This window comes from Anoplophora glabripennis, unplaced genomic scaffold (assembly GCF_000390285.2).
Source record: "Anoplophora glabripennis isolate ALB-LARVAE unplaced genomic scaffold, Agla_2.0 scaffold25, whole genome shotgun sequence".
NCBI lineage: Eukaryota > Metazoa > Arthropoda > Insecta > Coleoptera > Cerambycidae > Anoplophora > Anoplophora glabripennis.
Window position 1 is genome coordinate 710,315 of NW_019416306.1, and position 288,358 is coordinate 998,672.

A 288,358-nucleotide genomic window follows, 5' to 3' on the forward strand; every position below is an offset into this window, starting at 1 on the left:
AAATTATATATTTTTCGGTTTTCGAAATCTGCAAAAAAAATTCCTTTCAAACAAGTATGTTGTTTAGGTGCCATAAAAGCTTTTTAAGAAATTAAACACTGAAATTGATTTATTTATTTAATAATTCAATTGTATTAAAATTATTCAGTCCTTTTTATATTCACCTAAATTTTCAATTCAAATTGTCAAATTATTTTCTTAAATAATTGGATATTATAAAACTATTATGAGATAGTGCCCTTGATTTATTTTCCAAACTGCTCTCTTAGGTAATTGGATATTATAAACCTGTTGTGAGGAAAAATTACTCTCTTTGCATCAGCAAAAGGTTATCTAAATATAACCTAGTGTTTTCTTCTAAAATTTGGAAACTATTTTTTTTTAATATTAAATTATTGCAAATTCTTGAATAGTAATATATAAAACATAGGCAAGTTTAGATAACTGACAATTTCAATGAAATATAAAATAGTTTCCTAATTTAGAAATAAAAATAAAAATATTTTAATTATTTTCTTTGTGGCAAAAAGTGTCTGGCTTAGCACCTATTAGTTTTTTTTATTCACGGTAAATTATGAACAAATTATTTTCGTTTAGTTTCTTAATAATTTTTATTGCACATCGAAAAATTTATAGGGTATGCAATTTAAAATAACAACTTAACTGAAAACCCACAAGTTACAGAAATACACACGAAAATTAATAAGATTGTTTAATAATAAAATCATTGGGTGGGAAATGTAATAATCTGTCACAACTTCTGAAATAATTATCCTTTACTTTAGAAATGTGTTTATTTCAATTTTTTAATCCCTTGGTTGGATCTAATAGGTATAAATTGAGCTGTCAGTGGCGGCTTGTGCCTTCTGCATTTGGATAGGCGAGCTATGCTCCCTGCAACTACGAAAAATTTCTATGTCAATGATTTGTTTCGGTTTTGATGATTATGTACTATCTAAAATTGTATTTCAAGAAAAAAGTTACATAAATTCCTTTTCTGAGTGGTTCCAGAGTTATTTTAGATTTATGGAAATACTTAGTTATTTTTTAAAAAGTGATAGAAAATGGCCCATTATTTCAATTAAAATGGAAGAAATCTTCTCTCTTAACAACACCACTAGAAGTTAAAAAGCGATTGATCATTTAAATTTAAAATTTTCATTCTCTCAATAACGGAACACGAAACTTGTGGCATTTATATATATATATATATTTTTTGCAAAATTAAAAACTCTAGTAAACTATTATAGACTGCTCACAGAAATGAAGTATAAAACTTAGTAAAGGTACTGTTTTATATTTGAAATAAGTACTTAAATACGTTTTTAATTCATAGCTCGCATTGTAATCGCAGCCTAAGAATAGCACTTGTCTGCGATATTTTTTCTTCACTTTCGCTTACAGAATATCAACGAGACGGAACAAAGTGCCTAACGGCGGCAACTGACGAAGGCAACAGATATCAAAGAAAACGTTCAAAATTGAAAATGATCCTATATCTCTTAAACGAATCCAGATATCGACGTGCGATTTGTACCACTCAACTTCTCTCGAAAATCGAAGCTGTGACCACTTTTTCTTTTCGGAAAATAGGAGAAATCCTCGAAATATGTCGAATGTCGAAGTCGTTGCCTAATAACAAAGCAACTTGATTGTAATATCCTAAATTATATATTACCACTGTGGCCGACTGTCGACTGTCTCCGATGTGACGTGCAGAGATCATCGAATTAAGGCGATGGCAGATAGCGCTGAACTTGAGTTTAGAGCGCCAGCGGTATGCCTAGTAATACAAATATGTATGAAATTGAAAAAATTTTTATTTTTAATAATTACTTAATTTAATTACTACATTTGAATATTTTGAAGACAATATATTAATTTATATTACCTTGGCTACCCCCTATGAGCCGCACCTGAGTAGGTAGGTTTGTTTTTCTTTCCTTCTAAGTATATTTAAATTTTCTTCAGCTGTAATAAAACTAATGGCATGATCGCTTTCTTGATCAAAGTTATTGGCATGATATTGTCGTATTCCAAGTCCCGAACGGATTTCAAATTTTCATTCAACTTTCCAATCAGAACCACGAAGCCGTCTTCAATCACTCTACGGAGGGTTAATCCCGGTCAAAGTCCGAAGGAGGGCCAAATTGCGCTGCGCTAGAAGTAGAAGGGTAGGCACGGCACTAACATTTTCGACTATGTTTCGAAAATTACTACCATAGTTCTTTACGAAACTTCCAACCACCGGGAAATATTAGCGCCACAGTAGATGACACCGCCGGAGGCCGATGCTGTGATAGAGCAGCTGCAGAAATAGAAAATTCACCCCAGTTCCGAATTTCGAAAAATAAAAAAAATCGTAGGATTCGAAATTTGAACCTACTGAACAGCTATAGAAAACCGCACTGCTACATCACACAAGTCCATCACCCATTCAAAGCGACTACAATCCAAAGATTGGCAAAATTCAAAAAGGCTAATTATTATCTAAACCTTGCGAATCTCGCTACGGAATCTCTGCGGACCCATCAAGGATTGGGATCGAATGTCAACTCTGGTACCTTGCAGTTCACTAACGGGGAGACTCCAAAACCGGTGCTAGGCAAGGCGAACCCTAAAAGACAGTGATAAAGACACCAGAGATACTCAAAGGGTCTTCGAAACATTAAATGCAACAAGGCTCAGTTAAAAACCTCCAGGAAACGTGCCATCCTGTGGGTGTACCAGAGTGGACGAAGGCAATAAAACAAATTAGATCATTGCCCACATTTGAAGGCCGCTGATAGATACCTAATATAAGTGGACGAAAACATGTTTCACGACATGGCTACAAATATGCCTAATAAATAGTCAAATACGACAATATGTTCCTCATATATTTTGCGGTTTTTGTTAGTTTTTCGTCTTCATTACGTTTTATTAGAACTTTATAACCTAGATAGGTTATATAAGCTATCAACAAGTATTTACACATATTTAGATTCATTCAATATACCTAGCATGAGTATTTAAAAACGTGTAAATAATAATCCACATTTTGTACTTACTTTAAATATGATTTATAATCGTCAAATAAGTAGGTACCAGGAAATTCACAAACAGCAAATCATCTAGTGATCAAAACTATAACACGAACGAATATATTTAGGCTTGAAAGACTTAAGTATGCTGTCCGTTATTTGAACACGGATACTGAACTGCAATACATTAATCTGAACTAATTAAAAAAACTTTTCTTTATAATCAATAACGTAATTTTATGCAGGTACAATTTTGTATTCTGAAGGAAAGTATGTTAGTATTTCTGCATCAATATTTTTAAATATAGTTTTTGGACTTCCCTTGCTTATTTGTCCCTTGTCTTCTTTTTTGTTTCTTTACAATTTACTAGATATTAGCCTACAACTAACTGTTGGGGACTTCTCTTTCCCTCTTTCTATCCATTTTTTTTGTGATTCTGTACCAGATAGTAGATATACTTTTTTAATTTTCCTAATTTCACTTTTATATTTATATAATCTGCCCATCAGTTCTCAAATACCTACACAGGTATAAAGAAAAAATTTCAACATTTAAAAATCGGATATCTCAAAAGGATCAATGAACAAGCTCATAATTTTAGGGAGATTTATTAAGAGTTAGCCAACAAATTGCAAGGCTATCAAGATAGCAACTGTACTGGGTTCGCTTTAATTTTCTTATTTTTAAGATTAGAGAAAAAAATTAAAAACTTGTGGGTATAACCAAGAAGTATTTTATGATGATACTGATTTTTGTACAGATTGTTCTTGAAAAGAGTGACGAACCTGTCATAAGTGTAATGTGGCAAATAGAATCATAAATCCTCATATCACTATAATCCTGAGATGTGTTTTATTCAAATACAAAATCATATACAGAATATTCCAATTGCTCAGCAATAGCTTTTCTAATCTTAAAATTAAAAACATAAAAAATCATTAAGTTAAATTGATGTATTATATTACTAAATAAGTGCCCCAATGTACAGTGCAGACTTCTGTCTGTAGAATCATTTAAAAAATGTAGTCTTAGATGTGAGAGAAGAAGAGCAATAAATTACACCGGTTTTACCATCACTCTCACCTCAATTAACTATAATTTTATGACTACTTTGCACTGACTATATGTATCTGATATAAGTATGTACATACCTAAACAAGCTGAAATTAAAGGCTAGGGGTTTATGAATTACGTCGTGTTACAGGTGTATACCAATGCACTTCTATATTGATTTAAAGTGTGAGATTTATAACCAGGCTAGATTTGTGTGAAATTTAGTAGCAATGTATTTTATTGCACCATAAACTGGTAGTAAAATTTTATGACTGTCAATAATCTGGTGTCAGTTTATATTAAAACAATATTATTATTTTTTAAACTAGTTGCTGAAAAAATCTTACTGAAACTTAGTAATTATGAATGAATGAAAAAAAATGTCAGCATATGCTACAAAAAAGATTAAAAAAGTTCGTTACTATTACAAGTAATATAGGTACCTGCTATTATAAAAAGCGGGGGAAAATGAAAACAGGATGTGCTGAATTTAAGGATTACCCATAGAAAAATCATTTGTCAAAAACTAATTTGATATTAGAATACGAATCGATATGGCTGCTATTATTAAAACAAAAGGTAACTGCATAACTGAAAAACAAATGACGATCTGGAGCCTGGCGTGAATTAACTCTTTTTAAAAAGGATGTTAATAGTGTAAATGTCTAAATTTCGGTAAAAAACATTGTATGGTGGTATGATGAAAAACAAACTTGTAAACTTTTTTCAGGAATACCTACCTCAAAATCTATGAGATAGAATAAATTTGGAATTTACGTAAAAACCGGCAAATTCTTCTTAATTTACCCATTTGTTTTTCTTTTTCAACAAACGGGATGTCAATACTGGATACCGAATTTGGAATACACAGTATTCGTATTTAAAATACATATGAGAAGTAATCTTTTATTTCTTATTTTTATACAATACAGGGACGTATTTTCCTATGGGCGTAGGGGGTGGCCAGTTCCAGAGGGGTGGCCTAAAGATTTTTTGAATTTCTGATGACCAAACAATTTTATTATTTTTGCCAGTGGCGTCTGTACAAGTGTTGTATTGAATATTTTTGAAGAAAAATATGTTACGCCACTGCTTTTTCTTAAAGTAAAAATCATTTTTGAAATCCTGAATGAGGAGGAGGAAATATTCAATACAAAACCTGTACAGACGTCACTGGTAAAAATAATAAAATTGTTTGTACATCAGAAAATGCATCTCGATCAATAGAAGGCGTGTACCAAATTTGAAAAAATATCTAGGGTAATACCAACGTTATCATAAAAAAATGTTTTTTCACAAACCTTTAGGACCCTGTAGTTCAAAAGTTAAGACTTTTAGGACATATGTTCATATGAAGTTTTTTTCTTAAAACAGACCTAAGAATAACCTTTTTAAATATTACCACGTTATTAAGAACCACCCTGTATAGGCGACCCCACATTACTTTTTAGCAAAGAATGACTGTAAAAATTTTTCGCAATATTAAGAAAACGGCCTGTATAATATAGTACCTATATTATAATAAGAAATAAAAAACTGCAGTCATCAATGTGGAAATGAGATTAAATTCTATTCTACATCACACTTAGGTCCTAACAACTTTAATGAAAAGATCTGTGAGATGACTTTTTTTGCATAATTTCCTTCAAAACAACAGGAAAGTATCTTGGAACATGTGCCAAAACTGTCGCATTGCCGGATTCGGATGTCACTCATCTCTTTTCATCTATTGTGTGTTCACTGACCTTATAAGGCATCTTCCTGTTTGTACAAAGCATTTTTGTAAACAACGCCAACCTGCAAATCCTGGATTTATTTTAAACAACGCGTTGAAATATATTTTTTTTGTTATAAATACAGCCTCTGTTATATACACAATTACACAAAATTATGATGTGTATGTTACAGTAATATTTTCTCATACACTAAGTAGTACATGTATCAGAAAAGCCATTTAATCTGTTCGTAATTGAATACCAATAAGATATATTTCAACTTCAAACCCCATTTTCAATGTCAATACTAAGTAGATTTTTTATGGTGCCTATTACTTCTAAACTAGGGTTTTGAATAGTGAAACTAAAAATTAGTACTAAAGGGAGATAATTATAGAGGAAAATTATAGAGATTTATATACACTTACTTAAATAATAAAAACTGTAAAAATAAAGAATTAGGTAAAGGCACTGATAATATTATTAAATTAGCCTTATTTGACAGGCGAAATACAATCGGTGTCATACTTAATTACATATCTAATTTACAACTTTTCCATATGCATTGCAAATTCACATAATTTATCATGTTTATTTTTTTTATTTCAGGTAATATGTAACATCTAACAGAGAGTTTTCAGGTAAGCATTATTTATAAGTGCAAAAGGTCGAGATCCATGAAAATAAATCAGAAACCACACAAGGTGTTATATACTCACTTTTTGAGAGGTCTTAAGTGTATATTTAAACAAATATTCATCTTTTACGTGACGATAACACTAGACAACTGAGATAAGTCTAGGAAAAGGTCAACGCTAATGCGCTTGACAACCAGTATAAGATAGGCGGTTTAGAATTTTTGGTGGTCAGGGCCGGCCTAAATTTATTTGTATTACCTCTGAAATACCCCGGTATTTTTTACTGCGAAGAAAGCTTCCTACAAAAGTTGTATTATCCTTTGAGGTCCTCAAAAATTTATTTTTAGCAAAATGAGTTTCGCATACGTGATATAAAATATAAATTACTTTTTTTAAATTTTTTGTATTTTTGAAATACGTTTTTCTAGCTTCAAAAATATAAATACGCCGTATTCTTTCAGTAGTGTTTTTCTAGATAAGATATTTTAATTCATATTGTGAGGTTGTTAAATTTAAATTAAGTTGCAAATAAAAAGAAAATAATACAAATACGTTAGAATAATTGTTCTACAGACAGGGTGTTTCATTTAAGGCTGTTACGACTTCATAATTTTTCTCTCAAGTAGCCCCATATTGGAGGACGGTAAGTGAATATCTTCTACAGATGCTTCATCTTTTGAAAAAAAGAAAATAATAATAAATTGGACGAAAACTAAACGAATAATAAAGATGATAGAATCTTAAGTGGAACATTCTGGCGCAACACACTTTTTATTTATGCCTTTTAATTTAAAATGAATAATGTAGCTACATGAAATTTTTTTTTAGTAAGGCATGAAAAAATACACTTATTACATATAGAAATCCTTAATGCGATAGTAAATTAATTTTTAAACATAAATTCTTAAGCCCTCAACTATATAACTTTTATAGTAAGTAAACTATTTTCCTTAAGGCATAAACCCGGAAAGCATTTGCTATATTTTTCATGAATTTCAAATATAAGCACATTGAAATATGTTGATTAGGACTTAATTATAACAAACACTAAACTATGTAGAGAGTGACATCGTAGGTAAAAAGCCAAGTAAAACCAAAAATACTTAGGTAAATGCCTATTTGTGACTTAAATTTAGACCAGAAAATAAATCAGTTGATTGTCAAAATTCAACAGTCAAAATTTCTCACCAAAAAAAGTCTGAATCAGTTATTTTGACATTCTTAGTAATTCAAGTATTCATTTTTTTGGTGAGATTTTGTAAAAGTTTGTAATTTTATATTTCAGAAATTTATTACATTTCAAAAAATTATCAGTTCAGTAAGTACACTTACGGTGCTTTCAATGAATACTTCTGTATTTTTGTACGCCGCTATTTACAAATTGCTAAGTTTATTTTTCTATCAAAAGAAAAATAAAATGGTACATATGTCTTTATTGCATTTTACATCAATGGTAGGTAAATATTTTCATTATAATGGAAATATCAAAAAATTGAAATGGGCAGAACAGGAAGTGACATCAGGCTCTAGATATATCTACATGCTTCCATATACATATCTGTATTGCTAAAGTAGCATGAATTTGCCTAACTAATAAGATTTTACTGCATTAATAAATCTGAAACACTGCCGTCATATTTTACTTGCTTAATGAATTAAAAAAGGGTCCGGAAGGCTCGGCTCATGTAGTGGGAGAAATGGAATAAATTACGGATGAGCAAGAGAGGTAACGCAATAAATTCATACTACTTTCGTGCCGAAAATATCGATTTTGAGGAAATGTGTAGCGTTTATAATTAGCAAATGGTATTAGATTCCATGAAAGATAATATGTATTCTTCAGGTAATTAAAAAAAAATAGCAATACAGTGGAACTGAAATAAATTAGACTGATTGCTATTACTTAAATGTACCTATTTTGTAAAAAGAAGGGCTAAATTATTTAAATTTGAAGCATACTATTACTAAGTATATCACTGTTATATTATGTTAACCGTACTATCGCCTACTTAAGGAAGTATTTGCAAATTGTTAAATAGAAATATTCTAATTAATTTACCTATGAAGGATCAGATTGAATGCAGAAAAATACCAGGAGAAAAATACCAGGTGAGTTTTGTTCGAGAATCCTAAGTAGGTACGCCAGTTTAAATGGTATGCTTGTTCCAATTGATAAAATGAATTTTCGGTCAGATTAGGCCACTTCCTATAGAAACCGATAGTCGAAAATAGCCATATGAGAGAATTCCACTTAATATTGAGCATGATGATTTTTTTCATGAAAATTCGTTTTCCGAAGGTGAAAATAAAACTGGCATGTTGCGGTGTAGAATCGAAATTTTATTTGAAAAAAACTGACTTCCAGTTTGATTAGGCTACTTCTGGGCGGAACCGGAAGTTGAAAATATCTCCATACCTATACAGGGTAAGTCATTAATAATGGTACGCAGTTTATTGGCATATTGTTAACGTCAAAATATAGTGATTGAGCCAAACATGCCTTAATCAATTATTGCCCCTTTTCGTTCTACAGGGTGTTAAAGTTGAAAAAATATTTTTTATCCTTATTTCCTTTTTTAAGTAAGTATGGACCGATTGTTCTGAAAATTTGTAGTTTTACTTTTTTTGAGGAGGCAAATACGAATATGCAAACAGTGTTGGTGTCACGTCTAGTTTCTAATTTAATTCCCGTCGAATTTCAAAAACTTAAAATCTCTGTATCTCGAAACCAGTTGAGTTTATCAATTTGTAACAAGTATACCTTTTTTATTTAGAAGTGAGTGTAGTTCTACAATTTCTAGTTAAAAAATTCAAAATTGTAAAATATAAATAGTTAGACATATTTTTACATTGACAGGACAGTACAACTAGCGTCCCCTAGACGTGACCCCAACTCTATTTGCATATTCGTATTTACCACCTCAAAAAATGTAAAATTACAAATTTTCAAAACAATCGGTTCATACATACCTACATAAAATTTAGATAAAAAAAAAGAAAATATTTTTTCAACTTTAACACCATGTAGAACGAAAATGAGCAACAATTGATTAAGGCATGTTTGGCTCAATCGGTATATTTTGACGTTAACAATCTGCCATTAAGCTGTGTACCATTATTAATGACTCACCCTGTATATAGTAAATAAATTTTATTCTGTATCGGTTTGATTCAAGCCAATCAAAATAGAAGTAGCCGTATTCAGCAAGGAATTTGTGACGTAGTGGTTAGACATTGCAGTCAAAGTTAAACCAACCCATTCAATTGACAAAAGTAATAACATCACAATTTATAAACCTAAAAGCTAATTTCTAATTAGCTTACAAATATGCCCAAATAATGTATCAATAGTTTGGCAAAACTTATCTTAGCCCAACTGCAGCATGCGCAGTAGTAAGACCAGGCGATCACCAAATCTGACATCAAGGTACTGACTTGAAGATAGTCTCACATATAGGTCTACATTTCTAACCGTGAGACACCAAACGCTCTGTAGATGTAGACTGGTTAATCTAATTCGTAAAAAATATATAATTTAGTTGTATATTTAGCAAGTGAAATGTTAATTGTATTAGAACACTCGGCTGTCTGTAACTGATAAATGTAGTAAACAATTAAAATCCTATTTCATTAAAATACATTACTTTATAAGTGGCGGAATCATTTTTAAAAATTAAATAAAAGCCATTTTAAGGTCGACAATTTATTAAGGAATCAAATCATTTTAAACCGATTTATTTTGACTCAATAAGCAAATCTTGAAGTGTGTTAGATTATTAGACACTCTGTATAATGTAAAATACGTAAAATACAATAGTTGCTGTCAGTTAAAAATAATAATTTGTGTTTTAGTGTACAGACCTAACGTACCTTAGTACATTAATTTTTAAACGGATTCTACTATTACATTACACTACAATAAATAAACTATGAGTAAAATACATCTATCTTTAATAACGTTTAGGGTATATGAATGTTATAAATTAAGTTCATTTATGTAAATAAAGAACACCCTCAACAAATATACAATTGTGTTTTGCAATCTCATTCGTCCCTAGTACGTCTCTGTCCATCGGGGTCCAACTATGTCATACTCGTTTAGTAGTTCCTCTAATTTTAGAAGTTGAGTTGTTTCGCCACAGATGGCACTACTTTCATTCCTGGGCGTATATTAACCAGGAACCAAAATTATTTTTTGTAAACTGATACCTTATTGGATATGTTAAAAAGTTTAGAATGTTTATGAAAATTCCAATTATAGACATATCCCATTGTTTTGTGAGGTGTTGCTTTTATTAGTAACACACAGTTAGCCGAGTGGGTCGACATAAAGAGCATACGGTTGCGTGTCTTTCTAACAGTGCTGAGGCTGAGGGCAGGCGTGTATCGAACGCCGCGTGCCCAAGTCTGGTCCCCATTGGCCGGAACAGCACCTGCCCGGATTGGCACGATTGTGGAGGGGCGCCATTACACTCTAGTACCGTGGATAAGGCATAGAGGGCTATAGACTGAACATACATGGGTCATAAAGGATTCGAAGAAGTAGAGGAGAAGGACGCGTAAGAAATACTCTGCAATAGGGTTAAACGACGTTGTTGATATTGCTAAAAGTGGCCGGTCGTAAAACGTAAAGCGTGTGCGGTAATAATCACATGGACTATGATAAAAAGTGCGCGACGGTGCAGTGATTGGGACCTTGCACAACAGCAATGAGTTCCAAATTTATCATCGATAGCATGCTGCCTAAGTACCATCAACAATTCCATCATCAACAGCTATTTCAAAGTCCTGCCAGTACATCATCAATTGAAGCCAGTCTAGCTTCCGTCGTAAACTACAGTTCCTCCGGATCCCCAAGTGGTTCTTCTCCTCAACACTCTAACAGCAGCGCATCATCCACCTCTCCCGCCTCAAGAATGTATCCTTATGTATCGGCGGCTACTGCGGCCGCCCATCATCATCACCAGCAGCAAGCCGTGGCAGCAGCAGCCTTCGGAGCGGCAGCTGCTTCGGGAAGTATGGTTCCAGGAGGATTTCCGACGAGCGCAAGCACGGCGGCACTCGCCGCCGCGGCTGCCGTCGATGCCGCCACCGACAAGTCATGCAGATACACCGCTGGTCTTGCTGGTAACGTAGCCCCCACTGATTCTATGGTAAATTACACGTTAGGGCACCACCACCAAAATGGTGCAGCCGTTTCTGCGGCAAGTTCTGTAAGTGCCGCCTCAGCTTCTATGGCGGTGGCGGCACAATTTTATCATCAAGCCGCCAGTGCTGTTGTAGATCCTCTGAATTCCTGTTCGCAACCCACCGCTCCCGGCGGACAACCGATTCCTGATATACCCAGATATCCCTGGATGTCAATCACAGGTAACAAAAATTATACCACTTACTTGAATTCCGCATTTATAATTGCTTAAGCTTTGTGATTTACAGTTTATTATTTACATTAATAATATTTTTATTACTATATACTGTTAGTTTTTTTTATTCAAAATTTATGTCATTATTAACTGTAATTCGAATTAAAAGGCTTGGAAGTATATGGTAGGGAGATAATTATTAACATAGGTGTTGCCAAACACTGTTGAATTATTATTGTTATTGCCCATTATAAAAATAATCAAATATTTAATTATCGTTATTAATGATATTGTTATTGACCAATAACAATAATATCGCAATCGACAGCAATTAATTACATTTATATTTATATTACACTCAAATGGATTTTTGTGAAGCGCCTACGCATGCGCAGATATTTTTGGTTTAAGTAAGTCATGCGACCTAAAATGAATTAAGTCAAATGCTAGATACCCCTACCTTAACTTAACTTATAACTACTTATAGGTATGTCGTTCATATCAATTGATTTTTTTATAAATATTAGGTTGGTATGTAATAAACCACAAAACATATTTAATGATCAAATGTCAATAAACATTTATTAATCGATAATTATTTTCTTGATTAGTGTTATAAATAATAATTGTAAGTATTTTGATAAATTAATAGTCATTTCAATGAAATTTAAAGTAAATTTTCCAACGACCATACTTTTCTAAATTAAGTGCACCGAATTTGGGACACCTAAAAGTAGTTCTCCTAACCCTGTAAGAATTTGAAACAATAAACTATTAATTGTTGTTCAGTAAAGGTAATAAAACTGTTTTATGGTTTAAAAAATTAAGGCACCACGTGTCGCGCGACCGTCGGCAATTCTTGTTCCGTCTACCTAGTTCTACACAATGAATTTTAACATTTCTATCATTCAAAAATACCATAATAAACACGGGTTTAATGGCCATTTAGTAGGCTATAACAGTAAACCTAGTCATAAAAGTTCATTCTTCAATCAAATTCTAAGAGAACATTTGTGAAACCTAAACGGTACTTACTTACTGGCGCATAGGAAAATCGATTTCTTTGATTTTTTACTTTGGTTTGATGAATTTAATTAAGTAGAGTTACCTATTTCAAAAGCATATTTGAAAATATTTAAATTTTATTTTCTGCATATGAATTTCCAATGCCATTGCTGATAAATTTCTTTTATTTTTAGACTGGATGAGTCCTTTTGACCGGGTCGTCTGTGGTGAGTACAATGGTACATATTTTTTTTATTCCTTTTTCTTAGTTTATAGTTTTAGTATTAGTTAACAATTATATAATTATTAAAATAATTAATCGTTTATTTTTTATTTTAATAATTTATTTAATGTACTTCTAATAATTTATCGCAGTATATTTTCAAAATAGTTGCAGCAGATTTCATCTGTTCTTATAAAAATATCAACTGATAAATTATTCACGACTTTAATAACTCACTGTAACAAAATTTATTGATATTTTTTTATGTATATAAAACATTCCACAGTCCAGATTTCGCTATAAATTATTAATAATTTAAACATTAAAAATTAACTTTATTTCATGGATGCTGCCAACTTGAAAACGAAGACGAGCTTACGTACCTACTTATTTTTAAATTAGCATATGAAAAGAAAATGGAATCTAAAATCTCTTTCGCTGTCTATTCTCCATGTGACTTGAATTTGACAGTGACTCAAAGGCGACTATCCTCTTTAAAGCTGTTTTTGTAAGTATATGTGTGCATATTGGACGTGACTGACCTTGTCAAGCCATTTAGATAATTCACAAGTGCATGTAGGTATACACTATATTTTGTTTCACGCGGAATAGAATGAAAAAAAATTGCTGGTTCAATAAAAACTAGACTTACACAGAGCGTTTGCCCTTTTGTAACTCCAGAATAAATCATTCTATTTAGCCAGGACTTCGGCGGACGGAAGTTTAAATATGTGAAATATACAGGGCGTTTCATTTAAAGAAAACCTTAGGCTTGTATTTCTAATTTAATGGTAGGCCACAGAAGATTTATAATATTTGCTATAATTTACTCTCATACTTTTTTAATATTTCGAAATATGAAGGAAAAAATAGGTGACATTTATGACGTAAATTGATTTGGGGTAAATCTTGGGGTAAATTTAAAGATTTTAGTTTATTATAATGAGAAAACCTTAATAACCAAAGATCTTCTGAAGTTGACGATTCCAAAATTTTTTATTAAATTATCTATTCATTAAAAATAATGATTAGTACCTACGTAAAGAGGTACATTACCAAATTGCACCTTTTAATACGTTATATTATCCATAAGATATCGGAAACGAAGTGTTTTTGAACCCATGTTCATATGACCTCTTTTCATATTTTTTCCTTAGAGGAAAAGGTATAGTAGTAAAAATTAAGAATTAACTAACTTCCATAGTCACAATTAGAGATCGATTGTATAACAAATAAAACTTATTTATAATAAGATTAATTATGAACCATAATTATAGGTTAGGTTAGGTTACGACGCCTATTTCAGCAAAATTTAGCCTTGAAAGTTTAGTTTGATTTCTAGTTCTAAATTAGCACAATAAACTAATCAAACTTTCATTTTCCTCCCATTTTTTAAGTTGCTTACGATAAATTTAGGAAAACCATTTCAATTTTAATTACTGTCGGTTACATTTATTTAATGAAATTCCTTTTGAACCTCGGGAGAAGTAAGAGTAAAATCCAGTATTTTATACCCACATGGCTTTCAGTTCAGTGGGTACTAAACGACCAAATTCGGAAATTTGTTTAGCAAGTTTGTCATGGAGGGTACTAGTGGCAAACCTTCATCAGGTAGAATTATCTACATATATACGAAAAACAAGGGCGTAACTAAATTCTCGGAGTCCGTCTAAGTATAGAAAATAAATATTATGGTCATTGTGTAAAGCAGAAACAATATCGTTTTAAAATTTTGAATCATTTTTCATTATAAAAGTTACTTATAATTGTTTGATGTCGTTAAAATGAATCGTTTTAGAGAAAAATCGATTTCAATTTTCTATTGTAGTTATCAGTTAAGTTGTGGACAACCAAGTGCACCATTTAGGTGCATTCAAGAGTAGTTAAATATCTAAGGTCTATCTAATTCATGTTTTTTGCTATTTAGGCTAACTTATTCAAATGTCAGTATCTGGTACGGTAATAATAAGTTTTTCTGTGGAGTTATGCAATTTAATGACACCCATCAAGTATAATAGGTACGTAGCAAATTTTAAGTATGTCATGGCGTTGGTATTATAACATTAATTTTCATAAAAAATGAAAAGAAATTATTTTGTGCGCCACTGCCTTTTGTATTTATTTAAAAGGTGTATCGTTCACGAAATGTTTATGTTAACATCGAGAAAATTTCTCTCGGCTATCAGTAACTTCAAAAGATATGCCGGACCTTAGTTTGGTGTAGACATATGAAGTACTCGCGTCAATTTTATCCTATTATGAATTTATTTCGTAGGATGATATATTTACAGACTGATAAATGCTTAATGTCTCAACTTCTTGGCAAGCAACATTAAATTCAAAAATTCAATTTGGGAAACGTCAACGTGGGGTGAAGTGTATGTGTGCGAGCAAGGCTCGTAACTGAACACGAACTGCTCGCGATAAGTTTTCTGGTGGATATGCGAACACTTCAACTTCAACCGCCTATACCAAACTGAGATCCAGCATCTCATATCACGTCTCATATAACGTATCTCTAAAGTTAGCGACAGCTGATTGGAATTTTGGCGAGCTCGACCTGAACAAAGATAAAGATGCTAATGTTGCACGAGCTCGCAATCTTAACGTAAACATTTTGCAAACGAACTTTTGGGAGATCACAAGTTGTTCGCGCGAATATGATGAAGGTCTGCTTTGTACTTTCCATTGATTTAGAATAAAATAATAATATTTTCCCGAGATATGTCTGAAAAGATTTTTTTTTTCAATTTCAACATTTCGAAAATGAATAATTTTTCGAAAGAACTTTATTTGTATCACTCCCATTCATTTTCATGGTAAAATATATTACTGAACTGGAACATCCTGGATCAGTATAGTCAGAACAGTACACGGTTTTTCTTTGTTGACAAACTAAACTGATAATTTTCATAAATATGTACCTACCTACACCTACTTCAAAATCATTAAGAACATTTATAATTAAATTTAAATTTATATCAAGTAGATAAAAGAAATATATATTTTAAGAACAATGTTTCTCAATAAAAGGAAACATTTTTATCTATTTAAAAGTTTTTATTTTTGCTTGGCCCCTTCATACTCCGAATGTGACTCGATATTGCTTTTCCACAGGCTCGCGGGCATAAAGTAATTCATGTGATTTTTGCTTTATATTTCCGAAATAGCGTTGGGATTCATTATAAAAGTGCGTTTTATACACATACTTGTCTACACTTAAGATTTTGTGGGTTGTAGGTAGACTATTTATTCAGAGATGTTTCTCGCGATGAAAATACTTCTGAAGGACTGGTTATATCTTTACACGAATTGTGATTTGAGCAAACTGTTTTCGGCAGATTACAAGTGTTTATAGATATATAGGTATTTATAAATTATTTTTTGTTGATGAGTTTTTCTATAAATCATGTCTGATGTAAGTGACTCGGGATTATGGGATACTGAATAGGTATGTTGATTTTTATTGTTTTATTATTCAATTTTTGACTTTCTGAGCCACTGAAAACCAAAATTTAAAAAAATGGCTATGAAAAATTTGTCAAAAGTCATTGCTATGAATGAAAACATTTCAATTTTGTAATAAAAAAGAATTTATTTGCTTTACTCAGTGTCAAAATTAATATGTGTACCTATGTGTGAAATCAATTAAGTAAAATTCTCCTCTTTGTAGGCGTAAACTACCTACTTAGACGAAATAACAAATATCACTATTGTTTAAACTTATTAGAACACAGGATTTTACCTATTATGTAGGTAATTTAAGATACTTGTTTTATAATTTTTTACTGGTATTTGAACTGTACTGTGTTTTTATCTCTGACAATTATTATTTGGTACCTACTTTGCTTGAATAATCTATAAACTATAAAATTATATACACCAGTAAATTGAAAATTGCATTCTGAATATTGTTTCCAAAAAATTGTGACTTTTGCGTAAGAAAAAAGCATTATGCACACGCTTATGCACTTTATAAGGAATGAATAAAATTTTGCATTAGTCTGCATTTTCGTTATTTTAATATGTTGATGTTAGCGATGTCACCATTTGCCCTTAAAGTTATTTAAGTAGGTATTTAGTATTTTTTACATAGTTTGGCACATAATACTGCTTCTGGTTCGTCTTAATCTAAATATTCAAGATGGCATGGTAAACAGGAATAAATAAAACAAATAAACAATGGTTACGTAACACGCTCAGCTGAGCTATAACTGGGTTATGTATTTTAAGCTGTGCATGCGGTGTAGCGCAACCTATCGCGTTGGTGAGATAGGCACCTACTAACTTATGTTCAATCATTTAAAATGTAATTATTTTCATTTTTAAAAGATATGCTTTGTTTATTTTTTCCGTCAGATAAAAACGACACATTTAAGTCCCTTGTGGCAAATGAGCATCAGAACATTTACATACACAAAAATTCGTAGTTTTAAATTAGTACAGTATTTTATAATCCACATATTTGTGGATACACAATCTAATATATTGCGAATTGATACTATTTATTCTAATATAAAATATATTTTAAAAATATATAAATTATTTTTAAGTACCTATATCTGTTACTAAAATTGGTCCCGGTGATATACTTTTGTAATCTTTTTCCTTCAGTAATCTCAAAATCAAAATTTATACACATTCTGATTTATATGAATTACTCTAGAACATAATTCTATTATTTAGAGGTAAATAAAATCCTTTAAGCCCTACATTTTAAGTTACAGGATCAATTAATACCTACTATGCAACAATTACTACTACACAAAAACTTAAGTCAGATACCTATACACTGACGTAAAATTCGGCATAGGTATATAAAAATATAAAAAGTATTTTACAATAGTTAAAAAGTGCAGCTGACAATTCAAATTCTATTTCGATAACAATGTACCTAGTTTATGTTATATCTTTTTACACTCACTTGTTTTAGATCAGAAAGTAATTATATTCTCAGATCTGGAAAGAACCATTGCTTACATCAGTTGATGGATAAACATCAATTGAAACATGTGTCTGTCAAAGAGGGTAAGTGCCAAAAACTTTCTAAAACGGACAAACTTTCAAAACTGTAAATGGAATTGCCTTATCCGAATAGAGTAAAAAAATAACTGTTGAACAATCAAAGAAATGCTTACTACCTACATAAAAGAAGACTAAGAAAAGACATACGAGATTGTGTTTCAAAGTAAACATGACTTTTAAAAAATAGGTATTTCTAGTGAGGCCATCTGTTGGTAATTACATGCGTCGGAAAGGTAGATCCTTTACTGACGTACTTTCAGAATTTCATTACATTTGGACCAATAGAAGCCGAGTCATTGCGTCTGATGTGACAATATGTATCATCGGCACTAACATGAGCATCGAAAAAAGAGCTAATATCAAGTTCTGTTTTAAACATGATAAAACTTTTACCGAAACATTTCAATTGATGAACCAAGTTTATGGTGATTATTGTATATCCCATGGCAAAGTTCACCAGTGGTATGCGCGATTTAAAAACAGTCGTGAGGACATAAATGATGAGCAACATGTTGGCCAACCGAAATCCGTAGTCACCACAGATTCCATCAAAACTGTGCATGAATTCATCAAAGAGCAGGCAAAATCTTTATTGAAACATTTGGGCTACCGAAAAGTGTGTGTGCGGTTTGTTCCGCACAAGTTCACTGACGACCAAATTGCTCAGAATTCAACATTCGAAGGAAATCATCTAGGAGACCAAAAAGGACAAAAACTTCCTTTACAACATTCATTAATGAATCTGTTGCACTTGAATTTATTCCCTGGAAATATGAACGGAAAAATAATCACACCCAAACTTCTTCAAAAGTACCAATGGTGATGATATTTTAACACGACCTGTTATGAATTAAGAAGATAAGATTCCACAGGATGGTTCTACTCCCCAGTTTATATTCTTTCGGATGATACCTATTCCCTGAAAAGTGAATACACGTATGCTTTAAAATTTCCCACTTATCCAACCACAAATTCTTTAGAAAGTTAAAATACAAACCACGCATTGATTTGAAATGGAATCACAACATTAAGATATTCTATGAAGGTGAATGTTGGACGTTTAATAAATACTATGTAGATGTAGGTGTATGTACCTACTTAAGTAATACATTTATTCAATTTTCTTTAATTCGCGATTTATCCTCATTGATTGATTAGGCAATGGAAACTGAATATCGTTCACCTTAAACTAAATCTAAAAATAATAAGTTTTAAAGAGGGCTGTCATTAAATAATGGCGTTTCCTTGTTTCTAACATTCAGTTTTATAATTACCTATGTTATTTTCATTATTATAAGTAACATTAAGTATACTCATTATTTGTTGTTTAAACTACTTCGATGTTTGATCACAAGGATTTAGGATGTATGTACTAGAAAGAAAAAGAATTCACAAAGTTTTTCTTTTCTTACATGAAATACATGTTGTGGTATTAGGTACTGTCACTTTTATTCAACTGAAAATTGTAACTTGGTATTATAGATCTACGCTACAAGTAGGTATTCATATTTTGTTTTAGTAAGTTGCTCTATTTGGGTTTACCAAGAAATATTTTGTTTATTCTGATCTTACGAATTCACTTTTTGTCTTAAATATGTTTCAATTAAAATGTAAGTATGTGGTCATTAACATATTGTAATTGTTGTTTGCTTGTATGTGATATCTTTTTTATTTCATCCTAGGAAAGTTCAAATTACTAACATCTTTTTCCCGATTGTCAACTTCTTTTTGTTCATTTTTTCCTTCATACACCAACTTCACTAGAAACTGTTTTTTTGCGACTCTTTAAATATTATACATATATACTGTGTGAATGACAGAAATGAAATGTATTTATTTTCTGAAATTATGAACTTTAATAGCTCCAGAAATATCGAACAACGTAAAACGAGAAACAGAATTTGTGACACCTCAAAAGTGTTTGGAAATATCTTATACATATTTTTGAATTAGACTTAGGTCATCTAGTTTGGACATTAATTTACCTAGTACTATTCCAATCCCACATGTTGCGTAAGCGATAGTTTTAGCGAAGCTACATGAAAAAGTATAAAATAGCAACATGTCAGCATTTCCCGAAGAAATTTCATCGTTTTAACTTATGAACTTTATTTTATATGTATTTTTCTTCCACGCTATAGTTTTGAAAGTAGTTTCTTACTCCTACATTCTTACCCAGATAATTTATTTTTTTACGCTCTCTACATATTCCGAATTTTGCAAGAATATCAGGTGCCCAGCTTTCTGTTGCAGAACTTTCACCCCTTTGTGTTTTATAACCCTTCGATTTATGTGAAAAGGATTTTTTAGAAAGTTGCTGGGTCTATGACAGGTAAAAAGTAGCTTGAACGCTTTAAAATATTTGTAAAAAGTGTGTCATCAATTTTGAAAATAGATGTTGTGAAATAAAAATTATAAATTGCGCTGTCTTGTGGCGAATTATTAAGATATTCCTTGTCAGTACCACTTAGAAACAACGAAATAATGCATCCGCCGTAATCTGATAACACACATATATAACTAAATTGTTCAAAATAAATTTTATAGAAGTTCAGGGTCGTTTAGCCCGTCTAGTGAACTGCACTTCAGAATGTCGCATGTCGCGCTTTTTGATAACATTGCGCTTAGTTTTAAATAACTCCATACGGCAAACAAAAATAATAATTTTCTTCTGTAGCTGCATACAACATGAAACCAGTCCGACACTAATGGTCTAATTAATTCTGAGCAAGAACCAAACAAGCTTTTGTACGAATAACGCATAAATCTGAGGTCGAGACTAAACGTGCCTATATCGTTAATCACCCACATAAAGATATTTTTTACATAACTTGTTGCTGTAAACTTGGCTGAGTTAATGCAATATTATGTTTCAGGTATACATTGAAACTAATTGTTTATGATTTTCTATATCTTCAACATTTCTATGAACAGTTACTGTAAGTAAATCTTTTGTTGTTATAAAAATAAATAGCATTTGCACATTAGATATGCCTAAATTGTTTACTAAATGTCATGGTATTTTTTTTTGTTTTATTTGGAGTACACAAATTCAATGTTTTTATTTCAAACATGCTCGACGTTGTAAGTAATCGTAAAATTTGTTGTACCAAGTGATGTATGTACATTGAAATGAAAAATGGCATTAATTTATTTCTCAACATGAGAACTATCAAGTTATACAGTGTTCTGTATAAAAAATCACAGGATTCTACGATTTGAAAAAAAATTTCTGTAGTGGATACAAATAGTTTGAATTCTGGGTACAAATACATGTGAAAACCCATTCAATTCTGAGCAATGTTTGGTATAGAAAAAATTCTCAAAAAATCACTGGTTCGAATATATTTAATCTGGAAAGTTTTTAAGTCTTTAATACGAATGCAAATATGATTTTAGAAATTTGTATTTCGAAAATTACTCATTTTTTTCAAGTTCCTGTCATTTCTATTTGTAATGAAAGTAATTTATGTGCATTATAATTTTTTTTTGGTTTTCGGAATGCCAGGTTGAACAGTGTCAAACGGGACACACTGTATAGTGAGACATATAAATTTATAAAAAATATTGTTTTTCCTGGGATTTAGTTCTAATTATGAAGTGTATAATGAATTGTTTGATAAATTATGTATTTATTTAATTACTGCATGAAGAGAAAATAGACTAGTGTTCATTCATTATAAAAATGTCTTAAGAGGCGCCTACATATTATAGATATATTTCAATTAGTGTATCATTTATAACAATGTAAAGACTTACTTACTAAACGGGTCCCTGATTTCGATAACATTTGATCTAACCAGTCCAGTGCGTAATGGATATTATATGTACAACTGGCAAATTATTTTATTATTGAATCCTGACACTGATATAAAATGAGTTTGATTTAGTGAATTTTGTCAGAAATGTTTATAAGTTGTACCTAGGTACACTAAGCACTTTGTTGTGTGACTAGATGGCTATTAATAATACCCAAGTTTTAAAATAATTTTGAAAAGTCGTTTAAAAATTTTTAATAAATAATTTTGCGATTAATTTATAAAAAAATAAGATTAATTTTACAAAGATATTTAGCAGAACAATTATTAAACAGTAAGTTTCCATTTTGGCTTGGATATTTGAGATTAGCAAGAAATATGTGTAGTTAAGAAAATTATACTCGTATAGGTACAAGCAAACATAAAAATATTAATTTGTCACACTGCCTACTTTTCTGATTTCTGATACTGGAAATTTTTGTCTTAAAATTAATAAATTTAAGTAGAGTTTGCGCAGGACAATTATTGTAAAAAATGTAAAATTAAAAACTGTCACAATAAAATTTTATAAAAGTGAACACCAAAATTTTAAAGTTATCTTATGTGTTGTTTCATGCTTTAAATATACCTAAGTATGTGGTTCTAGTGGAAAAGGATACTACTTATTCAGAGAGGTTATACTTGTTAAAAGAACTTTATTTCAACGTTACTATTTCTTTTTATATGTACTATATAAATTTCTGTTCTTTCTTCTTTCCATAGTCCTTCATAGCAGTTTCTCACCCCTCCTCGTTCATCTTTCTAGTCACACCTGCAGCCAATTTCAGCTTGAAATGAATGTGAAAGAAGTACTATTTGAATATGAAAAATAAATAAATGTAATTAGTGAAAAAATATAATTCAGAGAATTACATATTAGATAAAATAAGTACTGTTAGACAATAGGTTTCTTATAATAAAGTTTAACAACAAATTTGTAGTAAATAAAAATTTCGTAATAACAAAAAATAATAGAGAATGACCATAAATACCATATAGGTATGCCATATTGACAAAATTTATCACTCCTTTGAATGCATTTTCATAATTTTTTGGGATAAGTGTAGCTCTGTCTTTAGAATATGAAATAAGTTATAAACCTCACTGATGTAAAGAAGTCTTGATCAGTTGAAGTATAATTCTGTTGCAGTGTTAATGAAAAATTTTGATACTGACTGTAATTGTCCTTGAAACAAAGCGATACATAAAAGGGAAGACAAATAAAATAGTGTGTTAATTGAATTTATATATGAATATGAAATGAATCAAGTTAATGGCAATATGGTTATCTATAATATGAGCAACAGGTTTAGTATCTTTAGTAATTTTTAAGCTAAAGTCATCTGCTCGGTTATCACTGTCATTATTGAACCTAATCCCTTTAAGACAATAGACATAGGTATCTCAGCTTCACTAGATGTGCTTCTTATTTGGTTAAACTACGTATGGAAAAATTGTTGAGAAATAATATAATATTAGACAGTAATAAATGTGGAAACATTTCTACCAAGAATTTCATCGAGGAAATAAATTATAGGTACTTTAATCGACTCCAAAAATAAAAATACCAATTAACTTTATCATTTGTAAGCTGCAGGTTGCGTTACTGTGAACGGCAGAAATGTGACAAATGCCTTAATCCTAGGCCCGGCAGTATAAACACGGATATGCTATTCGAGCTCTGTAACCCTCTCAGTAACCCCCTATCCAAATGCGTAGTATATTCACAACCTTACCTAATAGTTCATACAAGTCCATGATATTCAGTAAATCAATAAAAAAAATAGCTTTCAATGGTTGAACAATTTGCGGGCTGGTCGGTTTGAACTGAAGCCTGCAAACCAAGTTAAAGTTGTTTTCAATTATTGGATCATTTCCACCTTTTCACTGACATTGGAACAAGTTCCCATATCAGCCAAAAGTTCTGCAAATAAAGAAAATAAGGCTTCATTATAAAGTCATAATTTCCATTAATTTGTAACTAAACTGTACGCTTAGTATCAACGATATCAGGTATGAACCAGCCATTTTATTATTTATAGAAATAGAAAGTTGCAGTTTTAGGGACATAGAATAAAGTGGAATAACATATTTTGGTAAAATCATTTAGTTTCCATGACAATACGTTATAGGAACATTGTATAAAATCCGTATTGCTAACACAGGTGTATCGTGATATAAACCATAGATATTTTCTATTACATTAATGTATAACTATGTACATATTTGTTTGTAGGTATACCAGTCTGCATGAAATAATATCTAGTACTAATTGTGAGTTCTGTAATAATAAGGGTATGTAATTTTTTTATACTCTTTACGACTTAAAATTCTATGACGTATTAAACTGTCGGAAATTGAATTCTATTGTAGGACTACAGTTGCAAGCTGAGTTATAATGTAAACTAAACTTTAATATTACAAATATATTGTATGACATTACATGAGAATTGATCCTAGAACTCTTCCACCCTTTGAATGAAACGACCCCTGGGAGACGGATTTTCTTTTAATTTAATTATATTTCTTATGGTTGATTGGCTTTACCTATACTTTTCTCTGTCAGCTTTGTCTCTGGTAAAATAAATCCAAAGACTTGTCAAATGAGAGTTACAATTTTTCTTTTCATCATCGATGGGTATTATAGGATGGCACTTTAATATTTATAGATGACTTAAATATGACCAATCGTCCAAACCAGGGGATATTTAGATAACTTTCCATTTCACCCAACGCACAAAGCGATATGATCACGTGTCCCACAAAACTTGTGTATACTCTCGTCCCACTAGTACAGGCGTAATGGCCGATGCACAACACACTATTAGAAAATTTGTGATTATAACTGATCACACGCCTATCACTTAACCGCTATAGGGCCTGTTTTACAAGTTAAATACGGAAACGATCATTATGAAAACGCATTCTATTCATTCAGCTGTTATGTAGAGTAGGGTAGGCATTGGTCTTTATACAAGAAATCTTCCTTACGACACATATAAAGCCCATATAATATATAATAATATGTAAGTGATGCCTTATAACCTTTATTTCGTACATAAATGAAGTGTATTAAGTGCATCTCATTTAAACTGATTGAGTAATGAGTATGGAGATGAGTTTTTTCATTAAAACGTATATGTATATGTTTGTTATAAAAGTTTTAATATACGCTATACACATTATTATGGAGAAATAGTTTACTACATCCATTTCTTTCGTTAGTTTTCATACCGCCCATTCTCTAAATTCAAGGGACATGCTGTACAGCTAGATCTGAACTAGGTATGAGAACACGTTTCATGAAGAAAACATTTTATTTTCATTATGGTAACAAGAGTATTTTACGTTGATTATTTTCTTAATACCTACTTACATAATAATTACAATTAAAAAATATTAGGTGCGGGCTTTTTGACCCCCCTATGGTCATCTATCGGTTTCTATTTATTGAAATTCTGCACTCTACATATAAAAATAAAAAAAAATTGCTTACCATATTTAATTTTTTTATATTTTAATTCGGTACTTTAATGTTCAATATAGCGACTTTAGTTTTTTTTTGTTAAAGTTCAACATCCTAACACACACGGCAAACACATCAGCCACAAATCTAGTTGCTTCCTAAGCATGTCTTTAAGTCTTTTACATAGATATTGTTCTACGACTCATGCAGTGTGAAATTTAATTTTACCCAAATTAAGCTCTATTTTTAAAATTACTAATTGAGAACTAGACTAGGATAGGAATGCAAACCTATCTGCCTAAAGTTGTTTATTCTCTGCCCAATTACCTACCACGCAAATATTGACAGTTGACAGACTGCTACGGAGCCGAGTGACTTGCGCCTTTAGCTGCCAACATTTTAGCTGTCCTAATTTGATCCTATGATTTCTGCCGCTTGCTAATTGTTTTAATTTTTGAAGTGAAGGATTAAACTGTTAAATAATAATGATTTAATCATTATCTAGGTTTTAATAAAATTTAGTTGTTTATTTCGGTAGTTCTGTAACTCTGCAGTCTATATGAATCATATACTTATTACTAATTATTATCTTTGTCTAATATTACTTTTAGGGCAAAATCTTTTAACCGTTTCTCTCTTAATATAAGGATGAACCATCAAACCTTACATCACTGTAAACATAAGAAAGCATCCTATCTAACTGTAAAATCAAGTTAAATATTACAGTGTGACCAAGTCAAACTTGCCCTACTACTTGATAAAATGACGAGTTGATAACTCTCATTGTTGACCTTTATTGGAACTATAAAATATAATTGGTAAAGATTTTTTTAAATTAATCTGACTGACCAATGAAAATCCATTCAAACTTTTTTGCAAATGAATCAAATTTACACCACGAATAGGAATTAAAATGAAAACTCATTCGGTTTACTGATACTGTGTCTTTTGTTTTAATGTTTTACATCATTTCTCTTTTATTCGATTTTTTTAATAATTTGCATAATATCAATGATATAATCACAGTAACCTAAATATTTATTGTTTAGTTTTGATTTCCTCCAAGGATGTCTTTTCCGCAGTAATTGACAACAATATAAAACTAATAAACCTGCTTTAAAAATATTCAGTGTTATAACTATTTACAGTTTTTCATTTTTACAAGACAGGCTGAACTTTCCACCTCATTGTAAACATTGTAATAAATTTAACATTATATGTAAACCATTATCTGAATGTGCATGTGAATATATTTGCAGAAATGTTGTAATGTGAAGGAGATATATGAACCAATTATTACCAACATACCGGTATACGTAAAATACACTGAAAGTGCAAAAACTTTCTCAAGCATATCAAATATAGTATATTTTGCAATAGAAGTTGAAAAATGCGTTTATTTTAATGAATGTGGCAAATTTTGAAACGAAAAAAGTGTTTTATATAATTTCTTGTTCAGTTTAATTAAGAATTAATATCTACACTGCAAACTATTAATTGTTTTCTTTGGTCGCTTTTTAACGAGCACGTTATTGTTGCATTTTCATAAAAAATGCCAAGTAAAGTGTTATAATTTTATTAAGTTTTTCAGATATTTTTAGGTTTCAACAAAAAGTATTCCATAGAATTTAAAATTAATTGATCATTAGCTTCAAGTAAATTTAATATCTTAAGAAAATCATAAATTTGACATTCCCACGTACATCTCTAAACTCTTAGACCAAAAATGTCACTTTCAAGTGACGTGATAACTGTAAATTTGAACAGATACAACAAAATGAAGGTTACTTATTTTGATACCCACTCTGTATAATCGATCGTACACGAAATATATTTGCACCGAGAAACCTAAGCCTTTCCAAACACGACGGCACATAAAGAAATAAATCGGGATTATTGGAGATATTTTTCAATCCATGATGTAGTTGCATGAGATGCATGCAGTGCGAAGTTTCTCCACGGTCACGTTATCCAGGGACGTCTCCCGGGCCCTCTTCAAACTATTTTATAGCTTTCTCCCCCTCCCCGCTCTCTGCTCAGGCGAACAAGCTTGATCGAGGAACCAGGGTATAAATTACCCCTCTCTGCCTCGCTTCCGCTACCGGTTTCGTCCTCTTGATTCATTCCACGGCAACTTGAAGCTAGCCATGTTTCATTCCTATCCAACCTAAATTGGGAATTGTACTTTTCACCTTTAGATTGCCTGTCTGACTTACGCTAGCTCGAGAAACATGCGGCATAAATTTTATCTTAGATTTATAGGCTAATTTTAATGGGTCTTTTGTTAAAACGAAATATAATTTATCCCAACAACACATTATGCTCGTAATTTATGTCGGTCGCGTGATTTTCGCCTATAAACGTAAAACGCATTATTTGATTCTTTCGGTAATGGCGTTAATGACGTTTTAATAATTTGAATAATGCATAATCATTGTCTGCTTCCGGATACTTAGAAGAGTTGGAATCCGAAAACGTATTAAAAAATTTGAATGCATAATAACTTAAAGAAGTAATATAATTAACCGGGGCTATGCGAAGCAGTACGGGCTCAACCCAACCTATAAAGAAATTTGTTCGACGTAGCACAGTAGTCAATTAGATGTGCCATAAATATACAGAGTGTTTCACGCTTAATTAAATAAATTTTACATTTACATTTTGAAATTGGGTGGTCAGAATATGAATTTCAATAAATGAATATGATTTCTGAAGCACTTCGTTTTCGAAATATGGGATGTTGGATTCGGAACAAATAACATTTCTAAAATATCTCTGAATAAGTGTAGCGTAAAGTGATGAAACTTGGATTAATTATTTATCCGATTAATGGAAAAAATCCATCGAATTCAAATATGAATACGTCAACAAATGGCAGAAATATCGGAGCTTACTATTAGTTAAACCCCAGAAATCTGAAGCTATCGAATATTTACTTCCATCTCTTTGTACATTATAAAAAAAATCGGTGTGAGTTAAAGCAATAAAGGTATGGAGTGAATCCGTTGAGTGAAATTATTGACTACATTTTCACTCAGTATAAGCATTTTGATAATTTTACTCATTCGTGATAATATTTAAACTGAAATTGAGTACTTTCACTCAAATATAGGTACCTGTTAAATACATTCTGCAGATAAACTCATATTCGATACACTTGTACATAAATCGGAGGAAATGTCCTCATTATTGAGTGACCCCACCCCCATTCTATGGTTGTCGTGCGTTGTCTTTGTCTATTCCCATGGTCCCCATTCCTTTAATCGAGACCTAAAATATTGTCTCTGAAACAAATCTGTGTAGATACCACTGTGGCAGCTTAGGACCTAGTTTATGACTTTAATATATTTAAATTAAAATTTAAATAGAATATAAAGTGGTGCAAGACCACTCCAGATATTAATGAAATGGAAGCAGGGACGGCTGGTGCGGGGGCTCTCTTGGAAATTTTAATAGTACAAAAGTACAAAAAGTTTTGTGTTTTACATTTTTTAAACCATATTCAACCTTTGTCAAACACTAAAATAATTCATGAAAAAATTACATGGATATTTTTTTCCTGAAATGAGATTTTCACTATCCCCAAAATTCATTAATCCAGAAATGTTTCATTTTGTTGAAGAGAGCAGATAAAATGCAAAATTTCTACGCCAATGATTTTTTCTTAATGCCAACAAAAGAATTACTATTTTATTTATCATCTTCCATCGGAATTGCTCAATGTAATGTCAAAATGTGAGAATAACGAATTTACTGAAACTCAAAAATAGGAAATCGCAAATATCGATATTAATGGCAAACAGACCAGCTCAAATTTGTGTTCGCTGTTGCTAAAGATTTGTTCTACTGCCCAAATCACAAATTTGTAACTTCGAAATCGGGCATTTGTTTTTTTTTTTAATATAAAATTATTGAAAATGAAAATAACGAAATACATACGCATTAAATATTAAAAAAAAAAACAAATAATTGATGGGAAATGACTATATTATTCAGTTGGTGTTGCTTAGCCTAGTACCCTAGCCACAATCTTAAAATATAAATGTCACTTAGGTACTTGAAATGCACTTGAACCAAAATATCACATTTATTTCAAAAGATAATGCAAATAACCTTTACTAAGTTGATGTTATTTTTTTATTTAAAATTAATATAAAAGCATTTATTTACATTATAACAATCATTAAACTGAATTTCATTGCTGTTTTTATAATTTATCAAGTTACATGTTATATAAACAATAAAGGTTAAATAAATCATAATAATCTCTTATTTATAGCGTTATTATGGCTATTTAGATGTTTAACAATATCTTGTAAAACACCGACACATATTTTTGACATGTTATATGTACTGGAATTGTTTATTAAAGTGTTGTTATCAGAAAGTAATATTTAATCAAAGTATTATTTATTATTAAAACTGTAACAGGTTGCATCCTGGAGTGTACATTCAATAATTTGAAAATTAATTATTAATTTATGATTAAAACAATGTTTTACCAAAAATATATCTTTTTTGTTTCACAGAGACTTTTCGTTTGTACTGGTAAAAAAATTCTGTTAAAATGATTAATTTCAATGTTCTTTTTAATTTTATAATCAATTTCACAAAAAAGCTATTTAGCATTAGTCCACATTAAATTGAGGAATTCTTTTTGTCATGGAATTTAAGGTATGTAGATTTGTATGCTATAAATATTTTTATCTGCTCTCATTATAGTAAATAGACTATTAATACATTGTTTTTAAGGAGGTAAGTGGATTTTACCGTAGAAGTGGAAGTTGCTATGAAACGTTCTCCTCTATGAAAATAGTTGAATTAATCATCGAATATTCACTTCACAAACTCGCCGGTGACTTTAGAGTTCTTGACTTCTCCAGGAAATATGCTAGCAGTGACATTTTAGAAACACCAGTATTTTTGTTGTAGCACTATTCTTTGAAATTTCTATGTGCTCGTCCGTAGCGTACTTGACTTCTCGGACAATAAATCTTCGCAGGCAGCATTTGCTGCACTTTCTATTTGAAAATCACTCATTTAGAAATAATAATTCAAAACCAGCAAAATTGCAACTTAGAAACGACAAAATCCAAACAACAAAATCAACTTATTTCGAATAATGTCAAAAAGAATTGATTACGAAATGCCAAAAAATAAAACCTAATCTTTATTTCATGAACCATAAAGAACTGTGGGAACAAATAAAATGTTATACAGCAGTTAAGTATAATTTACCAGACTCGGACTCTATTGCCAGCCCTCGCTCCGCTCGGTCGCAAAATCTTCCTCGACTGGTAAATAATGTTTACCTCCTTTATGGTGTAAATAGCTATTTAAAGCAAATTACTCAACTTCTTGTGAATAAAAGCACATTTAATTGAAAATCACAGAATAAGATTTTTCTCATTGCTTTTGCTTCCTTTCCTCGGTTTACCTTATTACCTCATTTTTAAGTAAAACAGTTCTTATCCATTATCTCAGAAACAGTAATCCTATCAAAAAATAGACCATCTATTTTGTTTATTCGGAACGTTTCCTTTAGAAGATAGTTGTACGTACATTTAATAAATGACAGCAACAATTATAAACATTTGCGAATATTACTGTCTTATTTTTGTCACTTTTGTCACTTTGTCACCTGCCCAATCTTGAGTTGGATAATGCGTAAGTACACTCATAAAAATTATATGTAAACTTAGACACTAGAACATTGCTTATTTTGACGCCACAGTACGTAATGTAAAATTAGACCATACAAGTTACATTAAGCATGGAATTTTACACTTCTTTTGTAATTCACCCAAAATATAAATTTACAATATCGATATATGTACCTATATTTACGACACCTAAAGTGTCATTTTAATAAGAAATAGGAAAACTAGATAGTATTTTCAAGAAGCAAAAAATCTAGGCTTTATTATTTTGTAATATTTTTTGAAAGAGTATTTTTTCTTATATACTCAAAATATTTTTCCAAAACAGGTTACAACGTACCTAAGTGAAGGGAAAATAACATTAAATAAACTTAAGAAGATTTATTAATGCAGTAAATGACACATATTCTCTAGAGTAAAATATAAATTTCTGAATTATACCTAAAAATACAGAATATTATTTAAACTAATTATTTAAAACGGCTTTACAAAACTTAAATTTCGTACACTTTTCCTACTATCGGAAAAGAATTTACTGCATAATTTTTCCCTACAAGGGATAGAAGGAACTTCCCCTACACATAATGCCTTACATAACTTGTTTTATGTCGCCAATCTGGCCATTTAAAAACGTGTTTTAGATAGTTATTTACTAGCGTCTACCAACCGCATGATATTTGCTAGAACTTAAAAAGGGTAGACACAATTGCAGACAATTGAATAGAATTGCAGAAAATTTGCAAACATTTTGTTCTATCCCTTTAACCATTCGAAGCAACGATTGGTTTGTTGTGGTCTAAGACCTTAGCGTATTTCATCAGCTAAATCCAGCCTTTTAGATTCCGGTTTTATTCTGAACAATACATAGAGCACCTTTGTCATGCCCTCACACTTGTACAATATTGAGCGCGATAAATTTTTCTCCTGACGGCGTTTATTTTTTATCAGACACAGATATTTCTTCAATCTGCAATTTGCTCTTAGCAGCCTAACTTTTATCCTTACTGATCTGTGACTGGTGCAGTAGTTCTGTTAACAACTCCTTCAATAGCCCTCTTAAGAACTTCTTGGTTCCCCTCTGTCCAGGCATGAATGTCTTAAACTACTGAAATAATTCCGGCCCTTATAGTATTGTTGCCCTGGCTAACTTCACAATCAGCCTTCTTTCATGTTCGGTACCCAAGCTAGAGTTGTATTGTCCTTTGTAGCCTGCCTAACTGTCGGAATTGATAATTATGCACACACTCGGAGTGTCCATGTATGAGATGGCCACCACCTTCACCCGGAGGACTATGACTTGCATTCCTAGACTAAGAGAAATTTGAGTTATCTCCATATATTCTACCTCTATTCTTCTGTCTGCTTTTGAGCTCTCCGTATACTAGCTTTGACATGGGGTTGTTCCTACTCGCAATCCTTCCCTTTTACGTTACTTAAAGTTCTTTTGAAGACTGTACCCTGAGACTAAATAGACTGTTGTCATTGCTAAAATGAAATGCACTCATCGAACAGCTTTTAGTACCTCACTTTGCCTCCGATTTTCTCTTCTCTTTGGTAGAACATACTACACTACTTTTTTCTTTTTCTAAACCAGTACATTTGGGAGCAGTCTGAAGTTACCCTCGGTTCCTGGCTTGCCTCTCTCCAAGAGTTTCATGCTATTATTCTAGGCATTGAGCCATGACCGTTTTAATAATTCATCGACTTTCTCATTGATTTTTAATTTTTTCTTTTTAATAACTGCATTGCTCTTCCATATAGAAGAGTGCGGTAGAGATCTTCCATCATTTTATTACGTGTGATGTTTATGTTGACTTTATCAAAAATATGTTGTTGGCAGTGTCAACTAATGATAAGAAAATTTAACTGTTTTTATGTTTTTTCGGAGAATGCGCACATAATCACTGCGTATGTAAATAACCAAGTAATTTTACAAAAATTTCGTTCTCTTTTCATTTAGTCGTTAATCCTTTATAATTATATCATTTTCGGAATACATTTATGTATTGTTTGGTAAATAACAGCCTTTTTATTTCATTTGCTAATATCAGTGATGTACTAAAACACTGAATTTTAGTGTCAAAAATGCAATTTATACCATAAAATAGAGAAAATCTATTTAATTTTTATTGGAGTATATGTACAGTTATTAAAGTATGTTGATTTGCATTTAGTATGCAAAATTACCAATTATAATCGTCACCTGGCTTAGCGTAACATCTAACTAGTAAAGTATACATACAATATTTGTGCATAATTAATTAATCTTTCTAAAATATATTTTTTTCCATTTTTAATACTACAGTAACGTCTCTGTCATTACTTGAAAATAACAAATTATGTAGCAAAATATAGGTATACGCGAACATTAAAATTGTTCTATGGATATTCATCCACGTAACAGTTAAAATGCGTTGCGAAAAAATGAGTTACACATAGGTGTATTTTTAATATGGGATTTTCATGAATTCCATTCACATCTTATGTCAAATCTCGATATAAAGCTGTCGTCAACTAGCGAGTAGTAGTAAATAACCAGTTCATTTTACGACTCTCTGAAAATACAGATTATAACACTATGATGTATACTTCCAGAATTTGGTTATACTGTTGAAGGACAGAAATCCTATTTATAATTTTGTGTTTTGCTTTAAGTAAGGGAACAAAAGTTTTGATAAAAAATAAAGTTTACCTACTTTATTTTAAAGGATAAATGGTATTTTTCCATAAGTTAGACACAGTAAAAGGGGTATGTACGTTGCATGGTTTGGTCTGAGTTTCTTTTAAAAATGTTTACAAATCGTTCGTGCAGTTCTAAATTTTATCACGTTTACACTTCATGAGTAATGGCTATAATATACAAACACAACACGGTATACTAGAGTGGACTTTTCTTTTTACAGAGACCGTATTTGTCTTTTAAACATATCCTTCCTTACCTTAAAGTATGAGTTCAATATTTTTAAATCTTTTTTTCTGCATGAATCTTCAAAATATTATAAGGTAATTTGACACCTTCATTGAATTTGTTGAGATATTTAGTAAGTGACGTTTACAAATTAGCGGTCGGTAAATAATTTAATAAATGTAGAGTTTTACGAATAAATTTTAATTAAAGACAAAGTTGAAATTACAATTTTAACAATTATTAGTAATAGAATTCGGATTTAAAACAAAGTTCCCTTCTGATGATGCTATAATTGCTGCACATTTTATTAATAACACTGGTCTGCGATATCACTTACCAAGAATAAGCGAACTGATTGCCCGTTTTGGTCATAGTGCTAGATATTTTTTTTTATAAAATCCCAAATAATTAACTGTCTCTTTTCCTTAATTTGTTATTGTAAACGTTCGTGCTATACACGTTTTAGTGCCGGGAATATTTACTATTATAAATGCACCTTTATCTTCAATGTGAATTATTTTGATATTACTTATATAGTTCTTTCCTTCTGCTTTCCCCTGCTATTCCAAATATCAATCCTACTTTTTTTATATTTAAATAGACTTCATCAGAAAACTTGTTTAATAACTGCACATGTGTTCTCTGATAGATTCTTGATTCCTCTTAAAAAAAGCAATTAATGTAGCATATTTTGAAATATCAACAGCTTTTTGCAAACATATTGTTGCTTTGAACACATAATATTCCTTTAAATTTTAGAGTTTCATTTCTTGAAATAAAATAGGCTAGCTTTACCTTTTCTATGATATTTTAAAAATTTTTCTTGTTACACCACGCTGCAAATAGCTTGAGGATTTTCTCTCTTTGGACTTCTCTGGAATTATGGTGGAGCATCCAACTAGAAATTTAACAACTACAGGAGTTAAATCCCGCGCTTGGATCACTGTGGGAAAATTTAATGAAATAATACTATAGAAAATAATATTGGTCAAGTGTTCTAGAAATATATTTTCTTATTACGTCGTTAACCTATCTATATATAAATGTTTTTACTAAATACAAATGGTCTAAAATACAACAGCATTATGGCTTTATGCAAAACACACTTTAATATTGCAAAAAAAAAAATCGGTTTACCTAGTTAGTAATAATTTTTTATGTATTATTTAATAAGGACAATATTAGTAAAAGTAGTTTTAAAATATGGCATTTTTTGTAATTAGTCATAATAATATAATAATAATTCCATAATAAAATTTGGTTTAATAGGGCACATTGTCTGAATAAAATCTCATTCTAGAACCTGTCTCATAAATTTGCATATGAAAGACGATTATTTTTGAGAATTTTTCGAAAAGAACGCACACTTTCAAAAAGGACTTTTTTGGTTTAAAAATCAAAAAAAATAAAAAAAAATAAAATTGTATTATTTTTATATTTTTTTTTATAAAATTTCATGTCAAAACGAATAAGATGAAAGGAAAAAGTTTATAATATCTTTAGTTTTTGCCAAGTTACAGGAAGTTGAAAATTTTTTTACTCAAAATATTCAAATAACATTTTAAGGGGTTGAAATAAAAATTTGAAAAAATTCATGAAAACTCCTCTAAATGGGTACTATTAAATAATACCAAAAAATCAGGAAAATTTAAAATGGTCGGGTTACGACGCCAGTGATTTGGCATATGTCTAAGGTTATTCACGACTCTTCCTCTTACCTTATTCATGTTAGCTATTGTGTTTTTTTTGCATAGATGCTAGATTTCCTTCTATGTTTACATAAAGAAGTTTCCATTAAAAAACTGACACAGCATTTAATTGTTTTTCTATTTATCTATACGTGAAAGTAAAGATTTTTTCACAGTTTAGCTAGAGAAGTTTTTCTCTAAAACGTTACGCCCATGGAAAAAAGTACATTTAAATCATACCAGTTTAGAGCAATTTTAAGAAAAATAGTTAATGTAAGTTACATACTGTTATTCATATTTCTTAGTACATATTAAAGATAAACTTTTATATGCATTGAAGTTGTTCTATACTTACGTTTGGCTGCATTTTCTAAACTCTACGTTGAATTTTGTACAGGATGTAAAAAGTTTGACTTCAGCATGAGATAGAGCAATCATAAATGACCCAAAAGTTGTATCTTACAGGGGCGTAAGATTAACAGTTTTCAAAATACAGCGAATATTAATATTGGGCAGTTTCATTACATCGTGACAACAACGCTTAACCTGCTGATGCACACCACGTCGGAAAAAATGTAAACAACTATTATTGTGAAACATTTAGTAAATTTCAAGATAATTGTTTTCCAGTTTTAGAATAAATAAATAAAATAAAATGTATCAATTTTGTACTACGAGGATAGTGTTGTGCGAAAATTTTAGCTCGAATTTTAGTAATTATGAATCTCTTAAAACAGGAACTTAACTTTTAATCAAATTACGTATTTGTAAATTCGTCCCTCTTATCACGTAGGGGCGTATAATCCAAGAAATGGATATACACATACACCTCTACGTGATAATAGGAACAAATTATGCAAGTACCCAAAGATTCACGTCGTCCAAATAATCATACGTATTAAAAATAATTTAGGTACTTACCAAAAAGCAAAATTCAGTAATTTTTAAACGCACAAGTACAAAACAATCTACAACATATCGTACCCCCGCAAAAAAAGAGTCACAAGTCAAAAAACGCTCTTAATGAGTTAAATATACAGCAAGATTTAAAATGACTAGTTCTTTCTTCCACAGAAGCGTCATATTTTTATTTGAACTATTACTCGCTAGATGGCAGAAGTGACACTTGTATTTTGTGGTAGGTTGTCAGCTGTGCATTCAAAAACAGTGTTACATTTCGACTTACAGCAGCAGGTATGTAGCCGGTTTTTAAAGTTTCTTCGAGAAAAATGTCATATTTCGTATTATGACAGTTTTTGCAATCAATCAATGCAATCAATATTAAAGAAAACAAAAAAAAAGATCTGAATTTAATAGAACATAACCATATTCCTAAATATTACTTGCCTTTTTATAATGCCTTATAATAATAAACAAATAAACATGTTTTCTACTTTATTTTTGTATATTATTTATTTATTGTGTATTATATAGGTACTGTGTCTGATTTTTAAAAGAATTAATATGTTATTCTAAAAAAGTATCACAACTTCAACCATTTTCCTTTTTCAACCAAAAATGAACACAAACCGATCCTGCTCACAAGTCTAGTATATTCTAACATAATATGTATTATATCTACATTTAAAATAAAGCGACGTATACTTTATATTTTGTTATTGTTACGAAAAATTGAGACCAAGAGTTAATTAAATACTTTAACACAGTTTTTCTCAAATCCATTTTTTTTTTTGAGTTGTGACTCCTTTCTAGCGGAGGTGCGATATGCTCAAAATGTCCATCACCATTTTCGATATACGCACGACACCTTCGAATCCAATTTTCGCCCACTCGCTTGAAAACACCTCAGAAAAGGGAATAGTGGTATGCAAAAAACACTCCGACACTGTCGAATCCACATACCAACTGAATTGCGTATTGGTGGCTGCTGGACACCTTAGTACCTCGTGTTAATAAATCGCCGCGCTGTTGTCACAGTGCTCGATATGAATTTTATCGAATTTTAAATTTGTTACAACGCTAATTATTTTTTAGAATTAAGCAAGAAGAAGTTAAAAAAGTGATAAACATTGTATTTTATAATATGCTATGCACGCAGTTATGCCAATATTCCTTAATTAATCGAACTTTTGTACATCAAGTGGGAGATTTTAATAATTTTTTTCTCGGAAACGGTTGAGTTTAGGACCCATGTCATGAATGTATTCTATCGTCTGTTAAAATTAAGACAGTCAATCTTGTTACACCCTGTATACTCCTACGATTATTTTTTTTCTAGGTATAAAAGATAAGGGGTGTACAATGCTATGTGAATAACTTATGTACATCTTAATGGTTTCAAATAAAAATTGTTCCTCTGCCATTAATTAGCAAGAATTTATTGATATTGTCTCTTGTATTAATTTTATTAGAATTACTGAAGTTGATTTCTTCCTGTTTCTGTTAATGAAACATTTAAAATAATTTTAACCACATTTTACAAATTTATTATACCGGCTTATTAATAAAAAATGTGTAGTTACCCGTATCACACAGCATACATATTTTAAAAATACCTGCATAGGTGCTGTACTATAGGTGCTACGCTTGAATTGTGTTGTACGCCGTGAGGCGTTATGTAAATGCATTATTTTGGCAATCATGTCTTTCGTTTTATGGTTTTTTTATTGACTACAATTAGCCATAAAAACAGTAATAAAACTAATAAACTCGTACGATGTTTTCATACGAATATAAAGAAATTTATTTCGCCATATTGTGCATTGTTAAATGTTCACATAAATAACTGCAATTTGATTTTAATGAGACAAAAGAAAATTACAATAGAATAAATTAGTTATACTGCCTAATGCACATTTATTTATATAAAATAAAAACTTTTAGCGCTTAATAGTTGAAATAATTCATATATTTATTATGGGACCATCCCGCTAATTCAAATTTGATTAATTATTATAAGATCTATTTATTAACAGATTTGTTTTATTTATGATTACATGCTCACAAATAATAAATAAAATAAAAGGCTTGAACTCGCATTTTGATTGACTGCGTATGCTACCTATCTTAAAGTTATTTAAGACCTTAAAACATTTTTGAAAACAGTAAGCTTCCACTCAAAAATTTGCTAGGATGCTAACCGTAATTTGTAAATGATATCTGGGGGCGAGATTAAGTGTACGAGCAAAGGGAACTTTTAGTTCAAAATATTTTATAGTTTTGGTTTTATCGACAGATTTTATAAGTACGGTTACCACGTCTGATCTGTATTTTTTTTTTTTTTAAAGAAGCAAGTGGGAGATACGGATGAGTAGGGGTGTCCCTCACGTCCAAACAATTTGTTTGCCATTTTCGGATTCGGTGAATTTTACTAAAGATAGGTAGGTTGGATAGCCAGTTTGGATTTTTTGAATTTTTGGGGGGAATTGAGGGTGTGTGGGGGAGAATCCGTAGGTAAGAAATTTTTCTTTTTATCATTTTCGGATTCAGCGGAAAATTTTACTAAAGACAGATAGGGTCACGTCTAAAATACACACGATTTTTTTTGTCGGCCTGTGTAATTATTGTAAAAAAAACGAAAACTTTTGCATTAAATTTTTAGTAACAATGAAAATTGTTAATCAATCGAAAAATCCCTACGATGTTCCTAGAGTTAAGTTATTGTAAAACTGTACAAAATGACAAGTCGAATCGTTGAAAACTGAGTTATGTTTCCGGCCAGTTAAAGAATGCGATTTTTCAAAAAACGTTTTTAAAGATTTTATTGACATTCAACATAAGAAACTCGTTATACAGGGTAGGAAAGTACCGATGGTCTATCTGAAGTTACGTGAGAGCGATAAAGTAAGCCATAGAAATCCATGCGATAGAGAAGGATGACTATAATGACGGCGTCTCATAGTCACCGCCCATTTCGCCCTTCCACAAATAAGATCCACTTCTTATTTGTGGAAGGGCGAAATGGGTGGTGACTATTAGACGCCTTCACTATACCCATTCTTGTCTATCACATGGATTTCTATGGCTTACTTTATCGCTCTCACGTAACTTCAGATAGACCATCGGTACTTTCCTACCCTGTATGTACTTTCAATCAGCTAAAACTGTTTTCCTATATTCTTCACAGAATAAAGAATTGTTTAAACCATTTATCCAAAAATCGATCTTTTCGTTACCTCTTAATTAAAGTATTTTTGTACTTGATTTTTAAGCGAAAAAATTTCAACTTTGCTTCAGGACCAACTTGCTCTTTGGAAAAATAAACTATACAATTTAAAGGGAAGTGACAAGATCCTAGGGAAAATTGTAGACTATTGAACTCCAGTGTGCAAATTTCCTTATCATTTTAAAATGACACCTGTATTTCAGTTTCAGTGCAATGTGTAGGTAAATATAAAACGAATTCTGATCATCTAATGTGACCTGTCTAACCATATTTTCAAAAAGCCTAAAATATACGTTCGAAGTTGTTGTTGACTCAGATCTCCACTTACTAAAGTAAAAAACTTATGTTAGCCTTCCTCTGAATGAACAACACCGCGCATTTAGAGTAGCCTATACTACCTTAAAAGGAACACTAGTAGATGCAACACAAAATTGCAGCATATTATTCATTCAAAATGTCTCTGTTTTACCGAAAAACCAGCTCCTGGGAATATTTCTACCTGTTTCAAGGTCAACAATCAAAGAATGTTTGGAGTCAGTTATAGTTCTTATAAAAAACCTGCATTGCAGTATCAGATGAAATTATAGTTGACGCAGGTTATGAGCCTCAGGTATTATTAAATCATGTACACACACATTCTTATAATCTGACAACGTTTCTGCAGTTTGCATCCAAATTGCAAAGTTTTACTTTGAGCAATGTTAACAACAGGTATTTAAAAAAAATCAGTGAGCTCTTAAATATTTATTAGTCGGCTATATAAATCTACATTAATAGAAAAAGCACTATTCGCCAAAATTTCGTTAGTTACTTAATTTTAAAATAGGCAAATTAAACATACTTCTTTATAATTCTAGGAAAGTCAGGTTACAGAATGGAAAGAAACGTTCCATTACGTTTGTCTTTTATTCTTGTTCGTTTGTGTGCGGCAAAATAATTGTGTGTAGTTGTGTGTTAATTGTGTGTCAAGAAACGTACGCTCTTCTTGATCATTGGCGTAACAAATTGAACCCCGCACAAAACATATGGAAATTGAACACCGGTCAATTTTTATGAAACTTCGTATTTTGATAGTCCTCTCGTCATGCTGATCAAAAGTCTCAATGAGCACGAAGCCCTACAACCCCTTCCACCCCCACCCCCCAAAACCACCCCCAAATATCAGGGTAATGAACTTGACAAATTACCGGTCAATTGGCTTACCGTAATATTTCACTACTGTAGTCGAACCTACCTACATACACCTATACCATAACTAGGCTTAAGACTATCAATGGGCACCGAGCCCTACAACCTCCACCAACCCCCAAAACCACCCCCAAAGGTTAGGGGGATGCACTTGACAGATTATCGGTCAATAAAACTACCGAAATATTTTACTACTGCAGTCGAACCTACAGCCATCCAAACTGTAACTAGGCTTAAGACTACTATCTCCAAAACACTTAACCCCTCATCCCACTCCCTCTGCACCAAGTACCAACGCCTGTCATGTGACTTTTCCCTGCTTACTGGTTGTGTAACTGTTTAATCGTGAATTTCATCTCACAGCCACCTAAACGATAGCTACTCTATACTCTCCGACGCCAACCCCCGACAATTGAACCACCCACCCCCAACCTTAATCCCACGGTTGGGGTCGGACCAACCCCAGTTCTTATCGAAGCCTGACATGACTTTTCCCTGCCTACGGCTTATGAAACCGTTCAATCTTGTTTTCCATCTTACACCCATCTTATTGTATAATACCCTTTAACCCACAAAAAGTATTAAAACCTGCCATAAGATTTTTTGCTGTTTGTGGGATGTGAAGCCCTTTAATCATTATTTCCATCCCAAAGTGTGCCCTAACCGATCACTACAGACACCCTTTGACCAATTGACAATTGAACTCAGCCCCCAATTCTAACCCCGGGGTTGGGAAGGTGAACTAATCCTTCTTTGTTCTCTCCTCGAACCAAAGCCTGCCGTATGAATTATTTCTGTTTACGGGTTCTGAAACTGTTTGATCACGAATTTCATTTCCTAGCTACCTTAACAATCACTACCCAATGGTCTTGATACGTAGGGGTGGGAAGGGGGAGTTTCAATTTTCGGAGGTTGAAGGGTATTGAGTAGTGAACATTTCGATAGCTGTGGGATGAAATTCACGATCAAATGGTTTTTTTTATAACCCGCAAGCAGGAAACACATGTCAGGCAGGCCTTGATACGGAATGGGGTTGGTCTACCCCTCCCAACGGCATGGGTTTGGTGGTGAGTGGATCAATTGTCCGGGGTCGGCGTCGGAGAGTATCGGGTGACCGTTTAGGTGGCTGTGGGATGGAATTTACGATCAAACGTTTTCCCAACCAGTAAGCAGGGAAAAGTCACGTGACAGGCTTTGGTAGTTGATGGGGAGGGAGAGGGATGGGGGTTGAGTGTTTCGGGGATTATAGTCTTAAGCCTAGTTATGGTGGCTGGTTACAGTAGTAAAATATTTCGGTAAGCCATTTAACCTATAATCTGTCAAGTGGATCCCTTTGGGGGTTGGAAGGTGTTGTAGAACATCGTGCTCATTGAGACTTTTGATCAGCATGACGAGGACTATCGAAATACGAAGTTTCATAAAAATTGACCGGTGTTCAATTTCCATATATTTTGTGCGGGATTCTTTGGGAAAATGCCGGCCTGCAGAACTCTTCATCTTAATCAAATTCATCTTGTCCGCAACTTTCACATGCGCACTGGCAACGTTACCAGACCAGTACCGTAGCCCATTATCTGACTGAACTGCGAATGGTGAACAACAGTGTGCATAACATTGCATAGAAGCCACCTGCCATACTTTTAAGGCTATTGTCTTTGGGACTCTCTTGGTCTGTGTATCTTGCGGACAAAATGAGTTTGGTCATGTACAGCTTGTACATGAATTTGCTTGAACTATTTGAACAACTAATTGGCTGTTTAAAAAATCGCTTAATTTAATTTCCCAATAAAATTTCCTTTGTAATCCTAAAATTGATAACTTTGCGAGCGGTTCAAGAAAAATACTTTCAGATCAACTACGTAACTTCTACATGAAAAATAAATAAATAAAATATGAAATCAAAAAATTCTCCCGCGGCAAAAATCGCTGCCCATCACGACAAATCGCGCCATGTGTGCGATAGCCTTTACAGTTGTGCAACGTGTGCATCTAATGTGCTTATTTTTCTATACATGCTGTTCTCCATGAAGTTCAAATCAATAATAATTATTATCTATTTTTTCAATGTGAGCTATTTTTGATTAGACAAGAATAAGTTTATAAAAACAGCTTCTTTTCAGTTATCCTTTTATTACTAAAAAGAAGTACCTAAATATTTAAATCTTTTTTTTTCTTTTTACAGTAATATAAAACTCAATTAAATAAAAAGAGTAGTAATGCCACAAATAAATAATTTCAGACAATATCGTATTGTCTGTTCATTAGGGACAGTTACATTTTTTTAATTTGATCGTAACTAGGAATACAATTTATCGCCAATCGTGCTTTTGGTATTAGTTTTAGTATTAGTGTTTTGAAATTAATGAAGAAAATAACTTTATCATTATTCTACTATAAGTAGGTATTTGCTAAAATTTCAACTTGAGATAATTTGTATTTCGTATTATTTTATAATCGTAAGAGTAATAGTGAGTATTTAAGACTACTGAGACTTTTAAAGATAGATATAAATTAAACCCTAGTAACAAGGCGTTTGATCAATATTAATTATTAAATTAATAAAAACGTATATTACATGCTAGCTTGAAATTTTGAAGCGACAGAAATCAGAACGAGAAGTTGTAGTCCACAGTACAGGCCCCCCTCTGGAAAGTTGATTACCACATACTTTATAACTCCTAAGGAGCTTCGTTTTGACGAGTGTACCACATTTTTCCTCTGCGACTTTTCTCGATTCCTCCGCTTTTCCACTCGGAAAAGTCCAAAAACATGGCAATTTCCCGGGGTCTTGAAAAGTCAAAAACCACATCTTTTATTTTTAGCTTATGTAACTGGAAATTTTGTTGCAAATGCCGATTTAAATTTGTCCGACAGAAATTCCTTCGACATTGACGTGTCTACCGGTCGAAACATGCCAAAATAACAGGGTATTGAAAATCAATTACCACAGGTAATTTTTAGTAAAATTAATTGTAAATAATTAATTCAGTCAAAAAGTATTGTTGTCCGACAAATTTCAAGCCGCGTTTTTTCAGTCCGACAGCTGGAAATCGGAATTTTCACGGGGTATGAAAAATCGATTACCACATGTCGGACAAAACTAATACACGACAGAAAAATGTTTTTTATAAGCAAAAATTGTAATGTCCGACAGAAATATATCCGCAAATCGTCAGTCCGACAAAAAATAATGAAAAAAATTTCGTAAAAAATGGACACATGTATTTATAATTTCTAATAAGGTATTTTCATGTATTAAGCAAAATTCCATATAAATATACAATACAGGGTGTTTCAGAAAGACCCCCCCCCCCCGTAAATACAGGGGGTGAGGACGACAAAAAATAAGAATTTTTTGTCATATGATCTATATGTCTATCTCCTCTTCTCAAAGCTCAAGCTTACTTTGAGAAAAGTCACTTATTTTATAGTGCAATATTGTAGGAGTTTAATTAAAAGCCATTTTTTTTCGAAAACCGTCTACATTAGGGAGTTCTAACAAGACTACATTATTTTTTGAAAATAAAATTGTACAATAGAAATTGGAGCCCGACTGGTAAAATACCTAACCTTAAAAAAAATATAACTTAAATTGTAATAAGAATGTAGCATAACTAGCGCCCTCTATGAAATATACAAAAAATAATTAGACTAGCGTATTTGGCATCCTTAAAAACTTCGGACTACCAAATTTCATAAAAAGATTTCGCACCATTTGGAAATTTTCATAAAAATGTTAAATTTTATTTTGTCTGTATCTCGAAAACAAGAGGAGATAGACAGAGTTCATAAGACAAAAAATTCTCATTTTTTGTCATATAACCCCCTTTATTTACAGGAGGTCTTTCTGAAACACCCTGTATATATTTTTCGTTTTATTCTTGTAATTGTAAATCTCTATATGCTCAATTTAGCCAAACAATTATCGAGAAAAGAATTAAACGATTTCAAAAAAGTATGTATGGTGTAAAAATAATATGCACAAACGTTTTTGGATTTTCCTTTAGAAAAATAGGAAAATTTTTGTAAAGAAAAATAACAAACGCGAATGAAAACTTGAAAGAGAAAAAAGGATTTTTATATCAAGTATAATATTAATTTATTTAGAAATAATGAATTATGCACTAAGATCGTATTAATTGCCTCAAAAATAACTTCATTTGTTTATAACTTTTAAATTTTTAAGCATAAAATAAGCAATATTATAATTATTTATTTGAAACAAATAATAATTTACATAATAATAATTAATAACCATTTATAAACATAAAATTTTTGGAGTGAAAAAATTAAATTTCATCACGTTTATTGATTTATTGATTTTTTAGTAATTTGCGGACATTAAATCGTCGGACACTTATATCACTATTTTGTACAGTAAATTTAAAAGTGGAAAAAATGAAAATTAGATATGTGGTAATCGATTTTTCATACCCCGTGAAAATTCCGATTTCCAGATGTCGGACTGAAAAAACGCGGCTTGAAATTTGTCGGACAACAATACTTTTTGACTGAATTAATTATTTACAATTAATTTTACTAAAAATTACCTATGTGGTAATTGATTTTCAATACCCTGTTATTTTGGCATGTTTCGACCGGTAGACACGTCAATGTCGAAGGAATTTCTGTCGGACAAATTTAAATCGGCATTTGCAACAAAATTTCCAGTTACATAAGCTAAAAATAAAAGATGTGGTCTTGACTTTTCAAGACCCCGGGAAATTGCCATGTTTTTGGACTTTTCCGAGTGGAAAAGCGGAGGAATCGAGAAAAGTCGCAGAGGAAAAATGTGGTAGACTCGTCAAAACGAAGCGCCTCAGGAGTTATAAAGTATGTGGTAATCAACTTTCCAGAGGGGGTCTGTACTGTGGACTATTGTTTTTTTTCACTAATTTATTTGCAACAGTTCACGATCTACATGTTTTCGGTCACTTCATTGAACACACTATTCATTGCTTGATCAATACTACGACGTACTTTTATGGATGGCCATTTATAGAATACAAACCACTAGTATCTATATATAACCTAAGTACGTACCATATTTACTATATCGTCCTAATAAGCCGGATATGAATTGCTTTAGTGAAGAAATGATCTTTTAAATGTTTAATCTAAGTTATGAGCAATTTTTTTCATTCTTACTAAAATCGAATGAAATACCTAATTATATTAAAACTATTAAATTCTGCCTATATTTATAACTAACAAACCTTATGTAAGTGCGTATGTACTGTTACTTGTGAAATCGTTTAAAACTATTTGGGAATACGATGCACATAGAAAGGACGAAAAATTAACATACTTCTCCAATATAGAACATATTTAAAAACCAAATGTCAACAAATAAACAGTAAAAGCAAGTCATAAACTCAATTTTAATGGCCGTGGTAAAGTCGTAATCAATATTATGAGTTGAACGTGTTGAATAACAAGTTTATTGAAGCATTAGGATCCTACATTAGTCTCAAACAAACTTTAAATCATCAGAAACATAAATATCATTCAGTAGACTGAGTGAGCGACTGTTACCGAAAAGCAATCAGTGTATGTTAAACAACATTTTGGTCATTGTATGAACACGAGTCCGAGTTTTGAAGTCTTTATTTCCGTCCAAATAATGACGGTATTAGGAGGCAGATAAACTGGTAGCTAAAAGTGACCATAATAAAACTGGTATTTTATAGCATTTCAATGGCCGTCCTGTAATAAAAACTAACTGCTTTATAGCGAAACAATTATTCACATATAAAAATTAAGTATGTTGGCTCTTTAAATAATTTTTACCTTTTTTCTTTTAATTTGAGGAAATGTGTTGACTAATGTACCTAATTCGTAATCATGTTATGAGTAATTGAATATCATTTGGATTAAGTGCTGGAAACTCTTTTATGTAAAACAAATGCAGTTTACTTTCAACCAGCTTCTGTTTATAAATACAAATTGCATTGTTTTCTCAACTACATTCTGTCAATATAGAGATAAGCCGGCCTTATTGTCAGAATATACTCGTAATATAAATTTTTGTATTCATTAGGAGTAAAATTATTACAAGAACTTATAACAACTTTCCAAGCCATTCTTAGTTTGAATGACCCTTCAAAATATACAGTGTGTCTGTATTATAGTGTTAACACTTCCTTTAATACAAATAGGCTGCCGGAATCTAATGGGGTATAAATTTATATGAGTCCCTTTAGGCAACTATTAGTTTCTCATACCATGGGTACATTTTTCAGAAATCTGGTTAGAATTTTTTTTATTGGACGTATAACAATCTAGGGTTATTTTATATCCCTCGAAATAGTTGTTTATCAAATTTGAAGAAAAAATATCTACTGCTTATTTTTCTAAACGCCAATAGATTAAAAAAGTAACGGTATAGATTTTCTACAACTGTTTCCCATTTAATAACCAAAACACATTTTTTGTACAAATTTGGTACACAATAATTTTATTTTTTTCGGGGAATGTAGAATAGTCCTAAGGTGTGCTGTGTTTGTTTTCATAATTTCTTATTCGCACCACATAGTTCTATTTTATAAGGTTATAAACGCGAAAAAAAATAACCAATAGATATTTTTTCTTCTTTGGTTCGCAACTATATTAGTGTAGTAGCATAATCCTACAGTGTAATTTTTTTATAAAAAGAAACATTTATTTTTTTACTAAAAAAAAACCATAGTAAGCCAGGCGTTTGTGGCAATGTAAATCCGATCCAAATGCTAATGATTCAGGGCTCTGTCTATAAAATATACTCCCACTTGATTGCGTCAACTTATTTACTTGTATTTAGGGGACCGTTAACACGATAAACTAGACACACTGTATATCATATCACTGTTACTCGATGCCTATTGGAATAAAACATTGCTTTGTATATATTGACAGAGAGCGCCCTATTAATATGCAAGTACTACAAGAGCATAACTAGTGTCGCACTACGCAAATAATAATTTAACTAATAATGTCGTCCAGCATTGAGTAACATCCCCAATGTTTAGTAAATGGCAAATATTCGTAGCAAAATTATAAGTTCTAGACCAGTTTGGAACTTATCCGTGCTTGTCGGTACGCTATATGTGGGGTGATCGCTTAGTAATTATTATTCACAATGACATTAATTATGTCACTTAATGCGACACATGCTTTCTTAGTGCCTACAGAGTAGTAGGTTACTTTTTACCAGTGGGTACAAAGCAGTGCTTTGTGCCAGTAGGCATTGAGATTTAAAATATGACATATCGTTTGTATGTTATATCTCACCCACATTCAACACTTGTCGGTAGAAAGACATCCAACTAGCTAAATCGTTAGTCACACCAGTGGCATTCTACTGAGAACTAATAAGTTCGAAACCGATCTTGTGATTCTACTAATGAATGATCTTAGCTGTTTACTAGAATTGAGGATGTAATTAGCTTCTGATATTGTATTATAATTTTGTTTCTTTCAATATTATTAATTAAAAAGTTCATAGTTTTCCTTCAACAAGTCGTTCAACAGAAATCATCGAAGCGGTTCGTGAGAGTAGTGTAGGTGAGAGTTCAGGAACATGAAATTATCTACTGCGTAGTTCACGAAAGATTTACATATTAATTCTTACAAAGTTTAATTGACTTAAGAACTGAAGCCTATGGACCACACGGAGCGAATAGAGTTTGTTGAATGGATTATGAAACAAATGGATGTTGATTTTTCGAACAAAATCATTTTCAGCGATGAGGTTCATTTTCATCCTGATGGCTTCGTTAATCGACAAAATTGTCGCATTTGGGGTTCATTTTGGATTGTTGAGAATCAGATGCATCCACAACGTGTCACTTTTTGGTGCGGATTTTGAGCTAGAGGCATCATCGGACCATTCTTCTGCGGAAATGAGGCAATAACAGTTAATAGTGCTCACTATTGCGTCATGATAATACAGTTTTTTTGTGACTAAATTGCAATATATGGATGTAGACGACATGTGGCTATTCCATACATAAGACATATACTGTATACTGTGTGCAGTACCTTCACCTCGAGTTTTTGCACTTTTTCTCGAAAACGAAACTATTTAGGAAATTCTGACAAGATTGAATTTTTGGTATAGCATTAAAAAGTACTTATAGAAATCATCCTCACTTAACCTCGAAAAAGTAGCGACCTAAACTATTGCTGCTTTGTAAAACAACTAACACCCTGCATGGTATAACTTACTCAAAAATGTATTAAATTGCTATTTAGGACCTCTCAAAATATATTTATATCAACTGTAAATATATGTTAATTATTTTTTGAGGTATTGGCGAAATTTATAATAAATATATTAACTTCAACTTCGTTTATCTTGGGAACAAAAGATGATGGACCAAAATAGCTTATATTACCATTAGAATTTGTTATTTAACGTAACTACAATGTAATGTTAAATTTTTCTTCACAAATCTCTACACTTGTAATTTTTATTTAGTTTTTTTAAACTGTAAATTTTATAAACAGTTTAAATTTTAATTTTTTCAAAAATAGAAGCATGGATCTGAACTAGTTTCTCTGTATTTCTGTCCTTTAGTTTTTTAAGTTTTTAAACTGAAGATCATCAATTTTAAAACATATACCTACCTTTGAGCATGTATTTTATTTCTGCTAAGATTTAAGTTTGCAATAAACTGGTTCTTAAAATATGTGACAAGTTTGCAATGATGTGGTTTTTAAAATATGTCAACGAAACATTGTGTACCTGTATGTAGGTAGAGTGATTGATAGAAATGAATATCCTTTTACCTACAACCTAAATAAAAGTTGGCGACAGTGCTAGTAGTTAACCTGGATTCACACGGTTCGTGAAAAAAAAAAAACTTATATGAGATAAATATGAATGTGGTTGTAAAAATGAAGCTTAACTGGTCTAGGGGCATTACAAGCTTTAGTATGCTGTGTAAAGTGACCCTTTATATTCGGGTGTATGGTGGAGCACTGATGAAAATGAAGCCTTTTTGTTTGTTGTTAATTTTATGGAAATAACACTATCTAGTTGCCGCAAGTGTCGGAACGGCCGCCATAAACATTCCCCTTTAACGCACGCACCCTGCAGCACGATATAATTTTCTAGATGAGTCCCCTAGCGGCAATCGGGTTCTAACCGACGATTGTCCATCGCGAGCCAAATGGCCTATACAAGAGATAGTAGCCCATAGTTTGCATAACGGGCTATAGCCGGTATATGCGCCATTGTATGGATCGTTTTCTTTTTATGGCGGACCCCTTCTGGTCCAGGGCACATCCTCTCTGTTCCCGAGGGATCGCTGCTTTTGTTATTTCTCTCCTGGTACACCCCCCTGCTTCCCTGACAATTCAAATAATACGTGATTATCATACAACAACGGGCGACCAAAATTACTTCATTCTTTTACTTTGTTGTAAGGTATTAGTGTCGTTTCGGGTTACTTTTTTCATGTGGGTAACCTAAAGTCCGTTTAACCGGACAGGGGACTTCAATATTAATTTTATTTACGGGTTTGGATTTCAAATTAGGTGTCATCTAAGGTTACAATGGTAACAAGTTCGAACGTTTTATTTTTCTCACATTGAGCACCATCTAATATACTCATTATTTGCTTAAAAAGAAGCGTTTTTCTTATTGTTTCTACAACATAAATTGATGTATGTAAAAATAAACTGCTGACCTAGATCAAAATTTGCCTGAAGTAGAATGAATAATATTTAAAAAAAAAACTTAGGCTTAAGTATAATCAGTTTAAGTTTTTATATAGAACTCTTTTGCCTTCTGAAGAATTTTAAATGGGAAATGTTATAGAAAAAAATTTGGTAGTTCGTACAGTGTGTCCAAAATAAGTTGCTATAAGTATTTAGACGTTCATAATACATTTTTATAGACAGAAAACAAATGTAGTTTTTTAATGCTTTTGGTATAAATGTAGTTTCTAAGGTTTCTTGGTAATATTTGAGTACCTAGTACTAACACAATTCGTTTGTTACAGAATGATATAATTGTTTTTTAACTGAACTGAAAGAAAAAGTTGGAAATCAACCCAATATTACACTTTGGAAAAGAGATATGCTGGTTTTTCGTGATTGTAAAGATTTCTAAAATCCGCAAGTGGCGAGTGGCATTAGTGAAAAATTTTTGACTCATATACTGTAAAAAAATTTTCACTCAATTGTACCCAATAATGTATCAATTTCTGTCCACATCCGATTGAGTGAAATTTTCACTCTGTTAGTATGAGTACAAGAGATGACCTAATGGGGACAATGGGAATAGACAAAGACAACGCACAACAACCATAGAATAGGGTGGGAGCACTCAATAATGAGGACATTTACTTCGATTTAGCTACAAGTGTACCAAATACGAGTTTATCTGCAGAATTTATTTAACAGGTACCTATATTTGAGTGATAGTACTCAGTTTGAGTTCAAATATTATCACAAATGTGTAAAATTATCAAAATGCTCAATACTGAGTGAAAATGTACTCAATAATTTCACTCAATGGATTCACTCCGTACATTTATTGCTTTCACTCACACCGATTTTTCCACACTGTATAATTTTATGTTCAAATTAATTCAAAATAAACTATTATGTACTAAATTATTAATTTTTTTTTAGTTGGTTAACATGGCAACAATTCCATTCTATTCAAAATTGTCTCTTCCATATAAGATGACACTTGACAAGTAAAATTACTTACTTTTAATTTTTGAAATATTTTTAGCGAGAATATGTACATATTCCGTTAAAATTATACATATTAATTGGCAGTAAGGTTCATGCAAGTTTAATTAATTTAATTATAAATTTAACTACATTTGGCTTTTAAGATGGAAATTTTTGGTTTAAGATAGAAAAGATGTTATTATCGATTCGCCTAAGCCAAGAGCTAATCCTTACTTTTGCACGCGTGAATAGAAAAGGATTTGCAACTAATGCGCTAACTTCAGTTCACTTGTTATTTTTTAAGTCGTCGTGTAAGTATTGTCCAAGCAACTCCTACGAACAGAACTAAAAATTGTAATTATGCAAAAAACAGTGTATGTTCTTTAGAGTTAAGTTAGGGATACGGACAAACTTGCACAAAATTAATTGAAACACACTCTATATGGATATATACCTACACAGCTCCCTTTCTCGTAGGTATTCAAATATTGTGTCAGAGCCGCCAAATATAAATAGGAGAAACGAGAAATAAGGAAAAAGTTTTTTGGTGGTGTACAGTTATGTTGTATAACGTTAATTGATAGTGGATTTATTTGTACTGTATTTCGTTTTAGCCTGTAATATTTCAATACATTTATCACGTTGTACCTCGTTGTACCTCTTATTTAGATCTTGGAGTTTTGTTTGATGCAAAACTAACATTTAATGACCATATTATTGATAAGGCGAAAGAGGCATTGAGGTTCTATGGTTTTATAGTTCGCAACTGTAAGCAATTCTCAGATATTGGAGCTATTAAAACATTATATTTTGCTTATGTTCGCTCTAGACTTGAATATGGTACGCTGGTATGGTATCCTTATTACAATACTCAAGAGTGAAAAAATTCAAAAAAAGTTTCTAAAATACAAAGTTGATGGGATTTATCCTGAAATGGGTGTAAACTACGACATGTTAACAAGTAGATTTGGCGTTGAAACTCTAGATTCTCGTAGAATTCGCATCTCAATCACATTTTTGTATAAGCTACTGCACAACACCATTAACTGTGCTGATTTGCTTGCTGCTATTAATTTTTCCGTGCCTAGAATAAATCTAAGAAATACTAATACGTTTAGACTTGCAACGCCAAATACTAACATTTTATATAAATCGCCAGTTTATGTCATGTGATAATTTTAATCGGTTGTGTAACTCTTGTGATATATTTTTTTGTCCATTACATACTTTATTGAATGCCGTAAGGCGATGAATACTATGTCTTCTGTATATAAATATGTAATACTGTAATGCAAACACACTTCTATAGGTATATGTCTGCTTATGTGTTTTGCATTTTTTTTCCTTTTTTTTCTCTTTTTTCTCATGGTCTTTGTTTATGTTTACTTAGTTGTATTATTTTGTAAATTGCCCTGTAAATGGGAATCTGTTAGGCAATAAAGCATTATTATTATTATTATTATTATCACCAATTCTGAACACTGTATACAGGGTAGCCCATCGAAAACGTACCGCAAGGCATTACAGGGTAGCAATGAACTTTTCGGCAAAATCCAAAAACAGGTAAAGTTTGCTTCTGAGGGGGACAACTTTTGGCGCAAAAAGCATAGCAAAATCTTCAACCCCCTAAGTGGGGGTGCCATCCCCCAAATTTTTTTAAATGGGAATGGGGGTCAAGTGGGGGGTCATTAGAAAGGGCTTTTAATTCTCTATACATCGATTCTTACTTTTTGAAAATCGATCCATTATTTTAGAAAATATGCAGCTTTGAAAATACGAACAATATTTTTGACGAGAAATGCGAAAATCGATTTAATTTTACTTCAAAACTTACGGTATTAGCTTGGTAAATTCCTTCAAAAGAATTCGCTGTTTTTTTTTCTGATTTGCGAATTCTTTAGCCTGATTTTGGTGAGCAAAAAATTGTCCGCTTTTTGTTTCGTATTTAGATAGGCCACAAGAAGTTGCTAGATAACTGTCTTGTGACTTGTAGTTGAAGAGTACCAATACTGCCGAGTCTTTTAAATTGATTAATTATGGTGTACTCAATTCCAGAAAGAGTAGAAATTATTGAGCTTTTTTTCAAAAACAATGAATGCGGAAATCGGGTCGCCGAACTGTTCAACCAACGGCATCCTGAGAAACATGCGTCTGGAAAAATTGTTCGCGAATTGGTGGCCAAATTTCGCGAAACTGGCTCCGTTCATAACAAAAAGAGGCAGGTTGAAAATCCGGTACTAAATGAACCTACGGAAATAGCGGTATTGGGGCAAGTGGCAATGGATAGTACGCTGAGTACAATGCAATTGGCTACTGCGACAGGAGTGAGTCGTACAAGTGTCCAACGAATATTAAAAAAATACAAATTCCATCCTTATAAGATTCGGCTAGTGCAAGAGCTAAATGAAGACGATTTTGATCGTCGTTTGCAATTTTGCGAAATAATGACTGAACGAGCGATAAACGATAATTTCCTCTTTAATGTGTGTTTTTCGGACGAGTGTACGTTCTTCTTGAATGGTTTAGTGAATCGCCATAATTGTCGTTACTGGGCTGATACCAATCCAAGGATTTTCCATGAGACACACTCCCAACACCCCCAGAAGTTGAATGTATGGGCAGGTATTTTTGGAAATTCCATTGTAGGTCCTTTTTTCCTTCCTGGAAATTTGACAGGCGATATGTACTTGGATTTACTACAAAATGTCATCGACCCAGCTCTAACAAATATCATAGAGGACGACCCTGCTTACAATGAACACGAACTGATTTTCCAGCAAGACGGAGCTCCTCCACATTACTCGCTCAATGTGCGCAATTACCTAAATGAGACGTTTCCAGGACGCTGGATAGGACGAAGAGGTGCAATTGAGTGGCCCCCTCGGTCACCCGACTTAAATCCTTTAGATTTCTTTCTCTGGGGGCACATTAAAAGCAAAGTTTACAGCACTCCACCTGATACCTTGGAAGATCTGCGAGGACGAATCATTAATGTATGTCGCGAAGTAACACCGCAAGTGCTCCAGAATGTTCGACAACGGTTTGAAGACAACCTGTATCATTGTATGCAAGTTGGCGGACAACATTTTCAGCATTTACTTGACTAATACCGTAAGTTTTGAAGTAAAATTAAATCGATTTTCGCATTTCTCGTCAAAAATATTGTTCGTATTTTCAAAGCTGCATATTTTCTAAAATAATGAATCGATTTTCAAAAAGTAAGAATCGATGTATAGAGAATTAAAAGCCCTTTCTAATGACCCCCCACTTGACCCCCATTCCCATTTGAAAAAATTTAGGGGATAGCACCCCCACTTAGGGGGTTGAAGATTTTGGTATGCTTTTTGAGCCAAAAGTTGTCCCCCTCAGAAACAAATTTGACCTGTTTTTGGATTTTGCCGAAAAGTTCTTTACTACCCTGTAATGCCTTGCGGTACGTTTTCGATGGGCTACCCTGCATATAACACAGTGCTATGAAAACCGTTGCGATGATATAATTTGTCTACATTTTATCACAGTTATTCATGCATTATATGAACAATGTTTAATACTCATGCAGTTTGTTCAGTGTACATCCATTCAAAAGTACTTCTGTCAGTGTAAACGGTTGTGTTTCCTTCAAATCTGTCAACTCTAGCGTGACCACGAAATATCAAAGGAGCCGCCGATTCTGTCGCTATATATATTTGTAATTTTTATTAAGTTTCCTATGATGAAACAAACTAAAATGTGGAAACTTCAGTAGTAGTTTGTAATAGCTACTCTTTGTTAAGTGTGGAAGTAGGAGAGCAAGAATACAGGATATTTATAATAATAGTAATAGCAGTGGTCTTGTCTTTGGGGTTGTATTTTATTTGATAAGATTTTTTTTAAATTATAATTTATGAATTTGTTTGCATTAATTTAATGCCTTTAAAATATAGTAAAAAATGTGGGAGCTAATAATAAAATGTATACTTTGAAGATATTCCTTGTGTATAAACAATGGACTATCACTAGAAATAACGAGAGGGACAGTGAAATGTATATTTTTTTAACCATTTATAGTTTTTATTGTATACTTTATTGTAATTTTAATAAGTAATTTAATTGCAAATCCACATATTTCTACAAATAGTGCATTAGCCTAATCGCAACTCGGAAACATCATTCTTACTTTTACATGAGCTTTAACATGAAACATATTTTATTCAGTCGACAAATAGTAGCTATTGCATTATCGCGTTCTGTATAATCTGTTATTTATTTAATTTTAGGAATTAAATTAGTCTAATCTCTATTTAAAAAAGTGAAATCAGTGTATTTTAATGGAATAATAAATATACTAATAATATTACCATAAAAATGGATTAATAATAATTGCTACCCGTGATATTACAGTTTCTCAACTTTTTCGGAACAACTCCTTCATAATTTTAGTTATTCGCATTTCACTTTCACTAATACAGTATGACTCAGCTTGATGTCACGTACAAGATCATAAACCTGAATTTATGATACTTTTATTACTTAAACAAGTAGTATATCAATGTGAGTCAAAACTTAAAATTTCCTACTTGGGTTGTATTGAAGCCTCATATTTAAAAAATATTGGTATGTGTCCAATATGAAAAAAAAGTCTCGTGTATCTGCATTAAAATAAAATGTATGTAAATACGTTACCCTTTCCTTTACAAAATTGTACAAAGATGGGACAGACACCTTAATTATATGAATAGGTGTACTCTATGGTGATGTAACTTTATGGCAAATTTGTTTAATGTTTTACATTTTATTGTATATGAAATTATTTATAACAATAATAAGCAAGGGACAGAAAACAAATTACGTTTTTGTTAGTAATTTTCTGAAATTAGTTATTTGTGACATAGTTTACGTTTTTTTTTATCTTTTCGGTATTTTGCCACCTGTGAAAAAAACTAAAAATTAGTAAAATAAACTATTGCGCCAAACGGATCAGTCAGGATTATTTTATGAATATAGTTTAGGACCTACTTTAAAAAGGCGTTAACGTTAATCTATCCTAACTTAACCTAACCTAAATAAAAAATACCACAAATAAATAATTTACAGATTATATAAATATTTTTAAAAAATTAATTCAAACTTAACCTGTACTAACTAAGGATTCACGACAATTCTTCGGCCACGTTATTTTCTTTCGTTATTTCCTGTAGGTTTTGTGCCTTGTTTTATTAAAATTAGTATCCTGCACTTTGATGATGATGACAAAGCAAAAATAAGAAATAGGAGTCATTGATTTAAAATTTTCTCTAATGAAACCCGTTGGATTTCACATCAGTTCTATATAAATGATCGTGAGCAATTCCCTAAAGTCTAAATTAATTTGACCCGTTGTGCGATGAGTTATGGGCTCGTATCCATTAGGTGGCATATTGCCAAGCGATTGCAGCGCTTTGGCGGCGTAATTAGAAAGCCTCACAGCACAACTACGTCCTAGGGAGGGCGGAATGTAATTAATAAAGAATTTGCCCGCCACAGATAGGCAGAAAGTGCCTGGAAGAATATTCGAATGTTAAAATTAATTGTTAGGCGTTACAACAAAATTAACTTTTTCTTCTGCAAATTAGTTTGGTCTTTTATGATACATTCAAATTTGCTTAAAATCCCACCAAAGAGGAAATAGTAAACTAAAAATATGAACTTAAACATTATTTTTAAATTAATTCAAAATCTAAAAACCAAATATTAGATAATTTGTTCTAATCAAATTCTACGTAATGCTTTACATTATATCTACTCGATTTACAATTAAGGTGTCATAATGTTATGTGTTTCCCAAAATAAAAAATTCGTAAAAATTGCATGAAAGAATGTCCAAATAATAATTAATTAATTACGATAAATGCATTAAACTTGTCTTAATATCTAGTGAAAAAGTTGAACAAAGGTATGTGGAAAATACGCGGATAACGTAAGACCGAACATTCTTTGGATAAAAAAGTAAAATTACTTACCTATGTACAAAGGTCAGCGTGTTCTAAGATATGACTCTGGCAGTATTGTAACTCACAACAATTTTTTTCATATAACCTTAGGTTATTTTTTTTTTTGAAGTCTACGTCCGCCTGACAACAATAATTTTTTTTGTACATGTACGTGTATGGCCTCGTCTATGGTTTTTTCTTTTGCGAAATTTTTATATCCTCTAGGGATTCCGAGTAAAAAATTTTGTTGAATGTTTAAAAATATAGGGTGTTTGAGAATTCCGTTTTTGTATTTAAGATAACAATTCGTTTTTATCCAAGGAATCTCCGGTCTTGCGTTGTCTAGGTATGTATTTTACAGACGTCCTGTATACAAGCTGCCACAACATTATTTAAAACATTTGAATTCGGTCTAAATAAGCAAAAATGTTTTTCGAGATATGAGGTATTGAAATTGAAAAAATAATCACATTTTACAAAATGATGGTAAAAATGTACTTACTGAATTCGGATAGGAATATGTGTATCAACAGCGACTTTATCGAGGAAATCACCGTTACAAAAAAATCTCAGAAATCCGTCACAATTAAGTACATATTTTGAAAATTCGATCATAGCTTGATGATGTTATCAGGGAAAGTGACCGTTTTATTCGAAAAGTCAACCGTTTTCGATTTATTACTTTTTGTAACTTACATTACATACATACCAGCAAGCTATCTCTTAGAAAATATAAATACAGTGTGTGCTTTAGAAAAATTTTTCAGGAGTACCTACTAGTTTTTTCAGTTATCTCTACTCTTTTATTCTACAAACTCAAAAAATATTTTTTAACTGACAAAATAATCAGTATTCCTTTTCAAATGGTTATGAATATATGGTTTCTACGCAACTTAAATTTTTGTAGCTCTATAAATATGTTGTCAATAGCCTACTACCAATTTGTTTCTGATTTTCAACAGGTTTTGCTAATATTAAAAAAACAATGTACATCATATTTAAGCTACCATGTCTTATAAAGATCAATTTGTGTTAATTTTGACCAAAGAACGCACTGCAGAAGTGGATACAATGATACACTAGTGCAAACTGAATGTTCAGTTTATGGGTTCATAGTAGATATTGGCAAGTGCTGATAATTTGGTACCGGAAGATTATTGAAAATTAAAAAGTCAAAGTAAACTTATAACAACAACAATATAAACAATGTTATTCATTAAAATTAAATTAGAAATCATAAAATGTAACTAACAAAAATTTACATAGGTACATAAATAAGTTTGTTTCATAAAATTTTTAAGAAAAACATTTTACAGCTGTCAAAGCTGTTGGAATATGAAAGCTGTTTACTTTGTATAAAAAGGAATATTTTCCAGTCAAAAAATCATTTCAGAATACACAGCACAGACTATTTTGACTTGAACAGAATAGAATTTTAGTAAAAGAATAAGAGAATATCAAACATTTTGTGACGGCAAAGAAGGAAGTGCAAGAAACCGAAACTTTGTTGTAATTTAATAGACCATAATTATATAAAAAAAATTAAAATATGTAAAAAAAGGAATTAATAGCAGAATTTTCTATAAAAAGTTTTCTTTCTAAATTGCATTTCTCAAGAAGCGACTTAGAATGTCAGGCTGAAAACTGAAATCAGTTTTGGTGAAAAAATAAAATCGTTGCAGGATATTGTTGTGTAAGCTTTCTTCTCAATTTAACTTAAAATGATATTTTCTCCAAAATAGATCTTTTTTTACTAAATAAACCTGAATTTACCACTATTAATTTGTTTGATATTTTCCAGTGATAATTAAAACTCAAAGTATGAACTAATGACTGGATTGCCGCCTCGTTCGTTGTCTACTACATTTACAACGAAAAACTCAACAGACGAGGCATCCGTTCTCCCTGTTTCAGACCAGTTTTGATATAAATTGTACGAGGCGAGGCAGAATTGAGTCAACAACCATATGAACCAAATTCTTTTAGGTATCCGTTATCGACGATTGACTTTCAAACGGCCTCGCGACCTTGCCTCATACACCTTCGTTCGTTTTCCCTCTGTACGTTCGTGTCAGCTGCTTTAAACTAATTTACACCTGGACTTAAGTAATGGATATCTATTGCAAATGGTCTATAACAAAAGGTTTGGGTCCATTGTGGCCTAGTTTCAGTATTAATTGGATATTGTATTACTTGATAATAACTTTTTTCACACATATCAATATCATAAAAGACGATTACTATACCAGTATACCTGTTATAAAGCATACGATTTTTTTTTAAATACTTTGTGTGGATGCTCAAATTATGCCTAATGTAAGTAGGTACCACATAAAAATACTAAAATACATTAATCAACAGACCATTTTAAAAGACTACATAATAATATGCTCTCTTATGATTTAATAAAGACATGTTATCTCTCCTTTTGAATACAAGCGGACATACACATTTACGTATACAAAACATTTCGTTAATGGTACAACAACATGCCATTATCTGTTCAATTGTTTAAGAGAATGTGATTTTGTCATTTTGTCCTTTTTAATTATTCCACTGCACGTGACAGCTGGCCACATGGGTAAGTTAATATTGTCCGTAAACATAAAAACAGTATCACAGATTTCTTTTATTATGTCTGTTCACATGCACATGCATATGAAAGAATTTTTTGAAAATATGATGGGATAACATTGGGTAGGTATTTCTGTAGGTTAATAAAACGTATTATAATATTTTGTACTGACAAAGATTAATTGTATAACCACTTGTAAAAGTAACATGTGTTAATAAAATACTCAGTATGTTATCTTCTTCAGTATATTCTTTCTATTGTATGTATAATAAAGCAATAATGTCCGCTAAAATTAGTATTTTCATATGTTAGTGATAATAAAATTGTGTTTTTTCTTAAACTAAATCGCAAATGAGAAAATAACAAAGACTAGAGAAAAGAAAAAAACAGTGGCGCGTTTATTTTCCTTGCCATTTGTCAAGTCATTTCATTAGCAACCAAAATATATTTTTTAAAAATGCATTCATTTAACAAACTAAATACAAAATACTTTTTTTATAGAAAATTTTTTATTAAAATTACCTGTTCTCTCTATGCTTTTTTCTGGAGGGGATTATCCTATTAATGTAGATGAAATATTTAGTTCAACAACATATTGACGATAGTAATACCAATAATATGGAGAGCAACATCTTGTAAAGTGTAGGCACTTAAAAAAAATGAGAGAAAAAATAGTCCATAATTTACTTTCCATGATCCATTGTCCGTGTGGGTATATTATACAGGGTGATTCAATCATAATGTCATTAATTTTAAGAGCAGATAGAGAAAAATGAGTATAATACGATGGCGTGATTAAAAAAAAATTAAATGCATGTTTATGATGAAAACAAATTTTTTCAAATCATTATTTAACCTCCTTTTCAGGCTGTTGCTGACAGGCTGACGATATGAACAAAGCAACCTAGATGCAATGTTGCCATATTTATATATTTTCGCACATATAAAGACAATAAATAAACCGTTTGCTCACGTCAGCCAATAATAATTTAAAATGCTATAAATTAATAATAATAATGACATAAAAAACCAACACTCACTAGATAAATTATAAAGAGAGGGTGAAATGTATGTAGTATTTAAATATTGACTGTAAGTAATAGAAGATAAAAATACAATCGGACGGAGACAAATAAACAACTCGGTACGTGTTCCCGACCTAGGTTAACCTGTGTCGAGGTCAATAACCTTCTAAGGACCCCGCACTAATCTTATGGATTTTGGCCCCCGGTGAATTTCTCTGTAACTTTGGGAAAAGATAGGTTTCGACCTACTGATCAAATATCTCCATGGGCACAAAGCCGAAAAATCACTCCTATGGGCCGTATCGGGGGATTTTAGCCCAAAAATGATGGGGCGCGAGAAGACGACACATCGCTCAAGAAACCAGTTCCTGAAAATGGATTTTTGGGGCTAAAATTGTCCTCTCTTTCATATTCTGGGATCAGTTCATGGCTGCTGACCTCCTAAATACCCGAAAATGGAGTGCCAAAGGGGTAAAAACGTGAATAATAAGACATACTATAAAAACGAATGCGGACCTCGCAAGTTGCGCCTGAATATATACGTACAGAGATATTTAAAAAATAAATAAAGATATTAAATCACTCTTAAAATACTTTTTTGCTCAACAAAAACTGAACGAATTAGTTTCCCAAAACATATTCCATAATGTAATCTAGATTCAACATATGCATAAATAAATTTAATAATTGTTTTTCATGAAAGATTTCTGGAAGTTGCTCATATCAGATGTTTGCTTGTGAGCCTCCGGCCCTATCCTCCTCTTATCACAATTCAAAATTTAAGGTACTTTATTTTGGCATTGATGACAATGAAATCGAGAAATAACCTGGAATTGGACAATTAGAGAACTGTGTATTCCCGCATACACAACCTCTGTTTCTCTAAATTCTCTCAGAAATAAGTTAAACTGAATTAATAACACAGGCCAACAAAGTGTGACTCTTGTAAACCAGAAACTGTGCTATACTTTTCCGAAGGTTTTCGATGCGCTGAATCCGAATCCGACCTCGAATCTCTTTAAGGCATCTGAAAATACTGCTCTTTCTTCAAAATCTATTTTGAATCGTTCAAATATCTGTCTTCCTCGCCGATAAATTGTTTATTGAAACTAATTAGTTTGGAGTATTTATCGATATTCGGATATTCGGGAATTGAGTAGCATCAGGGGAAGACTCAAAATAAGAGAGCAATCAAATTACAAACACTTAATCACTGCTTCGTTTGATTTTCGAAATTTTGTCAGAATTTTTTTCATTTCTAAATTCCAAGATTTTGTTTATTCCAATCGTCATATTGTAGATATCCACCATTTTGAATTTTCTAATTCTGACTTCAGACTCGTAATCAGCGATCACGAATACTTAATTAAAGAACTAGTTGGAATTTAGATGTCGATAATTCGATTCCTCTTTCATTTTGAGTGAATAATGCAGTTTCTTNAATTTTCCGTGATTTTTGACAGACTGTATTTAGGTGAAAAATGATCGTATCGGGAATTAAAAAAAAACATTTTGAAGCTCTAAGATTCTAGTTTTTAGATCTTTCAGTCGAAATTTTTTAGGAGGTACGGTTAGCATTCAATTCTAAGAAATAGCTCGACAAAAAATTTTGCAAATCCACGGACTTGGAACATTTTTTTTCAGCTAAACCATTGCATGGACCAGATAGCTTGTTTATTCAGCTTCAATATCCTTTTTTTAAATTTCGATATAACTATTTTACAGAAATATTGGATTTTCAATGGAAAAGGATCCTTTTGTCTTCAATCATCGATATCTCGGCGACAAATGGTCGTACAGAGAATTGAAGGGCAGTTTCGAATATTGGAATAAATTTCCTATAACATGCTGCCGCAACTTTTCGGAAAAAATTTGTTCATCTTTTACACATTACATTTAAAAAAACAGGAAAAAAGGGTACCAATTTTTTAGAAAATTGACGGCTAATTTAGAAATATTCACGAAATGACTCGATCTAGCGAACCGTTTCTTTGTTTCAAACAGTCAAACTTTTGAAAAAAATTAAAGGGTCACGATTTTCGAGTTTAAACATTTCATAATCATGATTAAAATGGGATTTTTTTTGAGGTTTTCACGTTTTTCACCGCAAATAACGTTTAAATTAAATTAAATTTGAAAAATTTGTTTGTCGGCTATTTCTTAGAATTACGTGAAAACCGTAGCTCCTAAAAAATTTCGACCGAAAGATTTAAAATCTAGAATATTAGAGCTTCAAAATGCTTTTTTTTAATTCCCGATACGACCATATTTTACCTAAATACAGTCTCAAAAATCACGGAGAAATTTCGGAAATTCTTTTGACCCTTCAAATTTTTGCTTTAGTGTATATATAACCTCAAATAGACTGAAAATTGTGTTTTTGGCACTTTCAGATATCTCGAGAACCTGATATAACGGCGTAATTCCGAGACCAAATTCGAATTCAGCGCGGCAAAACCCTTCAGAAAAGTATAGCCCGGTACCTAGTTTAAAATTTTGTTGTAAAGTTGAAAAATGAACAGTAAATTTAAGAATTTAGTTTCAGAATAACAAACATATTTATTTCTCGTGTCTTTTTAAGTACCTATATAAAACAAATTTATGTTAATTTATTACGTGAAACCACATTTTCAGAACCATTGCTCCGGTGGAACGGATAATTATTATTTCAAAGCATGTATCTTTCAACGTTGTGCGTGCCGAAATTTTGTGTCGGTGCAATTTATATAAAAAGGTTATAAATTCCGGGCTATAAACGACAAAGACAATAGTAAAAGGGACGATTATGTTTTGATTAAGAAGGCTGATAGGTGTAGATTATAGGCCGGTGTAATGTGGGTTAGGTACTTTGGTACGCAACTTGAGAACATGAACATTGAATGCTATAAGGATACATAAACACGCGTAAAGGAGCAATTCCGCGTAACTTTATCGTCATTTTGCCGCAGTTTAGAGCAGACACAGAGTACGTTGGAGGTATAAGATAATGACGGTTGATAGTCTAATGACTGCGCACTGGAAGCTGTGTAAGCCCCAAAGCGTGGGAGATACAAGGCAATTGCCAAATTAGATTTGAAAATATGATTCAAATTATGAAATAGCTGCAAAAGCTACCCCAAGACGCTGCCTGAATAGTAAGAAAGGGGCTTGACTTTATGATTTTCATAAACAGTCTTCGGAAATTTTATCTTGTACCTACATTTTACCAATTTAATTTTATATTCCACAGCGGCGGAAGTGTAACATTTAAATCGATAAGAATAATTTTCCACGAAGATGATCTTCAATCAGCTTCTCATTATTCTGCCTTATTAATGAAATATACAATATACATTAAACATTTTTTTTCGACTGAGTAAACAATTTCCGATACCTATAGTTGCTAGATAGTTGGTTTAGTCTTGCAGGTTCGAGTGGTTCGTTCTCTTCTTCAGAAGAGATTCTGAAACCGAAGATCTCTGGCTGGTATTTATATCTGCTCTGTAGCTGTTGCATGGCGTTCTGGTACGCAATACGAAGTCTGTTCTAAGCCTCATCCGAACTGAAATTATTTTGTTTTTCCTGGATTCTTATTGCTTCTCTGTAGAATTTTTATCAAAATTCAGAGCAGAATTTTCTTATTACTTACTTACTATTTGCATGGGTGTATCCACCTTGAACTTCAAAATTGTTGATGTGTGTCCGTTGTTAGTGTCTGTGGTCTTTGAATCTCGTGCTAACGTGTCTCCTTTTTGTTCTGTTGATTAGGTACTTATGTATGTATCTTAAATGCCGTGTACATAGTGCGATGATCGCTCATCAGCACATATTGAGGTACGATATTGATTTGTGTTTTCTTACAAGGAGACCTATCTTATTGGTATATCCTACTACAAAGAGTGTAATAGCGACATTGCGTCAAACTTTCAGGGCTAAATTTTCTCATTGATATGACATTGTTGTTTCATTATAATAACTATCTTTATGTAAAACTAAATAAAAATGAATAAATATAACAACATAAACTAAAAAATCACAGTACACAACGAAATATCGTTAGGAGTTATTTGGACTACCACAATATTGATCTTAAAACATTAAGAAACATCAACAATTTTAAATTATATTATATTATGTGAAGCTTAGAATGGTGTGCTCTTTTATATTTTTTTACTTGCTTTTAATACGGTACTGCCGTATTTTATTAAAATACAGCAACACTGTTTTTTCTTTCTATTTGGTCACTGCCGTATTTTACCCAAGTGTTCAAGTGTTGTATCTACTGTCATACTGGTTTTCTTTCGTTTCTCTTTCTTTGATGTATGATTGCAACAACCATTTCAGGGGGAGTCATGTGGGAGCGCCACACAACAGACTCAATTTTTTTCTTTATTTTTAACCTTCCCGAGTCATAGGGGAGCTCCACATGTTTTTTTATGAATGGGGATAATGGGATACTTGGTAAGGTTATTTTTAATATTCTCTGATACAGGTTCTAAAGTAAGCAATGCCAAATAAATATTATTTATTACCCTTCTTATTTTTATAAATGATGCCATGCTCATAGTGACAGTTCATTCGTTGCTACCTATAGTACTCCCACATGGCTCTTCTCTATATTTGTAGTTATAAGTAGTTCTCCGAACTTCAAAACAATTCGCTGGTGCAGTATTCCTTAGTTAAATGTTGTCTTCTTTACACAACGTTTTATCATATCTTGTCCCCTTTTTTTTACCCTTCTCTTGGTAGACCTCGTTAATGTAGCCTGGACCTCGAGGAATTGGGTAAACCTCCAACAACGCACCAGACTCAAAGTGATTGGAGTCTCTGGTTAATCTGGATTTGTATAGGAAACGCTCTTTTTGTTGCCTCTAATTTTTAGTATATTTACATAATATATTCTTTCGATGGCACTTTACATTGAGAATTTCAAAAGAGCCCTTTCACACTGTTTTGTTTTTTGGCACTTACTTTTTGTGGCTTGGCACGTTTCGTTTTCTTTCACTGTTCTTGAGTTTAGCACTTTGTTTTGGATTAAAAAGCACTTTGAGTTAGTTTAAAGAGCACATGCATATTGACCACATATTCGTAGTCGATTTCAGTTTTACTTGCGAGTCCCCAATATCAACTATGACCTACTGAGGACTGGTTTATAACGTTTATGATTAAATTATTTAGCTGTTCAGTGCTTCTTTATTATTTTCATTCATTATTACCTAGGTCAGTTCTTGATCACTTAAAATTATTTATTATAAATGACTATGTCATTATTCATTTCTGGTTTATGTTTAATTGCAAAATATGTGGTACACAGGAAGTTGCTTTATGTAGAATCTAAATTGCTCTCAATCTTCTGTAATGCTGATACCCAGCTTTCCTCTTTTTCAGTTGTTAACTTTGATACAATATTCATAAGTCCTGATGTGTTTGTTATAAACTTATCAGCACCTTTCTTGATTCGAATATTACGACTAGGAACATCCCAATCGATAAACAAATAATATGTATTAGAAATACACCATCGGGCTCGGCAACAGTCTTCGACTCTAAAAAAAAAAAATCCGAGGCTGTGATCGCCGAAGCAGTTATAACCTTGCACATTTTTTATTCGTAGCTTTAGAATTAATAATAGTAAGTATCACCATCATTGAGGTATGTAAAAATCATTGCTTTGTTACTTTAAGCGAAAGTAGGAATTGGAAATGTTGAGACAATCACAATAGGTGCTTTCTAAACTAACTGGTGGAGGAGGAGAGACCGATGCATCGAACAATGGATTCCGGTTCTGATGTCAACATCAAGGGGTGTTTCCCCAAATTAAAACAGAAAATTTAAACTATCTATTTATTGTCTCAAGTGACTGAGTTGTCTTTTGTTTATCTGCAATATCGAGACTAACTTTTTCTCGCTGATCCCGCACTCCATTGGATGACCTCGACTGCTCGTGCATTCCATTAGGACTCGTGAGACAATTAGCATCTAATATTCTGTATTACTTATAGATGTTGATATTTGATTTCAAAAAGTATTAATAATAATCGATGTCATTATTCATGGACTATTTCTGCGAAATTACTGACTTTAGAGATAAGAGACACGTATGTGTGTAAAACATAATCTATATATAAAGCAAGTAGCAAATTCTCTTTGGTCCATACTCAAAATTCTATATTTCACATGTGGCGAGCAGATTTAATAATGCCGCCTAAATAATTCAACATTTAATTAGTTGAGAAAGGCCCCATTTCAGAGATGTTTGTTTTGCATATATAAAGGTAGTTATAGTTCATTTTCGTTTAGTTAAGGTTGCGCGGTACCTAAACATATACAATTAAGCACGTTTAGTCGACTCATGCGATATGTAAATGAAAGCTTAAAGCAGGATGAAATTCGGTAAGTCACGCGAGTTCTGAAGCGTTAATGATATCATAAAGTACCTGGATTACTGTGGTTACAAAGCTAATGCCTTGTAATGAGTCTTGTTATAGAGTGCTGGCCCGCTGAGCCTGAGTGTGTGTGATAATTTGATAATATTAGACCGTTATTGAGGGTAATCGTCTTTATATTTCATATCATGTTATTGCGTCCGACACGCTACGCATGTCTGGCTATTTATTAAATTGTTTTCGTCTTATCGTATTTACTCTAACAACTCACCCCATTACTTATAGCTTGTTTATTTCTATAGATCGCTTGCAACCTTTCACTTTCCTCTCGACTCGAGACTGCTATTCTCAGTCCAAAATATGTGGTATAACATCACATAAATATAACCCAAATGCCTAAGTATCTTTATACATATATCTATATGTAGATATAATAAAGGCTTAAGAGGCAACATAGCACATTATTTTATTAATAAACAGTAATATCTAAAGAGTAGATATCGTAATAGATAAATTCGAATACTCTTGTAAGATTAACAATGAACTAGTAATTATTGACATGATTTGAGTTTCTTATTGTTGTCAGTTATGTTATGTTATTGTTTATTCAATAGTATAAAAAGATAACGGCTTACGATATGAGAACGTATGTATTTTTTTTATAGATTATCAGGATTTCCAAAAGTTTACATTTGCCTACTTACGTTATAAAATAGATTAAGTACAAAAAATTAAATTGATAAACAATATAAAGCTTAATCCACTAATATTATTCTTAACCTTGCACAGCACATCCAAGCTTGTATTTTATAATTCATTTTATTACAGTAGTAACAAGCTTCATTAAATTAATTGTATAAATTTTAACTAATAATAAAGTAGTGGGTAACAACTGCTCTACTGGCTACAGCCCCATTCAACATTGAGTTACATCCCCAATATATAGTAAATAGCTAAGATCAGTTGTAAGCAGATTCACAACATAAACCGGTTTGGAACTCATTTGCTCTCGTCAGTGTGTGATATGTGAGAAATCGATAAATGATTTGGCTGTTTGGATGTCTATCTACCGACGTGTTTTGAGTCTGGTTGAGATATGAGCGACAAAGTATCCCATATTTAATATTTCTACTTATGAATAACATTGACTAGTAAGATTTGACATGTTTGAATTATTACATGTTTCACGATGCCAGGTATCTACTTATGTTGTACATTTACAGGTTTCTTCACGGTAAGTGGTCTATTAAACGTTTCAGATGATCCAAAGACAATATGACTCTGAAATATTGTTTACGGAGGTTATCAGATATGTTCTCTTTAATGAAAATAATGCCATCAACGTAGCACTTCCGATTATACTGTAAGTAGCTGTCAACTTCGTTATTTTAAATGGAACACCCTATATATTATTTCATTATCGATGAAGATAAATTAAAAATAAGTCAAAAATGTTAAAGCTTCCCTGTACCTAAATCTAACTTTTTTCGAGATAATCGAATTTTTATAAAAATTTTGACAAATTATGCAAGCGTTTCGAAAATTCCTTTTCGAAGTACAGAAAGAACATCCACTATCAACATTACCTGAAGAAAATTATACTGTGTCATCATGTTACATTTTGAGAACTTAAAACCGACAAAACTTTTTAAATTCAAGTGGAACACCCTGTATTTTTCTGCATCATATTATAAAAAATCAAATTCTCTTTTCACCGATATAGCCATTGTAGGGGTTACAGTTTCAATTTTCTCAGATATTTGCGGTTTATTTACATTCTCAAGAATATTACTTTGAAAATATCGTCAATTGTGCAAGGCAAATTAGCACTGTCATTCAGTATTCTAAAAGTATCAGTATTGCTCGACAAGAAAAATGCAAAATAAGTATTTTAATGAAGATATTTTGAATTTATTTTATATCTATGCAATATTCACCATGAATCATATTTATATGATTTGGTATTTTGCAATTGAAACAGAAGAATAAATTAATGAAATGATTTCTGTTGATTTTCTTTGAATTTTTCTTTAATTTTTAATGTTTTTAAAGCATAGCGAAGATAAATAATTTCAAATAACTAATAGATACATTATAATTTTATCACATTTGGAATGAAGTTGAGGATACTATAATTCAAAATTTTGGTTAATTTGCATTTCATTGTTGTACTATTATTGTTTAAAAGGTTAGGTATCTTTCGCATATCTAGATATCTGATATGGAAGAATATAGTTTGATCTCATTTGAAAGATTGTTTTGAAGAAAATTTTGAATCTGTTTGCATTAGCTTAGTACTTACCCTTATAATGCAGTTTTCCGTAATAAGTGAAAAAGTAGTTTTCTTAATTTTTAATTTGCCTGCATCCAAAAAATTCTTTTAATATAGAAATTACTTTTAGGACTTCTTCATATGTTATCCTTTCTTCAGATTGTACGTTACTGAAATTTCTTTTTAATTCAGATACCTACTGTATGTATGTACATATTTCCATAATCAGTTACCATTGTCAGGAAATAGATACAGATAATTGATAGGTACCGTTGACTTTTGTGGCATCCTATATTAAAGTCTGGGAAATTGTGTTAGCTTCTGTATACAAAATTTACTACAAATCTATTCAAAACATGCAATAAGTAAGTCTGCTATTTTTAAATATTTTCCGATAACCTAAAAATTCTTAAATAAACCTTGCGTTTAGTTTTTTCAGTACTAAGTAATAAATAAACAAATAAAATATGTGGGACATCTGGATTACCTTTTCTTTTCTATTAAACACTACTTTGTCAGAGTACTCACTGCTATTGCTAATAAGAAAATATATCAGCTTGGTAAAAATTAAAAGGGTATTTAGCCTTGCCCATGCTATATAATTATTATTTTTACTTCAATAAAAAAAAAATTAAATTATGTTTTGTTTAGTTTCTTATTCTACCTTGCGTTAAATTCCTACAAGATAAATATATTTTTTAACATTGTTTCTATTCAGGGAATCATGAACCATAAAAATAATTTTAGGAACCAGATGTGACCCGCAGGCCGCCAGTTGGACATCACACGAGTAATTTAGTAATATAGTGTTTACAGAATTAATTATTTTTAATTCAACATTAAGTTTTATAATGAATTTATAACTAGTAGGAGCTGTTATTTGATTTTTCATTACTCTAAAGTATAGTTTTTTCAATCTTTATTCAAATTATAAATAGCTACAGAAAAGCTTTAATTAGAAATTTGTTCACATCTATGAGTGTGTTGATATAAAAATTATAAATATTACAATTGTTTCAATAAATTAAAATGTTCTTTCAGTTTATACAGTGTGTTTAATTTTAGATGAATACACAATTTTGTGTATATATTATAAACTTTGACAGCAGCCTACTTTACTTGAAATTGCAATAAACATATTATTTAATTTTGAATTTAAAAGTTTCAATTTGAAACATTTTTTATGGGAAATATTTTCTCATAATTTTTATATTTTACGTAGGTACTTTATTCATACATTTAAGCAGAAAATAGTCGGCCATTTTTAAAACAAGTCTACTGATATTGCATACATTTTAAAAACATCAATATTTATAATGTTATTTACAAAATATTAAACCATGACCATCGCTGACATTACTTTATTCTTATAAGCCATTTAGGTTTTTTCACTCTGGTGACGTCATAATTTGATCTAGACTACATACTATGATAACAGAAAGTGCCCAAGGATAGCCTTTAAACGATAGTCAAAACATTTTTTTCCTCTATCTCCTTTATGAAGAAATTTATGGCCCTGTATTTATTTAAAATGAATCACACTGTATAGTCGATTTAATTAGTAATTTTTATAGGATATTCGAAAAGGAATGGGCCATACCTATTTAAAGGGTACCTTTCTTAGGAGAAAATATACCGATTTAGATCATGTTATCTTCCATACCACTTTGCCTTCTTGAAATATTATTAACCCACAAAAAACGTTTTTAATTAATTTTTTAAATTTTTTTAGTTAACTTTTTAACTTTTAGAGATATTTCAATGAATTTTATTGGAACCTTTCTTTGTTGTTAGTAATTTTGAGAAAGTTTGTATTTGACACTATATTTTAGAGAGTGCCGTTTCAGAGAAAATCGAGTTTCTATGCAGCCTGTATATTTGGGGGTATTTTAATTTAATTAAACCTCAGTTTTTTGCTAAATTTTCCTTGAAATAAATATTTTCTGCGATTTAGTTTAACTCTTATTCAGAACTTAACCCTCTGGGATATATCCCTGTGAAATTAACTTTGCGGTGCGACATTCAAAATTATATATTTCGACCAAAAAAGTGAAATTTAATTAGATTAGATTACTCCTAAATACTCTGCTGATGACTGCAGTATTAAAATTAAATTCATATTTCTTTGGGATGGTGTACTTTACGTGCGAGAAGTACAGGTTTTTTTCTAAGTAACTAAAGTGGCTTCTTAAAATACATTGTTTTTCTTAAAACCAACAAAAAAAATGGCAAAAAAAACAAACGACTGAGGTGCTCCTGTTGACCTATATGTTTTAAGTAAAAAAATAGGCTCATAGTAATTCATGTTCGAACACAAATATTGATTGAAGCAAAGTTGTAGAAAGATAACTTGAACAGAGAACTGAATAAGTTTATTTTCATTAAAGGAAGCCACCCTTGAAGTATGAGCCATTTCGCTTCTGCACACCCTGTATAATATTGAATAGGCCCATTCAGTAGAATTTTTTTTGCATATTTCAAAAGTTTACCCTTTAATTAGTTAGTATGCCAAAAATCAATTTTTTGTTTCAACAAGAACTGTGTGAAATAAATTAATGAAAACAGCGCGGAAAAACGTTGAGCAACCATTGCCTGACGTCATAATACCGGTACGGGCGACTGACAGAGTACTCCGCTCGCGCTCTCGCTCGCTCTCATCCCATTCTGTGTTAATACATACGGTGTGTGGTTCGCTTGTCAATTTTGTTAGTCATTGTTTTTATGATCGTTTAAATGGGTCGAAACCGAGGATTGTACAAATATTGTATAGTTCCAGGCTGCAAAAGTACCTCAGGATCGACTCCGAATAAAATATTTATTTCATTACCGAAAAATGAAAAGTTTGTGTGATGTTATCCACGGTTTCCCCAGCCACGGTATGCAACTCAAAACCACCTTCGTTTTTCTTTGGATGCACGTCTAGGGGGTTGTAAAATATTATTATTTGAACATTTAGAGCACAATTCTCAACTTTATGCCGGAAATAAATTCTGCCCCATCTAAATGTTCGTGTTCACAAAAAATTCGAAATACGACGGCGACAGGGACCTATAAGCAGTTAAGAACCACTCTAGTTTTTCTTTGGTTTTCCATCTAGAGGGTTTTAAATATTATTATTTGAACATTTAGAGCAGAATTATAAAATTTATGCTGGAAAAAATTTCTGCCCCATCTAAACGTACCCGTTCACAAAAATTTCGAAATACGTCGGCGAGAGGGACCTATAAGCAACTCAGAACCACCCTCGTTTTTCTTTGGTTGCCCGTCTAGGGGGTTATAAACATTATTATTTAAACATTTAGAGCAGAATTTTCAAATTTATGCCGAAAAAAAAATTCTATCCCATCTAAACGTTCCCGTCCACAAAAATTTCGAAATACGTGGTGGGAGGGACTTATAAGCAATTTATTTAAATAATAATATTTTACAACCCCCTAGACGGGCATCCAAAGAAAAACGAGGGTGGTTCTGAGTTGCTTCAAATACTTGTCAAAGTACTACTGGCACATACACGTCGTCGCATATATCCACAAGTACCGAGTCTAGTACGTTGGATACAATTGTACAAAAATGGAACGCAAAAGAAAATGTAGAAAAGCGAACCATTTACGTCATTGAGAAAAATCCGAAAATGTATTTAGGTATTCCAAGTCATTCTATGTTTATAATAAATATGTTGTGTGAAAAATGTATTTCAACAAGACTTGATGTATATCTCTTATACACTCTATATTTATACATTTAAAAATTAGGTATATAATATAGGTAAATGTTTAGCAAATATCTACACATCTCTCCGACTGCTCGCGACTTGATCGCCGAGTGGCCGGGATCGTGACGTCATTACCTGTTCTCTCGCAGTGTTGACCTTTTTAAGGGTCTTACAAATTCAGAATTAAATATATCACTGATTAGTAATTCTATTGACCTAATATTTTTACGATATATTTAGGTGGTTAAACACTATCAGAAAACGAAAGAAAAAGTTTAAAATTATATATCACTGAATGGGCCTATTATAAAACCTGTGTTACTACTACTGTGTTACATTATTTCAGCATGAGATAGAGTAATCATAAATGAACAAAAAAGTTGTATATTACAGGGGCGTAAGATTAACAGTTTTCAAAATACAGCGAATATTAATATTGGGTAGTTTTATCACAACGTGACAACAGTGCTTAATCTAACACTACACAGCTGGTGCATACCACGTGTGCACGCAGCAGACTTGGCCTACGGAAAAAATGTAAACAACTAATATTGTGAAACATTTAGAAAATTTCAAGACAATTGTTCTCCAGTTTTTAAATATATAAAATAAAATGTATTGATATTGTAGTACGAAGATAGTGTTGTGCTTAAATTTTAACTCGAATTTTAGTAATTATGAATCTCTTAAAACAGGAACTTAACTTTTAATCAAATTATTAATTTGAAAAATATGTAATTAAATTAGCCAAAGATTCACGTCATCCAAAAAATCATACGTAGTAAAAATAATTTAGGTCCTTACCAAAAAGCAAAATTCAGTATGTAATTTTTAAACGCACAAGTACAAAACAAACTACAACATATCCTCAAAATGTCCACCACCATTTTTGATGCACGCACGACACCTTCGAATCCAATTTTCGCGCACTCGCTGGAGAACACCTCAAGAAAAAGAAATAGTGGTACGCAAAAAACACTCAGACACGGTCCAAGTCTAGATACCAACTGAATTGCGTATTGCTGAACAGTTCAGTACCTCGTGTTATCCGCCGCGCCGTTGTCACATTGCTCGATATGAATTTTATCGAATTTTAAATTTATTACAACGCTAATTATTTTTTAAAATTAAGCATAAAGAAGTTCAAAAAAGTGATAAACATTGTATTTTATGGTATTCTATGCACGCAGTTATTTCAATATTCCTTAATTAATCGAACATCAAGTTGGAGATTTTGATAATTTTTTTTCTCGGAAACGGTTGAGTTTAGGACCCATGTAATATAAGGTTTTTTTTATTTATTTTAATGTATTTTGTCTATTAAAATTAAGGCAGTGAAACTTCTAACACTCTGTATAATCCATATTCCGCAGAATAAGGTGCGCTTAGAATTTAAATTCTATTTTATTTCTTTGTGAGAAATCCACATACTGACTCACATTATGTGTGTTAAATCGAATGTCCTCAGTATATACCGGGTGTAACTTCGAATGAGAGTAATATTTATACAGAGTCTACCTTTGATATTTATAAACACATATCATTAGTTTGTTTTCCTTCGTCATGATATTCCGTCATGAAGTAAATACTTAAGATTCATCATTCACCGGTTTCAAATATAATATGTCTCATGTCTGGCAGACGGATAGTTTAGGTACTCAGCGAATGATTTATCTATTTGGACAAATATTATAAGTATTTGTCATTAATTTTAAAATCTAATATCAAGTAAGTATATCTGAAAAGGCATAGTTTGTCACAATGGACATTTTCAGTAGTGACGTCACACACGCCAAATAATAGGCAACCCCACAGTGCACATTGTCATGAAGAATCTCTCAATATTTTAACTAGATCGATTTCCGACCTTATGTACTTTGGACATAATTGCCACAAAAATGTCTTATTTGTCATGACCTTAAATATCACGATATTCTGGCAATATTAGAGATATGTATGAAGTTTCAAACACCAAGTGACAAACTAATAGAATTATAGAATTTATATATTTAAATTTATAGAACAATATTGACTTTTATAGTAATTAATAAATTAATATTATGTCAATATTACTGAGCATGCGCATTAATGATAATTTCATGCAAGCGAAGTAGCCTCGCAACAGGATATCATTCAAGAAGAAGTTTGGTTGTGGCTAAGAGTACGTCAAGAGAAAAACCCTAATGATAACAGCGATAACATATCAACAAGATATCACCTGCGTATGAGGCTATTCTTTCCGAGCATGAGCATTAGAAAAAATAACACGTCTAATGTTAAATTTTTACTTTATTTAAATTTAGGATATTATTTTATACCTACCGTCTTTTTGTAAGTTTTAAGCACGTTAGTGTATCTATTTAAGAAACACGTGTTGGTTGTTCTTAAATACTTACAAATCCTTTAAAAGTGAATTAATTTGAAGTTGTTCACTTTTACTTATAGTATCTATGTAAATAGTACACAAGGGTCAGATTAAGTCTGTACAATTTCAATTATGACAATTTGTTGCGGGTTGTCTAAATATGTGAGGTCACACTAAAAGAGTCTATTGTCACACAAATTTTAGAACTGACCAGTCACGGAAAAATCAGCTCTTACAATGAAGGAACAAAATTGTTATTTTGTCTTCTCGTCATGATTTTTATTTGTTCTGTAATTGTAATTAGATGAGAAGGACTCTTCCATTAAATTTCAGTTTTTACTAATTCAAATAACTAAAATCCGTATATCCATCTTATTTGAAGCTGTAATTTGTTTTTATTTGTTTTATTAGAGGCCTATAATACTATCTGCACGTTAGAAATTATAATCCTGCAGTTGGAAGCACACGCGCAGACTTCTACAACCTAATTGAAATTTACGTTTTCAATAACAGAGCCCCCTTTAAATTTAAAAGGAATTTCAAAAAGCTAATATATAACTCTTCCGCCGCGGGAGCGCTGGATTTTATCCCATACAAAATTAAAATTGCGAATAGGGTGAATCAGCAAAACGGAGGGGTGTAGTAATTTGCAGGCGCCATGTTGTAATTGGTGTACTAGCTGAAGTTTAGCCCCTATTGTTCAATAATGCATGTGATTTATACGAAGTGGGCGAGGTGAATCCCAGACAGGCACCTGAGTCAACGTCTTGTTGTTCTTTATGGGTGGGTCGGACCTGGCACATTAGTCTTCCAAACAATGCTATCCAAGGATTGGCCATGAGGTCCGCTCTGTGATTAATGGCTATCTGGTTACGAAGAGAATAAGTATTTTATGTAGTAGCCTCTACCAAAAGCCTTTATCCGCTACAATTTAGAATCCATTAGACCACACGGCGCACCATTTTAAATTAGGTTTAATTCATGATAGGTGCTCCATTATTTGGAATAAGATTTTTTCACAGACAAAGTTATTAGAACTTTCAACTTTTAATAATAGGTATTNACTTCGAATGAGAGTAATATTTATACAGAGTCTACCTTTGATATTTATAAACACATATCATTAGTTTGTTTTCCTTCGTCATGATATTCCGTCATGAAAACAGGAGTAAATACTTAAGATCATTCATCATTCACCGGTTTCAAATATAATATGTCTCATGTCTGGCAGACGGATAGGTTAGGTACTCAACGAATGATTTATCTATTTGGACAAATATTATAAGTATTTGTCATTAATTTTAAAATCTAATATCAAGTAAGTATATCTGAAAAGGCATAGTTTGTCACAATGGACATTTTCAGTAGTGACGTCACACACGCCAAATAATAGGCAACCCCACAGTGCACATTGTCATGAAGAATCTCTCAATATTTTAACTAGATCGATTTCCGACCTTATGTACTTTGGACATAAGTGCCACAAAAATGTCTTATTTGTCATGACCTTAAATATCACGATATTCTGGCAATATTAGAGATATGTATGAAGTTTCAAACACCAAGTGACAAACTAATAGAATTATAGAATTTATATATTTAAATTTATAGAACAATATTGACTTTTATAGTAATTAATAAATTAATATTATGTCAATATTACTGAGCATGCGCATTAGTGATAATTTCATGCAAGCGAAGTAGCCTCGCAACAGGATATCATTCAAGAAGAAGTTTGGTTGTGGCTAAGAGTACGTCAAGAGAAAAACCCTAATGATAACAGCGATAACATATCAACAAGATATCACCTGCGTATGAGGCTATTCTTTCCGAGCATGAGCATTAGAAAAAATAACACGTCTAATGTTAAATTTTTACTTTATTTAAATTTAGGAATATTCTTTTATACCTACCGTCTTTTTGTAAGTTTTAAGCACGTTAGTGTATCTATTTAAGAAACACGTGTTGGTTGTTCTTAAATACTTACAAATCCTTTAAAAGTGAATTAATTTGAAGTTGTTCACTTTTACTTATAGTATCTATGTAAATAGTACACAAGGGTCAGATTAAGTCTGTACAATTTCAATTATGACAATTTGTTGCGGGCTGTCTAAATATGTGAGGTCACACTAAAAGAGTCTATTGTCACACAAATTTTAGAACTGACCAGTCACGGAAAAATCAGCTCTTACAATGAAGGAACAAAATTGTTATTTTGTCTTCTCGTCATGATTTTTATTTGTTCTGTAATTGTAATTAGATGAGAAGGACTCTTCCATTAAATTTCAGTTTTTACTAATTCAAATAACTAAAATCCGTATATCCATCTTATTTGAAGCTGTAATTTGTTTTTATTTGTTTTATTAGAGGCCTACAATACAATCTGCACGTTAGAAATTATAATCCTGCAGTTGGAAGCACACGCGCAGACTTCTACAACCTAATTGAAATTTACGTTTTCAATAACAGAGCCCCCTTTAAATTTAAAAGGAATTTCAAAAAGCTAATATATAACTCTTCCGCCGCGGGAGCGCTGGATTTTATCCCATACAAAATTAAAATTGCGAATAGGGTGAATCAGCAAAACGGAGGGGTGTAGTAATTTGCAGGCGCCATGTTGTAATTGGTGTACTAGCTGAAGTTTAGCCCCTATTGTTCAATAATGCATGTGATTTATACGAAGTGGGCGAGGTGAATCCCAGACAGGCACCTGAGTCAACGTCTTGTTGTTCTTTATGGGTGGGTCGGACCTGGCACATTAGTCTTCCAAACAATGCTATCCAAGGATTGGCCATGAGGTCCGCTCTGTGATTAATGGCTATCTGGTTACGAAGAGAATAAGTATTTTATGTAGTAGCCTCTACCAAAAGCCTTTATCCGCTACAATTTAGAATCCATTAGACCACACGGCGCACCATTTTAAATTAGGTTTAATTCATGATAGGTGCTCCATTATTTGGAATAAGATTTTTTCACAGACAAAGTTATTAGAACTTTCAACTTTTAATAATAGGTATTATTACCTAATTGCCTTTCATATAAATAAACTTTTATCTAAAGAATTATCTGTAAATTAAATATATTAGAAGCTGCGCACAGGTTTGCTTTTGCAGTTCCTTTGTTTATTTATTATATTATTGTATATTAATGTATCGTTTGTTTAATACAAAATTGTTTGTTTGTTTGTAATAAATAAATTTATTATTATTATCTAAGTAAAAAATGTTCTTAAATATCTTGTGCCCATTAGAAATGGACAATCTTTCCTTTTATTTTAGCCATATTCGTTGGAATTTCATTTCATTTCTTTATATTCATGGTGTTGCTTAAAATTAGAAACCCCGGTTGATCTTTTTGGAATAATGCGTTCTTATCATCTGCAAATTTTTTTTATTATTTCCGTTTTATAATGGTCTCTGAAATATTCCCAATGCGATGAAAACCGTCATTTACCCATACTTAAATTCCTGAATTAATCGATCCCACGTCTATGGTCAAAATATTATACCTAGTGCCTTAATATCCAAGGCATTTTTATATATTGTAAATGGAAATATAATTTAAATCTATCGCTATTGCTCCTAAGGGCTCCGCGGTTTCACCGGCGTCTGTAGCCTTCTATTGCAAAATTAGTGTTAGTAAAATAGATAAACAGAAAAAAAAGAGTGGGAGATGTCCCATTCGGAAAACTCTATCCAACATATAAAAGTCGCTTTTTTTAAGTGAAAATTTTTGAGGGATATAAAGACCTCACCACTTTTATTATAGGGAACTTTATACAGGGTGGGCCATTAGTGTGAGAAAATAAAATAACTCCCTAGTTATTCATAATAGAGAAAAAAAGTTTATATAAAAGTTGTACAGAATCAAAAAACCTAAAGGACAAAAGTAATTTGAATATAGAGGGCGATTAGTAAAAAGGGACACGACAAATATTACATTTTTTAAATGGAACACCCTGTATATTTTTAAACATATGGATATATGGCAATATAAACAGTTTAACATTTTAATTCGGGGTTGCCAAGTTATGTAGAAAATTCTTCGAATTTTGGAAAAAACAACATCGAAGAAGTTGTATTATCTTTCAACTACTAACACTTGGAGCAAAAATATTTGACAGAGTTACAGACAAATGCTAGGCAAAGACTCCTATATTAGCTAATGTTGATATTTTATACAGGGCATTTTTTATAATTCAATCATTTTTAGAAAGTTCAAACTTAAGTTTCTAAAATTTTTCAAATGGAACACCCTGTATTTTATTGTTCTATTTTATTCACATATCAATCCACTTCAACTTTTATTAAGTATGTTCTACCCCTAAAGTTGTTAGTTTTTAAGATATAGTAACATTTCTGGAAAAACCTAATTTTTATTAATTTCGGTCGCACGAAATGGCTTTGGAAAAAACTGTCACATTGTGTCAACTTGTCAGTTCATAATTTATCATTCCATATTGAGTTAATTTCCTTTTTTAATATTTATTTGTGGTATTCTATAAAATAATAAAAAGTAAGTTTTTTCAGAAAAGTTGCTATATCTTAAAAACTAACAATTTTAGATATAGAACATGCTTAATAAAAGTTGAAGTGGACCGATATGTGAATACAATAGAACAATAAAATACAGGGTGTTCCATTGGAAGAATTTTAGAAAATCAAGTTTAAACTTTCTAAAAATGATCGTATTATAAAAAATGCCCTGTATAAAATATCGATATTAGCTAATATAGGAGCATTTGTCTAACATTTGCCTATAACTCTCTCTAATTATTTTGTTCCAAGTGTTAGTAGCTGAGAGTTAATACAACTTCTTCGAGGTCAGGTTTTTTCCAAAATTCGAAGAATTTTCTACATAACTTGGCAACTCCGCATTAAAATGATAAACTGTTTATATTGCCATATATAGAATTTTTGACTCTATTCTGAGTAGGTATGTAAAACAAATTAAAAGTAGACTTTTTTTTCAAAATTTAACAGTTATTAAGTACCTAATTTTTTACTCAGACTTGGTTTATATTCTCTTTATATTTTAATTTAAATATCATTGCATTAAAATCGTACGTAAACTATTCTAAGCTGTCACAGTGGTTTCTATGCAGATCTGTTTTAGAGATAATATTTTAGGTCCCGATTAAAAGAATAGGTTAACTGATCGGACGAATCGATTGCCTTAACCTATATTGTACGTTACAGATACGTAGGTAAGTAAGTATAGGTAATAGTCTAACTATCCGATTATTTAATCAAATATTAATCGAGACTCAATATATTATTGTTTTTAATTATCGTAATCAAACCATTGCATTTAAACACAATTGTCACACAAATGACCGGATTAACGGATACTTGACCAGCACTACAGGCCATACACCACGCCACGAGATGACCTAATGGGGACGATGACGAAGACAACGCACGACAACCATAGAATGGGGTGGGGTCACTCAATAATGAGGACAGTTACTCCGATATAGGTACAAGTGTACCAAATACGAGTTTATCTGGAGAATTTATTTCACGGGTACCTATATTTGAGTGAAAATACTCAGTTTTAGTTCAAATATTATCACAAATGAGTAACATTATCAAAATTCTCAATATTGAGTGAAATGTACTNTTATTATTATTATTATTATTATTATTATTAAAGTAAAAAATGTTCTTAAATATCTTGTGCCCATTAGAAATGGACAATCTTTCCATTTATTTTAGCCATATTCGTTGGATTTTCATTTCATTTCTTTATATTCATGGTGTTGCTTAAAACTAGAAACCCCGGTTTATCTTTTTGGAATAATGCCAATTTTTTTTTAATATTTCCGTTTTATAATGGTCAAATATTAATCGAGACTCTATATATTATTGTTTTTAATTATCGTAATCGAACCATTGCATTTAAACACAATTGTCACAAAAATAACCGGATTAACGGATACTTGACCAGCACTACACGCCATACACCACGCCACGAGATGACCTAATGGAGACGATGACGAAGACAACGCACGACAACCATAGAATGGGGTGGGGTCACTCAATAATGAGGACAGTTATTCCGATATAAGTACAAGTGTATCAAATACGAGTTTATCTGGAGAATTTATTTCACGGGTACCTATATTTGAGTGAAAATACTCAGTTTTAGTTCAAATATTATCACAAATGAGTAACATTATCAAAATTCTCAATATTGAGTGAAAATGTACTCAATCATTTCACTCAATGGATTCACTTCGTACCTTTATTGCTTTCACTCATAGCGATTTTTTTTACATTGTTTTTATATAAAAATTAATGGGCCGCTTACCTTGGACTTACACTTCAACTAAAATTGATAATAACAGTCCTACTTATGTCCATGTGTCTGTTCCTTATCCATATTTTTATTATAAACCAGAATCAAGAAGATATGTATAAATATGTATGGAAAATGGCTTTGATGAACACTTTACGATTGCACGAGATGTTAAACTGGTTATGCAGATGAAATTTGAGTTTCTAGTTTAAAATTGCATCAAAACAGTATCCTCGGCGGTGTATTAATATTTAACAAGAGCGTATAACTCGCAGAACGAAATACTTAGTTTTAATAGACATTAAAATTCTATTATTGTGGTAATTTTAGTTTACATGACCACCATAAACTTTCAGATTTGTAGCAGTAAAATATAAAACTTAGCATCTATTTAAATGCAATGGGAATGCCACTGAGTATAACGTATCATCACAAACTTTAATTAAATATAAATGTTTGCTATGAATAGCTGTTTTACGTTTATTATCTCAGAAAGCTTAAAACGGACAAGAGTAACAACTATGAGATACAATAGGTATACTGAAATTAACATTAATTACCTACTAATAACTATTTTTTATCAGTAGGTGAAAAGAATGCACCGGGGAAGGTGAAGTAAATTGAAATTTGAGGTTTTAACAATTAATATGCCATTCTTTAGTAACAGTGAACAAATATTTGTAATTATAAACATTTTAGTAGTATTTTGTATATTTTTTTTATTATTATGCCGTGGTCGCCACCAGTTACGGACTTACAGTGCATTTCCAAATGCTTTCCTGTTCCTCACTGCCTGATCTTGAGTCGTGACTCCAGAAGCACTCCATGTGACTTAGGATGAGGAAGTACATTATAAGTACATGGCGACGCGACGATCGAGTACCTACCGTTTAACAACCCGAAAAATAAAGGTACTTTTAATTAACGGCAGGGCCGTGAAGGCCTTAAAACCAGTTTAATATATTTAAAACAAAAATGGTATTGTCTTGCGATGTTTGCACCCGAGGGTTCTGTTATTTATTTATTTCTTATTCCCCTATATCTCACTTAGTACATATTGCACCAATACTATTTAAATGTATGTTGCGCTTAAGTTGCGAATTAATTTTTTATACGTTTTTCAAATGTTTAAAATACTGCTTTGGAGTTTAGAAAAAGATTTTCTAAGCTTTCTGGACTGCAAAGTAGTATAACATAAGATTTAAGTAACAATGGTGCATACGGCCCTTACAGGGCAAAATAGAATGACGAGGGGGACGAGATATAAAATTATTTTACTTGAACTAAAAATAAACATTATACAGGGTGTTTTTGAATGGAGTAGCATAAATGATACCAGTGAATCTACATTTCAAAGGAACACGATCTGCAAAAAATCTCCTTAGTAAAATGTTCACCCCTGAAGAGATACGGGCCATCAGTTTCCAAAAAAATTATGAAAATTGGCTGTAATTTGAAAACCGAACGAGGTACAAATAACAAATTTTTTACAGGTTGTTTACTAATACAGATGCGAGTTTTCAACTATTTTTCGAAAATTTTAACCCCTCGAAAGGGGTTGAAATAACCACCCCTCAAGCCATTTTTTGCCATAACTTTTATATTTCGTAAAAACTCGATATCCAAAAATACGCATTAGATAAACTGGTTCTTTTAGAAACTTTTACCTCTCTAGCAATTTTCCTTTAAAACTTTTCGTTTATTAATAAAAAAATAAAATGTATTACCATTCACCTCACACCGTATATGATTGCAATCAATCAAAGAAAAACTAAGTGTGCTGCTGTCATGCCAGTTGTCACAATTAACTCTTCTGTAAGTTGTCACTGTTATCAGCTAAATACTTTTTGGGTGTAAATTAACAAGAATTATGCCAAATTTTACTAATGATGAATATGTGGACATGCTACAAGTGTATTTTGAATGTCGCAAAAACTGTGCTGCGGCAACAAGAGCGTATAATGAGAGATATCCAAATCGTCAAGTTCCCCACAGACAAACTTTTTCGGCGGTAGAACGAAGACTTCGGGAAACTGGAAAAATACAGCCGCATATTGAGGGTACCGGCCGAAGACCTACTGTTCGTACTATTTATCTTGAGGATGCAGTACTTGAAGAGTTTGACGAAAATCGTCAGACTAGTACGAGAAAAACAGCAATGCACTTAAATGTGTCCCATAGTGTTGTTTGGAATATTGTCCATGATAATTTATTATATCCTTTTCACCACCGGCCAGTTCAAGCTCTACTTGAACCAGACATGCATAAGCGAGTTGTTTTTTGCGAATCGTATCTTAATATTCTAAGAAATAATTTGAATTTTGCCTCAAAGATACTTTTCACAGATGAAGCAACTTTTCAAAGACATGGTTTAACCAATATGCACAATCTTCATTCCTGGGCTCATGAAAATCCTCACGAAGTATCTATGACAACATTTCAACATAATTTTAGTTTAAACATTTGGGCAGGAATTGTAGAAAATGTGCTTGTCGGCCCTTTTGTTTTACCTCATCGACTTGGTGCTGTTGAATATTTGCAGTTCTTAAATGAGCATCTACCACCACTTCTGGAGGAAGTACCATTAAATGTACGTCAGGCCATGTGGTACATGCATGACGGGGCTCCTGCTCACAGCACTGTAGTAGTTAGGCGGTGGCTTAATTTAAATTACCCGAATCGTTGGATAGGTCGCGGCAATGAGGCACCTATCTCTTGGCCTGCACGTTCTCCCGATCTAACGCCCATGGATTTTTTCTTTTGGGGACATATAAAAAGTATTGTTTATGCGACCCCAGTTGACAGTGTTGAAGAGCTACAGGAAAGAATATTCGCGGCGGCTGATGAGATTCGCAACAATCCCATAATTTTTGCTCGAGTCCGTAACAACTTTGATAAACGTGTTAGGTTGTGTTTAGAAAGAAATGGCAATTATTTTGAAAATGTCCTTTAACTAAGTTTTTTGTTTTTTCTCTTTTTGATAATAAATTATTTCTTAGTTTCGTTTTCATTGTACTTCTATTTAATAAAAGTTTCTGCGACATTCAAACAGTTATTTGTGCAACTACTGTAAAGAGTGTGTATTTGTTGTACGATGCATGAAGTTTGCAGCTCGAGACGAAGTTGAGAGCTGCAATCATGTTAAGTGCAACAAATATGCTTTTTGCACATGTTGCACGCAACATTTTTTCTACGATTGTTTTTATTTCAAATTTTATTTAACAGTATTTTACATAATATTAAAATTTTAACTGACAACTGGAAATTAATTGCGCAAATTGTCAATGTCAGACGTTAGGTACTTATGGATATGCTTAGATTAAACTTGTAATCAATATTTTTTTTGTACTACTGTAAAAAAAGTTAAACTTTTGGCACAGTAGGTAGTGCAATAAGTAGTAAATTTTGCACGATCGTAGAAAAAAACACTTGTAGCATGTCCACATATTCATCATTAGTAAAATTTGGCATAATTCTTGTTAATTTACACCCAAAAAGTATTTAGCTGATAACAGTGACAACTTACAGAAGAGTTAATTGTGACAACTGGCATGACAGCAGCACACTTAGTTTTTCTTTGATTGATTGCAATCATATACGGTGTGAGGTGAATGGTAATACATTTTATTTTTTTATTAATAAACGAAAAGTTTTAAAGGAAAATTGCTAGAGAGGTAAAAGTTTCTAAAAGAACCAGTTTATCTAATGCGTATTTTTGGATATCGAGTTTTTACGAAATATAAAAGTTATGGCAAAAAATGGCTTGAGGGGTGGTTATTTCAACCCCTTTCGAGGGGTTAAAATTTTCGAAAAATAGTTGAAAACTCGCATCTGTATTAGTAAACAACCTGTAAAAAATTTGTTATTTGTACCTCGTTCGGTTTTCAAATTACAGCCAATTTTCATAATTTTTTTGGAAACTTTGATGGCCCATATCTCTTCAGGGGTGAACATTTTACTAAGGCGATTTTTTGCAGATCGTGTTCTTTTGAAATGTAGATTCACTGGTATCATTTATGCTACTCCATTCAAAAACACCCTGTATAAAACATTTTTATTCACAAAAATCTTAAAATATAGCTATTTTATTAACGATTATGAACCGATTTCACAGAATATCGTCAAGTTTCCCATATTTTTCATTAATCAGTAGTACTACCTATTTTATAAGCTTACTATATCGATTCGTGGTCAGTAAATGGCGTTGTAGTTAATCAGAATTCCACTTTGCTCCTCGTTTCGCTTTACCTCGTCTTTCTCTACTAATTGTTGATTTAGTCTTTGATAAAATATGTCGTATGCATGAAACAGCTTTCATAAAAAAAACAATTTTCAAGATTTTTATGTTTTGTATCTGTTTTAATTTTATACTTTGGTTCATTCTTTTAAATGTCTGTTCGCTAGATTATACTATTATATCTTTCCAAAGTGGAGCCCTAAGCTTCGATAAAAATTAGTATCTCTGTAACGCTTTACCGCAGAAGAACCAAATTTGGCACATGAATTAGGTTTATTACTGGTCTTCTTTGACTAGGATTTAAACTTAATTGAAGCATTACAAGGTGTTCATTGGGAATGAGGGAATGAATGAAATTGTACCGAACATTTTTTTCATTGACCGAACTGAAAAATTATAATATTAATTCACAGCAGAATTTAATTTTAAAAATGTTTTTACTCTTGTTAAATTTTAAAAAACGTATGGTTTTCAAGAAAAACCGTATTAACTGAAACAAGATTGTAACAGTGTTTTTTAAAAAATAATCGAAAAGTCAGTAGTAGGTAATGAATTTATCTTTTAAACTTGTCAGTTAGTAATACAATTATTCTATTCAACAATTGCCTCTGTTGTTGAAAAATATCAATTATTATTTTTATTATTTATGTGTTTTTTACTTAATACAATATTCGGTTATTTAAAAACTACCTATGTAGATACTTGTTTTCTTTTTGTAGAATTGGGAGAGAAGTGAAGTAAAATTTATTTGGCCAATTATCTAATTTGAAAGATAAAGCCTACTACTGACTTTTTGATTATTTAGTAATGAACACTGATCTTTTGTCAGTTAATACGGTTTTTCTTGAAAGCCATAATGTTTTTTAAAATTTAAGAAAAGTAAAAAAAAAATCTAAATTAAATTCTGCTGTGAATTAATATTACTATTTTTCAATTCAGTCAATGAAAAAAAGTTCGATGCAATTTTAGGGGTGTCATCCCCAATGAACACCTTGTAGTGTTTCAATTAACTTTAAATCATAGTCAAAGAAGACCAGTAATAAACCTAAAATCATGTTTTTATACGGTAGTGTTGCAAATATTATTTTTTTTTTCGAAATTTAGGGCCCTAGATTAGGACTAATAACTCATCAGGGGTACAACTTTGTATATAGGTAAGTTTGGTTAAATTACAACATTTTGGACACCCCTACATGCACCTGCCCTGTGTCTGTTTTTATGCGGAACACCCTGTAGATATATAAACATCAAAACATTAAAAGTTAATAAATACCTAGGTAGCTTCAGAATTGTTACGAACAATCTTATTATACAGGGTGATCCCGCGGTAATGGGCCAAAAGTCATTGGTAGATTCACAAAGCAAAAATATTACGATTTAGCCGAACTTACCAAAAGTTGATAGTTCAAGAGATAGTTTAAATGTGAGATATTATTTTAGGTTTTTTCATTTATTTCTTAATAAATGCAAATATCCACACAAAATTTTGGGGTTTGGGGTTCTTTGGGTCGAGGAATGGAAATCTGTTCATATTTTAGTTATAGTTCATAGAGGGCGCTAACTGCAGTAGTTTGAGAGTGTTAAAAATGACATTTTTTTCTACATTAAGGTATCTCATCTTTGGTATCAAATTCTTATTTTCCAACTTTTTTACATAAAAAAAGGTATATTTCATGAAAGTAGCTGTCTCGCACTATTTCCGGGATATTTGGCTTTGAAACTCGTTCTTTTCTGGTTTGTTCCTTCTTTATTTATTGGGTATTTTGTTGATATAAAAATAAAAAATTAATTAAATACGTTATTATGCCAAAAGCGGATATTAGTAACGGTTAGTTATCTAACCAAAAATTGCATTCTGCAAAAAAAAACAGACAAAATGACTACACACACTAAATAGTTACGAGACAAATTAACAAACAGCAACTTTACATTTCACATTTTCTTCTAAATTCTATGCTAATAAACAAATTAATGTGTTAGTTACCGAGATAACAGAACCTGTCGCAGTAAAAATGTTGTGAGATACATGGCGAGAACTGTAAACTAAATATTTAATTTTTTAGAGCATTTCTACGCCCCAAGAATTTCTAAAATTGCTAAAATTATTATCAGTTTGTTTTCCAAAAATGTGGTTTTAAAATGCATGTGGCTCGTATATGATTTGTAATTTTGAAGAAGATATAGTTTCCAAATGTGTACTCTTTTAGGTTTATATTTAAATTTGAGCAAATCTAAAATTAATTTTGTATACACGTACATATATATGTAGTGAATAACTTGAAAAAATATTTTTTTTCGATTGAGGATACAGTGTATATCACATGGTATTTTTAAAAATAATGTAACATAAAATATTTTATCATAAAATTTCTCATCTTAAAATATTGGGTCCATAGTAACCTCAAAACTAACTGTCAAATATTATATTTTGTTTGTTTAAAGTAACATGAGTTTAGAAATTCTGAAGTACCTAAATATATCTACCAAACTATCACTTAATTTCTATTCTTGTGCACACTAACAAACAGTAACTTTAAATTTCACTTCTTTTATTTTTGTGCTGTACTAGTAATTATTTAGTTTTATTTTTTATCGTCCATCTCAGAAACTACAACTAAATGTGTCTGCATGTCATTCCTAAAAGCCACTATTTTTAAGTCTGTGCCTGATCTTGATTTATATAAAGAGTGGCTACATCAGTAGGATTTAAATTTACGAATAATTTGATCAAATATCACTTAATATAATACCAATCACTATAGTAATAACAGTAATAAATTATATTAATAATAATAATAGATAATAAAAATGAATAACAATTTTTTTTACCTATAAATAGTATACAGTCGTTTCTAAATCATGATGTTAAAGAAGAAAAAAGAGATGAAAAGGAGATAAGAAATGACGTTTTGAGAAAAAAATTTTTGGGTTGATTCACAAACGGCGACCAAAAAGGTAACCTCCTATTCTTTGGTGAATTTTAACGCTTCATTAAAAAGATACGGGGTGTTAAACTTAAAAAAAATGTTATTAATTTTTTAAATAATTTTCAAACCAGCAAGTGAAATTGTATGTAAACATTGTCCAAAATCTGAGGCCTTTTCCTAAAATTTACATGCTCAAGTGGCGGAGAGACAGTGGCATATTTTTCTTAACAAAATAGTACGCCACTGCTTTACGGTAACAAAAGCGTTATTTATTCGAATGAAGTTAGAAAAATTTTTAACAGCTCAGAATGTCGAAGTTGCTATCGCAGCCTATTATGAAAATTTGATCTGCATTTTATTCGAATATCGTTTTTTAAATTTTACTCGAAAAACAGGTTTTTTTTTCGAAAAACAAAGCGAGTAGTAGTAGCAATTAAAGTTTAATTTAGGTACCTGGCAACATCAAAAATAACTATTTTTACCCGGAAATCGGCCGTTGAAAATCGTCATTTTGGAATTTTTAGCAACTTAAATTGTTTATAACTTTAAAACTATCAATTTTAGAGGCATAGTGCATAGGAACTTTTTTGTTTGGTTGTGCCAAAAAATGTAAAAAGAAACAATTTTTACAATTTGTTTAAAAAAAGTTTGTTTAAACAAATGGGCACCAGATTTCCGACCGACATCATCTTGATTCATGTTAAGGAACATCTCACGAATCTGAATATGCAAAAAAATCGAGTCGGAAAATTTCTCCCACGAATGCGAGGTTTTCGCCTTGTCTATAATGAAGACCTACCGGTTAATTTGAAGCGTTTGCTAAAAAACTTATGCAGTTTTTCTCGTTCCACGTTCCATATTATTCCATTAAAACAAGAATTCATATAAAACATTAGACTAAAAAAAATTATCGCGTCAGTAACTGTACATATAATAAAAACAGATATTTTAACATATTTACCAATTTAATCTATAATTTGAAGTACCTAGTGTTTTTCTGTACAAAAGTATATCAATAATTAATTTGTGGGCGGAATAGTAATTTATTATTGGTAATTTGGCACTTATACAGAATATACAATTAGGTAAGACTCATTAAGCCTGGAAATGAATTATGTACGTCGTTAGAAGTTACAATTACAAGGAACAAGGGGAAGGGGTGGAACGGAAAGAATTAATTCCGTTTAGGAGTTTCACCATCCCGTAGACTAATGTATCTGGTAAATGTGTGAGCTAAGCTACCCTGAAACTACTTCAAAAGTTCAGAACTCATTAACTGTGAAAGAAAAGCCAATGAAGTTGTTCAGAGTGGCGAAAAACTTTCGTGGGGCAACCGACCGCAGAAGACAGAAAAGGCCAAAATAAAATATAAGTTATGAGATTTAATCTCGGGTTCCGTAATAGTAGGGAAAATGCCAAACTATGCCATAAATTTCACGAACTTGGCATGTATTGCTACATATTTTTATTAGTAAAGATAGCGGTGCATCGTTGCAATTCCCATTGTCGAAGGGAAGGGGTGGAATTTTAAGTCACCCAACTGCTTAGAGGTCGTTATTTAAACCGTACAACTCCAAAGACACCTTGCATCTTGATGGCAGTCGTAAAGGTACCATTATATGACTTGTAAATCTAACAATTGCTTCTGCTTGCTATTACTGATTTATTGGATGTTTAAAACAAAATTGGATGTACTGCAATGATGAAAACAAATTATCTGGCTGTCCCACACATAAATAATGTCCCTTTGTTTTGTATGCTATTTCTAGAAACTTTGCAATTATGTAACTTCTACGCTTATTGTTGTTTATGGCCTTACAATACAATTTTCCAGCACATAAGCAATAAATTAGAAAAATCATTTGACGCTTTAATAATAGGTTATTTAAATTGATTTACTGTTTTTTCACCACATACACTAATAGTGTATTGTAGTTTTATTAACGGATAACAATTAAAACTTACTATTTTAAATAGCACTAAAATATAATTGTGATAAACGAAACTGCCTGCGTATTTTTCAATGATTTTTACTCTTAAATGTCATGAAATGAGGTTATACCTACTTAAATAATTAAACTGTGAAACAACCAGTAGCGCAAATATTAAATTTATGATTAGTACCTACTACTTCTATTAAAAGTTGAATGAATTAAATATATGTCATTTCATATAGCAGCTACCACATAACTTCATATTATTAAACACATACGTATTTTAAACAAACACTACAACAGCTAAAATGAAAAGCATTCACTTTATATAGTTGTCGAAAAATGAATTTTTGAGGTAAGGTTTATTACATTGTCATATATTATATTGTAAAATTTAATTTTACATAAAAAAGATTTTTTATTAAAAACTCTTAAAATGCATTGATTTTAAGAAAAAATGGAATATACTGTCTCAAGTCACCCTTTTTCTGTTTATTAATTAAAAGGTATACAAAAACGAATGGGTTATTCTTCTAGGGTAGCTTTTTTGAGGAAACACCAATCGTACTATAATGTAACTTAATCTAATCCACAACTGGTTAACTTCGGGATATTCAATTACGTGTCTCATAAAAACGGTGCTTTTCCCGCTATTTTAATAAGAGTACATTTTTCATTTAAAATATGCCTGCCTCAAAAAACATGTCATGAAATGTCAATTGGAAACAACTTTGATAACGGCCTTAATAGATGGTTAAAAACTGATAACACTGATATATTTAATATTCTCAGTAACTAACAGTAGCAAATTTCAAAGCATTGCAGTGTTTTTTGGAATTCATGAAAAATTTTTATTAAAAAATCGTCTTCCGTCCTTTACCTCTATAATTTTCTGAAGGGCATTTTTCAGAATAAATAAATAAATATTTTTTTAGAGAGCAAGGTTACATTGGGTTTTTTCTGTTTCGCACAGCTTTCGAGATAACTCTACAGCCCATCGAATTTAGTCCACAATGTCCATGCGACCAATAATCTTATTGTTATTTGGTGGTGTAATAATAGGGGTAATAGGAACACATTTCAAATAATAAAATTCGTTTTTTTAATTATATATTTTTTGTTAACTACTGTACCTCTTCCTTATTAACTTATTCGTATTAATTCTAAAAAAATTCTTCAATTCTCATAAAATTTTGTTTTACAGTGTACCTACTATCAGAGCTACTATGGTTTCCTGCGATCAAAATAAGCAGATTTAAACTTACTTCTATTCTTACTTCATTTTGTCCCTAGAAGGCATCAAATTATACAAATTTTTTTGTTTTCAAAAATCTTTGAAATGCCCTGCTAAATTTTATTGCTACGCGAATACTTCCATATAAATGTCACTTTGTTGTGACTGGTAGTCGAATTAATTGTATTAATAGAACAGAGAAATATCCCCTCCCTTGTAAGGGGTCATGTTATAACTTCCATTTTTTTTGTCTTAAAGATGAAGGATTGATTAAAGATTTTCCCCTCTCATAAAATGTTTGTATTTTTAATAATTTTGGCTTTATTAATTTTTGTGATTATAAAGGTATTATTAATTATTTTCAATTCAAACTTGAAATAGTGACGTCGTTTTATAAGTAATTTATTTGATAACAGAAACAAAATAATTTGTAATAGATTGCTCTGTCATAAGAGCTGTTCAATATGGTCACCGTTTTCTGTAAAGAGGGGTTAATCAAATTCATTAATCATTATCGTTGAATCTATACGCAACTGAACACAGATATGAAAGTAAAATTCGTTCACATGATTCAAGAACATAGAATATACATTCTAGAAAATGTCAGTATTTAAAATGGCTGCAATGAAAATTGTGAATTACATACACATTATGTGTGAATATTTAAAAAACTTAATCAGAAACAAAAAAAAGAAAACCTTGATCGTCGTTGGTAGATGAGACCATGAATCTTAAAACGGAGATATAAAGGTGCTTCAGTAAAGCTGTTAGTGGAATTGGCTACAGGTGACTTGGATGCCTATAAAAATCTTAGAAGGACTGAAAAGAAATTTGAAGAACTTCGACAGAAAGCGTCACTCTTTATACAGAAAAAAAATACTTTATTGTGGGACGCTCTTCCCGCAAAATTCAAATTACAAGTAGTTTTAAGATATCCATCCCTGATTGCATTGTACAGGCTGTCCAAAAATAGTATTTCATAAAAAAAATTTCTTAAAAACACAAACAGTGGCCTTCCAATGAGACTAAACACTTGCTCTCATGGTAAGTTCTGTTGAATTTAATTGAATCAGTCTTATCGATCAACGAAAAATAGAAATGTCTGTTACTTTTTTGAAACCCAATATTGTTGAGCAATAGCGTTGAACGGATGTTTACATTAATCTCTTTTTTTTCAACAATACTGATCAATGCAGTGTGTCTAATGAAAACCCGCTTTAATACACAAATTAATTACACGCAAAAAGCTCAGTTATCCCTTCATTCTACAAATTGTGACAGCATCCTCAATCTTGTTTATCCCTCGCTATCAGTTCTCACAGAGTACAGTTTTGATGCCTCCCAAATAAAAAAGTCACAGGGGATCAGTCAGGTAAACGTGGTGGCCAGTGGATTGGGGCATAGTATCCCCTGTCTATCCATCTGCCATCGTTTAAAGTTCTCTTACATTGCCACTGAATTACGGTGATGCTCCATCATGCATAAAAATGCATGTTATTGCGTAGATTAACTGGTACGTCGTCATATAATTCCGGTAGAGTGTTTTACAGAAAATCAGAATAGCTGTTACTGTAGGGGCGATTTAGTAGTCTAATAGGACCAAGCAGAATGTTACTGATAAAACCATTCCACACATTTCCATAACGACATAGGGATTTTCATCTGTGTGAACATACGCGTTATGGAAATTTATTATCCATTATTATTTATTATTCGTGTTTTACGAATCGTGAAAATAATTTTCTAGTAGCTAGCTCCAACTCTGTATTGGCGAATAATCCGCGAGAGTTGAAGAACTTTAATAGCAATAGGTAAAAATTATCGAAGTAGGTGAACATGGACATACTAAATTAGTGGTTCGGAAATTACTCTGTTTACTGCACTTTTGGGAACTATCATAGCCTGCCTATCGGGTTTTTATTCATCATTTGCAGAATTTCTTCTTCCACAATGGGTATTCGAACTTAACGAGAACGTCCGGCATTTTCTCTGATACCGACTATTGTATTTGTAATAAAATCACTATTGCTAAGTAAAATTCTACACAGAATTTAAAAATAAAATGTGATCTGCAGTTATTGCCAAAGAAAGACATGTATATTTTCACTTTAAGTATCTGATTATTGGATTCTGAATATGAAATGAATAATGTGAATATTGAGGCTTCACTTCAACATACACACTGCAAGTTGCATCATAAATCCTACAGAGCCTTTAATTGCATCAAACGATTGCAAGCCTCGTGACCAGTAATTTTGTTTCAAACGGTAATTTTATTTCCTTCACGTTGGAAATTAAATTTAGATAAAATTAAAACAATAGGATTAAGATTACATTAAAACACAACATTATGTTTCACCGGCTGGTGATTTGTATAATTTTTCACGAAATTATCGCGAGCGTAGACTTAAAAGTTTATCATTGTTCATTGTAAACGAATAATTAATATCGGTGATACTAAGATTGAGGGACGTTTACTTATCAATGTATGTATCGATACAAGTGAGCGAAGTTTTGAAATCCCTTTTTCGGCTATATCTTATTAAATCGACATCCAGTTTTTCCACTTTCATATTTTTATTTTCTAGGATTTCTATACATTTTATCCAAATAAAATGACAAAGAAGTAAATCACAATATAAAGAGCATTATAATCACTCCACATATTTTTGTTTGTTTTTAGTAGCCTCTTAACTATTTCAATCTATCCCTGAATCCAAACTGTGAAGGTAGCCAATAAGGCAACGTGAACGGCTCAGCTGCGAGACAAAGAATTGCAACGTTTACGATCCTCTTGGCAGCAGTTTGGCTAGTGAACGTTTGAAACCTCTCTAGCTATCGATTGGGTTATGTCGAGAAGATGCACCAAATGTCAATTTATTACAGGCATTCACAATTGACACGTTAATGGTGCTGATAAAGACACTTCCCTCTTATCGTAATATATTCTACACGAAGCAAATAAGAAAGCAGGGTCGCTTGATATTGAGCCGTGTAACGCTGTGAGGTTTCATCGCGATATTAAAAATAATGTGACATGATATTTGTTATACCCTCGTATTTTATATTGCAGGCAAAATTGGTTCTTTCCATTACAATCTAATTCTATTTGTAAGATGGCACAGGAAAACTACTCTAACTCTACAAACGTATTTTAGTAGGCCATGAAAACAAAACATTTTATCCGTGGTAAATGACTCGAATAATTTTGAGTACATTTTATGTGCCAGAATCATTTGGAAGTCAAATAACTCAAAAGAAATTTGAATTCTCCTTCCATTGAAAAATGTTGGGTTAAAAAAATTTCATAACAAGATTATTTGCTTCCCTTTATAGTAAGTAGGTATAGTCTTAAAGAAAGATTTAAATTGTTGAAAAATTATTATTAGTTATCAAATAACCTTCAAATTACGAATTTCAATTTTATTTAACCTAAAATGGACTACAAATTTTGTTCTATTTCAGTTGTTTGCTGACATCTGAGCAATTAGATTGAGCTTACTACTAATACCTAATAGGTTGTTTTAAATATTCAGAATGTCAAAAAAAATTGCGTGTCTAACTTCGAAGGATGATCACATCGGTTCAACTAATACAAATAATTTCCCACGAACATATCCTCCAAAACTACAAGGACTTAAAAAGTAAATTAAAAAGTTGCGTTTAATTTTCCAGCAGTTCTTAATAAAATATTAGAATAAATTTTTCTAGAGCCATGTTAATCTTCTAACGTAAAATTTGATGGTGTTGAAATAAAACTTCATATACAATCATGTCGCAGAAGAAATAGAAAAGTTTTCTCCTTAACAATAAAACACACATAACAGTTACACACTTGCACCACGTGCCTTTTAACGATTTTATTTCGTCAAAAAAGTAAAATCCTATTGGCCTTCAAAATAGGTATCTATAACCATTTTCAGTTAGTTATTATCTATAAAATGACATTCCCTTAGAAGCTTTTTCGAATTTCTTAGTGAAAAGAAAACGGAGGGACTCAAATCCGGATTATAAGCTGGTGGTCAGGGAAAATACAGTCACCGATAATGGGTTAAATTTTGGCTGCTTTGTGATCTCGAACATTTACATTCTTTTAACGCAAACCAGGATGTTTTTGACCAATAGCCGTACTTACATAATTTTGTTAACATATGTTGTTATTGTATTTTCTTCAGCAAATATTCAATAACAATGATTTCTTGGTTGCAAAAGACGATAATTAAGAGGTTTCCAGCTGAAAACTGTGTGGTTTATACTTACATCATTTAGTTTTGTTTCCGAATCCCAGTGATGTACCCAAAAGTCATTCTACCATCATCTTAGAGAAAAAATAGGGTACTAAATTAAAGAACAATTAAATAAAATTAAAATTACATACAAATTAGAATATTTCAAATGGTTTTGAGAAATTTGCTGCTATCTAAGCAGTTTTTGTTCGGAAGTCAGCAATTTTGAAACCCACCTGGCTGAAACTTTACTCCATGTTGCGACTCCTAGTCATTTTCAATGGATTCACGACCTCATCAAAACTATCGATATTTTACTTTAAAATATGGTAGTTCCATATACTACAGTCATTCATAAATATTTAGAAGATTATTCTGTTTCTTTGTTAAAAATTTGATGACATTGCGATGCTCAAATTTAATAAAATTCATTTTTTGCTATAAAACACTTCACAAAACTAAATTATGAACGAATTGAAATCAAATTTGAACCAAGTAGAAAAAACTTATACTCAACACTATTAAAAAACAAGTTACTTATTTCTACCTATTTTTTTTAGCGCCACTTGTATTAATACACTTGTAAATGTTGTCCAAGTGAGGGAGAGAGGAGAGGAAGAACATTACTGTTTCTACAATTTAGGAAAACTTAAACGACTTCATTAATATGGAGGATAGTCAAACACCGATTAATATCAGTTTCCCGCATTGATTTCTTAATACACAAATTTTAACAAATTACAATTCAAAATTAATTTTTCTTTCATAATACTTATGGAAATATGAGAGACATCAGTCGTCCTCGCCAAAATTATGTCTAATTTTCCCCAAAATATAACATGTGTCTGAAACACTTCATTAAACAATATATTGTTAATATCTTCGTTCAAATAAAATTCAACATTTTAATTTTTCTTCCCAGGGGTATTAATATCTTGTAATATATTTTAGAGGATATGTTCATAATAACTTTTTATCTTATATTGATGACTATTATCAGTTATCAAATGTTGTTAAACTATTAATTTGACGCAACAAAATGCTGCTAAATGATGTTTTGTAATGCACCATATCCACCTGTTCGTCATTAGAACAAGGTTAATTTGAGCCTACCCATTCATTTCTAATATAAAGTAATTAACAATTGATTTCTTGATCTAACATTTAATTTCATAACACGCAATGATAAATTTTACGACTGTCATTTTAATGGATTTGTTTAATGAACATATATTTGTATTTAATAATACTAATAGATGCAAAATAATGAAAGTGGGTTTAAAAATAAGAGCAGGATAAAAAATGACATGGTCTTAATAGAACATAGAAACTGGAAAATATTGTATTTACAGCTAAATTATACTAACAAATACGCACTTTAAAATTATTTACTGCGAATTTGTAATGCAGCAGAAATTTTCTGTTAACTAATCAACACTATAATAAAAACCATTATCAGTTCCATCGCTATTTTGCGTAATATAACTATTTCCATTAAGTGTAAATCGTTGCATTTGCAAATGAGAACGCTAATGGTTGCCGGTACAGTTATCATGAAAAATTATCCAACTGGCCGTCTAATAAATATCTGTAAATTGCAAAGTTCTCCTAAGCCGATTTCAGTTCCACTTATTTCTGCATATTATGCAAAATATACGGAATTCAATTAAAGCTGAAGAATATTTGTTTTTATAACTAAGGATTTATATTTACGTTGATTTCTTTGAGAAAAAATCGTTTTATAAATCGCATATTCCTTAGGAACGGAGATATGAATGATATTTAGTTTTTTCTATGAGAGCACACTTTATTAATGTCCCACCAGGAATTAAATATTCCGTATATCTAGTAGTTATAGATTTTGAGAGTGTAATATTTAAAGAAAAAATTTGACAGATGCAAGGGTTTGTGGAGATGCTAGTTACTCTTTTCAGGATCGTGATATCAAGTGGATTTTTGGTACCTGTAAAGGGCATAGATAACACTAAATGATGACATACCTACCAACAAATTAAAACATTTAATACCGGGAGTTTCATTTCGAAAACTTTGTTAACGTAAATGGAACACCCTGTATTTTTTTGATCTGTCGTATGCAGATTGAAATTTCCTTTCCAACCATATAAGCATTGTTAGATTGTTAGGGTTGTCTTACGGCTTTTAGAGATATTTGCAATTTTCTATTTTTTGGACAGTTTTTCTCGTATCAGACCTGTTATCGAATTCGCCATGACCAGAAACACTCCAAAAACAATTAAAATAGCTTGACATTTGTCAAATTGTTGTTGTGTCTGTAATAGTTTTTGCCGAAAATTTAAGTAAAAATACCTGAGAATCGTTTAAATTATACTAACGACGATAATTTTAATTTGTATATTATTCATGGACAATGTAATTTAAAGAACTTGTAGAGAATATGCTGCTCGATATCAAGAAAAACGAAGACCTCCACGAAATACAAAAAGACGACTAGTGTCTTTATTATTTTATCACTATTATTGTTGGAATTCTTATTTACTACTCTTAAACTCGTTATCTGAGTTTATATTAGTTTAGTATTAGTAAGGACTTATGACTGAAAATGTAGCAAAGGGACCTACTATAGGTATTTCCCGATTCATTATAAACAGTAGGTATTTTTTAATTCTGTATAAGTTTTACACAGCGTAAGCTTTTTAGATTGTCCACAAATTGCCTCATATGTTCTTGAAATTACTTTGTCAAATTTACCATAAATAACAAACAAATTAAAATAATCTTCATTAGGCAATTTTATTTAAATTTTCGGCAAAAACTATTACAGACACAATAATTTGGCATCTAACTTGACAAAACTATGTATTTTAATTGTTTTGAAATATTTTAATTTGTTGGTATTCCACAATCTAGCGTTACCTATGTCCTTTACAGGTACCAAAAATCAACTTGATGTCACTCTCCTGAAATCTGTATTTGCCAAATTTTTTCTTAAAAAATTAATATCTCAAAGTCTATAACTCCTAGATATAGGGAATATTTAATAAAGTGACCTTCAAATTACACGTAAAATCCGAAAATGGAATAATATATAAGGTGTTCCATTTAAAATAGGAAAGTTAATATCGACTGGCATGAAGTTCTAAACATTTTTGCTGTATTTGCCTTACTGCCTTTGCTAGGTTGCAAAATTTTCAGATTTATTGGATAAGTACTTTCCGATATATCGATAGTAGCGATTGCTGGTTTCCAGTACAAATTACTATTAAGATAAATGGAGCTTATTGACGTATGGTAATTAATAAAATATTTCCTGGAATATTAAAAGAATTACACAGAAAAGCAAATTGTTTGACTTTTTTTTTAATAAAAAAGTAGATAATGAATATACTTTCTTTTTCCAGAAAATTGTAGGTGCAGTTTCACAATTGAGTTTTCAGTAGTTAGTTGCTCATGAAATCTACTCTTTTAGCAATTGCAAAAACAAATACACAATTGGTTCTATGATTGGAACAGACTTAGAAATCTTCAGTTATATGATTATTCAGTAGAGTGCGATATTTGTGGTATTTATTTTAGATTTACAGTTAAAAGTCTATGCGCTACTATTGGCCGTTGCTAGCACTGCCATCTAGGTAACAGATTTGCTAATCCATATAATCAATTTTATATATTAAAATCTGATAGCTCCGTCTGCGTCGCACGATCGCCACGAAAAAGCGCCGATTTCCAGACTCAAAGGCTTTGCGGGGAAGCCGCGCAGCGGCGACCCGCGGGGGGCGAAGCCCCCCTCCTGCCTTCCTCCGTCCGAACGGCGTATTTCGATGGCGATTTTTTGTCGTCTTCGAGGTGAATTTTGAGTTTTCCTCGGGCTCTGCGAGGGGCGCGGCCCAATTTTTGTGTGAACGGCGATAGTCCGACACGCCCACCCGCNTAACAATATGCTGTTTAGAAAGTTTTAAAATTCCAGAAAAACCCGAAATTGTCTAATTTTTTCTGGCTTTATTTGAAAGCGAATTTTAAAATAAATTACATATTTACAATGCCACTTTTTTCGCTCTATACAATGGCGTCAACATTTTTGCAATCCGACGTTTCGTCTTCGAGGCGCCATCACGGTTAATTTCTTTAAATACGTCGCTGCGTCAAATCTAGTCATTTTTAATTCTGAATTAGAGGATATTACTATTGTAATTGCTTAAAAAGTTTTTAGCTTGTTTTAGCTATAATTTAAAATTTTTCCTGAGTACGGCACTGAACGCTTTCAAAATATCTATTGGATGAAGTCATAACAGTATAAAAGTCGATACTATATCCAACAATTTTTTACTACTGTTAGCAATACTAATTACAAATAAAATATTTCATAAATTCGTATTATTTTTGTATTAGGTACTTACAACTTTTTAAATTATGGATTAAAAAATTTTTTTGGATGTTTTGTGCTGTACCTATTGACTTTTATTCTCTCCTCTCTCTCTCGGATTTCGCGTCAACAGTAGACTTTGCAGTTAATTAATACTTTGTATTGCTGAAATCTCAAATCATCCAGAGATAATTTATCATTTGTGCATTTGTAATTCTACTTAGATGTTTATACCTAGCAATACTGTACAAAAATAAAGTTTTGGGTCAAACAATGAAACAGTTTTTTTTTTATTTTTTTCGTAGAATTGAATGGTGTATTCAGTTTTTGAATGATTTTTAATTTAAACAAATTGTCAACAATTACTGAAAAATTCATTGCTGCAAGTCATTTTTTACTTTTTTGCACTTTTGAGCATGTTTTTGAATTGTGATTACAAATTTTTTTATTTCCCCAAAAAGTATGACAAAGCGAAAAAAATTATTACCGGCAGAACTCTGTACGATGATTTTTTTTTTAAGTAGAATTTTTCTTTGAAAAAAAAAGTGTCGGGCCGAAAAAAATGAATATCTCAAATACTTCATTTTTTTTATCTAAAAAAATTTGAGGTAATTTAAGACAGAGAAAGGTATACTTTCACCAAGTTTCGTCAAAATGAAATTACTTTTGTGGAAATGAAAAATAAAAAACGAAAAATAAAAAAAAACAGTTTTTCGCATTTTTCTCGGAAATTTTGCGGTTATATTAAAAAGTGACCTCTACAAAAGTTGTATATTTTTGCATGATCTACAACATTTGTATTAGATACATTTTTGTTTGACGTCAACTTTCGCCAGAAACCCCAATGATACAATTTTTCATAACTTTTCAACCCCCCAAATCAACCCACCGCCGCCCCTGCTCACGCATTTATTTTTTTAAATGTTTATTATAAGCCCTTTTACCATTTCCACTTATAAAAGTCCAGGTAACAATTTTTTTTCTCCAAGTGTAATTTCGTTGGACTATTATTTTAGCTAAAAATGAGAGTTTGTGTTGCCAGAATTATTCTAGTGAAGGTAAAAACAATACAAATTTTTACTTGCATTTGGTCAAATTTGAACAAAAATATAAAATAAATAAGAACTCTATTCGTCCTATCGTTCTATTTTATTTTTATAGGAAATAATGTTATTAGGTATTTAATAATATTATTAGGTGTTTAAATAACAAAATAGATGCCGTGCGCCACACGTGTGCTGTTTGAAAAACCAATCGGTACAATCGTGTTTGAGAAATACCGCGTCCCGCACACGTAAACTTTTTTTCACTATGAACAAACTAGACTGTTTTTTCAACAGTACCTAGGTAGGTAAATGTAGGCAAACAGAAAGTTAGTTATGTCCCTACGATGTTTTTAGGAAAACTGAATGAAATATTTTCAATCAGACCTTTTTATTTAAGTACTTTCAGTAATTTTAAAGAATAATTTTAAAAATCTTTGTACTCTATTGAGTACTTTTTGTACTTTTCGTAATTTAATACGTACTTTTTGTAATTTCTTACATACTTTTTGTAATGTTTGTAATTTACCAAAGAATTTGGTAATTTTTATGCTTTAATAGATAATTTCTGTATTTTTAAAGTACCTAATTTTAAATTATAATGTCTCAAACGTACACCAAAAAGTGCTTGTGGCACACCCCTCGTTAATACAGTACCTTATCATTTCCCCACAGCTTAATATTATTTTGGGAATGAATGAAATATAAAAAAATAAATTGTTTATTGAATGTTTTGAATAATTATTTTGTGTCTAAATAACGTTTCATATGGAATTTGTCTTACAGAAGCGATTCTATTTGATATCTATTTTTACCCTTTATAGCCTATAACATTGTAATCACATGATTGTTGTTTATTAAATAGTAAGTAAAACTGTTTCAGATTAAAAAAATACTTGTTTATTAAGTGAAATCAAATTCCCCTTACTGGAGCCAAATCATTTTCTTAGTGAGAGAATAAACACAAATTTCATATTAGAAAATCTGTCGGTAGGAAAGCTTGTCATTTTATTATTCATATTGCCAATGGAGTTTGAAGGAACAGCGCAATTTTGTAATTACGAAATATATAATGTTAAATTTATATTAGATAATCAACGTAATTTAATATTGGACTTCTCAATGCAGCTTTTACAGTTCTATATGCGTTTAGTATAAAACTGCACCTCTCATTACAATGCAAACCACACAATATTAGCGCGCACATATTTGGCCTTTATGGAACACGACATAGCATATCCTATCCCTGTAGGCCCACATGAGCCGCGCAAATGAAGATAACGCCACATTACCCTGCCAATGCGCTAGTGTTGCAGTTCCAACGTTGAAATGCGGACCAGAGAGGAAACAACGAGGTAACAACAGAGAGGTCATACTAATTTACTACACAAAAACAGGGACGGAGCTACTGCATTGGTATGGAGATGATACGGATTGTTTATACTGCACTCTGTATGCAAGAGCCCATTTTCCAGTCCAAAATGCTCGTCTCGCTCGACGTAATTGGAATGTGCTGCAGAATTCACCAATTCCGACTATGAACGCTGCTACTCAGTTCTTTCCGTAATCAGCACTTTTGTTGTTTATTGTTATTTATTTAATAGATGCAAAGGTCACTTTCAGTTCAAACGCCAAACAAAATTGTGTTTTCTATAATTCGGTATTGCTTAACTTTTATTGAAACAGCACTTAACTAAAAGTAATCCAAGAAGCTTTCTGGAACTATATGTCTTCAATAGTTCAACATGATTCATTGTACAAGAACAAAGTCGTTTACAGGATTTAAATTGCGACAAACTTTCAAAGCTGATTGCTCTCATCAAAATAAAGGATCTGTGATCATTCGAAACTGGTTTTGGATCACTTAATCAAAAATTATTAAAGATAGATTCCAGACTTGGTATAGTTCAGTTTCTTTCTAGCAACTACCTATGCATAAAATGTGATCAAACCAGTGGCGATGGAAGGTTTCAGCAGTTAAAATTTTGACGTCGCAGGTTAATCTTTTACAGATTAGACTGTTTGAAGTGAAGTATAACACTTTGTGACTTTTGGGTTCATTGTTCCAAGTCCAAAAACAGTGACAAAGTTAGATGCATGTAATGACTGTTTTTATTTCTCCTCAGATTAAAAAAAAATGTTACAATTAAAATGACAAGGTTTAAAAGTCTCTCTTACGAAACGTCTTATGCTATAGTAAATAATAATTACAACCTTGAGATATCTTTACAATTCATATAATCATTTTTGTTATAGAAAATAACGATTCTCAATCTTCGAAATGTCTTTCCAAGTTAAAATGTGTGTTGGAATTTATTGATGTAGTTTTTTTTTCATTAGAAAACACTAAAATCACAAAAATAACAAAGAACTGACTATGCATATGGCACCATCTACTTGAACAGATGGACCTATGAATTACATAACAGCAGGGGGAATTTCTAATATTTTATCTGTACATACTCGTATTTATTTCTTTACTTGTATATTCAAACATTTAAAATCTTACTCAATTTACAAGAATAAAAAAATACTGCAATTGCTGAGAAATTAGAAGAAAATTTCTATTATTGATTCTTTATTACGAGTGCCTAAATTTGTTAAGGTTTTTGGATCCGGGAAAGATGCATTCTAGACATTGAGAGGCTCATAATGGTCTATCACAGTCTGTAAAAGAAGATTCTATGCGACCTCAAATAACTTTTTGATAATTGGACCCCCTTAAATCCCTTCTAATTCCGACGCCACTGGTTAGTTGATTTGAATGACATTTACATTAAATAGCTAAGTACTGAAAGGACTCCACTGCACCATGTGTGAGGCCTATATTTTTTTGGATAGTTAATGAAAAAGAGTTGCAAGTGGGGAAGATACTATAAACCTTAGGAACTACTATAAGAAAAATCCTTAATTTTTTTTGTGACAAGGAATCAGCTTAGAAAGTTTGTCGAAATCGCTGTCATATGTAAAGTTCTATTTCTTTGCTCTTTAATATAAACAGAAAAGCAAAGATGTTTAAACCTTTCAACATTAAGATGAAAATTTTTAATAACTTTAAATATATGGATTGATAATATTTCTCAGATGATTTTACCTTTTTTAGCAATTCATTTTGTCCTTTTGCATACCGATAAAATTCTGTACATGTCATATTATAGTTCACTTTATATTGTAAAATAGCTTCTATAGTTGCTGGAAGTAACCGATTCCTTTCATCTGTCCACTGAGCAGACATCAACGAAAAATCTCTCTACGTGGCGTTATGGGCGGGAACTGCAAACAAATATTCACATAATTTTAATATTTGGGTTTTTTTTTCGTAGTGTTCCGTATTCTTCAAAAAATAAAACCATCTCTCTACAACAGAACCTTTAAACTTCCAATCCTCTGAAGAAAGACTGATATCTAAAAAAAAAGTTCTTTAGACACACAAATTGCTGGATGTGCAGGTCACGGGGTATTATTTAGGACTAGGGAATTAATTGGTACTTTTAATGGTCTTATTGGGAAGTCGGGTTGGGACAAAGTAGCCAATAATGGTAACAGTCCCGATATATCGGGACGTATGGCACCCCTAATCATGATGGTATTAGGAGTACTATTATCAGTGAAACATAGATGAAAATAATTCATTTTACAATAGTTTTATTTTTACTGTAATTATCCACATCCAATTCTTCCATTAGGCTATCTTCCATTTATAGACAAAGTACAGAAACATGTAGGTATATGCAAATTTTTATTTTTTTTTACTTTTAACTGCACTATTCTAACNTTTGGTTTTTTCTATGAGAGCACACTTTATTAATGTCCCACCAGGAATTAAATATTCCCTATACAGGGTGTTCCTAAATAAGTGTCGCAACGGAAAACTGTAAATTCCTCATGAAAAAAGAAAAATTTTTTTCCTCTTCCATTTTTCTCTTCGGGCTTTCGTTTTCGAGATGCACTGTGTCAAAACTTTAATTTTTTTTTAGTTTTTCGCCAATATCTTAGGAATCGTTTGAACTACAGGACTGAGCTTTTGTACACACATTACCACTATTAATAGCTACTTTTTCGCACCCTTCTCGAATTCATTGGACGTGCCAGTGGTGGAGATTTTAAGATATCGTAAAGGTTTCCCTCCCTAAATTTTACGTCACTGGATAATTTGACTTGACAGCAAATTCTAAAGCGCCAATGAATTTTACACAATAAGAGTTCTCTTGGTTCATTGATCTAAAGTCAACCGTTTTCAAGAAAAATGACTTTTTATGAACAAAAGCAAACATTTTTGTTAACGTTCCATGTCAATACTATCGAAAAGTTGACCGATAGAGGTGAAGCCGCAGCGGCAGAAAGAAACATGATTAGAAGATGTAATCTCAAAGTCTATAACTCCTAGATATAGGGAATATTTAATAAAGTGACCCTCAAATTACACGTAAAATCCGAAAATGGAATAATATATAATGTGTTCCATTTAAAATAGGAAAGTTAATATCGACTGACATGAAGTTCTAAACATTTTTGCTGTATTTGCCTTACTGCCTTTGCTAGGTTGCCAAATTTTCAGATTTATCGGATAAGTACTTTCCGATATATCGATAGTAGCGATTCCTGGGACACTCTGTATACTGTAACAAAATTTGTAACAAAAAACGAAATTGTGAATCACACAGTTGTTTTCAAAATTCAAAACAAAAGTTTTTATCACTGTTTCCAGTACAAATTACTATTAAGATAAATGGAGCTGATTGACGTATGGTAATTAATCAAATATTTCCTGGAATATTAAAAGAATTACACAGAAAAGCAANAAATCGCATATTCCTTAGGAACGGAGATATGAATGATATTTAGTTTTTTCTATGAGAGCACACTTTATTAATGTCCCACCAGGAATTAAATATTCCGTATATCTAGTAGTTATAGATTTTGAGAGTGTAATATTTAAAGAAAAAATTTGACAGATGCAAGGGTTTGTGGAGATGCTAGTTACTCTTTTCAGGATCGTGATATCAAGTGGATTTTTGGTACCTGTAAAGGGCATAGATAACACTAAATGATGACATACCTACCAACAAATTAAAACATTTAATACCGGGAGTTTCATTTCGAAAACTTTGTTAACGTAAATGGAACACCCTGTATTTTTTTGATCTGTCGTATGCAGATTGAAATTTCCTTTCCAACCATATAAGCATTGTTAGATTGTTAGGGTTGTCTTACGGCTTTTAGAGATATTTGCAATTTTCTATTTTTTGGACAGTTTTTCTCGTATCAGACCTGTTATCGAATTCGCCATGACCAGAAACACTCCAAAAACAATTAAAATAGCTTGACATTTGTCAAATTGTTGTTGTGTCTGTAATAGTTTTTGCCGAAAATTTAAGTAAAAATACCTGAGAATCGTTTAAATTATACTAACGACGATAATTTTAATTTGTATATTATTCATGGACAATGTAATTTAAAGAACTTGTAGAGAATATGCTGCTCGATATCAAGAAAAACGAAGACCTCCACGAAATACAAAAAGACGACTAGTGTCTTTATTATTTTATCACTATTATTGTTGGAATTCTTATTTACTACTCTTAAACTCGTTATCTGAGTTTATATTAGTTTAGTATTAGTAAGGACTTATGACTGAAAATGTAGCAAAGGGACCTACTATAGGTATTTCCCGATTCATTATAAACAGTAGGTATTTTTTAATTCTGTATAAGTTTTACACAGCGTAAGCTTTTTAGATTGTCCACAAATTGCCTCATATGTTCTTGAAATTACTTTGTCAAATTTACCATAAATAACAAACAAATTAAAATAATCTTCATTAGGCAATTTTATTTAAATTTTCGGCAAAAACTATTACAGACACAATAATTTGGCATCTAACTTGACAAAACTATGTATTTTAATTGTTTTGAAATATTTTAATTTGTTGGTATTCCACAATCTAGCGTTACCTATGTCCTTTACAGGTACCAAAAATCAACTTGATGTCACTCTCCTGAAATCTGTATTTGCCAAATTTTTTCTTAAAAAATTAATATCTCAAAGTCTATAACTCCTAGATATAGGGAATATTTAATAAAGTGACCTTCAAATTACACGTAAAATCCGAAAATGGAATAATATATAAGGTGTTCCATTTAAAATAGGAAAGTTAATATCGACTGGCATGAAGTTCTAAACATTTTTGCTGTATTTGCCTTACTGCCTTTGCTAGGTTGCAAAATTTTCAGATTTATTGGATAAGTACTTTCCGATATATCGATAGTAGCGATTGCTGGTTTCCAGTACAAATTACTATTAAGATAAATGGAGCTTATTGACGTATGGTAATTAATAAAATATTTCCTGGAATATTAAAAGAATTACACAGAAAAGCAAATTGTTTGACTTTTTTTTTAATAAAAAAGTAGATAATGAATATACTTTCTTTTTCCAGANTTTTTGCTGACGTTCGTCTTGCCGAGCTTCCAACTCATTCTTATATGGAGTACTGCTCAAAATAACTGCAGGCTGAGACAGCTTACGTTTCTTTGCATTGGTAGCTTTTTCTGGAAGAGGAAGAATCTCTTCCACCGACACATTCTTTGCTGGTTCTGGTGTAAGTTCACGTCTGTCAGAGTTGTCTGTTTCTGATAGACTTATTACATTTAGGTTATCGGGTATTGCCTCCGGGGTCACTAAATTCCTCTCATCAACTGTTTCTGGTGCCATCACATTTTGATCATCAGGTGTATCTGTGATACCTACTAAAGCGTCGGCAGCCACAAAATCGACATTACTAAAGACACCTCTATCCACGGGCCACACTCCGGTAGCTCTAAATCCATTACTGATGGTTACTATGGATGCAGATCGAGAATAGGCCTCACTCAAAAAAGCTGTCATATTGTATGGCGATACAGCACTTCCTGGGTTGGTCCTTAACCATTTCTGTATTGCTTGTGTAAAATACGTTTCCATAGGTTTAAAAGAACTAACGTCCAATGGTTAAAGACGATGAGTGGTATGCCCCGGCAATTGCAATAAATTAACCCCATTTTCTCTGGCTAATAATATAGCATTAAAATTCTTCGAGTGCGTTGTTTGACCATCTAACAACAACAAAACTTTATTGTCATTAGAACATTTAACATTGCTAATGAAGTGTTGTTTCAGCCACTCTATAAAAATATCTGCATTAATGTAACCTGTGTCAGATATGGTCACGATAGCTCCTGGTGGTGCACCGACTTTCAATTCATTGGCCATACGCTTACGTTTGTAAATTATCATAGGCGGAACACAACTACCTGCAGCATTCACGCAACACACAATTGTGGTGTTAACACCACGTTCTCCGCTGGACATACCTATTACTTGATGTTTCCCTCTTTTAGCCACTATTCTTCTGTTTCTTTTTTGTACAGTGGAAAATCCACTTTCATCGACATTATATATAGTCAACGCTGTAAAGTGCCATCATCAATTCATCGACAGTTCTCTCAAGAATGTCAAAAAACTCGTTAACGTTTTTCCTGTTGAATCCAGCGGCTCTAGCTAACGAAACTTTCTCTGCCTCTCTGACTGACAGATGTGGATGGCGTTTCATAAAATTATAGAACCACGCCTTGCCAGCCATACCCTTTTCTGCATTAAAACTATTAGGAATTTTATTTGGGCTGGCTAATTGAAAAGCAAGATGACGAATATCACTTATAGTCAAACCAAAGAGTCTTTCTTCTAACTTTATAATGTGCTGTGCCAGCTCTTCTTCCATATTCAGTGAGAATGTTGGTAGACGACCAGAATATTGTATATCGTTATTTGCTCTTTTATTTAGACATTTTAAGTGTCGCCGAAACGTTGGTTTGTGAATATTGTAGCGTTTGCAGCATTCATTAAAGCCATATTTATTTTCCTTGAAAACTTTTATGGCCAGTTGCATATAGTCCTTAGACCATTGGTTATATTTTCGTTTTTCATCAGAAGGCATTATTTTTTTTTAAGTTATAGGTTCCCACTGAGGTAGATAGGTATACAGTGCTAAAACAAAAAAAATTAATTAGAATTTTTATGTGTTTTAACTGACTAGTTCGACAAATCGTACCAGGTACCATTTAGCGAACATGTGGTGGTACGATTTGCCGAACTATTACGGTGTGAGATTATTTTATTGTTATTAAGTTAAATAAAGTTGAAACAACTTGACAATAGTTTCAGATTATGCCGGCTTTATTAACAAATCTTACTGTAAAAATATTCATACAATTCAACTTACCGATTTATAATTACTCTCTTATGCCTGGACGTTACAAATTGTAGGTTATAAGACTGTGTATGTATGAAATCACTTTCAAACAACTAACTTGTCGGTAAAAATAAAAACTGCTTTAGGCGATGCAATGTAAAAGCTTCAGAATTTGTGCAAAAGGTGTCAATACTAACATCATCCTTCAGCAAAAAGCCAGTGGTACGATTTAGCAGGCAGTACGATATACCCGACCCTACCCTATGTCTTCAATAGTTCAACATGCTTCATTGTACAAGAACAAAGTCGTTTACAGGATTTAAGTTGCGACAAACTTTCAAAGCTGATTGCTCTCATCAAAATAAAGGATCTGTGATCATTCGAAACTGGTTTTGGATCACTTAATCAAAAATTATTAAAGATAGATTCCAGACTTGGTATAGTTCAGTTTCTTTCTAGCAACTACCTATGCATAAAATGTGATCAAACCAGTGGCGATGGAAGGTTTCAGCAGTTAAAATTTTGACGTCGCAGGTTAATCTTTTACAGATTAGACTGTTTGAAGTGAAGTATAACACTTTGTGACTTTTGGGTTCATTGTTCCAAGTCCAAAAACAGTGACAAAGTTAGATGCATGTAATGACTGTTTTTATTTCTCCTCAGATTAAAAAAAAATGTTACAATTAAAATGACAAGGTTTAAAAGTCTCTCTTACGAAACGTCTTATGCTATAGTAAATAATAATTACAACCTTGAGATATCTTTACAATTCATATAATCATTTTTGTTATAGAAAATAACGATTCTCAATCTTCGAAATGTCTTTCCAAGTTAAAATGTGTGTTGGAATTTATTGATGTAGTTTTTTTTTCATTAGAAAACACTAAAATCACAAAAATAACAAAGAACTGACTATGCATATGGCACCATCTACTTGAACAGATGGACCTATGAATTACATAACAGCAGGGGGAATTTCTAATATTTTATCTGTACATACTCGTATTTATTTCTTTACTTGTATATTCAAACATTTAAAATCTTACTCAATTTACAAGAATAAAAAAATACTGCAATTGCTGAGAAATTAGAAGAAAATTTCTATTATTGATTCTTTATTACGAGTGCCTAAATTTGTTAAGGTTTTTGGATCCGGGAAAGATGCATTCTAGACATTGAGAGGCTCATAATGGTCTATCACAGTCTGTAAAAGAAGATTCTATGCGACCTCAAATAACTTTTTGATAATTGGACCCCCTTAAATCCCTTCTAATTCCGACGCCACTGGTTAGTTGATTTGAATGACATTTACATTAAATAGCTAAGTACTGAAAGGACTCCACTGCACCATGTGTGAGGCCTATATTTTTTTGGATAGTTAATGAAAAAGAGTTGCAAGTGGGGAAGATACTATAAACCTTAGGAACTACTATAAGAAAAATCCTTAATTTTTTTTGTGACAAGGAATCAGCTTAGAAAGTTTGTCGAAATCGCTGTCATATGTAAAGTTCTATTTCTTTGCTCTTTAATATAAACAGAAAAGCAAAGATGTTTAAACCTTTCAACATTAAGATGAAAATTTTTAATAACTTTAAATATATGGATTGATAATATTTCTCAGATGATTTTACCTTTTTTAGCAATTCATTTTGTCCTTTTGCATACCGATAAAATTCTGTACATGTCATATTATAGTTCACTTTATATTGTAAAATAGCTTCTATAGTTTCTGGAAGTAACCGATTCCTTTCATCTGTCCACTGAGCAGACATCAACGAAAAATCTCTCTACGTGGCGTTATGGGCGGGAACTGCAAACAAATATTCACATAATTTTAATATTTGGGTTTTTTTTTCGTAGTGTTCCGTATTCTTCAAAAAATAAAACCATCTCTCTACAACAGAACCTTTAAACTTCCAATCCTCTGAAGAAAGACTGATATCTAAAAAAAAAGTTCTTTAGACACACAAATTGCTGGATGTGCAGGTCACGGGGTATTATTTAGGACTAGGCAATTAATCGGTACTTTTAATGGTCTTATTGGGAAGTCGGGTTGGGACAAAGTAGCCAATAATGGTAACAGTCCCGATATATCGGGACGTATGGCACCCCTAATCATGATGGTATTAGGAGTACTATTATCAGTGAAACATAGATGAAAATAATTCATTTTACAATAGTTTTATTTTTACTGTAATTATCCACATCCAATTCTTCCATTAGGCTGTCTTCCATTTATAGACAAAGTACAGAAACATGTAGGTATATGCAAATTTTTATTTTTTTTTACTTTTAACTGCACTATTCTAACGATAATGCTCTTAACGTTATTTTGGTTTTTAAACTTTTATTCGTGAATGTAAACTACCTACTATGAAAATAAAGCCTAAAATACTTAAAAATTGGATTTATCAAAATTTTCTGCGGAAGCAAATGGACTGTACTCCAAAGGTAGCTTTCTTGGATGATAACAAATTGATTTAGATCAAATTACCGTACTAACTCTTAATTATTTAAGAAATTTTGGATATAGGAAGTTTTTTCGAGTAAGAGAAAAAGAACATTTTTTATTATTTCTAACCTATAAGAACCTGAAACTGTCTCGCTTTCTTTGTCATTTCTTTATGATGGCAGAAACACATAAGGGAAACAAGCCCATGTTCATTTTCAACTGCTCCAAACAGCTGCCAGAACTAGGTAAATTACTTTAAAATATCTAGAAGCAATAATATATGTAGGTAACCACATATTAAAAAATAGAAGTTACCTTTGTAGTTGTTTTAAGGCAAAATATTATTTTTGCTTTTTTGTTTATTTTGCTGACAGGAATACTCATAACTCATAATCTTTTCTAATTTTCTAAAATTGTATAGGTATACCTATGATATAATTATATGTAGATATTAGTTATTACTAGATAGATAAAACAGTGCAATAAGTGCAAGATCTATCACAATGTTTTTTATTAAGGATTTGTTTTATCCATCTTTTTCTTATAGCGAGCTTCGTAATTTCGCCACGACCATGAACATTGTCTAAATACTTCGAAAAACAAATTTAATTAACATATTAACATTAGTTTCATAAGCTTCTCTATATTAGTACGAAAGTAAAACGTATTATTTTATATGTTTAACAATAAGAATTACATAAAAGTCGATAGATTATTATAATTGACTTTAGTCAGGAGTAGATTTTGAACCAAATAATAAATTGAGAAGCAGTAGACAGCTGAATATCAAAATTACTTCCTTGTCCATTTATTAGGTTTATTTTATTATGCCTCAATTGAAGAAAACATTTTTTTTAACGACCAGCATCTTAATATTAAAAGATGATATGATATCAGAAAAATAATTTTGACGACAAATAATATTTTTACCGTAGATATTTATACAGGGTGTTATACAAGCTCTATGCCAGACTTTGACAGATGGTAACATAATTTCAAAGATTTTTTCTTATATGTATGTATGAACAGAGTTCCGATTCGTTTTTGTCTAAATGTTACACGCATTTTAAAAAATATTATTTCATATTTCAACCAAAGTAGCCTGATAAATAAAAATGATTGTTGCTATAACAATAATTATTATTTTTGTCATTTTGTTTTTCATTTGTCACTTCCAATTAGCGTTAGTGTTAAATAAAAAATGCCTTTATTTACAAGAGTATGCAGATATTGTCTGTGTATTACAATAGGCACGCCAGACGAGCAGCCCGAGAGTACCGACGAATATACCCAAATAGACATCAACCTGCCCCCACAGTCTTTAGTGCATCATTTCGTAGACTTCAAGAAGAAGGTAACCCCGCTCCAAAAAAGGCCAATCGTCCTACTGAAGTGAGTGGAGATAATGAAGAAGATATAATAGATGCTATCATTGGCAACTTTTCAATTTATTACCGAATTCTGTATGGCGTGTATTGAAAAGAGAAATGTTACATCCGTTTCATCATCAAAATATACAAGCGTTACACGCTGGAGATGATGGTTCTCAGCGATTAGAAATTTGTCGCTGGTTACTTCAACAGCATGCACAAAATGATATATTCATTTCTCTTGTCATGTGGTCTGATGTGGTGTTTTGCTAGGGACGGCATAAATAATAACACAGGCCAACAAATGGAAGTCGAAAAGTCCTTTCTAGATCAAGGTCAAATGACGGTCAAACACATTAACTCGAATGATATAATTTTTTTGACTCCGGATTTTGAGAGAGCGAAAAATTTTACGTCCGAATACGCCTCGACCGACTCCAAAAAAACACAAAGGTCAACTGGTTTGAGACCTATTCCTAGCTAAGATATCAGCTGAGGGATCAAAAGAAGGATTTGACCTCTAGATAATCTGCAAATGACCTTCAGAGGTCGAAGCGTGTTCGAACGTAAAATTTTTCGCTCTTTCAGAATCCGGGGTCAAGAAAATTTTTTTATTCGAGTTAATGTGTTTGTCCTTCATTTGACCTTGATCTAGACGTGATGGGGTCATATGGACACCGAGATCGTGATCAGGGACCCCAAAAACATAAAGATCATCTAGTCTGGGAATAAGGACTTTTCGATTTCTGTTTGTGGCCCTGTGTAATCATATTGAACATCAATTAGATCAAGACAATTTCAGCAACGTTTCAGTGTCAACGTTTGTAGCATTTTCAATAATAATTTACTGCCTGTACATGTTTTAAAAGATCGTTTAAATGCAGATCTGTATAGAACTTTCTTGGAAAACAATCTTTTTGATTTCATTGATGACGTAGGGCTTAATATTATACAAAATATCGTTAACCTACTTAGCAAATGTCGTAAGTCCACTTTTTATCCAGACAGAGATTTTGGTGGCATCTAGCTGGCAGTGCATGAACCTGTCATGCTGAGAAGTCACATTTTAGTAGTAAAAAGCGTGCGAAAACATCAAAACGCATATGTCGAATGTCAACTGCATTAGATTCAAGGGCAGAAATAGTCGTAAGTCCAACAAAATCTCTGTCTGGATAAAAAATGGACTTACGACATTTGCTAAGTAGGTTAACGATATGTGATATCAGCACGATGGTGCACCACCACATAGAGGGAGATAATTAACTGCTTGCATTCGAGCCGAGGGTGGACATTTTAAACAATGTTTATAGTCTTAAGATTTGTTAATTCGGATAATAAAGGTTAACTAATGTTTAAACACAAATAATAATAATTATTGTTATAAATACCATCGTTTAAATTTATCAGGCTACTTTGAATCAAATATGAAATTATATATTTTTAAGTGCTTGTAACTTATAAACAAAAACGAATCGGACTTATGTTTATATAAGAAAAAATATTGGTCAAAGTTTGTCATAGAGTTTATAGAACACTCTGTATATGCACCTCCTTAATAAGTTGCAGATAGTAAAATTGGTTAAATATTTACATTTTAAATAAAATATTTCTACATTGTTATTGGTAATATACGTCTCTTTTTCTTTATATATACTTGATTTATGATGCAAGGCTAAACATAATATTTATTGTGTCTAGAACCTTCATATTAGAAACCTGTGAAAAAGTATAGAACTAAATAATCGTGACCAAGAATGGTAAATCAATTGATAAAATCGTGACTAAGTAAAGCCATAAAAAGTTTATAGAGCAATAAAAGTAGTCAACTGGTGCTTGTCCGCCATTATTTTCTGTTATTTTATATATTTTATTACAAACTTTTACTTTCCCTTTCTTTCTGAAATAAAGAAGTCAAGCAGGATAATATTAAAGTTAGTTCCTAAAATATTTTTTAATTTATTTATTTTATGGGGAGAAAAGGATTTTTAAAGGGTTTCCATCAACTGAATATTTTAACATGTGCAATTATGTTTTTGGTATGTTCTGAAATGTAATGAATAAAAGCACAGCACATGCAGGAGTACGATCTAAAAATCCATCCACCTCGCCAATCAAGATGCTCATAAAATGTGCAAACGTACCGTCTAGATGGCGTACACGACCTTGCTTCTACCTTTCTTCGCACTTTTCATTTCCGTTCTCCCGTTACTTTTATAGTTATCACTTCCTTCGTCCCATCTCCACCACGATACCTCACTTTTCCTCGCCCTCTCCCTTACCAATTCCAATTCCTCACACGAGTTTAATCCAATCGTAGCCCTTGTATAACATACATCTTCATAAATGTTCTCCACATGAGCATCGCTACGAATTAATTTGGATGCTTTTAATCTTTAAGAATCCCGAATATTACGGGCTGGGACGAATTATCCTCAATACTGGCAGTGAATTTTCTACAGGGTGTTTCCAAATTCACCTGAAAAATTGAAACGTTATTATTCGCAATATTTTATGATAAAAATCTATATGTGTAGATGTTCGTGCTAATAATCTTGTTTTATGTCTCTGTCTTGAGATTTTACTTATCTCTGCAATTTCAGGTGGCGTCCTTTTTAAAGAGATATATGAAAATTATATACAAACCGCAGTAAAGTTGCATTTAATGAACATGGTATTGATTTTGTCAAGTAATACATTTCCTCCACTTCCTTGTACTTTTTTTGTATTAAGCTACCATTTTGTGACACATTTTTGAAATTTTCATTCAAAGGTTCATTAATTTTAGCAACGTATTTGTTTAGGTACAAATTTTCTATATGATTCTTCGTTCTTGAGTTTTTTTTAATTGTATTCTGAGTTCTTGAGTGAATAACCTTTGATCAGTTATTCTTTTAAAATAATACTTATTTCACTTTGAGTGACTGTTGTTGTAAGTTTTAATAGTACAGATTAAGATACGATTGTGTATTCAGAGGAAGAAATAGTAAATATGTATTTCTTGCATGATTTGCCCAATGACTTGCTCTGAAAGTAAATTGTTTGTATGGTAAAAGATATCTAGATATTTGTTTATCATATTTGACAACATTTTCTATGATCTTCAAGATATTAGGAAGAAACAAAGAAGACGGAAAGAATCTTAGCAGCCCAAGAAATTTGATCTTCTAGAAACTTTTTTAACACATAACGTCAGAAGGGGAAGTTACTTGTTACAAGCACTGGAAAACTGAAGGAAAAAGTTCTCAGGGGTCTCTGGACATAAACACAATAATTGTTCTTCAAATTGATTGTAGTTCAAAAACTATGGAGAATGTTCTCAAATTAAATTCGTATATTCGATACACGATTTCCTTTCTGGCATTGTTTTCAAAATTCTTTGATTTATTAAATTGAACATTTTCAATAAAATGATAACCTATACAAATATCATCCTTTTCATTTTCAGAATTTACTTTTATCACTATTAAATAGCATAGTGGTGGTGGGTGAAATGAGTGGGAAATTAGAAATATGCGTAGTAATTTGGTTACACTAAATATCATTCTGAATAGGTGCTATATCGTTAGCTGCTAATGATTATAGCAAATGATCCTAATTTTTCTGTTAAATTTTGTTTACAGGCGAAATTAACTTCTCTAAGGAATAAATTATAAATTTTCACAATATTTAGATGTAGAATGTCATGAAAATCCACACGTCATAGTTAATTTACAATTCCAACAAAACTTTTCGTTAAATGAATGGTATTATTCGTGATTATTGTTAGAACCTCATTGTCTGCCTCGACTATTGACTGGGAATCCATATGTTCAATGTATTCAAAATGAGCTTCTCACTTTATTAGAAGCTGATATTGCCAGACAACAAGGACTCCGGTTAATACACAATGGTGCTCCAGCCCACTTTGTATTAAATATACCTACGTCATTTCTTGAATGAATCAACCATTGGTCGAAGGGGTCCGTAGGTATCCCTGCTCCCTACATGCTCTTGAACTGAATCCAGTTGACTTTTTTATAAAACCAGTTAAACATGTTTTATATGCGACTATAGTCGAGGATGTTGATAATCTTCAAATTCGCATTATTGAAGCAATACGTCGAATAGTTTTGGACTTCCACTGACTATTTTTGCATAAAGGGAACATTTACAAAATGTGCTTTAAATGTAGTTCCTGAAGAGGATTTTATTTTAATATGTTGTCAGTTGTTTATAATTTGTTGTAACTGAAGTTATAGTAAAACTTTTTTACATTTCCTGGATTTTGTTTGGGCAAATGCGTGCTTATAAACGAAGCGTTCGGTTTACATTGTTTGCTTGTTCATTTGCAGTTGTATTGTTTTTACTTTTTGTGGAAAAATAACTAAGAATCGTTTAAAAAATTTGTGAAAGGTAAGAAAATTTCTAAAAATAATCAGAATCATCGTCGACATAATCATAATATTAGAGAAAAATATGTCATTGGCGAAACAAAAATGTTGAGAGTGGAGGAAAGGACGTATTCTTTAAAATAGCAATAATGCAACGTTAGTGATAGATTACTACAAAGCATGTTAAAATAGAGCATGTTGAAAATACTTTATATCAAATTTCAGATTAACATTTCAAGAGTTGCCAGAAATAAATATAAAATTAGAATTTTTTAAAATCCTTTTTAAACACTTCGTATCTTAAAATGAAGATATTTAGTCAAAACATCCGTATATTTACTGTTCGATGCAAAATGTTGCGGAATAATCAACGGTTTGGCTTTTTCAGGTAAATTTGGAAACACTTTATACATATAAATTACTATTCCAACTATGTACGTTTGGCCAACCTTTGCTGAATAGGAATCAAAATACATAAATTGAATCTAAAGTAGCTATATTACTAGCATTATCTTCCACGTACCCGTTTTTCCTCGCGATAATATCTAAAAATTCTCACAGATAACTATGCAAAATAACAAATTCTTATTCTAAATACTTAATTATTGTGTTTTTACAGTGGGATTCTAAAGCCATGAGAAAAGTTCCTAGACTGTAAAATTCATTAACGCATAGTCAAGTGCGACTAGTTTATGTGGAGAAGCATGTGGAACAAATCCCGAAATGCTAACAATAATCAGCTTAAAACATTTCCATTATTATAATTATTATAGCCCATTATATTAATTTGTGGATACAGCTCAGCAACACGCAACCATGAACAATGTTTCGTGTTTAAGACCAACGAAATTATTCTATTTAATATTATTAAAGTGTTAGTTTCTGTGTACATTTTACTGCATATATTTAGCTATTTCGATTTACTCAACTGGTTCAGTAACCAAGACGTAACATATATCCAATATACGGGGTGTTAATGATAAGTTTTGCCAAACTTTAATGGCGTATTCTACCGATGAAAATATTCAAGTTTTGCCCTATAAAAATATTTGATGGGACGCTTCCCTATGGAGATACAGGGTATTAAAAGTTTCAAATATTTATATTATTTTTTCTGTAACTTCACTGGCATAAAACATTGAGTGATAAAATTTGGGGGATGACATTTTTTTAGTAGAAACTATTTTTTAGGAGACCTTTTTTGAAAAAAATCGTACTCCACTTGTTTTTTATATAATTTTAAATTTTTTTAAAATGTACAATCAATTTGTGACAATAAAGTATTCGTAAAATTTACCAATCTTTGGATAATTGGGAAATCAAATAAGATACTTAAGTAGCTACGTTGCTATTAATTTACCATTTTCTATTGATTGCTAAATGTGTAAATGTGTAATGTGTAAATGAGAGATTTCAAAACACTATAAAACATCACAAGAAATGTTTAAAATTGAATACCATATTTTTTTCATTAAAATCTGTTTTTAGTTGTGTGCAAAATATTAAACTTTTTGCAACACACAAAACAGTGGCGTTGTAAGTGTTTTGAAATCTCTCAAAAATATTAGGTATTGAATTTATTGTTACACATTTAGCAATAAATAGAAAATGATAAATAGCAACGTAGGTACTTAAGTATATTCTTATTTTTTTTCTCAATTATCTAAAGATTAGTAAATTTTACGAATACTTTACAAGAATACTTTATTGCTACAAATTGATTGTACATTTTTAAAATATTTAAAATTATTTAAACAACCAGTGGCGTACGATTTTTGTTCAAAAAAGGTCCTCTACTTCCCCAATAACTACGTCACTGAGTGTAATTTGGAATAATTTATCAATGAAAAAATTGTCCCTACTAAAAGAAATGTCATCCCCCAAATTTTATCATTCAATCTTTTATGCCAGTGAAGTTACAGGAAAAATCGTATAAATATTTGAAACTTTCAACACCTGTATATCCGTAGGGAAGCGTCCTATCAAAAATTTTTATAGGGCAAAAGTTGATTATTTTCATCGGTAGAATACACCATTAAAGTTTGCCAAAACTTATCACTAACACCCTGTATAAGTTCCTAATCCTCAAATTTACTCAATTCTAGATATTTAGATCATGTATACGGGGTGTCTGATAAAGAATAGTCGTTACAAATTTTACTATATTATTAGGTACTCTCAGAGCAATGGCCATTCTAATATTTCTACTCTTTTTATTTAATCGTGCCCTAATTTTAAACTATATTTACATAATTTTTATATTTAATTTATGTTTATTTACTACTATTTTTGTATGTGGACTTCGTTCAGTTGTTTCTATTCGTTTATCTGTTAATTACATTTTTTTTGAAAACTTCTAATTTCTATTTTAAAACAAAAAGAAAATGAAAACGTTATTTACATCATAATCTAAGAAAATCCAACAATTGGCAAGTAATTCTTATCGTAAATATTATGTTGTATTAACGAAAGGTGCAAAAATGTGTTTAGAAAAGTTGCGCTGGTAATTCAGATGCATAATTACAAGCATGCCTTTAAAATACTAAAACTAAGTATTAGGTACTGCACAATTGAACTTATTAATGTCTCAATTTCTGTCTACACCGGTTTGTGTCAAAATTTTTACTCCACAATGTACCTTTATTGCTTATTTTTACCTGAGCAATATTTCAATAAAATCTATGCTCTATGATGTGGGGACTGTTTGTCATTGATAAAGGAAGTAACATAGTAGATAGACTGCAACCTCGATTCGAATGTAATTGTAGTAGATCTTTTTACAATAAAATCATGTAAAAGTCATTTCAAATTTAAAAAGTCTAAAATAAATTTCAGCCGTCATTATTAGGTTACTTTTACCATACAGTGTAGGAAAGCGCCAATGGTCTATCACAAGTTACGTGAGAGCGATAAAGAAAGACATAGAAATCCATGCGATAGAGAAGGATGGCTATAATGAAGGCGTATCATAGTCACCGCTCGTTTCGCCCTTCCACAAATAAGAAGTGGATCTTATTTGTGGAAGGGCGAAACGGGCGGTGACTATGATACACCTTCATTATAGCCATCCTTCTCTATCGCATGGATTTCTATGACTTACTTTATCGCTCTCACGTAACTTGTGATAGACCATCGGCGCTTTCCTACACTGTATATCAGCATGCAGTTTTTCTATCTCAAAAAAGAGCCGCACTATAAAGAAATAATTAACTTTTCATGATGTAATTTATTTTAAAAACTGTACCACTATATACAGGGTGTTTATTAAGTACTTGTGCAAACTTTAAAGGGTGAATCTTTTAAGATTTAATAATATGAACATGGATCCGCAACGGCTTGGTTCTTGAGATACAGAGAGACAAAAAAATTTTTGTTTGGTATTTTGGTTATATTGTTGTTCACTAACATGGCAATTTGACGAAATTCGGAAAACTGGGAGTATTGATCGTGAGAAACTCAAAAATTTTAGTTTTTTGTTATTTGTCGTTGAAAGCAGCCGTTTTATAAAAAAAGGGTTTAAAGTTAAACCTGCGTTGGAATTTTGTAATGTCAATTTCGATGTGACAAACTTAGATCATTTACAAGACCAAGACTAAACTACTTCTACAAATAAGTTAATAACATTTACAATATCTAATTGTTGAAAGTAATTTTTTTTGACGCTCTGTATCTCAAGAACAAAGCCGTTGCGGACCCATGTTCATATGAACCTTTTATCTTAAAGTTACTCAAAGATTCACCCTTTAAAGTTTGTACAAGTACTTAATAAACACTCTGTATAGGTATTTTAATTAAATGAGCAAATAGACTATATCTATTTTTATTTTTGTTACTATAAGTCGAATAAATCATATCAACAACATTTACTACATGACCTCTTTCTTTCTCAAAAAGAGTGTTTTATTTGCAATAAAAATATGTTGTAAAACATATTTCATTCAACAACCAGCGATTAAAATTTGATACGATTGTCGGCACTATATTTGGTTGGTTGCTATGTGACAGTAATGTGACAGTAATCAACGATTTTATTAGCGCAAACTTTACAAACTAATTTAGTTTCTAGACTTTACGGTATGATAAATGTTCGAAACGTTTCAAGAAAACGATATTGAGAGTTAGAAGTAATATCATCGTAGTCACGATTTGTGCGCCGGCTGCAAGTGAGCGAGGAAGGACTGTGAAAGAAAAGGAGAATCTACGTGCGTTGAATATCATAATCCTACCTCCAGTCACAGTCACAGATACGCTGCACGAATACTCTTTGATTTGCATACATTTGTTCATACACCAGATGGCGCCAACAACTCCGCAATTATTAAACTAACGTCATTGGACTTAATCACACTTACGATTTAAATGGGTTTGTTGTATACTCGTACAGTAAGATTTGACGGAGACATTTCTTTAATTTAGTTGCTATATTCTCATAATAATTAATATATTATACTCAACATTATTTTTTTAATTATGAAATTAGTACATCTAATAGGAAGTGGCAGGCACATACTATTAACAAGAAATTAAATTGTTAATTATGTTTTATTTTACGATAACGATAATTTTGAGTCTTTATCTATTAAATTAAATCAACAAAAATAGATACCTACGTTAATGAAGTTAAGTTCGACCTTAAGATAAGCATCTTGTCTCATGATTTTACTTGTTTAAAGTAAAATTGGCATTCCAGTGTTAATTGTACAAACTGCGTTTTACTGTAATTTTATGAACATCAATTATCTACTATATTATGGGAAACCAAGTATCAACATTAATTCCTTTTAGATTTTATAACGGATCAATATCTTTAAATCGATACTTATTATAATTAAAGATATATTGGCTTAAGTTCCAGTTCTGCGAGCTGTACTGCACCATGGGGATCTCGGTTATCTTAAGAGATACAAAGTCGGTCAGCAATCGATGGCTAATTATTTATTAGAAAAATATTTGCAGGTAGATAATGTTTTGAAACAAACAAATTGGTTCAATTTCTTTTGTATTCATCATACAGATGTTTCTTTACACCATAACATCAGGATATTAAAACTACTGGATTGGAGATACAAGGTGCTGCAAGTTTAAAATGACACATTAATCTTTGAAGATATTTGATGCTGATGTACGAAACATGAGCTAATTATTTAAATTAAAGTACATCTTAGAGTACATCTGTCAATCAGTTGCATATATACCGGGAGACACTGTCATTATAAACCAAGATTTGGGCGCCACTGAAAATGTTGAAAATTCTATGGGAGCATTTAATTCCTAATGTTTATTTCTAAGACACAATATGTCTCCTTATTACAAATATGACCATTTTAGAGTGCAATTTCAGCCTTGTTTGAGGTGATATTGATAAAAGAAGAACACTTTCTCTGGGCAACTTTTTGCCCTCTATCGAATGGCATAATCAATTTTTATATGTAACCTTTCCAGGACCACCATTTTTTTAAATATGGGCCTGGAAATTTTGTTACATTTTTTGCAAGCAAGACTTCATGATACCCAATACTGTACTGCCTCAGCCCGAACCAGATTTTGTCTCGATAAACTTCTCTTCAATGTATGCGTTCCAAAATTATCTAAAATTTGTATATAGATTTCTATGTTTTTTGAATTATCGTGCACTTTGTTGTTAGACCCTGTGAAATCCTCCTAGTTATTTAAACTGTTACCATCACGCGTTACAATAAAATATTAGTTTTAATTCCGTGCCCATAGTTATTTCTAGGATTCTGAAGTGCTCAAAATTCAAATAAATTCCGATATAATTTTGTTCAGGATGCTCATACAAATATCTAATCTTATCTAATTATAATAATCTTAATACGCTTATCTTCATTTTCAACATTTGCCGAAACATAAATGTTTTTGAACATTTACTGTAATTTTTTAAAGTACCTATAATATTCATTTGGAGTTTTGGTTGTTCATATGCATTTTAAGAATAAATTTGTCAATAAAATTAAAATTGTAATGTTTTAATTTTGACGCAACAACTTATTGAGTTATGTGGTAACAGTTGAAATAACTAGGTGGTTTTCGCAGGATCACTTAAGAGTATACGATATCTCAATAAACAGAAATCTTACATATAAAAATTGATTATGCCATTCGATAGAAGGCAAAAAGTTGCCATGACAGTGTTCTTCGTTTTTCAATATCACCTCAAATAAGGCTGAAATGAAACAAGAACATATTTCCAAAATTTCGTTTTTTTTTCCAAATATGTATTTCGAAAACTAATCATGTTAACCTTGATTTTTTAGAGGCATAATGTTGGTCCCCTGATTACGCAACTTTACCCCAATTTAAGCTAATTCGTATCTCTTACCGTTTCCGAGACCTCTGTAGTGAAAAGCGAATTTGTAACAGTCTGCATTAACAAAAAAAACTCAATTTTTTAGAAGCTAGGCTCTTGTTATTCCCCAGAAAATTTAAATAGTCTGCGCCCATGATTTTTTTGAACTTTATTATAACTATTGGTGCATTGTATATAAAACTGTATTTCGAAAAACATCCTGATATACATATTTTTTGTGGAAATAATAGTTTTACAATGATTTTAAATATATTTATTCCATTATGACAATTATTTTACATTTAAAAAATAATTATAAAATTATGCAAATTTATTCAAAAATTCAACATTATTAGTATTTCGAATAAAAAAGAAAACAATTAAATACCATTGGGAATTAAAAACACAATTTTCAAAATATTTAGTGACGTCGAAATTATGAGGTTCACACTTACAGTGTCTCCCAATATCATTATCCGCCACTAGCTCATAGATTTGTACATCAATTCAGCAAATTGTTGCCTTTAATTAATTACATCATTAGTTAGAATTTCATCAAACTGTTTTAAAAACCCTTATTTTATTTGTATACCTAAATGAAATGCAACTTTTTAAAATTCAGCATTCTCTACTTGAAAACCAGTGACTTTCGATACTTCTTTCAAGACATTTGAGGTCAATGATATACTCAGTTCATTAATATTTAAATGTTGGGTCTACTTTACCACGTTATGAAATAATATCTTTTTATGGGGCAGTGCACTTTACTTACTACACCATGCTTCAGATTTTCGGATATTGGTCTAATTTTATTAAAAAATGTCTCTCACTTTGGCATATTTTTATCCCTGATACTTATAGTAAATTATATTTTTACAATCAGATATGCAAAATTAATAACACGAATGGCAGGTTTAATTAGAATTATTATCTACACCTAAAAAACACTCCACGTAAGTATTGTGCGAAGTTTCTGAACACCGATAATCTGCTGATGGAACAAATGAGGTATTTACTACCGAGTTATTAATAACCTTTAATGCCCGTGTATAATATGTTGAAGATAAGATATAGCCGGTCAGAACGGTCAAAGCTGCGGTGTACACAATGGAATCCGGCTGGTTAGGGAAGCAATATGGCGGACCCACCCGTTTCCATAGTAACCGACCCTACGCGGCAATGCTACACCCCTTGTGTGCTGCAGGGAGAGAGCAGTAAATCACCACCACAACTCCAAAACATCACCCGAAAGTGATTTATGGCTCTGTTAGCAACTCCGGAATAGTAATTAATGCAAAATTTCCCTATAAAGCATCTTCTGCGCCAGCTCTTCAGATGTTACGTAATTTGCATATACGTATAATTAATTGCTAAGGAATCTTGCAGGGGAAATTTTATTATTCAGTTGAATTAAAAGTTTAAAGCACCGATATATCATGTATTTTAAAGGATATACTATTTCTCTTAATTACGCAATTTCTTACTTTTCCCCAATACAAAAGAACTATTTTTCATTTATGTGACAAAGTTAATAAAAAATTGAGAATTCGCAAAGAAACGGTGACATATTTAAAATTACTATTTCAAATTGGGAAATAATATAGAAAATAAAAATAAGAATTTAAATTCGTGAGCGCAATAGAGAGGAAATATTGCGCTGCCCAAAGTAGGTATTATTATGCAGAATGACTGAAACCGGGCTACTAATATCACCTACAACCAAGAGTATTAATTGTTATCACCAGCAAAAAATTGCATTATTTTGAACAGTTTAGGTAGAATATTGTCATCTGTCCACATCTATTTGAATGAGAATAATTTTTGAAAAAAGCAAATATAATTAAAGATAAACATGATGCGGCATAAATCATATTTACTTTAAAACAAATTAATGTTCAAATTAAAACTTATTGCATATTAAGATATGCATTTGAAAAAAATATATGTATATATAAAATGTACATACGAAAAAAAAAAATAAGCGTATTAATAAAAATATTTTAAATTATTTACAATAATTTAATCACAAGTTAATATAATATTGTTAGAGCTTGATTTGAATAAGATTGATATTAAAGCTACTCTCCAAAAAGCATATTTATTTGAAAAATTATGCAGAACTTGAAAAAATGCAGATAGCAAAACATTTTCTTCACAAAGTTGTAATATTTTTTACAATATTTATTTTATCTTGCCGATGTAGTGTTTTCAAGCAAGGCATCCATAGTTTTGATTACCTTGTTATCTAAATTGTTTGTTAAGTTTCGACGAATTTTTAGCGATAATTCTTGTCGTTACAACAAAAAAAAAAACTGGATTAAGGATTCTTAATAAGTCCTCTACGATCCAGTGATCGGACGTGTAACAGTTTTTGATCAATTATACTCAATAATAGAAAATTTTATAACTAAATCAATGGTCACTTTCTATTTTGTAATTATCATTCGATTTTATATCTTTAGATCTAAAAGTACCTACTTTAATAATTATAAAACTGAATAAATTTGAATTCCTACCTTCGCTTTAAAATTAGGTAATAAATATGAAATATTGATTTTGTGTATCTTGTGTACAGAAGCTTCATAAATACTTAATTACAAGCCTAGGCAACCAACATTGCACAACTGGTATTGTCATCTAAAAATCTTAGTATTAGCAGTATTAATGATTCGTTTACAATGAACAATGACAAACTGAGACAATGCCATCGGTGATTGGTCGAATAAAATCTTCTGAAAAATTACACCAATCACCAGTCGGTTGTCACGTTGTGTTTTAATGCAGTCTTGCTCTTATTGTTTTAATTTTACCGAAATTAATTGCCAACGTGAAAAAAATAAAACTACTGTTTCAAACAAAATTACGTGGCTTGTAATAATTTATGAAGGCACCTTATTAGGTATGTACACATACACATTAGTTACTTACATTTTAATTAAACTTTCTAAGTAAGGTGTGCATTACACACTTTTTATGTTTATTATTTTCCAATTACCATTTTACTTAAAAGCTTTTTTATGGGTATTTTATCTTTAATGTAAGATAATTGTAAAATATATGTTGTTTCTACTAATATATTAGCAAAGGTATATAAAGTTTAATAAAAGCATTATGTCAAAAAATAATTACCTGAAAAAATGTATGTTCCAAATTCAATACGATTTCATATTATCTAAGAATTTTTATCCGAAGTTATTTATTTGTGCCATAGTTTTTATTTTTTCTTTTTTATTATCCCATGTTATCCCATTTGTGAAAAAATGTAAAGAATTAGTGTCAGTCAAGGGTTGTATACAGATGGCAAAATATCCAATGAATAAAGAAAGAAAATTTTAAAAATTATTAAAAGTAGAATAAAAACGGTGTCATGTTGAACAAGTGCCATTTTATTCACATTAAATGAGGTAGAATAAAAATAAAAAATGAAGCAGTAAGAACTTTCCTGCATAGAATCGACTGGTGGCACTAGTTTTTATTGCAAATTGCATGGTTGCAGAGCTGTAAAGTAAATACATTTTTTTCTTTTTTTAATACAACTCATAACTGGCTATGATCTAGAAATATTGATCCTTTTTCTTCTTTCCAATGTCATTAGCAATAGATTTTTACAATTTTTGAATGGTCCTTTCTTTGTGAGATATATTGGAAGATATTCAATATTTTGTTGGAAAGGAAAAATGCCTATTTCCAATTAGAAGGTGCGCCAATTCTCAATACTGCTAGTGTTGAACCACAGACAATATACCTAGCTTGGCGATAGCTATTTTGTCTGTGGTTCAACACACGCTTCTCCAACAAATGGATTGAAAAAAGTGGCCCCCTTATAATGATTACCCAGAGCCGTTGATCTGTCTTCAATGAATTTCTACTTCAAGAAATTTATAAAATCTATAGATAAGGTTATAAAGTCTATATATGATTACATGGGTAACGAAATAGCAAAAGCATATTTAGAAATTACGCCCCAGCAACTGCAAAATATTGCAAGACTTTTCAAAAGGAGATTGAAAAAATGTATCAGTTTAGAGGGAAGGAGCTTTTTTAAGTCTACAAAATTTATATTAAATAAGAGATAGCCATTAACAGAAAAAAATAGATTGTTACTGTTAATAGGTATGCAGTTTTTTTGTTTAATATTTTACTGTTCAGCCATGTGTTTTTGATTCATCGCATCCTAGATGAGCACCGAAAATTCTATTTTTAATTTTTTTAAGTGCACCATTATTTTGGGGTACGTAAAATAATTGTAGGGTGTTATTTTTTGATAATAAAATATACCTAACATTTTTTTGGAAATTTCACACAACAAAAAATTCATAACAGGCCAGTCATTCAGGCAATGGGAAATCAATAGTTGAAAATTGTGTGCCTTCAGAGCCTACCCATAGAAAGCAATCCCGCTTGATTCCGCAATCATACTTGTAATTAACACAAAAAAATTACACGTAAGTATTTATAAAAACAAGTGTATAAGAGAAAAATGTACTCGATTAAGGTAATAATATTAGATAAAAATCTCGGCGCAACTATATAAGAATTTGAAGTAGATATATAGACAGTATTAATATTAATATCGACCATAAAATCACTAAGAAAAGCTCGACAGGATAAAAACGTCTGGCATCGTAAATTCTACGGAAAGATCATGCTGCAAAGCAGCAGCCGCCACTTTTTACAAAGACGTTTTTATTGAACCATTCTGCTACCACTGATGTGATATTTATTGGAGCAACGGAATTACAAAACATTAAATTTATCATCTTCTTTGGCACATAAGAAGACCGACCAATTTAACAAATCACTTGATGACTATTAGAAGATTAGGAATAGCTTGTAAAATGGATGTTGTGGAGCCATTTGCCATCATCATTTTGGCTCAAATGCCATACCACTGAAGTTATGGGCGAGGCAGTGTGCGTAAGTTATGCCTGTAAACAGACACTTTACATAACGAGATGTTAACCCCAACTGCGCCCTTAGTCGCAAGGGACCGACATGAGCAAATCTACCCTACACTGCCCTTTTCCACATTTACCTCCCCGATAGCTACAGATATACGAATCATATCACGAAATCCATAAATACGAAAGCTTAAAAAGATCTGTGTTACATGTAAATACAACAGTAGATATATCGATGAATAAAAAAATATTAAACCATGTTGAATTAATATACTTATACAGGGTGTCCCGAAATTCTTGCAACAAAATTTGGTCATAGATTCTTAAGACAAATTTAGGGGACCTGTATTTTTTCTTTTTGCCAACTGGCCCCCTCTTTCAAAGTTACAGCCCCCTGAAATCTGTCTTTTTTATATCTCAAAACCATGTTGTCCGAGAATCACTAAATTTGGGACACAGGGGTTTTATAACATGTGGAATCTCACAGTGTGGAATCTGATGATGCTACGTTTTTTTGGCGAGAAACCCCCTTAAGACACTTTTTCGAGGGCCCCCTTGTCTTTGGAACTAGAAAAATTTGGTCGCAAATTTGATTTTTTTTTAAATTATTAGTTAGCTAGAAAGCCATTGAATTTAGAAACTTTGTTGTCACTTGATATTTGTTTCGTAAAACGCAATGTTCTTGAGGAAAATGGCGAATCACAATATGCATTCCATCACATTTTGACATTTTTCTCGAAAACATTGCGTTTTACGAAAAAAGTATAAAGCGACAAAAAGTTTCTAAATTTAATGGCTTTCTAGTGGACTGATAATTTTTAAGAAATTTAATTATGCGACCAAATTTTTTTGGCTCTAAAGACAAGGGGGCTCACGAAAAATTGTCTTAAGGGGGTTCCCCGCCAAAAAACGTAGCATCATTAGATTCCACACGTCATAAAACCCCTGTGTACCAAATTTAGTGATTCTCGTACAACAGGGTTCTAAGATATAAAAAAAAGATTATTCTTAGGGGCGAACTGCAGGGGGCTGTAACTTGGCAAAAATAAAAAATACGGGTCCTCTAAATTTGTTTTAAGAATCTATGGCCAAATTTTGTTGCATGAATTTCGGGACAACAGATCATCCTTTGTATTTTAACTATTTAGTTAAAATTTTATATCAAATAAGAATATTCGTTCAACGACTCTTTAAAATATAACAAAGTTATTTGTGTTACTATGCGAGATTGTCTATAATTTTTTTTTACGAAACAGTAAATTCTAAACTCATACGAGTGTGTTTAAAAATAGTTAAATAGAATTACATACTTCAAATTCATTGTTAAATTGAAGACTCCTGACAGTTAATTTGTGTTCACATTTCACTTTAAACTGTGTCATTACAAGAGTTGATTTTTTATTGAAAAATAATTATTCTCTATAAATTTTTATCTCACAAGGCTTATCTTTATAAAGAGCGTTAAAATAAAAAAGAAATCCCTTTTTTAACTTATAAAGGCATTAATTGGTAGAAAGCGCGATACGTAAGCAAACATATTTTTTAATTATAAAAAATCCATTCCCACAATTTCAACGTTTAATGTGAAGTCACCCTATATAAACTGTGTTTGGTAATACATTTATTAGTATCTCTAAATTTTTCAATTTATATTTTAATTGCAAACTGCTGATGAAACCGAATTCACTTACACTAGACATAAGAGGTTAGTTCTGCAGTTACAAATTTTCTGTCTGCTCCAGTAAGAAAATACTTGTGAGTGGTTCAACAAACAGTGCGTTCCGCACACTTATTTTAGTAAGCAAACAAGGCTCTTTTGATAACAAGAAAAATATTTTATGGTAAACTAGTTCCAAATGTATATAATTTTTAATAAGGGATGATAATCTTTTAAATTGAAAATATTTTTATCTAAAATTTTTTGGAAAATACCTAATATAATTTACCTGATTTGGTTAAGAAGTCCCAGAATATTTAGGTAATAATAATGTTATATTTTCATTTGCAAAGATCGAATACTCAGTCACTAAACAAAACTGGTTAGTTATTTTTTTAATTTAATAGACACTATAGACGAAAAAAAAAACAAACAAATGATTAAAGTCTATAGAAGTAATAAATAAAGGAAGATTATACCAATTCTACTGTAAACTACTATGACTAAAATGCTTGGGTAAATTTTAATTACGGATTTCAAGTCAGAAATTAATAAAAAAAAAGTATACATCCAACATACATCCACATTTTTGAAATTGTATGTTAACAATCTTAATTCAAATAAATTCATAGATTTCTATCCGAAAAATCAATGTATACAAAAAATATTTAACTTCATAGACAAGATTCCTCACTGTTGATATTGCAGGAAGCAACTACTTGGTGGGCTAATTACATGCTCCAACTAGTATTGAATTAATAATTATCCACATTAAAAATAAAAAATATATAAATAATGTTAATATTTATGTATTTTTTATACTAATAATAATTAGACATCTTTTTTTATGTTTTTTTTTTATTAGTATTTACTAGATATTGCTGGTGTAATTCAATTCATATACCTGTAAGCTGGTAAAAATTAAAGACATCACAAATTTTTTATTTTCATTTTGTCATTGTATTTTGCAGTTTTATAAAAAAAATATAAAAATAGTACATCTGTAATTTTTTGAGATTTTTAAATTATTAAACCAAAAAGTGCTTTATGAAAAAGCGTGTTTTTTTTTCTTCGAAATATTCTTTAAAAAATCGTCTTTCAATATGCAAATTTATGAGACAGGTCCTAGAATGGTATTTTTTAATTTTTTTTCGAATTAAAAAATTTTTGTTTTTTAATTTATTTGCAGAAAATGTACGCTATTACCAATTTTACTATGCTTAGAGGTAAATCGCGTTGACTAATTATTACAAAAAATACGATATTTTTAAAACTGCTTTTACAAATAAATATTGTAATTTTGTTTCTATCACGCGCGCTCGATATGGGACCTATAGCGTAGGGGGTTAGGTATGTGCACAATGGTTATGGTAACAATAATTTAGATATGTGAGTATTAATTACATTATTAGTAGAAGTAGTTTCTCAAATATGGTATTTTTAGTAAAAAAAGATCCCACTTTAGAACCTCTCATAAATTTACATATTGAAGAACGATTTTTTGAGAATTTTTCGAAGAAAGAAAACACCACTCAAAAAGCACATTTTTGGTTTAAAAATAAAAAAATCTTATAAATATTTGAAAATTTGTTACTAAAAATATTCAAAAGCACTTTTTTGGTTTAAAAATCAAAGAATCTCAAAAATATTTGAAAATTTGTTACCAAAAATATTCAAAAGCTCATAACTTCTTGAAGAATTGAAAAAAAAAAATGAAAAAATTCATGAAAGCTACTCTAAATGGGTCCTAAATCATACCTAAAAATCAAGAAAATTAAAAATTGTCTGTCACGACCGCAGTGTTTTGACACAGAATATCTCATATTTATATGAAAGGACGTAATTCAAAGATTTATCTATTTATGTAAAAAATATATTTGTGTTTTTAATTGCAAACGAGGTCTTATACGATTTACTTTATTACATACTTATGGAGTTGTACATAAATGAAAAATGGTATTATGAGGAAGGTAGTCTTTTACTATAATCATTTGGAGACATTTCTTCGAATTGCATACACATGTAGGTACGCTTATCCCTAAAAAATTTAACGTTGTGTAAATTAAAATATTTATTTTTATACTGTCATAATTTTATTTGTTGCTCATCACTTGATGAGCCTCAAAAAAAGTATGATGATAAATGCCAAAATAATTTGTATGTTCCTTAACTTCTTAAAGACTTTCTTAGTGTTTTCTATAAAAATTAGTCGTAAATTAATGACTAATATAATAACTTATTTCTTATGACTGTGGAATGTTTTATTACGGTTATCTCGGCTATAACTAGGGTTTACAAACGCTAACGGTTATATTTTATGGGTCTTTTAAGGGATAGAAATGGTACAACAGTCACAAAAACTCTTTCTCTTGGTGAAAGTTAAACAGTATTTTGATTTAATTTCTATTCAACAGTTTTTTGAACTACTTAAAAAAGGGTTTTTACAACATCCCTTTAAGATGACGACAATAAAATAGAAAGTTTATGTCGTGAAACTTTTTATTACCTATAGCAAATATCTAAAGGGTTTACAGAAGTTGAAAGCAACTTCTAAGAAGGTGAGGAGGTAAACACAGTTTACTATTTTACTTTTTTTAATACCTAAGGGGTTTCTTTTTGCAACTTTCGCAGCAGTTAATTTACAAAGATTTTGATACTGCATGTTTATGGGATTATTTACTTTTTTTTTTATTTAATACTTTGAGGGTAAGGCTTATTTATGTAATTTCATAAATATTCTAATTACATATAGGGCTTTTGATTAAAGGCGGGCGACAGCCTAATTAAATATTGCTCATTCACATCGTACAGAGTTATAATAGTTATTTTTCAACTTATTGTATTTTAAATGAAATTTATTTTAATATATTATGTATATTATATAGGTACTTGACAACCAAGCTCGTCGTTAGATTGACAAAGTTAAAGTCCCTTGCCTCAAAATTGTGATTTGACAAATTTTATTTAATGTTAAAATATTTTGCTGTGTATTATTTATTGTTGTTTCGTTTTATTAAGGTACCATTTGTATAAAAAGACTACCAAATTTTAATTATTTGTGGTATTTTACATTAAAATATTTGGTTATCACATAGTAACTCGTAAATGAGTAGAAGGGTGGCCTGTGTATACAGGGTGTTAAAAAAAAGAGGAAAATATTTAAGGAGGTAATAGTATGAACCAAAATAAGCAGAAAAGTCTTAATAAACATGGGTCCGCAATGTAACGGTTGCGGAGATATGGAATGTTTTATGTTTTTTAGTCCCTTTTTTTATTTTGCAAAAACGTTGTGTATTTTCTTATAATAGTTGGTTGATGTTTAGTGAAATAAACAGTACGTATTTGACAGTTGTTCTCAGTGCACAAGTTTTCTTTCGCTATGGCTGGTTACTCTAACGCAGAATTAACAGACATGCATTTCATGTATGGTCGTGCTAATGGGAACGCCACCGAAGCGCGACGTCTTTATGTTGACGCTTATCCAAATCGCCAGATTCCTTCACAACGCATGTTTGGAAGAATTCACCAAAGATTGCGTGATACCGGTTCCTTGAGCAAACAGTGCCATTTATCCGGAAGACCAAGGTCGGTATCCACTCCTAGAGCAGAAGAAGAAATTCTAGCACTGGTAGAGCAGAATCCAGGTACGAGTGTGCGGAGAATATCAGCCGAGGTAGGAATTAGTGGTCCTCTTGTTTGGAGAATCCTTCACGAGCAACTGCTTTATCCATACCATGTGCAACGAGTACAGGCCTTAAATCCAATAAATGATCATCAAGCACGTTTGGTTTTTTGCCGCTGGTTTCTACGTCATGATGCTGAAGACCCTCGTTTTCTTGCAAACATTCTTTTTACTGATGAGGCCGGGTTCACAAGAAATGGAGTGTTTAATTTTCACAATACGCATATTTGGGCCGACGAAAATCCTCATGCTCTAATAGAATCTGGACATCAGGCACGTTTTTCATTAAACATTTGGATGGGTATTGTAGGTGACAGGTTTCTAGGTCCTGTTGTTTTACCAAACCGATTAACAGGCGCTGCTTACCTCAACTTTCTGCAGAACACACTGTATGAGTTTTTGGAAGACATTCCTTTGAATCAGAGGCAACAAATGTGGTTCCAGCATGATGGTGCTCCAGCTCATTTTTCCATGGCCGTTAGAGAGCATTTACACCAAACTTTTCCACATAGATGGGTAGGAAGGGCCGGACCTGTTTTATGGCCTCCAAGATCGCCTGATCTGAACCCTCTAGATTTCTTTGTTTGGGGATATTTGAAGACATTAGTGTATGGTACTCCTGTAAATAGCCTGGAAGAGCTGCAGCTACGGATTAATCAAAAGTGTCAAGAAATCCAAACCAAGGAGGGTGTTTTCGAAAGAGTTCGAATATCGTTGAGACGAAGATGTCGTGCCTGCTTGGATATGGATGGAGGGCACTTTGAAACATCTTCTGTAACTTTGTTTTTTGTTTGTTAAAAGCTTCCTTTGTCGGTTTATTCCTAATAAATAAAATGTTTGAAAAACGAATAGTGGTCCATATCTCCGCAACCGTTACTTTGCGGACCCATGTTTATTAATACTTTTCTGCTTATTTTGGTTCATACTATTACCTCCTGAAATATTTTACACTCTTTTTTAACACCCTGTATGTCGATAAAAGAATAAAAATTGGAATTGTATTTGAGATGCCTTTCTTTTAATTATTTACAAATTAATTTTTTTTCTGCATTTTATATAAATATATTGACGATTTTACCCCCAAATGACCGTTGATTTCTATACTTTATCAATCTAAAGACAATACAATGGCCAAGTAGCTTAAAAAAGATACTTGCATTAAATACAACAAAATTATGATCCTAGGTATAACGATTGCGATTATTTCTGAAATAATTTGCATGTATTTTAAAACATTTCTCAGTAAGTTTATTTAACATGGAATGAGATAAAAAATAAGAGACATAAGAGGGATTCTTCTAGGTCTGGTAAAATTGTAATACAAAAAAAAAGTTTCACCAAAGTAAGTTTTATTGTTGTTTTCGATTATACAGCGTGTACTTTTTCTTCTGGGCGTTACCTAACTGATTTTTTTTTAATGGATCGCCTTATTATTGCATTTTTTTAAATTCCTATTTAAGACTCAAAAACAAACATTGGGTATAGACCCGTTTCAGTATTTTATGTTTAAAAAAATGGTATTTGTAGCATCCTCGAGATATTAAATAATAATTATATAATTATTATGAAACTAAACATGATGACAAAGTGCGGGTGTCACAGTTTGTTCAACCATGAAAACAATTGTATTACTTATGTGTATTAAAATGATTTATTTCAAGAGTAGTTATGGACTTCAGATGTTCAAAGTTTTCAATCACAACTATTCTGAATTTGTTAAATGGAATTGTTAGATTTGACACAGGCAGTTGCAAGGACTGGAAAACATGAAAACATGAAAACTGGAATTTCGCCTTAGCGGTTTTTTATGTATGTACAGGGTGATTCACTATATTTTGACCCCCCACTTAACTTTTTTGTTTTAAGAGTTATAAAAAAATGTGAAATACAAAAGTTGCTGGATTTTTTATGAGTTTTCGAAAATGATAGGGTTTGTTGGGTTCATCTGTAACAACAAGCGAGATAATATTAAAAAATTAAAAGAAGGTTTTTTTATTAAGAAAATAAGACATCTTGTAATTGTTAGCCATTTCTGCCTTTTGTTCAATTACGTAAGGATTTACGAATTCAGTTACATATCGGACATTGATATGGTCCAAAATGCGTATAGGTATTTTTAACTAAATCGCACTAATTAGGCCGTGAGAGGCCTATTTACTCATGGACAATGTTATATGGTAGGCCGTGACAGTGACAGGTGATGTTATAACATCGTTTTTGTTTGACAGTTTGTATTATTATTTAATTAAAATGGGTTACACAGAAGTAGAAAATTGAAAAATGATAGGAATTAAAATAGAGTAAGTTATTCTCCATGCTCTATTTTAATTCCTAATAATATTTAAATTTTCTAGTTCTGTGTAACCCATTTTAATTAAATAATAATACAAACTGGCAATCATTAACAATGTTATTATGACATTACTACCTGTCACTGTCACGACCTACTATATAACATTGTCCATGAATAATTAGGCCTCGCACGATCTAATTAGTGAGATTTAGTTAAAATACTTATACGCACTGTGGACTATATCAATGTCCGATATGTCAAATTATATTACAACTAAATCTGTAAATCCTTACGTAATTGGATTTTCTTAATAAAAGAAAACCATAAAAAATCGTCCAACTTTCGCATTTTTTTATAACTTTTAAAACAAAAAAAAAGGGGGGGGGGTCAAAATATAGTGAATCACCCTGTGCATGTAGTATGTATAGTTAAAAATTGGATGCTATATATTATTAGAATTTTCAGTCAGAATGGACTGTAAAAATTATATTTGGGCATTGGTTAAAATAAAACTATTACAAATTTTAGAGAAATATGTACAAGCATGTGAAAATAAATTTCTCACAGTCATAATTTTTTGAAAATATAATAATAATTAAAGTAAATAAATTACACAAATTTGTTTAAAAAATAATAAAGTATAGTAATCGAAATGTCTATTTTTTTTCTAGGCATGGAATATGTTTCTTATTACCTATATTAAATTCTCAACATTCTCATGAATTTCATGTGTACCTGCCTAATATCCTTGAGAAATTTTTTTTTCTAGCCGGTCTCATTCAATTCATATTATGTGAAAAATGTTGGTTTAAAACATTATTTTTACTGTTTTATATCGGAAACAGTACTATTAGGTATCTGGCATCCAGTTCTTAAAAAGTAAACAGGAATAAAAAATATGAAAAATCGTGAATATCAACTATAAGAAATAGACTGCAGCATACCTCAATAAAGGCGAAATAAATTCAGTTTTGCATGTGTCTATATTACATTTAATATGTCTCCATAAAAAAAAATAATAAAATAACTGTCACTGAAAATTTTAACTTTCGAAGTCCATGATTAATATTTTTCTAAATACCTACCTGTGTTAAGTAACGTTTACTGTCAGGGATGTTTGTTATTTTGCTCCAAGCATCATTTTTTTAAAACATCAAATGACACCGAAACAGTACGACTTGAATCCACTATTTGTTTAGTAGTAGATTTAGTAGGAAAAAAATGTAGATAGGTAATCCTGAGAAGAAATAGGACATTCCAAATAATTTTTAAATGTAAAAAATTAGTTTGTACATTTTTTTATGAAATATTTTTTGGATTATTGAATTATCACGGTTATCAAGGAATTCGGTTTATGGGTCACATCCAGTATGAAGAAGAAAAAAGTTGACATTACATTTACACCACCTGTAAGATGTAACCAGCGATCTCTATCGAGAGATGTAGTCGTACTAAAAAACATGTGGGACTTGATTAGTGAATTGCCAAAACCAAAAAAATTACTTTGACGCCCTGTATTCTGTAAATGAGCAACATTTTGATTGGGTCATGTTTAGTTCAACCAATCGACGTATTTTAATTTTATTAAAACATTCTCCGTAACAAAAAAGGGCAAAAAATCTTTAATTTTATTTAGATACATTATTTAGTCAACAGGAGCGTAACTTTGAAATTGCTGTATCATAACTCAAACGTTATAAACTCCAGACGTGTTTACTTTAACCCGATAATTAATTTGGTTCGTGAACTAACCAGTAAAGAATTTAGATAAACTTGTGGGATGTCACTATAGGGGTCGACAGTTCTAACTTTTTGTTTCTTTTGCAGGTCCGAATGGTTGTCCGAGGCGACGAGGCAGGCAAACATATACTCGTTTCCAGACATTGGAGCTCGAAAAAGAATTTCACTTTAATCACTATCTGACACGAAGGAGACGTATTGAAATAGCACACGCCCTTTGTCTCACAGAGAGGCAGATTAAAATCTGGTTTCAAAACCGACGGATGAAACTGAAAAAAGAACTACGGGCAGTTAAAGAAATTAACGAACAAGCCCGGCGGGAGAGGGAGGAACAGGAGAGGCATAAACAACAGCAACAAGAAAAGCAGCAAAAAATCGAACAGCAAACGCACTCTTCACTGCACCAGCATCATCACGACCCTATGAAAATGAGTTTAGAAAAAACCGGTGGATCTGATTTACTGAAAGCAGTATCGAAGGTTCCAACATAAAAAAAATGATCGTGACTACATTTTGGACTTTGTGCTACAAACAAGACAAGTGAAGTGTAGTAAAATCGGTATTATGCGTAAATAATTTTTATAAAGACTTCCATGAAGCGTTTTATGAAGTTATGTTTTTATAAGCTTCGTTGTGTTTAATTCGTTGTACATAGTAGTAGTGTGTTCACGTTAATATTTTTTATACTTAAAATTAATTTTATAGTACTTTTTTAAGTTATGTTATTATTATTATTGATCAGTTTTCTGATCTAAACTCATTCGCGTTATTTTACGTACCATTGTTGTGATTAATAATTAATTAAGTTTTAAATCCGCATTTTAAAATGCAACTATTTTTGATTAAATTGTTTCCCAGTGGTTTATTTTAAATAAATGGTGACTGATATCTAGTTGGGGTAACGTGAAATTATTATTAATTGATAGATAAAGAAATATATTTCTTGTAAAACTAAGCAAATAAATTTATGAGCAATGTAACTAGCAAGTCGTGGGCATTGTCAGATGGTAGAACATTATTTACGTCATTAATTTATTGATATTTTTCTGAAAGTGCAATGTTATTCATATACGTACTATTACTGGGCAGTTTTAATTACCTCAAAGTGATAGCAGTTAACCATGTTTGTTATTTGTTACGTTTTCTTTAGTTTTTAACCTTGTGCCAAGCTTTTCAAGCAATCCGCCATATGATGACAAAATATTGAATATATTTTTTCATAGAATTTAACTAATTCCAAACAGTAAAAATTGCCGAGTAAATTTACTCTTAGTACTCTTATACGTAATTTGGTGTCAGGGTAGAAGAAACCTAAAATAACATTTTAGTAACCTAAACAAAATTAACTCTTTAGTCATAATATGCGTATAAAAACTCTTCTTAATAATAAAATAGCTCTTGTCGTATAACTCCCTTCGTCTATCTCGTGTAAAATATTTTCTTAGATTATTGATGTTGTTTTGTGAATACTATGTAATAGTTTGTTGGGGCTACAAAGCCTTATCCACAATTAGATACGTAAAATTGTACAATATTTTCAAAAAATACACAAATTGTAAATTTAATAATGAAATGTACATTTTTGTTTAATATGTAAAAATATACACGTATACGCGAATTTTGTTGGTTTTTCTTGAAGCTGAGTTGTTGCATCCTTACGCATTGGTTTACGAACAACGCCAGTTTGGGTTTCAAGTTTAATGATAGTAAAATCACTTTATTAGCTGGTTTCCTCCATAAGATTAACCATAACTATCTTAACTATCTTACACGTAAACATAGCTTTTAAAGTGTCTTTATCGTTATTAAGGTGGATTGTTATAGGGTGAGTAACTTAATAATTAAAATTCTTTGGTATAGTGAAGATGTAAAAATGATTTGGCTAAAAATGATAATTTTTAACGGTTCATGATATTGTACAAAGCAAACTTTTGTAAATATTTAAATAGCGCTACGTAGGCGTATTATTATTAATTCTTTTAATATTCAAGCAACTTGGACTGATTAATGCTTTAAAGAAAAAGGCTTAATATTACCTGTAGATTAAAAATAGAAAGAAACCAGTATAATGTAGTACAATTACCTTTAACTTGCCAAGAAGATATTCATAATTTATATCTATATTTTGTGGTACTATAGACACATTACTTTTTACTCAAAATATCATCCGGCCTCCCCAATTCTGTATGAATGTATTTGTTTGAATGTGTTCAGCGATATTTTACAATGTTTAATAAAATTACCGTCTATACAAGTATTAAAAAAATATATTTTAATCAAATAAAAGAATTGGTTTCATGTGTTTTTTAAACGCATTATTAAATTTTGTAAAATAGTAGCTTTTCTTAGCCTGTGATAGAAACTACACATCTTTGAAAAACCACATTTATTCTGGTCACTTTTAATACTCTGAAAAATTTCTGGATGTACCATTAAGTTTACATTGATTTATCCATTATAAATATTGTTACAAACTGTAACGCGAATTTAAGTGCAATATCATATCATATAACTTCTCGTTGTTTTCGATAAAGTTTGTTGATTATTATTTATTATTAGAATAGTTTAAACATGAGTGCAATCTTCAGTCGTTTAAAAAATAAACGATACAGAGCATAATTTGGTACAACTTCGTTAAGTTTTTGTTTGCAAATTATTATAAATTCAATGTAAACTTAATACAAGGGTGGTTTGATTAGTGCAAGTTTGTGTTTGGAAGTTTTTTGCATTTGATTACCCACACTCCTGTAAATCTTAATCAGATCACTAGATTCACCGGAATAATTTATAAAAATTATTAGATCATATCATTTTAACACAGTGCGATTGTAATTAATATAGAAAGTCTGTATGATTGTACTTTACCGTAATTTATAAAATGTTTATATTATCGTAAGTAGTGTAAGTGTACATGTTTCGTATTTGTATGATGTATAACTTACTTCATACGCTCTCAAAGCCGAATTATTCTGAATGTACTATAAACAGTTGAACGGTAGCACTATATGTATATATAGTTCTACTTTTGCTTTGATGCCATGTTTCTTATATAACTGTATAACCTAATAATATGTATTGTACAGATTGTCTGAACTGAATAAATATTTCTTTGGAAAGTAGTTTTTCATGGCAATGCATCCCCCTAAAAATTCATTCATTAATCTAAAAAAAAAATCTCTTGAACCTTAATGCTTACTACATATCTGTAAATTTTAGGAATATAACACTTACATAATGTACAAAATTTTATTATTTTTTTAAACACTAAAGCTATGTTCTCTAGTGGTAAGATGTGTATTATCAAATGTGATAAAACTTGTTAAAATAGCAACTGAGGAACTTGATTTTGTTGGTTCGTAGAAGAGTTTCGAAGAAATCAGCATTTAATACTTCTACATTCCTCACAAACCGTGAGGAATGTTCCCTTTCCTCTGTTATAAAGTATTTCAAAATATTGCATCCAGTAAAGTGTCACAACTTCTATTTGTAGTATTTGTTTTTATATTTCCTAAGTACATAAATCATTATTGATTACTGTGGCTAAGTGACGTATTTTTCCTTATTCATATTATGTTGTGGACAAAGACATAATGACGAGTTTCATTTCTTTCCTTTCAATGAAGAGTGATCATTTTCCATTAGTGTACGCTAACGATTAACGGATTCTGTGTAGGTGTAAAAATTATTAAATTAATACCTCGTTCACTTTGGTATTACATTTTTTTCAGGCGTATTTACAAGTATTTCTTCATTTGAAAGTAGGTAAGTATGCCATATGAATTTAGTTTAGAATCTAATAATTTAAATTATATAGTAGGGTAGCATAAGATTTAGAATAGACAAATTTTACTATCCTATATACTATCACTATATTATTGTGATACTTTTTGTTATATCGTTATTACTGGTCCGTCGCGATTTTGTTTGCTTTGAACTTGTTGATACAAAACTACGTGAATGAGCTGATAGATAGATATTAAATTCCGACACTTATTTGTTGATACTTTATTTTATTGATATACGCGGTGTTCGGAAGCAACATAACTTCAAGGGTAGTTTCCTTGAATGAGATAAACTAATATGTGTAATTTTACTTCCATTATAGAGCCATATGCCTTCAAAACAATGTTTTTTATTTTAACTTCGTCAACTTGCCGTCAAATTATTTCAATTTTGGGGTAGATTACTAGAGTAGATAAGGATGAACATGACATTTCTTACTAGAACGTAGGTCGCTAAAAAACAATTTTTTAACATATATTTTTTTTGTTCGTAGAGATTTTGATAAAAAATGAATTACCTAATGAAATTCACTTTAAAGCAGGTATACCTACTTTTACATGTCATTAAAATACATAATTCTAAAGAAAAATTCATTTCAATTTTCTACTGCTACGAAATAAAAGTTTTTGACATTCTGCCATAATCTTATTAAACATGATGTGTAAACTTTGCATCTAGCTATATTTATATATTTTTCCGGCTAAGACTAACATCTATTCGAATATCAGCGTTTAATGAGATGTGATTTTGCGGACCAATATTAGGAAACCTATGTCAATACTTTTGAATAAAGATAAATTGATCAAAACCGTAAAAAAGCATAAAATTACCAAAGATCAAGTTTCATTAAATTAGAATACCTACAAAAATTCAACACAACTGCTAGACGGTGCAGAATATTTAAATTCAATTTTCTCTGAAACTATGCGATAAGTATACCTACGTTTAGTAAATATAATACATAAAACAACTATAAGTAGGATCGTATTCGATGCAAAGTAGAGCAAAAAGTTGTCGATCTTTTATCAAAGGAAAATCGTGTCATCATTTTTAGGAGGCGTAAAATGAACCATTTCAAATTTAAAATGAAATTGAATGTTAAATCTGAAATACCGCTGCATACGCACTGTGTTCTGGTAGTAGATGTAGTCGCTCAGGTGCATCGAGGGTACGAAGTGGTCGGTTATACGTCAAAGACTAACCTGGCGAGCTTGAAACAGAGAGCGCCTTCAAAAAACAAGTAAACAATAGTGGCGCGTACAGAGGTAAAATGTAGTACATATGTGGAAATTAAAAAACAAATTGGATATATAATAAATTACATTTAAAATAAATAGTTTATGAGAATAAAGGAATTTTTGTAGGAACAAGGGTGCCAGACGTGAACTGATCCCTTCGTCCCTTCATAATGTATAAAGAAATTATTCAATTTCTAAAACTTTTAAAAGCGTATGGCACTGGATCCCTTGACAGGCAATGATTTATTACTTTGCATCGAATATGATCCTACTACACATTTTCTCAAAATCGCTGCTAACGCCTCCTTCGATTTTCACTGAAATATCTAAAAAGGTAAGAGTATTTTAAAAAATATATACCTAATACAACTTATTTTTCTAGCCTATAAGCATTTAAGGAAGTGAGATATAAACAAATTCAACTTAAAAGTTAAACGAAATTTTTTTAAATCTTTCTTGAATTAATATTTTTTTATTCAGAAACCAGAATATTTTTTTAATTGGATAGCACGTTTTCCTAAAATTACAGTAGTAAAAGGTTTAAAATACTTATTAACATTATTCGAACCATTAGAGGTACAGCCAGCAAACCTTATATCACTGCAGTCCTAAGTGTTATATCCAATAAGTAGAAATATAGAATATGCAGATATTATTTTTAAAGAAATATTTTTAAAACTATACGTTTATTACACTGAGCTACTTTCACTTTAACAGTCATATATTTCGTTAAATATTCATTCAAATTAACATAACACTAACGCACGAAAACTAGTGCTAATAAGCTGTTTATTCTGTAATTAAACAATTAATCATAGTTAACTTTCAATTCAAATAATGGAAGTAGCTTGATTTAATTAGGCTTTATGCCTATATAATCAAGAAAATTAACGAATAATCATTTATTTATGTAATTTACATAATGACAGAATAAAATTTATTTTGAAAGGTCATCAAGGCATTTGTTCAATTACCATTTTTTTGATAAATACACAAGAATTATCTAAATGAGTTGAAATTATAGAAGAAATGAATCTGTGTACCTATTAATCGTACTTTTGAGTTGAGTCTTTGATGATAAGACGTCGAGGTAGGGCCACTTCGGGGTTTGCATGTGGACCGTAGATCGTTTTGTTAGTCAGTTCACCTCACGTGTCGATATGACTCACTACATGTATTTAATTTATTGTATCGTCATAGGCATCGCGTAAAAGAAGACGAAGAAAAAAGCTATAAACGATAGGTTAGGGAAAAAGCGGTATAATTACTGGAGATAGGCAAATAATAAATATTCTTCATACACAAATGTCAATCTCTAATCATAAGTATAAAAACAATTTTATTGTATTACAATAAACATAGTTTTGGGAAAATTGTTTCTGTATTCTGTATCGCAAAGAAAATTATTTCTTAAACAGTATTACATAGACTATTTATTATGATGTAACGACTGATTTTCAGCAGCAAGACCTCGTCTAAAATTAAAATATTTTTTAATTAAAAAAATGAACTGCATACGTGACCAAAAATATATTTTTTTATAGTTACAGTGAAGAGGGTCCGGTCAAGGAATTGCATTTTGTAAGTAGGTATGAACTAAAGAAGTAATTTAATTAGTTTAGTCACAACAAATCCATTAGAGCTTGTATGTATGCTTCAATAGAAAAAATCACTAAAAGGTCCATATGATATTTCAAAATAAAGTTATCTGTTTCAACTGTATCATATAGGCAGCCAATCTAATGCCAATCGAGCATGAGGAAAATAATTGTTTAATTTAAATATTTATTGAATTATTTGCCAGGATATTTCAAAATATGTAGTAAAAAAATCTTAATGATTGAATAAAAGTTTTGGAACTGAAAAAAGTACAATTATCCGCTAATTTATATGAGGCTTTTGAACTGATCATTGAGTTCAAAGATTTTGAACCGTCAATTTTAATGTCTACGTATTATCTAATATTATTCGAATGATTTGGTGATGCGAGGTATTGAGATCTCAAAAACTGTAGGTAATTATAGAAAAGAAGTAAGTTTTAAGCCATTCTCTTACTAACTTAACTATCAGAATATTTTCTGGTTTTAGGGATTTTGGAAAAAGAAAACTTATCTTTTTATGAACTTTTGAAATCTGTCATATCAACTGTTTGCAAAAAATTTCGCATTCACTTCTTTTGCAACTTTTATTTTCCTGTTTTTTTTTTCGGCATGTTATTGAATTTTGTACTTACGGTATATCGTAGGAAAGCTTAGAACATACCTACTACTTTCGTTCATCATATTTTTCAATACAATGACTATATGTGCGAAAAAAGTTGTAAAGAATGATGATGGATTCTCGTAATTGTTACGTTGAACCAAAAATTTGTATCCATAGTGAGATTATTTGCAAAAAGCTGCTGACAATTTTTTTTTTTTTTCTTTTCAAGACCAAAACAGTAAAAGTCGATCTACTATCACCATGAGGTTAGTAACAGAATGGTCTAAAACTTTTTCCATTTAACCGTTTTTCTGTATGTTATAGTTTCCGAGATTCCAATATAAGCATTTTTTCAGGTGCGATTTAAATTTATATCTACCATTGCATTTTATGTTGATTAAATCTGTGTAGGATGGATGGAAACGAAAAGCAAAGTGCGTAAATTTGTAGATACGGGAAGACCGACAAAAGAATTTGTGTAATATTTTCAGGAAACCCTGTAACAGTATGCAATAGTCTAGCTTATAAATATAACAGCGGAGGCAGAAACTTTAGTAGCACATTGTGGTTATTGAATTGATCAATTTAGTCCCAGTATGGACTATTCTCTCGCAGCCTAACGTGGCTTGGTGTATCCCCATGCCGAGCCAACTACGATCCAGACACGATCTGTACGACCCATCCAGCTCAGTAAAGGGCCTTATTATGTAGTAAAGGGAAAAGAAAACTGGAAGAATGTGTGTTATATGCCTGAAACATATTGTTATGCTCACTTTTTCATTATGCATTCAAATATTCCCAAATTCACAGCATTTACTGGTGGCATTCTTTCTCTTTCTTTCTCCCCGATCAAACCTCAATCCTCAATTACGTTCCACGAATTTAAATTCAAAAGTAATATTAATATTTATTTACAGATATCTACAATATTTTCACTAAACAGTTAATTTAAATTTGATAGAAAAGGATTCATTGGTAATAATTATAAAATGCTTGTATAGTGTTGGTCATATTACATTCCATTCCGTTGTCTTTCTTACCTTTGTGCTTAGAAGAAATGGTACAAGCTAATGTTACAGGAAATTCTCTTATGATTTTAAAACTGTACCTAGAAAAACAACTGAATGTTGCATTTCGGAGATACAAGCTGTATTTTTTTGACAGAACACCCTGTATATTTTTAAATATGTATTTAGATAAAGCGCTGCCACAATATTACAGTGGTATAAGCGCTATCTCTAACAATAATAAAGGTATGGCCAAAAGATTCTAAGGAGTTTATTGTTAGCATATCTTTTGGCCTTTATCTTCCTTACTATTGGAGACAGATCTATCAAAGTTTATATCAGTGCAATTATAAGAAGGCACCCCATCCAAATGTAAAAATATACAGGATATTGGCCTGCATGTCCAAAATGTAATTTCAATTGTTTGTACAAGCACAGTTTTGGAGTAATAAGAAAATTTCCTGCAACTTTGGCCCATACATTTTTTTTTTCTAAATTCAAAAGCAGCAGAAATAAGGGGGTTGAATATTATGTGAATAACCCTGCACATCTTGAGTAATTTTGTTCCGAAATTAAAAAGCTGCGGACTTTAAATAAAATGGGTATACCCATTAGCGATTTTTATACAAAAGTTGATGCTATATTGTAACTTAGCTTCTCCAGAAATCTCTACCAAAATATGAAACATTTTTAAAAGTTTTCAGGAACTGGGTATACAAATACATTTTACTGTGGAAGAACCGTTAGCTTGGAAACCATCAATTTGAATAAGTCCATTCTTTCTAGTTTTTTTTTTTATAAAGCTATTGAAGTCTTGAGCAAAGTTCTCCTTTCGATATGTTTGTCAATGTTTCTTTTTCTTTACTTTCCTAATCGTTCATATTCTTGCGAATTATAAAACCTTAAAACCTTTTCTTAATACTGCTTCATAAATAAAAGCCTACAGGTGTGAGATCTAGAGATCTTTGACACCACTCCTGAACTGTATATCAAAGACCTATCCACTTCATATAAAAGTGTAATTTAAGCCATCTCACTATTGACCATACATTGTGAGAAAAGCGTAAAAAACGAGGCGGGTTAATAAAAATGGAGACAATCATTTAATTACGTTTTTTATTATTAGGTATTTTATATAATTATGCTTTTGCCATTATTACTTGACGAGAATATATTTCGATAATTGTGAAAATATTAAGGTCAGTTAACTTACCTGAATATTAAGAAAATATTAGTGGAGGACCGCCTAAAAAAGTTTTGATAGCTTAAAAGAAATTGAAGAGAAAAGGAAAAAAAAGTTTGGGTACCCATATCTTGACCATTTTTAAAGATATTTCATTCAAATTTGATTTGACATAACCGAGACATACCTAAGGGTAGCTGCTACGAAAGTCATTCTCATTCCGCTCTCATATGAAAAATATCTTAATAATCTAATAGCTGTCTGCTTAATTAACTCTGATGATTCAGTTGTTTTTAATATTCATTTAATTTTAGAAACTCCTTCTATGAATACATAATGCTGCTGGATTAAAAAATTGATTGCCAAGTACTGACAAGATTTTAAAGATTAATGATTTAATTTTTAACACATTAATTGATCAATTTTTATTTATTAAACGTGAAATAATTGCCATTAAATTTATTCAGAAATTATTACATGCAAAAAATTATGTTTTTGGCTGTCCTATTACTCAACGTAATGATATAGAAATAATTTTGTAAATGGCTCTGATTTTTGTAGCAGTAAAGAACTTTGAGATAGCATGTTTTCGTACTAAAACGTCGATATCTAACAATTTTTTGTTTATTCAACATTTGAGTAACAACCACTAGAAATATAAACCATCTTTCTCACGACTTAATAGTCTTCAATAATTTTCAAGAAAAACGTGTTTAAAAAAAATTCCTCAATGAAAAAAAAATAATTAATCTGATTTTCTTTAAAAGCAAATTTGTACGAGGTGAAATAAATAACTCTGCTTCCCCACTGTGAAGACACTTTTTTGAAATGTGGACACCTATTTTTTATTCAACTACTTTTTGGTGCACATTTTTCTATTTTCAAAAAGCAACCTCTTAAAGACAAATAGCCTTATAGAACCAGGTGGGACTATTTTTTATAGGTAGCGCCTTGAAAGTTCATCATTTGGTTTCCAATCACCTTATGATTTTTGATATGAATCGAAAAAATAATATTCTATGATTTTTTACTTCCTCAAAATTGTTATGCATCAAATTTGAGGATAAATTATCAGCTAATTATTTTTCCACACGCCGATAAACTTTTAAAAAAATCTAAATATTTTATGGTGAACGACTAGGTTGCGCTGAAATTGTTAAGAGTAACGAAAAAGAATTTAATTTAATAGCTGAGAGATTTTGTATGGTATAGAGATTTAATAATCAATAAGGTTTATCGATGCCAAAAAAAAAAAATATTTTTTTCTTTAAATTATTCATCATTCAAATATGATTCATTCATTTTGGGGTATGTAGAATAATAATTCGGTGTTATGGAAACATTAATAGTTATCAAGTGATGACCTATAAGAAATACGCTTGACTCTACCAACGTATTTTTATTTAAGTGGCTTTTAACACGAAAAACCAGACACACTGCATATACTTTATCTATAAATTATATTTTTGTCATAGAAATGATATTTGCTAATTTAAAAATTTTACTAAAAAAATAATTTGGTAAAATAGTATAGGAGCAGTAGCAATATCTAGTGACATTGGAAACAGATTTCCAATTAAATCGTGTAAAAAAAGTAATAAGAAAAATATTTGGCTCACCCTGTATATATATTTCTAATGGATTGAAAACCTATAATCCTGGGAGTATTTATAAAGGCATTAAATAGTCAAATAGGTGTTCGTAGAGAACCAACATGGCAAGGTGAGAGGAAAGTGGTCGCAAATCGTGCTGAAAAAAAGGACACGTTTCATTCTGTTAATGGATACGAGGCGGTCGTAGACCCTCGACTAGTTTTGACTGTTGCCGAGGTCAGTTTCTTCTGTTATGCTGTTCTTATTGCATTAAAGTCAGGGTCTTCCTATTCAATCAATTTTCATAAACACCATGTACTTGAAAATACAAAAAGTTTCGTCAGTATGTGAAATCAAAATTATGTAGCAAAGGAAAACATAAAATTATGTGTGCCTATTTGTATCCATTAATTTAGAAGTTTATTATTAACAACAACAAATAAATTTGATTAAATTATGTGTTAAATTAAATTATTTAAATTAAAAATATAGATATATTTTCTCAAATTGTTTATTTGTGATTATAATTATAATGTTATAGTTTAAACGGTTTATTTAAATAGTTTATTTAGCAAATATAATTTCTTTAATTTTTTACAGTGTTCTTGTTCAAATCAACAAAAAAAAGAGTTTATCGTTTATACCTTTTTCCCAGTATATTCAAATAAATGTTACTTTTTAATTCAGGCTAACTGTGACCAAAGTTTTTTTTATTTAGATCACATGTAATGGTAATAAATATTAATAATTCAGTGTTTTTAAGGTTTAACACACTTTTTTCCATGTTTAGGATTTTCTGCAGCAGTTCAGTAATTTTTTAATTTATTATAAGTAGCATTAAGAGTATAAAATAAATAAAACAATCAAGAACTTACAAAAATAAAAGAATTATATATTTTTTATATAATATTCATAAAATTTTTAGTAGGTATTTCAGACATACTGTTTTCTTACATATATTCTAGTAACATTTTGCACTCAAATAAATAGAGATGCACAGCAACTAAGAAGCTTCTACTTCAAACTGTTTTAAAGTTACACGTATTTACACGCATTGTATCGTGTACGCTACTACATTGAAAAGCTAATATCTCGGTAAACGTTAAACTTTGAGGTAAATTGGTCTAAATTGATTTAATTCTTTCTGGACACCCTGTATAGTATTATAGTGTCAAACATGGTCACTATCACATTATTTTAAAAATACAAGTATATGTTATTGTTCTTCTTGTATTGGCTACAGGGGTTTTAAATTATTTTAAAATAATTTGTTTCAGTCTCGTTCAGTGTGACGACCATTCATACAAATAACAACTTTACAGGATGGTCACGATTACAAAATGCAATAGTTTAATTAAACATTTATACGCGCATTTGTCCAATAATTTGTCTAATTAAAAAATTATTTTTTACATTTTAAAAGCAGTTTTATTGATGATATTGATTGATATTGATGTTTCTATTGTTCCTTCCTTTTCAAGGGAACTAAGACAATGTAATAAGGTTTATAATTAATTTTTTTTGCGAATCAATACATGGATCAGCACCTAAACTTTATATTTTCTGGATTCTGCTAGTATGACCCCAAATTTCATGTTTAAAAGCGGGTTTCTGGATATTACAGTTTAGTGCCACACGAGCCAAAATAATCACTGCTATATTGCGGAACGTTGTATTGTCAGGATTGTGATACTTCGCCAGTTTTACCAAGCCCTTATTTGTCCCTCAGGCTGCGCGTTCTTTTAGTTTTACAGCAGTAAACTCGAACGAATGGTATGTTTGGAAAGCTTACGTTTATATAATACTGGAATTTCCAGATGTTTTTACTGCGAATAAATGCAATTAGTTAATTATTTTACTGACCGACTAATTAATAAAAGTCAAACCGGTAGTTCCAGTATCCAGCTTAGCATGTATGGTCTTGCTTTTAAATATTGTTATTAGTTATAGAGGCGAATGATAGTTCTTAATTATTTAAAAGTTTATAGAGCATTAAAATGGTAATTTCTTCTAAACAGTTCAGCCTAAGCTTAGGAATATCATGTAAAAATTCCATTACATATTGCAGTTCTGCTATATAAAAGTGATGTACTAGATAAAAAATATAAAAATATTGGAAAATACACCATAAGGTGAGGCAATTTGTAAAACTATGAAAGAAGATGTTATGATATATGTCTCGAAACTATTGTTTGTGGCATATTTATTTGCGACAATTCAAAAAGTTCTGAAAATCTGTTTTCGTCTTCTGAATTGATAATGACTTCGTTTTTAATTATTTTTAAGAGTTTAATTTTGTTTATTTTTTGTGCCTGTTTGCATAGTTAGATACCTATATCTCATATTTTTTCTATTATTTGGGCCAGTTTTCACCCAAATATTGAATTTTCTCAGAAATATCGAGGTCATGGGTTTTACTAACGGTATCGTATTCAGCAGCTCAAATGCTTACTACGAAAATGAGTACAAAACAGAATTTAGGAAAAATCAGTTTTGACCCATATTTGGGTCAGTTTTTACCCAAATATTTCACCTTTCTCCTAAATCCATCGGGAAGTCATGAATTTTGACCACAGGATCGTGTGCAACGCATCGAATTCCTTTGGAAATGATATGTGGGTCTATTGGATTTGGACTTTTTTTGTATGATTGTTATTTTTGATAGCTTAAATTTTTGTTTTCGCTTGTTTCCATAGTTAGTTGCTTTTGTTTCTTCTTCTTTGTTATCAAAAAAGAGGATTCAGTTTTTTCACAGTTTATACTGCCTCGACTTGATTCAATGAAAATTGCACTAACTATAACTATTTTGAATTAACTCTTCAGTTGTTCTTGAGTTATTGATCAAAAACTGTGTTTCAGGAAAACATATTAAAATCGCTCTTTTGTTTTTATTTTGTTTTAACAGACGAGTTAGTCTTGAAAATTTGTCCTAGCGGTACCATAGGGTGTAAACATTATTTTCTGTCAAACATAATTTGAAAATTTGTTCAATTACACGTCTTTCAAGTAAATATAAAATAAATATTTCATATTTAGTACCTATGTTCTGAATGAATACCTTTACAAGGTGCTTCTTATTTCGACTGTCAAATTTCTGTAGAAATATCCTCTGCTCGATATTCCTTCTTTGATTATTATTATATAGGGTGTTTATTAAGTACTTATACAAACTTTATCATTTAACTAAGATAAAAAGTTCATATGAACATGAGTCCGCAAAGGCTTAGTTCTTGAGATATATAGCATCCAAAAAAAAACGTATTTGTAGACGTAGTTTAGTCTTAGTCTTGTAAATTATATAAGTTTGTCACATCGCAATACAATCAATATAAGACATTTTTTTCTCTTGTTTTTCAAAAACTCTTAATGATTCAAATTATAAAATTCCAACTTTAAATCCGTTTTTTTCTACAAAACGGCTGCTTACAGCGACAAATATTAAGAGCACCTTTTGTACGTAAAATTGAATGTTGAATAGGTCAAAAATGATATACAGTGCGACACAATAACGTTACATTTATGTATATAAACCTTGGTATAACATTGTATGTGGCGCCCTCTAACATTAATAAAAAACTAAGTAAATGTTTTAGTTTCTCATCATCAACACTCCCAGTTTCCCGAATTTCGTCAAATTACCATGTTATTGAACAAAAATATAATCAAAATACCAAACAAAAATTTTTTTTGGACGCTCTGTATCTCAAGAAGCCTTTGAAGACCCATGTTCATATAAACTTTTTATCTTAAAATTAGTTAAAGTTTGTACAAGTACTTTACAAGTAAACGCCCTGTATGTATGAACATAATAGCCTCTTGACTATGTCCTATTAAGAATTATCTTTTTTAAAATTTCTTCGGTTATAAGAAATATTTAATCCTAGAAATAGATGCTAATTTTTGGGCTGGATTAGAAGATACTTAAATATTATATCAATTTCAAGTCACTATGTATACAGGGTGTAGCTACGATTAAATTTTTTTACTATCCCCTGTATATTCTCAAGGATTCATAATTTTCTATCACTTCTACTTCATATTATCAGTTTTGATTGACTTAATTTAAACATTTTGTTATAAATTTTATTATTTCAAACAGCAAATCAATTCATTTGTATCATTAATTGAATCCTTTCATGTCAAAAGGTTATTGAATACTCTAAATTTATTTATCGGATATAATTTGCTCAAAATTGAGGAATGATGCTCGAGAAAAGTTTGTAACGCTCCTGCTTAAGAAACATTTCTTTTGACTGAAGTTTTATTGCATTATCAAGTTGTCGGGCCAGAAAGTTTTAAGCGAATGACCTTGTACATTATATTTGAAAAAATATATCTATTTAAACTTTCAGAGTAAATATTCTCTTTAAACAATAATTTTGTGAAAACTACCCTACTGATCCGTTTGATGTAGAGATTTATTGCCTTTTTAATTTTATGTTTACATGGCAAATTACCAAATCACCTACATAAAACATTCTGAGTAATGTCGCAAATAAAGAATTTCAATCGATATTAATTAAGATTACGCACGTGAACATTATTATTTTAAAAGTTCCAAAAAGTAATAAATTAACTTAATTTCTTTTAACCGAATAAATTGATTTTAAATGGATAAAAAATAAATCGGCAGGACGTCAGTGCTTTTGTGCATAATATTTATGTTAAGAACCGTTCAATAATAATATATAATTCCTATATCAATATTTTTCAATGCTGCCATACATACAATGATTCGGTTTTTAGGGTGAGTGAGTGATCGTAAATCACAAATAAATCTAAAGAATACACGGACCTGTAATGTACCCTAATATTTTAGATTCTTTACCTGGTACTGGTATATCCCTTCATTTCTAAAGAAACCATTTGCATTATGAATAACTTTAGGTCGGGACGTTGTTATATTTTTATATGTGGTGTTTTATTAAAATAAATTTGATATATTACAATAAATCTATTATAAATGTAGATATAAATAAGGAGTTTTGCAAAATAGGTACCATTAAAAGGAGTGAAACATAAAATAATAAAACAAAACACAGGTACAAGTTTTGTTGCTTTGATACGGTTCTTTTCATTTTTAGTTAATATGGGAATCAACTATTCTGCGCTCTCCATATTTGACTATTATTTCTTTAAATCAATAATACAGGGTGTAAGAAGTATAACTGCATAACTTCAGTATGAGACAGAGTAATCATAAATGAACAAAAAAGTTGTATATTACAGGGGCGTAAGATTAACAGTTTTCAAAATACAGCGAATATTAATATTGGGGAGTTTCATCACAACGTGGCAGCAGCGCTACACAGCTGATGCACACCACGTGTGCACGCGGCAGAGTTGTCCTACGGAAGAAATGTAAACAACTATTATTGTGAAACATTTAGTAAATTTCAAGACAATTGTTTCCGATTTTTAAATAAATAAAATAAAATGTATCGATTTTGTAGTACGAAGCTAGTGTTGTGCTTAAATTTTAGCTAGAGTTTGAGTAATTATGAATCTCTTAAAACAGGAACTTAACTTTTAATCAAATTATGAATTTGAAAAATATATACCCAAAGATTCACGTCATTCAAATAATCATACGTATTAAAAATCATTTAGGTACTTACCAAAAAGCAAAATTCATTCATATGCTCAAAATGTCCACCACCATTTTCGATGCACGCACGACGCCTTCGAATCCAAGTCAATTTTCGCGTACTCGTTGGAAAACACCTCAAGAAAAGAAAATAGTGGTACGCAAGAAACACTCAGACACGGTCCAGTTCCAGATACCAACTGAATTGCGTATTGCTGGACAGCTTAATCGCCGCACCGTTGTCACATTGCTCGATATGAATTTTATCGAATTTTAAATTTATTACAACGCTAATTATTTTTTAGAATTAAGCATAAAGAAGTTCAAAAAAGTGATAAATATTGTATTTCATGGTATTCTATGCACAGTTAGGTATATCAATATTCCTTAATTAATCGAACTTTCGTTCATCAAGTTGGAGGTTTTGATAATTTTTTTCTCGGAAATGGTTGAGTTTAGGACCCATCTCATATAATGTTTTGTTGTTTATTTTAATGTATTCTATCGTCTGTTAAAATTAAGTCAAACTTGTAACACCCTGTATAATTGATTTATAATAGTATCATTCTAGCAATAGGACATTTATGTTTAACGTAAAAACGAAATATCTGATTGGAATGTGTGTATGTAAAATTTGTTACATATATTACGTCTTTAATGTTATAGATAATAAAGGGTGTCGCACAATTTAAGAAAGAAGTCATTTTGATAACAAAACTCAGGTTTTTAATTAAAAATTGTAATTGTTTTATTGATTCATATAGAGTATAGGGTTATGTATGGAAATAGCAAATCGGGTAAATGGCCTCCAAGGTACATACACAATGTTTTGTCGAAATTTTTCATATCGTTTTACATAAATTCGGCTGAATTTCATTGATACAGCGCTCAATTTCCTCCTTAAAGGCGTGGGTTGTCGTGGGCTTGTTAGCATAAACCTTAAACTTCAAAAATTTCCAAAGAAAGAAATCGAACGGCGTTAAATCGCGTGATTCCAATTCTGATTACTAATTACCAAACTGATAACTGATTACCAAAGCCAATTCTGATTACTAAAACGGGAAATTACACGACCAGGAAATGACTCATGCCTTCAATTGAATTGTTTCTCTGTGGCACCATCTTGTTGAAACCACGAGTCGTCTATATATCATGCCATTTAGGCACAAAAAACTGAATTATCATGTCGCGATAGCGAACACTCTTAACTGTTATTGCCTGACGCATTTTTGAAGAAGAATGACCTGAAATCAGCACCAAACAGGGACATGTTGATGCATTTGTTTTTCAACAATCACTCGTGGATTTTTGCATACCCTAAATGCGACAATTTTGTCGACTAACGAAGCCATCAAGATAAATGATCCTGAATATGTTTTAATTCTAAATATTGCAAACTATTTTATATTACATTATAGTGTATTTTACTATAAAGTATTTTGGTATTATAAAGTTTAACTAACATAAGGAGATAGTTTATTGGGAGTGAATAATGTGCAGTGTAATTTTAGTTTTATGATCTCTCTGACAGTTTGGCGGTTTGAAGGCTTAGGTAAAGAATAGCAGTGATCATTCATTCACAGATGTAGGATTTTGTTGTAGCTAATCAGCATGTAATCTACATCAATATAATTTCAATGGTCAATGTGACTTTACCATTAAGATGATTGGATTGATATTCTGAAATGTAGTATCGCAGTAAGGAGTAAGGAGCTACGGATAGTCGAGGTGTCAAAAACGCGACTCCAGAATTAAATTGGATCCATTCAAGTATTTCAAATGTTGGTTCAATCAATCAGTTAATATACAGAAAATATAGCCCGTGGTTGTCTGTATGTATCTATCAGAGGATTTGTAGAATTATTATATAAGAGGGTTGCAAAGAAATCAATCATAGAATTTTTATATATTAAGTCATAATATAGATTCCAAAAGGAGTATATATTTTGTTCAATGAAATGATTAATTTGATTGGCAATGGTATTTACAACCAGGATCCTATGTTAGATTAGTACTAAGCAAAATGTCGTATTGGCTTAAAAGGTAAGCTCACTCGACATACCGATGGGAAATAATAAGTTTAAAACCGGTCTAAGTTTGATAATACGAATAATCTTAGCTGTTTACAAGATATGGTGGGTGTTATTAAATGCTGAACTGGCTGTAGTCCCCAAAGTAATTGTTTCCCGCAATATCAATACATAGTTAAACATATTATTTCGACTAATGCCTGCATATTAGTAGGTCGTTTTCTGCCAGCAGGTTGAAGACAGTGTTTGTGTAGAAATTGAGTAGCAATAGCAACTAAGACGTGATGTATATATGATCTATGTAGGTATGTATTAGTATATGATATTTATTTCACTTCTCATAGTTAAATCGTTCGTCGATCGTCTGACCTATGGCATCCTAACGAGAGCCAATAAGTTCGAAAGAGATCTATATCTAGTAATACTACTGATGAATACCTAATCTTAGTCATTTGTTATACAAATTGCGGTGGTAATTCAATGTTGACGGTCATTTGATTTGCACTAGTAAATATCTGATTATTTTTGTTAGACGGATTAAAAATATACCCTGAGGGAGCAGTATTTTTAATCAACGCAAAAGTACTTTAAATTCTCCAGAAATTAAATAAAAAGACGGCAAAGAAGACATTTGTCTATGAGATTAAAAGTTACTCTGGTGACGAGATATATATCCTACCTTTGGCACTTCGTGGCATAATATAACGAAAAATTAACTATTAATTAAAATGTTTACATGATCATTTGACAAGTAATAAAATGTCAAATGTAGGTAAGCTTTAAAAATTTCTAACTGCTGCCGAAATAAAACGGTAACCATTTGTTAGTTACTGCGTGTTTTTTTGTTAAAACGTTTAAAAACAAATTTAGTCCCTGGAGACATTTCACTCCCTGAAATTGGAGACTGAAACTGTATTTTTGGTCCATGTACTATTAATACCTCTTATAATGGATAAATTTAATCCAGAATAAAAATTTAATTTATATTTTCAACCACTTTTAAGTGCAAATACGGCATTTATTTGCACTTATGAATGTTGAGCAATAATTTACCTCAAAAGTGGTTGAAAATATAAATTAATTATTTATTCTGGACTACGTTTTATTTCCGTGTATATTCTCGTATATAGGTAATTTGTAATTTTTCTATTTCTAGATTATTCTTTTAGGTAGTAGAGATTATAAGAAATTTAACATAATTAATAATGAAGCTCTGAAGAATTTTTTATTTCTTTGCACGGTATACCTTTTCCAAAATAAAATTATAGTTTACAAAGATTTGCGTCTTACACTACTGTAGATCTAAGCATATTTTCTGGATTTCTGAGAAATGTTATTAAAATTTGGAATGTTCTGGTGGCCGTGATGAACAATTATTCCATTGTTTGTGTAATTCTAAATACTAAACGTAATAAAATGTTCTGACTTACTAGTTTGAAAACCAAACTTTAAATTCCTATAATAATATTTTGTTATAAAGATTGACGGTACACCCATAAAATTGGCAATGCATAATAGTAAAATTCGATCTTTATTTAGAAAAGTGGTAATAAATCACATATTTAAATATATGTGTACTTAATAAATTAAATCACATAAGCATATACTACAATGATGTTATTATACAGAGTGTTCGGAAGTGAAAGGGTGAACCTTCTAGGGCAATGCCGTTGAGTGAAAAATAAACCGAGTTAGATCATGTACAATAAAAATGTGTACTTGTCGCTAATATACATTGTCAAGAGAAAAAGTCAAATTTTCTCCTGCCGTTATCAAACACTGGTAACCGAGTATTTGAATTTAAGAATTAGTTCATCTTAACTTCACGCATTCAGAAGACAAGTTCTATTAAGATACTGTCATATTACCAGTCCCGAGTGTGTATTTTAAAAATTCACCACACTTTCCAATCGCCGAATCGACCGCAGTTAAAACCAAGGGCAATGTCCCAAAAGACCCGAAGCCCCAGCGCGGTTATCCAAAAAACGCAGCGGGAACTGGAAATTTTATCTGTCTTTCGAAAATTTCATCGTCATGCCAAAAACTGTTCCAAGCAGCCTCCGATTGCCCCCTGCATAGCGGCCGACCCCGACACAGACCGATGCTGTGCACCGCGGCATCGCGGACGACATGGCGCGGGACGGGGAAATTTTCGCCACACTTTTCAAAGTTCCTGTCGTCGCGCCCATGAACCGCTTCATGCAGCAAAAACCACCCCGACACAGCAGCCCGCATCCCCAATAGCGCGACATAAGTGCCGCGAAGCTCTTGTAGGACCAAATTTCGAAAGTTAAAAATTTTCAGAATTCAACGAAATTTGGACCTACTGGCATATTGAAAACTATAAAGAAATAAAGGCCACCCAGAAGGATGTCACATTTCCGAGACGCTGAAATAATCAGTCGCAAAAAACAGCCAGGATCTAGGGATGCATATTATTGTTAATTAAGCCCAAAATAATTACAACAATTAAATCAAATACATATTTCTTTATATATTTTTGATGAAGATTCTCTCTGAAATAATAACACTGCGAGTTCTTTAGCTCAGAAAGCTCTTCAAGCTACCCGCTTAGGTCCGTCCTACCTACGGCATATACCCTCAAGGGTATCCAGGTCTTAAGCTGCCACAGCTCTAAATCTGCTATACACTAGCTCCTTTACGAGGCGCAGTCAACAGAAGCTTTCTAAGCTTACAGGTATTCTACGGTGACCTCAGATCAGAACTTTTAGTGCCTAGCCTACACACATAGACAGTGCTAAAGACACCAGAGTCCTAGACCAGCAGTGCTCTTTTTTGAGTTAAATTTAATATCGTAAACAAATCCGCTTCATGCAGCAAAAGCCACCCCGACACAGCAGCCCGCATCCCCAATAGCGCCACATGAGTGCCGCAAAGCTGTTTTAGGTCCGAATTTCGAAAGTTAAAAATTTTCAGAATTCAACGAAATTTGGACCTAATGGTATATGGACTATGAAGAAATAAAGGCCACTCAGAAGGATGTCACATTTCCGAGACGCTGAAATAATCAGTCGCGAAAACCAGCCTCGATCCAGGGAACCGCACTAAACCGAAAGAGAGAACCCAGCGGAGACGCCTCCACCAGCGATCGTACGTCTACCCTGAGGATAGATATCGATATCCTGGCCAATATTTGTACACGATCAAAATTGTTTGATGTTCTTTTCATTTTATAAAATCTATGCCGTTTACATGCACTTTATTGTTATTTAAGCCCAAAATAATTACAATAATTAAATCAAATATTTCTTTAAATATTTTTGAGGTAGATTCTCTTTAAAATAATGACACTACGAGTTCTTTAGCTCACACAGCTCTAAATCTGCTATACACTAGCCCAACAAATCCTGGCTAACACAGGACATATTTCGAATTTGGCCAATTTCTCTTGGTTTCTCATCAAAACAAGTTTACAATTTTATCCATTGAATACAGTGGAGTCTCTTATATTTTTTCATAGATCTTTTTAATTTCATATTTTCCGAGAAGTGCCACTGATGTTTGTTATTTCTAGTGGTATAGCCTCTAGAATTACGGCATTAATTTTCTTTCTCAAACACTGTAGATTTAGTTCCCGTCATTACTTTTATTATTCCTATTAAGGATTTTAAATTTACAATTTAAATAAATTAATGATGGATCAGAAATGCATCCTTTCGTCAATATTTATATATTACAGTCAATTTTTGTAGTGAAGAGACTGGGTATTTCGAAACTACTATTTTAACGAGCCGTTACAGAGAAAAGTAAAGTCCCGTTTATGCTGTATTAAAGACCAAGAAACAAACCCACGTTGTTCACGCTTAAGTAGACAAAGGAGTATATAAATAAGTCATTCCATATTTATGTGGCAATAATTCAAAAATTTATAAATCAGTCAAATGAAAATGTCATTATTCAACATTGTTTCTCTGATGTGTTAGTACCCAGTTATTTCATCTTCGAACATAAACATCAAAGCCGCCGGCTATAAACAATAAGGAAGTACGTTTCGGTATATTGCTTCATTACGTCTTACACAATCGGTAAATTATTTTTCTATGAAAACTTTAACGAAACCGCAACTTCGCTTTTGTTGCGGTTCATTAAATAAACCCTATTTTCAGTATTGATCTTATGTTCCACTGGAAAAAATATTGGATTACTCTTATGGAAACTGGTCATCTTCCAACAAATTTTGATTGGTAAAAAAATATAGGTATTGGTTCTTCATAAAAACAGTAGTCAATGGTACTATATTAAATTATGACTTTCAAGTTCAATATCAGTGGTGTTACACAGAAATGTCTTTTTTTTAATTGGCCTTATGCAAAAGGTAGGAACATATAAATACAGATCTATGTTTTGGATATTATAATTTAATAATCCAAAACATATTAATTTTCATCAGTTTTACCTATTTTCTGAAACTTGGTTATATTCAGTTTTGTGCAAAGTATTAAAACTCTGCTAGGCGATACTCTCCTTAGTTCTCTCGTGCCTAAGAAAGAATTGCCAAGCAGATTGAATTTCACGTGTTAACATATCGTCCAGGATATGCAACCCAACTCAAACCCCCGACTGGTCTACTAACGTTCTAATGTATAGAAATGCTTCTCATTCGACAGTGTTTAGTGATTAAAGTTTTCCACCAATGTTGTGGTGTATAAATGCTTTTCTAATCAGCAGTGTTCAAATACAAGTTTTGCTATTTCAGCTGAGACTCAGCTTTTGAGTGTTCACAGTATTCTCCTTGCTATTTCAGTTTAGTAAGAGTTTAGGACTATTTTGGATAAATTTTTTGCAACTTGTCTAGTCCCAAACAATTTTGAACACCTGTTTGAGCTAAAGACCTTTATTACAGCCTGACTATTGCAGCATGTAGATAAATAAGTATGCGTAGCCCTTTTGCAAATACTGGGCCAAACACCTACTAATAACGAAAATTTCGGTAGGCTTCCACGTTATAGCTTCTTTGACATTGGAATCTTACTACTCCAACTAACACTTCCACTGTCTATGTAGAGTCAACTGGTGCCAACTGTAAACCATATCAGGTTCTATTATCGCATTGCATTGTCCATGTGACTTCCATTCTTCTCCATTGCTTTTCACAAATTTATTTTGCAATCATAGAAGAGGTATTCCAAATTATTATTATTGTTATCACCATTTTTCACATGGTTTCATAATTAGTAATTACCGTGTATCCAAAAAGACCACCTAAGTTGCCTTTCATCAATCTAGGGTCCATCTTACATTAGTACCGCCTTCTGCATCCATAGTATACAACTCTTTCGGGTGCCAAGACGTTCTATATGGTGAACAAACTTGTGCACCATCCCGTTAGCATTCATGCAAATGGTATGATAGTTACTTCTGTTACTCGTCAAATTTGTTTAATTTTAAAAGCAAGATCCTGGTATTGTAAACTTTTGTTTGAAAAGCTATTCAGGGTTTTGTCAGGAGAGATAACAAAGTCTATTATTATTGTTTCTCGTTTCACTTTCAGCCACAGTACCAAATCCGATCTATTTGCTCGAATAGTTCTATCTGTAAAGATTGTCATGGCCCAATATATTTTAACATTTCTATTCTCTATTGTGGGTATAAAGGTCATACTGAATATATTAGTAAAAGAGTCCATATTATACTGATAAATTTTTCTTATTGAATCATGTGCCGAATAGCTTGTGGAAGCCAGGTAATTGCAACCCAATATTATGGATTCTTTATCTTGGTTACAATGCCTGCATTTGGTGGATGAGGTATTTTGTTTCATAATTCTGCAGACATATGTTCCTATAGATCTTTTATTGCCATCAAAAGATCATCTGTTTCTGGGAAGAAGTAAGCTGACGATAGGTACGTATTTGCGGCTTTATTATTGCCTTCATTCTTTATTTTTATTTTTATTATTGCTATTATTTTATAACTATTTTTTACCAGTAACACCTCTTGTACCAAAGTTGAGTTGAAAATTAACCTTAGCCACTTTCCACCGCATGAGATTTAGTGACTGTTGGCCCATTTATGATAATATTTGAACTAAAACCAATTAATTTCACACTAATCTGGGTATAAACTCGTATTTAGTATAGTTGTATCTAAATCCACATTTTTCAGTCTCATTTTAACCTTAATTCCATTAACCACAAGTATACATGGTGTCCGGGGAATGGTGGGTATTTAAAAAAAAAAACTAGGTGTATTTTATTATTTGCTCTCACATTTTTTTTCTCTATATTGAAGGTATCAAGCTAATTCAAATAAATTAAAATAAAGCAAGACCCCCAACTATTGATATTCCTTCATTAATAATTTCGAAAACAGTTCATTTTATCGGTAACATACAAGTACACCTTTCGCAAAAGTTATGAAAATCTTAAAGACGAAAAAATCACAGTACACAGAAGTATACAATTTTTTGGAGCAAGAAACTACCGAGAGCCACTTCCCCCTGGTCCTTAAAGTGGCTATCGGTAAATTAAATACATGCGATACTAGAAATAACTTCAAATAACATAGCTTTTACCCAAAAATTTTCTAAAGTTAAACACAAAAGTTATATCGATAGATCTCTTACCTTCAGGGGTTAATAAAACTACCAAAGAAAAAATATAATTGCGACGAAATTTTTTCAAGCTCTATCTAAATCCGAGAGATTTCCAAGTCTCCTGGTCACTCTGTAGAGCGTCTAATTAATTTCAACACCCTGTACATCCACATTAATCTTTTAGGTGCGATATTTTTTTCAGTCAATAAGAATCAAGTCTAAGCAAAAAATTACTGAATAATAGTTAAATTTAAATGATATTAAACAAAAAGTCAACTCTAAACTGTTCTTACATGCTCAGGGTGGAATAAAAAAACACTGGATAGTTAGCATAAGCTCCAATTTGAGTAAAATCACTCTTCTTCACGAAAATTTCACTCATAAAATTTAAGTACTCACGCTAATAAAGTGAAATTTTATTTCACTTTGTGAAATGATTTCATTCAATCGGGTTGTACAGAAATTGATAATTAAATTTTTACAGTGATACTTGTGCAAAAAATAAAAACAGGATATATATCTACACAGCATATAAAGAAATTTAGAACCCCTCATCTATAAATATTCTTATTTTCTATTGGGCTCTTCAGACAACTTCTAATTTCATGGTCCAACACCGGCGTATTTCTTTATCCCTCTTTCCAATTTTCGAACCCCTGTATCTAATTACAGTATTTCTCTTTGAAGGTTAAGCGATCCAGGGAGATTGGCTGCCTGTCCGTTCGCATCTATTGCAAGCATTCTCTCTTTCGCTCTTACTGCACTACCTGAGTCTGTGTCGCTTACTTTTCTCTTTAATTAGGAAAACCTCGCAAAACGTTTCTTATCTAACATTGCAACTTTTGCTTCCTACCCACCTAAAGTGCTAGAAGAATATTTTACTGGAATGGCTATTTACAATTATTTATGTTTACTTTGTTTCGTTCTTGGAGCAGTTAATTCAGTAGGTAATGTTTTTTATCAATTTTTGTTCAAGGAAGTTAATTTTTACTTAACTGCGTTACATTGCAATATTAAAACACATTGAGACGTTTGAGTTATACCAAAGATGAGGCATATAGAAGAAGTAAATGACATATTTAATATACAGTGTGTCCACGGATAGAGTGCACGTGGGGTGTAAATGATAAAAAAAATTTCAAGTTGAAATTTGAGCTTCTGGACATCATCTCTGTTTGGCCTTAACCTATGAAGTTGAAAAAATTAGTCCAATTAATTAATCTACAATGTAACAATTTTTAAAAATTCATTGTAAAATCACTCTGTACATTAATTAATTGGACTAATTTTTTCAACTTCTTAGTTTAAGGCCAAGCAGAGATGAAGCCCAGAAGCTCAAATTTCAACTCGAAAATTGTTTGTCTTTTACACCCCACGTGCACTCAATCCGTGGACACACTGTATAATAACAACTAGGTATATATTGGGTGATCGATATATCTTAGGAAATGCGTTTTTCTTGAAATTGAAAGTTCTGAAGACGGTTCTCACTAAATTAAGATAAAAATATTTTACCTAATATAAAATCTAAGATATAAATTTTTTATAGTTTTTGACATATGAAAAGCGTTTCAACAATTTTCTTGAAAATCAACGTATATTATAAAGAGTAAAAAAATATTTTAAAAAAATGGGCGATTCTAATTCAGATATCGCAAAATCATAATAGTAAATAAATTTTATAAAATCGTAATACAGAAAAGAAAAATCTAGAAATATGTGTACGAAAAATTTAAGGACAACAGATCATAAAAGAGAACATTCATTTAATTACAATTACTTTAAAAAATTAGTTTTAAAATACGTAAGCTCTATTTTAACATCTTCCCTTTGTCACACTTTTTCGGCAGTCTTACTTATAAAGACCTAGTATTTACTTTGAGAACAGGCGCATCCACCAAAAGTGAGAATATTGTAATGATCACAATTCATATTTTGTAAATAAGTAAAAAATATACTGTAATACTAGATACTATAATATTAGATAAAAAAATTAACTTAAGTGATATATACAGGTGCTTTCTAATTGTAAGACCATGGTATAATAAAATACCTCTTATCATTTTAGATTAAAGACCCCTTAAATGTATTGATTGATCTCTAGTTTTCTATATATAGGGTGCTAAGATTTGGTAACTTATATTTGTTACAGGAAAGTAACACATACATATACAGTGTGTCCCAAAATGATGGAACAAAATTCATTTTTTTTTTCAGTTGAAATTTAAAAAAAAATCGCTGAAACAGGTCAATTAATAAATAGAAAGTGTCACTTTTCTGCAATATTTTTTATTTTTTTGAGCCATGTTTGACAGACCTATAATTTTTTTTTAATAGTATATATAGATAGCCCTTCTAAAGACGAATTCAACGGTATAAGGTTATACTTACTTTTTTGTCATAGTTGTCAAAAAATGGAGGAATTAAATAAAAACAATAATTTAGTACTACTTTTTATTTTATTACAGTGAAGGTTCAAAGTGGCGCCCATTAACCATTGCACAATGCCCAATTCGGTGTTCAAAGCTATCAATTATATTTTGAATAGCACTTGGTGTTATGTTTCGAACTTTTTCTCTGATACGATTTTTCAATCCTTCGATAGTGCCTGATCTGTTCACATACACTTTGCTCTAGTGGGGTTAAGTCAGAGGAGCGTGGTGGCCGTTCAAGCGGCCCTCTTCTGTCTATCCGTCGATTTGAGAAAACTTAATTAATGTAATTTCTTACATTAAGGCGAAAATGTAGATAGCACCAACTTGTTGGAACCAGACATCACCAGCAGGCATATCAGGCTCATTATAGTTAGGAAATATTAATTCTAGGGCTGGAATCAGCTGAAAACGCAAAAAATCCATATAAATATCGCCTATCAGATTGCCACCAAAGAAATAAGGTCCCATTATGCGATTTCTTATATTCTACTATTCCAGCCCAAGCATTCACTTTTTCCGGCCGTTGTGTAAGTTGCTTGCTTTCAATGCGGACTTTTTGGGCTCCAAAACCTAGTATTTTGGCTGTTCATGGTTCCGTTTAAGCAAAAAGTTGCTTCGTTATTGGAAATTATGTGATTTTTTAAGTTGGGTTGTCTTTCAAATAAATTTCTAATTTCCTCGCAAAACTGTAATCTTCTGTATGTGTCATCTACCCATAATTCTTGTAAGACTTTAACTTTGTAAGGATGCAGCTTTTGAGACTTCAAAGAGACAAGTGAAGTTAGCTGAGACATTTGGGCGGTCATTTTCGCTTACCGTTCTTTGCCTTCCTGATCCAAGTAAATCTTTTATAGTTCCGGTTTCTTCATACTTTTTGGATACTTTACTTATTGTAGCTCGACTAATTCTCTGGTCTGGATACTTATGGTGAAATAAGGCGCGTACCTCCTGTTGACTACGGATTTTATCCGCATCCAATCATAATTAAAATTTCAATTCTCTGTTTTTCGCTTAAACGAGCAACCATTTTTCAAAATAATTTAACAACGAATGAATTGGAACTGAAACGATTCACGTTATACCTAAGGTACTCTGGTGAATTTTAAGTGTTTATCGATGTTTTTTTTTAGTAAAGTAAGTAGAAAAAGATTAATAAAGATTAGGTATGTTTTTTAAAGTACAGAAGGGATTATGATTGTTTGAAATAGTCGTCAGTACGACATAAAAGACATTTTTTTACATTTTTTGGACAACTATGACAAAAAAATAGGTATAACCTTATATCGCTTAATTTGTGGTTAGAAGGGCTATATATTTATGTTATAAAATATAGAGGGTCATATTTAAAAAAACCGTCGATAATGTTATAGGTCTGTCAAACATGACTAAAAAAAATAGAAAATATTGCAGAAAAGTGACAATTTTTATTTACTAATTGACATGTTTCAGCAATTTTTTTTAATCAGAACTGGAAAAGAAATGAATCATTTTGGGACACATTGTATATTTTTAAATGTGTAGTTTCAAATATCTTTGACGATTTTTGCCACTATGAGTGACTTTATTTTAATTTAAAAAATATAAAATTAAACTCTAAAAAGTCATTTGTTTATACTTTCTTCAAAATGATGCTAAGAATGAAAAAAAAAAAATTTTCTTCGAAAACCATAACAGGTCCTTGTAGAGAATTTATTTAAGTTTTCAAAACTGCCCTTGGATTTACTGTGCAATAATTTCTTGCAGAAATCTCGATGATTATAGACAAAAGTGTTATTTTTCATTCAACCATAGATATCTTGGCAACCAGTAGTCGCACGGAGACCTTTCTAAAATCAAATTGAAGCTGAATAAATAAGCTAACTGATCTCTGTATTGATTGAGTTTAAAAAATAAATTCCCGAATCCATGGACAGTCCTAAAAAAAAATTTTGGAAAATTGTTTTCTCGAGGTACCTATTTCTTTTGTCTAATAATCTTGAAACTAAAGACTTAAAGCTCCAAAATGCATTTTCATTATCTCATACGACCATTTTTCACTGAGATACGGCGTTTAGAAAATCATTAAAAAACTTGATGAACATTTTTGCTTTAATTTTTTCCAGTAATAATTCAGTTGTGCATATTTAGCTATATACTACTATCTGATTAAAAAATATTTTACAATATCAAGCCTAGATACTAAATTAAATTTAAAATTGAAATGGAAGAGACTAATACATTATCAGCCCAAACTAATAGACTATAAACTCTAATTACATCATCACACAAAGAAAGCCATCATTAAATATTTTATGGCACAGCTAACTTTACTTAATTGAGTATGTATTAATTAATAATCAATAAACTGGTAATATTATTTATCGATTACTGAAAGTTGATGGAAAAAAGGTATAGGTATATTTACAATACTGATTTTTAACTAAGATCCTTTTGACGGGAATTTATAGGTACATTGTAAAAAAATCGCTGTTAGTGAAAAAATTATTGAGTACATTTTCACTCAATATTGGACATTTTGATAATTTTACTCATTTGTGATAATATTTGAACTATAAGATTGAGTATTTTCATTCAAATATAGGTACCCGATAAATAAATTATCCAGATAAACTAGTATTTGGTACACTTGTACCTAAATCGGAGTAAATGTCCTCATTATTGAGTGATCCGACCCCATTCTATGGTTGTCGTGCGTTGTCTTTGTCTATTCCCTTCGTCCCCATTAAGTCATCTCGTGACGTGGTGTATGGCGTGTAGTGCCGGACAAGTATCCGTCTATCCGGTTATTTTGGTAACAATTGTGATTAAATGCAGTGGTTTGATTACAATAATTAAAAACGATAATATATCAGGCGCCTAAATTCAAAACCCGACAAGTCACATAAAAACTCAATTTGACTTGTATACACCATTGCTATCGTCTTCAAGGTGCCTACACATATTGATGCATCTTTTGTACAAACTCCGACTTCTAACATAGCAAATTCCGCCTTAAAAATTAGGCTTAAATGCAAAAACCAACACGTCCATATAGATTTTGTTTACAAAAACCGACATGTCATGTCAACCAATAAGAAGCCTAGACATTAGTCACATGTTTTCCCCATTATATGGTATGCCGTTTTGTTTTCATTACAGCGTAGAATATAGGTTTTTTGGTCAAATTGAAAGAATCATTAAAAAGACACCTAAAATTACAAGCCCAGAGCAGTATATCCAAATTTTAGAAAAATGGGGGACTGTCTACAAACTTGGAGTAGATGTACCAATACTGGACTGGAGAACGGAAATTCATAGGGTCATGAAGCAACCCGCTCAGTGGCATTTCAAATTTCAGATGTCTAAGCGAATAATGTCAAAGACACAAAATAATAGCATTTTAGTAAGGGGTGAAATTTTTATAAGAATGACACTGGGACCGATCAAACTTTATTAAAAAGAGGAAAGAAATTAAGGATCACTCTAAGTATAGCTGAAATTGGCGTATCTATTAAAAGAGACGAGCAAACCAGCATAAGTAAATTACTTGAAAAACATTTTGGAAAAGATTGGCAAGATAAGGAAAGCCTTTCATTATTCAAAAATGCTTTTGAAAGATCTACACCAGTGGAAAATACCCGTCTAATTGTATCGCAAATTTCAGTAGGAGCTGAAAAGGATTCTCAAAACCCCGAAAATTTTTAATTTTTGTTTAGAAGAAAATTTAAATATTGATGTTTAATGTGTTGTTACTTTTTCTTTAATAAATAACATTTAGTGCATTTTTACTATTTTTTTTAACTTTTCTGAATTAGAATTTTAGTTCAAAACACGACATGTCATTAAAGTTAACAAGCAAATCCCGACATGTCCAAAATTGGACCTCAAATAATTATTAAATGGGTGGTCATGGATTTTTTAAAACATATTCTTGGTTTGTAACATATCTACCGAAACTAATGCCATGATGCGTTTATTTATAACAGAAACTATAAAAACTAGACCAGTTTTTTATCATGTCTCTAAAATTTGTTTCAATGGACTTGTCGGGTTTTGAATTTAGGCGCCTGATATTGAGTCTCGATTAATATTTTGTTAAATAAACGGATAAGTTAGATTGTTACCTATACTTATTTACGTAATGTACAATATAAGTTATGGCAATCTATTCGTCCGATCAGTTAACGAATTCTTTTAATCGGGACCTAAAATATTGTCTCTAAAACAGATCTGTTTAGAATCCAATGTGGCAGCTTAGTGGTTTATGACTTTATTTAATACAATGATATTTAATTAAAATTTAAAAAGATTATAAACCAAGTCTGAGTAAAAAATTACTCAATAATAGTTAAATTGGGAGAAAATGTCAATCCTTAATTGGTATTACGTACTCTGAATAGAGTCAAAAGTCACTCACTTCTGTTGCAATAATTTCACTTATAAAATTTTAGTTGTACTCATACTAATAAAGTAAATTTTTTACTCAATCGGTTGTGAACAGAAATAGATACATTATTGAGTAAAATTGAGTGAAATTTTCTTACAGTGTACATATTTTATGCTTAAACTCAATTACACTTATAGCAAAAAATATAGGCACATATTTAATTAAAATGTCTCAACCAGTAGTAGAGAGGTTGTTGGTATTATTTTTTTAAATCAACACCATTCGACTTTTTCTAGTCTGATTTTAAATTCCTTTTTGTTGAAATATGCTTATTTTTGCGAATTTAAAAAGAAGTCACAAATTAATATCCGTTAATAGTTCTTTTACTTTATAAATTAAATTATTTCTTCCATATATTTCTAATTCAGTAAAAGATATATGTGTTATTTTAACTTACATTTATGTAAGTTATATTTAAAAAATGAAAGACAATGTACGTGTACAGGAGAAAATTATATTAAGCGCCTTTGGATAAAGTTTTCATTGAAAAATATTCCTGTTTAAGTTAAAAAGAAATGAGAAACTGTTAGATACGTTTAATTACCTATGAGAAAAATTTATTGAATATTTTAAATATTTATTAAAATTTTTAATATGCACTATTGTGATTTCACAATGATATAGATCACTTTTTTACTTTATTGTAAAAGTTTTAAACTAATTCACACAAAATATAAAAAAAAGGAAAAAAATATCAGTTGGAAATTAAACAATGTTTTCAAAAGAGAAATTTCACAAAATTACAGTACTACGTTAGAGCATGAATTTACAATGCCTTAGGTACAATACAAATAAATACGCAAAAAGATAATGTTATTCTATGCGTGCGCGTATTGGTTATAAATTTTAGAATATAAAATTCGAAATTATAATAAATTAAAATTGATGACGGCACCAGATTTTTGTAGATGACTTTTTTATATTTTATTGATCTTAATAAATCCCTATTTTCATATTCCCAATTCACAGTGCTCCCGAGATTGCCCCTAGCATTAGGGACTCACAAATTACATTTCTGCTGTCAAACGCAGGTTGCAAACCTTAGAATGTTTTATAACTTTTGTCACAGCTCTTTTATTTCAGTAGCCACTTTGCGCCCAGTAATGTCTTTCTCGCCTAAATAAATAACGTATTCACGAAAGTGAACCTGGAAGTAGGTAATTATCGCACAGGTGATATTATAAATAATGTTATTTAAGATTACAATGCAACTAGTCGTAAGGGGTATCTAATCTTCTAATCTACAGATAAATAAGTTAAATTTAAAAATATTCCATAGAATTTCTTATTAGGTATTTATTATTTTTATCAACTATTATTGCAAAGTAAATTAATTTTAAAAGAAGATGAGGTTCAATGTACTATATGCAGTGTACAATATTCCATGTACAGGGTGATCAACAATTCTCTTTTTCTTGAAATTTTCGTTGTTAAAATATCTGAATTTGATAAAGTATAAATATTAAAAAAAGTTCCGTGGAATCAGAATATGCAATCAGAAAAACAAATAATCAGTTTGTTAAGATATGACCATGCAGTCATTTCAGATTTGTTTTATTCAATAAATTATGAAAAATAGTTATTCACAAACTAATTTACTGTTCTTTAATAAGCACAATCATAGGCACTGAAATTTATTTCAGTCGCAACGCATATAAGATGAATGCGATTATTATTATTAGATAGTATTTTTAATTTTTTTGACTGAATTATGAGTTACTAAAAATAGTAATTATAACATGATTCTGAATCCCTCGAAGCATTATTTGTTTTTTTTTACTTATCAAATAAATCAAATTTTTGATAATAAATCTGATTTGCACCAAAATGCCTTGGAGATGACTGAGAACCAATAAAATAATTTATTACACAAAATATAAGAAAATACAAGAGAAACAAAACCAAAAAATAGTCCTTGTTTTATAACAAAATAACAACTGATATATAACGTACCTACCTAAGAAGAACTGAGCATTTTTACTAAGGCATGGTATTTTTCTTATTGCTTTTTGAGAAGTCAAAGAGAGGTATAAGTATTAACATACAAAATTTTCCTGTAGGAATATAGAGAGAGTGAGGATATGGGGCTCTCAGTCAACACCAAGAAGACTGAGATGATCCTATTTACAAGGAGAAGGAAAATAGGCAAATTCAGGACCTGTATGTCAAATACTCATCCTGGATAGCAAATTGTCTTGGGAACCACAGGTTGAAACTGAAATCAGTGGCAACCCTCCGGCAATTAAGGAAGGTGGTAGTTGGCAAAAACTAGGTACTCAATCCGAGGATGTACACCGCGGTGGTCAGACCGAGGCTGCTGTATGAAGCCTTGTGCTAGTGGCTGACTGTGGACCTCGTGATGATGCTTAAGTATTACAGGTGCAATGAGGGCGACTCCAACGGCCGCACTTGTGGTCCTCCTGGTGCTGCCGACCCTACCTTCATGAATTGTGAGAGGGGCGATAGCGACATACTTAAGGATAAAGGATACAGGTGGTTTGAAGGCAGAAGGACGAGTCACGCTGCCGTAGTCCTCATGGCGGAGAGGGAAATTCCAATATCTGTCATGAGGGTCATTGAAGCGGAGAATCGGCTGAGGCTAAGAAGGAAGGTGCCACCATCTTCCCCTCGAAAGTGCAGGAAGGTGACATGTTTCCCCTGGGATCCCTAGTATGCTATATTGATGGATCTTGGGTGGGTGTATACCACGTCCTTCAAGCAAAGGTAGAGGAGATGTTGAGAGGATTTTTATCTGCTCTGACAGTCAGGCCGCGCTCAGGACGGTTAGCCACAAGGTATGTCCTTGTTCAGGAAAGTGGAGTTACAGTCCGGACGAAGGAAGGTAGGTCTTCTTCTTCTACTTCTAGTGGTTGGTCCTAATAAGTCCCATAGCTTCCTTGCTGACACTTCTCTTAGTTCCTTGGGTTCCAAGTAGGGTCTCCCAAGGAGCGCCATTCAGTTACGTGCAAATCCCGGGCACTCGCCCAGGATATGCAGAGAAGTTTCATCCGGCGATTCACATCCTCGGCAGACCGGACTGCCTACAAGCTTTAGCTTATGTAGATGTTTCCTGAAGTGACAGTGTCCCGTTATGAGTCCTGTCACTCTCCTGAGCCGGATTCTGTTCAAGCTCAGTAAATTATTCGCTCTTTCCTTCGAAGGATACTCCATGAGCTCCTTAGAATGTCTATGTCCTGGCCTTGAAGTATAGTATTTCCTATGTTCTGTCACAGTTCATTTGTCCAGAGCCCGCCTGAGCACACTGAGAGATGTACCACAGAAGGGCTCCGGGCCAATGAACTCAGTTTCGGATCCCTTCCTAACAAGTTCATCCGCTTTCTCATTTCCACAAATGCCTTTATGGCCTGGAACCCAACACAGTCTGACTGTATTATTGGTGGCCAGTTCAATCAGCATTTGTAAACAATCCCACACCAGTTTTGAACTTATCTAGTGTGCGCCCAAAGCTTTAATTGCAGCTTGACTAATCAGAGAATATACAGGGTCGGAAAGTCCTCATGGTTCATCATAAGATCCACTTCTTATTTATAGAAGGGCGAAATGGGCGGTGACTATTAGACGCCTTCATTATAGCCATCTTTCTCTATGGCACGGATTTCTATGACTTACTTTATCGCTCTCACGTAACGACCGATGAACCATGGGGACTTTCCGACCCTGTATATATGAGTTTACGTTTATAACCTCTACGTATATTCTCTGCCAGACACGCCATTATCGTGAAAATTTCTGCTTGGAATACGGTAGGGAACTCCCCCAGACTGTAGCTTGCACTCCATCTGGGTCTGAGTCCATATATTCCTGCACCCGTCCCTCTGATCATTTTGGAGCCATCTGTAAACCATACTAGGCTCCACCTTTCCAGGGTATTAAACTTTTCCTCCCAGTTGCTTTGATCCTCTAGTCGAGTCTCAAAAGGCTTGTGGAAGTGAAACCTTGGAACCATCTTGTCAGATACCATCCCAAAAGTTGGTTCCGACATAGATGTGTCTATGATCCTGGAATGGGAACCACCCCTCCAGTCATTGTTATTCCTGAGTCGATATGCTGCTAGCCGCGCTTCTCTTTCCACCACTATATGCAGCGGTGGCAGATTTAGCATGACTTCTAGTGCAGCTGTCGGGGTCGATGCCATCGCCCCCGTTATACCTAAACAGGCCAATCTCTGAATTCTATTCAATTTTTCCTTCGCGTGGTCTGTTGTGTTTTTTGCCACCATACCACAGCGCCGTAAAGAATCCTAAGTCTTACTATCGACATATACAACCAGTATGACATCTTTAGTTTCAGTCTCCAGGTGCTCCCAATAAGGTGACGGCATACACACAATGTCTGCTTCGCCTTACTCACCACTTTTTCTAAGTGCGCATTCCAGGTAAGCTTATTATCCAGTATCACTCCTAGATATTTTACTTCCCTGGAAAGCCTAATGCTCCTCTCCCCTATTATAGGTTCAGAGAGTCCAATTAAATTCCTTCTCCTGGTGAAGGGTTCAAGGTAGAGCTGGTTTGGGTTCCAGGCCACACGGGTGTTCCTGGCAATATGAGAGTAAACCATCTGGCTCGTTTTAGATCCAGGGTTCCTGGCCTGGGACCTAGGTACAACTATTCTCGGAATGACACCAGCTAGAATGAATAGAACCCTTAATAAGTGGACCTATCAAACATTGGGTCAAATCTGGAGGATGAACAGATGATATAAGCAAGTCCATAGCTTTATATATGTGCCTAACAAACCTAAGACGAGATTGCTGCTGAGCCTTAGTCGATGAGCCTTAAACCAACCAGTAGGGGTTCTGACAGGCCATTGCAGACTTAATAGGCTTAATAAACTTAAGGACCTTTTATGCCCGATTTGTGGAGAAGGAAAGAATACCCCCATCCATTTTCTGGGACACTGCGCAGCCTTCTGAAGGCTAAGGCATAAAGAGACCTGCTATGAATCAAATTCCTGACGTTCATCAGGGCGTTAGGTAGATTCGAGGAGGGTCAGAGACAGACATGGGACAAGATGGGACGGCGGGGTAGGCAAAAAGGGCCCACTTGCGACCTAATTACCAGGCTGAGGCAACATACGAAAGAACCACGCTCAATCCTTATGGAAAATGGGTTTCGGCCAATTTTTCTGAAACTTGGTAAACCGGTAGTTCTTAATACGCCGATCAAAAGTCTCAATAGGCACAAAGCCCAAAAACCCCTCCAACCCTTTCGAATTCGACCCTCAAGGGCGAAAAGCTGATCATAGGCCGATTGCCTTACAGCAATATTATACAGCTTTAAAATGATTATTAGTAACCCACCACTTAGACAGTGACTTTTATCTTCTCGCCATTGAGTTACTTCTCCCACTTTGCTACCATTTCGAAAATAAGATTTGGCGGAACTGTACGGGAAGTTCTAACCTTAAAGAAAAAATAGAAAACCCTTTAAAGGGTATATCTATATATGAATCTAAATCCTATGCAGTGAGTTCTACACTAAAGACTTTTTAGGTTGGGATTACTGTCAAGGGTATATATAACTCACAGAGGATCTTTAGGTCAGGACCATCTCTCTATGGTTTGATGATACATATATCTCGTGCACAGGGGTCGCAGGTTACAACTACTTTCTTAAGGTTAGGCTTATAGATTAAACCCATAAAGGATCATTTGGTTAGGACTAAGGAGTGTGGAAGCCTGCTGCCAAAGTCCTCAAGGTTGGAACTCCCTGTGTAGAGATTGAGGTTGTAAAAACTGAGCGGTTTGATGGGTGGAAGGGTTGTTAGTGTGTAAGTGCAATGGACACGTAAACAGTAAATAGTCATCAAGCATATTTTATTACGTTTAGATGAGGTGTGTGTGTTGGGGGTTGCGGCGGTGGTGGTGGTAGCAAAGTGGGAGAAGTAACTCAATGGCGAGGAGATAAAAGTCACTGTCTAAGTCATTGGGTGGGTTACTAATTATTTTATGGCTGTATAATATTGCTGTAAGGCAATCGGCCTATGATCAACTTTTCGCCCTTGGGGGTCGAATTCGATAGGGTTGGAGGGGTTTTTGGGCTTTGTGCCCATTGAGACTTTTGATCAGCGTGTTAAGAACTACCTATTTGCCAAGTTTCAGAAAAATTGGCCGAAACCCATTTTCCATAAGGATTGAGCGTGGTCCTTTATTTATATTGTATGAAGCGTTAGACGTAAAAAAAAATTTAAAGCGGATAGTAAATTTATCTAAATCATCTTAATTTTGATCACAGGAATCTACAGTAATCCCATGATATAGGAATATTGAGACTGAATTATGCCAGTTTAATATTGTTAATTGGTACACTTTTTAACAATTTAACAATTACCACAATTAACAATTTAACAATTTTAATAAAGCTTATAGTTTGTGCAAATGGTATTTTAGATTTTTATTTCATCATTATTGAAAAAATTAAAGAATGGAGAATATCTTTTTAATGATAAATCATATTTTCCTAAATATAACTGAACATTTATCTCTTTTTTTAACTTTACAATTATTTTCAATGATATCAACAACTCGCCTGTGATATACAATCATTAATAATTGCTCTTATACCGCCAGTATCATAAATATTTCTTCTTCCTTAAAATTGTAATACAATAGACAGTAGTGATAGTGACTATTAACTTCATGTCATTGGCCATAAAAGTATCAACTACTGAGGCATTGAAAGACTCATCAGAAGGCAATGATGATAATTAGACTTGACAACAGTGTGGTATTTTTCTTATGTAAGGATTTTGTGGCGTCATGTCACCCATATAACTTGAAAAATATCTACAAGAAAGATTTTCTAGACTACGTTAATGAAATATGGACAGCAGCCTCAGCGTGGATTTGGAAGATGGCGATAGGTTTCTGTTTCTAGTATCAACTAGAACAAACTTGATAGAACTTTAAGGCGTAGCATTTACAGAAAATTGTCTCACACAGGTAGGTACCTAAATTTCTCCCATATACAAGTCAAAACACTTGGATGGGAAGTACCTCATGATGTAGTAACATCACTTAGCTCTCAGAGAAAATTGGTATACTAATAGAAATATAGAGCAAACCATCAGTACGACACATATTATAGAAAAAAAGAGGAAGAATCTCTCTTTTACACATAAAATCAAAATTATTGGAAAAAATGCTCCTTCAGAAGTTAAAATCAACAATTAAAGATCATGTCCAGCTTGGTTGGGTTTAGGAATATGCTTTTAACAATAGGTCAGGTAACACACCATCACTAGAGTCATAAAAAAGCGCTAGGAGAGCAACGAGTGTGTTTAACAGCATCCATTGACGTCGCACAGACCTCTGATAATGTGTGATAAGGTACTAATATATAAAATGAAATTCCACTAAAACATTATAAAATGGTGTACCACAAGATCTTGTAGATGCGAGATACATATATTCCAGCGATATACCTCAGATACAAAATATTTCTATTGCTGTGCTCCAAATATATAACTGGACAAAAGATTGGAGAATTAAACCAATCGAAACCAAATGCATATGTGTTGACTTTACGAACAAGAATAAAGACATCTTCCAATTACGATAAATGGAAATAAAATTATCTAAGAAGATATAGGAATGTACCTCGTCAAACTTAAAATTAAATACAGGAAAATGGGAAGAAATTCTTATCTTTCTGTACATACAAATTGCTTCTCTACAACCAGATTTTAAAACCTATACAGTTTTATGAAATTGAATTTTTGGAATGTGCTAAGAAATGTTATATCAATAGTATACAAATTTTGTAAAACAAGGTTATTAGAAATATAGTAAATGAATGGTATGACCGAAATAACGATATGCGTGTCCCATCATATGTTCCATATTACTAAATTAACAAGGGAATATTATGAACATTTTAAATCTTGTCTTTGGGACATTGTCGAGATAAGGTGATATGAATAAGGTGATATGAAGTTTTTGATATAGAGGGTGTTATAATAAAGTAGATCTTATACCATTTGGGTTCCTGTTTTCAAGATACAGGGTGAAAAAGTTAAAGTTTGAAAATATATATATTAACAACTCGTTTTTTAAGATAACTACTTAAAATTTTTAGCAGACTTGTATCTCATGCCAGTACATTTTCTGTATCACTTCGGTTAAAACAAATCTATACGTGAACGGAGAAAAGAAGGTTATATAGACCCCGTAACGTTTGGTATGCATACCTATCGTTCAGTGGTATTGTTTATATATCAAGCATTTGCTTATTTCCTTTTTTTTATATTCCAAAACTAATAAAATTGACACTATCCACAAACACATCTAAATCTATATCATCAAAAAATATTTTTGTTCTTACAGGTTCAGAGGAATTGTTCAATTAAACAGTAATGGAGAGGCTACTATTACATTTGGTCTAAAAAAAATAATACGTTTGAACCATAGGCTTCAATCTTTTAAATCAGAATTAGATAAAAAAGTACCGTCACAGAAATAAAGTCTAAACAAGATTTCAGCAGATTCTTAATAAAAACAACGAAGTAGTTAATTAAAAATCGTTCTTAACTTGTAACTTTGAGAACTTGTCACTTGAAAAAGACACACGCCTCATGGAAACATCTTGTACAAATAAGAAGTATGCCCTGTGTCTAATTGTAATTAACTAGTATAGGCTTTCCTATCTCAATTGAAGAACCAAGAGGTTGGCAGTATATACAGGGTTCGGTCGCTGACGCAGCAACTCGGCATTGAAATATTTGAAAAACTTGTTCCCATATTTATTTAGTCATACCCATATACAGGTCTGGTCGCTCATATGAGGAATGAGCGCGCGAGCAAACGGGGCACTGGACGACCTGGCCGTAAATTCAGTTGTCAACAAATGACCTAGCAGTGCAGTGCAGCAATGTGGACTTTGGTGAGATTCAGGTAATTTTAATTTATTATAGGCACCTTCTATTAATCATTCATATTACAATTGCGAAAGGGAGAAATAAGAGGGCATGGCATTTTGGAGACCTTTTGAAACAGAACAAAACTAAATTTACCATCAATATAATAAAATTGTTTGAGGACATAAATAATTAAAATATGTTGGTCAAGTGAACATATAATAGAAATTTTCTACACATTATATACCTACAAATTATAATATTTTTTTACATTTAGCAGAAAACTTTTTTAGGGACACCTATGAAACTAATTAAATTTTATAGCCAGGCGTTTTTATACATGTTCAACTAACTTCGGAAAGACTATACTAGATCAACTAGAAATAGTTAAAATGTACCTGCAAAAATGAATAAAAAATGCGGATTTAAAATAAATTAAACAGAGAAGCCAATAACTTACATATTTCCTTTAGAACTGTAGATTTTTTTAGAAAATAATTCTTTTTTTCCGGTAAACGCCAAAATCGAATGTACTTTTAATATTCGCAAAGCAGTAAGAACTACACAATTAACTTAAATATGATTTATTACAACCCAGAGCAACTTTAATGGTCATTTCGTGTTTAATAACGTCAACAGAGATTTGTAGAAAGCGTTATTTATTCATTTGCGACAGCTATATTTATGTAATATGTTGTGTATACAACTCCATGACACTTTGTTATATACTCGTATTTATTGGTTTACAATTTGTTTCAGCATCACTAATGCGCCTGAAATATACGCACGACACGAAATCCGAGATATGCTTGAATTGTTTTTATTGTAAGATTATTTTAATAAGTTATTTTAAGGTTTCATCAATCTCTTCCTACCTTATCATAAACTAATATATTGCTAGGCATACAAATATTATAGTCGATAACTTAATTAAAACAAACACCAGAAATTCAAATATAAATTTTGTCTTCTATAAACAAAATTATAATGAAAATAAACAAAACACCTTTTGATCTTTGAAAAATTACAGAATTAATGATTCATTGTCAACAGTTCCTTTGCATTAAACTTTTTTTAAATAAATAGAAAATGGAGGTTTTATCTTAAATTTAGTACGTAAAATAACGAAAAATAGTGGTGAAGTACTAAAAACCCAAAATAGACCAATACACAAGAAGTACAATACTTATTTAGTTTTTATATATTAATTATACAGAACGAGTCATTTTAAACGGAACATGCCTAGGTACCTATCTGGAATTTGTTAGTTATTTGATTTCATTATTTTATTAGATTAATACGAAACGCTATATTTCAATTTTTAAATAAATGAAGAAACATGACACATGCAAAAGCTGTTTTCAACCACCGTTATTTTTTAGGACTAAATTATAATAAATGCTAAAAGAAACTAATCAATCGGGCACCCCTAGTTTACTGTAAACCTATATTGAATAGGTACCCATATATCAGATATCTAAAGTTTATTTTATTCGTAAACTGTACAATTATCATTATTTTAAATAAAACTGTAAAACGACTGTATTTCTGCAATATAAACAATGATAAAACGTTCCTAAAATTATTCAAGAGAATGCAAGCTGCATGTACTTAAACCGGTTCATTATTCAACCACATAATGCAGCACAAACTTATCGAACTTTTAACACTCAGGATTTTAAACTTCTCCGAGGAGAAATTTTATTTGACATCAAACAACATTCAATTGATGCCCTGGGAAGTGCACGACACATTTAAGTCAAATTGAATTTACTTGTCAACTGATTAATTTTTTGTAACGGCCCACTAGTGGGTGAATCAATAATAATGAATTAAACTCCAATTATAATTTCGCGCTTCCGGTATTAAAAATTTTATTTATTGATATTCACGTAACACCAAAACTTAATAGGTAAAATAGTAATAAATTATCGTATACACAATATCTAGTTTTTGTGTTACATTTAATTTAAATAATCGTAGGTACCTACCATTTGTATACTAAGTAAATAAGTATCTATATATATTTTTTAAATTTTCAAAATAAATAACTTGCTTTCTCGCCTCGTAGGATTAAATTTTCACACCTATCAATCTCTATGTAAGTCAGCAATTTCACATGAAGAGGAATTAATTGTATATTTTTGAATGACACTTCAATTTTTTATTTAAAAGGAAATTCTTAACATATCCCGGGTAATCAAGAGAAGAAGTCGGATATGTCAAGAGAAGATTCACCGCAGAGCTTGGAGTAAAGTAAAAACGGCCAACAGAAACCCGTGGATATTATTTTTCAGTTTCACAATCCTCCATTTCGCGGCAATGCGGCAATTTGTATAAAGCAGTAGACCAACACAAATAGATGTACATACATTTAAAAAAAAATACTTAAATAAGGTGGATGAAAATATTTTTATTTTTAATTTATTTTTAAAAGTAAGCAAATTCAAAAAAAAATACTAAAAATCTTATTAAATATTGTTCTTCCAATTACCAAAAATATAGATACATAAAAAAATATTTAACCTCATAGACAAGATGGATTTGTGGGAAACGACTACTCTGCGTGCTACATGCCCTGGCTAGCATTGAATTATAACCGCTAATATCTAATAAACAGCTGGTATTTTATAATTAAAGTTAAAATTTAAAAAAATTGCAATATTATTGATTGAAACACATAAGTACCTGACATACTGAAATCAGTGATAATGTAATCCTTCAAAGAAGTATATTTTATTATTGCTGTTCTAACGTCACATTTAGTAAAGACCAACACTATGTGTAGCCACGATAGCCACATTTTAGCTATTTCTACATTTTGAAGATTACCTTTACAAGTGGCTTTCTTATAAATGGAATAAGTAATTTTCAATAGAATGAACTTACCAGTTGTTTTTAATAATGTGAAGGTGTAAGAGCCAAATGTATTTGTTTTAAAGAAATTAGTTGAAAAGGGTAAACATTGGCCAAGTAAATACAAGAGTTAATATATTTTTAAAATATAAAAAATATGTTTTCATTGTAATCCTGAATAAAATTTGTTTATGTAGTTCGTCAAATATTCGAAGATAGGAAAGGAAAGGATACATTTGAAAAAGTTTAACCAAAATTAGTAGACTTGGTTCTATCCGAAAAATATTTTTTATTTTATCCCATTTTAATAAATAAATTAATAAATAAATCAATGCTATAAGCTGCTAATTTTAAGAAGGTAAGGAACTTTCTCCATGTTCTTCAATATTTTAAATGGATTGATACATTTCTGGTAGCTTACTTGAGAAGGTGACAGATAATATATCTATCACAGCTCAAGATAAAAGTAAAATATACAGAGTATTTCAACACGTTAAGTGCCCAAATGTGGTGTATGGAGGAAAAGAATAACTTTGGTTCTGTTAATAAACATTGGGCCTTAACAATATCGTTTTTAAAATATTTCTTAGAAAATACGAAGAATAACAAAAAAATTTAAATAGGTTGTATTAAGCAATGTTAAATCAAGTTATGTATTTTTTACAAATTTGTATAAAAAAACTTAGAAGAATGTAATTCAATGGCTGTTGTTTTAAAAATCTGCATACTAGTTAGCAGTTTTATTAGTTAGTATAAACATAAATTGATTTTAGAAAATTCAGTAATCTATAAGATCAACAACCTCTGTCAATGACAATGGCTTAAAGTTATTCTGAGAATCAATAGTTACGGATGCCTCAAAATCGACCATTACACTTTATGTTTTTTAGAAAATTATTACTTGAATCCTTATGCTAAGAGAATTATTAATTTAATACAACCTAAAATAGCTAAAGTTTTAAAACACCAATTAGGTTATACCTGTAACATTGATACAAAAAATACTGTCTGAAATAATCATCATTAATTCCAGAGTATCTTAACTTCATAGGCGTCTGCAGGAACATTTGTCAGGAGAGTGGCACAAAAACTAAGTATATATTTTCTTTATTTGGCGGCAAAAAAATATTAGGGTTGGCAATGGTATGCATAGGCAATGAATATTGTTAAAAAATAGTAACAACTAATCAAAAACAACAGAATATTCTGAATTTAAGGTACATTTACGCATTGTGGTAAAAAGCCAGGCTTATGCATGATTTCTGTGGCGATGATCATCGGCAATGTGATTATTTCTTTTTTGTAAATAACATGAATATAAATACGATACGAAAAATAAATACATACTTATACAAGGTGACTCACTTAAGGATGTTTTTCATGACATCTCGGAAAAAGTATTCAACCGGGATAACACTGCTTGAAATTTCGGAGAGTAGCTACGTATTTAGAATTGAATACTTCCTGAGTATCTTCGCCTTAGTATACAATTCGTTCTGAAAAAAAGGTAAAATAGAGCTACAGCTTTTAAATAAGAATGGCTAAGTAGTAACGCCAAAATCTATTTAGTTTCTTTGTATTGTTACATTTTCACCCATAAATAAAAAGTTCATTTTGCCAATAAGAATGTTTTTATAAACTTTAATCCACATCATCTATTAATTGAAAAGATCAGAAACGAATTTTCACCCAAAAGATGCGGAGTACCTACATTTAAGCAACATATACAGTATATATACAGATTGGTCATTTCTATGTAATTTAAATGATGTTAACTCTGCCGTTGATAAGTTCCATGAAAAATTATCTGAAATAATTGATGCGAATGTCCCCTTTTACATTCAACATGCACGTCAATTTCCTAGGTGGTATGTGTCCGAAACCATTAAAAACATTAAGCAAAAAGCTAGAGCATTAAAAAGGTATAGAAAAACTCATAATGAACAATATATGCGTGAATTTAAAATGTTAAGACGAACTATTAAATTTCAAGTAAAGCGTGACTATACCAGATATGTTGAAAACATTCAAATTTCAATGAAAAACGAGCCTCAAACATTTTGGTCTTTTATGCATTCCAAGAATAAGTCATCTAGGATACCAGGCACTGTAATTTATGAAAATAATTCATATGATAATCCTAAGGATATTGTAAATGGATTTAGTAATTTTTTCAGTAGTATATATTTACCTAGTGAACCTGTATCTCAACAGATTACTGATATATCAAGATCTTTATGTAACATTAACATTGAATCAGTATCTGAGAATGAAATAATAATTGCTGCAAAAAAACTGAAAAAATAAAATGACTTCTGGTCCAGACAGCATACCATCTTTTATAGTTAAAGATTGTATTAGTGTTGTGGTTAAATCTCTTTTTAAGTTATATAATCTCGCCCTGAAAGCCAAAAAATTTTCAACTCGATGGAAAGAAGCCAAAGTAGTTCCGGTGTTTAAAAGTGGTGATAAATCTGAAATAACCAATTACAGGTCCATCTCTATTTTATCAAATTTTGCTAAACTTTTCGTAATAGTGTTATATAACAGAATTTATCCTAAAGTCCGTCATCAAATTTCAGAACATCAACACGGTTTTATGAATAAACGACCCACTGTCACTAATTTAGCAGTTTTTTCTCAATACACTGCTGATATATTAGATAATCAAGGACAGGTGGATGTTGCTTATACAGATTTTTCTAAAGCATTTGATCGTATTGATCATCTTACTTTACTTATAAAACTAAAACACTTTGGCTTTAATCCAGAATTAATACAGTTACTCAAATCATATTTACTTGGAAGGTTGCAGTATGTATCGTATAATGGATTTCACTCTAATAAATATCTAGCCACATCTGGAGTTCCTCAGGGATCCAATCTGGGTCCCTTGCTCTTTCTTTTGTTCATTGATGATTTAAGCTACCTTATACGATCACATAAACTCTTTTTTGCGGATGATTTAAAAATATACTCCAAAGTGGAATCATTAGACGACTGTAAGCTTCTACAAACTGATTTAAATACTGTTCAAGTTTGGTGTGACAAAAATAAATTATACTTAAACGCATCGAAATGCAAAATAGTTACATTCACAAAAAAACAGTTTTTTTTATAAATATGAGTATGTCATTAGCAATAATATACTATCACGCTGCACATCAGTCAAAGATTTGGGAGTAACGTTTGATCATCAGCTGTCATTTAATATTCATATAAACCTCAAAGTTTCGGAGGCAATGAAATGTTTTGGCTTTATTGTCAGAAACTGTAAAAGTTTTAATGACATTAATTTATTGAAAATTTTACATTTTTCTCTTATACGTGCTAAGTTAGAATACGGATGTTTGATTTGGTACCCTTATATATTTCTCATGTTCACGCAGTAGAAACAGTGCAAAGTAGATTTTTAAAGTATTTGGCTCTAAAAGTTGATGGTCAATATCCTGTAAGAGGAATAGATTATAATTATTTAACAAATAGGTTTAATGTTGATTCTCTAGAGTTAAGAAGAAAACGTGTTTCTTTAAAGTTTTTGTATAGATTGTTGCACAATGAGATCGATTGTCCTGAACTTTTAGGGCAAATTGCTTTTAATACGCCTAGGTATAATTCTAGGCAAGGCATTACTTTTTATATGTTTAGAGCGAGAACTAATATCCGTCTGAAGTCACCACTATACGTAATGAGTAAAAATTTTAATAGCATTGCGCACTTATGTGATATTAACCACTCTTCTATGAATGAAATTATTAAATTAATTCGTTAGTAAGTATATTTAGATAATTAGTAATGTACGCATTTCCTGCTCAATATTTTCTTTTTTTTTATATGAACATATAGAAATTGTAAATCGTGTTTGCACTATAATTATGAATATTTAAGTTTTGCTCTGTAAATGGTGCTTGTACACTGTTGGGCAAATAAAGCTATTTAATTATTTATAAAGCTATTATATGGGAATAAGGGAATTTTCAATTCATCTCAGAAAAATATCATAAAAATTGGTACCTAACTATTTTATGTACCTGCGTATACCTACTAGGTACAATCTTTCACTTCCTGATGTTACTTTTACTTTCCTTTTTGTAATGTAATAAAAAGTTTAAGTAACTGTTAATATTTTTCGACAGGACAGTCAATGATAAAAAATATTATGTCGTCCTGGCACCTTTCATAAATAAATACCTACTTATGGCTACCAACACTTAAAAACTTATGGAACAGTGACCTAATTTATACTTCATAAATGTTTTATAAAGTTGTATCACTGAAATACCTATATTGGAATAGATAACCAAACCTAAGTAGGTAGGCATTAAAATTATATTTTGGACTTTTCAAACTTTGATTGCATAATAATAATGATAATCATAAAGATAAGATAATAATGAATATGAAGTTAAAAAAAAATAGAATATTAAAACGTTGAAGTATATCGCACCTCCCGCGGGCTAAATATAGATAAAAATAAAAATTTTTATTTTAATTGACTCCAAAACAAAACTTATATTTATTTTGATGACAGAAATAACAATATTTAGAAACGTTATAGGTATCTAGTGTTGTGCTGCAGTTTCTCTCATAAACAAAAAAAAACGTTAGGTAGGTACCTACCTTCCTACTTAAGTAGGTATCTACCTAAGTATTTGTTTATATCCACTTTGTGTGCGGATTTTCTAATGTGGCAATACCTGTTGTCAATAGTCAATACCTAGTACTCTCCTAACGCAATTACTGATAGATTTGCTTAAATAATTTAATTAAAAAATTAAATATGAATTTTTATTTATTTTTAAATATCGCAAAATACCTAATAAACAAAACTAGAAATGATCTTCCGATAATATAGTTAGATACCTAGCTGTCTATTTTTTTAATTCTCTATACCTTTTCATATCATCAGCTGTATTAAGTTATTTAAAGGTTTTATTTAATCCAAATTCATTCTAAAACATTTTTTTTTTAATTTTAAAGTTATACCTACTTAATTACATATATCTATAGATAGGTACACTAATATCAAATACCTGCGTTAAAGAAGTAGCTCCACAAACTAGTTCAATATTAGGCAGGTAATTAGGTATCTATTATTTGTAATAAGAAATAATCTACATATTTAGGTAGGTATATTATTTTATATTATTTATTATTATTATTTGGAAAATAAATAGAATCAACGTTGATTAGCGTAGGTAATAAATATGTAGGTAGATACCTTTAAATAAATGGGAATATGATTAAGAAACATAATGTAGGTATAGGTACCTACTTGACAATTAGGTAGTTGGCATTTGTATATAAAAAAAACAAAAAGTAACAGAAGCATGTGTTTGTGTTTAGTAGGTATTTCGTATTATAAATCTGAGTATGAGTTAAAATATAAATATTTTATTTATTTTTGATATACTTTATACAGGCAGATACATACATACCAATAATTACATACATACCTACCTAGATAATTTACTTAGGCATACGTACTGTGTATTTTATTTACCTATTTTAATTTATTTTTAAGTATTTGACTTGATTTGATTTGACTTTTTTGTTTATTTTATTTATTGATTCTTATTTTTATTACGCACTTACCTAATTGAGAAATGCAATTCTGAGGATATGGAGATCTAAAAAAGTAAAAATCTTACTACCTACTTCATGGTACGAAAATTATATTTATATATAAATGCAGCAGCTAAACTAAACGTAAGTAGTTACTTAAATTTATATTCGGAAAAGTGTTAATTATGTTTTCTCCTTTCCTCATTTGGGTATTTAGCCGTCTGTGTAAAACTTTTATAAATTCAGTTAATTAGCAATTAATACCTACCTACCTACCAAATTAGTGGGTTCCCAAATTTAATAAAAAGAGAAAAAACTAATATTGTTTAGGTAGGTATGCCACAAACATTTATTAATTACGTATAAAACAAAAATTAGCAAAACAGCACTTTCTTACCCAGAAACGCTACTATGCCCCAGTCACTCTAACACTCTAGCCGTCGGATCTGTTTTGAAACTTCGCCGTTGGATCGCAAGAAAATGTCTATAAATAAATTTTGATAGATACATTGATTCCTATTTATATGAGATAATATAATTATATTATTAAGTAATATTATATAAATAACATATGGGTACGTGAAACAATTTTTTAATTATAGGATTGATACCTGTCTGATTTTTTGAATTATTTTTTAGGATTGTACACCTACTATACTTATCTAATGTGTAAAAAAAACATTCACATGCGATAGCTGGGATGTTTCAATATTTACTCCAATTATACCTACATACCTACATATAGGCAATGTGATTACTAACTTTAATATTTTTTATTTTGTTCTCATAGGTAGGTACCTACATCTCCTATTAAAAAAATCTATATGGGTTAAAATATCTATTGTAGATACTACAGCATATCAGAAAAACATTATGACAAAATTAAGGGAATCGTATAAAATTAAATAAACTGAATTTAGGCAAATATTTATCACGGAATGTTTCATACAAGCAAATAATCATAAATATTTTTAAAAATAGGCACCTACGTTGAGAAAGTAATGAAAGTATTGATTGATGTCTGTTTTTTTCCCATATTAGAAAAATAGCTATGTTAAATAATAATTAATTAATTATTAGGTACTTATTAAACTATTAATTATAATAGGTATACCTATCTAACACCTAGGTACCTACAAGTAGATATTTAGATAGGTAGGTATATGTTATTCTCTACTACCTAGGTAGGTACCCCAATCCATTTTATGAAATTATTATATCGAGAGGCAACAGAAATATCTATGTACCTACTTACTCAATTTACATTTCAAAATAGAGAATCAATTTGTGCTGGTGAAAACTTACTTCCATAGAATTCGATGTCTTTGTACCTATATTTGACGCTATAAATTTGGGACAAATTTGTTAGGTAGATGGTAGATATCGTGTTACAATTTAATATCAAAGTTGTTACCTGTTATTCTGTAACTGTTATTAAAACGAAATTGCCTAAGAGGCAATAGAAATTATACCTACGTCAGGTTCCTCAGTAAAAGAACAGCGCTGAGAGAGAAAAACCAAACTTCTTGGTACATTAGGTGGAGCCGAAGTGTGGTGACGTCATAAAGCTAGAACCGCCTCTGCAGGGTTATGGGCGGGAAATAAATAAAATTTATGATGTGCTATTTAACTGCTATCTGCCGGCAGTGTAACGAAGCATGTGGAGGCCATTACGAGTCTGCTATTGGTTAGAAACCATAGTCGACATACGATTTATATTTCCTAGGATCCTGCATGCGGTAACAAGTGAAATAGAAAGTAAGACTGTGTCTTGAATAGTGCGAAAAATCGATTAAGAATCACTTATCTGAAGAAAGTTACGACGCACGTTCCTGATCTGGTTCGTTTTATTACAGCTTGAAAAGGACGATGCGAATGTAAACAGTTTGTGGGTTACGGTTTATGTTTCGCAGGATACGTTTCGCGGGATATTTAAGATACTATAACTGTTCAGGTTAAGCTGGGAATTTGTTACGGAAAAAATATGTTATGAAGGCCAATATTCCGATTTTTTTTGATAAAATGAATGAAACTCTGAACTCTTGCCTTCATATTGATTTCATAACGACTTTATAACCACGAGGAGTCATTCAGTTCTCATAAGGAAATTATAATAAAAATTATAAATGTCATTAGTGTACATAGTTAAATATTTTTCCAACTGTGGAACCTAACTATAATTTATAGATGTATTCATTACCATAATTACTTAGGTATTTTTAAAACCTATTTTTCTACATTTTAATAGGTCTTACTTATTTTATATGTACGCGGTGATCATGTATATAGTTTAAAATTTACTGATAGGATTTAGTTGCTACATTTTAGAATATCTTAGTCGTAACTTACAATCTTATCAAAGAATTTAGGTAAGATTTTCCGCTGGAATAAGCTCGTGGTGCTGGAAATGCACCGGGACAAGTTAATCAGGATATGGTGTAAATCGATAAAGCGATGCTCGTAAGACCGGTGCTTCCCTCTACTTTACAGACAGTAAAATAGGCAACTCCGGTAACATAACCGCAAGGGTTGAAAATGTTCCATCAAATGTGCTGTTAGACCGTCTCTATTGCTTTGCGTCAATTTCCACCCTATCTACCCTTAACTGTTTGTTTACCTTTCATGGGGTTGGCACAAAGGAACACTATACTGTGAAAAATTTTTACAAAAATCTTAAATTTTTGAACTTGTAAAAAACGCGGGTTAAAATTGAAAATCAAGTTTTATGTTGGCACTTACGTATCTTATACGTACTTATTTGAGTATATAATTATTGATATACATGTTGGGTCTCATGTTATCTAATGAGAAAAAAAATGAGGAAACAAAATATTTGAAACATTTTTCTGCTCTAACCACCTATAACTTTTTTCCTAGCACTGCAGTTATATCTGTTCGTATAGGTAAGTATTCAAACAAAAAAAATGTAAAGTTGAAAATGCACATAAAATAAACTAAGTTCTTTACCTGTTAGGTACTTAAACAAATTAAAATAGGTAGGTAGGTACCTACTTACGTAGTTAGATAATTAATATAGCACAGAGTTTATATAAAGACAAAGGGTTATAAAGAATATTTGAATACAGTGGTACGTAGGTACCTAAAACGTTTACGGTTGCATAACAGTATTGCCCGGATGATGCGAAGAAAAAAGATTTTATGTGACATTTGTAGTAGTAAAGCATTCAGCCACTCGTAGTAGTAGGTAGTTGCAATAAAAAGGTCGTTAAAGCGACTTTTACTGCAGTTAAAACTGTAAAAGTGCGTCCAAATAGCCGAATAAAATACGAGCTTCTCTAGGCACGCGCCACAATCATCAAACCACTGTTTATGAGATGATAATAATAATAAAGGCCCAGATTAAACTGATCGTTAAATAAGTTTAGAGCCATATAAACGCCAATTTTATACTTGTTGTGTTTTATGGTTCAATTTCATTGATAATTTACCTGCCTTTTTAAATTAACTGCATTCTTTATTTGCTAATAACTTTATTATTGTGGTTTTGTTATTTATAACGGAGCTAATGTCCTATTTATTTTACAGCTCTTTAAAACTTGATTTATCTTGATCGAAGCTCTGCCATCTGCTGGTTAGGGACTACACTGATTGAAAGTAACGGTTCAACTTAAAGCCGATAGGAGGGGCGAGTGTATGCTAATGTTCGTGCCGTAGTTTTCTCTCAGGTTTTAAATGCATTGTAGAATTCTATACTGGTTATAAATTTAATTTACGACAGGAACCTAGCGTGTCTTGAAATACTATTTTTTCTTCCCAAGTATAGAGAGCTATTTATTGCTTGTGAAACTACATTTTAAAGCAATTTATCTTATTAGAAAAGTTAATTGATCATAAAAAAAACTATCTTAGTTAATTGATTTCACAAGAGAGTTTGAACAAAATTTTAAATTATAGTTAACTCGGCCGTTAAAATATAATTTAAAATTTGAAGGAAACAATATAACAATATTTAAAAAAAATAGTTTCCATCTTTCACTGAATAAAATTGGAAAAAATGCTTACTATTTTATAGTAGATGTTGCTGAAATAATGGAAATTTTTATACAGGTACGTTTTGTAAGTACGGAGCTCTCTAGCTTTTTTTTTAAACAAAAATTTTGCGTATGACTCAAGGACAAATGAAATAATTCTTTAAAGTTCCTCAACGATAGGAACATTTAAAAGTAAAAAATAAAAACTGTAAATCTTCAAAATTGCATCAATTTTCTGTATTTCCTTTAATAAAATTTAAGTATCTTGGAATAAGTGGTTTCCCATTTTCTTTTAATTTTCAAAAGAATTGCTTAATATACACTGCTTCAAGAAATTAAGGCACTACTAAAATAATTTTAATAATTTGCTGATACATATAGCTCGACAAATAAAAAATATTGTGTCAATTATATACTGTAATTATAAATAAACTTAAAACTTCTAAATTTCCAAATTTTTTTAAATAGAATTAAACAATACTTTCCTTTAAGTTAGTACCGAGTACTTCCACTTTGGTTTTTTATTACATATTACATCCTCGCATTCATGGTATATGCTCAAGAACATACAAATGTCGTTTACAGTGTTTTAAGCCATTACACATTTCGATAAGATGCCCTACGTACACTGAGTATTAAACTGATTGTCTTCATTGTCTTTTAAGCATATCCCAGACATTCAACGAGGATGAGGTCTGGATTCGTGCTGGCCGGGCTATAACACTAATCGCAGTTTTCATGTTCCAGATGTGGTGCATTTATTCTTGAAGTGGTACAGGGTGATTCACTATATTTTGACACCCCCTTTTAACTTTTTTGTTTTAAGAGTTATAAAAAAATGTAAAATACAAAAGTTGCATTAATTTTTATGAATTTTTCGAAAATGACATTTGAAAAACAAATAAAGTCCAAACAAAATGGCCGCGGATGTTAACTTTGTTAATTTAAATTGAACACCCTGTATATTTTTACATATTTGGATAGAACGTTCCCTGTCGAGCATAATCATATAGGGTTTGTTGGGTCCATCTCTAACAATAAGCGAGATACTGTTAAAAAAGGAAAGAATGTTTTTTATTAAGAAAATAAGTTGTCTTGTAATTGTTAAACCTCTGCCTTTTTTCCAATTACGTAAGGATTTACAGATTTAGTTGTAATATATTTTGACATGTCGGACATTGATATGGTCCAAAATGCGTATAGGTATTCTAACTAAATATCACTAATTAGGCCGTGAGAGGCCTAATTACACATGGACAATGTTATATGGTAGGCCGTGACAGTAACAGATAATGTCATAACATTGTTATTGATTGACAGTTTGTATTATTATTTAATTAAAATAGGTTACACAGCAGTAGAAAATTGAAATATTATTAGGAACTAAAATGGAGTACGGAGAAGATCTTTAATAAAAAATCATATACATGATATACAGGGTGTTCCAATTAAAACTTCAAACCTGAAAATTATGGGAATTAAAATAAAACAAATTAACCTGAGGATACGTCGATTTTCTTTTCAAAGGGGACACGTGGTGGAGTAAGTTTTGGTGTCTTAAAAGCTACCCCTTAACAGGTGAGTAAAATATCCTTAAATGTTCAAATTGGTTTCCCGCCGCCTCCATATATAATTAAATCTTTGTTCCACTTCCGAACGAACATTTCAATTGTTATCTGAGCGTTAAGTGAATTCGGTCATGTTGAATAAATTTTCGACTTTAAGTGTCCCCATCTGGAATTTGGAATATGGAATAGTTCCGAGGGTAGCTCAGTATATTGACCTACAGCACTTAGGCCCTATTGGGCCCCCTGTGCATTCTCCCAGCGAGAGATCAGCTCTATTGAGCCGTCAACCAGCCTTTCAATGAGAAAAAGGTGATGACGTTGCCCAGGGGGATCTCTCTAATGTAGGCCGTAGAAGGCCACAGTTCTCCTAGCCCGGATTCTCTCGTTGACGAGACACCAGTGCACTAGCAGAGTACATGGAAAACTGTCCTGTCTACCTGCTCACAACCTCTACAAAGAGGTGTTTCACACTTCCTTATGTTGCAGAGGTGTTTCCTTAGCCAACAGTGTCCGGTGTGATTACCCGTCACCAGGCGAAGGCTTACCCTGGAGTGTCCCCATAGAAAAAAGTCTAGGGGCATTAGATCTGGCGATCTGGGAGGCCACTATCTAGTGATTTGGAAAGTTCTGATTAAAAAAATCACACACAGCTACGACATAATGTGGTGGATCTTGCTGAAACCACACATTTTCTTCTGGCAAAGCGTTGTCATTTTCCAATACTTCCACAATAATCGGGTAGCTATTCGATTCCAGTATATTCAGATACATGTTTCCATCCAGATTTCCCGGTAGGAAGAAAGACCCTATGAGGTGGTCTCCCAGTATGCTTGCCCAAACATTCAATTTCCTCGGATTCTGCGTTTATCGAGAAATTGTTGAAGAATGTCGTCAGTTAACGCCCGAAATGTTTCGAAATATCCGATCGGAAGTGGATCAAAGAATTATCTTGTATTCTTCTGTTCTATTATCTCCCATGACAAAGACTAATCACGCAAAAAGCAGCCGCTATTTACTTTTACTTCTTTTGTTTCCTCATTTTATTTACCTCTCATATGGAATTAATACGTATTAACGGAAAAAATTATATATAAACATCAAACTTTTAGAAAAAAACTAACATTTTGAGAGGAGAGTGTCAAAAACATTGAACATGACTAGATCAAATATAATTGTAATAAATGTTTCTATTTAAAAAAAAAATATGTCCCTTTTTCTACATTACCTTTAAAAAAAACATATATTTTATTACTGCGGGATTAAAAATGTAACCATCAAATAAATGTGGGTACCGTATTTGAGAAATTACAGAATTAAATTACGTAGTTTGAAATTTGTAGAGCTGGGGTGTCTTAAACTCTCAAATATTTTGGTTCTAATTAATACCATGTAAAAATTGAATTAACACACCATATTTCTCGAAAAATTTTACAATTTTTTTGTTTTCTAATTATGCTACTACACCTACGCAGAATTTTTTGACGAACTTAAACGTATATGTATATTGTATTCCATCTTAAAAAATTTGAACATGATTATTAATTATTTTGGGATATTATCTGACTTTTATTTAGGCATTTTTTTGTATCTCAAATAATAACAGAGCTATTTCACTTTGCTACATCAATAGACCACCATCTGTGTTGAATTTTGAGAGAAATAAATGAAGTACTTCAATTAAAATAAAGGAAACTGTAAAACTGTTGCTAAAGGTGTTAGTAGGAAAATTTATTGAATGTAGAGTTGAATGAGACATTTTGTACTACCGGGTGTTTTCTAAAAAATGCCACAAGCTATAAACCCCACCATTTTTTGTCCGGTTTTAAAAAAGAATATTGAAGTTAATGGCTCCAAAAATACTGCAAACTGATATAAACTATCATGGTAGGCGATTGTTAATAGTTTTTTTTTTTGTTAATGGAACTATGTATTTTTTTACTTTACTTATGAACAAAATATTAGTTAATATTAATTTGAGCACTTCAGCTAAATTTTCAAATGTAACGATAAATAATGTCGTTTAAAATATAAATATAAGTAGGTACCTACTTAGTGATGGCCTTTACGTTACATGTAAATAATATACATATATTACACATATTACGCGATCTGGGAGTAAGTTTGAACAAACATATTCAAAAGAGTTTTTATCTTAAAAAGAATTTTAATAATACTGCCATATTTAACTTTTCCAATGCCCTGCAAAATGAAGATTGGCAAAGTTTATACAACCTACACCAGATAAATGATGCATTCTCATTTTTTTATAATATATTTTTATACTATTTGAACCTCAATTTTCCAGTTAGAAGATATTGCAGCAATATACCTGTGAATAAAAAATGGATTAACAATAGTGTGAGAGCTTCTAGTTTGTATTTGAGAAATATTTATATATTACAAAAAACTTATCCGGTATTAATACCTTTTTACAAAATACAGAAAAAGAAACATCAGCACCTGGTTGAACAAACTAAACGAGCTTATTATCAAAATAAAATTATTTTCTCAGACAATAGATCAATTTCTACTTGGAAGGTTGTATCTGAACTCAGTAATAAAAATAAAGTTTACCCTAAAACCTACAATTGAAATCACTATTCACGATGTTTCCTATAGAGAACCTGGGCCGGTGGCATCACTATTCAATGATTTTTTTGTAAATGCACCACAAAAGATTATTAGAGAAATACCCAGTACGATAAATAATTCAAGTTTTATTTCTTTGAAGGAAAACAACAATTCTCTTTATTTAAACCCCTACACTGCTGATAATATTCTTAAATTATTGACAATAAAATTAAAAAATAAAAACTCATCTGGTGCTGATGATGTACCAATGTTCTTAATAAGAAGTGTTATTGGTTGCATGATACAACCAATTACCTACCTTGTTAACTTGTCCTTCGAATGTGGTACCTTTCCAGATGTTTTAAAACCTGGGAAAATTGTTCCTATTTTCAAGGGAGGAAATCCCTCTTGTATAGAGAATTATAGACCTGTTACTCAGCCTGTTGTCTTTTCTAAAATATTTTAATATTGTTTTTTAAACCGATTAATAACCTTTTTTAGAAAAATTTAACATTCTCTCAGTTAATCAACACGGTTTTTGCAAGGGAAGATCAACGGGTACCGCTATGCATTCATTTTTGGAACGCGTCTACCATTTTCTTGACGTTGGTGAGTATCCAGTGGGTATTTTCTGTGATCACAGTAAAGCTTTTGATTGTGTTGACCAGAAAAAATTAATGTCTAAATTGTATGCATGTGGTATTCGAGGCTTAGCTCTGGGTTGGGTAAAAACTTTTCTTGAAAATAGGACTCAATATGTTTCTATTAATAATAATAACACTGAGTCACACCCAGTAAAACAAGGTGTCTCACAGGGCTCTGTTCTAGGTCTAGTGCTTTATCTATTGTATGTGAATGAGATAGATTCTCTCTCGAGTAGTACGCATTTTACAATATATGCTGATGACACCTCCCTTATTACATCTAATATCAATGAGAATGCATTAGAAGCTGACTGTAATAGTTTATTAAGTAATTTGACAGAGTGGTTCTACCAAAATTCTCTGTACATCAACATAAACAAAACTAAAATTTTGAGATTTCATGGTGCTCAAAAAATTTGTAATACCCTTAATTTTACACTAAACAATGTTTGTTTGACTTCCAATGATGAAACAGTTAAATTTTTAGGTCTCAATATTGATAAAAACTTAAATTGGAAAACTCATTGTGAAATACTGGTGAGTAAGCTATCTTCTTTTGCATACCTCTTTCGTAATTTAAGGACAGTACTTGATCTGGAACAGCTTGTGTGTGTATATTACGCTCAAGTTTATTCTCGACTCAGATATGGTCTTTGTTTTTGGGGAAGTTCTACACTTTCCTCACAAGTTTTCATTGCCCAGAAAAGAATAATGAGATGTATGGTTGNTATTTGTGGTATAGTTTCATTTGTTTTTATTTGCTCACTTGTAAAAAAATAGAAGTAGAGCCTTACACCAATGAAAGCCAACCAGATAGTCTTTAATAAGGTTAGGCAAAAATATTGTCATATAAAAACAACAATTGATTGATCCTTTTGGCGCAAGGGTTTATTTAATGAAATTTTAAAATTTTTCACAGGTGGTACAGTAATTTAATGTTTTGTATGTCGGTATTATAAAAGTAGAAAAATATAAATTATTAATTATTGTGAATTTTCTTTGCTATAAGATGCATAAGGCTCACAGATTTTTTTACTTAGTGATATAAATATGCATGTTATCAATTATCCTATAGGTACCTATACAAGGTGCAAGCAAGCTTAAATCTAAAACTAAATACTTAGCACAAAAGTGCTTTAATCTTTAAGATTTAGTTGCAAATCTATGACATCACGAAAAGTAAATAATCATATTTAAATTCTTATCCAAATAAAAACTTATCTTATTTTACAAATGTTTAGTTAAGAATACTTTTTAAACACTCTCCTTCTTACTAGCTTGTGCTCATATGTTGACAGTTGAAGTGACAGNATAAAATTCTCTCACGTCTCATTGAAAAAATATTTATTAAATAAAAAAATCAAATTAATATCTCTATTAATTTTACTCTTCTTTTTATAACTTTCTGTGTCAGTATCTCTTAAAACAGGCCTAACATACTTTCGTCCCAAAAAACCGGAAATAAAGATCTCATGGATTATTTCATAAAATAATTATGAGATTTTCTCACAATTTTTCATGAATCTATTACCATCAAATAAATTTTGTATATTACACATAACAATTAATTATGTATATAATTATAATTAAGTCAAAAAATTTATTTTCGATTATGTAAAAGTGAAGTAGGTAAATTACAATCTTTTAATGTGTGTAGGTGCATTATCTCATTTATATGTATAGGTATATTTACAAATTTGTACTTACCAATTCAGTATTCCGTATAAGAAGCAAATTATAAAATACACACACTAGCACGTACACAACAGTGTCCTAGCATTTATTCTGTTTCTGTAAATCCATATAAAACCTAAGATGATATATTTACTTCTCGATATAGCAAGGCTAGTGCAAAATAGTTACTGTGACCAAAATATAACTCTTTCCTCCAAGGGGTTCTTTTACAACTTACCATTTAGAATTATTACAGCAATAAAGTGGATACTTTCTTCTTTCATTGTGAATATTTTGTTCGGGTTTAGTGCAGGAGAAAACATCAGCGAACTTTTTAGGATGTGATTTTTATGACAAATTCAAGCAGGTATAAAATTCTAGGAAATCAACTTTGTTCGTTCTGTATAATAATTTATGATTAACAATTGCAAATTTTTGTTATTAATACCTGAAAGTTGAAGATAATCTCAAAGAGTTTAAAACAAAGAAATCAGTTTTGCAGAACTTGACTAAAAATTGATCGTTCTAAAAACAAAAGAAGAAAAGCTATCTACACGTTAACATACAGGGTGTCCGGAAAGGTCATGTCAAAAATGAAGGGGTGTACAGGGGAGCTCAAAATAGTTGCAGTACTTCATACAAAAATTTTTCCTATCGGGCTTCGTTGTGGAGTTATTCCCGTTCAAAGAAAGAAGTTTGAAAAATAAATTCAATTATAACTTCTAAGTCGTTACCGTCACAACATTTAAATTTGGGTAATTAAAGTAACTCATGGTAATGTTCGTTTCCAAGTTTAAAGATATTCAATATGCCTAAATTATACAGGAGCAGACAAAACGATCCATTTAAATTTATACATCTTTGACAGTATTGCCTTTGTAATTTTTCTTTAGTAGTTCGATTATTCTCTCACTTTGTTAAAAAAAAGTATATCGTACATCGGTAGATATCTTGTACCATTTTTGAGAAAATCGACTTTTATTAACAACATACATTTATTGTATCAAAAATGTGATACTAACATTTTTGTAAAAATCTTGGTTTCTATAGAATTAAAAGAAAAAAGAGAACTGTTAAGTAAGATGTTCAATATGTGCACCTTGAACTTCAATGCATTTTCTGAAATTGCTCAAACACCTCTGCTGTACTCAAAGTAACATGTGGTGATCATTTCTAATAATGTCGGCGTATGTAGGTAAATATGTGATTTAATAATTCTTCCCTACTATTTATAGTAGTTTGATAAACAAGACTTTTAATATGGCCTCAAGGACAAAAATCGAGAGAATTAAGATCGGGACACCAAGGCAGCCACGGAAAAGAACTACCTCGACCGATCCATCGATCGGGAAATGTGGTATTTAAATAAGCCCTTACTATGCCCTGCCCTGGGGTGGTGCACCATCGGGCATAAGCCACATGTTATTTCAAATATTTAATGGGACGTCTTTCAATAAAGGGTTAAGGTGTTCTTGCAGTAAGTATCTATAGGTATTTATCCTCATTTAAAGCGTCATCAATAATATATGGTCCCATTAAGTAGTTTCCAATTATTCCCATACATGTATTAATGATAAATTTTTGTCTGAATGATAGTATTAATAGTATGGGGGTTTTCGTTACTTCAAATATGCAAATTCTATTCTATTTGGAAAGCGGTTGGCGTAAATCCGAACAGCTTTAGAAGCATTACGTTCTGAAGGTTTGTACATTAGATGAATATCTGCAAATTCTTCATAACAAAAATCCTCCGTGATATTGAATCAACAAATGGTGTCAAAATAACTTATGACAAATATCTAACTGCTAATTATACACACTTGTTAACAGTCATCTCAATTTCCAAGATTTTTGCAAAAACGTTAATATCGCATATTTGATACAATACATGTATGTTGTTAATAAAATTCAATTTTCTCAAAAAGGGTCCAAGATATCGATTAATATATGGTATACCTTTTTTAACAAATTGAAAGAGGAACGGAACTATGAAAGAAAAATGCCAAATTTGGCAACGCTGTCAAAAATGTATACATTTAAATGGATAATTTCGTTTGCGCCTGTATAATCCAGGCATATTGAATATCAATTTAAACTTGGAAATGAACATTACCATGAGTTACTTTAATTGCCCAAATTTCATTGTTGTCATGGTAACGACTTAGAAGTTATAATTGGAATTTGTTTTCAAACTTATTTCTCTGAAGGCGAATAACTCCACAACGAAGCCCGATAGGACAAGTTGTTTTATAAAGTACTACACCTATTTTCAGCTCCCGTGTATACACCTTAATTTTCGACATGACCTTTCCGGACACCCTGTATCAGTGAGAAGAGTGTTTTTGGATTTGTCTTTGATTCGCATTAAGAGACGTTAAAGTTGGCAAAAAGTAATTTTCTAAAATAACACATGACTGTTCCTTGTGCGCCGCAGCATTTTGTTTACTAATTTTTTAAATTCTATTTTATACGGTTTATATACTTTCGTCATAATATGTAATTTCTTATAGATTTAGGGATGCTGAGTGCGGAAAAAAAATTGATAAAATTCTCTCACGTCTCATTGAAAAAATATTTATTAAATAAAAAAATCAAATTAATATCTCTATTAATTTTACTCTTCTTTTTATAACTTTCTGTGTCAGTATCTCTTAAAACAGGCCTAACATACTTTCGTCCCAAAAAACCCTTGTGTCAAACATAAAAAATTTCAAAGTTTTGGTGAAAACGCTCGCCATGCGCGTCACCACAGCACCTAAGTTTTTGGAAACAAAGTGCAGGTGTGAATTAAGAAAATGTATCTTAAGAGACATGTTCACACCCACAGCATTATAGTTTTTTACTATTTTTACTTTCGTGTTTGATGTCAATAAGTTCCACTGTTGTAAACGAAAGGCAAGAATCTCTGCTTTAGATCTAGACAATTGCAAGTCTCGTACAAGATCATTTAATTCAATTTGGTTAATTAAGTGCGGCGTACAACCATATATTTGAACGTGAAATATTAATCAGAATCAACATGCACATACAGATTTTAACCATCTTCATTACTTCTACTTGACATGCCTGGACATACAGGATGTGGCAGAGATTCCGAATGTAAAATCGGTTTTATAACTGAAACGTCCACATATTTAATTTTATGTTTTGTATTTTTTTAATTAAAACCGGCAGTATTTGTCATACTGAAGTAACAACCATTTTCGTGATTTGAGGGCTCTCTCCACAACATTGCTGATCCAAATTGCTGATGAACTTTTTCACCTGATGCTCAACATATTAGATTTCTCCTGCAAGTTTCACAAATACATGCAGCGCCCACTTTTTGTCTTCATGACTCACTGACAATCCAAAATAATACAGATATACTGTCTTAAGAGGTTCCGATACAGGTCTTCCTTTTTTGCAAATATGAATATTGTCCACAAACGTAACAAAAATGTTCAGGACTTAATTTACACACTCTATTAGACATTTTATCAAAAATAAAACCACTTTCTTTCACAAAATCTTTAGAAAATTTAATTTCAAATCAAAGTAAACAGCAGGGGTAGATAAATAAAAGTAATTCTCGTACTAGCAATATGAGTCACAATAAAAACATTTAAACTGCATTTTATTAATAAAAAGTAACAGAATAAGAAAATATCCGTAAGGATTTCCTTCGTGGTAGGTATATCTACATGAAATGTTAAAATTTGTAAATCAGTGTAATTAATGCAAGAAACTTCCTGCCACAAATTTCAAAAACCTGTCTTATGAATATCCTCAGAATATCTTATGTTACCAATCAGGTTATTCTCCGGATATCCCACCTACCCTTAGGACTATAAGATATCCTTAGGACAATCTGAGAAAGTCGCGAATCCTAAGGATGTCTTATGATACGAATTAGGATAATCTCCCTATATCCCACATTAAATATGTCCCACGGACCTTTGGTTTGGATTATATGCTATTCTTAGGACAGCTTGAGGATATCCGAATAGTATGGCAGATATAGGTTATCTTCTTGACATCCGAGGGATATCTTATGTTGCAAATAGGGACATCGGATATTCCACCGTATGACCCTGGGACATACGATTTTTATTATATGCTAGTGGATTCTAGAAATAATATTGATATTTTTTGTTTGTTTTAATGGGAGGAATCACCCCGTGAAAGATTATCACAACGTCTCTGTTACATGCTGCTTGTATTTGAAATGTCGTCAGTTTTGCTCGGAATTTTCCTGCTCTAGGTTTTAATTAGGACAAAATTTAAAATTTTTGTATAGATGCTCATCTGCTATAAATATAGTACTGAATTTGTAAATAATTTTACAGTTACAAATAATTGGTTATTTTTTCCTTACTGAAATTAACAAAGCAGGGTTTTAACAGTACATATTAATAATGTATAGTCAAACTCAGTGCACGTACACATTATAACTTATTTTCTACACAATTTGATATATTTTGAGGTTTTAACTTACTACAGTAGTAGAACTCTAAAATGTCAGTTACGGCAATTTAAATAAGGACGGCTGTTTATTTTAGCGCTTCCTACTGTGCCAGAGCGCCCTCTACTCAAGCAATAAAAAAGTTTTAGGACTAGATTCTAGAAGTCTATAAAAGTCTCTTTTACATTTTGAAGAGCCCCTTGAGATAGACAACATAATATACACATATTTATCTAATATAAAAAATGTTCCTATAAATGTAATACAAATATCTACTATTACCTTCTCCACAGCCGTTACAAGATATGTAGGCACACGTGCTTATAAAAATTATAATCTATTTTGTTGGTAAATTTGGTATAATTTAAGGGAATTTTTCTACTTTACTGTATTAACTAAAATGTATTTGATATAAGCAAAAAATCGTTCATAACAGTAAAACAGAAATCTGTATAATCGATACCTATTAATAAAGGTAATTTAATTGTGCATCAGAATATAGATCAACAATTTGAAAATTTTACTTTAAAAAATGGGATAATATTAAGTAAGCGGGAGAGAAGAGAAGCCAATTCTTCAAAAAATTAAAATACATATAAAAATTAAACTCAAATATTTGAAAAGTCAGTACTTTTAAGAATCGATTGAATTTTAGTATCTGAAACTTGATGAAAGTCGACCTTAAGTTACTACTAAAATCCAAATACTGAGCTGAACATGAATCAGTTTGTATTGAAAATTTTCGACCTATGTTCCTACATAGGTTTTCTTAAGTCCAAGTAGTAACTTCAGAGGCGTATTCTTCGGATCATTTTGGGCTAAAAAGTATTGATAACAAGGTGTCTAAAGCTACTGGTTCTTGAGATATAGGATGTGGAATTTCAATGATAGGTATAAAATATTTTTTCAAAAATTTCCGAAGATGCTTTATGTAGATTAGTGAAGCATTGGGAAATAATTTCACTAATTAGAAGTAAAAATTGGTAAAAAAAGATTTCAATTAGTAGTGGATATATCGGAAGTCACTGTTATTGAAACCCCAATATTTAAACGCCCCTGATATTTTTTGGAAATTCAATCGGTTCATTTGGTTTATTAGTTTTAAAGAAAAAAGTTATGTCATTTTGTTCGCAAATCAAGTCACTTTTTACTTTTTCAAATTTAAAGTTAGCTTACCACACAGTTGAATATATCGAAAATGATTGTTCTATTCATAAAAAAATATTTACAAATTTCTTTTGTGTTCCCAATGCAATTTTAAATAAAATGTGATCAGTAGTAAAAATAGTAAAAAAAATTGCTGCAGACATTTAAAAACGTGGCTCAATTCCCAAAAAAATACAAAATGTTTACGCCAATTATTTTTTTGAATTTTTTGTGGTTAATAGTGAATTTATAACGTTAAACAAATTTCTATGCATTATTCTTGTGAATCGAATAGGTTAGACATTTTAAATTAAAAAAAAACTGGGTAACAAAAAAATTGAAGGATTTTCAATAATAATGCCTCTCAGTATCTATCTTACTGGTGGACATATTTGTATATTTACTAATATTAGCCTTTAATTTCATTAATTTACGCAAAATAATTTCAGAGATTCTTTTTTTTACCCCTCGGAAATCAGTGGCTTAACACCATTGCTTTGTTCTTGGCCTAAAATAATCCAAGGGAAATACTCCTGAAGATACGACGAGGATCTAAAATACATTCTATACAATTACTGCGAAATAATTTAAAATCAGAATATTTGAAATATTTTATTTTCAGTCAAGTTACATACACTTACAAATACATATGTATATACTTCCATTACTAACATAAAACTATACAAATGTAAATTTTTCCAAATTACATTCGATAAGACTGCTACCTTGGGAAACGTGAGATAAAAAGAGATGGTTAAATTGGGACAAACAGACTTTGTAATAATTTCCATCGAAAAATTTTTATGAAAAAATGCAAAAGTATTCAAGTAATTTGAAATTCTGTAATATTGTTTGAACTGAAATTATTCATTCGTTAAACTTTTTCCATGTTAGTCTATTTTTCGCAAAAATGGTAGATACGTCTTTAACAAGAAACTAACTAATTTTACAATTTTTATAATAATGTTCTATAGTATTGTCTGTTTTATAGTTTAGAAGGTCAATGACATTTTGTGAAGCTATGTAATTAAAATGCATATTCAGATAATACAAAAATATACATTTAGCAAAAATAATTTTTATTTCTTTAACTTATCTCCAATCTATAGATTTTCGGCCTTTACCAAACGAATCAACAGAAAAATGAATCGATGAGCTATAAGGTGCTTTATAAGGTATTGTTATGTTCAAATTTTAGGAGCATAAAATAGAAATATTTCTATGCCAAAAAACATAAAAATGGTAACTCGATATTTGTTGTTCAAAGTTAACAAAAAAGCCTATAGTTAGTATATGAAGCGTAAATAAACAAATTTAAACTGCAAATCAAATAAAAACTTATCTTGGTCAAAAAAACTTATCTAAGAATAGTAAATAATGTTGGTCATGTCACATGGCCATCTACATTATCTGAACATAATTCTCTAGATTTTTATTTATCATTGTTACTTTACCTATCATCTTATATCTAGCAAGGTGGACGATATATTAAAATTATCATTAATTAAAATAAATTTTGTATCGTATATAAATATGTAGGTGTACCTATTTGCTCTTCATAACCTCATAGAAGACTTGTAGCTTCTGAACAAATAAAAATCTACCTACCGTTTTTATATTTTTTATCTGAATTATTTCTATTTTATGCTCCCGAAGATAACGGGACAACTTATGCATAAATACTAACCCAATAATTGACTTTTGTTAATTCGTGATGAAGAAGAACTTATTCTTCTAGTCTTGCTTATAACGCTTATAAATTTTGTGCATTAACATTTATTAAATTATGTACATGGTGTTTGTAAATAGGTGCGAATTATTTTAGGGTCGTAGTTTAAGTTATTTTGTGAAAAAAAGTTCATATAAACGTAGGTCGAAATATACTTCGTTTTCGAGTATTTAAATTTAATTTTTTTATTTATTTTTATTAATTATTTCAGTTTTAAAGATATTGACTCGAAATTTGAAAAACGCTTTGAGGAATAAATGTGCATTTTTTAGGGTGATCCGAATATATCTACTTGCACCAGTGGCGTTCCTGCGAGAATGCCACAACTCTTTTTAATCAAAAAATTGTACGCCACTGACTATATATTTTTAGAATTCCGCCATCAATTCTGAATGAAATTGGTCCCTTCAATTTTTTTCGTAGGATGTACCGCTTTTGAGGAAAAAAATAAAACATATTTTATTGCAAGTTGTGTATTTTTAATTCCTATTCTTACATATCTAGTAGGTTGCTGTCAATATTTCTAAATAAAATACAACCATCAAATTTCGAGTCTTTCAAATTCTTTGAAGTAATTAATAAAAATAAATAAAAAAAATAAATTTAAACACTCTGTATCTCGGAAACGAAGCATATTTCGCCCTAAGTTTATATGAACTTTTTTTCACAAAGTGACTTCGGCAACCATCCCCTAAAATATTTCGCATTTATTTACAAACACCCTGTACATGCTGTCTAAAGCGTATTTATGTGCTGGAGATGTCATACCGTAATTTTTTTAGTACTGTGATTACAGTTACAATTTAAATAAATTATCTAAAACATTTCGCTGTTAGTAATAGACTTAGCATAATAACTTGAGCTTCTCTGATTTGTCATTCTAATAAATAAATATAAAACTAAATATGTTGAATTCGTATTATGCAATGAGGAGGATAAAAAAATTTTGCAGTTAGGTTTTTAAAAATTTTTAAACAATGTACTTAATTCAGACATATGAAGGTTACAATTTATTTATTGCTTTAATTTAACAATAGTCGGCTTGAAATGTAGGCGCATTAACTATCCAAACCAGTTAGTAATTAACCGTGGGAGTTTCAGCTTAAAATCTAATGGTAATTTAAAATAATATATACATTACATAAACCATATTAATTCTGTGGAAAATGGTCCTTAATTATAAAGCGGATCCTTTTATCTTTAGCTACTTATTTAAATAAGAAATTTTTCAATATTCCTGCATGTCTAATATTGTGATTTTTCGTTTTGGTCATCCGAATACCGAGAAAAGCGAGTATTTTTTTTAAGAAAAGGAATAACAACATATTATTAAAATTCCTTCAAAACACATAAAATAGCGTTTTTAGTTGTTGGCTGTCCCACCTTGACTTCTTCGCAGGTAATTTATGGGAGGAGATAATGAAATTCTAACAGACGCGCCTCGGTCGGCTAAAAGACCGACCTGATTCATCAACTGCTACGACGGAAGCCATTTTGAGTAACAGAAATAATTTCTGATATTTAAAACAAACAAAGATATTCATTACTTTACTTCTTATAACACCTTTTGATATCAATAATTTCAGCAGTTACCTGTCCTACTTAGGCGATATGCAATAGTAAGGAATTTGAAAATTTTTATATGTAAACAGTATGATTTTTGAATTAATTGCAAGTTTCAATATTTCTTCAGTAAAAAGAAGAGAATTAACACAAATTAATTAGCAGAGGTTGATTATCGGAAGACAAAGTATTGACTGATAAGCTATTTGTTTTTGTAAAATTATTGAAGGTGAAGAAGAAAAACTGGAATTATAATTTAATTTTTATTTATAAAAAAAATGTAATACTACTAAATTATTGTCCAGAATAAACTTACAGTACCTACTTCTAGACTGTTTCTAAATTATTATTTTTGTTTTAATTTTGCAATGCCGTGTAAAAAGTATGTTCATAATATACTATTTACCGTAGTAGTCCAATTAAATAAGCCTTTAAATCGAAATTTTGGTCAACTTGCCTGAATTTTTGATGAGTTAGTTTGAGGTATATTATAACAATAAGTGACAACAATTTTTTGTTCAACCCCCGGCCAAGGGTGAAAAAAGATAAAACAAAGGAGTTTTTCAAGATAACTCAAAAGGGGCGAATGCTAGAAGTAAAAGCTGTAAACCATACAATTCTACATGAAAATGGCATTTTGACTTTTTCTTGTACTATTAAAATTAACAGAGTTAGGGAGGCTAGAAGTTAAGGGAAGATTTCAGAAATTTAAAAAAAATCCCTAACTCTGTTAATTTTAATAATACAAGAAAAAGTCAAGTGTCCATTTTTATGCAGAATTGTATGCTTTACAATTTTGTTTTAACTTTTTTCACCCTTGGCCGGGGGTTGAACACAAAATTACTATCACTTATTTTTATAACATACCTCAAACTAACTCATATCAAAAATTCAGGCAAGTTGACCAAAATTTCGATTTAAAGGCTTTAATTGGACTACAGTATACTTTGCGAAATACGATTACCCTATATACAGGGTGGTTCTAAAATATATAGCCAAATATATAGTTCGGAACTAGAAGTCAAAATTGATTAACTGGACCTAATTTATCTACAGGGTCTCTCATAATTAGCTGCCAACCCTGAACAGGCCGGTTCTATGATCAAAACTAAGTAAAAAAGTTCATATGAACATGGGTCCGGAAATGCTTCCTAAGGGCACAGGGACCCATTGAAGAGGGAGGAATGGAAATCATTTTTTTGCAATATCTCTCAATCGCGTTGTGATAAATGAATGAAATTTGGTATACACAGCTAAATTTTGATGAGCAATTTGATGGACTAATCCATTTATTTCCACAAGGTCCATTGGGGTGGGTACGGGGGGGCCCTTGGTACTTTGCGTGTGTAACTTTTTCATCTTTGACTTTTTAACAAATTGGACAGCAAATTCCGTTTTCCCGAACTGTTTTACGTTAAAAAGGTACTCTTGTTTCAAATCGTTATCTTTAACGGTTTCTGAGAAAATCGCTCTTGAATTAATCCCACTTTGGTCAATTTCATAGTAATTTAAACAAAAAATAATAATAATAATTTAATACGTAATCAGTAATACACATTATTGATGTAGAACAATTATGATATGATGATTTGTTTATGGCTTTTGCGATGGTAATGCTGCGCGGCAGAACGCGAGTACGGCAGAAGGTTTCCAAACAGAAGGCTGACATCAAGGAGGACATTCCTCACTGTATTCCGCAATTTAGCTGCAACCGTCACTTTTCGAAGGGATCATAAGATGGAAACTTAATTTTGATAACAGACAACAAGCTATTTTAAAAACTGTTCAAAAAACCCTCCACCTTCTCTGATACAAAGTCTTGCCCTACGTGTAACACTTCTCGAAGCTATTAAGATGCTAAAACGGTTTTGACGAATTTCATTGGCTGCATCATTGATACGCTGCAGCAATTCCTCACGGGTATCGACTTCGGTGGCGTAAACTTTTTGATTTAGATATCCCCAGAAAAAGAAGTCCAGCGGGGTTAGGTCGGGAGAACGCGGCGGCCAAGCTACCGGTCCGTGCCTCCCTATCCACCGTCCAGCGAAATTTTCGTTTAGGAAATTTAGAACATTGCGACCACTATGTGCCGGGGCTCCATCGTGTTGAAAAAACATGTTACGTCGTAAATTTAGAGGCAGATCATCGAGAATTTGGGGAAGATTTTCTTGAAGTAAGTTTAAATAAAGATTTGAATTGAGACGTTGTGGAATTTCAATAGGTCCAATCAGAGTGTCGTGAATTATTCCCGCCCATAAATTTATGGAAAACCGTTGCTGGAAGTTTGTTCTCCGAACAACATGTGGGTTCTCTTCTTCCCAATAATGAGAATTATGAAAATTTAATTTTCCATTTCGGGTAAAAGTAGCTTCGTCACACCACAAAATTTTGGAAGCTTGCTCGTTGTCCAGCGACAAAATCCAGCGACAAAATTGCATACGTGGCGCAAAATCTTCTGGTATCAAGCCATGTACACGTCGATAGTGATAGGCATGTAGACCTTGTCGCTTTAATATTCTTCCAACCTGAAATGTTAGTAGCACATCTAATCAATTCTGTTAAGGAAATCTTTAAGATATGTAGTACCGTTGGCCGAGGAACATTTATTTGCCTTGAAATGTTCCGTATGCTAGTCGTAGGATCTTGTTCAATAGCGTCAAGGACCTCCGCTTCCCTATTAATCCTGGGACGTCCTTGACCCGGTGCCTTTCGAAAAGTGGCGGTTGCAGCTAAGTTGCGGAATACCGTAGGGAATGTCCTCCTTGATGGCAGCCTTCGGTTTGGAAACCTTCTCCCGTACTCGCGTTCTGCCGCTGCAGCATTACCATCGCAAAAGCCATAAATAAATATCATATCAACTAACTCTTGTCCCGTAAACTCTTCCATTTTTTTCGCTTAGAACTATTAAATTGGCAATCGGGTTGACAATACTTTGACATAAGAATACCTTGATAATTTTGTTTAAATTACTATGAAATTGACCAAAGTGGGATTAATTCAAGAGCGATTTTCTCAGAAACCGTTAAAGATAACGATTTGAAACAAGAGTACCTTTTTAACGTAAAACAGTTCGGGAAAACGGAATTTGCTGTCCAATTTGTTAAAAAGTCAAAGATGAAAAAGTTACACACGCAAAGTACCAAGGGCCCCCCCGTACCCACCCCAATGGACCTTGTGGAAATAAATGGATTAGTCCATCAAATTGCTCATCAAAATTTAGCTGTGTATACCAAATTTCATTCATTTATCACAACGCGATTGAGAGATATTGCAAAAAAATGATTTCCATTCCTCCCTCTTCAATGGGTCCCTGTGCCCTTAGGAAGCATTTCCGGACCCATGTTCATATGAACTTTTTTACTTAGTTTTGATCATAGAATCGGCCTGTTCAGGGTTGACAGCTAATTATGAGACACCCTGTATACTATTTATACCAAGACGCACCCCTGAAATTTGAAATGAAAACAAAAATACAAATTTCTCCTAAACATCTGAAGATATATTTTTTTAATTTGACACAAGATCAAGGTTAATAAATGCCATGTTTTAAAGCGATTATCAGTAAAATCTATTGGCAATATGGGAGAATTGAAAGAGTTGTCGCCTATTGTTTGGCCCTATATTTTTTAGAGTCTACTTTGATAGCTTGTAGGTACAGTATCAGTGAATAGATAATTTGATTATAAAACTTGTTTGTGACATGTTTTGATACTATTAATAGCTGTTTTACATTGACAGTTTATTCATGAATAAATTGACGAATTCTCTTCTTCATGAATTAATTCACGAATTTATTGGTAAACAGTGTGGTTTTACACTGCTACAGACTTCGTCAAGTTTTTTAACGTATGAATCAGTTCTACCAATGAATCAAAGAAGCAAATAAATTTAAAAAATGTCACCTTTCCACTGATAATTGTAGTGATACAACAGCGGTATCGTTCTGACACATATTATATAAATATTAGTTTTTGTAAGTAACGAATCAGTAAAAACAATGCAAAACTAGTACGACGCTACAAAATTATTTACGTATTCCAATAATATAACCTCATTACTGATCTGAGGCCGGAAATCTGTTGGGTTGGTACTTCTGAACTTCACGAAGAAATTGACGAAAATTAAAACGTGCTTTAATTCGTCAAGAACTTGATGAATAAATTCATGAAGTTATTTGACAGCAGATTTGGTGAATTACACTTGTACAATTTCTTGATGAAGCGACTTCGTGAATTAATTGATCAATAAATTGTCAATGTAAAACAGCTATAATATTAAACAAGAAAATTATTAAGTATTTTCAATTTTGGAAGTACCTAAAACGAAATATGAGCTTCATGCTCGATGGTGCCTTAGCACACTCTTCTTTGTTTGTGTGCCAATCGTTACTCCAAAATTTTGCCAGAAGATGGATAGGTCGTGGCCAATTTACCAATTACTTGGCCACTGCGTTCTCCTGATCTTAATCTTTGCGATTTTTGCCCTTGGAGTCACATTAAAGACCTACCTCAGTAAATAATTTGGGACACCTAAAAGGTTTGCGAATTCGCAATAATATTGAAATTTTTAATCGAGTCAATATATTTTATATGAAGATCTTGTGCTTCGGGGAAGAAGGTAGGCATTTAGAGAATAATATTTAACTTATTATGGTTTCTTTCTTAATAGTAAATGTACCTTCTATCCACAATAAGTTTTGTTGAAGTTGAAGAAAAAAATGTCAAGAGAAACAACTTTTATAATGAAATTATCTGTCCACTATACAAGCCATCAAAATATGGAGCACAACAAAGTACAGGGTGAAATAAAAGGCGGTTGCCCTTACATTACCCCCATATCATTAATGGAATTCATTGATATTCACTTCAAAACATAATAACATTGGTCGTGTACCAAATTAAAAAAAAATCTTTAGAAGTTTAGGGGTTTGTATTTTTACTTTCTTTATTTTAAGTTTAAGACGTAACTCGTTAGGAGTGATTTAGGTAAATTAGGTTCAGACTATTTTGAGATCTAGTTTCCAGCTTAGATAAACTCGTTCTTATTGTCTAATTTCGATCCCAAATGTATGATGTCAAATGTTCACCTTCATTGATGGTAAACCAAATTCATTTTAGCTATGAGGGTAGGATAAACAGTGGCAAAGCAGTAGAATGGAGAACTATAGTTATCTATTGATTTCATCAAATGCATTTTCTTTTTGATTTGTGTGTTTCAGGGCTGCTCAAGTGCAATTTGCCCAATTTGTAAGAAATGTATTCCACCGTACATACTAATTAATGATATCCTCATAATACTTAATTCTTTATCCTTAAGTCTTTTCTAAAAACATTAATGTCTCCAATTTTTCTCTTTGCACAAAAATATATCCAAACTACCTTGGTAGCAAATAAAATTCATTAATTTTGTTAAAGTAAAAATTGATAATAATGGATAATCTTAAACAAAAGGTATTACTAAACTAGTTGAGATTCTCTTCATTAATTGTTATTATACTTGTAAATTATCTTGAGAAACTGGTAGATGCACTATAAAACTAAGTGAAGTGGAAGAAACCAGTAGGAAATTGTTCTTCACCACTTAGTTTGAGATCAAGAACTGCAAGCTACTGAGGCCTTCATTTCCTGCTGAAGAAGCAGATATTTATTGTACAGCTTCTGTTCGTGCTTACTTCTTTGCAGTGAATAATAATAAGGAACTATTATGACTATCATTGCTACCACAGCTACCACGTAATCTGGAAAGTATGCATAAATTATTTCCGGTAAAAATATGGTGTATGTACAGGTGTCCCGTAATGAATTGTACACAGAGTAACAGGTGATTTGAGACGTCATAAAAATGTTATCTGGCTAAACTTACCTTAGTCCAAAAGGTGATAGTAACCGAGTTACACCGTGTCAAAATCAAAATTATTTTTTCTTTAAATAGCCTTATGCAAATATCTCGAGAACGGTAATTCCTAGCGACATCAAGAACGTATACGTAAAAAGAGATGTTGCTATCAGAAAATAAGATACAGTGTGTAGCAAAACATTTACAAATTATAAAAGTTCTGAGAGGCGGCATAAGTGGTGCCCTTTAGAATGTATGCCAAAGTTATGATAAAATTTAAATTTTTCATGTCAAAAAACCCCGAGATACCAAGTTTACATACATCAATTATTTCGAAGGTTATTTAAAAAAAGTAGAAAATAAAATTTTGATTTTGACATCCTGTAACTCGGTTACTATCAACATTTGGACTAAGGTAAGTTTGGCCAGATCACATTATTATGACATCACAAAACACTTACTCTGTGTCCTACACTTTATTACGAGTACCCCTAAAATTTAAGATTTTTATATTCACTTTCATACGAGGATGGATTTTGGTTTTTGTGCGAATTCAGCAAAAACGGGTTTCCGGGGGTAGTCTGACGCGTAGAATTCGAAAATCGAAAAATAAATAGGGTAACTCAAATAAAGAACCCTCACCCCCTCAGCACCCCCTAGGGTGGAAGGTGTGAATTGAAATTATCTCCGCTTTTAGGTCTCTCCACCCATAGTACACTCTTAAAATTTATATTATTTATATTTATATTTGACGTACATATGCCAGGTACCCAAGAGGTATAGTCCAAACTCCAGTAAGTATTTGGGGATTCACTTTTTTTTAGAGATAACAGACAATAGTCAACAGTCAAGATGATACTTATCATAAATTATATTTTTTGAAGTGAAGTAATTAATTAGCTCGTTTTTCAAACTGCACTCTAATTCTCGTCGACGTAATCTTGGCATTTCATAGTCCTACGAGGTATTTTTATTGTTTTTCTTGTTGTTATGCTGCGTCAGTGTGTTTATCGAGTGTTTTTTTCTCCAAGTGATTTATTATAGACGTATGTACTCTTTAACCTTAACCAAACTTTTCTTGAATGACATCCTGTTGCGGCGGTACTTCGCTTACTTGAAATTATCTTTAATGCGCATGCTCAGTAACATTGATATAATTTCAATTTATTTGTTACTATAAAAGTCAATATTGTTCAATAAATTTAAATATATAAATTCTATAATTCTTTTAGTTTGGCACTTGGGGTTTGAAACTTCTTAAATATATGTAATATTGCCAGAATATCGCGATGTTTAAGGTCATGACAAAGAAGACATTTTTTGGCACTTATGTCCAAAGAAGGTCGAAAATATCTAGTAAAAATATTGACAATTCTTCTATGGGGTTGCCTATTATTTGGTGTATGTGACGTCACTACTAAAAAGGTCTATTGCGTATGCCCTTGCGGCTAGCACGTGGGTTCACTAGCGTGTCCAGCAGCGAGATATAAAAAATACGAAAAAAAGTTCTAAAGGTCAAAAGTATCCTCTGGATAAATATTACTCCCATGCAAATTTACGCTATGATTACGCTAGATTTGATTTAAATATATGCTTTAGCGACGGTTAGGATTCTTTAACAGTTGACAACCCTATATAAACTTTATCTAAATATGTGAGAGTTATCTATTATATGGGTTAATTTAAATTTGTCGCTGCATGCTGAATTGCTTTGTAAATCCTGTTTAAGAAAACTAGATCTGAATAAAAATGTCGTGCAACCCGTCTATTTCCATAAATATGATGGTATCGAAGGTGAGTAGGTATACTGTCCTCGCGAATGCCATCTTACAAGAATCTAAACAGAGGCATGCAGACCAATTTAAAGAAAGATACGATCCGGGCGTAGTTTAATCTTATAAAATATTCGAAACCATTAATTTGAATAAAGGCAACATTAAAACATCTCAAGGTGGCAATGAATCTTGCTTGGTGCAGACGAAGGTTTCCAGCGTGTTCCTCCTCGTTTCCTTGGAAACGTAAGTTTCTCCACCAATCGGCGTTTTGCAGGAGGTGGCCGTGGATGCTTTAAGACCCAGATACGCATTCTTCTTATTTCCAGCATTCCCATTACTGCGGATTCCCCTGCGATGCATCTCTCCTGCTGGAGATATTGTTCCTGTTTCCTTAACGGTTTTTTCGGACACTGATGTATTGCTCCGCTGCGAGCCTCATTTCAATTTATGCTCAGAACCGCGCAGCTGTACCACACCCGAAAGACCTGAAAATATCATTTTATATTAAAGTTTTTATTACTGGAATGAAACATTTAGAACTTAGCGAAAATTGTGGCCTCGTGGCAATCACTGACGAAATTACGAGGCGGATTTTTGAGGGACATTTCGTTTTGAATACATAAAATATTAGGAATACAGGGTGTTTGCGCAAAATGTACCTTTGTTCGTAGCAACAGAAAAAAAGTGTTTTGAATTAGTTGTGACCAAAGTATCGATAACAAAATGAGTAATAATTGTTTAGATAATTTTGAGGAAAATATTTTGAGAAATATTGCCCTAGGTACGTAAGAATAAGTAAAAATTTACTAAATTTCTGTAAATTAATTCTATCAACCAATGGCGGAGACACTGGGCGATATTGTCATTAACCATCTCAGAATTTCTATATATTACTGAGAAAAATAAAAGCATAATTTCTAAGTAAAATTCCTTTATCCTGCTTTTCATTTAAATTTATATTTTTATATTCTTGAAAATTTTCAGAAATAAAATAAACACAGCAGCATTCCAGTTCCATTATGTAGTGAAGAAAGTTTTCTATATTTCGAAAAGCTTTCCCTGTAATTTTCATATGTTTTAAGGTTGTTTGCCCAATGAGGAATTATGTGTAAAAGTTGTAAAATTAATGTTGTACTTTCTACTTGGTCTTGATATACTTAATGTTATGCAATTCTATTGCAGTTTTGTATACTAAGTTGCATAACCTTGCAGGAATTTATTGCTTGTTATGACAATAAAACTGAGACAAAAAACAACTATACTGTGTAATTTTATGAAATATTCAAAAATATTTAATAAACATACTACAACTTTTTTTAGTCAAGCAATTTTTTTCAAAATGGGTATATTAGGCCCAGTAAGAGTAGAATCACCATATATTATTTTTACACTTATTTCCGGAACGCCTTGTATAATATAAGAGGTGTGAAGAATTAAATGAAAATTAATAATAATTATATCAAAAATAATTTTAATTTCTTTTGATTAATACATATTCTTCTGATACGACATAATTTGTATTAGGTTATCTATTTTATGGCAACTAATTTTTTAAGAACTAGTACTCATCACTACCTATATAGACACCGAACTATACTATTAGTTATTAAGGTTGGCGTTTTATACACAAGAAATCGCACTTTTAGTAAGACGATGATGGGACAAGAAAATCCATCTAACTATAAAAATGTTGAAATACTAAGACACTTCAATTTTTCGCAGTGAAAGATCACAGAAAACATGGGTAACCATGGACACACCGTTCCTGTTTTGTCGAGAATTTTGTAAAAAATACTGAGTAATTATGATTAATGCATATCTTCATAGTTTCATAAAAACATTCTGTAGGGTGTGATTATGTTTATAGTACCGTACGCAATGGTCTGTATGTTCCACAGGCGTGTAAATTTCAGGAAATGTGATGACAAACATGCTTTTTCCATATTCTGAAAGTCAGCTTGTAAGCTGTTTTATACCCTGGAGAAAACTTGTATAACTGGTACAATAAAGTGATATTGTTTCTAATTTGCTTAGATTTTCTAAAACTCTCTTCAAAGGAATATAAATTGGCTATAAATTGACTGAAAATTGCGCATAAAAACCTTAGTAATAGAAATACAGCTTTGTCTGATATTTACGAAAAGTGAAAAATGCGTTAACAATGGGATAGAATTACAAGTATTTTGCCACCTATGAAAAATAGTATGTAATAATAATGACAAAAAAATCAGTAAAGAATAATTGAAAACAGTTTGCCCAACTATACAGAGTGTTACAAATTAGTAAGTAGGTCAATCCGTTTATCACATATTCTTTGGTCTAAAATAATGGGACTTTTCTTATGTCACTTTTCATTTCGGAGCCCCATTTTCATAACACAGGGTGTCAAAATTTAAAAAATGATTTTTATTGATTGAGTATTTTAACTCCGATGACCTATTTTTTCTATTGAGTACGCCTATGCTTTCTGATTATTTTTTTTTAGAAAAAGTGGCGTTTTATTTTATTTTTCTTTTTCACTCTTGTAAGATTTTTATTTGGGGCCTCGTTTACGAGATATTGTAACTTTTCTGGATACGCGACATCAATGAAGTCAACGTTACACTTTATTTTTTGAAGCTATAAGTATGAAAGATTTGAGTCGACTTATTTATTTCAATTTACTTAATAAAATGGAAATGATCATCATGATCCGCGATCATTTGATCTACATCTAACATACATATCTAAAATAATTGCAAATCGTACAGCAAGCCCCAAATCGAAATATGTGGTTTCAGCCTAAAGTACAATTCGTTTCTTTAACTGTTGTTTAGTTAGTATTGGTACCATATAAAAGAAATTTTTCATAAAATCCCAAAAATTAAAGTCTAACGTCGACTAAATTGATGTCGCGTAGGTATCTAAATAAGTTACAATATCTCGTAAACGAGGACCCAAATGAAAATCTTACAAAAGTGAAAGAAAAAATAGAATAAAACTCCGCTTTATCTAAAAAAATATTTGGAACAGAATATCCCCCCTCTCCTCCGTTCGTGCCTTGATATTGTAAACCAAAATCACACAAAAAGTGTGCCGACTTAAGATAACAATATGTGCTAAATTTCAAATAAATATCTCTGCAATCACCGGAGTTATCAGTAAAAATCCATTTCTAAATTTTAATTTTGGCACTGTATTTGAAAATAGGGCCCCGAAATGAAAAGTGGCATAAGAAAAGTCCCATTATTTTATATAATGCGGTTAACTGCTTGACCTACTAATGTGTATATCTCACACCGAAAAATTGCAAAATTCACTATGCCACACTTTTTTGGCGCATTAATAATTTTCATAGGTGGCAAATTATCAAATTGGTACCTAAAAAACTGTAAATGTTTTTTTTTAACTTTTTAATGATGATTAAATAAATGGATGTTGAGAAATATATCAACCCAAAATGATTTTTAAATGGTGTTCATTTTCATATTTCATATACTATTAGAATATTTTCTTAGGATTACAGTGGCGATATAAACTTTAAGCGACCTGGACATTCCTTTTTGAACCAAAAGTATTCTTTATTGTTTCTTTTCCTCAATCAGTATTAATATTCAAGTCTTCCTTTTTGTGTTACATGCTCATTATATCACTTTTTACGTTTCTTTGATACACAGCTGTTCTGGAAACATCATTTCTAATTCCATTCACTCTGCTTCGTCCATCATATACAAAATCTATAAATAAGGGACTTCTGTTCTCAAGCAGTAGATCCATTACAAATCCCAGTAGTGCAGCGGAGCATGCATGCATGGTAGGAGATTGTAATAAGGTGGCCATAAACCGTGCGGCGCCCATAAACGACCACTAACAAAACCATGACTTTTAGTGATCGTAAAATAGTCGTTACTATTAATAAGTATCTGTCGTAAAATTGACTGCTGTTGACACATTTTTTAAAAGCAGGAGGCGTGATACTTAATCTCCTACAGGCCATAATGTGTGTTTTAGTGCGCAAAATTAGTTTTAGTGTCCATAATCTTTTTACTAGATTGGAATAATGATTTGTAGCGCTTCAGTCCCAATACGTGTTCTCTTTACATTATATTTATTACTTATAAAATTTTTTAATTTATTAATCACAGGGTAAGTGATGTACGTACTTATAATAATTAGATTTTTCACGTATACATATTTCCCAAAATGCTTCCTCCCAGACACAGTGTTATGAACGCAAATTTGAAAATAAACTTAACACATTGTTTTCTACGGTTAATATACGGAAAAAATTGTACTAAAAATGTGCACAATTGCACTGTAGACTATAATTTATATACAAAATAGACTAACTACATTTAAAAATCTAAAATAATTGCTTAATTTGATAATTAACTATGAGAATTTTTTCACGAAATTTGGTACAAATTATTGCTTGAGGATGGTGTAAAACCCAACGGAATGGCCAGATTTTAAATAAGAAAAATAGCTAACCAATTTTTGTTACATTAGACAACGAATGAAGTAATAATATGTAGACTTGGAATTGATAATAAATTCAAATGAATGTGTGTGGAGAACTATGCTAGTTGTTCAGTAAGCATGTTTAGATTCATTTGCGGCTAATATAGGGCTAATAATACTTACACTATATTTTGTGTTCAATTTAATGTTCTTAAGAAAAGTTGTCATTGCTCTCGAAGTTATTTTAAATTTTCAATTCAATTTTATGGAAGAAAATGTGTCCACTTGTCTTAGTACTAATGGTAGAAGGTACTGTTTATGTAATTAATTTTTAAATTTAAACATTGAAGGATAAAGATGTCACTAAAAAAATGTGTGTAAAATTAAATATATACTTTGTCCTTTAAATAAATAGGGAGGTTTTTTTTACAGAGATTGCTGAGATTGAGAGAATATGTTTTTATTTTATTGGTTTCATATGTTTAATATTAATTGGTTTAAGTAATATTATTTATCTTTAGGTATAATTCAGAAATTTATATTTTACTCTAGAGGATACGTGTAATGACACACACGTGTAGTAAATGTATTACACTAATAAATATGTATTAGAAAAATATGTATGTATGTAAAAAAGGTACATTCTTTAAATATTATAGAATAGATTAATATTATATTAGAAAAAAAAATATAGGCATTAGCCTACAAAGGATCCCAAAGACTATGGACAAGGACAATGGACAAGGAAAAGGACCCTGGACAAGGACAACAGACAATGGACTATGACATTGGACATGGACAATGGATAATGGACAATGGACAAGGACAATGGACAAGGACAAAAGACAAGGACAACATACAATGGACATGGATAATGGACAATGGGCAAGGACAATGGACAATGACAAAAGACAAGGACAACATATAATGGACAAGGATAATGGACAAGAACAAGGGACAAGGACAATGTACAAGGACAATGGACAAGGACAATGGACAAGGACAATGGACAAGGATAATGGGCAAGGACAATAGACAATGAACAAGAACAATGGATAAGAGCAATGGACAAGGACAACGGACAGGGACAATGGACAAGGACAATGGACAAGGACAATGGACAAGGGCAATGTACAAGGAAAATGAACATAGACAAGGACAATGGACAAGGACAATGGATAATGGATTACGACAATGGACAGGACAATGAACAATGACACTGGACAATGCACTGAACAAGGACAATGGACAAGGACAATTTTCAATAGTTTTCCTTCAATTTAACACCCTGGAACACTTTGCAAGCCATTAAAATTTTATGATGATATTCTCTAACCTCTGGCCAAGCAAAGAAGTGCTCCGGATTGTAGTTTGGGAGATATCGAATTATCTTTGAAATTTCCAATACTTTTCCTTGGAACCCATTTGAAGTCATTCAAATTTTAATGGGATATTCTCGAACGTCTCAGCATACCAAGCGAAAAAGTGCTTCGGATATGCGATATATACATGTGCGAGATAATAACATACATTAATTTCTATATTAGCTTGACGTTTTCATGACACTTCTGACTATTTTTTGGAACGTTAAAAAATTTATTTTTCAAAAATCATGTAAAAATCGTTACATGTCGTACGATTCTGAAAAATTCTCTATGTCAAAGTTTTGCGAAACACCCGCTATAAAATATAATTGAGTCGATAAGTATACTTCATATCATGTGTAAATTTACTCCACCTACTAGTCTAATGGATCTGAAAAATTAACCTTGATATAAAATATTATCAGAACAGTTTATAAAAGTATATTTTTTAACAACTCAAGATGTTTATTAGGTGGGTAATGTATATTTTGCTATTCTAAAAAACATTTTTGAATAAAATATATATGCAAATGTATTGCGTACTAGAATATTAAATGAAAAGTGGTACATACTGACCGTGTCACCTCAAAACAAGAAACCCGCCTATAAAAGCAATTTATTTTAAATCAAATGAACACATTTTATTCCCAGGTATATATAAGACAGTTGGTAAAGTCAGGTATCTAATAGAAACATTAATCTATAGGACCAGTTCTTCGTCGGCCATAACTGTATATCTTAATCTCTTTGTTAGGCGGGGGTCATTCGTCATTTTAGAAGGCCCACTATTCCTAAGAAGCATTCCGAACCAGTTTAAGGACATTTATCATGTTTAAGATTTTTGTGTCAAGTTCGCTCATTTGAGAAAGGTGGAGACATGGTTTCCTGGTTCAGAATGGAGTGGAGATATCTCTTTTAAGAGTGAAAGTATATTTAGTTCTGGTGATATTCAAAATCCCAAACAGCACAACTATAGTAAAACTAATAAATTTAGTTGCCTATAGATATAAAATATACTTATGTATTTCTCATTGATGTCAAAGTACAATTAAAATACCAATACGTTTTATACAGCCAAATGTACCATAGCTGAAGATTTTGACGTTGTTAAAAATGTTTAAAATTCTGCGTACGTGTTCAAAAAAATACAGAGTATTTTGAAAAAAGGTGGCATAAATTCAAGGACTGACAGAATATAAAAGATAAGATTATTTTGTTGATGTTTGCTACACGGGCCATATTTTTAAATTAAGTTTAGCATAGCCTTGTCAAAGAATATTGTATGTAGTGTCTTGAAATTTAAAACAAACGATGTAAAATACAATAGCGTTGTTAGATTTCGAATATCTTCTGGAAGTCGCTAGGTATATGATATTTCTCGCCGGCATTTTAGAATATAAATATTTTATATATAAAAGTGTGAGGATATATTTTTGTTCAGTATTGAAAGACAACTGCAAAAACAGCATAACATATTTAAGAAATATGCGCAATTTTTATGGTTATTTCTTCCACAGTCACATCCTTGAACTGAGATATTTATGTAATGAAAGTTTGTAGGGGCTTCAACCACGACAATTAAAATTATTAGCGCCCTGTATGTTACAAATGGGGCATTTTAGGACGTACGTTTATAATATTACTTATAGATTGTAGCCAGCAGTCTATACAACTGAGTACAGGATAATCAAAAACTAATAGCTCTGAGGATTTTTTTTTGAAAAAGATATGACGAAAACTTACTTTAAAAATCGTCTTTGACGTACTGCCTCAAAAAAATTAAAGACAAGTCCATAAGAGATAATTGTCTTATTTTCTGATGTTCTCTTACTCATGAATTCATGTTACTGAAAAAACCTGTATAAGTAATATAATTTTTAACAAGTTTGATGGTTACTATTGACTACAGATAATAACCATTTTTTTTAATCTATAAAGCCAACATAACTCACAATTATAGTATACGTTTAGGTAATGCTAATAATAGATACATACGTTGTAGGTGCTCAATATTTTAAGTGTAGCAGGCCAGTGGGTTGAGAAATGTTAAAGGAGGCGTCTAACAAAGTATTTTCTAAGCCACTCATTTTGCAAGTTTCTGCAGTGTATATTTTCACAGATCATTAAAAGTTTGATAAGTAACACATTAAAACATATATAGTTTTTTGGTACAGAAACAAAAAGACAAAGTTATCTCATTCATAAACATGGAATACGTTTGAGTGATACAGTTTAGTTAGTTTTATTTGCGTTTAAATTCTAAATATTTGAATTTTTTAGTCCTTAGTAGTTTAACATTTTTAAAATTTTTATTACAAACATAGTAATTACCAAAATTGAATTTTATATATACTTAAGTGAGTAATTATTCCATAATTCCATAAAAAAATTCATATTTTATTTTGTGTTGCGTTTTCACAATAACGCCAAAATACGTCAATTAGTAGGTAAATAAGAATTGTCATTTTGCCACGTTGCTTAAACTTTTTTGCGCTATCTTTCATAAACCTAGGACGTCATAGCCTTTTTTTTTAATAGCACTAGCAAATTTTTTAGGCATAAATGGATAGCCCTTTTGAAGGGAAATGCGTCGATATAGGGTTTGGCCTACTTTACTTTGACAGGTGCGAAAAAAAGTCAACGATTGGAATGGACATGCTTTAAAATAACAACAAAAGTAGGTATCACAAACAACAACTAATACCTCCGTCTACAGTATGCAAATTAGTACGCAAATTTGAAGACGCTGGACATGTTAAAGATCTGTCTAGATCTGGAAGGCCAACGACAGTGACGGAAAATAGGCAAAATGTTATGTTAGCTGTCACTGAGAATACACACACTGCCGTTCGTCCTATCGTCGAAAACGCTAACATATCAATATATAAAAACATACCTACAACCAACCAAAACACAAAACATATACAAATTCCCATTTTTTGTTGTTACACTGTTCTCGCATCATACCTACTTTTGTTGTTATTTTAATCCACGTCGATTCCAATCGTTGGCTTTTTTTCGAACCTGTCAAAAGGGCTATCCATTTATGCTTAAAAGATTAGCTGGTGCTATTTTAAAAAAATGTCGATGACGTCGTAGGTTTATGAAACAGCACAAAAAAGGTTTAAGCAACGTGACAAAACGACAATTCATATTTACTAATTGTCATGTTTAGTTAATTTGAAACCACAACAAAAAATAATATAGGTACCTACGAAATTTTTTGCGTTACTTCTGGGACGCACTGTATAATAAAATTTTTTAGGAAGGATTTTCGTTTAAAATTTCCCAGCCCGATATTTGAAAAACCAGTGGAGACATCTGTAAAAAATGTTCGTAAAACTTTGGAAAGTAGCCTTCGTGAAAAACTGTTTAATTCTGTACAATTCTGTAATACTAACAATTTAGAAAAAATTGATATCGAGATAGATATTATGTTATAGTAGCTTTGGAACTTTTTTAATATTAAGTTGCACAGACTTCAATAAATTATAGTACATTCTATAGTTTCAGTAAAGCACCAATTTCTGTTTCACATATTGCGAAGATATAAAGTGAAGTTAAATAGATGAAACTGTACAAAATAATTTATTTACTACTATTTTAATAGTATAATACTTACATGAAAATGCTCTGTTTTAAAATTAGTTCCCATTTTTGTACTTTTTTTGGTTCATTATATATACAATAACGCTTCGATTTATGTTCCAGAGGCAGGTAACTAAAATTTAAAATTGTGAAAAAAAAATGTTAGCGAGATTGTTGTTTTTGGTGAATTAAATGTGTTTTAAAAATTTTAGCTTTTATTTCTGGGACACTGTATAGTAATCAAATGTATAAATACTAAGTCGTTATAAGCTCCACACATTAAATTGCGCTTTATGGAGAATAATAAAAATAATAATACTAAGAAAAGGAATAAATAAAACCATCGAGGGAGGGTAAAATGTACGCCAGAAAACACATTTGTCAGTCTTTATTTGTACAAAGGAAAAGTGCAGACGCTTTGTTTGGCAAATCACAAATAAAAGCTAAGAAAATGAACTGAAAACTGTATATCAGATGGTTTATCGTTTTGTTTTCGTTTCTCATTGAAGTTTGTACAAGTCGCCGGCGCCCGGAAAAACCGGGAAAAAGCACCATATAATATTCCAGTTAGGAATATTTCGCGCAAACGGGCAAGTAAGCTCATTTCGCTAGACAGTTATATGTGTGAGTTAAAGCGTTTCTTTTCGTTTTACTTTGGCGCTTATCTTGCCACTAAATTTCTGATTTTAATGGAAGTTGAGGCCGTTGAGCGGGTATGAACGCGCGGTGTACGCGCCAAAAGCCGTACTTAAGTTTTATATCCCCTTTTTAAATTAGGTCTATTGTTATTGGTCGTTTAAAGCAATCTTGCCAGCCTGAAGAATATTAAGTATTTCAGGATGGATTATACTTTAAAATACTTTGAAAGTCGAGGGGGGAAATTTAATTTCGAACATTTCTGCACTAATATCGTATAATCGCAAATCTTACACAATTGGTTTAGTAGGGTGCGTTATTTACTGTTTTCATTTAATGTCTGTCCCGTAAATCATATAAACATCATAACAATATTTATTGTGCCATCAGATATTTAAAATTCTCATAATTTATTTCTGATTTACACCGAACCATTAAATTATTTAATGTGAAATTTCAGTTGACAGTCTCTGTCCGCTTTAATTCAATAATATTTTTTAGCTTTCGCAAGTTTTATAATATAAATTACGTCTTAATACAGGGTGTTTCTGAAGTATGGTATTAAGCTGAAACAAAAATTTCTCAACAAGGCATTGTCGTAATGCAAAAATATACTAAAAATGATTTGCGAGTACCTTGAGACAAATTTAGTTTCATAAGAAGTTAGTAAAATTAAGATTTAGAAATTCTGGTGGTTATTTCTTTAATTAATATTACTGTTGGTTCAAATTATAGTTTTTTAAATCGCTGCTTTAATGAAAGCACTCAAATATAAGTCCTTCATTTAATATTACTCATTTATTAAATAGTTAATTTTGGATTAACTATGATGTAAGTATTTTTCTCTACATTGTATTTATTTATTTTCTGCCAGTGTCATTTTCAGGTTTAAAATTTTTACATTTGTAGTATAACAACCCTAGGTTCGACAAAAAATAAGTAAACGTAGTTGTTGCCAAAAATATGTGATCGTCATAAGGATACATACGTTGTGTGTATCCATTTTTAATTGACCGGAAGGCGCTGGCTACTAACTTTGTAGAGGGGATGTATATTATATAAAACAAAAGCAGAGTAAATACACCTAACCTTTATTTACATACAATTCAAATTAAACATGTGACAAATAGAAAGAACAACAAAAACATTAACAACCATTAAACATAAAAGAAGAGTGCCAGGCTCACCTAGAGCTCCTGTGGGGAAAGAGCATGGCAGAGAAACCCACGATCGTTGCTCTTACCACCCAAATATAAATACAAAACAACCGCTAATCAAAGGCATAAATTAAGAACCTTTGCTAATGATAAATAAGTCCTGTCTCATTTAATGTGTCACTAAATGTCATCTGTTAATCCCATATTAGTCATACACACTTCCAAGTAAAACTGGAGAGATTTGGTGTTAGTTAGCCGGCAGAGCCGGAAGGTACTGAGGTCCCATAATACGGGAGGCTACTCAGCTAAAGTTGAGATTTCGGAAGATCCTTCTTAACACTGGAGTCCCATACGGGAGGCTATCCAGTGTAATCCAGATTCGTTCCGCACGGGCGAAAATGTTAGTAACTGCAACAAGGCTCGTATAGACGGGTGACATAAAGTGGACACAAGAAATCAAAGAACAACATGATCTTGTTTAAAACAAGTTAAATGTGAAATAAAGAAGTCGTTATTGCACTATCTGGGCGGTCTCGACAAAATACATATTTGAACATGTCATAAATACTGAACAACCTTAAATAATAATTGTAACAATTTTATATTAGAAAAATATACGCCCCTAAGCGTAAGACAATGAAGCCTAAACATATACAGAATTATTATCATGAGACATCTATATTTTACGAACAACGTCATCACTACAAAAACAAGTTAGCTGTAAAACAAAGGAGTCATTATTGTAAAGTCGGGGCGCCCACGACAATGTATATTTTAACATGAAATAGATAATCGTTAATCGTTAATAATAAGTATAACAATTTTACCTTAGAAAAAAGTACTTAAAGAATATTACCTGCTAACTAATACCGGTTAAACACTTAATTTTACACTACTTTGTCACACTGCCCGCCGATCGTCTTGCTACCTATCTGCACACTGTTCTCACTTCAACTACCTATCTTCAACTATTTAGGCTTCCTTCCAGAATTTCCTACCTAAGTGCCTGTTTTTGTGCTTCCTTCTACCAACCGTTAATATTACTTTTTCATTGTTATACAACACATATGTAAAAGGTGACGTCGAAGTTGATAAGATAAGTACGGTTTTGCACACATTTTAATAGCAAACAAAGTGTAAAGTAAATAAATAGTAACAAAATTAGGATTTTCGGCTTGAATTTGGAGTTTCTTATTTAAAAACACAGTTTGGTATCTACAGAGTGTTCGATAAATGTCCATTAATAACTCAGTAGCCTATAAAGGAGGTTAAAATAACATTAGAACTTTCTATACTTAATTCTTTTCCGGAATGTTCCTCCTAATGAAGATATCGACGTTCTGGGTCTTAACTTTGAAACCATAGTAGTGTATCATAATATAATGTCAAAATTGATGCCAGGACTGATCTCTTTATTACAAGATATCCAAAAAGGGACTAGTCCCAACATATTAACAATTTTAACAGATGTCATGCTATCAAACTGAAATAGCTTCTTTGATGTTACATTGCGAACTGCTATTTTTGCATTCGAGACTTAAAAAATTATTCGAAAATGCAAAAGATTTTCGTAATCGTGTATCAAACAACATTTTTTCGAAAACAGGAGGCATCCCACAGTTCAAAATTTTTTTAAAATGTGAAGAAAAATTTTTGACATTAATTTAAAATTAAAATTAATTTATTTGACAGGTGTATATCTCATCTACAATTTACTGCACATTTAATATCAAATATTCTTTGATTTCGTGTTAAATTGTTTGATAATTAAATTGACTATTATTAATGATTGTTATAATTTATTATTTCGTTTATATTAAGAAATGAACCGGTGAACTTATTCTGTCATCTATACACTGATTGATTTTGTAGGTAGGTAGGTTGTAGGTGGATATAATAGACTTTTACGTTCTATAGACAAAAAACTGTTGTTTTGACACTTAATAAATATAATGCAAAAGTCAACATTTAATGACAGTCTCTGAAAAAAAAACCATTTTCATACATTCTGAATATTTTTTTAATACAAGGTATTCTTCACAGTTTTGAAATAAATGGACAGAAAGAGGTAGCAACAACTATATTTTAATTCTTTACAAATTGTTTCATTAAAATCGTTTGAAGCATTAATCAATAAAGATGGGGTAGTTGACTATCTTGAAATTTTGGACATGGTAAAGATAAATAAGGCAAATTCATAAAATAATTATAGTAATAATAATAATAATAATGATAATAAATAATGTCAGAACATAAGATAGCTGTTGCTGCCCTTGTACTAATTGTTTTTACTATGGTTTCAAAAACCGATTTATTTCGAAAACTATAAAAAACTATAAAAAAATAAATAAAGGACACATTTTTTAAAGGAAAATATTTTCAATTCGTTAATATGCCATCTGACAAAATTTGGAAAAAAAATATGTCCGTTTTGGAATATCTTGTAATAGTAAAAGGCCGATTTCAATATGAAATCATGGACACTTATCTTGTAATACACTACGCCAAAATTTTACCAAAAATATATAAAGCGGATTTAAAGTTTATGAACCCAAAACATAAATATTTAGATTTTGGGCTCTGATATCTCCGTTAGGAGGAACATCAGAAGAAAAATATTGGAAGTAGTAGTGTTCTATTGATGTACCCTATATACTCCTGAGAGATTAGTAATAGGACAACCAGTACATAGTCGCAAAATATATCGTCGTTTGTAATGCAAAGGACCATAAGTACCTACCGAAACTATTTGAATAACTGTTCTCAGGAAAGCAATATGTAGAAAAGTGATTAAAGTGAATTTTTTGTGATATGTACTTATGATGGATATCCTACGAAAGGATGTATGATATCCTAGGAAAGGAATAAGTTCTACTCTAGGAAAGGAAAACGAAAAGAAAGGAAAAAGGAAAAGGAGAGAAAAGAAAGGAAAGGAAAAAGGGGAAAGGAAAGTTCTATCTCAAGAAAGGAAAATAAGTTCTTTTGATAATTCCCATCATCTTTCATCATCATTAAATCTGTTATTGAGACTAGAGGGGACACTATAGTAATAATGACAATATAACTGACAAATAAGTGATAAAATTATTTTTACAAATTAACGACGACTATCAAACAAGCGACAAGACTGTTGCAAACGCTCTCCCCTTTGACGACTCAATATAATTTAAAAAAAAAAATCGAAAAGCGTTCTCTAGCAACGTACAACCCCCTCCGGAAAATTACTACAATAAATTTAAACACTTTACTCACCCTGTAAATTAAAATTCAAATTGGGTTCAGCCCTCCCCTTAGTAATCCAACGTCCAATCTTGGACGATATATGATTATACTCGCGAAGTTCCGGTCGATCTCTCTCATCCGGGAGCTCTGGATATGTGGTTATGTGCGGACATACCCGTCCATCACCCTTTATCGCTTGAACAAATACAACCCTCGCATAAATGCTTTCGGACCATCTAGTTGTCTGTTAGCATGACCGGGGCCAGCCCATCCTCGAGTTACCTACTTTATGTTTATTTAATCTGCAACTTAAATAATTATAATGAATAAATTATTTTGCGTCAACTTGGCATACCTATAGGTATTCAAACTTAACATCGGACTTAAATGAAATATGGGCCTAGATAATTTATTTTAATTTTTAGTATAATTTTTATTATTATTAATTGTTAAAATTAAAAAAATATGTCTCTAATACTAAATATTTGAAATAGATAGAGGAAAATTTGGGTACGTTTTCAAAACTTGAAAATGGAAATTGTAGTCGGCTATAGGCTCATATTTTATTATATAGCATTTATTTGTATACTGTAAAAAAAATTCACTGAATTTTACTCATTTAGTCAATAATGCCGATTTATTTCTGTCCACACCCAATTGAGTGAAATGTTCACTGTATTACTATGAGTACAACTAAAATTCTGAATGAATCTATTGCAACAAAGTGAGTGAATTTTATTCAAATCCGAGTTTCTGCTATCAAGTGAGTGACTTTTGACTCTATCCCTGAGTCAACTAATTAAAAGTTGACTAAAGAGTAAGACTGAATTTAATTATTATTGAATAATTTTTTGTTTGGTTTATATTCTCTTTAAATTTAGATATCATTGTGTAAAAGTCATAAACTACTAAGCTGCCACAGATCTATTTTATAGACAATGTTTTAGATTTCATTAAAAATAATTGGTTAACTGACGAATAGATGGTTACAATATGGCTATATTGTACGTTACAGATACGTAAGTAAACATAGGTAACAATCTAACTATCCGTTTATTCAAAAAATATAATAAATATAATCATAAATGATTAAAATTATCAATATGCTTATATTGAGAGACAATTACTCAATAATTTCACTCAATGGATTCACTCCACACCTTTATTGCTCTCACTCAATGATATTAAACTGTTAATATATTTTTTTGTTCATTTGTTATTTTTGTATAAGGAGCAAGTCTAAAATAATTTGGAATAAGACGAAGCATATAAAACACTGTAAGTTTGCTTTATAAAATGTGTCCAATTTTTTATATGGCCTATTAGTAATTATAGGGTGTTGAAGTTAAAACAATTAAGTTTATTTTCTGGGCTATATTCAGGCTATGTGACTAGATTTTTTAATAAAAGTTTTCCAGAAATTTTCCACTGTGCAGTACAGCACTGATATAGTGTATTAAGGGATTACTTTTAGTGTAGGTACGCTGCAAAAAATTGAGGTATAATATCTAAGCAAAATTTCTATACTGTCTAAATTTTAAATATAATATGAAACAATACTTTTTTAACAATTTAACAATTTACTGAAATGAAATAAAAATTCTTTAACTCTGTTCATTTCCATTTCATTTTTACGCAGAAGTGAATATTTACAAGTCTGATTTGTTTTTAAACATTGGCAGTAATTTTTCACTGTATCGGTAATATTTCAATTTATTTGACTAAATTGTTCGACATAAGCCTGTCCTTACAAAGTCGATCATATTAGATACAGCTTTTCTTGTTTATGTATCATATTTATTTATGGTCATCCCCATTTTTTTGTATAATTAGGTGTATTTTGCTTAATGAAGTAAATTGGTCTCTAATCTTTGTAAATGTAACATAGGATGTTTTTACCTCATTAAATATCAAGTGTTAAGTTTAAACAATCTGTAAATAATTATTTCAAATTATAGAATTTTTTAGATTTGTTTTATTTATTATTCAGTCATAAATAAATTATTTTAACAACTTAAGTTAATGTGAAATGAAGTATACCATTTCGAGTTAGTTGTAGTGTTCTGATGATTTCAATATACTACTTATAGGTATAACATGCTAAGTCCATTTCAGTTTAGAGAAACTTTATCCCATTTTTTATTAAATTTAATTTATTTACTTGTCACTGATATTAGCTAAGATTTGTTTCATTGTCAATTTCAAATGGTACCACGAATTAATAGATAGTTAAGGAAAAAAATTGTTTCTAGAAGTTATTGGAAGAAATTCTTGTTCCAGGAATAAAACTTATAGGTTAATATTCATAAAGACATACTAAATTTTAGTAGAGCTATTATTTGTTTCTACTACCTTCTACTAGATCATTGGAGTTCATAAAGTACTATTAATATTAGCAGTTTATAATATTACTTACCTCTATTTTGTTGTAAACATTTTAGTAGTACTTTGGTCTATATTAAGGTTACCACGTTATTTAATAAATATAAAATTAACCTTATTTATATGAAAAAAATGGATATAGGTAAAAGAAATGAGAGAAATTCGTGAAAATCATGAACTGAGAGAATTACATTTGCGCAGGAAGAGAAAAATTTACAAGAAAAGAAATAATCTTCTAGATATTTTAGGAGACATTGTATTTGTAAAAGAAGCAAAATTCAACCTTTAAATTTTTGATAATTTCAATCATTCGGATCAGATCGAAGGAAAAATTATTGTGGTTTGAACTTTCGAAGGTCTCTTTGGGATACCTTGAGGTTAAAAAAGCAGAAAATATCCCTAGTCTATTCATTATTTGTAAAGTTACCTCAAGTTTAGCGGAAATCCTTAAATATGCAATTTTTTTCCATTCTTTGAATTGTTTCCTGGAAAGGAAAGTTTGAAGTTTGAAGATCATTAGTTCGCGAGTAATAGATTATCAAAACCATAAAAGTCATTTCTGTTTTGAACGATAACTCAAGCACAAATCATCGTAGAAAGCTCTTGAATAGCTCAAATTAATAAGGATGAATCAAGCTAAAAGAGCTGACAGGTGAGATCCTGAAACTAGAAACTTTAATCTGCAATTTGCTATTTTTTATCCTTTAATTTTTGTGACTGCCTAATTTATTTGCGTTATTTTCTATATGTGCTAGCTATAATAAAATACTTAATATTATGTTGAAAACTATTTAATATTATTAGACTTTAAGGGCGCCATATTCTTTAAATAGTGTTTTCCGCAAAGACAAATAATTCCAAACATTTAATAACTGAATAATCTAAAGCTTATCAAATAATAGGAATTATGTCATGCCACCTGAGTATTTTCAAAGACGCCGCAGTGAAGTGAATAAACAGGTGCAAAAAACGATCAAACTATCAAGGTTTTAGGTACTGAAATCTACGAAAATACTAACTTTTTTTATATATAACATTTACTTGCTTAGTCCTACATATAAAATTGTTTACTTTTATTTATAAGTACGTGAAAATAATTGTTAAAATGTGGGGTTAGGATAACAGCAAACGCATGTTTTACAAACGCTTTTTTAGTTAATATTTTATTTGAGTAAATTTAAATAGTAACAATGAGTAAACAGAACATCAAGAATATTACTTTTATGCTTACTTTTGTTTTACTTTTCAAGTTTTCAGTACGCTAGAAATTTCACTATTTCTCGGTCAGGGATATGGTCACCTTAAACTATGATGATTTTAATGATTTTTTTTTCACAGTAGCAATACAATAACCTTAATTACTATTATTATTATTATTATATATTATTATTTTTCAAACTGTTGTGTAAAATTTCCAGAATATTTTCTGTATTTTGGATAATTGATTGTGTACATATACATATTTTTTAAATTTGTCATTGTATAAAGTGATCACATTAAAAAAAATTAAAACAGTTTATTTGTTAAAAATGGTAAGTTAAAGTTTAAGAAGTTTTCTAGACACTCTATGTACTGATTATATGGGCAAGTGAAAGTAATTTAGTAAAAATATGTCTTATGGACTTTTTTCTTTCATGCTTGGTACTTTTGACCTAATGATGGTAATATTTTATACATAAATTTAAAATCAAATTAATAATAATAAAAGAAACATGTATATTTTAATTATACTGAATAAGAACTTCTATAACTGTAACACACTTCTTATACGTCCAAAATGATTTGTTAGATATATCTAAATGTTATGCTTATTTGGGACTGTGGTATTAAGATTATTATTATGAATAATTAAACAATTTCGGTTAATCCCAGCATTTCAAACCGACCATTAAACCGGAGCTGAAATGACTGCAGACGTTGTTGTGTTGTTTTGATCTCAGCTATCGCCAGATAAATTCGCACGCACTCCGTGATCAACATTCGTGACAATTGCCGGCTAGATGGGACCGTGGTGGGGTGAAATAGGGGTTGGAGACGACCATTATCTGTGTTAAATGAAGTGTATGGGCAAGGTGTATTCGCGGCCTAAGCCTTTTGCTAGAGCTGCAATTCCCAACTCGCAAGGATAAGACCCCAGGATTGGGAAGTGAAGCGAAACTCGATTCGATAAGAGATATTGTGTGTGCCTGCTAGAAGCTAAGCAAACAGAGCCGAATTCATTCCGACTTACTTTCGAACCTGGCGTTGACAAATGAATTTCATTAGAGCTTTGAAATACCCGAAAATATCTACACGAAATTTCTGAATTCAGACTATCAAGCAGGAAATTTTATTTATTGAACGAAAGAAAAGAAGAAAGACAGAAAAGAAGAGAAAGAAAAGACAAAACAATTTTTCGTATTACCTTATTTACTTGCCAAACTTAATTATTAATTTTTATGTATCATGGTAGGTACATCTAGCGGTAAAATGTTCGGAAGTTTTAAATTCAAAAATAAACTTTAAAAGTTCGTACCTACTTATCTATAAAACCGGATATTTATAATGTATTTATTAAGATTCTGACTACGTTTTGAATCCAAAATACTGTTTATGTAGTGACTATACGTTCAAATAATCAACAATTAACTTCAATAATGGAGGCTTGTTGGTATTTTCTTCACTTCCTAATACATTTGTTTGTCAGTATATGCATAAATAAATAACATTCACAAATTTAACAGGCAAATAAATTTATTTAGCAGTTAAAATCATTTGTGTTGTGTTAAAAAGACATTCTAGTCATAAAAAACTGTATTGAAATCCCAATTTACGTTCTAAGTAGTATATAAACATTATTAGTTGTCAAAAAATGGTGGGCCTGAAAACATTTCAGTTATTAGTTAATTCAAACAGGAAAAGACTGTTCAGAATAGTGAAAATAAGGAAATATCAATGTCGTGGAACAGTAATATAAACATATAATTAAGCTAAATAGCACTGTTTGGTTAAATTTTGCAAAAATTTGAAAAATTTGTAAAATGTTTGAAATGAACGTTGAAACTAGAACAGGGCTCGTAGTAGTCAGTCTTTCATAATTTGCCGAGCATCGTTTAGTTACTCCTAAAATAAATAAAAGCAAGTCAAAATTAGGTAAACAAATGGTGAACTTAGTTACCAGTTTTGAAACGTCAAAAGACATTAAGAAGTATTCTGCCATTCGTCAAAAGTGTAATTTTCCATCAGTTCCATCATTTTTCTCAACTAACCAAATACCTACTGGAAATTTATATAATGGGATCAAATGTTATTTAACCAAAAGTGCAAAGTATAAATTGTCAAATAAAAATTAGTGAAGTGCAGTGAGAAAATACAATGGCAGGTGAAGTGCAAACCCTATTTACCATTGGAAAATCAAGTATATGGGACCAGTTTTACGACCTAGAGCCCCTGAAATTCAACATTAATCGTCACGAGGATTACATCACCTGGAAGACAGCTCCGAAACCAGCAATACATAAATGCGTTACGTGAGTTTCATACTTTTAAAAATTGGCCAATTTAAAAATCTCACTGAACGAATTTATAAATAACAATCAAATTGATAGCTTTAAAGTAAATTTTTGTAAACCTAACAAATTATAATTAACACAAACAAAAATCATAACAATATATCATCATATCTTTGTTTGTTGTTGTTTCTCAATCTGATTTTTTTGCTTATTGATATTTGTTTATGTTGTCATTTTGTTTATTATTTTGATGTATATGTCTGGACAGAAAATAATAATGGTTATGAATAAGGAAATTGTATTTAGTTTTATAAATAACGTGCATTTTAATAATTCGACTCGTATAGTTTGATACAACACCGATTTATACCGTTAATGTAAAATTTCCGTTCCCCCTTGAAAAATTTAATCTCATCCATATGTATGTATCATGTGGAGTCCACCCCTGAATAAAAAGTACATGATGGTGTAGTAGAAAGGGGAAAAGAGAAGGAAAACTAGTCTGCTCAGCTATGCGAACTCAAGTTAGGTTAATGGCCAACTGGAATTGCGCTTTCCATCTTGTCCCATCCCGCCCATTCCTTGCACGTAAGGAACTCAACTCATGCGACTTGTAATATTTGTTCTCGACTGTTCGCCATTCATATGAGTTTTATCTGCCGTTATGAGCTGCCGCAAGCACGTGGGGATTAGAGCCGTCTTTGCACAAAAACCATCTGCGAAATTTTTATAATATTCATTCTAGTTTCTTTCTTGCGCCGCATTTGGTGCCAGCTGTACAGAAATGTACGAAGCTGTCTCGAAGCATTTTTTGGTTAATAAGTGTAACGGATTTGTAGGTATAAGTCAGTATCCCTATGAACTAACACCTTGAAAATGTATAATGTCTTGTTACTTACTCAATGTAATAGTGCCCATTTGCATCTTGCATTTTCCTGCTTGTTTAAAACATGTCTAAACTTTTATTCATACTTATGCAATCTTGGAAGAGAATTAATAGTACTTATTTAAACATCTTCTTAGAAAGCTTTATCCCAAACGTAGCTTACCTAAATAATGTATTCATGATTATTGAACATTTGTTAACCTAATCTCTTAACATATTATTTGTTTGGAAACTATTATTTATTAACCATATATAATTTATACAATCTGCCAAAAGTTCATTTTTATTTCTTTCTTCTCAGCAAAATCGGAAACATAACTCTATAGGTTTTTAAAATGTTTAATATTTTAGTATTGGATTGTTCAGTTCTAATATAAAACTATTTCTCTCTAAAAATTAGTAAATTATGTACAATTTTATTTGAGTGTGCTTGTAAAATCTATGTTACATATAATTTTTAATGATGCATATAATTTCTTCCATCTCATAGAGTAATAAAATTGAAATTCAAATATGCAAATCTCCAGAAAGTTTTGAGGGGCTAGGATTGTAGAATTTCCATAGTCTGGCTCATCTTATACGTTTGGAAGGCTTATATAAAGCTGTAAATTTATTAGTTTGGAAATCCCTCCAGAGTGCTCAGTTTAAGTAGGATTAACACTCCATTTGGTCGCTAGATGGTAGTACATACTGAACCCACCACAAAAGCCATATTTTCACGAGAATTAGTTTATAACGCTACTACTTCATCTTATTTTAAATAAAGTTTTCATAATATGATTAATTTAATTGAATTGTGGGTTAGCGGTTAACAAAGTTATTAGATACGTTAATATTACAACAAATTCTATTAAACAAGTATTATAAAAATTTTTTTACAAAATAGCGGTACCTATACTTACTATTTTTTATATTATAGATAGTGTGGAAAACAAGGATTAATTATGAAATTATTGAAAATTAACATTTTTACTTTTTTAGTTTATAACGTTTTTAAAATTCTGTTTTAAGAGCATCTTTCAGTTTTTCTAATACAGGATGTCCAGATACTCATTTGCCATACTTTAAATAAATCGTTTTCGATAAAATTACTTCGGTACAATTTTACTTTCTTGAAAAGTTACAAGACTGCAAACATATTTTTTAATTCAATTATATTACGATGAGTCCATCAATTTTTATGAAATTTTAATGGAACTTGCTACACGAAAGTTAATATTTTGTCTAAAACATCGAGGTCGTTAAGAACAATTTAAACGGAAAGTATTATTAAGTATTTAAACGTAGTATTTTCGTTATTGCTAAAAATTCTGCACAAATTCGCGTTATTTGTTTGTATATAAATATTTCCAGGATTTAATTAGAAGATAGTAATTATTAGAATTCTTTCACAATTGATTTTGAAGGATTTCACAACCCTTATTTAGGAAAAATTGTTAATCCTGTTTTTTTTTTTTCGTTTATTTTGGCAATAGTAATTCTTTTTAAACTGTAATAAATCGGTCTTAGTGAAAGCAAAAAGGTCCTGAGTGAATCCATTGAGTGAAATTATTGTGTACATTTTCAGTCAACATTTGGTATTTTGATAATTTTTCACATTTTTGATGTGTGGACAGAAATTGATACTATTGAGTGAAATTGAGTGAAAATAAGTCCAATTTTTCTTACAGTGTTCTGTTACATTCTATATACTGTCGTTATTAGTTAGTAGTTATTGGTTAGTCCTGTCAATTGTACGGTAAGTTCAAGAAAAAAAAGTAACTTCTGTGAAATGTTTATAGAAAAAAATTAATCGCCATGACTTCGAAAAGTTGCTAATTAACATTTTTGACATGTACCAATTACCAAACTCGCCGCATTGGCTGTTGGCAACAGTAGCTTATAGATTGCATTCATACATCACTCATTTAAATGCAATGATATCTCTAAGTATCAATACGTGAATTGGATAACGCAATAGTCAATCTTATGGTTCAAAAAATATATGGTGCTACTTTCACATCCAGAGTGACCTAGGTTTTAATATGAGATTATTTACTCTCTCAGTCTTCCTTCCCCATTTAACTGAGAGGTGTATAAATGTAATTTACAAACTGCTGTTGTCAACGGTCAATTCGGCCAATGCGTTTCTATAAACATTTCACAATCATTACTGTTTTTATTACAATATTCTACTGATACTACTTTGCAGCCACCCTCAGCAGAAATGACAGGCCTCTATGAGTAGGAAAGAATAGATTTTCGGTCCCAAGTACTGTGGAGACTTTTGGTCAGTAACACAAAACCAACAACTTACCACAATTTCAGCCAATTTATCCAAACTCACATTTGCAAAAAGTCATCGCGCTTTACCAAACTATTTAGAGACCTTTATTTCAAAAGTAAGTAAAACTATGTGAAGTCATAAATATTATCGTTTGGTTTGCAGGCTTCTGTGGCAGTTGTCAATAGTTAAACAATTTCCGGTCTGGTTACCACATGCGTGTTCGATTTAAATATATTTAGAAGTTTCGGTAGATATATCGCTCTCTTCTTCAGAGAAGAAATTCTGAAACTAGAGATTAAGTCCTTTAGCTGATATTTATATTTGCTGGTTTTAGTACTTGATTTCTGCGGAAGAATCATTTCCAAATTCCAGATAGTTCTAATTCTTCATCTATATTAAAATTGTCTTGATTCTTCTAGATTTCTGTACTGCGTTCCTGTAGAGTTTTTTTGCCAAAAACTTTTCTCTCTCTCTTTACCACCATAATTTTGGTACTGGTTAGATCTGTCGCGTCTATCTGCTCCGCAACTGCCGATTTTTCTATTATTCTTCAAGTGACACTTACGTCGATGTATCTTCCCGTTTGTCCAACGTATACGTGCCCTCGTGTACACGGGATGTTGTATATTCCGGGGTCTTATATCGTTTTTTTGGCTTTTCTCTTTAATTCCAAGGGTGATGACAGAAGCAGAATAAATATTTATTAGACTTTGAACACACGTCGATACGAGGTTAAAGGAGCATAAGTGTCACTTAAAGAAAAACAACGTAGAAACATCAGCAGTTATGGAGTGCAAGACATAAACAGGACACGTGATAAACCTAACCAATACCTGGTTTCTGGTGAGACAAAGAAGATTTTAGCCAATACTTTAAAGGAAGACAATAGAAATCCAAAAGAATCGAACGCTAGAACTACCTGGAACTTGGAAACCAGTGAACAAATCAAACATAAATACCAGCCAGATTACTTAACCTCCAGTTTCACAGCTTCTTCTGAGATACAGGGTGTCATATAATTTATTATATATACCTTGAGACTCACTAATAATAATTCTACAATGAAATTCTCAAATAGTTTATAAATCGCACGTTGAATAAACTTTTTGTTTGGATCGCGTCCTATGACCTAACCCAACAAAAATGACGACGCTGACGTCACACTTATGGATCTAATTAGAGTCCGAAGCATTCTGGCTGCGCACGTGCACAAGATCCACAGGATCGGTTTAAATTTTCGATTAATTTTCTCACAAACAGAAGCATTTAGGCCATCGGTTGCTTAATAAATGTTGGTCATTTTCGTGCTCACTATCATCAAGGAACGCACTTATTTAAAAAATACCCTGTATTTCTCGAAGCATAAAAAAGCATAGACCAGCGACTTGACTACAAGGGAGTGGTGGTACCTTTCACCAACAGAAGAAATCTAGACGGAATATTTAACATATTTTCTAATATATGCTCTTATAATATACTAGGTTGTATTTGCGAAAAGCTAACTTTATCCTGTAATTAATAAAATTATACGAGTAATTATGAAATTGCGTTATGTGGGGTAGAAACGGCCTTGTAAGATGAAACACATGCCTTAAATGTTTTAAGATGTAATTAAGAACATCGAATCACAGTATAAAATAATTGTATCCATTCCATGCTGTGTAAATGTAATTAAAGACGAGCTGGATGTGGTTAGGGGTGACTTGTCTTGTGTTGCCGTTATTAAACCAGACGTTCTCAACTTGTGCAATATCCTCCACAATATTTTATTCAAACTGTTTGTAATTTCAATAAAGACGATTGTTTTGTTTCAGATTACTTACACAAATGTTTTTAATTAAAAATTATAAAAATTAATTTTTATTTATGTCTGTATAAAGTAGGGCAGTGAGAGATAATCTGAACATGAATAGATGTCGTTTATAGAAAATGGAGATAGATATGTCTATTTATAAAATACAAGTTTTAAAATTTACAGATGTAATTAATTATTTAAAGAAAAATTTTGGGCAAATTAAATGAAATGTTTAAGGTCTTTCCAGAAATCTAATGAAGACAATGAAAATTGGAAGTCTATAAATATACAGGGTGTCCGGAAATACCGTTCGAATAATTCTAGGGGTGATTCTACATGTTAAACTATGAAGAAACGTTCATATGAACATAGGTCCGCAAATGCGTCATAAGGTTGCTATGGCGATTCAAAGGTTGCACCGGGATATAGGTTTTATTTTATATCTCTGGAACCGTTTCAGATAGCCATCTGAATTTTGGCATATGAATTGCCTTTAATAGTAGGTACTTTTCAGTGTTTTTACTAAATTATTATTTTAATCAGGGGCGTACCGACAGGGGAGGCCTCGATTTAATTTGTTCACATTTTTATTAAAAGTCATATTATTGCAGTTTTCTTTAGAAATTTTGATTCCGCGGTATAAATGTAGAAAACCTGTCAGGTATTGTTAAATAGTGATAAAAAAGAAACGGTAAATGGAAAACAGACTTATAATTAAAAAAAAAAAACAGGGAACAATACAGAAACAAATAATACCTACTAGTGACTTATTATTAAACCTGAATGTTACTTCTTTAGTTACAGCAAGTGTTGGAAGTGATGTCCATTCATTTCAATGCAACTGGCTAAACGATTTCTCATTGAACGTTTAACTCGTTGAAAAACACCTTGCATATTCCGTATTTCTTGGCAACAATGAATGACTCTTTGTTCCAGTTGTTGTACACTGTCAACAGGCACTGAATAAACTAAGTGTTTTAAATAACCCCATAGAAAATAGTCTAACGGATTAAGATCCGGCGAACGGGGAGGCCAAGCTACGGGTCCACCTCGTCCAATCCACCGATCTGGATAAGTCTGATTTAGATATTGTCGAACTAATAAACTGAAGTGGGCTGGAGCCCCATCGTGCATAAAAAATGTTTCTAATCTTAATCCATAAGGCAAATCTTCGAGCAAAACTGGTAAAGTGTTTTGTAGAAAATGTAAGTATGCGGGCCCATCTAAACGATGCGGCATAACATATGGTCCTAGTAACCTATTTCCTATAATACCTGCCCAAACATTAATGGAAAACTTATCTTGGAATCGAGCTTCGAAAATCGCGTGAGGATTTTCATCTGACCAAATATGATTGTTATGAAAATTTACCACTCCTTCACGCGTAAATCCTGCCTCGTCTGTAAACAAGACTTTATCGAGGAAATGACGGTCCTGATGGCATTTCATCTGCATCCACTGACAAAACTCCACTCTAGGCAAAAAATCCCGAGGTTTTAGCGCTTGAATTCTTTGCAAATGGTATGGATACAAAAGTTCCTCGTGTAAAATTTCCCATACAACACTTTTGGGAATATTCGTTTGTACTGAAATTCTTCTGGTGCTACTACCTGGATTAGCTTCAATCTGTTGTAGAACAATTTCCTCTGTCTGCGCCGTTCGGGTAGTACGGTTTCGTCCACAATCTCTCTTATTTGGCGTAAAATTACCAGTTTCTCTTAATCTCTGATGTAAACTGCTGAACAGTTTATCAGAAGGAAGCTGGCGATTTGGAAAAGTTTCTTGGTACAACCTCCGAGCTTCCAAAGCACAACCGTTTGCTTTGCCATACATGAAGTGCATGTCGGCCATTTCAGCAAAAGAGTATTCCGGCATTTTTTGAAAGACGAGAACAATGATTTTTTTCAATTACACTGTTATTAACACAATAATAATCGAATAAACTTTATTTTTAAACCTTATGTCAAATTCGTTTACCGTAACTACAGTAATTTGACCTTTTTCCATTTTCAACTTAGCACCGACATAAGCCTACTTTGATGTAGAAATTTTTATTATTGGGCGACCATGCATGCACTATTTTCTTTGGAGAGTATTTTCTCGAAAACGGCTAGCCTGACAGGTTTTCTACAAGAATACCTTTTTTATGTCATTTATACCGCGGAATCAGAATTTCTAAAGAAAACTGCAAAAATATGACGTTTAATAAAAATGTGAACAAATTAAATCGAGGCCTCCCCTGTCGGTACGCCCCTGATTAAAATAATAATTTAGTAAAAACACTGAAAAGTACCTACTATTAAAGGCAATTCATATGCCAAAATTCAGATGGCTATCTGAAACGGTTCCAGAGATATAAAATAAAACCTATATCCCGGTGCAATCTTTGAATCGCCATAGCAACCTTATGACGCATTTGCGGACCTATGTTCATATGTAGAATTATTCGAACGGTATTTCCGGACACCCTGTATATATGTAATAAAATGCGGCATTTAGAATGGACTTAAATAAACGGAAACAAATTTGTTATTAGTAGCTATCACCTTCAGTTGCCATTAATTTTTACTAAAAATTATTGATGTTAAATAAGTACATGTAAAAATTATTAAAATTTTAGAAAATCTTATATCTAGTACATTACTAACATCTAAATAAAGTTGGGCATGTGGTGGCAAGGAACAATGAAATTGAGTTATAAAATTCAATTGATGCCATAGAACCACAGAGCAAGAAAAACCGAGATTTCCATGGTCTGCCTCGATATATATTATGATGTGAAACTTTGTACTTGATAATGTGACAGTTGACAGAAAGGTTAGGTAGCAAGTGATAATGAGTAAAGTATGCAATATGGAGCGACGCGGAACTTTTTATTGCACTGGTTGTTTCAATCAAGGCATCGTATGCCTTGAATTTTTAAATGGCGTCGTATGTTATGAATTTTTAAACTTCACGATTTTTTAAAAAGTATTTTGTGGTTGTCTTAAAAATTCCTAAAAAAAATGTAGGATTTTTAAGAGTCACCGGATTAGGAAATAATAAAAGTGTTTACACAACCCCATTATAACTTTCTTATACAGACATATCTGTTTAGGTATTGCGGGTGACCCAAGTCAAAGAACTGCTTTAAATTTATGGGAAATGTTACTTTTTCTTTATTTCTGTTCAATATTGCATTATACATACGTATTTCTAAACTATTTTAGATAACATTTATTTCAAAAATCAAGATAATTTTTACGATGTCCATTATAGTTTTGTATTGGTCTTGTTTTGTGCGAAAGAAATCACGTTTTGGGTATATCAATTTCAATCTATTTGTGAAAAACCTTAGTGGAGAAACTGTTGATTCATAATATTAAGAAAAAGTTTTTCAGAAAAGATAACTTTTTCTCTTACTCTTTAAGTAGCAATCGGTAAAAGGTAAAATTTTTATCACCATAAAATTTATTTTTCTCTGATATATTTTTTGTGAAAGAAAGTGATTTAGTTACTTTCCACTCTATGGATACCTGATAAAAAATACAAAATACAAAACACAAAACTGTTTATAACACAATAAGCGAACAATATAGTGTCGCGTTTAAATTTAGAAAATTGAGTCCACTTCTGATCGAAAAAAATATAGGTAAATTTCATTAAACTGGCAGTCGAAAAATTTCGAAATTGGAATTCTGCAGTATGAAGCGAGTTTGGTAATGAATAGGCTATACTAAAAGGGTTCATTACATGAACATAAACGGATTCATTTATCCCTGGACCAACTTTGATTCCTTAAAAAGTTCCTTAAGGAAATTAGTTTCGCTTTATTTTTACTATAAATAATTCAATTTTTCATTTAAACTTAGCATAGGGGAACTTTTTGGGACAGCTAAAATATGAATATTTATCGTGTATCTTTCTCAGATTAACATAATAAGGTGATATGTATGTAATTATTAGATAATTTGATACGGTATTTACCGAAATCCATAATGGCATCGTTGGTTGTACGGCTATAAATCTTATCAGATCGGTTATATATTTACTAACAATTGCTTTTACGAGCCATCACAGTATTATTAGAGCCATTACTGATATAAAATCTACCCACAAATGCGTATAAAATACGTTTTGAATGCTTTGATATCTGGTTTATAGATTATATCGATCCGTAGTAGCAGTGAATCGAATGATGCATATATTTTTGTAGCCTCTTGTAAACCTTATTCATCACATTCCTAAATAATTACACATTATGATGTTCTTCCAGGTACTGTTGAAACTTCAACGTACATGTATACTATTATTTTATTGTGTCTACTATTATTTTTCTTTAATAATCATTTTAAAATATCAAAAAACAAAAAAATTATTGAAACATTTACACCCTGTACCATGGTAACAAAGCATTTAAGGACATATGTTTTTATATGAACTTTTCTACTTAAAAAATTAAACTACAGCTTCCTGATAATATTTGTAATAGAAAACTCATATACGAAAAAGTTCTATCTCCGCGTTTTTTTTTGTAAATTAAAGTTCATTTATTCAATAAAAATTAAGACCGACCCTGTGTTATTTATTAAAATCTTTGGAAATGTTTTCATGCGACGCGAGATGCAACCTTAAGTCGGTATAATCTAATACTAGTAATACTAAAAGAAGGTTAGGTTATATTGTCAAAAAATTTGTGCAGTCAACTGATTTCGTATTTGTATTGAATTCATTATTCACATAATTATTAAATATTAAGCATCGTCCATCGACAAATCAGTGTGAAAAAGTGAAAGACTCCAGTCAAAAGTTTTTATTTTGTAATACCACGATAGTGACAGTGTAATTTTTATAAAGAAATAAAAAATAAGATTAGCGTGAAGATTACATTAAAAAATTATTCTTATTTCTTACTTTGCTTAATTATTTAGTTTGTGCATAAACTAGTTTTACAATGAACCAGAAAACAATGCATTTACTATTTCCGAACGTGTCGATATGGTGTTAGTGTATGGTGCAGCCAGAGAAAATGCTCTCGCGGCGACTAAGTTGTACCGGGAAAGATGACCACAACGTCACCCCCATGTGCAAATACAATCCTACAGTGCGTTCAGCGGCTGCGAGATACGGAAAGTGTTATTCCTCGAGGAAAAGGACGTGGTCAGCAAGTGAACCTTAACATTGAAGATGCAGTGTTGGAAAATCTTGACGAAGACCCCACAATTAGTACTCGACGACTCGCACAGCAAGTAAGAACCTCATCTCGTACCGTACAAGGCATCTTAAGGCGCCAGCTGTTGCACCCCTAACATCTGCAACCAGTTCAATAGATTTTACCCCCGGATTGTGATCAACGAATGCGTTTTTGCAGATGGTTTTTACGGCAATGTGCCAATCAAGTAGACTTTCCTACTTATGTTTGTGTAACAGATAAGGCGACATATGCCCGTGATGAAGTGAATTTCCATAATATGCACATATGGGCCAATGAAAATCCTCACGCGATTAGGGAAACTCAATTTCAACATCGGTTCTTGGTAAATGTTTGGGCTGCCATAATAGGCGATGTATTTGTAGGTCTCTATTTCTTTGAATGATGACTAAATGGCTCAACATATGCTGACTTTTTGGAAAACCGGTTGCCTGAATTATTGGACGATGTGGCGGTACAAGTACGGGCACGCATGTTTTATCTTCAAGATGGGACTCCTCCATACAGTACTCGAGACGTAACGACACTTTTGAATGCGATGGATTGGACGCTGGTCCTGTGCCGTGGCCACCCCTGTCACCCGATCTAACTCCAATGGACTTTCATCTTTGGAGTCACTTGAAGTTATTAGTTTACAATACTCCAATTGCTACGGTGGAAGAATTGCGAAACCGTTTACTTGAAGCTGCTGACCCAATTTGGGGAATACCTGGAATTTGTATCCGCGCTAATGGGGATCAAATTCAACATTTTCTTTAGAAATGGTGTTTTATTTCATTTTGTTCCATATTTTAATGGAGTTTGTTTAGTGTACGCAGTTGACAACTACAGATGTTTGGGAATGTGATTTTGTTTGCGAACTCTTGCAGTAACAACAATGCATTTAAGATAGTAATTACTATTAATTATTATAATAAGAAAATATCAGTTTTTTTATATATCTATTGTTCTTAGATTGTACTTTTGCATTGAAAAATTCTCAAATTTGAGAAATATCTTTCAACGACGATTTGTTTACCCTGCTGATCTACAGTATGTACAGCACACGGACAGGACCGTTCCGTTAGGAAGCTGTCGTTTAATTTTTATACTTAGATTATACACGCCACACCTGTATATCAAAATAGAATCTATCCAGAGTACTTATCAAAAACGTAATAATAATAATAATTGACATATTGAAACCATTAAATAATTCTGTATATATTCAGAACTTATCTCCTATCTGTGTTTCTAATAGCTATAAAGTCAATTTAGGACGAAAGTTAAGACGACAGACATCAGTAATATGTTAATTAATAAACTTCTGCATCCTAGACATGCGAAACCTATACGTATTTTACGTATTATAATATTAATATTCATATAATATCTAATAATTCCATTTCTAAAGGAGGCTTCTCGAAAAAGCAATCCTTAAAATCCGGAACTATGTAAATTAATACATATACCGTTCTTAAATTTAGAATTGGTATTTGTCCATGTTATTAGAAAAATAATTACTTTAAGGGTTGGAAACGTTTTATATCTCATGATTATAATATGGCAAGTATATGTGTGTAGTTTCATTATTTGTCCAATTCTCGCTTATCGTGCTATTCATTATCTGCTTATTCATTTAGTAGAATTGTTCTTTGTCTATACAAGTCCAAAAGACTGCTATTTTCGAATTCTTTTTCCCAGTTGCAGCACCAGCAGATAAGATTATCTACTAATTTCATGTGGCACAAATGCTTCTTCAATCGATGTGTCCTATTAAATACCATCGTTGAGTGAGAAATAGTATTGTCACTCAACGATTCCATGTAATCTCTCTGAGTCTGATTTTACGCGTATTTAGCATTTCATTTATTCTCTTCCACACGGGAACGTCCAATATTGCCTTCGTTTTAGTCAGTCTTAGTTTTGAATCCCAGTATGTTCTTTATGAAGTCATCACCCCAAGGTCTTATTTTGTGGAGATGAAGGTAATACCAAATGCTAGGACTAACCAATTTCGCGTTTCGCTATTTGGTTATTTTACGTCGGCCTATTTCTGCTATTACGGCTAAAGACCGACGCCAGGAGATGAGCAACTCCCAACCTGGAAATTTTGCCGAAACCCTGCTTTGTCGTGGGGTAGGGATTTTGTCTAACATTGTTTAGACAAGGGACCAACGGTTTTATATCCTTTCCGAGGGATGGTATATCTTCCTAAGCAAACTTCGCTTAGGTGTGTGAATATAGTGACATACAGGCTACTAAAAGTTGGACGAGGATCTCGAGCCATCCTTGGATGGTTAGATACCCATCCAAGTGTCTTTATTTTGCTTCTACACACCTGATTCGATTCGAAATTTTAGAACACATGTTGTTTTGAACTTTTTGTCTTATATCTACAAGATCTCTATCCCTAAATTTTTATTTTATATGTGACAGCATGTATATGACTTCATTTGATTTAGAAACATTTTTAGAATTAATTTGATAATACCTCTAAAGATAAAGAAATATTATTCTCCGTCAATGTTTACTTCAAGAGTTCCGTTTCTAATGTTCACGAAATCATTCGTGTTGAGCGAGTAAACTTTAAGTAAACGAAAGATTCAGTATTTGTTCGTTGGCGAAGTAAGTATACGTTAAACAATGGGTGTAAAGTTTCCCAAGTGCAGTAATATCCGTAACTCTGAAACTTTTTAAACCATAAAGTCGCATATTTATGTTATGCTTTTGGAGCGAGGCATAATATCTAAATTTAAGTTAGGTTTCATATAACCCTTCTTTATTGCCTTATTTCGATACATCTTCCAAATCCTTTCTGAAACGTATTCAGGATTTATGTTTATCTTTCTTTCGTCTTCTCAACCTTTGATATATTTTATTGTATGAATGTTGAATATCAATATCTTATTTGAATATTTTCGATTCAGCTGTACATAAATTGTGAAGGGACTGATACGTGTTAAAAGTTGTATTTTATGTGCTGATACGAAAAAAAAAAAGAAAAAGTACAATAGCGAGTAAAATGACTTCATACAATAGTCTTTCCATGATAAATTTACATTATTATGTAGACAGTTTATAATTCACCTGTTTGAGATTGGTTTATGGGCTTATGTCGTAGTTGCCAATGGTTGTCTAACGAAGAGACCAATATGTCTCTCACTGGATTTCTCCAGTTCAGGTTTGAACTGTGAACAAGTGAACTAATAAGTTCGAAATAGGTCTAAATAGGCGATTCTGCTAATAAATAATCTCAGTTGTTCACTCGATATTGCGAAAAATAATTATCTGCGTTACAATTCAGTCGAAAACTACTAACTCATAGCTCAGCTAGCTGAAACATTTGTTAATCTCTTATCTAAAGTGATGGTTTCTTACATTTCGGATTCAAAGCACACTTTCGAATATAAAAAATAGAGCACTTTCTCCGTAGTTATTAATACATTCAAACAAATGAGAGGGGTGGAGCTATATATTTCGCTTTGCCTGTTTTTCAATGACGAATATACATAATTTTGGATCTTGATATTTTACAAATGTCAATATAAATGCAATATTTTTATTTTCTTTATATTTGGCGCTACATGTAAGGTACTGTTTCACTGAAGAGAATGAATTTAAAGTTGAAAAAATTACAAAATTGATATACAAGATGTTCAGATATAATCTAATAAAATGAAATATGTATATTTGATATTAATATAAAAGTTTATATGTACACCGAAAATTAGTCAAATTCATGTTTCAAAACAGCTTCTCAGCAATATCTCAGAAGCGGCATAGGTTCTTTGTTACAAACTGTAAGTTTAAGAACAAAAAAAATACCTAACATTTCGTTCCACATATAGCCTGCAAATCACCTTTATGAAAATATTTTTCACTTTTAAGGATTCCTTAAACATCGATTGAATTTTTAAATTCCCCATTTAGTTTTATATAAAAATTGCCTCCCATAAAATTGCTTTAAAGTTTACATTTTGAATGAAGGTAAAAAATCGAATTGCCATCAAAGACATTGCTGAAAATCCGGTTCAAAATAACATTTATACGTCTTGCATTTTTTACTAAGTAAGCTTAGATCACGGTTCGTAAAGAGACGGTCGCCGCATAAGTCAATCAGCCAATAGAAAACAAATACGTCACCAAATTCCTCAGTTTATCTTATCTATCTTATCCTCAACCGTCATCTCTTTCTGACTCATTGCATATCCTATAAGAAAATAAGAGGCAAATTTAAAATTGTCACTTTTCTTGTACCACGCTCCTTTTAGCATAAAATAATAAATTTAATCAGTTATGATTATGATTAATTAACGGGTAATTTGAGTCTAAAATGTTACAATATTCTCTTGCCTCCAAAATAAAAATTGTGTACAATACAATTTTTTGTCTTTAGTTAAATTTCAAATAACTTACCAAAGTACTTTAAATCTTTATAATAGGCTGCAACAAAATTTATTTTTTGTACGTATCAACTACAGTTATCATATTTATCCTTTTACAGTTGATGTCCGAATTAAAAAATTCTCAAGTTTTTACAAGTAAACTGTACAGTAGTTTTTAGTCTTGAAAGAGTTTTTTTCGGTGTTCGGAGTTAAATGGAGAAATAAAATGAAAGGAAAAGAAGGAAAAGTTATTCTCACAGAACTTTTGATATAAAATTTAATTTTAAGAAAAATTGTCAAGTTTACAAAAATATTAAAATCACATTTCGATAGATACTGAACATTTCCAGTCGCTTTTCTAACAATCACATCAATTTGTTATACAACAATAACAACAAATTTAGTCCTTTTTGAAGTGAATACAATCAGTTAAACTAGAAATTTAACATTTAACCTGTTTTCTTTAAGTTTTTTCTTGATGATACACTTAATAGCTATGCCTGAAGATCGCGTTCAAAGTTTGTCTTTAAAATAACATTTTTAAATTGTCTTGGTTAACACTATAAAAATTATTATTGCAAATTGCAAGACTATACATCTCACTCCTGACATTTTTACGTGGTAAATTAATAGTTTATATTAAACACTACACCATCAACTTATTAAAAACTATTATCAATAACTAATTAATCACTGCAAAATACCCAAACAACTATGAAAGATTGGAAAATGCAAAATTACTAGTTAAGTCGCATGTAAACAAACATAAATCCTAAAGGTTAGAAATCTTGTGACGTAGTATGAGATAAGCCACGCTCATAATTTCTGTCTATTACTCGACCGTCTTTTTTACGGACCGTGAGCTTAGATGACCTACTTCAAGTTCTTATCTAGTTATACCAGGTCCAGTTCCAGTTATTCATTCATTTATCCATTTATTTGTTTATTTATTTATTTATTTATTTATTTGTTTGTTTGTTTATTTGTTTATTTATTTATTTATTATTATTTATTTTTTACCATCAATAAGTGGTTGCAAACATTAAAAACAACAGTAATAATAAAACACGGCATAGTTGAACAAATAACTAATTAAAATAATGTCAAAAAAATAAAATATAAAAACGAATACTTAATTAAAATATTTAATCTCCTATTCCCGGCCTGTTAAGAAATTAATAAATCTCTTCTTTTAACGCACATCTAAGCTATCAATTTCACAACTTCTACATGTTTTAATGCCACCGGTTTTTTGTATAATTTTTTTCTAATTCAAAATAAATTTGTTCTTTTTCGCAAAGATTCCTNTTTATTTATTTATTTAATTTACAGCGGGAGTCCAAATTATAGGATAGTGAAACACTGACGTATTTATTTATTTAAAAATAAAAAAACGTAATAAATAAGTGTAATAACAGACAACAAAAAAATAATATGTAAAAAAAGAAACAACAGTAATAATAAAACACGGCATAGTTGAACAAATAACTAATTAAAATAATGTCAAAAAAATAAAATATAAAAACGAATACTTAATTAAAATATTTAATCTCCTATTCCCGGCCTGTTAAGAAATTAATAAATCTCTTCTTTTAACGCACATCTAAGCTATCAATTTCACAACTTCTACATGTTTTAATGCCACCGGTTTTTTGTATAATTTTTTTCTAATTCAAAATAAATTTGTTCTTTTTCGCAAAGATTCCTGTACAGAACTACCCCATTTACCAGTTAGTTACGACAAAAGATTTATGGTAGCAATTTTAGTCCTGCGACGTCCTACTGCTTTACAGGGAGCGCTGCTGGTTCCGGAAACTTATTTTATTTCCCCTTTCTTGTATACGCTTCCATTATAAAAGTATATTGTATTATAACACAGTTATTTCGAAGTACGTAATATTTTGTTTCAAAGTAAATTAAAGAACATAACTTAGTTTCTCCTGTGGTAAAAATGTGAAACTCGTATGATATACGTATTAAAACTATGAACATAATAATAGCAGGAACTACACTGAAAGGATTCTGAAATAATGAAAATAACAGTAAAGTTTGCTATAAATATAATCATTTTATTTGTCTTTCGAAATTTATTACATCGCTTTTAACATCCTTAATTAATATGTATAATCAACTTGCTTCAAATATAGATATCAAATTTTCTGGCAGATTACCGTGTCAACTTTTCGGAGTTCTTTAGGGAATAAACTCTGAAAATAAAGATTAAATAGTATACAGGGTCGGAAAGTTCCCATGGTTCATCGGCCTTTACGTGAGAGCGATAAAGTAAGTCATAGAAATCCGTGCGATAGAGAAAGATTGCTATAATAAAGGCGTCTTAATAGTCACCGCCCATTTCGCCCTTCCACAAATAAGAAGTGGATCTTATTTGTGGAAGGGCGAAACGGGAGGTGACTATGAGACGCCTTTATTATAGCCATCTTTCTCTATCGCACGGATTTCTATGACTTTCTTTATCGCTCTCACATAACGGCCGATAAACCATGGGGACTTTCCGACCCTGTAGTCTTCCGAAGTATTGTTTGAAGTAGCTGGAACACTATGGATAAATGCGCAAAACAAATATAATTATCTACTATAATACTTCTCAAGCATCTGAGGTTCTGAACTCCATAATTTTTTTTTTTTGATAAATCACCTTTGTGTCAAAAACGTGTTAATGGTGATGAATAATAAAATAATCAGTTACGCGAAAACTGCTAGGAAGACAAAAAGTTTACGAGAAAACATTTTAAGAAAACTGTCACTATCGTGATAAATCGAAAACTGATATTGTAGGTACTAGTCAACGGGCCCACGTACAAAGAAAAAAATGATTACCAGCAAGCTGTAACTTTGCGTGCAGCTTAAGTTTGACGAGTCTCCCAAGATTTGACTGTGAGGAAAATTCAACAGTGGTAAGTTTTCCCGTGATTTTCAGGAAAACATGTCAATCTGGCATAAACATGGATGTTATGGCCACCACTTTTTTTTAAGTTTATATGAAAGATATATATCTTTTTAAACCCCCCAAAAAATTTGTCCGACAAAAATATTGGTATTTTGAGTTTGTCCCCCACCCCAAATATATATATCGATTTGGTGACATTATGGTTGGTGACAACCAGCAAGCTGATTTTTCTGGGAGGGTTTGGTAATAAGATTTGAAATGAAAGTATCTTATTGTCCGACAAAATTCTTGAGTTTTGTTTTTGCAATCCGACGCCCCGAAGATGTCGACTTAACGACAACATAGTTGGTGATAACCAGCTGTCGGACAAAAGCGTCATTTTTTAAAAAATTGCAATATTAATTTGAGAATTTAATTGTCTGGTGTGGGTTATAATATTCCATGTTTATGCCAGATTGACATGTTTTCCTGAAAATCACGGGAAAACTTACCACTGTTGAATTTTCCTTGCTGGTAATCATTTTTTTCTTTGTACGTGGGCCCGTGGACTATATGGTCACTTGTTAAAATAATATGAGCAAATTTGATTAGGGTACGTGAATTTTTCCGAATTCTGTAAATGCTGTTGTTTTGGTTGCTTTTTCAACAAGTGACATCTGTACACGATTGCATACCAAATTTTATTAAAATGGTATAAACCGTTATTTAGATAAATCAGATTATTTGTTAATTTTGACGACCTCAAACGACTAGCAAATTTGGGTAGAGGTAGGTTTAGTTAAATCTTCGTATTTTGACCCCAATAATCTGTGGTAATTTCATCCGTGTACACGGAATATTAGGTCACCCATAACCGAGGTTTTCGCCAGATAAACGCAGAAAGCATATCTGGTTTCGTCGACTGCTTGGTTTCTTTTTTTTCGATGCAAGGAGAGTTATCGTACATGACAACAGAATTAGCGGATATACTGGGAAACAGTTTGTTGAGTAAGCATTTTTTAAAACTGTCTCAGTACATCTACTCGTGGTATATCAATAAAAAATTTGAATTTTACGAATAGTCTTTCGTTTGGTCAAATGCATTTCACAAGGAACTGAGGTTCTGATATGTTTTATTTAACGTGCCTGCTTCTAAATGTATAAGTTGTATTAGGTACTATTACTATTTTTTAGATAGAGATAGTAACACATTTGTCAACCGTGTCTGACTTAAAATCTGTTGATGATAACTTTCATTTTATTATGTCGTTACACACTATTATGGAGAAGCGAGACAACCTAGGTCAGTACGTAATGACCACTTAAAAACGTTCTGGATCACCGGTTGAATGATTTCCGGGCTGGTTGCCACGTCGTCGATTTACAACTCTTGACGTTTCGAGAGACATATCGCTCTCTTCTTCAGAAGTTACTCTGAAACTGGAGATAATAATAATAATGTGTCTTTATTATGTGTTAATAATGAATACAAATAAAATAGTTGAAAAAGACGGCGAGATTCAACAAGTTGCTCTTCCATCTAACCGTCTATTGAATTAAACAATTAAAACAATAATAATAATCAATGCTAGTTCTGTAATCTATTTATGTACATGAAAAGAGACAAAAACAATTGAGATCTACTCATATTGTCACTATTTATATTTATTGTGGTCACTGGTCCATGATGTTCTGGTGGGTGACCTGTTGATCTCCAGTTTCAGAGTAACTTCTGAAGAAGAGAGCGATATGTCTCTCGAAACGTCAAAAGTTATAAACCGACAACGTGACAACAAACCCGGAAATCATTCAACCATTAACAACAGCCACGGAAGCCTACAAACAAAGTTCCGGATCACCATTTAGAGAGTCTATTTGGGTTCAATGATATACATATATGTATACCAAAAATAAAGTAATTTCCAACTATGCTTTAATAAGTTTCAGTTAAAATTGAAAAGTTATTATATCTCCAAATATTGATACAGAACTTTTCATACCTGAACTGATCCATGTCATTCTGTACCCGCTTAGGTTGCCCCACTCTGCCATTGCAGTATGTACAGTCGTCATTAAATCCTCTGCATTTTCATTATTTATACACATTTTATCATTGTTTTAGTGGCTGGTGGACATGATACATCCAATTGGTACTTTCAGCTACTGTATAGGTAAGTAACTTCTTAAATACCTCAAACTGACACGCATTTTATTGTTATTTTTTATTTTGACATAGTTTTAGAAAACAAAATTTACAATGTATCCGCGGATCTATGTACATTTTTTTTACTTAAAGACTACATTTTTTATCTTCGTGGTCACGTTAACATTATTAAAAACTAACTACAACAAACAGCAGCAAAAAATTTTTCCTAAACGTAAATTAGTCAAATCCAATGCCATTACTTTATCAGTTAAAGAACCGTGCTTTGAATTTTTGAGAGGAAACAAACTTGAATAATGCTAACACATTTGCTTTCAATATTATAAAGCGCAAATAATTTTCATTAGTTTTTAAAAGTTACCAGTGATATAGTGAAACCAAAGATCTCTTCAAAGCTAAGTGGATTTTGGTGCAGCTTTTCAACATGTCTCTTCTTTTAACCTTTCCAACCTAGATGGGTATTTCTACTAAGTTGGTCGTTAATGAAACTGAACCCATTACTCAGTATAAACAACTCAGTTTAATAATATTTGAATTAATACTAGAAATTTTTTTGACAGATGAATCATGTCAATCTGTATGTATATCCTGGAAGTCAATCAATACCACAGTCACACAAAAGAAAAGTGATCTGTTTTTTTAATCACACCCTGTTACTGCTATATTTTTGAACCCGTTGAATACGAATCTGAATTCAACTTGGGATCAGCACCCATTATTTTCAAGAAAATGCCCCGAAAATATTAAAAATGGATTATTTGTGAATATGTTTAAGGATTGTAACATTATGGGAAAAGCTGTTCTATATTATGGATACACGCATATTTTCGAACCCACTGAACACCAATATGAAGTAATATAGTATATATAGTAATAAACAGGGTATTTCACGGATATACCTAGAAGGTATGCAATTGTCGGTAAAAGTGTCGAATAGTTTTCTTTCTTTTTTTTTAATTAACATTTTCTCTAGTAGCGAACCTTATGGTCTTCAAAAGATCTATGTAGTGTGTTTCTCTTTTTACTTCAACCTTGTTCCAGGTTCATTAAAAATCCAAGTCCTTTGAAATTTTCCATCAATTTCGCTGCTGTGATTTTTGTGATTACCCAAAAAGTTTTCTGTTTCATTTTTGAAGCTTCAATACAAAATCTTCACCATTTTATGAATTTGAGGTTCGTCGAATATATCCTCGTTCAGCTAGAGCATCAATGGTGTCGGGAAAAAAACCCGCACAAAATCAATGGAAAATGGGTCCCAGTCGATTTTGCTGAAATTGCAGTATGTAATAGTTTTTGACTTTCTGATCAAAAGTTGTCATGGGCCCAAAGTGATCCTATGAATAGTTTCAGAGATAAAGAGGGGGGAAGTATGAGATTTTTGTTGTAGGACTGAGTAAGCTTCACGAAGTTTCAAGTTGATGGATTCAAAAACTGAGGCATGTAATGAATTTTGACTAGTAGCTACAATGCCTTCGGGATCGCTGAACCTAAATTCGGGGATAGCTAGCTATCTAAGATCATCCGAAGGTCAGGTAAAGATCGTTTCAAGGTCAAACTGAAGACTTATATTGAATTTTGACCAGTGAGTGTATAAGTTTTTGGGCTTGCAGAATCTGAATATGGATATAGCGTAACTCTAAAGGTCACCTTCAAGTCAATTCAAGGTCATTTTAAGATGAAACTAAAGAAAAGGCCTGTATTGAATTTCAACCAGTGCGTATATAAGTTGTTTTGTTTTGGGGGAGAACTGAATTCCGGGATAGCTTAGCCCTACAAGGTCACATTTAGGTCAAGTCAAGATCATTTCAAGGTCAAAGTAAAGAAAAGGCCTTTCACGAATGTTAACCTGTAGGTATGTATGCTTTTAAGGTCGCTGAACCTAAATTCGGGGATAACTTAGTCCTATAAGGTCACCTGGAAATCAAGTCATTGTCATTTCATTTGACTTAATCTCAATTCAAGCCCCGCAGGTGACCAAAAGCATACATACTTACAGGTTAACATTTGTGAAAGGCCTTTTCTTTACTTTGACCTTGAAATGATCTTGACTTGACCGAAAGTGACCTTGTAGGGCTAAGCTATCGCCGAATTCAGTTCCACCCCAAAAAAACTTATATACGCAGTGGTTGAAATTCAATACAAGCCTTTTCTTTAGTTTGATCTTGAAATAACCTTGAATTGACTTGAAGGTGACCTTTAAGGTTACGCTATCTCAAGATTCAGATTCTGCGAGCCCAAAAACCTATACACTCACTGGTAAAAATTCAATACAGGTATTTTCTTCAGTTTGACCTTGAAACGACCTTTACCTGACCTCCAGGTGACCTTAGACAACTAAGCTATCCTAGAATTCAGGTTCAGCCATCCTAAAAGCATTATACCTACTGGTCAAAATTCATTACATGCCTCAGTTTTTGAATCCATCAACTTCAAACTTCGTGAAGCTTACTCAGGCCTACATCCAATATCACATACTTTCCCCCTTTTTATCTCTGAAATAGGATCACTTTGAGCCTATGACAACTTTTGATCAGAAAGTCAAAAACTATAACATACTGCATTTTCAGTAAAATCGACTAGGACCCGTTTTCCATTAATTTTGTGCTGGGTTATTTCTCCCACGTATCCATATTCACCTTTGTCCAAAACCTTGGCGAATTGTTACATTATCACCAGTCCTCTGAATACACTCAGAGCACAAGTGGCGACTTTGTGAAGAATTCTGAATCATTACTATTGGAACGGTAATCAGAAACTACTAAATATCTCAACTTGAAATAGATAAATGAGAGTTCATATTACCAATGGGAACATAAAAAAGTCTTCAACTCTCACAATCCTTTATTGTAAAATTAATTACACACGACGACTAGTTTCGAAGTCAAGATCAGGTCATAAAAGGATATCAAATTTACAAGGTAGGTAAAGGATTGTGAAAGTTGAAGACTTTTTTATATTCCCATTGGTACTAAGTATCTCTGTTTTCTGGATGCATCGGACGGTAGAGATAGGAAGACTCATTATGCGTAAAAACTTTGACATAATTAAGGAGAGCTGAATCTAGGATCTTTATACGTTAGTCAAGCGCCTTTGCTAGATTCATCCAAGGTTTTACTTGCTCAAGTCAAGTCAAGATTAGTGTTGGCTAAATATAAGCCCTTCCTGTATTTTGCGTAACCAATACTCAACCGTGCGTGAAATAAAAACGTGAATATATTAACCTAAAACTAACTCAGCAAGACACCCACGATGTGAATTATAAATTATGTAAATTTAAACAAGTTAGGTATATCTACTTTTTGCAATCTATGTCAAAGTTAGTATTAAATTTCATGCAAAATTTCAGTTTAATATTTGCGTAAGATGAGATAACTTTGCCTTGAAGTTTGTAGATAAACGATACCGGAATTTAATTTAAGATATAATTTAGTGTGTTAATTAAAACGGTTGTTTAATTAGAGTCGGGAGGGTGAAACATGGCGTTTGTGCGCCTGCATGCAGCTGATATAAGTTGGCAAACTTCGGTTTGTTCGAGGATCTTGTTCTCGCTTATATTGCAGCGGTTTAGAAAATGTATGACTGCGACCTAATGGTGGGTGTTCCGTTTAATCTGCTTATGCGGAAATATTTCGTAAAGCAGTATCGATATTTAATGGTATCTCATAAAATTTGCACTTATTAGTTTTCATACTAAAAAAATTATTGATCAAATAAAAGATAACACAGGTCAACATTTTATTGAAAAAAGAAACACCGGATTCTACTAGGTACCCATGGGTTTTTGGGGTCGCTGATTGCGATGCCGAGTGGGTTAAGCTCTATCGCGTCAGGTTCAAGGTCATTTGAAGGGCATACTAAGAAAAGGTTGTTAAAAAGTCTGAAAAAAATTCATACATAGTTTTTTTGGGTCGCGGAGTCTGAATCCGGAATAATATGTTTGTCCACAGAGTCGATTGGATTTTTATCACACCACTATTTGTGGTAATTTCATTACTATTCCAGGGTTAACTCTTGACTTAATCATCAAATGTATTTTTAATTTGACACCTTATTACTTGCAACGAACTCTGGTGTAGAATTTACCACTTTTCCATGCTGTAGCGTCAGGAATACAGGTACCGATATAAAAGAAACAAAGTCAACCTTCAAATGATGTTCAAGATTAAATCCAAGGTCACCGATCGATGGTCACGAACATCCTTAAAAACATTTGTAGGGATCATCAAGGTCGATTTCTGCAGTCGACCTTCAAATGCCCTTGAAGGCCAAAGTCAAGGTCAAATAATCCAATGTCATGATTAAGTACTTTGATGAAAATCTCATCGACTTTGGGGGTAAACATTTTATTGCGAGGTTGCTTCAAGCGTGACATTTGAATTTGATGTGACCTTGACCTTGACCGCAAGGACAAATTTGAGATCACATCCGGATGTAAAATTTACTGCCGAATCAGGGTAAAAAATAGAGATCCCTTTTAAAATGACGAGTATGAGTTATTTTGTGTTATACTACGAATCTTGTTCTATTTTTCTTTTTGTCATATTTCCAATTTATTATTTCCAGTGGTTGCATTTCTTCTTTTCTACTTGTTGGAATCCATTTATATAAACTTCTCTTGATATAGCGTCATCTCCGTGGCGTCTAATACTGTATTTTGAATTTCCATATATCGGCAAAATATCACATTGTTATGGTGAGCCGCAATTATTTGTCGGGTTGTTATTTCTTCAGTTCTGATCTATAATATGTAAGAAAGGATTTATATACCTACCGCATATGTTTGCGATTTTACTAAGGCTTTCCAAACCACTGTTTTACACTTTTTTATAAGGTTTCTATTTTCATTTTACGTCCTATATTTGGCAGACTAATTTTGAGATGCCCCGTATAAAATAAATTAATACCATATGTATAATTATAAATATTGTAGATAAAAAAGATGCATACATCAATATTTATCTAAGAAAAAAATTGCATAATTTTGTTTATTAAAAATATTCCCGTTCCCGTTTTACCAGCAGCGACGGTACTGATGTCTCATAGTTAACTTTACCTAGCGCAATAACTACCGACAGCATCGTCATTTCTGGCTTAACTGAACTGGAATGCTGTTAGGGTATTGAAGCATAAACAATTTGCTATACTTATGGATTTTAACAGCACTGGCTACATATTTTGTGACTTTTTCAAGAATGCTATTATTCTGTTATTACACTATAATGTACAATTTTTTTGGGTGGGTTTGGACACTTTTTATTATATGTACATATATACAAACTTTTTTTCTTTAAAGAAAAAAAAATTGGTCTAGCATGAATTCTAAAATAACAGTATTGTTATATATTTAATGAAACATAAAAACCATCAATTTGACTTAATATGTTCTAATAAATTATTAATTATTGTCTACATTACATTCAGGATACGCCACGGTACTAAATTGCGTGTGTTGTGTTTTGTCTATCGAATTAATTATTTTTTTTGTATATTCATGGTACTGTCAGTGACGTACTTGCCAATTTTTATACAGCTGCCACGTCTAGTTTGTGTGTAGGTAGCGAATGAGTAAGTATTTTTGGTGATTTCTTGTGTGGCGAAATGTCGGATCAGAGATAAAATCGAATTAAGTGCAGTGAAGCGTTCAAAATGTTAAAAAATGCCCCTGGCGACGATACTATGTCATAGCCACGAGTTTATCAATGGTACAAATGTTTTCAGGAAGACGATGAGTTGAGGTCTGGTCAAATGTGAAGGTCCTTCTAACAGTTTTCTTCCACTACAATGGAGTTCATCACGAATTTTTGCTGCCAGATCGTACAGTTAGCAAAAAAGACCTACTACCTATTCGTTTTGCACAATTTGCGTGAGGCAATCAGGAGAAAACAACAAGAACACGAGATAGACAACTCGTGGATTTTGCACCACGACAACGCACCGACATGCACACCACTTTGTTTATCCAATAGCTGAAAACACAACACCGTTGTGATGCCGCAACCACTACCCTCCGGACATGACCCTTGTGATTTCTTATTCCTATTTCCCACTCAAAAGGACACTCAAAGGACAACGTTTCAACAATAGATGAGATAAAGGCAAAATCGCAACTATTGATAAAACGGCACCACTAAAACTACGTTGGCATAAGTGTGTAATATAACAGGGGAGCTACTTTTAAGGGAATGGGATAAAAATTGAATATTAAATAAATACGTTTTGATAAAATTCCCTTTACTTTTTTTATCAAACCTTGTACATCAAGAGGCGGCTTTCTAAGGTATTACATAAGTACTGGCTGTTTGTTGTGTAATTTATTTCAAGATTTATTTATTTGTTTGCTTACAATTGGACAGGAAAATTAGACAAATTAAATATAGCTTCAAGAAGATATTACCTTGAATTGAATAGTTATTACAGCAGAAATGAAAATGGTAATTTAACTTGTTATTTTGTAAAAATTCTGAACTGTATTAATTCCTGTAATGGGAACTGTAAGGTCTGATTAAATTATTTTTATTTTATTCTGACATATATTATAGATAAGTTTCTTGGTCATTTACTTTTCATTTTCTGTAAAAAAAATTGCCTAGTAATCAATGGAAATGATTATTTTAAAATTTTCTTGATTTATTCATTTTATTTGTTAATTTTTATATTAATGAACGTACAAAGTACATATTACTAGTCCGTTCCATTTCATCAAAATACATGTAAGGTAACTGGTTTTAAAAGCCCCATTTGGTTTCTTTGTTTTTAAGTAAGAAAAAAACTACTAAAACGAAAGTTGTATCTATAAATGAAATTTTGAACAGGAAGTCCTTAGAAAGCACGAAAACCAAACTTATTTTAGTATTATTTTTTTTAAATATCGAATGTCATGCTTGGATGGATCTACTTCTAATAGCAAGGAAGATTAGATAATAGAAACATAAGACATAAGTGTAAAAAAGGCAAGTAATAGTAGAGAAGTTATAGCTCATTTACAGACCTTTCATAAATGTTTACAAGCCACGTGACCACCGAGCTTAGGCAACCAGCATTGCAGGACTGGTACTGGTAATGAAATATTCCTAAATCTTAGTATCACCGATATTAATGATTCATTTACATTGAACAATGACAAACCAATAATCAAGATAATGCAATCGCTGATTGAATAGAATCTCGTGAAAAATTACACCAATAATAGCCCGTGAAACAGAATGTTGTGTTTTAATGTATTCTTGATTTAATTATTTTTAATTTTACCGAAATTTAATTGCCGACATGAAGGAAATAAAATTACTGTTCCAAAGAAAATTACTGGTCACGTCGCTTGTAATCATTTATAGAATGTCATAGAAGTTTGAGCTCATTAAATCTACTTTTTCGTAATCAATTTCTTTATGTTACATTTGTGAAGTACTATTCGATTTTAAACATTATAGTCTTAGATCCAAGAAAGAACAAATCAGTGGTAATAAGAAAAAGTTATATTATACTGCAGCATTCTTTTAGGGCGAGGATGTGCATAATGAGTTTTTTTTTCTCTTGGACTGTTTCTTATGACCCCTCGTACATGTGTTACTGCGTCTGAGTTTCGGAGAATTCTCCCTCGCCCGCATTAAGTTGATATTAGTGCAGGAATTTCGATTGAAACAACTCTAAGAAAACGTTTTGTGTAGCGGTAAATCAGCTCCGTTCAAATGGAATTAGTTTTCAAGGGATATAAATCGCAGATGTGTTTTCTGTGGGGAAAATTCATTTAAGGAAATTTCCTTGTGAATGGTAAATTTGGATATTTACATTTAATTTATCCTTCATGAATATTTAAATGCGGCTGTTGTTGATTGTCTCAGCCGTCACTGTTGGAGTTTCATTCTGTATATTCTTAGCGTAGGCACCCTGGCAGTTTGTTGTTTGTTTTCCCTGTCGGTTGAATTTGCATTTAGAGTAGGTACAAACTTTCTGACAACAAATTCAATTCTAGTACGGTACTATTCTTAAACTTCACATAAATTGCTTTATTGTTTGTATTTGCTGTTGTAAGAACATTAAATAACGAATACGACATCAAAAGAAAACACCTTTTTAAAATTAATTCAATCCATCCCTTTTAACTAATAATATTGTGGAATCATCTGCTGGTGCTCTAAATATCTTGTCCAGCATTGAGTTACATTCCCAATCTTTAGTAAATGACCAATGATCAGTGTGTCATAGATGAGACGACTAACGAACGATTTAGCAATTTTTTTAAATTTTGTTTTTATTTTTTAATTTCCAAATTTGCGGATACTTACAGGCTAAAAGCCTAAAACTGCATCCACTATGCACTAAAAAAAATGATAATCGAAACATTGAGAGTGAGAATTAACACTAACTTAATTACAGAAATAATGGAAAAACTTAAAGATTGACAACAAATAAATTATACTTAAATTAAAACATAAATTAATTTGGATGTCTATCTTCTAACGACATGTTTTAAGTGTGTATGAGGTATAATCTAAAGTCCGGGGTATGTTCAGAACATAACCGAACTTTATGTTTTTAAACTTTATTACAAATTTTATACAGAATGTCCTAGTGTCAGAGTACAACAATTTACCAGGGGGTAGACCAGACCAAAGTAAGGTTAAAATTCTTCCAAAATATTTTTCTGCGATGCACTGTCACTAATTAGTTGTTTAGAAAAAAATAATAACCCTTTCCGGGATTTAAGTAATGTTTGCGTGGAACGCAATAATAATTTTTTTTTTATTTTCAGCAATTTTTAACTAAATCGTTGATGTGTGAGGCATAAAAATGATTAAGTCAGATTCTGCCTTTAAAATGTTACTAGTTCCCTCACCCGATGAGCATAAGAAAGGCCTTTATTTTAACAATTTAAAAACGTTACTACTGATATTTTAGACTTAATTTGTGAAATGATTTTCTAAATATCTATTGTTACAATTTGACATTAATTTTTAGTTGTTATTAACGTTGACTAACCCCTAAAATCAAACCTGTTATGAAATAAGCGAAATACTTTCCTATTAAGTTGGTCTACGCAGTCACGAACAAATCGTAAAAACGTGAAAATTGCTTCGTTCAGATCCTTAGAAATGAGATTCAATAACTTAGCTTTCTAGCAATACTTCTCATCAGGTTCGTAATAAAACCACGTGCCTATTACAATATAAATTGCATTTTATTTTTAAATTAAAGTAAATTGAACTGTATGTTTCTGTTAGAGAACTTTTAAGATTAATGGAACTGTCAAACAATGAAAAAATTGAAAAGTAAATTGTTTTGGCTAATGCCTGAAATTTTTTAAATGTTTAAAAACTAGTGTAACTATGTAATAATAGATGGTAATTTTAAAATAAATTCAGTAAACACGAGGCATATTGTAAGTTTAGACTGAACCCACAAATACAGAAAAAATCGCGTAGTCATTTGTCATAAATATACAAATGAATACAAATCCAATAAATTGCCGCCTTTTTAAGGTTCAATAGGTCAAGGATTTTTTACTTCTTTGTATTTGTAAAGTAAGTATTGGGGTGTACCTACTTACGTCTTCTTACTTACTTCAAAGCCTACTTAGAACACTGTAGTGCCAAAGTACTAAAGTTCAAGAAAATTAAAGATAAAAAAACTGTATTTCAATGCTAATTTGGCTTTTTTAATTAAACGTTTTTAACGTTAGCTTTCTTACTATTTCCTAGCCTTTTACTAATAATATTTTAAATATATTATTGTTCCTTTTTATTAATATGAATGAAATTTTTTTAATAGATGTTCCGAATGTACCTAGTTCAATATCATGAAGTTGCAGTTTTGGTGTCAAAAGGCATAAGATGAGAATTTTAGGAAAATGTTTAGATTTGATTAGAGTTAGTTCAGTACCTTTCAAACTTAAGTAAAAGCTAATTTGGCTGCTAGGTTGTAGTAGAATTGATATAATCCTAGAACATCCAAGCTTCATTAATTGTTCCTAAGACAAACTAGGAACTTCAAACGATGAAATGGATCAGTATCACATATCTACGAGAATTTTCAATATCTCAGAAATCAATCCCTAAACAAAAACTTTGTAAGAATTAAAATATTTAATAAATGAATATGGGTGTACTCATAAAAATATTGGGTAATCAATGGGTGCTGTGATCCTCTTTTTCCACGTTCATGCTTCTTTTTTTTTGAACTAAAATTTGTATTCAATAAAATCTCTTATTCCCAAGTAAGTTATTTCCACTTCCACTTTCGCGTTTTTATTTGGGGTAGGAATTTAATCTTTTTATTTACTCTTCATAATTTCATAGCTTTGTAACTTTAAAATAAATGAAAATCAACCATCGGTTTTGTGTTTTTTTAGTATTAAAATAGTACCAATTATTTGGTTATAAATACAGAATGAATTATATTATTTGTCTTTTTTTGATTAGATGACACACGTGACACTCACTGACAATCACCTCCAAAAAGTTTTAAATAGCCTTTAGAAAGAGGTCAATTTCAGTAATTATAAAAAGTGAAGTTTTATTTTCATTCCTTCACCCATTAATCTCTTGACTGAATTATTTTCAGGAGTGTAATATTTTATTTATGCAGCAATATCTTTTCTAATGATTATCACTATTATTTTCCCTGATGATGGTACTTGTGTAGTTCTGGACATTCATCTTTCATCAAGCGTCTAAAAATTTAAATTTATTACATTTATTAAAATCCATATAGAGATATTATGATTAGGTCAACATCTTTACAAATTTCAATTTCTCACAGCTATAGGAGTCTAAGATTAATTCGAGCATTATACGGTTTTTGAGAGTATGAAAACGTATTTGACAGCTCATTTTTAAATTTAAACATTGATGCTAAAGACGCCATTAAAAAAATATTTGTAAAATTAAAGATATTGTCCCTTAAATACGTAGGGATTTTTTTTGCAGATGGCTTCGTATATATTTTTAATTTTTAGTTTAAGTTTTTCATTTTACTGTTATTTTAAGAAAGCTGTTTAATTAATTGGTTTAAATAATATTNGAACTTTTAAGATTAATGGAACTGTCAAACAATGAAAAAATTGAAAAGTAAATTGTTTTGGCTAATGCCTGAAATTTTTTAAATGTTTAAATTAATTTATCTCCTTATATTTATTTATTTTTATTTTCCCTTCACCTAAGTACCTCGTAACCTGTTTTAAAAAAAATATTTGTCTATGTAAAAAACTGTATTCTTCCTAAAAATTGTTTTTCTTAAAAATACCTACTATGTAATTTTTCTATTTCTTAGTAGAATTAAATTTTAAAGTGTCGTAGATATTTTGGATGATTTCCGCAAAAAGTGTAAAATTACATGCTTAATGTAACTTTAGTTGTATGATGTAATTTTACATTATCTACAGTGGCGTCAAAATAATAAATAATCTTATTTTTAAATAAAATTTTTGTATTGTGAATTTATAAATATACCTCTCTACTAATATGTTTTGTTTTATTCACTGGTTCCCGGAAAAAATGTCATTTGTGGAAAATGTACGTTACATAATTTAGGCTTTATAGTTCCCAGAGGTAAGTATCTAATCATTTAAGCCAGAATTTGAAACGTAATTAATTCAAATATATGCATACTAAAATGAAAAATCACTAATTATTTCATATAACGTTTCCTACCTACAGCTCCATGTTCATATAAGGAAATGAGTTTTTTATCAAACCATAATGATAATACCTATAGCAATAAATATATGTCATAGAAAATATATACATATCCAGAAACAAAATTTATACACGAACCTGATTTTAATATATTACCTTCTTTAATTTCTTTTTCACATGATATCTGTCCATTTGACCTACAACTTAATTTCGGATTCATGGCACAGATAAATTTCTTTGAATAATGTATTTATTATATGCCAACAAAACATTCTAAATGAAAAAACTCACTTTCGGCTTTACAATGGCCGATTATGATCATTATTCCTAATCTAAATTATCTTTAACGGCCCTCGGAACAGCCTGAAGAAGAGCTACAGCAATATATAATATCCCAGGTAAAAGTCTGCGGGTATATTTTGTATACCTTCAGACATTTTGAATTGTTCCTTTGAATTATAATGCAGTATGGTGTTTTTTAAAAAGAACTCGCGTATGTTCAGCCACTGGAAGCATTTGCCGATTCTAAACAATAAACAACCGCATTAGACTTATATCTAGCTTTTTATTATTCGCTCTTATAGTTTTACCTTACTAACATATAGGTTTATGCAGAAATATATATATTAATATATCATCGCTGGAATTTGTATTGATTTTTGTTCATACTGTTCAGTTAAAGGATAAAGTTGTTTTTTTTTAACTTTTGCATTATTTCAATAAGAGGGGAAAGCAGATAAGTGTCTGAATTTTATTAATACGTAGATACAAATTTGACAAAGCTTTAAAAAATAATTAGCTAGGTTCTCCATTTTTTTATTATTCAGTCGATTTTTGAGAAGTTTGACCCGTTTCTGATAAAAAAATAATATCAAATGATGTTACCAAAATAATTACGTTATTTTCTAAAGGAATCTCTCGAATATTTTTCAAGATTTCACGAAAAACTTCAAAGAAACAATTTTTTTATTTCTTTAATTTTTTACAGCAAAGACTAAAATAAAATAACTTAAGAGAGGAATAATTTTTTCTAGGTCTGAGAGGTGACGTATATAAGAAGTACATATTATTCATATTCAGTAAAAAGATGGACGAGTTTCAGGCAAGTAATACTAATTATTTCGGAAATTTGATCAATTTAAGATACACAGCAGGAAAAATAAAAAATACTTTTTTTAAATACGTAAGTAAACATTAAAAATCTAGAAATAAACATTAAAAATCTAGAAATCTCAGTGAAGTAGAAATTTAACCGTTGGTGTCGCTCAAAAATTTCAGAACGTCTACGCCTAACACTTTTTAAAACCTTTAACGAGTTTGTATATAAATTTATATCGCAACAGAAAAATCCGTGTACCTTTTCTGAGAAACGTAGATATGTACAATCTTACTCATTATAGATAAAAAAAGCAATATTTCGAAAATTACTTTTAATATATTTTTTGTGTATTTATGTATTTTTTAAATAAAATGGAGATCTTTTTCTTTGAAATATAATAATTATTAATAAAATGTATTGATCAAATTTTCAAAATACTCAATGTTGTTGAAGTTTTGGGATTATTTGTGAAGGCGTCTTGCAACATACAGTGCCTTAATAAATGATTGCAAGCCACGTGATCAGTAAATATGTTTGGAAAAGTTAACTTTATTTCTTTTATGCTTCAGCCCCACGAAAAAAAAAGAAGGAGCTCCGAAAAATAAAACCGCATTATTCATATGTTTTTGGGGTTGCTGAATCTGAATCGTGTGTCCGTTGGAGCTGATCAGGTTTGAATTAACGTCAAATGCAGAGAATCACTTGCCAATAACGTAACAAACAACGTAAATAAATATGTCTATACGTTTTTAGGGTCGCTGAATCCGAATTCGGGGTCCGCTTGACCCGATCAGTTCTACTAAATAATATCAAGTCCTGAACTTAAAACACTTGAGTTAGATTTGCAGATGTGATGTGATAAACATGTAACGAAATTCATCTTTCAAATCTTTTAACAACGAAATAGTTCGATACCACAAAAGTGAGTAGTAGTCTCGATACCATAGATATATTGATTTCATGTGATTCATCAAGGCAAAAAACCTCTTATCTTGAAAAACTGTTCTCAAGAATCTCATTCGACACGAATCCACTATGTACATTAACGTATGTTTTTAATTTTGAGTTCAGAACTTGAGAGTATTTAGTAGACTGATATGGTCGAACGGATCGCGGATTCGGATTTAACGACCTCAAAACTATTGGTTTATTTTGTTGGCAAAATTATTATTATCTATAATTGATCATGAACTGACCTTAATCCAGAGCTAATCGGGTAAAACGGACACCGGATTCGGAATCAGAGACCCCAAAAATGTGTAGATATGTAGATTTACTTTGTTGGCAATTGATTCTCTACATATGACTTTTAACTGATCTAATCCATGTCTGATCGAACCAAAGAGACGCCGGATTCGGATTCAGCAACCCCAGAACCGTATTGATATGCAGATTTACTTTGTTTGGAATTGATTCTCAATATTTGACCTTAAACTGACCTTAATCCAGATCTGATCGGAAGAAACATTCGCCGGTTTCGGATTCAGCGACCCCAAAAACCACTTTTTTTTTGTGGGACTGTCTTATTAAAACAATAAAATCAAGATTACATTAAAACACAACATTTGGTTTCACCGGTTTTGATTGGTGTAATTCTTCACGAGAATTTATTCGAGTAATCAGCGATACTATTTATCTCCAGCGTAGATGTAACGGTTTGTTATTGTTCATTGTAAACGAATCATTAATATTGGCGACGCCAAGATTTAGGGATTTCTAGTTATCAGTACCAATCCTGCAATGTTGGTTGCCTAAGATTGGCTGTCACGTGGCTTGTAAACGCTTATGAAGGCTCTGCATGCGCCACTGCCTAATATACGATTAATAAGAATGAATTTATACATTTCCCTAGTTACCAGTGTAAGATTCATTAATCTACGTCAAGCAATTTTCAAGATATTTGCGTAGATATGACATTTTACTCCAAAAGAAATATAACATATAATTCAATGTTTTAAAAAAAATTATATACTTATATCTACATTTTAATTCAAGAAGTGAATAAGTACTTAATTATATTCTCTAAACATTTTCTTTTATATTCTGTTGTCATAATAAAGACAAAATTAGCAATTCTTTACAACTATGAAATATGTATTCAAGCAAAAAAATGATTCATGCATTCTCAATAAAATCCTTTAATACAGAAAACACATTTTGCAATTTTTGATTTCTAATTTATCTTCATTTATACATCCTACATATGAATATTGGTAAGTAGTATGTTAAAACTGAAAATATTAATTTAAATCTATTCAATCGATTTGTGTTAGCTAACTTAAACCCCAGTCAATCAGAGAGCAAAGTGAAAAGTACATTTCTTGAAATTTTATCCCCCTCTAAGATAAGCAAGAGTTCAGACTTACGTTACTATCAATTTCTTTTATCTCGTAAACGTTTGCGCCTTGTGAGAACTTCAGGTGTGTTAGATACTCAGTTGTTTATGTCTATGACTGGAGGCTACTTGATGTCTTTCTGGCAATAAAAGTGACAGCTCAGAAGGTGCGACTCATTGAAATGTCACCGTAATGGAGTGTTTTACTGCTTCAACCCGTGTCTGAAACTTTATCCAAACTATAAAAATGACGTTCCTTTTGAGGTGTTATTTATATAGTTGCCTCAATTGATATTTAGTGGGAATGGACATTTCATAAATTTGAAAATGTGCTTCTATTTTCAGTAGTATTTTTATGATTGCTCTATAAATGTCCCATAAATATTACCTGCTGGAAATTCAGTATACATAAAAGGTTTCAATAAAGAAATATATACAGACGTTTAGGAGCTAATACATTCTTTATCATCTAAAGGAAATATTTTAGATCAATGTAGGCATAGACAAACCTATTGGATGAAGCATATCAACTGACTGTATGTGATGATGAAAAATCATGTTATTAATTAATGTAATAATAATAACGTGTGTAATAAAATCAGTTATAATCTGCCAAAATAAGTTGAAAGAGTCACATGATTCTGAGTAGTAAGTATTCATTATTAAGAATTAATTTTACGACAGAAACAGTGACTTCGAGAAAGAAAAAACAACACTAAGGAACGGTAAGAGAAAATAAGTGATATCCCAAGAGTTGCTAATTTTTTTTAAAGCATTGTCATCGATCATACAGAGAAAATTATTTTTAAAACTATTAAACATAGCTTTTAATTTTTTAAATACTTTTAATTACATTACTGGATGACAATAATATTCTGCATATCAATATAATATCAATGAACAGTTTTTGGGTTTTTAAAACCAACTTATATGTACCATGAATTGAAATTTTAACTTTTCTGATTCTTCTTAACTTGTTTAATATTTTTATTTGGTGTACACAAAAACAAAGAGAGGAGGGAAAGGTTTTTTAAAGAAAATACTCTGTAGAGGTGAAAAAAGAAAACCTTCAAAAAAGCACCACACCCAGTGTCTGAAAACGTTTGGGTGAAATTTGCTTCCAAATTACATTTGATTTCAAAATAGGTTCTCAAAAAAAAAATAATAAAGCATATGTATACAGGGTGTTTCAGGATTATATGCAAAAATTTTAAACACAAATTGGAAATCGGAAAATAAGAAAAAAAGTTCCTATGGACGTATGTCCGGAAACGATTCGTTAAGGAATTACGGCCGTTTAAAAATGACGGTCGAGTTTTAAATTTTTTTCTCAAATTTGAAGACAGATAAAATCCTGTATTTATATCTATTGAGACCTACCTACTACCTGATCTGATTGTAATAAAGAATTATAATAAATTGAACTTATTTCATGTTACGTCTTACATTCTTATTATTTAGATATAGGCACCCAGTTAGATTAGTCGTTGAAATACAAACAAAAATTTTATTTTATTTTTCTACTCAAAAACTACTTATTTCATGATAAAGATGAAAGAGATGAAAAAGTTTCTAAATTAATATGTCTCTCCAAAAGATGTATTGCAACAATTGAAATCCTAACCAGTCAAATGTTTTCAAGAAAAATATACAGGGTGTTGTTGATTTCACCCGTTCCAAAGAAGATTATTTTAAGAAAAAATACTGGTTACATGGGCCTGGATCAGTATAACATCTGTGCCAAAATTCAGGATATTATCTGTTTTCAAATTTGAGAAAAAAATTTAAAACTAGATTTTGACCTCCATTTTTAAACGGCCGTAACTCCTTAACGAATTGTTTCCGGACATACGTCCATAGGAACTTTTTTTCTTATTTTCCGATTCCCAATTCGTATTTAAAATTTTTGCATATAATCCTGAAACACCCTGTATAATAAAAAGTTAGAAGACATAAAATTTTATTAAAATACACCATCTGCGAGTTGTGAGATGTAGGGTTATTTTCAGTTTTCTTAAATTATTCAAACTTCAAACATATTTTTAATATGTATCGTATTTGCAAAAAGGAAATATGTAATATGTCATGATGTAGTTTGAAGAAATTTGCTATTAGAACTATGTTGCTATCAACTGCAAAGTCAAATCAATTCTACGATTTTGATAGGTAAAAATAATTACGGCTGTTGGCTGACGTAACTAAAAAAAACATTATCACCACTTTGAAAAATACATATACAATATTCTATTATATCTCATTCTTGTAGAAATATATTTAAACATTATAGAATTCTCACATTGCCAGGCATTTATATTTTTGAAATATGTATATAGATATTTAAACACAAAAGCAAATTTGTGATAAATAACGAGTATCACAATGTCAATACCAGACAAAAACATAATTTTCATGTGCCATTTGCACAATTAAATTTAAGTTAAGTACGTTCTAAAAAATTGTACTAAAGATATGGAGACACCAAATTCGTTCAATTTGCTCAACAGTATACATATTATGACTAATGGTGTCAAAAAACTTGGAGAAATATGTGTGGTGTATACAATCTGACCCCTAGAATCCAGTGCTACACATAAATCTTGGGTAGTTAATGCCAATTTAGTTATACAGGGTGTTTTTGAATGGAGTAGCATAAATGATACCAGTGAATCTACATTTCAAAAGAACACGATCTGCAAAAAATCGCCTTAGTAAAATGTTCACCCCTGAAGAGATATGGGCCATCAGTTTCCAAAAAAAATATGAAAATTGGCTGTAATTTGAAAACCGAACGAGGTACAAATAACAAATTTTTTACAGGTTGTTTACTAATACAGATGCGAGTTTTCAACTATTTTTCGAAAATTTTAACCCCTCGAAAGGGGTTGAAATAACCACCCCTCAAGCCATTTTTTGCCATAACTTTTATATTTCGTAAAAACTCGATANAGCATGTCCACATATTCATCATTAGTAAAATTTGGCATAATTCTTGTTAATTTACACCCAAAAAGTATTTAGCTGATAACAGTGACAACTTACAGAAGAGTTAATTGTGACAACTGGCATGACAGCAGCACACTTAGTTTTTATTTGATTGATTGCAATCATACACGGTGTGAGGTGAATGGTAATACATTTTATTTTTTTATTAATAAACGAAAAGTTTTAAAGGAAAATTGCTAGAGAGATAAAAGTTTCTAAAAGAACCAGTTTATCTAATGCGTATTTTTGGATATCGAGTTTTTACGAAATATAAAAGTTATGGCAAAAAATGGCTTGAGGGGTGGTTATTTCAACCCCTTTCGAGCGGTTAAAATTTTCGAAAAATAGTTCAAAACTCGCATCTGTATTAGTAAGTAAACAACCTCTAAAAAATTTGTTATTTGTACCTCGTTCGGTTTTCAAATTACAGCCAATTTTCATAATTTTTTTTGGAAACTTTGATGGCCCATATCTCTTCAGGGGTGAACATTTTACTAAGCCGATTTTTTGCAGATCGTGTCCTTTTGAAATGTAGATTCACTGGTATCATTTATGCTACTCCATTCAAAAATACCCTGTAGATGAACGTTTGCCATAAATCCATGTTGGTACGGAGAGAGCAAGTTTTTTATAGATGTGCAGCTATACACAGAGATCTCCAAAACCTTAGCAAAATGGGGAAGAATTGAAATAGGTCTGTAATTTGAAGTATTAGTTGGATCACCGCCCTTTAGCACCAGACAGACTCTTCCCAACTTCCAGGGAAATTGGGAAGTACGCAGAGACAAATTAAAAAACAACAACAATGGAACATTAAAGACTCCCGCGCAATCTTTCACCAGTACTCTCAGTTAATTGATTATTGTTAATATAAGGCAAAGCATCATGTGGTACTTATATACTTCAAAAGTATTGTGCAAAAATATCTACAATACTTTGGGGAGTATTAAATTCCGCTACATTGTTGAAGCGCATTTTACAAAACTTCAGAATCGCTTACTGTCGGTCAATGTACTTTGTTCAGCAGCACGTAAGGCACATGTAAGTCGAATAAGGAATATAATCTACTGTAGAAATTATCACAGGCTTCATTAACATCAGAGAATTCGTACTATCCGGGATAATTAGCCTTACGAAAATTCCAGTTTTTTCCTGCAAAATTAATTGGAAATAATGGAAAACTAGCAGTATTGGGTGACAGTGCGAGTTGAATTGCAGTATGATGTGGATCCTCTTTAACCAACGACAAGCGATCATGAAAACTTTACATTTACATTTAATATTGGTAAATATTAAATCCAATAAACGACCATTGATCACATTATTTGCTTGGCTCAAAGAGGTAAGATCAATAAAATCACTAATTAGTTGACATTTACCATCAAATATATCATTATTATTAAAATGGGTAATATTAAAATCTCCCATAATCTAAACGTTTCTAAAATAATTATTCAAAAAACATTTGCAACCCATAGTATCGATATTAACTAGAGTGTTTGTGATATAAGTCGATAAATAATCAAACCGCTACTAATAGCCAATAATGCGCAAGTGACCTTTACAAAGTTATATTTAATGGAATTGGCGATCCGAATGAATCACATTGTATAACAAAGGAAAATATTCACTACTATTAAAGTTTGATGAGAGTCAGGTCTGGACAAGACTAACAGTATGGAATTCAGTATCACTAATAGATGCAAAAATTTGATCCACCTTAGATCTGTACCATGTACATTCTGAAAATAACATGGAACGTCAAGAACGGTATAACATTAACATTTTTTGACGTTGAAATAGTCTCCAGGTTCCGGGCCTTCTTAAGTATATTGCAAATTATGGACCCAGTGCTTAATACAGCTTTTATTGGACGTGTACCAGTCTTGGATGGGTCAAATTTGTCCAACCTAGAAACACTACCAACTTCCACATTTACATTCAGGAAGTTGAGCATCTGGCTGATCTTAACTCTATCATGAGAAATTCTATTATCCTTCCTCAGCGTACCTCAGCCACATTATACGTATACAATAATATTAATTTATGCTTTTCACGTTCTCGAATTTCCTGAACAATATCCTCATAGCCATGTAGGTTCTCATTTCGATCAGTAAGTAATTTGAAGTTAGCAAACAATAAAGATAAGTGTTGACTGTTTGTTTTAGGCTGTGTTCAGCGAATGGTCGGACTGGTCAAAGTCGTTCAGCAGACAAATATTTCGTTGGTCAGTCCAATCAGCTGATTGGGAATATTGGGCAGGTTTTAATACAGTTACTAAAGGCCATTCAGCGAATTGTTTGACTAAAGAAGTTTGACCGAACTAGTCCGGCCATTGGCTGAACACAGCCTTAAAGAAAGGTTTATGAACTCATTTTTTTCAGAGGTGGCCAAATAAATAAAGAGGAAAAAAAAAGAAAATTTATCAAACACATTATTGTTGATTGTCTAATTATAAACATGTATAGTTATATAAAATGCAGGTTTTTAGTCATACCTAAAGATTATACTTACCATTAAAAAACAAACCAATTTTCCATCAATAAGATATCTATCTAATTTAATTTGTTCTTGCATTTAACTATTGTAAAATACTGCTGGCACTTTTTTGTGAATGACTCAGTTCGGGGTAAACCAATTCTGGTATAAATCAAGTAAACTGACACAAAAAACTGGGATGTCCTGGAATTTGAAAGTAATTGACATTATGAAATTATGAGGCAACATTTTCTTTGTGTGATGAAACCAGTTTAAGAAACGAAATCTGCCGGTTTTGATGTTGGTCAACTCGTATATATTAGTTAAAAAAAGGCCACTGGGTTTAATTTATCAATCGCAATTCTGGGATTTTTACATATGGAAAGACGTACCTATCTAATTTATTTGATTATTATCTAGACTTATTCCTTAATGCAGTTTCTAAGTAATGTATTTACATTATCTTTATTTATGTGTCGTTTAAATTAAAATACAATTATCACACACAGTGGCTGAATAATTAATAAATTTCTCGTGAGATATAAAGTACATTTTAGAGGCTGGGGTAAGTTATACGCAATTCAATGACAATTTACAAGCAGCCAAGTACCAATATCTGTCACGAGTGCTGTGATCTGGACTAGTTTATAGCCAGTCCATTGGAAATGTCCATCAGGACTACTTCGTTCCTCATTAAAGGCTTTGTAAAACGTTGTTTTCTTCCTTGTTTGTAGTACAGTGAAAATCAACCAGCTCTTTCTGACTCGTTAACTCGTACGCGATGTTTTTAGTGTTTTGCTCCCTTGCGTCGTATCTCTTCGGCTAAGCCATAATCGCGACAGAACTCGTACCGAAAACAAATGCCTAAAACGGAGACGGATAAAAGGAAAAGAGTCGTATGTGATACTGAGATGCGTCTGAATTGCTATCGGCAAATGGCCCGTACTTAATGATTAAAAAAGAAGGAAACGTTATCCACGAACTGAACAAACTGAACAGAAGACAGCAAAGAAAAGAAACTGAAGAAAATTAAAGTCCAGAGTGCCAGTCGATAATACATAGACGAAAGCCATTTGGCAAAGCCGAGCGATGACGTTACATCTTATCTTCTCGCTAAATAAAAGTGAACTTTAGATAAATATAAAGATAAAGAAATGGGGTAGATCACTTCAAGTGTCTTAGAATTGATTAAAATGGTAGTACAAACAGAGGGGTTAAGCTCTTTTACTACGCCAGACTTTTATTAAGCAGAAGGGTGTTACACTGGCGATGTTTTGTATTTTGTCTAAGAATGTGAGGTCACAATTTTATGTTTTGTTGTAGATTACAAGTCGTAAGCCAGTACCTGTATGACTATGTTTTATATTTATGCATTTGTTTTTATTCATAAATTTACCAAAATAGAAATAAAACAATAAACGTCAATAACGTAATTTTACTTCACTTCATATGCATGCAAGTTGCATTAACTGATTCCTATTATTATTCAATTTCACAAAATTTCAAAACTATGCCTTACTTTCTAATTCTCATTATAAATGAAGCAGTAACTAAAAAGTACATTTTTTTTTCTGAAATCATAAGAAAAACTATTGTTTTAATTTTAATATTATTAGAAAGAATATCTTTTTTTACATACTTAAATATTTTTCCAAGATAGATTACAACGTGAAAGGAAAATAATATTAAATAAATTTAAGAAGATTTATTAATGCATTAAATGACATATTCAATTAATTAAACAGCTTTCTTAAAGTAATGGTATCATGAAAAAGTCGGTATAACAGGTTTAAATTATCGAAATTGGTACAAATTAAAAATATATTTAAGGCAAAGTATATATTTAATTTTACGCACCTTTTTTTGTGACTTCTTTATCTTGCAATGTTTAAATTTAAAACTGAGCTACCAAATACGTTTTTATACTCGCGAAAACAGTATAATGCTTGAATTAATCTTAGACTACTTTAACTATGAGAACTAATTAAATATGCAATATGGACTTATCTAAAAAAAAAAAATAATGAGATACCTTTTCTTCCATAAAATTTATTTCTAATTTAAAATAATTAAGTATAAGGAAAAACGTTCCTCATGTTCTGGAAAATATGTTTCACGTTTCATGTTTCTGGAAAATGTTTTACTCTAAATATTATTTTTTAACAGAAATTAAAGTGAAAACGATATCAGGAGTACTTATTTCCCGGTTTCTAGCACTTATATTAATAACATTAACCCATAGCATTCTTTTCACGTGATCAGCAACGCGTTTGGACGATATACACATGTAAGTATTGTGTATTACGTTGTGTAGTGTGTTTTACAACTTTTATTTTCTGACTTTATTACTCATTGTACCTGCCGTGTGCTGAGCGAAGGAAAACAATAATTTAAGGTATCTAATGTCATATTTCACCAATTGCAGAATAAAGGTTGACGCGGAAAAATGAGTTTCCGAAAATTGTGCATTATTGCAAAAAGCTATGGGTGATGAAGAAATTTATGGAACAGACCAACATGTGTGTCAAATGCCGATTCGATTGACCGTGAAATTGTTGCTCCATGTATTTTTTAATTAATTTCGTGCATTTTTTCGTTTTTTGTAACTAATTTTTTAATTTTCAACTAACAAAGTAGGACGTGCAAAACAACGTTATAAACAAACTGTCCGAGGGTGAGGCAAAATCGGCTCGGGAATTCGCTCTTTTTGCAGTAAAAAGAGCTTATTTTTACGGTAATTAAAAAAGAGAAATCTCCTACACCTCTTTGTTCCTAAGATAGCTTTTTATAGCGTTAATTGTTATTAACCATTGAACTTATTGGACCGGGATTTTAGAGGCAATTAAAGAAAGGATTCAACTTTTATTCTCATAAAGTTTTACATTTATACTTCATGTAATAAACGCGCTAGCAGTAGAAAATGTTAACGTTAATGAATGGTTTGCACGCGGGAGAAGGAGCACTGGGCCCGCGCATGCGTGTGAACGCCGCTCTCGTCGCGCGCTAGGTTTTTGACTTGAATGTTTCAAATTCTGTTAAAAAATCTCGCGCGCGACCAAGGGCAATTCCTTCATAAAAAAAGTGAAAATACGAAAACTAATGCCAATATAATTTAAAAAAAAATTTTGTGCAAATGCAATAGTTCATATGAATCTATGACAATCTAATCATATTGTGTGTCGTTATTTATTTTAAGTTTTTTAGTTTTTTATTCTCTATTTCGCGATATTTAATACCACGAGTAGATAATTACAATTAAAGACAATACCGACTTTATTTTGTTAAAAGTGCAAAAATATAAAAACATAATCAGCAGTAATAGGTATATATAAAATGAGTTACCCTGACCAACCTTTTCCAAAGTTAATTTTTAAGTATCTAGGTAAATATAATGATTTATAAAAACATTATTTATATTGAAATAGCTATGTAACAGATATCTAATTTGTAACATTAAATCACTATTTAATATTAATATTTGGAATCAATAACCAATAATTGCCGTTCTGGTTGAAAATAATGGAGGTTTCCAATAAAAATAAATTGCTCTAACTTATTCATGAATTTTCTATACCCGGAACTGAACTCGTTCCCAGTTTTAAATAGTAATTACAGTTGCAACTTTTAATCTACATAACTCTGCGAAATGGCCCATAAAAGTCGACGAGAAAACTCAGAAGCTCTCTATTCAAAAGCGGAAAAAAGTCTAAATGAAACTTCTACATTTGAATACTTCAACTAATGTACTTTGGTATTTATAGTTTTCATTGTTTTTACGCGTTCGTGATAGAATTGGACTGTTGTATCTGTAAATTCAGAGCCATGAACAGAATAGGTTTCATCCGAATTGAGAAATAAACTATTTATAACAGTCGGCATTTCCAATAGGTATTTTTATGCCACAAATAGACAAAAATAAGGATATTTATTTATCATTATTACTCTCATATATTAAAAGGTATGTAAACAGGGTGTTTACATAGATAAGCACTCATATATTATGGTTCGATTAGTTTTGTCACAATATCTACAAACAGGTTGTCAAATAATAATATAATAATGTATAGACACATCAAGGACACCCTTCCAAAATATTTTAAGGAGGCATACTTTGGACTAAATATTTTTTATGTTTATTATGTTATTTTATGTGGGAAGAGACAATGAGAAATAATTTTGTAAAACAGATTGCTTTTATATAACTTAACGACGTGTCACCACATTTTTTTTGATATTGCTATGGTCGAAACGCCGAACATTAGAAAACATTCTATCGTTTCTAAAAAAACAAAAGTTTTACATGATTTGTTAAATATTATCTAATATTAGTCCGGAGATACGTTACTAATTGTAAATAATTTTTCTTTTAATCAACTCTTAAGACAGCGAAACTAATAAAAAATAATTTAGTGGAAACAGATTGCTTTAATATAACAACGACGTGTTATTTTAAAGTCACAAACTTTTTTTGGTATGGACGAAGTCATTACATTATGGACAAAGTGCCGAACACTAAAAAAATAGTTTTTAAAAATTAAAAATTTTCATAAGATTTATTAAGTATTAAGTATACAGACACTCTGTATACTGTATTATTTAGTTTAGTTTTTTGTGGGTCGCTGCTCTAATAAAAACCGGTGATATATGTTATTTTATTTGGGACACTAAAAAATAGTGTGGATAGTACTCCAGCCACAACAAAGGAAAATTGTATGCATAGAGTAAGGCAAGCATTTGAGCATCTATCACCGGATTCTATTAGAGCAGCGACCCACAAGGAACTAATCCGAAGGTGTGAAAAATGTTTAGAAGTCGAAGGAAGACATTTTTAACATTTTTGAACATTTATTAAAATAAATTTGACAATTAAAAACCTGTGACAGTTGTCATGTTGATTGTTACTTACCTGTCAAGGCCAACCTAAAATGTGGGAAACAAATGGAAACACCATTTTAAGAAAAGGGAAATGTATATTCGTAAATAAAATGAAAACCACTGGGTTTAGGTATACGGAAACTTTAACAAAGTTACACTTAATTTTAGTGCAGAATGCGAATACTTTAAAAAAATTAGGGGTTTCCATTTAAAGATTTCGAGTTTTCCACATTTTCTGAACTTCATATTCGATAAATTTTTTTGACCACCCTGTATAAAAACTGGAAAATTTTCATGTCAAATTCGATAAATTAGGTCTTCCTCTACAAAATGTCCAATTTGCACAAAAAAATAAACCTATGTTCCGGGAAAACTGAACTTTGCTGACGGTCTGCATCTGTAAATTTTTGCTTAAAAATCAAAATATCTCGGAAACGGTCAATGCTAAATATTGAGTGTGCTATATGTTTTCAACTTAAAAATAGATGCTCTTTCCAAAAATGCAATAATATACAGGGGGTTCCATTTAAAATAAAAAAGTTAGTATCCACTTCCGGTATAACCGGATGATCTTGAAAATATTTTAGCTTGGTTTGCCCCATGGTCCGTATCACACCATCATAATTTCAAAAAAATCCTTTGAGCGGTTTCCCAGATATCCATCGATGGAGTTCGTGATGGGACACCCTGTATAGATACGTTACTAATTGTAAATAAAACTAATTTATGTTTCAAAACAATTATTTTTGCTGTTTTAAAAAACTAGATAAAAATATTAATCTAATCAATCTGAAATATTTTGTAAAATTGTTTTTACAAACAATTGTTACTATTTTTTTAACCGTCTATGTATTTAATTTGTGAATCTCAGTGTCAATCACCCTTGATGTTGACCTAGTTTAGCTGCCACTACGTACAGTAGATTTAGGATAATTAAAATGGGGATGTACAGAAAAACAGTATGTTTCCACTATTTTTCCTAATTCAACCACTTCAGCAGAAAATTGGTGATAGACGTATTAAGTTAGTCCAAAATAAATAAAATGACAACAAAATTAAACCGTGAACAGTTTAAATTTAAGCAGAATTCCGTTATGTTCCCAACTTTTTTGAGGTGCAACGGAGGTTAGCCACCTCTGTTCTGGTGCAATGCCGCATTTGAAAGTGAATACACCGAATGTCTGAACACCTTGTAAAAACAGGAATGGCCAAAACGTCAGCGCTTATTCAATTTGATATGCAGCAGTTAACAGTAGTGTCCACAAACTTTTTACACGACACTATTTACTTTACATATATGGGCGTAGGTTGCGAGGGTGCACTTAGAAATTTTTGATGGTAATTTTGTTTTTTTTCCACCAAATTTAACTTTGGATTACACCATTGCGATGGGCACTAAAGGCGTTGTTTTTCGAGATAAATAGTAAAATATAATACCGTGCATTTCTGAAATAGTAATCGTAATAATTCAAGTAATCAGGCTACCCATAAATGGAATAAAATAGTTGCCTGTAACTTTATTTGTAACTTGAAATAAACCAGATTATTAATTTTGAATACCCTGTATCTAGAATTAAAAATATTTCCAGATATTTATTATTTACACCAGCTTTTTGTATTAATGACATATTAGGTTTTGGTTAAAATGCGTTTTAGTTACACCCTACATAAATTATTAATTTTTTTATAAAAATAAAAAATAATGGCAGTAGCTACGCAAATACTCGTACTAACCTCGCAAATTGGCAATTCTTAAGTTGATAGAAATGAAGCTAACTTTGAACTGACCGTTAAATCTTTAATTTGATACTTTGGTCCGTAGTTTTATTTATTACAACCATTTCATCATTGGTTCTTTATTTTCAAAGTTTAAGAGAAAACATAAATAGATCTACTGTAAAAGTGAAATCGATCAATAAGAAAGCTTTGCTAAGGTAATCTGTATTAAACCAGTGGTTTTTCTTGGTTGTATTCAAAAATCATCTGCCAAGATTATTAAAAATTATTTTGCTTACACGATTTTTATTAAATCGAAGCTTTGCTAACGCATGCGGGGCACCTTCTTACGGTGAATAAGTACATTGTTTCGAGCATTTTTTTCCACTTAAGTTAAGTAGATAACTTATTGCACTAGGTAATTGACTTTGGTTGATGCCTATCTGTTAACAATTAAAAATAATTTACTCGTGGCGTAGGCGTGGCGTAAGTAAAAATTGTATAACGGTAGTTTAGCGGTTTATGTGGTAATCATAGTTGACACGCAGACGCGAGAGTATAGTAGGCATAGCCATTTGTGTCCAACATTGCAATAGGAAGGGTGCCTTGTCTTTCACACAAATAACGTACTATATTATGTCAGCTTTGACTAAGTGTTGCACATACACTATGTAATGAAATTGTTATGTGATAGAGAGAGTGTCGTAGCTAAGGTCATGAGCACCCAGGACAAGATTTGAATTAAGCGCCCCTCAAAACTTACTTTGTAGAAAGAGAAACAATACAATAACTTTAAAGTGTAATTTAAGTTATTTCTGCGAAAAGAAAAGGTTAAAAACAAAGTAAATAATTGAATTATAGAATACAGTCACTTATTTGTAGTAAAAAAAGATATATAATTGTCATAAAACTCGTCATCTTAGGATGACAACTTAACATACTCGATAAAAACCTTTGCTAGGATAAAAATTGTAATATAGCAACCCTAATAAATGAAAAGTTACCAAAACACTTTTTAATCCCTAATAGGCTACTTTAGCAAAATGCTTTTTATTAAGATAGCATCGGCATCGTAACTTTTCTGGAGACTATTTAAAGCAGATATTTTAAGGTTAACCAAATTCTACTTATGGCCAAATGATATTTCCCTCAGTGTTGTATTAGATAAGTAATGGTTCCTATATAATTTCCGAAAGGTTATCAACAAATTAGGACTTATATACATATATGTATTAACAATGTTCGTGCTTCTTATTTGTTAGGTATCAAATAAAATAATTTTTTAAAAAAAGGCTTTTCAATTTGTTAATTATTATCAGAGTTTCATGATTTTAAAAGGAATTGTCCTTCAATCTAATCCATTAAAAGTAGTCTTATTGGTTTTCATGATTATAAACAGAATGTGTCAAATAAACTACCCATGTTATTTGGTTAGTAAGTTAATAGATGTATCGGTCGGCGCGAAAAAGGACTGATTAAATGAACATTTCAGTAAAATTAATTGGTTCCTCCGGAGCATCTCATTAATTATTCATGATCATTATCTTAACGAACGTACACATCGTAACGGAGAGGCCAATGGGATATTATTATCCACCTCTGAATGCATTAAGAAACCGGCTCTCAGCATCTTTTAATATTTTCTTTTTCGTTTTTCCTCCCACTAGTCACCCTACACAAGTTTGTTGAAGCGGCCATTTCATTCTTCCCTCACTCCAGAGTCGCTTAGATTGTTACTGTTTCTATAAAACGTGAAGGGAACTAGTCACATCCTAAATTAAAATCCAGTTATATGCTACTGAAATCAATAAAAGCGTTTTCTATCTTGTTGTTTTTTCCGTAACGTACTATCTGCTTTTCTTTTCTCATACACTTTACACAAATGTGAAACAATAAAGATAAAGTTTTCAGTTTACTTTAAAGAAAATCATAGAAGTTGAACTGTAAAATGCTCATGCGCCACTTTATGTATTGTTATAGTATGACAAAACAGGATGGAGTGTAAAAAACCTTTTTATAGGCCGTAAAAAATATTAAGTGTTTTATAACAAATTTTTATTGACCTTTAAAGGGAAAGTAATGTCCCTTAAAGTGCCTGTATAATATACTGAAATTTATTTCATTACTGAGGTTAAATTATGTCCCGGCCAATTTTCAGTTTGATGAGGACAATAAAATACGAGGGACAATACACTTAAGGGCGCCATTCCCATGAAAGGGTGTTTATCCAAAGACAAAAGAGTTTAGACATTTAAGAGTGGAACTATTTAGAGCTTAGTTGTAACAACGTTATAACACACGGTTATTTTCAAGTATGGCGGAGAACGAGGAATGAAAATCAAATCAAGTGAGCTGACACAAATTTACCTGTCTATAATATACTTAAATATTAAATTTAAGTAAGAATTGTATTGCGATTCCTTACTTTGTATTTTAAATGTGACAAACTAACATTTGTCTAACAAAATACAAACAAACGTGTTCTAGGCAACTAAAATAAAAAAACATTATTTTGTGTATATTTTACACGAAAGTTATTGCACCTAGTAAAGATAATATTTATAAGTACTTAATTAAAAATTAAAAAAAGCATATAGTTTTCAGTGAAGGACACATTTATTTGCCTATACAGAGTGTTTTCTAAGTTCCTGCCATAATTTTTGGAGGTGGTTTGATGCCGAGAACCTTCAATGATATCCATCGGATTTCAAGTTGTTGAAATTTAAATGCACATCATCATAATTACTCAAACATCTTCAAAGATCTTTATCATACGTTGAGCTAGTTAATTAACTAGTTGACGATAAAAAATCTTCTAAATGAGTTAACAAATTTGTCAACCAGCAGTGGAGGTTTTAGGAAATGCTAAATATCAAAGTACCTAATTGTAAATTGTAGTTACAGTTTTTATTAACGCCAACTTCCTTCTGCTCGATATTCTGGCTGAATACAACGGATACTATGCATCAAATGCCTCAAAACTTCAAGATAGAATTATGGATTAACGGTTTAGCCCGGTGGAATGAACTTTTTGTGGAAAATGCCCTTGGAATCGTAAAAGCAAGTCAACATTGTCTTGCTTTCTTTAGGTTTTGGTTCGTCTGGCGTCTTCCACTCGGCACTTTGGGGCTTGGTTTCTGGATCATATTGAAAACAATGTTGTAAAGGAAGTTTTTGTCCTCTTTGGTATCATTGATGATGTCCTTCGAATGTTGATATCTGAGCAATTTTTGGTTGTGCGGAACAAACCGTGCACACTTTTCAATAGCCAAAATATTTGGCCAAAATGTGATAAACTGATATTTTTGAGATGCTCAATTCCAATTCCATGAATTTCAATAAAGCTTTTGGCTAATCTTTTATGAATTCACGCACAGTTTTGATGGAATCTGCGTTGATCACGGATTACGGTTGGCGTTGGCCATGTTGCTCATCATTATTTATGTCCTCACGAGCATTTTTAAACCGCAAATACCACTCTGCCATGGGATAAACAATCATCACCATAAACTTGATTCATCAATTGAAACGTTTCGGTATTATGTAATTTCTATTTGAATTTTATATACTTATTGTTATTTTTCAGAAAATAAAATAGTATGTAAGTAATATGTTTTAAAATTTTATATTATTTCTAACTTTATACATTTTATCTCTATCCTATCTCTGTCCTACGCCAAATTTATCTCTAACAAACAATACTAAACTTATTCTAGATATACAATTTTTTTACCTATTTACCACTTCTATTCTACAAACAATACTAAACTTATTCTAGATATACAATTTTTTTTACCTATTTACCACTTCTATTATCGTCTTTATATATTTTTTTCTGTTTGAAATCCTTTTCTGTTCCTGTTGTCTTAACAGCTAACTGTCTCCTCTTTCCAATGCTTAACATCTACTGCCAACACCTCGCTACTCCCTGATTCACTCTGGTAGGTACTTATCTTGCTATCCTGCGTCTTGATTCTTATTCCTGTTCTGTTGTTCTACGACAGTTAACATTATGTTACTATATCGATTTCTTCTTTATTATAAGTTTATTTCCCCTTATTTTGTACTTCAACTTTCTTCGTCCTTTTATAAATACTCTGGTTTCTTTTATTAATTTCTCTTACTGCAACCCTTTGACATAACACGAACTAACTTAGTATCTTCAAAGTTTCTCTTATATCTTCTAATTTAAGTTCTTCTTCTTCTGACTTTTTCAATACCTCAATTCAAAATTCTCCTCTTCTTCTTTTTATTTATTTTTCCTTGATTCTTTTTTTCCCGTCTCCTTGATCACCACAATTTTTTCTTAATCCACTGCGCTCTTATTTCTATTTACAAATAATTTTCTAACTGTACTTTCCAACTTACACCAATCAGATTACTTTTTACTGTATACATTTTCAATTTTACCTTTTCCAATATCATTTTGTTTTCTCTTGCTATGTTTTACTATTTGATCTACATACTTTATTAATTTAAACGAATATTCTCTCTAAATTCATATTTTCTTATAAACCGTCACTTTATTCTTAACTGTCATTCAAATTAAAATTATTATTCTGTCACCATTTATCCTAATATGTCTTTACTTAATGTATTTCTCATTTACTTTCAATTTCTACTTAATAATAAAACTTTTAATCAAGTTCAACCTGTTACAATATATTACTGTCCACTCAAATGAACATTTATTATCATATGACGTAGCAACTTCTTAGTTGTCGCCAACACGTTATATTAAAAATAGTGGCTAGACCAATACCAAAAACGTTACTGCCTACCTATCTACTAGAAACTTATTTTCTAGTAGATAGATTTTCTATATTCTTTGGTGAATAAACCGCAATAATTTGGTTTCTATGTCGTATTGATCATTGGTGACCAAACCCTTTATTGTCGCTTTGATAGTTGCGACTACGTTAATGTAACTAACTAACTGGTTCAAAAGATATTGAACATCATTTTTATTACATCGTCTTCAATCGCTATCTCTTCAAATGGAGTCAGGATTGACATGTAGAGCGACAAAATAAAATTTTTTAAATAGAATTTTTACGAAAATTTCCAAACGGTGCGAAATATTTTTATAAAATTTGGCATTTCGGAATTTTTAAGGATGCCAAATAAGCTGCTCTAATTATTTTTGGTATATTTCATAGAGGGCGATAGTTATGCTACATTCCTATTATATTTTAAGTTCTAATTTTTTTAAGGTTAGGTTTTTTACCATTCGGGCTCCAATTTCTAATGTACAATTTTATTTTCTAAAAATAATGTACGCTTGTTAGAACTCCCTAATGAGGACGGTTTTCAAGAAAAAGGCTTTTAATTGAACACACAATATTACAATGTATAAAGTATCTAAGTGATTTTTCTCAAAGTAGACTTATGTCAAAACTTATTGATGGTTGTCTCATAAACAACGCATAAATTATTAGTAATATTTTAAATTCTAATTAATCTTATATCAAAATTTTAGTGACTGTTAGTGACTGTAGTTAGTAATGACTAATTACAGCTAACTAATAACTAGCGCCCTGTATGAAATATACAAAAAATAATTAGATCAGCGTATTTGCCATCCTTAAAAATTCTGGAATACCAAATTTCGTAAAAATATTTCGCACCGTTTGGAAATTTTCGTAAAAATTCTATTTAAAAAATTTTATTTTGTCGCTCTGTATCTCGAAATCTCGAAAACAGGAGGAGATAGACATATTGATCATAAGACAAAAATTCTTATTTTATGTATTTATGTATTTATGGGAAGTCTTTCTGAAACACCCTGTATAACCCCTTCTCAAAATATTGTCAATACGTATATTAGAGAGATTGCAAGAGAAATTTTTAAAATACATATAATCACCTTGCAATTTTACAAAAAAGGTTTGAAATTTAAGTACCTATGTTTGGATAGAAGGCTTTACTTGGACATATATTTTCTTAATAGATCTTTTCAAGAAGGACCTTTGGAATAAATATTAGATTCATTTTATCAATTGTATGTCAATATTACACAATTAATTCAGTCCTGTTCCTCATTTTTCAATTAGTCGCCAGGATTATTATGCACTCAGA

General features: G+C 31.4%; 1 protein-coding gene across 2 annotated transcripts; it reads left to right on the top strand.

The window, feature by feature from the left end:
- Positions 1–10,949: 10,949 nt before the first annotated feature.
- On the top strand, positions 10,950–142,142 carry LOC108903545 (homeobox protein abdominal-A homolog). Of its 2 annotated transcripts, none has more exons than XM_018705768.2 (3): positions 10,950–11,800; positions 12,993–13,037; positions 139,142–142,142. In XM_018705768.2, the coding sequence occupies exons 1-3, from the start codon at positions 11,140–11,142 to the stop codon at positions 139,543–139,545; spliced, it is 1,110 nt and encodes a 369-aa protein (XP_018561284.1). In that variant the 5' UTR covers positions 10,950–11,139; the 3' UTR covers positions 139,546–142,142. The 2 variants fall into 2 exon arrangements, with proteins under 2 accessions (XP_018561284.1, XP_018561285.1); XM_018705769.2 differs by having other exon boundaries at positions 12,993–13,025.
- The last annotated feature ends 146,216 nt before the right edge of the window (positions 142,143–288,358 follow it).

Bases quoted from the DNA above. Each gene is read 5' to 3' on its own strand.
- LOC108903545 (XM_018705768.2), top strand. From the start codon at position 11,140: ATGAGTTCCAAATTTATCATCGATAGCATGCTGCCTAAGTACCATCAA. The intron at 11,801-12,992 runs GTAACAAAAATT...TTTTATTTTTAG, and splicing joins TCCCTGGATGTCAATCACAG to ACTGGATGAGTCCTTTTGAC. The intron at 13,038-139,141 runs GTACATATTTTT...TTTCTTTTGCAG, and splicing joins CGTCTGTGGTGAGTACAATG to GTCCGAATGGTTGTCCGAGG.